General features: G+C 48.0%; 6 protein-coding genes and 1 long non-coding RNA gene across 15 annotated transcripts; 1 reads left to right on the top strand and 6 right to left on the bottom strand.

Annotated features, from left to right (window-relative positions):
* Nucleotides 1-2,245: 2,245 nt before the first annotated feature.
* LOC137141864 (alpha-2-macroglobulin-like protein 1) lies at nt 2,246-50,148 on the bottom strand. The gene is made up of 37 exons (XM_067530961.1): nt 50,042-50,148; nt 47,536-47,719; nt 45,736-45,777; nt 45,131-45,275; nt 44,361-44,413; nt 42,496-42,516; nt 41,844-42,012; nt 41,091-41,175; nt 39,919-40,042; nt 38,752-38,866; nt 37,265-37,374; nt 36,090-36,254; nt 33,600-33,833; nt 33,038-33,101; nt 31,203-31,348; nt 30,825-30,971; nt 29,631-29,828; nt 27,836-27,950; nt 24,628-24,748; nt 23,784-24,009; nt 23,438-23,564; nt 23,180-23,301; nt 22,876-22,927; nt 22,410-22,493; nt 19,890-20,066; nt 16,824-16,905; nt 16,544-16,700; nt 13,947-14,021; nt 12,015-12,177; nt 9,951-10,153; nt 9,347-9,562; nt 7,468-7,592; nt 6,581-6,671; nt 5,026-5,094; nt 4,709-4,811; nt 4,046-4,087; nt 2,246-3,570 (listed from the first exon to the last, which is right to left on the bottom strand). The coding sequence occupies exons 1-37, from the start codon at nt 50,107-50,109 to the stop codon at nt 3,545-3,547; spliced, it is 4,446 nt and encodes a 1,481-aa protein (XP_067387062.1). The 5' UTR covers nt 50,110-50,148; the 3' UTR covers nt 2,246-3,544.
* Nucleotides 50,149-63,516: 13,368 nt separating this feature from the next.
* Nucleotides 63,517-66,542, top strand: LOC137141867 (uncharacterized). Its single transcript, XR_010916752.1, has 3 exons — nt 63,517-63,608; nt 66,268-66,309; nt 66,412-66,542. It is a non-coding gene; the product is annotated as an uncharacterized lncRNA (long non-coding RNA).
* On the bottom strand, nt 64,345-85,461 carry LOC137141866 (alpha-2-macroglobulin-like protein 1). The gene is made up of 28 exons (XM_067530964.1): nt 85,383-85,461; nt 84,205-84,314; nt 83,545-83,712; nt 82,992-83,222; nt 82,475-82,538; nt 82,010-82,155; nt 80,973-81,122; nt 80,570-80,722; nt 79,542-79,653; nt 78,558-78,639; nt 77,351-77,576; nt 77,151-77,277; nt 76,342-76,463; nt 75,962-76,016; nt 75,151-75,234; nt 73,738-73,914; nt 73,501-73,582; nt 72,457-72,613; nt 72,024-72,098; nt 70,080-70,242; nt 69,089-69,303; nt 68,454-68,669; nt 68,202-68,326; nt 67,505-67,595; nt 66,654-66,722; nt 66,198-66,300; nt 66,017-66,058; nt 64,345-64,748 (listed from the first exon to the last, which is right to left on the bottom strand). Exons 1-27 carry the CDS (start codon nt 85,459-85,461, stop codon nt 66,018-66,020), a joined length of 3,423 nt encoding a protein of 1,140 aa, XP_067387065.1. The 3' UTR covers nt 64,345-64,748; nt 66,017.
* Nucleotides 85,462-85,673: 212 nt separating this feature from the next.
* On the bottom strand, nt 85,674-94,573 carry LOC137141950 (alpha-2-macroglobulin-like protein 1). The gene is made up of 8 exons (XM_067531069.1): nt 94,515-94,573; nt 91,841-92,024; nt 90,580-90,745; nt 89,737-89,789; nt 88,381-88,401; nt 87,527-87,686; nt 86,756-86,840; nt 85,674-85,833 (listed from the first exon to the last, which is right to left on the bottom strand). The coding sequence occupies exons 1-8, from the start codon at nt 94,571-94,573 to the stop codon at nt 85,674-85,676; spliced, it is 888 nt and encodes a 295-aa protein (XP_067387170.1).
* A 10,610-nt stretch (nt 94,574-105,183) lies between these two features.
* On the bottom strand, nt 105,184-138,007 carry LOC137141949 (alpha-2-macroglobulin-like protein 1). Its single transcript, XM_067531067.1, has 34 exons — nt 137,949-138,007; nt 137,150-137,333; nt 135,970-136,132; nt 133,815-133,867; nt 132,737-132,757; nt 132,043-132,202; nt 131,044-131,128; nt 130,127-130,241; nt 129,103-129,217; nt 128,545-128,654; nt 127,859-128,026; nt 127,245-127,475; nt 126,515-126,578; nt 125,213-125,358; nt 124,286-124,435; nt 122,731-122,869; nt 118,979-119,039; nt 117,317-117,542; nt 117,044-117,170; nt 116,539-116,660; nt 115,893-115,947; nt 114,801-114,884; nt 113,574-113,750; nt 113,270-113,351; nt 111,648-111,804; nt 111,353-111,427; nt 110,658-110,820; nt 109,533-109,747; nt 109,003-109,218; nt 107,259-107,383; nt 106,304-106,394; nt 105,756-105,824; nt 105,333-105,435; nt 105,184-105,224 (listed from the first exon to the last, which is right to left on the bottom strand). Exons 1-34 carry the CDS (start codon nt 138,005-138,007, stop codon nt 105,184-105,186), a joined length of 4,152 nt encoding a protein of 1,383 aa, XP_067387168.1.
* A 9,486-nt stretch (nt 138,008-147,493) lies between these two features.
* On the bottom strand, nt 147,494-177,340 carry A2ML1 (alpha-2-macroglobulin like 1). Its single transcript, XM_067530963.1, has 36 exons — nt 177,273-177,340; nt 175,576-175,759; nt 172,334-172,496; nt 171,162-171,214; nt 169,370-169,390; nt 168,334-168,493; nt 167,954-168,038; nt 167,251-167,374; nt 166,770-166,884; nt 166,126-166,235; nt 165,690-165,857; nt 164,174-164,404; nt 163,216-163,279; nt 162,879-163,024; nt 162,472-162,621; nt 162,056-162,247; nt 161,043-161,139; nt 160,689-160,833; nt 159,987-160,215; nt 159,439-159,565; nt 158,881-159,005; nt 157,704-157,755; nt 157,080-157,163; nt 156,309-156,485; nt 155,880-155,961; nt 155,538-155,694; nt 153,809-153,883; nt 153,417-153,579; nt 152,073-152,287; nt 151,575-151,790; nt 151,145-151,272; nt 150,927-151,017; nt 150,252-150,320; nt 149,752-149,854; nt 148,524-148,565; nt 147,494-147,993 (listed from the first exon to the last, which is right to left on the bottom strand). The coding sequence occupies exons 1-35, from the start codon at nt 177,338-177,340 to the stop codon at nt 148,525-148,527; spliced, it is 4,410 nt and encodes a 1,469-aa protein (XP_067387064.1). The 3' UTR covers nt 147,494-147,993; nt 148,524.
* An 18,875-nt stretch (nt 177,341-196,215) lies between these two features.
* RIMKLB (ribosomal modification protein rimK like family member B) lies at nt 196,216-270,925 on the bottom strand. Of its 9 annotated transcripts, XR_010916799.1 has the most exons (13): nt 270,665-270,925; nt 269,201-269,710; nt 261,616-261,838; nt 223,630-223,860; nt 215,426-215,512; nt 212,546-212,749; nt 210,332-210,477; nt 205,326-205,506; nt 204,629-205,071; nt 204,128-204,267; nt 203,513-203,668; nt 196,652-196,720; nt 196,216-196,408 (listed from the first exon to the last, which is right to left on the bottom strand). XR_010916799.1 is itself a non-coding variant. In XM_067531103.1 (7 exons), exons 3-7 carry the CDS (start codon nt 261,788-261,790, stop codon nt 210,014-210,016), a joined length of 1,161 nt encoding a protein of 386 aa, XP_067387204.1. In that variant the 5' UTR covers nt 261,791-261,838; nt 269,201-269,710; nt 270,665-270,925; the 3' UTR covers nt 208,597-210,013. The 9 variants fall into 9 exon arrangements, 2 of the variants coding, with proteins under 2 accessions (XP_067387204.1, XP_067387205.1); XR_010916797.1 differs by having other exon boundaries at nt 204,128-205,071; XR_010916798.1 differs by lacking the exon at nt 204,629-205,071.
* Between the last annotated feature and the right edge of the window lie 15,639 nt (nt 270,926-286,564).

The raw sequence follows: 286,564 nt of genomic DNA, 5'->3' as shown, positions 1-286,564 counted from the left end.
ACAAAGACCCACTGTGGTGGATTATAAACACCAGGAATACCCACCTTGCATGATACAATCCAACCAGAGAGCTCCAGTTCACCTAGCTCGGTTGCTTTGCTGATACTTTGTTCAGATTTCTCATAGTCGGGAAAAATTTTATAAATAATATACAAAATCAAGAACCCCTCCTCCCCCCAAAAACACACCTTTCCTTGAACTTATGTGCTCCACGTAGAAGAGATGGTTTATTCTTGGTTTCCACCTGCATCACCGTACAATCATCCTGAAGCTTTAAACCCGGAAATGGGAAACAGTTTCTATTATTAACACAAATGATATCCCAGGACCTGCAGAAATGACCTTGTGATGGTGTTTGTAGGAGAGTAAAGAGTTAAAAGCCGGACAAGTAGTCAGGCCTAAATTACAGGGAACTGGGTCATGGCAAGGGCAAATTTTGTTTCTGTTAACTGGTATAAATTTGAGTTAGAGTCTGTTATTTTTTTCTTCTTTTCCTTCCTTCCTGTCAATAAAATCATTATCATCACTTCTAAGTAAGGCCTGGGTAGGAAAGAAACATTATCTTCCTTCTCCCCCTGGCATGCCTTTACTTCAAAGAATGTTAGTGTGAAATGTATAGGTTTTAAGGTGATGTGCCTGCCCTCTGTATGGTAATCCTGTAAACCACAAACAGGGGCAGGTATAATTGTATTCATTACGTAGTTGTTAATATTCATTGTATAGGTGTCAGTGTAACCAAATAAGGGTCTATGGAGAGTAGCTGGAAATGCACACAGTTACATACTGTTATGGATAAAAGAATTGTAAAGTAACCCCCTCGTTGCTCACTCGCGGCGTGGAGGTGGAACGAGCAGGCAATAAAGGGTTCTGTCTCCCCAATCCATCCCCATGGACAACCTGTTTGATTATTTCTAACAGTGTTAAGAGCCGTCAGGTTCTTAGCCAGGGTGACTACTGGCACTCTAGTCATGTGGGACTACAGTGGCATCTCGTGGCCAGGTTCTGAACTGCAAAACAATCTCTAGGGGGCTGATTTCCAAAGGCACTGGGGGGCCGTTATAGAGCTCCTGACTCTCCACCGTTACCAGAGATGACCAGGATGTGTTGCCCGGGGAGCATAGCCCCTGACCAGAGCTGTACCTTTGGCCTGGACGCCCTTCCATCGGGACGGAGGGCAGCTGAGCCAAGTTTGAGTGGTGCTGCAATCAGGGCCCCCATATGGGGGGGAAAAGGGTACACTTTACTGGGGTCTGGAAGCCCTGGGGGACCCGGCCCAGGCTGCAACCCCCATGACCACGAGAGAAAAATTGAGGCTAAATTGTAGCTCACGCCTGAGGATATTTATAGAAACGTATTTCCCTGTATTTATGTATCTATTGTCCAGATCTTGTGAGCTTTGCTGGAGCCAATCAGAAGCAGTGTTACAGCAGTCTCAAGCACCATTCTGAACAGTGAGTTGCTGGGCCCGCTGGCCCCACCCAGGCCCTTTTGTTGAATAGAGAGTGTGTGCTTGTGCGGTTACACTAGGACGTGTCATCTGACATTTGTTTGACATTCCGTTCAGTCCTAAAATATGGGACACTAGAGCCTGGGGAACTGGAAGAAGCTTCTAAATGTCGACTTCGCAAGTGTCCAACAGATCTCTCTGAGCATTTTTCTTGTGAAATGTTGCACCTGAAAAAAAATCTTCAAGTCTACTTTTGGAAAAGAATATGAACTACCCCCACATATCTTATTAAATGAGATTTACAAAAAACAACTGCAACTCATTTTCAGTGAAGTGTGCACAGCCCTACGGATTATTTGCACACTGCCAGTGACCGTGGCAGAAGCTGAAAGAAGTTTCAGCAAGATAGCACTCATCAAAAACTGCAGACGTTCTACAATGGGGCAAGAACAGTTAAGCCACCTGGCTATCTTGTCTATTGAGTGTGAACTTGCAAAAGAAATTGATTTTGGGGGGCTAATTCATGATTTTGCAACAAAAAGGCCAGAAAAATAAAGCTTTAAAGTGAATTGGCCTAATTATAAAACGTTTGCAGTCACATTGGTCCATTAGAATAAAAAAATCAAGACATGGACAGGATATACTACCTTTATAATGACCAAAAAGTTACAAAACAGTCAGCAAACTTGTAGGACTCTCAGGCTGGGTGTTATGTTAAACAAAAATAGCAAAGGGGGCATTTTTCAGAAATGTAGACTATGTAACAGTAATTTCAGAATTCAAACTTTTTTCATGGCTGATGGGATTTTATGTATGGGATGAGGGATTCTGGCATGTGTGTGGGAGGCGGCCCGTGTTACAAGTTTGTACTGGGCCTGAAAAAAGTATGCTTGGGCCCTAGGTGCAATCACAAGTGCCTGCTTGGCCACCCCACCTTTGCAGTCCTTCCAGTGCTCATGGGCATCGGGCATCCCCAGCCCCTGGGGAGAGGTGGCATGGGGGACACCAGGAACCCCCAGTTCCCAGGAAGGTGGGAAAGTTGGAGCCAGGCTTTTGGTGCTTCCTGTGGAAGTGGAGCTGCAAGAGGAGGATGCTAGTCTGGCTTCCCAGAATTGGCTGGTCTCTGGTAGGGATGGTGCTCTTCAGCCTCTCTATCTCTCTGGGAAAGAGCTCAGGCTTTTGATGGCCTGTCTTAACTTACATTAGTTAACTGGCTCAGCCTGGAACCACCATGCGGATGTCAGGCCTCTTGTTCACCATCTCCTCACAGAGGTGATGGCTAGGCCACGGCTACCGAACTGCCTGTCATCCCAGAGGAGTTCCCGCAGGGCAGAGTGAAGCACGCTGGTGATCCAGTGTATGCATGGGTAGGAAGCCGTCCTTGCTTTGCCTGTTCTGGAGTTAAAGAGAAGCCATTGGTGGCGCAGGCTGTCAATCTGGCAGCTTTTATGGGTGCTATGTTAAAAAATAAACCCAGAACCTCTTGGAGGTATAGATTTTTGATCTATTTTAGGAAGAGAAGAGATACTGAGGCAGAGACCAGGAGACACCGGTTCCACAGGCGCACAGCACACAGGCCTCCATGGTAGTTTGTTCATTTTGCTTTTAATACAGTAGGGACTGAACCAAAACCATGGAAGCAAATTCCCTGCTGCACTGGGGGAGTCAGGATCCAAATCTGAATTCTGCCGGTCAGGTCTTTCCTTGATTCTGAAAGAAATCTCACTCAAAGGAAGAAACCAAGGCAAGGAGGAGACCACGGAGCTCCCAGCAAATCTTGAGGAGACTATTTTCTTCGGCTCTCCCTCCTTCTTTCTTACTTACTTGCTTCCAGCAGATGGACCCCACCTGAATGTGACCCCCAATGGCTTTGCTGTCCTCTTCACATTATTTTGACACTCTTGGGTTACAGCCCAGTTCCACTGTGTTGCACTTCAATCCAGGTTTCCCCTTGAGAAGACGGGTGCAGATCGAAAGAAGGAGAGAAAGCGAAGGGGAACAGAAATAAGCCTTGCAGGAAAGGGAGGCCAGATCTGGGAAGTTCTTCCTCTACCAGCAGTGATGGTTGAGGAATTCATGGCCCAGAGCCAGAGGGTGTTAGCGGGAATCCTCCTTCTTGACATCTGCAGACCGAAAGAATAAGAACATCCATGATGCTGGATGAATTTAAAGGGCTCAGGGAATGAGATACTCTATCTTTACTAATATCCATGTAGTCAGTTCCAGTTCTGGGCTAAATTGGGATGGTGTGGGACTGCATGGCTAAAGTGGATTGGGAATGGGATACAGAGTCTTTCATCTCTAGATTCACCAGGTCCCAGGGGTTGGATACAGATCCCTTAACCTCTCTATCACTGGTTGAAATTCAGAGAGGACTGAATGGCTCAGGGGCCTGCAGGAATGAGATGTGGAGCTTTTCACCTCTAGGGTACAGCTCACATGGGGAAACCAAGCAGCAGGAGGTGCAGTGACACGTCCAATGTCACACAAGAGGTCAGTGGCAGAGCGAGGAATAGTACACATCTGTTCTGCTTCCCATCCCCTGCTCTAACCACTCAACGTGCTGCCCCTACAGGGGTGTATCCATGGCACACTTACCTGAGCTGCAGGGGGCATTATATTCCGTAACCGCACGGTCATCTGTAGCAGGGAGAAGAATTTGCTGTGAAATGCAGAACTGCACAAGAGCCTGAGTTTGCTTCCCTTTAGCAATCCCTAGTGACGTCAGTTCCCAGCCACATTCTCTTCAGTGCCTAGATGGCAGGACAAGAATTTTCCCAACATCCCTTGGGAAAGGAGAGTAACCAATGGCCACTGGGGTGACTACACTACTCGTGAGAGACAGAAAATGGAATTCTGCCTGCTGATTGGTCAGGCAGGGTTAAAAGCTGGGGTAAAGTCCCATTCCTATGTCATTAAACAAGAGCCTAATATGGCCAGGAGACCTGAGGGGCTGGAAGTGACCGAGCAGGTTAACGAGGAAGCCCAGTTTCTCCAAAGAGCTGGGTTAAGAGCTAGAGAACATCACAACTGCATCAAATATAGGTTTGTCCCATCGCAAAACCAACACGGTGGCAGCCTGCCTGAGCTCAAGAGAGGAACAGGACATAATCAAAACATACTGCAAGGCAGGTCTGAGAGGTGGTATGTGGGGGACCCAGGACTGGAATAGCAGGGGGGCTGCAGGACAGGACTGAGGGGCACTGGCAGAGCTGCCTGTGGGGGGAGAGGAGGGGACGGTGACTGTCAGTGAGATCTTACCTGGCTCATAATAATCATAGACCGTTACTGTGGCGGGCTGCAGGTTCTGCACTTCAGTCTCTTGTTTCACAGAGAAGGTGAAGTGAAGCGGAGATTTATCCAGCTAGGGAAGGACAGGGAAGGAAATGGGGAAGATTGTGATCGTGCTCACCCCAGTGACAACTGTATCCTCCCCTAGAAATTCCCCGTCTTCTCAGCGTCAGGTCTCCCATTCACTCACCCCTGCTCACCCTTAACGCCAGCTGTAACCACCACCCTCTACACCCCGGGTGTCTCCCATGCACCTGCCTACGGATAGAGCCCTGCACTGCACTCACCTCCTCCAGGTAGATGGTGACCTCGTCGGGATCGATCTCCGTCTTCTTCACCAGGGTCCTCTTCTCCAGCTGCCAGGGAGCAGGAGAGATGTGCGCAGTTTAGCACCAGCTCATTGGGCTTCACTGGGCACTCACACACAGCAGTGTGAATGAGGCGTCAATGGTGTTACATCCATGTAGAACTGCTGTCCGTGACCTCACAGCCAGGCCCAAGGAGTCTCATGGTCCGGGGCGATGGATGGTGTCACACTTTAGAGCCCCACCTGGCCTCCCATGACTGTATTTCACACAGCCCCTTGCTCCATTAGATAAAGAAATTCTGCCTCATGGCTAGGGGAGGCGGCAGCAAGTTTTCCAGCACACAAGAGTTAAAATGGGGCCTCCCTGAGTATGGCAGCACTGGGTTTGCAGGGAGAACATAGGATACGAGGTAGCGATCCTTGTGAGCCGTGGAACAACTACCCCAATTAACAAGCAGGAACACACAACAGAGCTTCCTGGTTTCCTCCTGGTATACTGTGACATGTCACATAGTGACCCCCTTGGCCTTATGCTATGTCGCTAGACATTGTGGCAGATCGCATGGCAATGCTGACTTTTTGAGATATACCCTTAGACGGTGACATGTCGTGCTGCAACTCCTCTAGACTCAATGTTGCCTTGCGATGTAACTGAGAATATGGCCACTCCCTGCATTCAGTGCAGTCTCAATACACAGTATGTATCATGGGTGGAAACCTCGCCATAAGGTTGATGGTTTCTGTGACAGGTGCACTCACCCCGCACTGGATGGGGAAGGAATAACTCTACACTGTGGGCTGAGGATGCCACGCTCCCTCAGCTCTACTGGGTCTGCTCATAGTGCTCTACTATAAAAGGGAGCAGCTCAGCTCAACTGGGGCTGGACGCTGAGGAGGAAGGATCTGCCGTGGAGCTCCCAGTCCAGGAACCACAGGAACACTGGGTTGTGGGAGCTGGAGGTGGCAGGACTCTCTCGACCACCCTGGAGCCAGCGGACACCCAACGGAGCCCAGAGTTGCAGGGTGCCATGCTCACAGAGGGATCCGGAGACCCTGACGATGCCCAGGCTGCAGCTTCAGAAGTCAGAGTAGGAAGAAGCCCGGGGGTGTTTTGGCTGGGTCCCTGCTGATCCGGTAGTTCTACCTCTGTCAGGGATCCTGTGGAGTAGGGAAGGGCTGGATCCCCCTACCCTGGGCGCCACCCACTCTTAGGTAGCAGCCAAATGACGCTATGGATCAGGGCCACCATACTCACTCTGGCCACTAGGCCTTAACATCCCCTGGCTAAGGGCAAGTCCACTGACTCTGGTCCCTAGGCCTTACCATCCAGTGGTTAAAGGCAAGCCCACTGACTCCGGTGGTTAGGTTACACTACACTGCATTGGGTCTGGCCAGGGAGTTTTAAGCACAGGCCAAGCACGCCCTGCCTCCTCACCAAAAGGGGACGGGGTACACTCACCACAACCCTGAGCCATGCATGGACCATAGGGTCCCTGTTTGATCAGGGGAGGACAGGTGGGGTGGGGACATCTCACCTGCCTCACAGACTTCTTCACGGGGATGATCCCCGAAAGCATCATCACCTCTATGACGGCCATGTTGCTGCTCTCACGATTTCCGACGTAGCTGAAGGGAGATGGGAGAGAAGGTGCAATGAGGGTGCAGCAGTCCTTGGAGTGGGTGACGAATACCCCCTATGTCCCAGTTCCGGAGAAGGTGAGTCTGGTTACAGAGTACAAATGGGATCCCTGCACCAGAGACTGGCTGTTTCCACCCAGACATAGCAACTGCATCGTCCCCTCCAGCTCGTGCAAGAGAGCGAGGAACCCCTCCCTCCTCCTCTCTCTTCTGCCTGGTCAGCATGGGAGAGGGTGTGTCCAGCCTGAAGTAACACTGTCAGTCAGGATTCACGTTTCGCTTTCCCCCATCCCAGTCTCCATTTCCCAGGGGCGGGGTCACTGAGCAAGAGGTGATAAGAGATCTTAAGCTCCATAGCTGGTGACAGGCCTGGTCCCCAGCCCCTCTTCTCTTGCCATCTGGCCTCAGCTGGGATAAATATTGAAGCTGTTTGAGGTCAGAGCATCCAGTGGTCTCAGGAGCATGGGAAATACAGACCAGGATACTCCCTGTCCAGCAGGCTAGGGGGTGGGGAACTGGACAAGTTGCCCCCTTCTCCTGGGTAAAAGGAAATCTCCACCCGCTATCCCCCTCGTCTCCACCTCACCCCCAGTTCTGGACACATTACAAGGGCTGGTGTTGCTTGGGAGAAGATGATCAGACACTGCATCTCAGTCGCTACTGCCAGAGAGCGCCACTGGGTAGCGTTTCAGGGGGTTGCCAGTGTGCTGGCACCGGCCCTGTAGCAGAGAAGGGAGCCGTGGGGGGAGATTCTCAGGAAGCAGCGCAGGCGGGGATCCCAGACCTGACTTGCACGTGGAGGTCAAAGCGTTTCCTGGCAGCAACGGTGCACTCCTCAGGAGCCGTCTTCACTTTCAGGACAAAGGCCACTGTGCTCTCCGGGGGTGGGACGTTATAGCGCAGAGTTGTCTGGGGGGGGGGAAGAATTTGTGTATGTAGCGCCCCAGGGGATTGCTACGGAAACAGGCCCACCTACACCACAGGCTTGTCACCAGCTGGTCCCTTGCCTAACCCCACACAAGGTGTGTGTCCATACACAATCTGGAGCCAAATACTTCCCTGGCGTTAAGTCCTTTGACTTCAGTAGTTACACCAGGGATAAATGTGACCCTATGGTGAAGCTGCTTGTGTGCCTGGCTGGAGTGCAGCTGTCAGATGGTAACCAGGTGCTAAGGTGGTAGGCTGGACCAACTGTGTTGGCCCTAGGATATTACAGAGACAAGGTGGGTAAGATAAAATCTTTTACTGGACCAACTTCTGTTGGTGAGAGAGACAAGATCTGAGGCTTATGTCGAGCTCTTCTTCAGGCTGGGAAACACACTCAGGCCTGGGCTTCGCTAGGAAATTAGGTTGGTATAACTAAGTCACCCACAGGTGTGAAAAATCCACACCCCTGAGCGAGGTAGGTAAACCGACCTAACCCCTGGTGTAGATGGTGCTGTGTCTATGGGAACATCCTCCTGTTGCCATAGGTCCTACATCTCGGGGACAAGAAGTACCTAGGCTGATGGGAGAACCTTTCCTGTCTGCATAAGTAGCATCTTTACTGATGCACTACAGCAGTGCAGCTGTCGCATTTTAAGAGTAAACAAGCCCCAGCTAAAGACAAGGAGGAACAGATGCTTAGCATAAGTAGTTATTACATATTTCAAGGGACCATTCAAGGTGAAGCAACCAGTTAGCACCCCTGCAGTCACAGGTGGGAAAGAGGGGGAGAAAAGATGGGAGGGGGGGAGATTAGTAGGTTACAGATTGTCATAACAAGCCATAAATCCAGTGTTTTCATTCAGTGTTTGATTTTTAGCGTCTAGCAAAGTTATGAATTTAACCTCCCAGGCTCATCTTCTGGAAGTTTTGTATGGGTTTCCTTTGAGGACAAGGCCTGAGATGTCCGATATGGAGTGATCACTTTGTGGAAAGGTGATAGGGTGTTTTTGTCTTTGATAATTTTTCTGTCTGAGTTCATTCAAGGGTGTAGTGATTGCCTGGTTTCACCCGTAGTTGTTATTGGGGGAACTTAGTGCCCTGGGTGAGGTACACCGCATGTTGTGATAGCCACGTGTAGAACCCATGAGCCTTGAAAGGTGTGTTGTGTGGGGTGCTACACAACAAAAGATATTACCTCACCCTCCTCGACTCCCAGTGCATCAGGGTTAGACAGCTCTCCGCCATTCCCCATCTCTGTGTGGGGTGACATCCCCAGGGGCCATGCATCATGGAAAAGGTACCCACAGTCCTCAGCCCCAGCAGCTGTAGCAGCGATTACTGCGAATTGATGCAGGAGCCACTGGGTGAAACTGTATGGCCTGTGCTCTGCAGGAGGTTTATCAGCACTGCATAGAATCTCTGAACAAAGAACTGCTCCTGTTCTCCCAGAACGCACCACCGCACAGCGTGGTAGCTGTGGTGGGGCCAGCAGGGCTGACACATGCACCTGCAGGGAAATGCTGTTGTGTGGATGCACTCCAGCCATGTTCGCTGTAACTATGTCTAGTGAGCAGGCCAAAGCCTGCTGAGGCTCAACCTTTAGTGTAGACGGGGTCAAAGGCAGACGCAGATACAGAATAAAGACAGACAGATTCACAGAGTGAGTTGGGCCGAGTCATGCTCCCCTGGGTGTCAGTGACAAAACTCTAATTTAGACTCCAACGGGCATCGCTTACCTGCACAAAAACACAGCCGCTCCCGACTGCCTGCACTGTGTACTGTCCTGGGACGTCATGGAGAGATGCCTGCTGCAGCACCAGCTGGTTCTTCTTATCCACGTGGAACTCCTGCTGGGAACCCTCCTTGGATCTCACTGTTACCTCCACCCCTCCTGCCTCCTGGTACGTCAGGGCTGCGTATCTGGCCAAGGCCTGTAGGGCCACCACCGTGTCCTGGGGAAAGCGAGACAGTCATCTCGTTGTTGCTTCTTCGCAATCAAGAGTCAACGTTTTGGAGTGATGGGATCGATGCGTGTGGGGCGCTACCCCCGGCATGTGGTGAGATTGAGATCTGCCCCCCTTTCAGCAGCAGCATCGAGATTTCCACTCCCAGCTGCCACACAAACAAGATCTACACCATCCAAGCCACCAGCTGCCAGATTCATACCCCCAGCTCTCATCACAGCGTGAGCCTCAGCACGGGTCCCCAGCATGTGTAGGTGTATTGTACCTCCTCCCCCCCTTTTAGGGCTTCATTCCCAGGTTAGGCTCATGGCCCCTGATTCCACACGTATGCAGTGTCTCTCTCCCTCCCTCCATTTCTGAGGGAGCTGGCTGGTACCTGAGTGGAGGCGAAGCCCCCGTAGGGGTTCCGTTGTTTGGTGAGCCAGCGCACGATCCCGGAGGCAGCTGCGATTTCTGCAGCTGACACCTCCGGTGTGGAAATGTGAGCCAGGAGGGTATAGGCCATTGTCTCAGTTGTTGATGAAGAATCTTCCATCAGCTCCTCAGAGGAGTCCTCAGCTGCCTTGGACAGCTCCTCTTCTGAGGGGGGAAGAAAACAGTGGAGGAGAACATACTTCTGACAGAACACCTGTCCCAGCCTGCCTGCCCGCCCGGGGGTCCACTTCACATCGCCGGGTCACCCATCCTTGTCTGGGGCACTGCCTACTGCAGTGACTGTGGTTCCTCCTGAACCTCTTTTTATTACATTGTGCACCACTGGGCCTGGTTTCACATCTACCTTGAGAGCACCGATCCCTTCATTTCCAAGGACACCCAGCTAGCTGCTGTGGCCCCAAATCCAGACGACAATGGCCTTCGAACAGAGGCTTGCTTTGTCTTTAAAGTGCAGTTCTCCTCTGAACAGCGACTACATTCAAATGGCCCCTTCTCACTCAGGAGTTCTGCTCCTTGTGCGTGTCCAGAGACATGCCCACTGACTTCAGCCCCATCAGCCCTGCAGAGCCAGCCCTTGTTTGCTCCTTTGGCTGCTTCATGTCTCTCCTCAACGTTCAGGACCAAGCGAGTCTGACTGTTCTCCCCCAAAGCCCGTCGTCCTCCAGGAAGAGGCTGGCTGTTTTATAGAAAACCCAGGACACCCAATTCCCTCTTGCTGGCTCTCCGCTGACTTCTAAGGCTCGCGTCAAGAACTTCATGTGGGTAAGGTGTCTGGTGACACCTGTATCTGGCCATCATTAACTGGAGGGACTTTGCGGTCAGTAACTGTACTCGCACCTCGGCCAAGTCATAGGATTTGATTTTAAACTAAGAGAACCCACCCGAGATTTTAATTAGCCAGTAGGTCCATATAGCAACACATCCCAGTGTGGCCTATGCGCACGCCGAGATGACAGAACCCTAAGGAGCTGACCCTGCAACGTGCAGAGTAGCCTGGATGGAAGTTTTATGGCCCTCAGGACCCATCTCTACCTTCTAATGCGGAAGTTTCCATTCAGGCAACGCTCCCACTGGCTTCACTGAGAATTTGCCTGAGCAAAGACTAAATAAAAACCAAGTAAAGACAATAAGGTTTGGCCCTTGATTCTAGATACTGTACTTTGCTTAATTATATGTATATGGGATATTTACCATGGCAACCAATACTGTTCTTGCAGGGGGGATTTGTGACTAGTTACTTCCAAGGTGACACAAGCAGAAGAGGCTTTCCAAGAAGTAGCAGAAAAAAAGTTGTTTTTTTTTGGAGCCGATAAAAGTTCACCTGACCCCCAGTTTATCTCTGAGGTCTTTCAATAAGAGGCTTTGGCTTCAATTCCTCGGGTGCCAATTGTAATGACAGTAATTAAGCTAACCGAATGTGAAACCAAGGGAGGAAGAGAGAAAAGGTTGTTTCAGGACAGTCGTTAAGACATCTCTCAAGTGTAGTCTAAGGTCTCCAAAAACTGCGCAGGGTATGGGTGAGAGCACTAAAATGCTTGGCTACAACAGGCAGAAAGCACTGCCAGAGAGCTATGATTTTCTCCTCTCACACCTATTTTACTCTGGTGTAACTTCATTATTCTTGCTGGAGATACTCCCAATTTACTTCAGTGCAAATGAGAGCTGAATGTGGCCCTAGCTCTTTAATTATATGGTGTATATTTACAGTGGGCCACATTCTCGGGTCTTTATTCAGGGAACGATTTTCAGAAGCGCCTAATTAGGAACACAAATCTAACTGAAATTCTCCAGCTGTTAGTCCTCACTCAGGCAGAACTCCCTCTGACTTCACTTCAAGGGGGGCTGCCTGACTAATAGCAGAACAAACTGAATAAGGACCTCAGGATTTGGCCCACTGACATCAGAGGGAAGTTGCCAGTGCTCAGAACTTGTCAGGATCAGGTGTTAACAACAGCCAGAGTCGTCGTCTCTGGGAACACGTAGCTACTAAAAGAAGCCACCATACCAGCTTTGGCAGCCTGTTGGTCTAACTGCTCCAGGAGCGGCTGCCTTGTCTCCATGTCCTTGGCCAGTGTGAAGACATAAGCCATCAGGGCCTGGGCATAGGTGCTGTTCACACTGTCTGATGCCTTCTTGAGGCAGAGTAAAGCGTCATCCACCATGGTGCCCTTAGAAAGGAACATGAAGGTTGTTAGGCCACTTATAGCTTGCAGGAACTGTTCTCAATCCCCCAGTAATTCCAATACATCCAAGGAAGGTGTCCTGGAAGGATCTCCCTTCATGCCCCTGGACAGAGCTTGGAAACAACTGAAGTAGAGTCTGTCTCATTGGAGTTGGAGGTGTAATTTCCTATCTGAGTGGACATGCCCGCATTAGCTCTGATTGAACTAGCACCCCAAAAATAACAGGGTAGCCACAGAGGCGTGAGTGCTGCCCAGGTCCGTACTTTGGGTTTCAGACAGGATCGCACACGGAGCATACGTAGCACGCTGCCCATATCGCTATGGCAACACTTCTGTTTTAGCGCACTACCTTGCTCAGAACCAGCCAGGTATGTCTGCTGGAGCTGGGAATCACACCCCCAGCTCCACTATAGACACAGCGGACAAAGAATCACGTGGGTTTTCCATGAGAAGCATTGCGTGCTGAGACAGGACCCTGGCCATGTGTAGTGACTTCTGTGGAGAATTCAGGCCAGGTGGATGTATCCAGGAATGCTCCTGGAACAAAATATTCCAGCTTGCATGCCTAAGATGAAGCTCCTAAATAGAAATGACCCGTTCCCTTTCGAGTCAATGGGTGTGATGGAAGCACTGCAGCCTGGAAAACTGAGCCTTTTTTTATTAAGAACCCTAACTTTCAGCACCCAGGTTTGAAAATTCTGCTGGCTGGGTCTCTAATACTGAGACACAGGGTCAGATTGTCAAGCCAGCCTTAACTGGGTTTCTGCAGTGTGTCTGCAGTTTCGCAGGCACAGTTGAAGCAAATTTGGGTATCTAAGCATCTGACTTCACCCAGAAAACCAGTAGTTAGATATTTAAATAATAGCCTAAAAGGCACCCACACATAATGGTAGGTGCACAACTATGCCTATGATTATTTACACCGCAATTTACAGGTCCAAGAATGAAGACCAGGGCTTGACAATCTGGCTTCCGGGGTATTAATTCCAGGCTCCCAGTAACGTAGGACACTAACAGCCCCTTATTTAATTAAGGTATTTCCCCAGCAAGTTTGGCTCTGATAGCACATCTTGCATTGGGTAAGTGGATGCTATTTGTATGTTATTTCCCAAGGGAGTTTGATTCACACACAGTCTGGTTTCCAGTGTGGACCCTGCTATTTATTAGGGATAGGGGAATTTCTTATGGCTAAAGCACAGGTCTGTGAGACAGGGCTACTGGGTTCTGTTCCTGACTCTGCCACTGGCTTTTTGTACAATCTTGGGCAAGTCATGTCCCTTCTCTCTTTGCCAGTTTCCCATCTATAAAAAACCAGCTTGTACTTGCCTGCTTCAGAGGAGGATTCTCAGGCGTGAGTCCCATGTGTAACATGCTTTGAGATGTGCAATGCGTTATCACTATAACCTGATATATCAGTCAAGTGACGCAGGCAAAAGAAGATCAAATTATCTTGGTCCCCCCGGTCACAGGGTGACAGTCAGCCGCTTGGCGGGGGGAGGGGAATGAGAACCTGGGACTTTGAATTTCACACTAAATTCACCAAGCAGGTGATTGGCAGATTCTTCCCCAAAGAGATGCTCTTTGCTTCTGAATAACCAGCCTTTTGTTTTCTACATGCGGGTGATGTACAAAGCAGAAAGGAAGTGGCAATGGATTTCCCAAACTCAGGCCACCCATTCCCTGTATCCTAGGACTGTGGAAGGAGGAGGAGTGGGGGTTCCCCCAAACCCTGTGAAAGTTCAGGGGCTACTCACATTCTTCTCCAAGTGGAGCTCCAGCAGCGCGGCAGTGATGTAAGCCGTCAGCGAGATCTCATCATCCACGCCACCCTGAGGGGTGCACAGAAAGGCAGGAGAAAGAGGTAAAATACGAGCAGGGAAGGGATGCATTACCTCCTTGCCATGTGGCAAGTGCTTCCAGATGACTCTCCGTAAGAGACAGTGAAAGGCTCTATCAGCTTAACCGTGGAGCAGAGGGAGCACTGATAACCACCTGCACTCTGGCCAAATTTTCATGCTCTGCAGATTGGGCTGGGGAAATCCTTAGCCAGAGAGGTTCATGGGACAGGGTGCGGAGGCCCTGTCTTAATACGAGGTCCTGATCTTACTGTATCATGACCCCTTTGGATTTTTTTGGCCTCTGGGATCCCAGAAAGGATTTTGCTCCAAAGATTCAGATGATGATCCATCCAGTGCAGCTTGGAGATTTGCAAGGCTCATAAACAATAGAGCTGAGACTTAAACCTTCTGTCTCCATCTAACTTAGCCTCCTCGGCTCACTCTCTTGGGAAGCACTGGATCTGATTGGGCTGCGGGGCTGGAGCAGGGGAGGCAGGCACTGTGCGGCGGGCAAGTGTGAAGGGGCGGTGGTGATGAATCCCGGCCAGAGCTGGAGGAGCCACCGCCAGGAGTGCCAGAAAATCCCCAGGGCGCAGGAGGAGGAAAGGGATGTGTCCCTACCCCTGCAAGTACAAATCCCCCCTTCCCTGGGGCAGCTGGGAGGGGAGAGTGTGTTCTGTTTATGAATAAAGACAATGAATTCTTTGAGTATAACTGGGGGTGCAGAGGTACACCTGGCATCTTTCTCCTAGGAGGCAAGTTGGCAGCATGAATTGTCTCATGAATGGAAGATCCCAGCCGGGCCTGGCTGAAAAATGCTGAAAGGACTTTGGGGGTGAGCACTGCTCTGCAGGACTCATCAGTCAAGTACAGGTTCTCAAATGGGTGTTCTGAGTTTCGTGTAGATGTAGCCTTGTGTTTCCAATACTTCTGCTTGCTGACAGTCCAATCTCTGCTCTTTGTTAAATAAACTCTTCCTCGTTTTCACTGTACATATATCGATGCCCTGTGTGTCACACGCAGTGGGGATCTGAGGTGGAACTGGGGTGTGTATCTGTGAATTCTGAGTGTGTGCAGCGACCCGGGAGCCAGACACTCTAAAAGGATGCTTGGTGGGTTGCTGTGTGTCTATTGCTAACCTGTAGAGTAACAGCAGGCTCTGCAAAGCCCGGCGAGGAATACTTGTGTTGCCTGGCCCTGGTGGAGTTGGGCCGACCTTCTGCAGGCACAGATGAGGCATCCTCTCACTAAGGGCAGATCATAGCAAGGTGCCTCACAGCTCTGGGTACCCTTGGGGAGCATCACAATTTATCCCTTACTGGAGATTCTGCTTCCTCTTGGGGACATATGGGGAAAGGATATTGGAGACTTAGATCTCTTTGTGGCTGGGTGCAGCCGCCCTACCTGAACTACCAGAAGGCAGACAGCGAACTTCCTGCTCAAATCTCCCACGGTGTAAAGGAACAAAGCATGGTTGAGCCTGCAGGGCCAATCTGGATTTCAGAAGAAAGACAGTTACAGCTCCGTGGGACTCTCAGAGAGAGAGTGCAGCTCCTCATCTCATTGATAGAAAGCCGGGCTGGAGCCCGAGCTGGGTCCTTCCTCTTTGACAGACTCAAGGAATTGTAGCTGATTAGGAAAACCTTCTGCAACTTTTGTTATAAGCTGTGCACAGTAAGGGCCAGAGTCTCCCCTCAGTGAGACTGGTATGAACCTGCAGTATCTCGCTCTACTAACGTCAACACAGCGGCTCCGCACGCCCATGAAGTAACCGGGAGGAAAACCCAGCTTTCAGGCTCAGGAAGGACAGCCTTGGGGAGGAAACGTTCACGTTGCACAGGATTTAGTTGCTGCCTCACTCCACCCATCTGCAGTCAGTTTTTCTACTACACATGCTCTACCACCCTGAAAAGCGGCTGTGTGAAAATGGTCCCTTCTCAGGTCGGCTCCCTGTGTGTCCGTAGTCAGAACAGCTGGCGTTGATGCCTTCTGCTAGCACAGCCCAGAGAGGGCGCTGGACTCTAGTCCTACCTGTACATCATCAGCAGAGCGGTTTTCAGAGTTTCTGTCATTTACAACCAGGCAAACCGAATGGCCCAGGTGTCAATGGGAACTCCATGTGCCCTGCAGAACCTTCACAACAGGTGATGCTGTCAGAGAAGGACAGAGCCCTACCTGACTCTCCACGCTCAGGTTCGGCTTGCTGGGGTGATAGTTAACAATTGTCTTTGTTCTGTAAACAGAGCCCGTTTGATCTGGATTCTCCCAGGGACAATCATTCCGGCACCCCACGGTGCCAGTTTAGTAGTCACTTTTCACAGGTGCCCCCCGGAGGAGATCAAAAGAGTAAGTGAGAGGACAGTGATGTTGTAACGCACTCATTTCAATTCGAGTTCACTGTACCTACCGATGTGGTGGGAGGGGGGGAGCAAAGGAACCATTCTGTGAGAGCTTCAAGGGACCAGTTCTCCTCCCCATAACTAGGGTTTCTCCCAATCCTCCAGGGTTCATACCTTCAGATCATTGTTGAAGAGCTTCCCCACACTCTGGAAACAACCACTAGGCAGCTGGTTCTGCCCCAGCCAGTGGACAGCGTCCCGCATGTGCTGCTCGTCGATGTATATGTAGGAGCTGGCCTGGCCAAAGGACCGGGCCACAAAAGCCGTCAGCCTGCAGGCAGAGAGCAGAAGACAGAGCATCTTTGCACTGATTGGCTTCAGAAGCTGGAAGGCTCACTCCATCCATACTCTCGGTCGGAGGTTTGCCTGGATGGCACCGGCTTTGCTCACTCACCAGGTGTTGCCCTGGGCATCCCGCTTCCCAAAGGCACTGTAGGATCCATTGTCGTGTTTGTAGAGCAGCTGGCGCTGGTACCCTGGGGAGACAGGAGCAACGGTACGGGTCTCTCAATCCTGAGGACGTGCAGCACCCCTGAATTATAGCCACAGGATGGCCCCACACCTAGAGAGAGCATCTCATTCCCTATCCGATTTTGTAGACCAGATCCCCTGGCAGGATTTGGCTGCTTAGCACCGCTCCAGCGAGGGCATACAGCTGCTGGACATTGCTGGAGCGCACAAAGTAGCTGTGCAGACTCACCGGAGGGGCGCCCGCCAGCTGCTTTGCATCCCCAGAGCAGCACAAGACAGCTGGAGCACACCGGTGCGTGCGCCGCACTGGATGGATTTTGACAGTGATTTCTGTAGGAACCTATTGGTTTCATGCCCATTGAACTCTTCCTTAAGAACCCCTACTTAGCACATTGACATGAATGAGAGGGACGGGCTCTAGGTAAGACTCAGCAGGGCTACCCCGGAGGGGATACACACAGACCCCTCCTATTCATGGTTCCCTAGCCCAGCACTTAACTTCTCTTCTGCGAGATGCATTGGAAAGGAAACGTTTGCCAAGGGGTACATTAAATACTGGCAAGGGCTAAAGCCCAGCCTTCATGTCCTCAGCTACAAACTGGTGGGATTTTTCTACTTCTTTCCTCCCCCTTGTGAAAATGGCCTGGCTCCACTCTGCTCCCTCCCTCCCACCTAAAATCAACTGTTGACGCCTGGGCAACTCCTAACAGGCCTCTCTCTGCTCCAGAGTGGGGGAGGAGCAGGGGGCTCAAGGGTGTTGACTGGCAGGACCTTTCCCATGGAAGACTGACGCTGCCTGAATTTCCAGTGCAGCAGCCCAGGGAAGCTGAGCTGGCCGTGATGCAGAGCACAGCGCATGCAGGTGAGAGCTCTGGTCTCCTCCAATTACACAGTGAATTCCAAACCTGACAACGTCATTGAAAACAGATTAACTCTGGGTAACTATCACATCCCCCCAGTGAAAACCCTGAAATACCATGTTCTAGGACTCCTCTTAACTGTACCCTGACCCAGTAGTTCTCAATCAGGGGCATGCATGCCCCTGGGGGTACGCAGAGGTCTTCCAGAGCATACTTCAACTCATCTAGACATCTGTCTAGTTTTACAGCAGGCTACATAAAAAGCACTAGCGAAGTCAGCACAAACTAAAATGTCATACAGACAAGGACTTGTTTATACTGCGCTATAGACTAGACACTGAAATGGAAGTACAATATTTATATTCCAATTAATGTATTTTATAATTATACGGTACAAATGAACAAGTCAGCACTTTTCCAGTAACAGCACGTTGTGACACTTTTTAATTTTTATGCTCATTTTGTAAGCAAGTCGTTTTTAAGAAACGTAAAACTTGGGGTTACGCAAGACAAATCAGACTCCTGACAGGGGTACAGTAGTCTGGGAAGGTTGAGAACCACTGCCCTAACCCATGCAGAGTATATTTCCACTGACACCAGCAGACTCTGCCTCTTCACACAGGGCTTCCTTCTGCCTCCAATAGATAAGAGAACATACTCTACAGTAATCTCCCTCACAACATAATGCAAGTAATCAATTACTCACCCTCTGCTTAGGGCTTCAGGGCCCTAACAAGCAGACAGGGAGAATTAAATTGCAAAAATCTTTGTTCATGCACAGTTAAGGTTTCGCAGTGACAGCTCATGCTCATCCAGAAATTCGAGTTCAGCAAACCTGAAACTTCAGAAAACTGGGAAATACATGCTCACATATCCTTAACTCTGCCCCCCACAGACAACAGCCACTGGGAATTATCTGTACACACTGCAGCTGCATTCAGTGCATGAGTTGTAGCTGTATTGAATGGTGTGAATGGGAAGGCAGCAAGGTAGGCAGATATGTAGAGGTGTGTTTGTGAGCTGAGGAGATGGAAATCAGTTTGAGAAGCATCACAGAGCTGGGATTGTGACGTGAGGAGATGTGGGTTTGTGCCCCACCCATGTGTGCGAGGAAGGGAAAGGGGAGCAGATGTACCTTGAAGAGCTACTGCAGGATTGTGTAGGTTGTCTCAGTAGCAAGGCACTGGGGAGGGCAGGGACTTGCCATGGGAAATGTCAGTAGCGAGGTGGGGTAAGAGAACAGTCTGTGGGTTTAATGTTGCACCCGTCCCGTTCCGTCCCGTCCCATGTGTGAGTTGTAGCTGTACTGGATGGTGGAGCAGGTTGGCAGAGGTGTGTCTGTGAGTTGAGGAGATGAAGGCTGAGGAACATCACAGCGCTTTGACTGTGCTATGAGGAGATCCAACAGCAGGGAGACAAGATAGGTTTAGATGGTCTCCTACGAGTAAGTGGAACTCAAACTGGAGGTGACTGGGGGAGCAGCTTCAATGAACTACTACTTAGCCTCCTGAACTGCCCAGCCAGCACAAACCTTTGAAGGTTAGAAATCCTGTTAACTCCTCTGTTTGCACATGCTCAGTATAATCCAGTAAGCACATGAACAGGTGCATGAGCCTAAGCACACCTCACCAGAGAAGCAAATTCTCTTTTTCAAAATGCATTTAAATCTGATTTCCCCGAAGGGCTGCGGTAACCCTCGAGTGCGGGAGACCCTGGTGCAATCATCTGAGCCCTGGTTTGATCTCTAGCTGTGAGCAAAAAAAGCACGGCAGAGCATGTGAGCTTTCAGAAAAGCTGATTTTTTTGCGGAGGCTGTGTCTCAGAAATCCCAATGTCAAATGGCCCCAAATTTGGATCACTGACCTTACACCAAATCCCTATGAGGTACACCAATTGCAATCTGCATGACTGTATGGATTTTAGAGCACTTAGAACAGTCAAGCTTTAAGCAGAAATGTTAATCTTACCTCTAACAGATTCCCACAGCTCTAGCAATGACCCTCTACCCTGCCCTGCAGCCCCTTGCTATTCCAATCCTGGGATCCCCACACAGCTCTGCCACTGCCCCACAGCCATGAGGTACAGAATCTTCCTTATACGAGAGGAGGAGAAAGAAGGGCACCACTTACCGGTTTTCATGAATTTCAGTGCCTTGTCTCTGATCTCGGGGGTGGCCTGTTTTGTCTTCTCCAAATATTGGAGTACAAAGATGTTTGGCACAAGCAAGACCATGTTCTGTTCACCGCAGCCAAAGGGCAAACTGAGTAGCCGGTCCAAGTTCTGTAAGGCTGTGCCCATGATGTCCCCTGGAGATGAGGATGGAGAGAAAACACGTGAGATCAGCTCTGTCACCCGGTGTTGTTCCTACTACTTCTAAACCGTGAAGGGAATCTGGAAAAATGATGGCCTGACATAACGTCTCGGAACAGGGGGCTGATAACCTCTCTCTACATGGACCGGGTGTAACCCTCTCCTGGAATCCTGACTTTAGCTCTGGACACCATGGTCCAGGGCCTCAAAGGTATGGGCTCCTTACTTCCAATGCTTTCGATGCAAGTTAGCGGCCTAAATACTTCCGAGGAGCTGGGTCCCAGCACTAGTAATATGCCAATGCACTGCAAGGACCTCGGCAAAAAACAGGGGCAGATGCAGCCTCCTGATTCCGTGGCTGCACTATACCGAACCACTGGGCCCTGACCATCTTCAGCATCCCGGGTTGCCCTGGCACCACGCTCCTAATCACGGCCTGGTGCAGAGGGGAGACCTAGGAGGGAGCGAGGCTGGAGCAACAAGCCAGCCCTGCTCTCACCCTGCAGCGGCTACTCCTGGTCCCGCTCTCTGCTCTGGACGTCATGACCTATGAGCCTGGCCAAGCCTCGTGAGACAGGAGCTGCTTGTGGCGGGGTGAGTGTGGGGCAACTCAATCTCCAAACCACATTGCTCCCTAGCCTCCCACCCCCTGAACCAGGCCAGAGAAGTGTATGTTTGCCAGTTTTTGCGCCCTTGATTTCACGGTTCCTGTGGGTGCAGTTAAGCCCATGAACCCACTGGAGCTAGAAATACACTGATTATGGGGCTTGAGGGATTATTTATAAGGAGATACTAAAAGAACTAAATCTGTTTACTTTGGCTAAGCAATGACTAAAGGGAGCAGGGAGGTGAAAGCCCTCCACAGTCATCTGCAGGGTGTAAATGCCGAGAAGAGAGAGGATTTATTTGTGGCTGGGGTTGCCAGAGACGGAAACTGCAATGAAATTGAACACAGGGTGGAATTCGCAGACCCGGTTTCCAGAAATCTTACTTAATGTTGAGATCTGTGGTATGCCTACTGCCTTTGCTGGTCCAGCCACTGGAGATGATTTCCATTTTGGATAGGAGGCATTTCTGGGAGGGCAATGGCTCCAGAAAAGGATTCTGATTTTTGATATAGCTTTCAGGGGCTATAGGCTTCGGCCATGTTGTGACACGCTATACCCCACGTACACCCTTACAGTGTGATTTGTGTATCATTCATGTTCCCCCTTATAGTGTAGCTGTGTATTGTCGGATTCAAAGTATGTCATGGAAGGTGTTTCTGGAATGCTCATGACATACTGAACATTGTTGTTGTGGCAGTGCGTTTCCTGCACTGTCACAGATGTACAGCTGTGAAACTCTGCTGTGTGATATTCCCAAATGTGTGTCTCACATGGCTTGAATAGATCCAGGCAAACACAAAGCAAAGTGAGGGTTCATGCCTCGCAGAGGCATGTATAAGGGAGCAATGGACTGGCCTGAGCACCTGATAAGGTGACATTTATTTGACTCAAGTGAAGGAAATCATGCCCATTGCTGGGCGTGGCCGATCACCTGACCCCAAGGGGAGTCGAGGAAACTTGTTACAAACAGAGGCATCTTTGTCTCTGGAGATCTCCCTTGGAATCCATCTGCAATGCAACATCAAGAACACTGACAACTGCCCACAGGAGGGGCCCTGGCTGCAGGAGTCCAGGAGTTAGTTAATTGTGATCAAATCCTTGATTGATATTAATCTGATTTATAATCACTTAAAATCTTGCCGTAGTCAATACTTAACTTGTTTGTTTTATCTAAAACAGAGCATGTGGATTGAGTGTGCGTAGAGACTTCCCTTAAAATGACAGAGCTGGTGCATATCAATGACAGAGCTGGTGCATTAAAATGCATTGAGAGGGCAATCTCATCTCCCTTAAAATGACAGAGCTGGTGCATTCTTTGATAAATTGATGGACAAATGTACATGAGCTTTCAGGGTGCAGCACTGAACCCTACAAGACAGCAGTTCCCGGGGTTGCATCTGGGACTGGGGGTGTTTGCCATGTGTCAATCCCATGAGCAGCTGGCCAGAAGCGCTCCTTCACTAGGTCAGGTGACTGGGCGTGGGCTGGGCGTGGCTACTCACGGGAGGCTGGGCGTGGGCTGACTCAAGAGTGGGTGGTCCACACAGCAAAGCAGAGTGAGTTGGGGCTCAAGAGTGAAGAACTGGGGTGACACAGCTACACACCAGTCCAGACTGCAGGGGGGGAATGTCACACACGTATGACGGAGGCCTTGGGTTGGTGCAACATTAGTGCCACATGCTGCATGAGATCTCTCCCCCGGGAGCAAGGGAATGGAGAAAGGGTCCTCACCAATGACAGAGACAGTGGCTCGGCCTGATCCTTCCAAGACGCCTTCTGGCAGCTGCAGGGAAACTTCATCAGTAACTGGATCCTCTGAGAGAGACAAAAGCCAAGAATTAACCACGTTGGAGATTGGGGAAAGTGGGAATCGTGGGCCCTGAACAGCAGGGGAGGCTCCACTGAGAGCATGTGAAGAAGGAAGAGCCCAAACAGGATACTGAAGATCCTGGCTGCGTGATCTGTGCATACAAACGGCATGCACGCCTCACCCCGGGAGCTTCGCCGCACAGCACTGAGTGCAACAGCAACACGGGCCTGGTACCCGTGACCTAGGGCGCCTCTCTCAGAAAGGGACAGTGCTGTCGCTGCTTTCTTCCTGAACAGTCACATCTACTGCCTGGTGCACTCAGGTAACACAGAAACCTCCATTACAGTTAAAGAAGCCAGAGCAATCAGGGTACCAGCCCGTCCATACCTTTCGCACACAGGAAGACATTGTGGGTTTTCTCTTGGAGGACGCCACCTGGCTATGGAAGGAAAAGGAGCATGAGTGTGAAAGGAGAGGACAGAAAGGAAGACGGCTGTCCTGGTGCTGGCCCATCTGTGCCTGAAGGGGGCTACTCACCCCCTGACACCTTATGTCCCCCCCTGAGCCTGCTGTCCCAGGGCTGGTCTATCTGTGCCGGAGGGGGCCTGACATCCCCCTGGAGCCCCCCTTCCCCTCCCTGAGCCTGCTGTCCAGGGCTGGACCCTCCTGTGGCCTTTGAAGCCCAACTGACCTTGACAAGCAGGGGTTTGATCACCGTGTCTGTCTGTCCCAGCGGGGGTATGACGATGATCTCATTGCCGCACAGCTCAGGTGTCTCCTCTGCCTTGGTGCTCACGGTGACATTCACCTTGCCTAGGGGGGGCGACAGGAGAGCACCACTGAGAGCTCAGATTAGAGACTGGCAAAGGGGAGGGGGAGAGAGACACTTGGGCAGACAGATGGACATGCAGAATTCCTCCTGCCCCCATCGCCCTCTCAACTACCTCACCCAGTCTGGTGGCTGTCACGTTCCAGGAGAAGGTCTTTGCTTCATTGGCACAGAGGCAGCTGGTGTATTGACAATCTGAGCAAGACTCCACCTGGAGCTCTGGACACTCTGCCAGGCTGGTGTTCACCTGAACAGGAGGGTAATAAACACAGGGGCAGCATGTCAGTACTGGGCATGTGGCAGTTGTCCAAGTGCGAAGGAACCTCTGGTACTCAGAGACATCAGGCTGCGTGGCGTGGACCAGATGTGCATGACTGGGGAACTTCAGAATCTGGCGTGCTTCGTCTCCGGAACAAAACTGTCGGTACGTCCTTGCCTGGGTACGTGGGAGGGTGGAAGCACTCACCAGGATACATTCCTTCAGGTAGTTGAAGACGGTGGCCTTTAGGGTGAAGATCTCTTCCCGGACCACAGAGTATGGCAGCGTCACATCCACAAAGAAGGGCTGGAAGACCCTGAACGTGGCTGGCTGCGAGAGTCCAAAGCCACTATCTGCAACGCAGAACATGTCGGCTCTCCACTCTGTGATGGTGTCGGGAGCGGTAGTCTGGAAAGACGCCTTCCCCTCCTCTCTGCAGAATAGATAGAGACAGCAGATCCTTCAGCACCAGCACAAAGCAGCCTGGGGCAACCAGTGCACTGAGGAATGGGGCATGGACCCTTTCACCTTTAGGGCACTGGTTTCCACCCAGGGCGGCTCAGGGGGATACAGCAGTACAAAGCCTTTCATAGCTAGGGCCCCAGTTTCCTTAATAAAAATTCTCATAGATCTCTCCAGAAACCCCAAAGTAAAAGACAGGGAGAAGAGATTGCAGCGAACGTGTCTGGCAGCTGGGGGGAGGAAGTGAATTGTTCTCTCCGTTTTGAAAGACTCATAGAGGGGGATAACTGTTTGTCAGTTTTGGGGTGCCTGTTGTGTACGTGTGACTATGATATATTGCTTGGGAAACGTGAGAAGCCCACTGGGAATAGATAGAAGGTTCCACGCCATGCAGCTGGACCATACAAGCCATGACAATAGGGATTTTCCAGCAAACCTTCTCCTCCGCCCCTGTGCTGGCGGAGTATTTGAATCCTGTAATGAGCCAATGCTAAATGAGGCACAGCTCCCGCTGGAGAGGGCAGAAGGTTTCATGCTCAGAACTCACTCGTGGTTTTTTCCCTAGGTGGATCTGTGAAGGGTCACTCACCCAACGGGGACCAGGTCCCAGATCCAGGTCTCTGGAAAATGTGTTCGTGGTTTTGTCGTCTTTTCCTTCTCCGGCTTTGGTTCAGCATCCACACTCGGTTGAGGAACGGGCAAAGGAATGACTACAGGGAGTAAAGATGGAGGTCAGGGGGAGCTTATTCCCTGGTCACAGACAGCCCAGCACTGGGACAACAAATACTGGCAGAGGACAGGGGTGTACGAGAGCATCTGTCCCTCAGTCGGACAGTCTCTGACATCAGGACAGTGGCTTCAGGAACAGAAAGGAGGTGTCAGAAGATCAGCCCTGAGGTGCAAAAAGTCTGGCATGGGGCCAGCAGGTTGATGTGGGGTGCCAAAGGGTGTAGCGTACAGGAATAGAGTACTATTCCTTTACAGAGTTTAGCGGGGCAAGGCAGGTGAGGTAATATCTTTTATCGGACCAACTTCTGTTGGGGAGAGAGGCCAGCTTTTGAGCCACACGGAGCTCTTCTTCAGGGCTGGGAAAGATGCTCAGTGTCACAGCTACATACAAGGTTGAACAGAAGTAGTTAGCACATACTCTAATGGCCCATTCAACGTGACGTGGCCTGTTAACACCCCTTTAGTCATAGGACAAAAAGGGGGGCTAGTGGGGTACAGATTGCTGTAATAAGCCAAAAATCCAGTGTCTTTATTAAGACTATGATTTTTATTGTCTAGCAAAGTTATGAATTTGAGTTCTCAGGCTCATCTTCTGAAAGTGTTATGCAGTTCCCTTGAGGATGTGGACTGACAGGTCAGATATAGAGTGATCACTTTCTGGATCGGGTTTTTTGTCTTCTATCATTTTCCTGTGCGAGTTCATTCGAGAGCCTAGTGATGGTCTGGTTTCACCCACATGATTGTTGTTGGGGTATTTAGTGCACTGGGTGCGGAACACCACATATTGTGATAGGCGTGTGTAGGACTCATGGATCTTGAAAGGTGTGTTGGGGGGGTGTTGATCATTGTAGCAGTGGTGATATATCTGCAGGTTTTGCATCTGATGTTCTGGTAGGGTCTGGTGCCAGTTTGAGTTGGTGTGTCCTGGTCGGTGGGGAGCTTGCTTCTGATGATGAGTTTGGAGAGGCTGGAGGGTTGTTTGAAGTCCAGAAGACGGGGTTCAGGAAAGATTTCTTTCAGCATGGAGTCCCTATTGAGTATAGGTTGTAGTTTGGTAATACCCCATAGGGGTTCTTCTGTGGGATGGTAGGTGATAACTAGGGTGTGCAATCAGCGGGGGTTTTTATTTCTGTATGAAAGCAGGTTCTCCTGAGGTATTTGGATGACCCATTCCATGATGTGATCTACCTCTCTGGTGGAGTGTCCTTGTCTGGTGAAGGTGATTTTGATTGTGTTAAGGTGTGTATCCTGAGCTTTCTCCTCGGAGCATATACCTGGTTCTGGATAATAGACTTCTTGGTGTGTAGGGTGTGGCTACTGGATCTATGAAGGTAGTTGTGGTGATCCATGGTTTTTTTTTAAAATAGCGGTCACTAGGATTTCATTGTTGAAGCTGATTGTGGCAAGAAGTTGATGCTGGTGTGAGAGTGTTCCAGAGAGAGTTAAATGGACAGGTGGTGACCATGGAAGTTGTGGTGGAAATCTCTGAGGGAATTTAAGCTGTCTGTCCAGAGGATGAAAAGATCATTGATGTATCTCAAGCATACCGTTGGTTACATGGTGCATTTGTCAAAAATTCTTCTTCTAGGTGGCCCATGAAGAGATTGGCATATTGGGAGCCGTCCTAGTACCCATGGGTGTTCCCATGGTTTGGACAAAATGTTTGTTGTTGAATATAAAATTGTTATGGGTGAGGATGAAATGGCTGAGTTTGGCGATGTGTTTGGGGTGGATATCAGAGCATCGTCCATTGTCTTGTAAATGTCTGAAGTAGGCTGCTATGCTATCATCATGAGGGATGTTGGTGTGTAAACAGGTGGCGACAAGGATGGTGTTCTGAGGGATGATGTTAATGTTGCGCAGTTTCTGGAGGAAGTAGGTTGTGTCCTGGAGGAAGGTGGACCCCTGTGTGGTGAGCAGTTTGAGGATGGTTTCCCTGATTCCCAATACTCCTTCAGAAAGGATGCCATGGCCAGATACAATGGGTCAGCCTGGGTTCCCTTGTTTGTGTATCTTGGGAAGCATGTAGAAGGTCCATGGGGTGGGTTTGTGGGGGATGAGTTTGTACAGTTTCTCTTGGAGTTGTATGGGAGGATTTGATGATATTCTTAAATTCCTGTGGTGTGAGGTCTTCTTTGAGTTCGTAATAGTAGATATTATCGGAGAATTGTTGGTTGGCCTTGTTAACATAATCAACGTAGTTAAGGACTATGATGGTGTCCCCTTTGTCTGCTGGTTCAGCCACTATCGGGAGGTTAGATTTCAGCATCTGTACAGCTGTCCTCCTGGCGGTGGAGAGATTGTGGTGGATGTGATCTTTAAGTATTTCACAGTCAATTATTTTCCTGGATCAATCAATGTCACGATCAAGAGTGTGGTTTCGTCCACTCTGCAGTATGCTGTCAGATGATTCTTTTTTCTTATGGTTGTTGGGGGGGACACGGTAATTGTGAGTGGTGTTGTCACTGTTGTGAAAGAATTCTTTGAGATGGAGTTGGCAGAAGAATTCCTCTAGTTCTCCACATGTTATTATGGTATCAGGTTCTGTGATGGGGCAGAAGTTCAGACCCTTAGAGAGAACAGGTAATTCAGCTCTAGTTAGGGGCAGTCTTGATAAATTGATGATGTTCGGGTGTTGTGTAGAGTCCGTGGGGTGCCATGGTTTCTCCCAGAGGTGGTGTTCTGTGGGTCGTGGAGTAGTTGTCGTTGATTCCACTTTTTGTATGTTGGATGGAGTTTGTTAGACTTCTGGTGGTGTTTGCTGTGTTCATGATTCAGAAGCCACAAGAATCTAGACAGAGCAGCCGTGTGTATATATAGTTGGCTTTGAATGTTGTACATAGTTAATAAACATAGTTAGCTGGACCCCTCTTTAGCCATGTGGGTCCTTCATATTGTTTTTTTGTGTATGGAACAACAGATACAATGGGGAAATCAGTTCTCTCAATCACTGACAGTTCAGGCAGCAGTTTCAGAGAGAAGAAAGGGGAGTGCTGGGTGGGAATTAGCCTACCTCAGTCAGAGACATTCTGTCAGGGAGACAGCAGAAGACTGTATTAAGTTCTCACCATTATCCTCTTCCTTGGCTCCGCCTGTATGATACATTCTTCTCTGGTAGGTTGGCTGTACACACGACACGGGCTTCTTCATTCTGGTGTTGGTTAAAATTTTCATTCTCAATTGCTGTGGAAAAGGGAGAGAACAAAAAAGTGATCAATCGGAGGGCGGGGGGAACAATGAAAGAAAAAACATCACAGCAAATTCTAATTAGTGAAACAGTGGCAGCCAAAGCGTTGCCAAATTCTGTGTGTTTATATAGAATCCAGATTTCACATTGTCAGGCCCAGGAAAATGTGTGAAAAAAGGCAGACAAATTTGTGATAGATATTGGAGCTGATTCTTCTCCCTTATGGGAGTAAATCAAGTTTAGCTGTACCTAAATCAATGGAATTACCCAGGTTTTATCCTGATAATAGTGAGCTCAGAATCAGCTCCACTGAATCTATTAAAAACAACTAATGAACAAAATAAATGTTACTGTACTATGTTATAAATCTGTTCAAAAGTTAGACCATGCAGTGTTGGAACAACAGACCCTAGTGTTCTTACGCAATGTATTACTCAGTCCTAACACATGGGAAACTCCAATGGAAGTTACTGGCAACTTATCTGAATAGGGACTTAACTAACATGTGGCCCATTGATTTGAATAAAGACACCAGGGTTTGACCTAGGAGCGGGTGAAATACTGGGCTGAATGCACATCTGGTGTAACTCCAGAGGACATGCATGTGACTGCATCGGATGTGACATCCCTTCAGGAGGAATGAATTACAATCTTTATGTATTATTTTCCCTCTGTTTCTTGTTATGCCATGTTTAGAAACTTTCCATTTACATTTAAACACACTGGAGCTAGCCTGGGTTGATACATTTCGACTTCGAGGGGTACACTTCTAATCAGGTGCTTAATCAGATCCTTATGCAACATAAAGCGATCAGTAGTGGATGTGCTTTCATTCGTTAACTTGACTGGGTGCAGCACAGTACTTCTCCAGAAAAATAAGATGGTGTGAGCAAAGGTCAATTAAATTTCAGGCAATGAGAAAGGGAAATTAGATGCCCGGTCATTTCTTGTGAGTTTAACTTCTGATTTTAATGTCATAGTTTGAATAGAATTAATATGAATAGCATGCTGTTTCAATAGCATTACAGTGTATTTGTTTGCCTGATTTTGTTGGAATATTTTCTACCAGTACTCGTCATCTTTTATTTTGAGATTAAGAAATACAATCTGGCATGCTGCTCTTAGAAGGTTGCAACTCCTGGCTGGGGGCAGGCTCACTGAGGAGCAAACCCCTAGAAAGCCCTTTGGGCCTAGAGAGCACCCTTTTGCTGCCAAGATTTGGACACAGCCTTATCCGGCCTGCTGGAAAACGTAATTGAATACCACTGCTACAGGGAATTCGCTAATTAAAGCCATACATCACGGTGTGTATTGCTACCGATAGGGGCTGAAATCAAAATGGTTTTGTTTGTTTTAACTTTCATTTGGCCTTACAGCTGGTATACCACATTTCAAAACTGCGACTGAAATAACCAAGGTAATTTAAAAAGAGTGTTTGGCATGGGTAAAACAGCACAGAGAAGGAACTGAATATGCAAAGAGGATCCCCCAAACCATCAGAGCCGTGGGCCCCCGTCAAACTTAATCCGGTCCTTGGAACAGTTAAGCACAGGGGATTGTTAGCAAAACACACATTTCTGGTTTTCCTTAAAAACTCCCAGTATGTACAATACGCCTCACTCGTGATCAATCCAGGCTTAGGAGGAGTTTGGTGCAGGAGGAAAGAAGATACCCACCTTAAACAGACTATAGACATCAGCCTCGCTTTGATACCAGGGAGCTCCCATCAAGGAGCGTTTGCTCCTGGGAGTGAGGAGGTGGGGGTGGTGGGGAAGGGCAGGGGGCAGACAAGGATATGGCTCAAAGTCTTCCAAGCGATAGGGAAATCCTCGTCCGCCAATTAGAAAATCACTGTCAAAGCCTAGATTATACACCTGGAATGGGGAAACAGAGGTTACTGTAATGAACTGGTCTGTGTGTGTGTGTGTATGCATGTTAATCATTATCCTCTACTGGTAAGGAGCAGGACAGCTCAACTTTTGTGTCATAGGCCCCATACTGCTAGCAATTCTCCTTTCCTTCAGACCTTTTGGAGCAGGGGGATCTAAATTCTATCCCTGCTATCACTATGAAGTTTTGAGTAGCCACAGCCTGCAGCGTAGTGCCAAAACGAGTCCTAGGTAGCCACAGGTTTGTTACTCTATAATAATGTTTTGCCCATCTCCAAAGCTTTTCACACAAGGCTCTCACAGAAGCATATGAGCGCCAGGGAATTAAGTCTCACAACCCACAGGCAGCATGCCAGGCTTAGTATCCTCATGCCTGTTTTGCAGATGGAAGAGGGAAACTGAGGCAAAGAGCAGCATCGTGACCCAAGGGCCAAGGTCACCCAGCAAGTCACTGGTAGAACTTGGGCTAGAACTCAAGAGTCCTGGTTCCCACCCACTTGATTTAACCATTACCCCAGACTCCCTCCTGGCAAAGAGTGGGGCACAGGTGAAATAGTCGGGGGTGCCGGTGGGGAGAGCAGAGCTCCAGCAGCAAAACCCACTGCCAAACCCACACCTTCCCTGGAGGGAGCTCCCACGACTCCTTTGAAGCTGCCTCTTCCATCTCTCTGCCTGCTGCATCCACCCCTTGGCTCCAGGGGTGACCCCTGCAACAGCCATCGTGGGAACAGGGAGGAATCAGCAACCTGCCTGGCAAGGGGACAGAGAGAAGGAAAGATCTGCTGGCAACCAGTGCATAATGTAAGGGGCCAGAGAAGCTGCTGGTGGTGGTGGCTGGGTGCAGCCACCTTGTCTGACAGCCGTGTTCCAGTTCACCAGAATGCACCTCTCCCCGACTTGGATCCAGCCTGGTACCTCCTGCGGGGTTAGTCTGGCCAGGATGTGGGCCCCAAGTGGCTGGGGTGGGGCAGGTTTACTCACACTCTCTGGTGTCATGACTTTGTCGTCCTTCAGGAGGACGCTCTTGTCCACGGCGCGGATGGAGCACAGGGAGCCAGGGGAGGCCTTCAGGTGCAGATTGACATTCGACCCTGGGAGGCCCTCCTCCTCCGAGAAGCCCAGTGTCACCTACAGGAGGAGAGTGGGTGGGTTTATCAATGGAAGAAGGGCACAAGACAATGAGGGTGTATGGACCATGAGCGACGGAGAGGGAGACTGGGGGCGAGGAGGAGGGTGAGAGAGAGAGCCTGCTAGAAACTCAGGGAGAAGGGCACAGGGATTGTCGATTCTACGTCATCCCAGCCAGATTGCCCCTCTGCTACACATTCTATTTCCCCCCGTCTCCTGGGCCACACTCACCTTGTGTTTGAAGCACTTGGTGACTGTGAACACATCCACATCGGCTGCCACCTCTCCGTCAGCGAATATGGAGTAAAGCAAAAGCCTGGCAGTTGGTGCAAGCTCAGAGCTGATGGGCAGAGTCAATGAGAAGGAGCCCTTCAGTGCTGTATGAGGGAGCAGGAAGCAGGGTTAAGTCTTATTTAGCTCCATGTGAAATAGAAAGAACCTGTGGAACTCACTTCTGCTGGATGTTACTGAGGCAGATAGCATGATAAGAACCAAAAAGAGGATTTTACAGTTCCTGCATGTGGTGTGAAGCTGACACACCAGTGCCAGCTCATGCCAAGGTCATGGGCCTCACTGAACACTGACAAATGCACAGCTGGAAACAAATGCACAGCTGGAAACCAGTCTGGCTTTCCTGTGGGTTAGTATAGTTTAAATAGATACTAGTGTTATAAGAATGTATTTAGTGTTTAGACTTTATGGAATGCGTGTAGGATGCTGTATGTATTAATCCTATTTATAAAATCTGTATCCCAGGGTATAAAATTACACTGAGTGTTTGCATTGTAAACCTCTCAAATTGTGTAACTCACCAAACAGGAGAAGAAGCACTAATTAATAAACTGCTCATCCTGCACACAAGATGGCCCATTGAAGGCAAATGAGGCATTGTGTAGCACCAAAGGACGGAGACCTTGCTGATTGCATTCCTTACTCCCTCCAGGAAGGGGAAACCTGTCCATGAACTCGTCCTCTCAGCTTGGATTCTGGGATGAAGGGGATAAAAATCCCTGACATGGAGTAACCAGGATCTTAATGCTGTCTGGACTGTGAGGGGCAAAGATTCCTAAACGTAAGCAAGAAATCCCCATGCTGCTTGGCATGGGTCAGCCCTAAAGGACATATAGAGAGACTTATTATAGAATCTTCTGTTACCTTTTTAAAGTTACCTAAGATTGTAACTCATTTGTGTTTCCTGTTTTAACCTTCTAAATAACAATCATTTCTTTTCTGAGTCCATACATTTTTAGTTAATTTATTACAGAATTAGCTACATGCATTGTCTTTGGTTTGAGATCTGAGTACAGCTGGCCTTGGGTAAGTGACTGGTCCTTTGGGACCGGGAGTGACCTGAATATTGTTGTGATTTTTGGTGTAAAGTGACATCTATCACATAGTCCAGCTTGCCTTGGTGGCAAGATAGACTGGAATGCCCAAGGGCACCGTCTGTGACTCCATGGTAAGACTGTTATAGTAGTTTAGGAGTTCACACCTGTTCCTGGCTTGGTGAGATCTAATTATAGAACACACAGCCCGTTTGGGGTGTCTGCCCTGCTTTTTGACAGTCTGCCCTGGGGTTGGCACTCACAGTCGGGAGCCACTCCACACAGCGTGACGTGGATAAGAACAGCATCTGCAGAGACATTCGCTAGGATAAAACTGACCCCTCCTCATCTCAGGGTCAGTAAACCATCCTCCCTCTTGGAAGACTACTGAACAAGGGTGAGGTGTGAGTTTTATGCCTCCCTGTGAAGATCTGCCGGTAGCCAGTCATCGAATCATAGAAATGCAGGGCGGGAAAGGACTTCCCCCTGCACTGTGGCAGGACCAAGTGTACCTAGACCGCCCCTGGCAGGTGTTTGTTCAGTCTGTTCTTAAAAGCCTGCAGTGATTGGGTGGATACCAAACTAAATAGACCAAGGCAAGAGGTGAGACTCAGGAACAGATTGCCCATAGTCTGGTATGGCTGGAGCCTGCATATCATACTAAGACAGCTCGGTAGCCTGATCCATTGTGGTGATTTCCATGAAGTTTATTTCAGGTGCAGCTTGGGTTTTCCCACTTACTGTCATCCTGGTCAATTGGCACCTGCGTCTGTCCAATGTGAACAATCCTGCCTCTTGAGACAACCTGCAGAGGAGATAGAACAGCCTGTCAGGGGGGCTGGATTCTGAAAAAAAAGAGAGGAGAAAATGCAGAGCAGGGAGAGTCTGGGAGAGAGAGTCACAGGTATTTTATCTTTAAACTCTCAATGGACAAGGGCCCAGCGGCCTCAGAGATCTCCTCTGAACAACAGTACCCATGGGAAATCCAAGGCAAGGCTGCCCAAGCACCCACAGAGGCATCCGGTAGCACCCACGGAGGCATGGCAGCTTAGCAAAAGGGGAAAATAGCCTGTCACCCACGGCTGGTTCGAGACATTCCTAGCAGGATGAGCTAGCTGTGGGGCTGGGAGATTGGTGAGGGGGATTTCCGAGGCATGCGTTTCAGATAGGGAGACATCTACAAAGACAAGCATACAATGGAACCCACACGTTGGCCTATAGACCCATGTTATCCCTCCAACACAGATCTGTCGGTGCCCCGGCTCTCTAAATACTGTGTGATTCAACTGCCCTGGCTGCTCACCAAATAATAGAAATCCACATGGTCAGCCCCAGGGCCCAGCTCCTTCCGGTCCAGGATATAATCCACCTGGACTTCCTGGTCCTGGTTGCAGGGCAGCTCCTCCTCCACTTGCTGGATCTCTAGGAAGCTGTTGCTCTCAGAGTAGAAGGGTTTCAGCCAGTTGAAAGCCTCTTGTTGCACTACTGCAAAGGAGTAAAGATCCCCCTCGGTTCTGTTCACGATGGAGTATCTGCCCTTCAGAGCAAAAATGCATGGCAAGCAGTTAGAATTAACCAACGGAGGAGCCTGCAACTGGGTACCTGCCAGAAACACTCAATTCGGTCCCCAGAGCATATGTCCAGGGCCCCACGTAATCCACAGTGGCAGAAATTACAGCAGAATCCACCACCCAGCTGTAGAATTGAATTCCAGAACACGAGCTTCCGTTTTGTTTTCTTACTCTGTTTTGAACACTCGTGGTTTCAGAGAAAACTTAAAAAATGTGAACTGCATGCCGCCAGTAATGCCTGCCTGAGTCTGCAGACAGCCAGAGAGGTCTGAACTGCCCCATTCATCGCAATAACGTGTTAACTCTGAAACCTACAGATAGTGGTTGCATGGCAACGTTAACTATTTCACTGCAGAAATATCCAGCTATTGTACTTGTTCCACCATACCAGCCAGCCTCCTCCACCTTCCAGGTGCCAAAGGTCTCAGTTATCCCCTGCTCAGCTGCCCAAACCTCCAGCTTTCTCTAACATCTATAATGCAATTGTGCATCCTCAGTACCAGAATCAGCAGCAGATTGAAAAATGAAATGTATGAGGCAGAGTAAAATAAATTGAATTTAATATGACAACGTTACCCCCTTTGACCCAAGTAGCTAGCCACAATTTTGGAATCTTTTAGGTTATTCCAGTTGGGAGTAGAAACTGGTGATGGAGTCAGGTATTTCTTTGATGCAGTGTTCTGTGTTTACAAGAAATGTACAAAGTCCAGTTTCCCTGAACAGAGGAGGAACCAAACCACAGGAGATACTTTCCTTGCTCACAGCCCCAAACCTTTTAGCCAGCATCCAACCCAACACCTTTTTCTAGACTTCTCCCAGGGCCACAACATCATGATCGGTCCAGGCTCTGTTTGTAACCTCCTTCTCTGCCTGTTTCTATCAGGTTCTCTGGTCTTGTTCCTGCTTCTCTCTCTCTTACACACACTTCTATACAATGCAATACCCAGCAAAGACCCCTGCTCACATAGTTCTAATTCCTGGATGAATTCATATATGCCTTTGTTTTGGACCATGACATGGACCTGCATTTTGGTTTAGGTCCACTACTTTTTCTTCTTTGAACTCAAACAAAGGGTGGCCATTAACCTCCCCAGTTTCAGCGAGGTTTAACCCAACCTATAACAGTGAATGACATGGGCTACTCCAAGGGTTGTGTTATTTATCCTTAATCTATACTTCACGCAACGCTTCCATTTTTAAAAATGACTTGCAGCTGCCTTGGTTTTTCCAGCTGCAGGAACCAAAGAGGCCTTGCCATAGAATCCAGGTCCAGTTTGGGCAGAGCACCTGGTGCTTTGCATATAGAATCCATAGCCATGGCACTGAGAACGGGCTTTGGAGAGTTTCACCTGGAAGTCACTGGTTGCAGTCCAGCCCTGTGGGGGGCACAGAATGGAGCCGGGGTGTCAGGGCAGACAATATGGGACACTTCAATTCCAGAGCACTGGTTCCAATCCATCTCCCAGGCTGTGGGGAACGGATGGCAATGGGGGATCAGGAAAGGGGCTTTGGTGCATTGTATCTCTGGGACACTGGTGCCAATCCAGTGCCAAGTATGTAGGTGATAAGCAGATATTAAAATGTGGTCTATGGTTACGGACACACTGACAGCGGCAAATTCGCCGCCGTCAGATCGATTTTTTTTCCGGATCGATTGAACATCAGTGACAACCTGCTCAGTCGATCCGGAAGTTGATCTATTAAAACCACCTCCAAAAAAAGCTTAGCGTTGCGTCAACGGGGACGTATTTCCCATTGGCGTAGCGCAGTGGAGACGGTGCGCTAAAGAGAACTTACGAAGTCGATGGGGGTTACGCAAGCTACTCTGCGTAGCTTGAGTAACTCCTGTCGACTGCTGCTGAATTTTGCTGGCAGTGTAGACCTGCCCTAAGAAATGCTAAAAAGCATTGAGAGTTAAGGGTATTGCCAAGGTTACAGCTAGTGGAGGGAAATAGGTTGCGGAGGGAGATATAATTGTACTTAAGGATGCTCCTCTCACCCCCGGGAAGCACATCCATTGTTGGGACGTTGGGCTGAATTCTTGGGATGGAGCTACAAGTCTTCCTGGTCAAGGCAGGCAGACAACAGGGAAGCTGCCAAGGCAGACAGAGCAGAGCAACATACAGTATTGGGAGCCAGGAGTTCAAAGTCCCACAGCTTTCTTCCACTTTCCTCAGGTCACCCCTAGTTCTGACCCTGCTTTGTCCACCCCTGTGACTCACCCTCAGAGAAACCAGAGTATTGTTCCATTTTGCAGTGTCTAGCGTGAAGTGGACTTCGCCCTTCTCATCTGTGGTGTACGGAAGGTGCGTCTCCACATCATTGAGATCCACAGTTAAGTAGACATTTTGATTTTTGAGGGGAACATCATTGATGGTAAAGCTCATCTGCAGAGAAGAAAGGGAAATAGCCACCATCTGTTCCAGTAATCGCTGTGCTTGGCTGGTAGGGAGACATGAACCCTCCACATGCTGGAAATCAGGTGGGTTCTGGTGCTTAATCCTAACCTTTTCCACCTAAAGGCTCATAAAGTGCTTTCCAGGTTACAGACAGGATCTCAGGACCCTAATATCCATTGCTGGAACACCAGGTGTTGTGTCAGAGTAACAATGTGCAGGAGTTTAGGATGAGGAGGAAAGGGCAATGCATGCAGCTGAGACTACTGAGTGGATTTTAAGGACAAGAAAGATAATTATCCTGGCTATTGAGTTTAACATGTCTTCCTCTGAACAATTGTATAGGGCTGGTCTGTCAAGATTAGAAATGGTCAGAGCTGTCATTTTAAATCTCATCTGAAACTTCGGCAACACAATTCCCCCTACCCTACGCTGGGGCATTATTGTCAATACTGACTCCGAGGGGAAAGCATCCCCCATTGAATCACCCGCCCCACTCGCCGCAGCAGCACGGCCTCTAACGCCACACTAGGGCATTGGGGTCAGAACTGATTGCTGTCTATGGGCTACACAGTAGCCAATGCTAGGCATGCAATGAACATGGAGAGACCTTTCCAAAGGTAACACCATCCCCTGCATGTATGTCCTTATAGAGACGGATTTTAAGAGCAGAAGAAGACATTGAGAAATGCACCCACAAGACCTCCAGAGACCACAGAATTCTTCTTCCGGAGAGTTATACCCCCATACTTGGTGATGAGGCTGGGAGAGGGAGGGATGGGGTGGGCCAGAATTTTTCATAAAGGTGGACACAGGGGATCAGATCCTCCGCTGGCATAAATCACTTCAATGGAGCTACACCAATTTACACCAGCTGAATGTTTTCCCCATAGTTTATTCCCAGTGATATTATTCTCTTCCCTCCCCCATGTCTGCCTCCAAAGTATGAAGAGGGGACATTGATTTGGTAAGGGATGGGGGAGAGGGGGAACGTGTGTTACCTTTCCCGTGTATGGAAATCCGAGTTTGTAAAATGGGTTGAGCTTGACAAAGTTCACCTCCACCATCTTGGTACTGATACTGACTGTGACTTTTCCCAGGTTCGTGGCTCCTGGGCGGAGAGATGAGACATCTGTTAAACGCTGACACATTTGTTAAGCACTCAGCACTACAGGAGACAAAACGTGTCCTCCAGTGAAGGTTACAGTCTAAATGTCAGAGAGATAACAGGCCAGAGCCGTATGGACACTGAGGCTCAGAACTGGGACTGGAACCAGCTGGAACTGTCAGTACCAGCCACTACTACTAAAGCCAGAGGAGCTCTGTTACCTGGGGATAGGTAGCAGGTTGTTTTGGTCACTGTGACTAGCCACGAGGGGCTGCTCACACCAACTAAAGCAGTTGATTACTGGCTGATAAGTGGCACTGGGAGAGCCAAGGGGGTGTGTCAGTTTAGTAAAACATGTCAAGCTCCTTTGATTCTCCCATGTTTTCCCCCACATGTGCAGCTGGCTTGGAGAGGGCATTTGACTGATGATGGTCGGTGTTTGCAGCCCACACAGAAGAAGCAAGTCTTCAGGAGGGATCTGAATGAGGAGAGACTCGGGAGGCACCCAGACTGGGGCTGGGATGTTATTCCAAGCACAGGGGACGACACAGAGAAAGGTATGGAGATGAGAGTGCGGGGACGTGGAGGACTGAGACAAAACAAAGAGACACACAATCGGAGATGATGTCAGAGATGTAGGCTGGGGTGGAGCCGTGTCAGACCTGAAGCCAAGGGTGAATAGCTAGAGCTCAATACAGTGAACAAGGGGCCACTGGTGGGGATTTGGAGGGTGGCATGCTATGGTGTGATTGATGGATGAGGAGGATCATTTTAGCAGTGGCATTTGGGGCAAATGAGAGGGAATCAGCGTTGGTACTGGGGATGCCAGAGAGCTGACGCAAGAGAGGAATATTGAACAAGACTACCGAATCCTTAGGACAGGACATTATCAGAGAGACTGTGGTTAGGAGCTAACTGTGGGGAAAAAAACTCTTCTGAATGACTGGGGCCATAAGACTTAGAAGCTGTTTAGCTCATGGCCAGCTATGGTTCCATGGCTGATTGAGAGTCACTTTTTCTGGAGCTGGAACTCACTTTAGGGGCAGGTTGGTTACTGTTGGAGAAGTAAGAGATCTATGAGCAGGGACACTAGAAAGAGGAGATCTAATCACCGGTGTGGTAGAAGTCTGGTGAACCCTAACAGACACCAAAACTAAGGGACAATGGAATTCAGTTCCCCTGAAGAAACCCGAAACTGGAAGTGGCTGAGGTGTCACAAAGGAGTGGCTCAAAGATCTGAGGTTAAAAAACCACCTGTACTGGAAATGGAGAAATGGGGAGGCAAGCAAACACAAATGCAGTGAGTCAATGGTTTCACAGAAAAAGAGTAGCCCAGGCCAATAGCTGTGTCTCCCCTCTTCTCTTCCCCTGCCCTGGCACCTGTTCCTTCTTCCTCCAGTTGTGCGAAAATGTGCAAACTGCTGTCGTAGTCAGTGCTGTTTACTTGTAGGCCATCCGTATCTACTGTAAAAACGGCACAACCTTCCTTGTTCGTCTGGAGATGGAGAGATGGGTGGAGAGAGAGAGAGAGACACACACACACACATTAGCAGGCCTGTGGTTTATAGATGTTGGATATTCTTAAAAATCCTCCCCTCTGTCCCATGACTGCTAAGAAGCTCAAAACCATGTACATCTTATCAAAAACATGGTGGACTCCTCACTTAGGGAGGGGACAAAAGATATTGATTAGACATGCACCAAAGAGTGACATATCCATCTGCTGCCGACAAAAGGTATGTTTATTAGAGAAATCACGCCCACATCCCTAGAGGGAACTGGGACCAGATCCCAGGCCCTCAGCTGTAAAAACCACAGGCTTTGACAACGTGAGCTCGGTAGAGCTCAGCCACCAGCTACTGGTAGAGGGTCTTTCCTACTCTTTGCCTGTGGCACTTAATAGTTTAGTCTCTTAAGGCCAAAATACTTTGGTTCCATTACAGTTATTGGATTCAGTGTGCGGGCGCTGGGTGGTGTTGGCGGCCTGTGATATACGGGACATCAGACTAAATGATCGGGAGGTCCCGTCTGGCCTGGGAAATCGCTGACCCTCTCTGTGGGTGTGTTCAGCCCCTCGGATGGAGGGGAGATAGGCAAAGAAGCGTTGTTGTTTTGGTCTGTGTCTAACACAGGTGGTTTTGCTCCTGTTAGCTCTGCAGAGCCCATACAGCAGAGGGCTGGAATCCAAACTGCCTTGTACCCCACTGGCAGAATAGTTACTGGGTTCCAGCAGCAGAGCCGTCACTGCTGGTTGGGCTGTTAATGCTACAAAGACCCAGTTGGACTTTCAAGTCTCGGCTTTGAGTTCATCCAGCACTGGTTTCTGTTAGATATGAGAGACAGGAGTAGCAAGACCAGTGTCTTAATGTAGTAATTCAGGTGGCAAGATAACAGGGTAGATGGACTTATGATCTGATTCGGAGAGGCAGGAGAAATAATAATAATCAGACTAGATGGACCAGGGCACATTAGAAATGTCTAGATAGATTAGATGTACCAACAGTCTGTTCTGGCAAGTGACTCATCTCCCCTTCCTCATCTGCTCACCTGGAGCGTATCCTCCACAGTTATCATAGACAATGTCTTGTTTTCTCCATGTTCATAGAAAGGTAACGGCTGCCGAATCAAAGCCGTCTCTATTTTCCCCTGGACAGGTTTCCCATAGGTGTACCTGTGTCAGAAGGACAGGAAACACCCAGAGGGAAATCAAAGACTTCAACAAAAAGAGTAGAATGAAGAGCACCAGCAACCCATTTCAAGGGAGAAAACGGATACTAAAAACATCTACCTCTCCAGCCACTGCGCCCCCTTTAAATAAGGAAGAGGGCCCAAGATGTCTGCAGGATAAACACCCCTGGCAGTCACCTCCCTTGCACTTCATCCCCTTTAAATGGGGAACAAAGTCTGCATGAAAGGATCCTCCTCACTCAGTATCTCTATTGAGGTCTATGCTTTCCCCACATAGTCCCTGTGGCAGAGCTGGTGAGCAATTCTGTCAGAATGATTTGCTGATGGAAAATTCACTGTCTGCAAAACAAAGGAATTTTCTGGGGATAGTTTTCAGTTTTGCCAGAACGTTTTGATTTTGCACTGGAAAATCATTCCCCGCTTCGTGGCTCCCCCACTTCTTTGTAGCCCACCTGGCAAGCTGCCAGGGGCTCAGCCTTCCAGGCTCCCCAGCTCCAGGGATGCCACTAGGTGGACCGCTGAAGACCAAGGATTTCCAGGCTTCTGGCTCATCGGCAGCCTGAAAGCCCCGGGAATCCCAGCTTCCAAATTCTCAGGGTCTTCAAGCTGTCTGGCTCCCTGCCAGGCAGGCTGTCAGAGCTTGGGGAGCTTTGGAAACCTTTCAAAACGGTCACAGCAAAATGTCATTTTGACTTCTCTGAAATCAAATTTAGGAGCTCCCATCCTGCGGTAAATTCAGATTTTTTTGTTCTGTTTTGGAACAATGTTTTGGTTTTTTGTATTTTTTTTATTTTGGGAATTTTTCACAGAACAGGAATTCCAGGTTCCGGACACCTCTGCCTTGCGGCTCGTCAGATGTGTTCACTGCTCAGGAGTCGGAAGAATCTGTTCCTCTCTGTGATTTGGGCCCCCCCCCACTAGGAGGAGAGAGAAGACACCACTAGAGGCCCTTATGCTCCTGCCAGCCACTGGCAGCAAGAGGTCACCCTCGGATGCGGGGGGTGGGACAGTGACAGAGGAGTGCCACTGACCTGCCACAAACCTTGACCTGAAATTCCTTTTCTGAAGTGAGGATCAGTGGCGGGGCGTCAAACACCAGCTCAAACTTGGGCAGCTCTGCAGAAGAGAGTGGAGGGCAGGTTGAGGGCATAATCCAAATAGGGGAACTCACCCTCTGCGTCCACAACAAAATCTCTGAGACACTGACAAGGCTCTAGATGGATATGGAGATTAACCCTCCCTTAGGAGGGAGTGGGTACCATCGGGCCCGGCGTCCCACTGACGGGGCAGTTGAGGGATGGAAGGAAGCAGGAAGGAACCAGGACTGAATTAACGTGATGACTGAATTCCATCTCACCTCCAGGAGACGGGGGTCCCTTCAGACTATGGATTGCGGGAAGGTGAAGCCTGGACTGAATGAACATGGAGACTAAATGCTGGAGGAGCTGCCACCCCCAGGGCTCGGGTCCCATTGTGGAGGTCTGTACACCGATACATGTGCCTATTTGAAGCTCAAGACCGAAAGCACACTGGGGCTGAATTCCCCTCTCGCCCTCCTGGGTGGGACTGGGGTGCCCCCAGGGTAGCAGTGTGTGGCTGGTGGAGTGAAGGTTAGGATGGAAAGCACTGGGGACTGAATCCTTCTACAGGACAGGGATGGGGGGGCTCTAACCCCCAAAACTGCTGTGTACCGAAGTGGAGTGATCGAATGAATAGAAACATGTACTCCAGCAGGGAGGCTCGCGTTCCAGGCTCCCTTCCTCACGCTCCCTTCCCAGTCTCACCATATTCCTCCACCGTGAAGGTTGCCTCCAAGTATGGATGCAAATCCTTGTCCAGGTTGATGGTGTAGGTCCCCAGGGCTGCTTCAGAGGCCAAGGGCCAGGACAGATCCACAATGCCTTGTCTTGGCTTCACATCCACCCACTGGCTAATGCGGTTCCCACTGGGATCCTGGGCAGGAACACACATGCAGAATCACACGTGTTCAAATATGCACTGCTGAGAACAGTCATGCACACACAGCCACTCAGCACACTCACACACACCCCGAATGAGTGAGGACAGTACCAGGGATCACAGCCCCATTCATTGCCCCAGTGGACAGGGTGTCTGAGGACCACAGCCCCATTTGTTGCCCCGATGGACAGAGTTTCCAAGGGATCACAACCCCACCTCAATTTCCTGATCCTCTTTTTTTGTTTTGGACAGCTGGATATTCCCCTCATTTACTGTTATTTCAGGTCACACCTCTACCTCACCCTGGACCATTAATTGCTGGTCACACTGCAGGGGCAGGGTTTGGGGGCAAGACAGAGCCAAGATGCAGCTGTCTTATCTCTGCAGTAGCAATCAAGGGCATGGCGCACTCCGGGAGCACAGAGGGCAGGATGGAGCAGAGAAGAAAGCTCAGGAAGTCAGCTCCTGGTCACTCACCTGCAGCACCACCAGGGGATACTGCAAAACACAAGAGAGAGAGAACATTACTGTTATGTAGAAAGCAACGCCGCCCACACACCACAGCATCATTAACACCTCAGACACTGGCCCCACCTCAGGAGAGCCTGCCCCTAAACTCAGACCCAAACAGTCCCCGTTTCTCACCAATGTCTCTAGTGCAGATTGCTGCTCCCTTTTCCAAGGGAATGGAGGGGCTGGTGAGGTGACCCTCAGAGGTGTGTTCCCCATGGAGACCCCAGGGACTGCTGTGGCAATTGGGCCTACAAATTTACCCCAATTGGGCCTACAAATTTACCCCAATTGTGAGCTCAACTGTGAAGTGATTCAAACACTGTGTGAAGATCATAAACAGGACAGCGAGACCGAAAATCAATGAACCAAAGCTGCTATGTTGGAAATTCAGCCTAACTGGTGGACAAAATAATAGGGGATGGGCTATTCCACCCCTCACTCCTTTTTGGGGAGAAAAATCGGTGACTGGAGTGAGCTTCACCATCATGGCTGCCATCCTCACCATCCCTTGGGACCCTGGACCTTCTTTATTCTAGTCCTGAGAGATGTGGCCCAGAGAGGGGGAGCCAGATGACACCGTCACTTCTACCAGCTTCAGGTGAATCCCAAACATCACCTAGGATGTGAGACTTTGTTGCACAGCCGCCCTGGGCCCTCTTTGTGTGTTCTTTCCCTTTCCCACCTTATTTCTCCTCTGTCCTATCCCTCGCCTTTGGCCTTCTGTCTAATAAGGGTACGTCTACACTGCAATAAACTCTTAACACTGAGCCTCAGAGCACAGGCCAGATGAATCAGGCTCCTGGGGCTCAGGCTGTGGGGCTAAAAGTAGCAGTGTAGACGTTCCGGCTCGGGCTGGAGCCTGGGCTCTGAGACCCTCCCCCTCTCACAGGATCTCAAAGCCTGGGCTCCAGCCCAAGCCTGAACGTCTACACTGCAGTTTTATAACCCCACAGCCCAGCTGATCCATGCCAGCTGTTGCTCTGGCATGGGTCTTTGATTGCCACCTAGACTTACCCTCAGAGTCTGGCTTAGCTGCCCAAGCCTGTATATTTTGCAACACTGCTGTAAGCCTGCAACCAGAAAGAGGCCACAAAAAGCAATGCCCTACACAGCCCGATGCCGATAAAAGTTTGCCAGGTCTTGGAGTGGCTGACAATTACCTGTGCGCCATGCCTGTGTTTTTCTAGCAGCGAGGTTGCAAATAAAAGTCTACCTCAGAGACAGAAGCTGCATTTTCTATCTTTGCTGTTCTTTTCTCTTCCCCTCTTGTTCTGTTTTCTTAACAACAGCAGCAGCAACAACAACTCCAGCCCATTTCAACTAACTTCTTCTCTTTTCCCCAGAAAGAACAGTTATTACGATCTTTGATAGCATCTCGAAGCCTGTCAGAGAGGGGTTTCCTTCTAAAAACTCTCCACAGGGACAAGGGCTGTTATTTAAATGAAAGCCTCTCTTAATACTTTACATTTCAAATTCTTTAAATGTCTTTCCTTCTTTTCTGGATCTTTAATAACAGATTAACATGATTTTTAATGGTGTTTGCCATGGTAATAAGCAGGCTGAGATCTTATTTACCAAACCCCAAACTTTGTCTGACACTGTTTATGCTTATGCCTTAGACTCTCTGGACCCCTTTATTCTAGCTAAATTAATACAATAGGAGCTAGCCCATCCCTGTTCCTTGGTAACGGGGCACAGGGGCGGGTTAGATGTCTGATGTTTCTCACAGGTGTAATTCCTGTGGGTATCATTCTGTTTATCTGCTGAGCCTTGGCACATTCAGCACACTGATGGCCCCTACTTCCTGGATAAGCCAGAGGGATACTCACCACTTTATCGATGGCCTTAAAATCCTCATCAAGGGTCACGATTCGAAACTTCACTGAAGGAATACAGAAAGCACAGCAGGTTACTCAGTGTGTAACAGACCCCCGGATAGTTCTGTACCTCCCTTCCTATGCTCAGATAGCCTCTCTCTCTCCTATCCTCAGATCTACTGACCCTTTCCCAAAGATCCCCCTGCAATAACACACTTCTGGTTTAGACCGAGCGGAGGCCTGGTAAACTCATTACATGCGTCCTGGAATTATTATTCATTTATTGTTTGTATAACAGCAGCTCCTCTTGGCCCCTCCCACCTGTTGTCTGTCCGGTCTATTTAGACTGTAAACTCTTTGGGGCAGGGACTGTCTCTCGCGGTGTGTTTGCCCAGCACCTAATACCGGGGGGGAATACACTCTTATCTCCTGTGGTGCTTCGAGGTGCTGCCTTAATACATACCATAATAATACTCTGGCAAAAAACCCCAGGGGCTGTCCCCTGACTTGAATAGGCATGGCCTTGCTGAGAGATAGCACTTCCATCACCGTGGCGCCCCCAGCACCACACTGGGGCGCTGCGGACAGAGGCAACTCAGAGGAGCACCTGCTCCTGAACGAACCACCCCCCCCACTCCCCGCAGCACCTGGCGGCTTAGAGATCTGTCTTCCCTCTGGCCCCATCCTGCTGAGCTTGCTGTACTGAGGAGATCACCATCCCCTGCTGCGGACAGCCACTGGCTCTCCTCCCACACGCTCCATGTGCCTCTGGCCATTCATACCTGTCTCTCCGGGTTTGTAGAAGGGCTTGTCTGTGTCTATGACGACCTTCTGATTTTGTCCTCTCACCAGCACCTTTCTGCGGCCCTCATAACTCAAGCTTTCCCCCATTTGGATCACTGCATGCACAGAGGCCACTTCACCTGCCTGAGAGATGCAAAGGGAACTGGCATCTTGGTGGCAGGACTGAGAACCAGAGGCCATTTTGTGCGGGGAAGCTACTCCTGCCAATTCACCCAGGGTAGGTCCTAGGAGACAGGGCCTTTATTTGCCCTCTCCTGTGTTCCCAGGGGATGATGGATAAAGAAAATCCCCATTCCTTTTATTTCCCTCCATCCTCGTCTCCATAGGCTTTTTTCTCCTCCTCTTCTCTCTTCCAGACCTATCCTTGGGCTCCTCTTCTTCCTCCTTTTCCCTCACTGCCCATCCTCCCCATTTCCCCTCCTTCTCCTCTGTTCCCCTGTCATCCTTCTCATCCCAGCCTCCATCTCTTTTCCTCCTCTCTCCCTTTAACTGTGCTAGTCCCAGGGAGATCGGGGGGGAGGGGGGCGGAGATTGTAGCCCTCTGGTTTGTGGGGATAGAGGGGTTGGGAGATGTGAGACTTACTGGTTCACGAAACCTAGTTTCCCCAAGAACAAAGGCTGGCACCTGCAGAATGGGGGAGTGGTAGATGAGTTGAAGCGAGAGGAAAAAAGAAAACAAATACATTAGTGAGATTTTATTTCTCACACACCACAATGGCAGCTGGCCCCAGAGCTAAACAACCCCCAAACTTCAGGACGTTGGGGATCTGGATCCAAATTCTGTGGCTGGAGCCCATTTCTAGCCAACCTGATCCTACAAGGAGCATTTGGAAGGGTAAGGAACCCAAAGGAGGGGACATGGTGGGAGGTAGGGTGCTCACCTACATGCAGTGATGACCCTTGATTTGTTAATACAGGGTTGCCCGACCGGAAGACCAACCTGGAAGCAGGACCCTGGAGACAGCATTCTTGGGCTAAGAGAGGCCACGTGTATTCAGATGTGGAGCCATCTGACACAGCACTGGTAAGACTAGGATACCAGTCAAGCCAGTATACTGTGCACAGTTCAGTGCACCTCGGTACCAGGGGGATGTCAATAAAGCCCAGGGACATCCAGTGACGAGCACCCCAAATGATTGAAAGAGCAGTTCTATTCTGAAAAGTGACTCTGTAAGAATGGCTTTGCTGGGCTCTATGTTTATCATCTCTCAGACAGTCTAGGTCTACACTGCCGGCAGATTTCGGCGGGGTCCCCACTGTGCTGTGCCAAGGGGAAATGACCTCCGGTTGACGCAGCGTTACTCTTTTCGTGGGGGTGGATTGACGGCGTCGACTGCTGGATCAACTGAGCAGGTCTCCACTGCCGCTCAGTCGATCCCACAGGATCGATCCTGCACTGCTGACAATGCCGCCAGCAGTGTAGACGTAGTTTCCAGATAGAAAGGTCTTTTCTAACAGCATATTCCCTCTGGGCTCTGAAAGTCAGACCGGGTCTTTCCTTCACCCACATCATCACCTGCAACAAAGGCTGTGTCTACACTGACGGTGGCAAATTCGCCGCCGTCAGCTCGATCTATCCGGATGGATTGAGCGGCAGTGAAGAACCGGCGATGTATTAAAACTACTGGTGCTGCATCGCCGGGAATGCGTTTCCCCTCAGCGCAGCGTAGGGGAGACGGCGCGCAAAATGGACGTCATGAAGTCGATGAGAGTCACGCAAGCGACTTTACGTCGTTTGCGTATCTCCCATCAACTGCCACCGAATTTCCAGGTAAGTGTCGACCAGGCCGAAGGCTCTGCAATGAGAACTTAGTAATTCTCTTGTTGATACGCAGGCTAGAACAGACTCCAGTTCCTTCTCACTGTGCTGTGCTGACTCCACGGGGAGAATTGAATGGAGGGAAGCAAAACCAATGCGTCAGGAGAGTCAGGAACCATGACTCTGAATGCACACAGGGAGCTGGTGTGTTACTGGGTAAGGAGGGAGCAGTTTTACCTAGTCACTTTTTAGGGCAGAGCCACACTCTTAAGCATCTGGAGATGAGGAAAGATTAAATGAACTTGGTCTATGTACATTAGCTTGGTTAATGAACTACAAATAGCAAAACAGTGTAAACACCAGGGAAGAAGAGGCTGGTTTTCCTGCAGGGTTTAACTGGGATTAAATAGCATGAAATGGAGCAAAGCAGTAAATTTTGGTTTAAATAATGGAAATCCTTCCTGGTCTGTGGAACTGTTGGATGATCTGCCAAGGGGTGGTAGGGATATGGACTGACCCTGTTTGGTTAGAGAACTCAGGGTAGCAGCACACACAGCAGGGGTGTGCACGAGAGGCCCGGGGCTCATTTCTGACTTGGAGGTGAGAGTGTTCCCTACAGCTCACCTTGAAGCTGATGCACTCAAAGATTCCCGGCTTCTCCACATCCTTTTCCACCAAGGTGTGATTCTGGGTTTTCATCTCCAGTGTGATGACCAGATGGACTGTCTCAGGGAAGGAGCGGAGGTGGATACAGATCTTCTCATGGCCAAGATGGTGAATGACGGCTGGGATTACCACCACATAGTAACTAGGAGAGCGGAGGAGACGAGGAAAAGGTGAGGGTAGGTAATTCAGTGTCTGAGGTGGGAAGGCCAAAGGAGACTCTCTACTGCTCCTATTGAGGAAGACACCATGGATCACAGACCAGAGTGGAGGCAGTTGTGGTACAATTCCCTTTCCATCCCAGGAGGAGGCAGCGTGCACAGTGTGGAATCAGAGCATGGCACAAGACGCTGGCATAGCTCTGTCAGCCTAGAACATGGGTGTCTAATTCAGGGCAGGAGCAGTCTACTACATTCCTCATGTCCTTATAACAAATGAAATAGTAAGAGGACCCAAAAAACCCACCATCATGGCTAAACGGCAGCGTAAAAGAGGGGAACAGAGGCAAACAGTCATCGTTTAAAAACTGGAAGTCAAATCCTAATAAGGAAAATAGAAAAAAACATCAACTCTGGCAAGTGAAGTGTAAAAGTATAGATAGGTAGGCCAAAAAAGAAATGAAAGAACATCTTGCTAAGAACACAAAAACTGACAGCAAAAACATTTTTAAGTACTTCAGGAGCAGGAAGCTTGGGGATCACTGGCACCACTGAGTGATCAAGGTGCTAAAAACGCACTCAAGGAAGACAAAACCATTGCGGAGCAGCTAAATGAATTTTTTGCATTGGTCTTCACTGCAGAGGATGTGAGGGAGATCCCCACACTTGTGCCCTTCTTTTTAAATGACAAATCTGAGGAACTGTCCCAGATTGAGGTGTTGATAGAGGAGGTTTTGGAACAAACTGATAAATTAAACAGTAATAAGTCGTCAGGACAGATGATATTCACCCCAGAGTTCTGATGGAATTCAAATACGAAATTGCAGAACTATTAACTATGGTATGTATTAAATCAGCCTCTGTACCAGATGACTGGATTGTTGCTGATGTAACACTTATTTTTAAAGAAGGCTCCAGAAGTGTTCCTGGAAATTACAGGCTGGTAAGCCTAACGTCAGTGTCAGGCAATTGGTTAAAACTATAGTAAAAAACAGAATTATGAGACATACAGATGAACACGGTATGTTAGGGAAGAGTCAATGCAGCTTTTGTAAAGGGGAATCATGCCTCACTAGTCTATTAGAACTTTTGGAGGGAGTCAACAAGCATGTGGACAAGGGTGATCCAGTGGATATAGTGTACTGGGGATTTTCAGAAAGCCTTTGACAAGGTCCTCATCGAAGGCTCATAAGCAAACTAAGCAGACATGGAATAAGAGGGAAGATCCTCTCATAGATCAGTAGAGTTAAAAGATCAGAAACAAAGAGTAGGAATAAATGGTCAGTATTCAGAATAGAGAGAGATAAATAGCTGGGTCCCCCAGGATCTGTACTGAGGCCAGTGCTGTTCAACATATTCATAAATGGGCTGGAAAAGGGAGTGAACAGTGAGGTGGCAAAATTTGCAGACGATATAAAATTACTCAAGATAGTTAAGTCCAAAGCAGACTGTGAAGAATTATAAAAAGATCTCACTAAACTGGGTGATGAGATGACAGAATGGCAGATGACATTCAATACTGATAAATGCAAAGTAGTGCACATTGGAAAAATAATCCTAACTGTACATATAAAATGATGGGATCTAAATTAGCTGTTACCACCCAAGAAAGCGATCTTGGAATCATTGTGGGTAGTTCCCTGAAAACATCCACTCACTGTGCAGCTAACAGAATGTTAGGAGCCATTAGGAAAGGGACAGACAAGAAAACAGAATGCCTCTGTATAAATCCATGTTACACCCACACTTTGAATACTGCGTGCAGTTCTGGTTGCCCCATCTCAAAAAAGGTACACTAGAATTGGAAAGGTGCAGAGAAGGGCAACAAAAATGATTAGGGGAATGGAACCAGTTCCATATGAGGAAAGATTAAAAAGAATGGGAGTGTTCAGCTTAGGAAAGAGTCAACCGCGGGGGGTATGATAGACGTCTATAAAATCATGAATGGTGTGAAGAAGGACAACACCAAAGACCTCATTTTTGGGATACCAGGGCAGGGTGAACAGGGCAGCCGCCCAGGCCACAAAGCCAACAGGGCGGAAAAATGGGGTGGAAAAATGACCAAAAAACCCACCAGTGGGTGGTGAAAATATCCTTGCTCACCCTGGGCGCTAAAATGGCAAGCTACAGCTGTGCTCCCACCACTCCAGTTACTCTCGGTGGGAGCTGCGGGTGCTTCTGAACTCTGAAAAGAAGCCCCCCCAGGAGCTCAGAACTGGGATTCTAGCCCGTTCAGCCACCTCCCCGCCTCTGCCAGCACCGGCACTCCTGTCTATTGAGCCCCAGCAAACAAAAGTGGAAAAGCTTACGGATTCAGAGTTGCTGCAGCTGCAACTGGGAGCAGAGCCAGGGCCCAGAGGAGTGATACTCCCCACATTGCGTGGGCTGGGACGGACTGCTGGTAGGAGCCACGCTTAAGTCCAGAGCAGCTGGCTCTGGAATTCAGGGGCTGAATCCTAAATATCCCTCCAGAGATTCCTAAGTTCAAAGGCTGCTTGGCACATGGGGTGCAGGTATCTCATCTCCCCTGGGCTAATGACATGGACAATATTTACCCACCTCCACTAGGAACTTGGCAAAGGCCACATACCCCCAGGCCTCCTCCCACCCCCTTCCAGAATGTGTTTGTGACCATTTCAGATCCTAGTGTGTAAAAAGACTTTGATAGTGAGTTATGGAGCTGGGGAGCTGCCGTACAAACTGAGCAGGAATCATGGGAGTGAGAATCTTCAGGTGTGTCTGGCACGGCATGGGACTACAGCATGCAGTGAGAATTCAGGTCTTGCACCAGTCCTTAGCCCCTGTTCTCATCCCCTCTGCAGGGGGAAGGCATCTTGCTCTGCCACTGTCCATTCACCCCCTCAGTGATCGACCCTTCACCCACCTTATCCCTACCTTGGGGAGATGGCACCTTTAGATCTGGGTAGGCCAGGGCTCTGAAGTGGTACAGAGCATCCGCTCTCCCAGGGCTTGGCTGGCTGGCTCTTGCTCACGTGCTTAGGGGCTAAATGAGCACCATGTATGGGGTAGGGAAAGAATCAGGCTGGCAGGGACCGTGCGGTTTTTTCTCCTTCCTCTGCAGCGTGTGGGTGCAGGTCACTTGCCAGGATTATCTGGGTCTATCTCACTTAAGCATTTCCCTACCACTGCAGGGTCTGGGGTCACTGGCGTACCCAGTCCCTCCTAGTCTCTGCCTGCGGCACATAACAGTCGAGTCTCCTGTGGGTCTCATTTACTTTGCTTTCATTTCAGTGGGTGGGGTTAGTGTGTGGGCGCTGGGTGGTGTTGGTGGCTTGTGTTCTGCAGGAGTTCAGACTCAGTGACCTAATGGCCCCGTCTGGCCTTAAACTCTGGGACTCAACGGCCCTCTGTCTAGCACCCCAGCCTGAGAGTTGGGGACATGTGGCCCAGCTGCCATCCCTGAGCACAGGGCTGCCTCCTATGACTCCTTCGTAGCTGAAACCAGAATCCTGTCCCCAGGTGTGAGCCTTCTGCGTTACCTCTGTGAGGGGCCATGTGGCCGGCATAGCGCACAACACACAGACACGCTGCATTGGAGTCAACGCCGTTGCTCTTTACTTACAGAAGAGATCATTTAGAAAACAACGGACATGCTGAACACAACGTCCCTCACTAGTTCACCATTCCCTGGGGACTCCTTGGGAGACTGTCTGTATTCAGGTAGGCAGGATGCCCGCTTGCCTCATCTCGCTCCTGTACCTGCTCCCCTCAACTTACTGGTGGAAAATGGCCAAATTGTCACCACCACCAACCATGCACAAAGCTGCTCCAGTCCTTTATGGCCCTCCAGTCTTCTCTGTCAGGTCACTTCCTGATCCGTCTGCCAGGTAACTTTGGGTTCTCCGGGAAGAGGTCACTAGTTACCAGTTTTCTCAGGTAGAAGCAAGTCCATTATCTAGCATGTATGTCTTTAAATGGACTTAATGACCCTCTTTTCTCAGCCCTGTGCCACTGCCCTGTTGGAACATCCGTCCAACGTGGAGATGAAGAGGCGACAGAGAGGTTGAAGAACCCCACATCCAAAATGGAGTCTGCCCTCTGACACAGATACAAAGGGCCCCAGCATCTAGCATGTACGCAGGTTCTGGATGAGCTTTCCCCTGACATCTAGTGATGCGCTGGGGGAGAGGGGAAGACTTCAGGAACAGGCCATATTTGCATAGACACACCTACTCCGCCGAGGTGTGCAGCAGATGGAACCGTTTTGCCAAAGTGAGCCATTGTGGCTGGTTGTGGTGGGTTTCAGGGTTGCCAACCATCTGTAAATGTATAGACCGTCAGTACAAAATCCCAGTGAAGGTGGGATGGGGTGGCGTGGGTGCTGTTTGAGGAGGTCTAAATGCCATTTGACTGTCTCCTCTGTAGTGGTAAAAGACAGCTGATTGGGTTCAGTTATGAGTCCTTGCAGCTGTTTAGTGATTACTTAAACTGATAATGTTGATGAGCAAGTCTAGGCCTCAGCCTGTATGGGGACAGCATTGCAGTGAAAGGCAATAAGGAGCCTGTGTTAGCAGAGAGGTTCCCCATTACCAGCAGATGCATTGCTTGATACCCTCCCTGCTCCGGGGTGGAAGGTGAATCCATGTGAATGCACCTCTGAGCTCTGGCTCTTTGCTGACCAGGGACAGCCGACAGTGAGTGGGGTGCAATGCGGGAGAGGGGAAAGGTGTGCTAAAAGAATATTCGTTCGTTGGACTTCCATGCCACAAGGTGGGAATCTGAGGCAAAGGACGCTGCCCAGCACACTGTGGGGTGGGTGTTGCTTATGGTCACTTGCTTTTGAATCGTGGTTGTGGTGTTTTTCCAGATTACGGCTGTTTCCCCTTTTCCCTTTTAATCAAAGTCTTTCTTCTGTTAGTGCTTGTGAGAGGGGAAGTATTACCTCTTAGAGGCACCCAGGAGAGGTGTTCAATTTTCCCATACTGAGCGGGGCTTGAGCCCGTTCTGGGTTGTAGTGTTAGGAGGAACCTGGCCCATGTTGCTGCTGATGCCGCCTGGCAGAACGGTTACAAACAGAATAACTCATTTGTTGTCCAGATTCCCCAGTCATCACAGCAACTCATCTAGAGCAGGGGTAAGTCAGCAGGCAGCCCGCGGGGCAAATCTGAACCACCAGACATTTTTTGAATGGACCCTGACATTTTTTAATTATTTATTACCATTAATGTTGTTTTCTTATTGTTTATATTTTCTCTGGGGTCTGGACCTGGACTGTACCTTACCCAGAAATCTGGACCTTGATAAAAAATAATTGACTCCCCCTGACCTAGACTGGCTTCACTGCTACCTTCCTCCACCCATCCACAGGAGCCGCTCCCACCCCGTACGACAGAGACGGTGCAGCAGAGACGTCTTTAGTGCTGCTCCTGACTCTCCTTCCATATCAGCCACGCTTTCCGCTACGCTGCAGGGCCTCTCCACCAACGTCACTCTAAGGGACACCAGTGCCAATGGAATTAGTTCTCTGCCTTCAATTTTCTCCTACTAAACTCAGGTTCGTGACTTTACTCTGACATAGTGTGTACGTGTGTAGTAACCACTCCCTGTACCCATAGCCCGATATAGGACCCACAATGACCTTTAAACCAGCTCAGAAGGACAGATAAATACATGGGCTCAAAGCTCTGTTTGTCAGTGACCCTGAGGCATATCAGTGTCCTAGCCTCATTTTATGCAGACTCAGATGATTCTAGAGTTCACGCTTGTCTCAGTGAGTGGCTAAATTAGTGGGATAGGGTGGACAGCCATCAGTCCTTGATCTGTTACAGAAACCGTCCCTTTCTCTGGTTAGTCACTCTGCTATCAGCCTCGGACTAGGGTGACCATATTTCCCTAAACCAGTGATATCCAACCTTATTACATAGGAAGGCCAGATCTGAGCACAACCTTGTGTGGACCAAACAGAGTCTATCTATTTTAATAAGATTTAAAGTCCCCTGTGTCGATTTGTATTTTAAGTTCAGCTTGTTTTGTATGTATTTAGATGTCTATTTAAAAACAAATAAAGATCTACGTGCATAAAGCATGTATCAGAATGATAGAAAACAAGAACAAAACAATAAAGAACACATAACCATCTCCCTAAACACAACTAACGATGCACTTTCTGAGTCAGTGAGACGTCTGAGGTTGTTTCTCAACAACCGGTTTGTTGAAGTTTGGCTGAAAGTGAGAGAGACTCGTCCGAAGTACAGCATGCAGGTGCTTGTCTGTTAGGCAGTACCACAGCTTAGACTTATTCCGCTTCATAACTGCGAAAGTTTGTTCACAGATGTATCTGCTGCTGAAAATTGTGCATATTCGTCTAGCAAATGTGCACAGGTTTTGGAAGTGATCATTGGACAGCAGTGAGTAAAACTCCACCACTTTCTTTTTGTGAAACTTGTCCTTTAAATATGAGTTAAATTGTAGTTCGATCAGTTCTGCACCAATATCTTCTAGCCTTCAAGTAATTGTCTGGCGAGACAGACTTACCACTTCAGTAAGGTTCCTTTTGTCAGGACACATTTCCTCCATAGCCACATTCATACACTTTTTTATGACCACCCCATCAGAAAAAGATTTACACTAAGTACGCAGTAAACATGCCACACAGTAGCTTGCCTTCACTGCTGCTGCATTTTCTTCTTGTCCCATTTGCTGTGAACTTCCAACTTCTTTTTTCAAAGACTTGATCTTTACAGTTCAATTTTCACCCCTCTATTTATCATCCTTTTCCCCGTGTTTCGTGTCGTAGTGTTTCTTGACGTTATATTCCTTCCACACTGGATCTCTCTATTTACAAATGAGAGACATAATGATTTGCCTTGATGGGCACAAAAAAGAACTGATTGATCCACTTATCTTGAAAAACACGACATCCAACTTTCCTTTTTTTTGTTGGAGGCATTTTCATGAATAATCTGCTTTTACCCGCCAATCAAAAGTATTGAATCAGGAACAGACTAAGCTAATCTGTGCACCTCTGAAGGCACCGTCCTGAATTTTTATAGCAACGGTCATTAAGGAAGTACATGGTTAATTGGTCTGCCTTCAGACCTGGGTGGCAGGAGAGTGGCGGCTGCTGGACTAGTGCCCAGCTCTGAAGACAGCACCAGTGTAAAGTAAAGGTGGCAATACCATACCATGCCACCCTTAGTTCTCCGCTGCTGCTGGCAGTGGCACTGCCTTCAGAGATGGGCGCCTGATTAACAGCCTCCGCTCTGCCTTGTCCAAATTGGACACGCTTCAGTTCACGCTTCATCTGCTCAGCTCCAGGCGCTCTGCCCAATTTACTGCAGACAGGACTGACTCCCTCCTTCATTCTTCTGGAAGCCACAATTCTCGGCCCCTGAAGGACACCGAATCGCACCCCAGATGTTCTGCAAGCTCTGCTTCACTTACTTTCTTCACCTAGATCCAGGTCTCCCAGCTCCATCCCACAGCCCCCGATGGCCGTTCTCTGCAGGTATCTGCTGTTGTCACATTCCCCCACGCCAGGTCCTTATTTACAGAGACACCTGATAGCCCGACCCCCGCTGGGGTGGGGGCTGACAGTGGGAACCCCAGCCAGCAGGCTGCAGGCCTTATGAAACTCTCTGGCAAGCTGTATCTGGCCTGTGGGCCGTAGGTTGGGCACCCCTGCCTTCAGCTGAAAACGAGACACCAGGTCAGACGTGGTCAGTGCTCAAGGGGAATTTACTGACAGTACACAAAAAAAGATAAGGCGGTTTCATATATTTTATAGTTTTATATATTTTACTTACAATTCAGTCGTTATTGCCATTGTTCCTTGTCTTGCTGCTGTTCTTCAGGGCGTGAAGCTGCCCGGGGCTGTCCTGAGCCACCCGGCAGGGCAGCTAACGCCCTCTCTCCCCCAAACGTTCCCGCGTGCTGTCCAAGTGGGGCACGCCCCGGTTTGAAAAACGGGCATTTGTTCCATTTGCTCTAGCCAGCTGATGATCACTTGGCAAGAGAAAACAGGACAAATGCCCAGGAGTGCCAAAAGAAAAGTCATGATGTCTGGGACAGAGTTTAAAAAGGGGACTGTCCCGGCCAGAACGGGATGAATGGGCACCCTACCTCTGAATAGTACTGAACCAATTCAGCTCTGGGGTAAATACACAAGAGTCAGGGAAGTCAGCAGGGATGAATTTTCCCCACTGTTCGTTGAGTGAAATCCTCATGAATAGTCCTTTTTAATAGCACCACTGGAGTTCCCTCCGTGTCTCCTGCTGCCATGAATGGTGATTCAAGAAAGGAAAGAACAAAGCAGACATCTTCCCACAGAAGTACCAGTAAACCCAGCAAACGGCTTGAGGCAAATGAGTCTAGGGCAGGGGTTCTCAATCTTCTTTTGCTGGGACCCTCTTTGAAAATATTTCAGGCTGTGACGACTCTCCCCCCAAAAGTGATGACCCCCCCACATGACATGCTACCCTTCCCGGCATGCATGGGGGGTTGACGGCTCACGACTACCCTAAAAAAACTTGGAGACCCCCTGAGGGGTCACAACCCCCAGTTTGAGAACCCCTGGTTTGTAAATTTTGTCCTAGCAGTAGCCACCTGGCCATCTCCCGGGGCAGTCATATGCAGCCTGATTTCTACCCTTTGGATTAGAAGCAAAGAGCCAGACATAGACGCCATAACAGGGAGGGACATGGGTGGTGCTTCGTTGTAGCCTGGCAGCGGGGGCAGAAGACCAGCCAGAGAAGGAGAGGTGGAGAGCAGGAAGATATCCCTTGGTCTGAGTCGGCCGGCACTCAGATATGCACAGTACAGCTCTCCTGTGGAGCTGTGTCCTCCTCCTGCCTCTCACAGCTGGAGCATCTGCCATGATGTAAGAGCCCTGGTTGTTTCCTGTCTACATGCTGATTAGTGGGGAATGTATCAGAGTGAGGAGGGGGGCGGGAGCTCTATCGTGGTAGGCGCTTGTTATGGGATTCCTGGCACCAAAGGGGTATTTCTATGGGGTGTTTGATCTCCCCAGGTTTCATTCAGTCCTTGGCCTCTGACTGCTGGATTTCTCTGGCTCTCTGTAGTTCTTTGGGTACCCACGTCCTGGGAAACCTCCCATAGGGAGCAGATCTGCAGAACATCCAAGTCAGAACCCATCCTACCACATGGGTGTGTTTCACTCTGACCTGCCAACATTTCATGCACTTTATTGTGGTCCAGGAAGTGTTTTATTTTGGGCTATATGTTTCTCCCCAGAGCCACGGGTCACAATTTAAATCTTCAACCGGGACACTTAGATGTCACAAATTAGCAAATCCCTTAACCTCCTTTAATGAGAATGTGAAGCTTAGTTCCACCTGCTTTTCCTGGCCCTGCTGTAATTGATTGGCTTTATGTAGCTGCCCTTGTCCTCTGGAGAGTCCTGAGAGGTAGAGGCTTTGGTTTCTGGAGACTTTTGTGTAAACATGAACAGGAAAACAGCTCTGCTTACATTACAGAAAAATAAATCATTAGGTCCCAGCCAGTGGAAGATGGTTTCCTACTGTGTATCGTCTGACGTGCTGTCCAGTCTAATATTAAATGTTCCAAGCACTGCTCCCCCTTCCCCCGGGAGACTTTCCCACAGCCTGCCATATCTCACTGTTAGATAAGGTGCTGCTGATAAAATCTCCTTTAATACACAACCTTGCATGGTTCTAGTACTGTTAGCTTTGACAAGTTGCCAGCTGTCTCGGACGTGTGTTGCTTCATGAAAACAGGATTCAGCCTGACTGATGAAACATGCTTACTGTTGGGGGAAATGCCACTGGATCTCTGAATGACATAAGTAGCCAAGACTAGGACCTTGGCTTCACGTCTCATGCTAAGGATTGATTCAATAATGATGAGTGTGTGGGGCGGGGAGAGAGAGCAAGCGAGTGAGTTTCCAAGTAAACGGAGGTCACAAAGGGATTAAGTGATCCAGCAAATGAGTGCAACAGCTCCTGTTTGCACATCTGCTTCCCACAACCCCGAGAGAAGAGGTCCATGAATCCCTTCACTATATAGAGCAAGAAAAAACAGCACAGACAGACCCATCTCAGTTCAGCTATATAGATACCAGCAACAACTGGATGCCAGTTCCTGAGCCTGCTGCCACACAGGACACCAGCTCATTTCTGCCTGGGTATTAAGCCACAATGTAAAAGTTGTCACACTCAAACTGACCAATGGCCCAGCTGCTCATATACCCAGCCGCATATAGTACTAGCTCAAGCCAGTATCCCTCCTGCTGCACCAAATCAATCTATTGGCCCATCTAGTCTGGTTGGTGTAAGTGGAGCAAGAGAAAAGTCATCAAATCTCATGTTTCAATGAAATCCTGCGTGTCAGAAAGAAACAGCCTCTCTTACACAGCACTGATTAATCGACCACATGTGTTCTGCCTGAGTATGACATCTCTTATCTTGAACTGTCTAGTACCAGCAACGGTCAGAGACAGGAGACATGAGCGGATGGACCTGTGGCCACATCTATTACAGTAGATGGCAGGATGCTGGACTAGATTATTGCATAGTTCCCAAATGATGGTCCATAGAGCACTTTTTTGGTGATCTGTGGAGAGCTGACTGCTCACACGGTGCTGGTTCCTTCCTGTGTTCTGCTGCTAGGTTGCATTAAAAGTCTAAGCATAAACACACTGAATACTTTCCTAGTGCTGGCCATGTACACAATGGCTGTAGTTGCCACTGGGGTGTTGTGGGGCTGAAATGAGGGTGGAAGTGGCTGCCATGGTGGTGAAAGAAAGGGCAGGTGGCCCCTGCCCACTGGTGAATTGGAGATCAGGTGTCTGTGAGATTCTGTTTGTGAGCTGGTCCAGACTATGAAAAAGGCCAGTGTTTGGTCTGAGAGATGTAACAATTGCATGCAACATCTGTTATATTAAACCTCTGAATGGTTTATGTAGGATTGTGTTTTGCTGCGTGGGGCAGGGCTGCCACAGCTCCTCCAGGAACTAAAAACAGTGGGAGGTGAGAAAGGTGCCACCCCCCAGAGTGGTTTGCACAGACTGCTTCAAGCTGGGTTTTCCAGAGACAAGGAGACAAAAAAAGGCCTTTTGGTATAAGAGAATGAGCCTGAGCTGACTCAGGGCTTTCTTTCTGATCCAGCAAACAGGACCTTCTGTCCACAGGAGGTCCCCCACCCTTGTAGGAGGATTAGAAAGACAGTTGCCCACTAGAGCCCCATAAGACTGACGGGTGACCCCTGGGGAGCTGTTAGGGCCTCTCTCGCTCTGATTCACCTTTACGTAATAGGAACTTGTATAGTTTCTATGGTTTTTCTGTAATGCTTTGTCCTTAAGCAGAAAGGTGCTTGTTTAGAAAGAGCAGGGTGGTAATTTGTAACTGCTGAAAATATCCTGGTCATAGAGCTCGGGAAGAAAGTACAGTGCCAGTACTGGCCTGTTGGCAGACTGGCTTCTGGGGATATTGTAGAGTAGATCAGGAAGCTGGGTAGCTTTAAGCGCCCAGTCAGAAAAAAGAGAGATGCAAGTCTCCACCCAAGAGAGGAGATGGCAGGAGCTGGAAACCTTAAGGGGTGTCCTTGAGAACCCATGGAGGGGGATACAGGTGCAGTTACCCTCACACTGTGACAGATGGATCCCATACAGCACGTGGCAGCAGGTTGGGCTACATAGACAAACAGTAAGCTCCAGTATGACCAGAGTCCACTCCCTCATCAGTAAGCCATGCGTCTTGATGTTCAGGGTCTTTCTTTATTAGTAATTAATGACTATTATTAATAATTGACTGGATTAAATTTCACCCCGTTCCTCTTTTTCTCTTTGATTTGCAGTTAAGGCACGAATCGTGACCTTGGATCAGAACTTTATTGCCAGCAATGAACCAGTAAGACTGGGAGGAGAGAAGCCTTCATAAACATGAAACTGACCAGGGGTGGGGTCCAGGACCCCAAGGGTTAGTGTTCTGCGCTGCGAGGCGAGATGAGTTGATCCGTAGTTCCAGTCCCTTGCTCATAGCTTGGCTTCTCTCAGTCACATGCTGCTCACCCCTGAGTGCTCTGTTCTTGTAGGACTGGACTTCCACACCACGCAGAACTGCAGGGGAACGTCAGCCATCACTACGCTCCAGTTTTTGGACCATAATATCTACCACCAGCCAGGAGCACCATCCTATGGGAGGGTGAGTGAGCGGGGAAGATACTAGGAAGGGAAGGGGAAAGTCCAACCTCAGGGTCTAAGGAATGCCGTTGTCTTGAAGGGGGGGGTCACCTTGCTCTTAGCCGCCACAGCCCCTTGTGTGTAGCCTCTCTCTCTCTTTATCCCTTGCTCTCTCTGTCGGGGAGGGTGTGAAGGCTGGTCATTGCTCAGCACTGGTAGGGGTGGGTTAGGGGATTAGTTCCTGGAGTAGCTCATGGGGTTCTCAGCCAGGGGTGGGAATTAGGGGAAGAGGTTAGGGAGATGCTGGGGCTTGTTGCAGGATGAGCCGTTGCTGGATTTTTGGATGTCCAAACTTGGGCACCCCAAAGTGAGGCCACCTTTGAAAAATCTGACTGCAAAAGCTTTATCCTCTCACAGAATTCCCAAGGCTCTTTAGATATGTCTGCACTGCACACCATGGGACTTGGTGTGTCCAAACCTGTGCTTAAGCGTCCACCCTGCATTGCAAACCTGAGTTTACCCCTAGTGGGGTCATGCTGCCACGTCCATGCTGCACTACCCAGACCTTGTGACTCAAGTCTGCAGCTTGACCTGTGTCCACACTGCACCGTGACAGGGCTTGCACCAGAGTCACAGCAGGACTCTGACCCATCCCCTCTAGCAGGATCACTGGCCCCAGGTCCTGTGTGCTTGTTAACCCAAGTCAGACTGAGTTGTGTGTGGATGGAAGAGGTCCTTGGACGCTAACCTGAGTCAGCGTCCAGGCTGAGTGTGCAGGGTAGATGTACCCTTAGAATATGTCTACACAGCAGTTAAACACCCACAGCTGATTCGGATCAGCCAACTCAGGCTCATGAGACTCGAGCTGTAAAACTAGTTCACGAGCCAGACTCAGCTGACCCGGGCCAGCCATGGCTGTCCCATGGGTCTTTTATTCCAGTGTAGACACACCCATAGTGTCCAGCTAAGGGTGAAGAATCTTGAGTTGAGCTGCCTTCCACCCACTGAGGTGTCAGCCCTTCCGGTCTCGCCCAGCACTTGGGGGCATGATGTGAGAATAGCAGGGACCAGAAGGGAGAAACGACACTGAATTTTCTGAAGCTCCAAAATGTCCTGGTGGGAGGGGGTGCGTCTGAGCTCAGGGCTGAAAGTTTCAGCTCATCTGTTTGCCCCCTCTCACACCCCCAATATCACATCGGGGGTCCAGCCTGTTTGTTTCACCCTATGGGCAAAATACAATGGGGGACACCAGAATGTTTGTGTCACATAATCGTCTAGTCCCCTGAGGACTGTAATACTTTGGTTGTTGGATTTAGTGTGTGGGTGCTGGCTGGTGTTGGGGGCCTGTGAGCTACAGCAGATCAGACTACGTGATCTGGGCAGAGAGGGGGGGTCCCTGCTCACCTTAAACTCTGTGTCTCTGTGACAATTGCACCCTGTCTTCATTTTACAGCAATTCACAGTGTGTGTCAGGCTGCCAGATGAGAATTCTCCACTTGTTCACACTGGTGCTAACATTCTGAATGCACCTTGCACCAGTGAAACCAACTGTACCAGTCAATACCAAGCGTGGTAGCTCAGCGCTTCTCCGGATTAGGCCCTTCATCAGCAATTTCTGGTGGCAGCTCAGAACCGGAGACTCCCTACAACTCAAAGCTGGTGGAAAGACCTGTTTGTTAGGTAGTTTTGGGCCAAGCCCTCCCTCAGCACTGCGTCCTGGGACAGGACTGCCCCTGCTGTACACGTCTTCATAGTTTGTGCTATCGAGTGTTATAGGAAGCTGCCTAGGCCCGGCCGCTGAATGAGCTCTGGGCAGAGATTGCCCTGCAGACTGTAGAACTTGCTCTTCCTGCAGAGCCAGCTGAGCCCAGAGATTGCCAACTTCAGGGCGTGCTGCAGGTGCCGGTGTTTTTACAACGGCTAGACCGATGATGTCTCTTCTGGGGCGGTCTGACCCTTCCAACAGAAGGAGAGGACGGAGCTCAAAGGAGCTTCCCGTGTGTGTGAGGGAATGGAGCCAGAGAGGCCAGGTACACAATGATGGGTTGTTTAGAAATGAGTGTAAAAGTGAAAATAATATATCCCATCTGGCCTGGCCTCTTCAAGGGTAAAGGAGCTGGCGATAAGTCAGGGCGTGGTGGTGATGGTCTGGGACAAATCTGGGCCCACCAAGGACTTCACTGTTGTCAATGTTCTTGGAATTTACTGCTCCAAAATCCTGGGCCCTGACCACTCGAGCTAAAGGAGCATCCCCAATAACTGTTACCAGTACAGGCCTATGACACACACAAGAGCAATTCTGGCTAGCCAGTCGAGAGTATTGGTATGCACTCTCTTTATTCTGAGCAAGGGCACGGGCACTACATTTGGCTCTGCTTTCATGGTTTCTGACAAATGTGTTTTAGTCAATTTCCCTTCCTCTTACAGAAGAAAATACTGTGACGGACTACAGCACCCCCTGCCTGGTGCATCCTCTCATGCTTTGTATGTGACTGGCTGGGGCCAGCTGGGAGGCCTGAAAGCTTCATTCAAGGAAAACACCAAGCTGGGTAAAAGTGTGCTGAGGCAGGGAGGGGATTGACGTACAGAAGAAACCCCTTTATCCCATCTAATGGGGACTGGGGCCAAATCAGATCATCAAAAGTCCTGATAAACTGGAGCATAGGAAAATGCAATGCCGCAGCACCATCCAGTAGTCAGAGGAGAGATCATCCCCATTTAGACCTGTGTGCGCTGATGGTCTGGTTAATGGGAGTGATGAGATTGTTGTTGTGGAGGTGAAAGAATCTGGATCTCTGGTTCCCCTGAGCCATCCAGCCCACAGCTCAGGGCTGGCTGGAATGGTGAAAGGCTACATAGCCATCTTCCGGGGTCACTGGGTGCTCTAGCCCTGGCCCAGTCAATCAATCAATCCAGAAGGGTGCATCCACCTCCCGTCGTCATAACCATGGCAGCAGACCCTCGAGCTCTATTCTGTGACTGAACAGAACTTAGAAGCAAGTTAACTTACCATTTAGGGAACCCCTACAGCAAGCGTTTTACTGAGCCCCAGAATGGACCTCGCTCATTTTGTATTTAGAAATGAATGTCTGTCCCCTTAGAGCTACAGCGTTAGATTAGTGAGGCAGGGCTGGGCATGGGCAGATCACAAGACTTGGATGTTGGGCATCCAGGTTCTGTTCTCGGCTCTGCTGGATGATTATGGACAAGTAATTTGATCTTTGTACTTCCCTTTCCCCTTAAGTGTAAAAGGAGCATGGGGGTGGGACGATACCTGTCTCCAAAGGGTGATGTGTTGCTCAGCTCATTCATGGTGTAAACATTTTAAAAGTCTCAGATGAAAGATGCTAGGGGGGCAAAACATTATTGTACTCAACAGGCTGGTGTGTGTTTGTGTGTGCAGTACTGCCTTCTGCTGGATGCAATCAGCACAACACTAAGTGTGCTGTCATAGCCTCTATGCTCTTAATGACGTGAGATCCACCTTTAACTTTACCTCACGCAGTGGAGGCCTGGGATTCGGAAGCATCAGAAGAGGATAGCTCCTGCTGTGACATTCCATCTGCTGCTTGTATTTTTTCTCAGGGCTCTGTGTGTGTGTGTCTTTCATTCCCCCCCCGCCATCTCAGTCAGGGCCACTTTGTAAGTCTTTTGCTCTCTCTTCACAGGATTGGGAAAATGCAGCTGCCAGAAGCTTTCCAACAGTCCTTTGTCAATGGGATTATGCTGATGTCCAATACCATAGTGAAAGATTAACGGTGAAGGGACTAGATCAATTGCCTGATGCGATCTGCTGATCAATCAGTAATTTAAGGGCTTAGAATGTGCCTAACACTGTTAAAATTATCCCCCACTCAGACTGGAATTGTTCTAGCCACCTTCACAGATGGGGCTGATTAACCCTTCAGTTGTGCTCTGTGCAGTTGTGTAAACATGCAAAAATGAGCCCCTAGATGGGGTAGAGGGAGCCATGGCTGAGCAGGAATGGGGCTTAGTGGAAACAGGGGAGGGGCCTGCTTTGTCCTCAAACTACTGAGTTGATGGCACCACTATCTTGGCCATGTTGGTTTAAAAGCTGCCGTCTGACTTTGCCATTAACAGACTGCTGATTCAGGCTGGGCCCAGTCCTATGGAGTTGAAGGTAGTCAGCACTGCACAGGCGTGGTCCTACTAACAGGGCAGTCAGGTTGCTCAGCTGTGGAACTGGGTCACTCAACCCTATGGGAGAGTTCAACAGATGCTCCACAGCCCCACGAATGCATTATCCAATTACTGTGTGCTATAGTCCTGCCCATGCATTAGAAAGAGTGACTAATGAACAACAGCCTGGATGAGCACTGAGCACTGGCTGGAGGGTTAGCCCCAGAGCGGAGACTGAGCCACAGGGATTTGCAGAAAAAGGGGGGTGGGGACCCAGCTCTCAGCCCCTCTTGCCCTGTCTCCAAATGCAGCAGGGATATCTAATGAAGGTAACACTGGGAGACCCCTCAGGGCACCAGGAGGGCAGCAGAGGACCAGAGAACGCACATCTGCTAGTCCTGCACCAACATCTTCACTGAGGGAGTGTCCCTTCATTCTGCAGTGACCAACAGTAGAGGCCCAGCATGCAATTGTTTTAATTCTTTGCCTCAGGCAAATCCCCAGATTAAATTGACTTGAAGCCTCAGCCACCCTCCCCCTGGAAAGAAAAGTCGGACAGGAACTGCGAGCCGGGCAGGAAGCCGTAAGCCAGTCTCCCCAGCCAGGAGCTCTTCTGTGAATCCCCCACAAGCTTCCCACAATGCAGGCACAGCCGTCGCCTGCCCCACGTCCCAGCAAGGAGGCTGCAGGAATCTTACTGAACTGGGGTGGGAGTCGCTGCCGGATGCCTCGCTGCCGTCCAATATCCTCCCCCGGCGCTGAAAGAGAGGGCAGAGCGGTTACCCAGGCACACAGGGCAGCAGCTCACCCCAAACACGCGGGAGCTTCTGTCCCCCTTTGTGTCAGCCAGGAAAGCAGCTGGGCTGGCGTGTAGAGCAAGGGGAGACAGGCTGGAAGGGTGTGATCCAGCACAACCACTGCTGTTAACCTCAGTGGGCTTTGGGGCAGGCAGCTAAACTCCTTGGTCCAAGTTCTGGCTTAGGTCCAGCCCCTGGTGAAGCACGTTCTGGTTCCATTTTATCCAGAGGTGCTGCACGCTCTGGCTTGAAGTGGTATCCATCACATGCAGGGTTTATAGCCGGGTTCACTGGCTTTCAGCACCTCCACTTTTATCCCTTCACAGGCAGCTTGCCCAAGGCCAGCTACGACTGCCTGGTGTTTGCCGTAGTTACAGGCACCACCCTATCACTGCAGGCCCTGAAAAGTGTGTTACAGACCGTGCCGTAAGCCCTGTCCCATGAAATCTGGGCTTCTCGGTACTGCTAGGAGCACCTCAGCGGGGGCCCTGAGCTGCTAGTCCTGGCCAGGCTGGGGCACTCCCAGCAGCACAGGGCAGCTCAGACTCACTTCCCTGCTGCCTTCAGAGCTCAGCACAGAAGTGAGGGTGGCAATCCTGCCACCCCCCTACAACAGGTTCATGATCCCCCCCGCCCCTCCCCCACACACCACCACATTTTAGGTCAGGCCCCCCACGGTTCAACACCGTGAAATTTTAGATAAAATCATCCAAAAACGTGAACCAATTTGACCAATTTTCAAACCCTCTGGCCGTGAAACTGACTAGACTGGACCGTGAATTCGGGAGAGCCCTAACCATGAGGCAGGGACAAATCACTCAGCCCCCCTCCAAACACCAGATCCCTCCTTCTCCCCCCTAGACAAGGTGATGCCATCCCAGCTGCTGCTCCCTATTCACCCCATGACAAGCAGGGCCTGGCTCCCGCTTCCCCCCAACTCATCCCTCCCACCACCACAGACGGGTCCTTTCACTCCCCCCGCTGTCTGCCTACCCCCAGGAGAGTCCCCACGCAACGCCCCTTCCCCAGGCACCTACAGTGGCTTCCTCGCTGTGTCCTGACAAGTGCTCCCCACTATCTGCCAGCCACCCCATTCCCTCCTGGGGCACCTCCTGCTCTCTGGATTCCCTCCATGCCCCAGCCCAGACAGCCACTCTCCTCCACCCAGGCCCCACTGTCAGCCCCTGAGCCACTGGTTAGCCTCCCTGTGGGCCAGAGCTCACACCTACCTCAGCTGCAGACAGCGTTATAACCAGCCAGGGCTCGCTCCTCTACAAAGGGAAATAAAGCCAGAATTAGCCCCAGGGCAGAGTGCAGAGAGTTGGACACCAGCGCCCTTCAGCCACTGCGTGGAGGCCAGAAAGAGCCCCACCTCCCCGCCCGGCTGCCCCAGCAGCCACCACAACCCACCTGGCTGGTAGTAGTCATAGACTTTGACTGTGGCTGGTTTCAGGCCCTTCACCTCCATCTCTTGTTCCAGTTGCAGGATGAAAGTCTGTGACTCATCACTCAGCTGGTGGAGGTAGGCGGGAGCCCAGCAGGGAAAGGGCGGGATAGGGAGAAAGAAGTTACACACCGGCCTTGTTCATGGCTTGATGTGGTTTTCTCCACTTATTCTCTCCAGGCTGTTAGAGGGTCTGGACTTTAGAAAAGCAGCAACTACTAGGACTGGCAAACCTCAGAGAGGGACAGAGCTACACAGACTTCCCCACTGCACAGCTCTGGCAATGACCCTCATCCCTACCCTGTAACCCCCCTGCTATTCCAGCCCTGGGCTCCCCACACAGCTCTGCCAGTGCCCCTCGCTCCTGCCCTGCAGCTCCCCCCCACTTCTTATCCAGACCAAAAGCTCTTGATCAAATTTACCTTCTCCAGATAAATGAAGATGGCATCAATTTTCACCTCTGTTTTCCTAACGAGGGCTTTCTGCTGCAGCTGAGACAAGGAGAGAAGAGAATTTCTGAGTTCCTCTTCCTCCCCTCAGTGCAAGGGAGTGTGAGACAGTCTATAGGTTCGGAGGGATGGTGTGAAAAGTCTCCCCCTCCCGCCGCTTTTCTGTTAGGTGTCAGATCTTGATTTAAACCTGGTCAGTGATGGAGAATCCATACGCATGGTAGCCTTTTCCCCTTGGTTCATTACCGCCAGCATTAAAAATGTATGCCTTCTTCATGGTAATTGTTGCAGGCACAGGAAAGAGCGGTGTCCCACCCTGAAGCTCTCCACATGAGCTGGGACAATCTCCCCCTCCCAAGCAGCAATATGGACATAGCACGGATTCAGTGTGCATAACTGATCCCGCCGGGAGGGGGAAGGGGGCTGTCAGTCTGTAAATCCTCTCTGCAGTAGCGGGAGCAGTTCTGGGGCTTCCCCTTGGACTTTGGGTCTGTTGCGTAATCAGGCCAGCTGTTTGGTCCGACTCCTCGCCCAGCGCGTGAGCGCTAGTACTGCTCCAGACACAGGGGAGGGGAGCCTCCAGATTCCCATGTGCGAGGCAGCCTGGGAGTCGTGTATGGACAGGGATCAGTGGTGGCCCACAGTGGTTCAAAGGCCCCAAGTGTTACGGAGTGTTGCGGGGACAGCCGAGTGAGGGCCGAGCAGCGAGTGAACAGAGGGGTCCCCGTGGCTGTCTAACAGCCTCGGTCTGTGGAAGCCCCCTACCCTCTCAGCAAGGACAGATTGACCACCTAGCCCTTCGCCATGCCCCCAAGGTTCCTTACCGATGTGCGGGAGCCCGGAGCCAGGCTGTATCCAGACAGCAGGGAGACCTCCAGGATCACCATGTTGGAAGTGACTCTGCTCCCGATGTAGCTGGGGGAGTTGGGGGGGGGGGGGGTCACATTGTGAGCAGGGGCTAAATGAGGCCGTAACACTTCCTTCCCATCAGTCCTCACCAGCACTAACCCTCCTGTGCACGGAGACTGGTGCCCAGCATCCTGGCAGGGAGATGAGGCCTAGGCATTCGATGATCTGGGTGCTAATGGGACCGACCTGCTCTGAGCTGCCCCACCTCGTGGGTATCCCTCAAATAGCAAGTGTGAAAAACAGGATGAGAGTAGGGGGGGATGTAATGGGCACCTATATAAGTCCTGAATATTGGGACTGTCCCTATAAAAATCGGGACATCTGGTCACTTTAGCCTCAGAGATTCCCAGGTGGTTAAGCTGCAGACCCCTCTCACTGTCCCACCCCCTCCCCCCACCTTACCAGACACCTGGTCCTGATCTTCCTCCCCCATCCCTTCCTGCTCCAACCACTCCAGCCCTTTGGCCTGCCTTGTTCCAGCTGCCAAAGCCCTCTGCACCCTCCAGCCAGGTGGCCAGACCCCCTGCCCAGCTCTGACACTCCTTGCTCTGCTCCAGCCAGGGCCCTAGGCCCAGGTGAGGGATGTATACACGGGGGAATTCACAGGGTCACCTGACGTGGATGCGGAGAGTGAGGAAGCGCACGTTGCCCGTGGCGCAGTCGATCAGCTGCGTGGTGACCCGCAGAGAGAAGGTCACGGAGACCCGTGGGAGAGGCTCGTTGTATCTCAGTACGGTCTGCGGAGGAGACAGAGAGGAGGGGAAGCGACGGATTGGAAATGCACTGCAGAGGGAAGAGGCAGAACACCCACCCTGCACCAGCAAAACGTCCCTCTTGTCTCTCACCCGCTCCACAGTGACTCACCTGGGCGTAGACACAGCCGCTGCCCCGGGCCTGCACCGAGAACTCCCCGGGGACTTGCGTCAGCACGGCTTGCTGCAGCAGCAGCCGGTTCCGGTGGGTGACCTGGAACTTCCTCTCAAAGCTGCCCTGGGATTTCACGGTCACTGTCACCTGTGCCAATGTGCTGAACGTCCGGCCTGCATACTTAGCCAGGGCCTGCAGGGCGACCACCGTGTCCTGGGGAGGGGGAGACAGCTTCCTCACTGTTCGTATCAAACCCTGAAGGCACAGGGAGGGATCCTCAACCTGGGGGATCCAGGGCACCTCTGGGCACGAATACCAGAATTCACCCTCCCACAGGGACCTTCCCCAAAGGAACTGCCCTGGGATTCACATTCCCTGTCCCTGAGTGCTGCGGGGGCCACACCCCACAACATTAGCCCCAAGCACAACACCGCCCAAGGCACTAGCACCTGCATTTACACTCCCAGGCAGGAGGAGAACTCCCCTCAGGCAAAGCAGTGCTCGTGTTTGCTCCTTCAGGGCCACCTCATTCAGAAAAGTGGCACCGTGTGGCGATTCAGTCCCCAACCTATTCCTCTGCCCCACTCCCTAGAAAGAAGGGGGCTCTGTCTCTGAGGGGAACCGCTCATTACCTGCGTGGACGCAAACCCTCCATAGGCATTCTGCTGCCTGACCAACCATGCCACGATGCCAGCAGCAGTTGCCATGTCCCCCGCGTTTATGCGCGGTTTGGAGAGATAAGCCAGGAGCACGTAGGCTGTCAGCTCAACATCCACCGACTGAGTGCTAGGCCAGAAATCTGTGGCAGCTGGGGAGCTGGGCTTGGGGCTCCAGTGGATTTCACCTCCTAGGGAAGGGGGAAAAATACACAAGTTACCTGGGGGAAAATGCATTTCATGGGGTCCTAGAAATCAGGGATGGGGAATCATCCCGGTCATCCCCAGGGGGCCCAACCTAGGACTGCTCCCTCCAGCCTAGGCTCTGGGGATTTGTCCAGTCCCAGATCTCAATGTACGGAATGATGAGGCTTCCACGCCTTCCCATGGAGAGGAGTCATTCATTCTCACATACTCCTCTGGGCTAGGAAGTGTTTCATGATTGTCCAACCTGAAATGTTCCCCTTTTGCTCTATTGCATCCCATGGGATCCACCACTCCCCCCCCCCCCCCCCCCCAGGCCCAATCCACTTTCTCTCCCTCCTTGGCAATCACACCCTTCGCATACGGTAGCCTGTTACCGTATTCCCTGGGACTGTAGAGAGGGCCAGCAGGTCACCTGATTCTGGAAGTGCTTCAATGGCCCTAGATACCCTCTCAAATCAGAGCCTGTGTAATCAGAGGATGGGGCTTTCAAAAGCACTCAGCCCAGGCCTAGCTCTGCTCCCAAGGAAGTCAGTGGCAGTTTCGCCATGTGTGCATGCGGGTTCGGTTTTAGTGCTGAGCATGTAGGACAAGGCCTAGCTCCTTGATTCTGCAGTACAGTTACCTGCCTGGCTTTACAGACTTCTAACCCCACTGGCTCGAGTGATCCTTCACATAGTGCTGGCCATGTATATGGTGGTTTTGATCCCAGTAAACAAGACAACCGTCCCTGCCCTGAAGGGTTGCCTGTCTAACCCGGTACCTGATCTGATGGCCTGCTCATCCAGCTTGTACAGCAGCTCCTGGGTCACCTCGTAGTCCCCAGCCAGGGCGAAGGCGTAGGCCAGCATGGCTTCCGTGTAAATGTTGGTGACATTGTGAACGCTGTGAATGAGGCAATCTAAGGCGGCCTGCACCATGCTGCCCTGTGTTGGGAGAAGATGCACACACAGAGGTTATGTGTGAGACAGCTGGTATCTCTTTACCTGCAGGCTAGCTAGGGCCATGTCCAAACCTGGGGTCCATTTCACCAACTTCAGGGATGAAGGAGACCCTTTGACCACAATGGCACCGCAGCTACACTGTGACAGCAACACTATGGGCCTGTGTGACACCCTTTACCTCAAAGTAGCACCTTGGAACCCCCATATTCACCCCTGCGACAGGATTATGCTAGGTTCTGTACAAAGTGAGCCTTGTGAAGTATCACTCGAAAAGTCTGGATCTGCTGAATGTGAATATCCTGTTGGATTGTCTGTGCTATCGCTGAATGTGAAGTTACGAAGGATTGCTATATGTCCTACTGAAATACACTGGGGCCAACCTTTCAGTTGCAACAAAGGGCCGGCCAGACATGTGCTCATGGTCCATGAAAGGGAATCCACTCTCCCAACGGCCATCCCAGGGACTTCTCAGGGAGATCACGCAGGCAATGGAGAGTGCCTGACCCAGGGGGGCTGCCTAACCACCACACCACAGTGAGGATCTTTCTAGCAAGCTGGAAGAAGGTATAAAAAGAGAGACCGTGACATCACTTGGCCTCTCCCCTCCACCCCCATCTCAAAGCCTGGAAGAACGTCTGCGGGACAAAGACTTTGAACTGGGGAAGGGTGGTCCCGGGCTAGAAGGCAGTCCCAGCCTATGTATTGAGGAGCTGTAACCTGCTTTTCTCACCCTGACAGATGGTACAAGCTGTTGAGTCAACTGTATCTTAGATTAAAAATTTAGGACATAGAATACAGGTTTACTTTTATTTTCTTTGGTAACTGTCTCAGACCATTATGCCTACCACTTATAATCACTTAAAATCTATCTTTCTATAGTTAATCACTGTTTTATATTTTACCTAAAACAGCGTGTTTTGGTTGATGTGCTTGGGAAATCTCAGCTCTGGTTAACAAGGGTTATTGCACGTCCACTACCCTTTTGTCAAAATGGTGAAGTAGGTAATAAGCTTACACTGGCCAGGCTTCTGACCAGTGCAAGATGGTACGGTCCTGGGGTGCAAGATTGGGGAGCTGGGAGGAGTTGGCTGGAGCCTCTCTATTGATGGCTCCTGAGTGGCTAGGAGATCATGCCTGTGACTCAGTTGGCTGTGGCCCTGTCTGTGGACGGCTGTGTAAGTGCAGTGCCTGTCAGAGGTTTGTAGCTTGACGTCAGCACTGAAGTGTCAGAGGCAGCCCATGTTGGTGCATTTGAAGGGCTCCACTGTCCCACAATCCAGGTTGCACCCCAGAGACCCTGTCACAGCCAGATTCTGATCTCTGTTAAACAGGTGTGACTCTGGAGTAACTCCATGAAAGCCAGTAGAGTTACTCCAGTTGCACTTGTATTACAGAGAGCAGAGTCTGCCCCACTGACTGGACTTTAACTCTACAGTGCAACAGTGCTGCAATGTGACTGCTCTGGAGATGCACCAGTGCTCCTTTAGTACCGCCCACCACTGCTCCGTCACACTGTCCCCATTATGCTGAATGTAAGCTTCCTCAAGGCAGATGCAGATGCCAGCAGTGTAAGCCTCCTCACAGCCCTGCCCCCTCAGTGCCCTGCCGTGGAAATGGCTGCAGCAGTGGGAGTTTCTCTAAAGCAGTGCCCCGTCCGTGCCTGACCACAGGGACTCCAGCCCAGTCAGCTTCCTCACCGTAGTGCCCAGCTGGGGCCTTAGAGTAGGGAAGCGAGCGATGGAGGATGAGGTGGATGTGCTCACCTTCAGTGGCTGCCCCAGCTCCAGCAGTGCCACAGTGATGTAGGCCCCCAGAGAGACCTCATCGTTCACACCGCCCTGTGGGACGCACAAGAACGCAGAGACATGGGAGAGTCCAGCACAGAGTGGAAACACAGCACAGGTTAGCAATCAATGTCATTCTAATGGGTGTGTCCTCAACGGAGAGCCCAGGTACTTGTCCAAGACCCATTTTCCTATCTAAAGGGCTTTCAAGGGTTGGTGTGGTGACTCCCTGGGGTATGTTCCCTGTGGGATCCCTAAGGGATCTACCCCAGGTCCTTATAGGGCTGGTGAGAGGAGTCCCAGGGCTGATCTCCCAGGATTCTCCTTGGCCACCCCAACCCTGGGCTGTCAAAGCGTCTGCTCATGTGTGCTCAGTCCCCCGGTTCTCCTGCCCGGCTTGGAGGTTATTCACCTTCAGGGAAGAGTGGAAGAGGCTCCCTTTGCTGGTGAAGCAGCCTCTGGGGAGCTGGTGAAGCTGCAGCCAGTTCAGGGCATCTTGAATGATCTTGTCATCTATGAAGATGTGTTTTTTGGCTTGTCCAAAACTCTTAACCACAAATGCCGTCAGCCTAGGAATGTGAGGGGGTGGGGAGAGACAGGCAGACACAAAAGGTTAAATTCCTCCCCAGCATAAGGCCATTGAACTCAGCACCATGACACCAAGAACGACTTTGGCCCAGCTGATTGATACAGTCTTGAAAGTGAGAGGTGGAAGTTCCCCATTTGGACCCATCCAGTCCATCTCTGTAGGGCCAACTCAGCATTGCTTCCCTACAGCACACGTCCTAGTATTTTGTCCAGTCTAGTTTTAAAAGTCCTATGTGATGGGCCCTTGCATTGCTTTCCTGGGAATCGGTTCTGGCCTCTCACTACCAGGAAGATTTCCTAATCTTCAGTCTATATTCTGCCTTTCTTTAGTTCCATCCCATCATTCCTAGGTATCGTCCATGCCTTCAACAACTAATCCCTCTCCTTCCTTGCTGTTTGTCTTTCAGATATGTGTAGCCAGTTGCCATAATCACACCCCCATCTTCCTTAGACATCACAGAGCCAAGCCAGGCAGATTCAGCAACTTTCATCTCTCCTCTACCCACCTGATCATTTTGGTTTCTCTTCTCTGAGATCTCTCCAGTCTGTCAATGTCTTTCTGCCCCTGTGATGCCCAAAGTCACAGGGAGGGATAATAGCTTCCCCTATCCCCTTCCTGCTCTGTGGTGTCATGCCTGTGTATGCCACCCAAAACCACACTGTGACTGGCCATCTAGCAACCATATCACATTGCAAACTCTTATCTAATCTGCTCTCACTAGGTCTTTCTCAGCATCACAGTTCACATGGTGCCTGCCTCCCTCCCAGTGAAGGGGGGTATGTGTATCAGAGGATCTTTCCCCAAGATGTAGTAACCAGCATTTGTTCAGGCTGAGCCTCAGAAGCAAGGGAAGGCACCAGATCTTACCAGGTGTTCTCCTCTCTATCGCGCTCCCCAAAGGCGCTGTAAGCACCATTGCTGTGCTTATAAAGGAGCTGCCTCTGGTAGCCTGGGGAGAGGGGAAAGAAAACTCATATACTGCACAGCAGCGCCAGGGAGGAGACCAATATTGACAGAGTGGATGCCAGGAGAGTCGGGACAGGAGGCTATTGGCAGGGTGGGTGCCAGGCTGGAGACAAGTGGAGCTGGGCTCGGGGTACTTGCCTCTGCGCAGGAATCCCATCGCCCGCTCCCTGATCTCCGGGGTCAGTTGCCCCGTCTTTTCCAGATACTGCAGCACGTAGACGATGGGGGCAAACAGCACCATGTTCTGCTCCCCGCAGCCCCTGGGCATCTGCACCAGTCGGTCCAGGTTCTGCAGCGCCGTCCCCATGATGTCACCTGCCAGGGAACAGGAGGGGGCAAAAGACCCTTCAGTACATCCTTAAAAGCTCTCTTGTGGCTGATCATCCAAACCAGCCTGGGGTGCCCAGCCCAGATCTGACAGCTCCATTTCTAATGACCATGGTGAGTGCTATGGTGGGTGGGAAGGCAGGATGGGCACTCATGGGAAGTTGGGGGTGTCTGGCAAACTTCAAACATGTGGAAAACAACACAGGGTGGAACCTGGTTGGATACAGTATGAACCACCTGCAAACCTTTGCCTCAATCCTCCAGCTAAAAAAGCTGAGCTGAACTCGAATTACCATGAGCACGGCTTGTAAAAGGACACGGAAGGGTCTGTTTCTCTGGCTGTGCTGACAGGTGACATGTTATACAGGGAGATTAACAGCGACGCTCTTGCCTTAAAGGCAAATAAAAACCTCAATCCCTGCACATGGATAGTGTTAGTAGTAAGTGACAGCACCGGTGTTCCATCATTGCCTTTGCCTCCATGTTTTATCTGGCCAGAGAAGCACTGAAATCCAGACAGGATAGGAGCTGTTCTTGCCTGACTGGAAGAGGAAAATGCTGGAAATCGGAGGGGGGAAAACTGCAAACCTGCTGAGGGTGTCACTTGTAGTGCATTCAGAAGCCCTGTCCATGACTGCCTAGTCCACGCCAGGCCCTGTGGCAGTCCTGTACTGGGTCACTAGGCTGCACGGTCTATGAATGAATCCACAAGTCAGAGCCAGAGAGAACCTCAGGGTCTGTCTGTCTCTAGCAGCCTCAGTAACGAATCCCCTTTATCTTCATCACAGCTGAGTGCAGGCTGTTCTCCACCACAAGGCTACAGGACAGCTGTGAAACTCTGCAGTGAGGTACATGGCTGTGAGCAGTATTGAACATACCCACACAGCACCAGGCAGGCTCCCAAAGTCGTGTCCAAGCCCGCACTGGACTCAGTGTAAGCCTTGGCCTGGATTCTCTGGGAGCAGCCTCTTTGTTCTGAAGTCCTGCTCAGGGAGGTGCAGGGGATCGTCCCCCAGGACACTCCCTTCCCCTTTAAAGTTGGGGTGCCAATCTAGAATTTCTGAAGCATGGTTGGGAAAAAAAAATCTCGTTGGAAATTGATGCTAGTAAATAAGCATCAAATCTTTTGAGGCTTCCTCTGTCGCTAATGGGGCCCGACTGCCCATCTCAGCACCGGTCTGTCTGTAACAGAAGTCAGTGAGCTCACACCCTGGGGCAACTTACCCAAGACAGAGATGCTAGCTCTGATTGATCCTTGCACTGCGTTGGCAGGGAGCGGGAGAGACACGGAATCTTTGACTGTACGTCCTGATGATCACACGTTAAAGAAACAGCATTAGAAATCAAGCTGTACGAATCCAACCAAAGAGACACGATGGTAAGCAGTAAATCAGATGTTCACATCTGGATCTCCCCCATCATTCTGGCTAGCGCAGGACTGGTCCCTACAGGCCACTCTCCAGGCCCAGTTTTACAAATTCCCAAGTGATGGAGGTCCCATCACTCCTCTGGGGGAGACACTCCCAACTTTGGTATTAGCCTGTCTAACGTTCCTCCCTTTGCTCATTTTCACCCGGTTAGCCCCACTCATTCCATCATTTCCCTCACAAATGACCCTTAGTGACTTGTTCTGGTCCCCTTTAAAGCAGTCGTCTCTGCCCTCTGAGTCAATGCTGACCTGGAGAGCTCACGATGGTGCAAGGGGGTGCTGTGCTGCAGGGAATGAGGTGGGGAACTCAACAGGGGCTGCTCTCGCCTCTCAGTCAGCACCGACCCCAGTGTGGTGCTAGGGCGTGCGGGGCTAGAGAGAATGGGGTGGGTGACTCCGCAAAGGGAGCTCTCTCCCCAGTTCTGTGGTAGACTCGGTGGAATGCCAGTGGGAGGGATCATTTTTTTCATCTTTTCCTGTCCTGATATATCATGTTGAATGAGCAATATCTCATCAAATATTCCTTTATCTGCCATCCCTGCACACCAGCCCCCTTCCCTGCCCCCAACGAAGGCCCCCGAGACCCCTCTGGTGCAACCCACGTACCTCCTCTAGGGCACAGCAGGCTGCTGTGGGCCTTTTCCACGGGCACTCCCTCCGGCTGTTGGGGTGGAGGCAGGGGCAGTGGAGGAGAGAACCAGGATTACCAACAAGATTTCCAAACAGCAGCAAAACCCATGTGTGTTTTCAGGTTCTAAGGGATTAGTGCCTGAGCGGTCAGGAGTTTTATCCCAGTTCTCCACGGGCTGGGTTCTCTCTCCTTTTATCTTCAAAGGGCTGGGTTGGAGCCACCCACCACAAGGACCCCAGTGCAGCTAATGGCACAGAATGACAACTTTGTTCCCCAAACTCTCCCTCCCCCGCGCATTCAACTAAGGAGACAGGGCAGCCCATGATCCCAGAGGGAAGCCTGGCCTCAGACTGACCCGGACTAACAGGGCTTTGATCAGTGCATCCTTCCGTGGCATTGCTGGAGGGAAGGTCCTCCTGCCCCCACACTGCGGCGTGTTGTCCTTCACCTCCGTGCCGACCGTAACATTCACTGTCCCTGTCAACCAAATTGGACAGCGTCTGTTTCCCACACCCAGTTCCAGGCTGAGGCCATGTGCCCCAGCTGACATTTCGCTGGAGCTGAGCGGGTAGCGTCTGGAAGGTCTAGCTGCTCCGGATAGTCTGAATGGTCTCATTGGCCTGGATTGGCCAGCTGATCTAGTTGGCTAGTCAGGATCGCTGACCCCTGGCATAAGTGACTGAGTGATGTTACGCCAGGAGTGACTGGTCCAGTAAGCATATCATGGTAAACTGCAAGTGCACTTGAATGCTGGCGGAAGGGGCAGAATCGGCGGCTCCTTGGAAACCGAAGTCCCTCTTTATTGACAGGCTGGGTCCAGTATGGCAGCAGCAATGCAAGCTTCTCCTGCATGTACCAGTGGGCCTTCCCTGCCCCAGGCCAATCAGATTCCGCACCACCCTCAAGGGACATGAGAGAGAGTCTCCAAACCCCATCCATCCAGTCCTTGGTCTTGGAGACAGTCAAGAGATGAGGGATTCGCGTAAAGGGTGATGGTGGTCTTGTGTCTTGTCCCACGGGGAACTGAGCTGACAGCCAAATGGGGGCCCCTAGGTGAAAGGCTCCATTTCTCGCTCCCCAATCCCTCTGTACCACCCAGCCCCTCTCCATCACAGTCCAAGGGTGAGGGACTTGCGCGCCCCTCTGCCTCCAGTCCGGCCTTACCCAGTGCTGTGGCTGTCACGCTCCATGCGAAGGTTCTGGATTCTTCTCCACACAGGCAGTGGCTGTACCGGCAGCCCTGGCACAGCTCCATCTGCAAGTCTGGGGATTTAGCCAGGGTCACCTGGATCTGAGGGAGGCGAGTGATTAGCACAGCCTTGGAAAGCAGAGTTGCCAGGCGTGGCAGTGGCAGGGGCACTCACCAGCACACACTGCTGCAGGTAGTTGAAGACAGTGGCCCTTAGGGTGAAGGTCTCTCTCCGGACCACAGAGTATGGCAGCGTCACATCCACAAAGAAGGGCTGGACTGTCACAAGACTTGCAGTTGGGGCCAGTCCAAAGCCCAGGCCGGCCATGCAGAACATCCCGGCTTTCCACTCGGTGACGGTGTCAGGCACGGTGACTGGAATGTCCCTGTTTCCAGCGGGTCTGAGAGGGGGAGAGCCATCACACAAAACAATTTAACCTGCCACCTCACAGTGGGAGAAAAGCCCGGGTTCCAGGGCCAGCGTGTGCAGTCACAATCTCGATACTACGGAGCAGCCAGTAATCCTAGTCCCCTGAGAACAGCCCTTCTTTAGGAATGAAAGAGAGGTGGGAAAAGACCTTGGGCGATATTTGGTCCATCCCCCAGGGATCCAGGACAGGAGGATTCCCTACAATCTGTTCTCCCAGGCTGTGTCCAGGACTCATTTTAAATGTCCTCAGTGATGGAGCTTCCACCCATAATCCAGGCAGACCCCTCCTCGTTAGAAATGTTTCCTGATGTACTCCAACCCAAACATACTGGGAGCGGGAGCCACACTTTGAATTCAGCAGGGGCTGCCCACTAAGTTGAGAACTTGGTGTTGAACCAAGCAGAGAACGCCCACTTTGTGGGGGTGCTTGGTCTTGAACCGAAAGGAGTGTTTTTCTGTGCTAAGTGCGTTTAGATCCTAACCCTGCTCCCCAAGCTCAGAACTGGGTTTGGTTTGGCACATTACAAATATAGGATCCAGCTACAAAATTCAGACCCAAATTGGGGGAATTCAGGCCCTCTCCACAAATATCTTTAGGGATCTTTGGATTTGGACTTTTGCTTATTCTTCAGTGAATCTAATGCGATCCACCCTCAGAAAACCCTTCTGCTTCAAAGAGAAAGACCAAAGGAGACAACCCCTTGCTCCGAGACAAAAATAGGTGTTTGGAGTCAGTATAAAAATTTGGTCTGTCCTCAAGAGAATGTGTTGTGAAAACAAAGCTGTACTGGCTGGGATGGTGGAGGGACTGGTAAGTTTTTTCCATTTGGGATTTTTAGAATTCTTAGCTCTGGCCTTTAATACAAACATAGGGGAGAAATCACCCAAGACTTAAGACAGGACACAGTTCCCCTTCAGCCCCCATGGTATTTTTCCAACTGCCAATACCTACCCGACAGAGATCAAATCCCAGAGCCAGGTTTCAGGGAAATATTGGCGAACTCTCCCTGGGATAGTGGATTCTGGAGGAGCCTCTGAAACAAAGAATGAAGATTCCTGGTCAAGATTTGGGCAGGTTAGTCCCCTCAGTCACAGACTATCCAGCACTGGGATAGTAGGTTCAGGGGGAAGAGGGAGGGTACCAAGGCTGATTGTGCGTGAGGGGCTAGTCTGGCACCAGAGACGGAAGATTCAGTACAAAGTCATGCTTGGTCCTGGACTGGGCCTCCATTAGTCTCTGTGCAACGCCCCCCAAAGGATTATGTGGCCTGCTGCATGGAGCTGCTCCTGAGTCTTTAAGTGCCGAAGCTGGGCAGGAGCCCTGTCGCCTCATTGACAAGTGTGTGCTGCACCCATTAAGGGCAGGGGGTATTCCCAACACATGGCAGATGGTGAGAGAGGCTGGCCGCTAGGCTGGCCCAAGGACCTGGGGAGAAGGGCTTGGCAGAGGGATGCACTTGGGAGTGGGCTGAGGTGATGGGAGCGTCTATGAGGAAGAAGGGGAAATGGGGAAAGGAAGACAGTGTTTTACTAGGGAGGCTAGGGCCTGGGGGAAAGGAGAGCCAAGGAGGCCTCCATAGCTGGCCTTAGCAGTGGTGGTTTATGCTGGCCTGTGGTCTAAGCACTGGGAAGTTCCCCCTTCTGGGTTTTGGCTTCAGCCCTGTTTTCTCTCAGTATCCATTGGACAGGCAGGGGCAGGGATACCCATCCAGCAGCTCTCAGGTGGGTTCAAATATACAGTATCTGGCCAGGGACATCATCTGGAGGTTGTTCTTGGGATGCATTAATTTCTGCGTTAGGTGAGTGGTTTTGATCCCCACCCCCTATGTCCATTGCTGGCAATCACACCACAGGCTGGTAGTGGCTCACTCCCGGGCTGAAATGCTGTCACGCTCATGGAACAGGTTGCGGTAGAGCAGGGATGGAGAACGCTTACCCGGGATGCCTATGGGCCTTGGTGGGGATGCTGTTGGCCTCTTGTCCACAGGATAATAGCACTGAGTCGGCCTCTTTATCATGAGGTTGGAAAAGATTTTCAGGCCCATGCTCTGTTACAAAGAGAAAGCGTGTTGGGGCAGGAGGGCGGCGGCTATGAGATGGCAAGGCCAGGTCCATCAGTGACAGTGATCTAACCAGAGCCGTGAGGATCAGTACTGCATCTGGGGTGGTGCGTCGCTGCTCTGCGACTCCGAGTCCCCTCTGCTCCCTTCTTGCTCTGGGAGGGCGGCACATCACTGCTTGCCTTTCCGGGGTGCACCTCACTTCTTTGCTCGGGCCTGCCAGTTCCAGTGGCAGGCACAGTTCCCCTGCGTGGCTGTGTAGGGTCATGGCACAGCCCTGCCTGCTGTGACAAATCTACGGATCCGTGGGGCTGCGTTGCACACACTGGGAGAGCGCCCAGTACTGAGTCACCCAGACAATCTCCTGAACGCCCATTTCATTCTTAACCTCAAGCACTGACTGAAGCCTCCAATCCTCTTCCCTAACCAAAGAGGGGAGTCCAAGAGACTCCTATTGGCCATTTAACATCCAGTAACTCCAGTCACCTGCCCAGACTGGCCGTACTGCCAAGGAGTGCTGTGTACTACTCCCAGCCATCTGAGGAGTTCTAGTTCTCCCTGCCTCGCCTCCCCTACCCCAACCAGTGAGTGTTACTGCCTCGCTATTGGTCGGAAAAGAATAAAGAGGAATAATAAAGAGGAACATGGCGAAAAATGATCTAGACACACTTGGGAGTGTCTTGTAATGAAGAAGTCTAGGAGCCCGTGGCAGTCTCCCTGAGGGTTGAGGGAGAAGCCACACACCACTTGGGACACTAATGCTAAGACTGGGCAAAGAATGGGTGAATCGACGGCAGAGAGTAAAGCTAGGATAGGTTGTTGGGGGATGGCACTTTCCCATTCACATGCGTTTTCCCATGTGTAATTTCCATACAAATTCTGGGACAGGATCAGAGATAATTACCCTGAAGAGGTTAAAGACATCCGGCTGATAGGAATGCCAAGGCCGCCTTGACACCGGTGGTGATAAAGGTGGACGTTGCGCACATAGATCTGGGAATTCCTCAACTTGGTGGGGGTATCCATGGCGATGTATGAAAGGGAACAAGTCATAGACCTAGAACGGACAGAATCAGGCAGGGAGGAGCTGATATCTATCACCCTCACATCATCCCCAAGTCAAATGTGCCATACCTGCCCCTCCTTGGCACAGATACCCCATTCACTGCTCACGCCAGAGACCCACCTTCCCCCTCCCGCCCCTTCCCCAGCAGACCCGCTGGCTCACAAGTGACTCCCCCTTTGTGTCTCCTCGGTCCGTCCCTGGGCCTCGGTGACCAGGACTCTGAGGGACAGATGTCACTCACGGTTTGGTTGGTCAGCTCTCCCTCTGGCCTCACAAGAAGCACGCTCTTGTCCACTGCCCGGACGGCACACACTGAGCCGGAGGCTGCCTGAAGCTGGAGCTGGACTGTCGATCCTGGGAGAGTCTCGTTAGTGGAGAACCCCATCTTCACCTGGATCAGCACATGGGGAAAGCAACGGTAAGAGATGTTACCTTTGTGGGCCTTCCCACCCTTCCATTTCTTTCCTTTTTCTCATCCCCTCTCCCAGATGAGAAATGCCGTCTCCAGCTCTTTCCTCTGCTCGCTCACTCTGTGCCTCTGACCCGGCTGGCAGTGGGGCCAGTGGCTCTTTCCTGTCAGCCCCACCCAGGCTCTTGGTTGGGAAGGTATGGTGGCTGGATCTTCAGTGTAGATCACCCAGACCTTTGTTCTGCTAACTCTGCCCAAAGCTAGGCACAGCTAGCGGAGCACTGCGACCAACAGCTGACCCCCACACCACACTCTGACCTGTCCCACAGAGGCCTCCTCACCCCAGGATTTCACTGCCTCCCTTCGACACAGATTCTGTGGGCCCCAAAGGCCATCTCTGACTGCAAGAGATCACTGGGACAGACAAAGCAGTGATAAGCCCCAGGGTAAATGGCACATACAGCACTGCCCAGTCAACTACATGCATCCTGGGTGCCTCACTTTCCTCTCTGACAGCAGATCGAGGCCATGGCTGGATGCAGGAAACCAGACTAGATGGTCCGTTGCTCTGATCCAGTACAGTGAGTGGAAGGTGGGATACTGGATTAGAGAGATTTATGGTCTGATCTGGTATAGGAAAAGGAGGAAGACCAGACTAGATGGAAGCAATGCCTTCCCCCATTCTGGAGACTCTCATGCAGACCAGTCACTACTGGGCGGAAGCTCTGTGCCCCTAAGACCTACACTTTCACACAATGCTTGCACCCATTTTCTCCCCTCTGAAGGCTCCGATTTGCCCAAGGTGCACCAATGCCTCCTGCTCTTCCCCCTCAGCACCACCCCAGTTTCCCCACAGCTGCGACTCTGACCTGGTTTTTGAAGCACATGGCGACATCAAGCTGGATGCTGTCAGCTGCCACCCCTTTGCTGGGGAAGATGGCGTACACCACTAATGACGGGGTGGGGGTGAAGTCAGAGGTGAAGGTCAGAGGGATGGAGAAGGAGCCTTTCAGTGCTGGATGGAGAGAGAGAGGATGAGTGTTTCCATCACAACTCGACCAAGATCTCCTCCTGTCCCTCTTGCCTACCTGAATGTCTAATGCACCCATCACTGTGGTATCAAGGCATCTCCCTCTATTCCTTCACTCTCTTCCATGTCCTCCTCTCTGCTCTACCCTTCCCTCCGTCCTTTATCTCAGCCATGGAACTAGGTCTTTCAGAACCAAGGGAGATTTAAAGGGAAACCTATGAAATATCCATTGGCCCCCCCAGGAGCCCTTCAGGCACTGACTCCACCCTCTAGATCAGCCCAGGGACCAGATGTCAGAACTCACTGCTCAGTTTTCCGATCCGGATGTTCTTCTGGCCCCTGACAACAATCCCGGCTTTCCCAGTGACCTGAGGGAGGAGGAAAACTAGATGAGCCTGCATGCTGTTATTCCAAGAATGCAATCAGCCCCACCCCGCCCATGCACCCCAGTATTGCACACAGATTGCACCCCGGGTGGAAATGAGGATCTAAGGGGCTTTTCACCTCTAGGATACCAGCTAATTCAGGATGATCAGGGAATAGCATGAGGAATCTTTCACCCGCAAGGGAACCAGTTATGAACTGACTCCAGGTAAGGGCAATGGATGGATAGGGGGTGTGTTGAGTGATCAGGGCGTGAGAGACGGAGCCTTCCAGCTCCAGAGAACAAACACTAATCTATCCGGGATGAATAGCCACTTTCCCTCAGTGCCAAATTAAGTGGTGGCTGCAGTGTATCCCTACAGGCTTCAGCTCGGCATCCCACCCCATTTGGGCTGCTCTCCCCTTCCTCATGTGATTTTCCCTCCACCACGACGCACGTAGTAGGCAAAATCCATGCGTCCGGCTCCTTCTCCCAGGTCCTTCCGGCTGAGGGTGAATGTAACCTGGACATTCTGCTGCAGCCCGCAGGGCAGAGTTCCTGGCAGCGGGTGTATCTTCAGGACGCTCTTGGTTGTGACATGGAAGGGCTGCAGGTACTGGTAAGTGTTCACATAATAAACACTGATCTTCCCAGGTTCCTGCACTGGATCCTCCAGTTTGAATCTTCCCTAGGATAAGGTCACAGACACACAAAAATTAGGGATGAAGACCTGCAGAATCACATTTTATCTTCTCCCCAAGCCAACCCATGGTGGTCTATGCTCAAGGGCTTTGTTCAGGCCCAAAATGTCTCAAGAGATAGGGCTTCTGCCACTCCCCTTGGGAAAGGCTATTCCTAATAATGCTGCCCTTCCAGAGCTGTGTGGGGAGCCCAGGACTGTACTAGCAGTGGGGAGGCAGCAGGGCAGGACTGAGGGGTGTTGGTAGGGCTGTTTGGTCCCAGGTCTTCACGTTCATGAACACAAAAAGTGTTGAACCTTCTGGACTTACCTCCAAAGAGACCGAGGAGCTCTTCCAGGCAGTGGTGTCCATGTTGAATGAAGCTCTCCCAGTGCCATCTGTGATGTATGTTTTGTTAAACCGTCGGCCCATGTAACTTATCACTAGGTAAACTTTTGTGCTTTTCATAATCTCCCCACGATGATCCTGCAGTTTAATCTGGTTGCAGCACAGAGGGACACAAAAACAAGATCGTGTGTGTGATACAACACAATTCCGATCAGAGGGGTCCAATCACATCCACTAGTGGCCTTTATTAGCCCCTTTGTTTGACTCTCAGCAGACACAGAGGTGAAACTACAGAAGAAAACTAGGGATGGGAGGATATGGGTGGGGGTGTGGTGTGAAAAATGCCCAACTCCTGCAGAGAGAAACAACAGCACAGTAAAATCTTGGGGTGAGGAGACATGCTCCCAACAAGTGGCTGTACCTCTGGAACAGACACGGTGAATGACCATCTCTGCCAGCCTAGTGGGAGTACATCTAAACCAAGGCTAAGGCCCATTGGCATGGGGGAAATGGAAGGAAGCTGTATGCATAGTGGGGACAAATAGATCTTGTCAGCTTTCCACCAGGTGTTGACCCAGCACAATTTATCAGCCACTAAATTCACTTGCAAACTAGGGGAAGGAAAGAGATGAGGAGAATCACCTTCCCTCTGTAGGGGACTCCAGGGATGTAGTAATCATCCTGCTTCTCAAATGTGGCTGTCACAGCTGTCCTGGAGATGAGGAATTGACTGGAGGCATTGATTTGCACCCCTAAGTGAAAGGGAGAGAGGATGAGGGATGTGAGCTAGTGAGTCTGGCACCAGGGAATGACTCCATCTCAAGGACGGCCCCTGGTTCTCCAGCCTTTTGTTCAATTCCATTTCATTATTCCTGTTAACCTCACTTCGAGCCTCCTAAACAATTCCTGCTTGGCATCTAGGCCCTTCAAAGAGACATGGAGACCATTAGCATGGCATATTCTCCCATGGTTGTCGTGTGTCTTAATGGCCAGCATCCATTGTCAAACACCCCTTCGTAAAATCACTCCCTAAATTCACCGCCACCCCAACCCACTGCGAAGCAACGCGGTCTCAGAGCAGAGATCTCTGCAGGACACATGCAGCCCAGAATGCTCTCTGGCTATCCTGATGTCTTGTCAAAGCACTCTGAAAGGAATGGAGAAAGAGTGGGATGGAGAACAACTTCCAAGGGGAGCAGTGGCGGCAAGAAACCTATATGGTTTCAAGACTGAACTTGATAAGATTATGGTGGAGATGGTGTGATGGAACAGCCGAATTTGGCAATTGACTGATCTTTGACTACTACTGGTGGTAAATATGCCCAATGGCCTGTGATGGGACATTAGATGGGGAGGGTTCGGAGTTACTACAGATAATTATTTCCAGGTGTCTGGCTGGTGAGTCTTGCCCACAGGCTCAGAGTTTAGCTGGTCACCATATTTGGGGTAGAAAGGGATTTTCCCCCAGGGCAGACTGGCAAAGGCGCTGGGGGTTTTTCACCTTCCTCTGTGGCATGGGGCACAGCTCACTTGCTGGTGGATTCTTTGTATCTCAAAGTCTTTAAATCAAGATTTGAAGATTTCAGGAACTCAGTTTTAGGTCAGGAGTCTATTACAAGAGTGTGGGGGTGAGGTTCTGTGGCCTGCATTGTGCAGTAGGTTAGACTAGATATCATATTGGTCCCTTCTGACCGTAGAGTCCATGAGTCTATGAACTGATCCCCTCCCACCCCATTGGCGTGACAAATTTGGAAATACTTTCCATCTCAGTACCTTCCCTGGATCACATGGTCCTACATGTTTCATACATCCATGCTCACCTGTGCCCTCCTCCACCAGGGAGGCTTCTGCACTGAGCTTGCTGTCATACTCATAGGAGGTGAGGTTGAAGACTGCCATGCTCACAGAAGTGGGGAAGCAGCCCCGGCTGGCGGTCTGGAAATGGAAAGGGTGCATGCATTAGCTGTGCCTGGGTGCAGGGGCTGTGGAGACTGGAAGGAGTTACTGGCCAGACACTTGTGTGACTATTTCACATGTTACAGAACGGGCAATGCTGATGCCCTCTCCTGTCCCTCCCTTTCCCTGACACTTTTCTCCACACTGCTCCCTTCCTACCCACTAACCTGCTCAGATCCGGTGAACCAGCTCACCTGGCCATGGAACTCTTCACAGATATCTGCGCCAAAGCGTCTCGGGGGCCGCTTGTACTGCCAAGCTTTCTGGCACAGGGTCACCCGGACAGTCCCCTGCACTGCTCTCCCATACGTGTACCTGTACGGAGCAGGGCAGAGGGGCAAGAAAGCCGGGAGGGAAACACGAAGGAAAAAGAAATATTGGAGAGTGGGCAGTAGCCTGAACACTTTGCTCCTCTATGGTTGCCTCCCTTCGGAGGATCTCAATGCATTTTACAAACACACACAATGAAACCGCGCCATCTCCACTGTGAGGGAGGTCAATATCATCACCCCCATCTGACAGTCTCTTCTTCAGGGCTTTTCCCAGTTTGATTTTAAAATAACCCAAGATGGGGCTTCCACACTTTTTGGGGAGGGGGAGGGATGATGTCAGTCTAGCAGCTCCGTGATAGGAATGTTTTCTGATGACCCAGCCTGAAATTGACCCCTTCACTCCTTGGGCTCCCCATTCCGTGCCTTCTGGAAAAGTCACCCTCCACGTGGCGGGAGAGCGTTTGCACATCCGTCTTCCCCCACCCTCCTTAGCCATTGCTAACAACGATGAACCCGCTGAAACGCGCCCACTCCACATGTGAAGGAAATATGGTCAGCAGAGTGTAAGCAATGAGAAGCGGGGTGTTCTTCCCAGACGTGATGGTACATGTTTCTTCATCTCAGGAAGGGTCTATCCAGCCTGATGGGCGTACCTCGCCCTACCTCAGCTCTTTCCAGGTGAACATGTGTATCTTGCCAGGGGACCTAGCCTGGCACAGGGCTCCCCCTCCCCGAGTGAGGGTCACTCCCCAGCTGGACTCATGTAGATCTTCTACAGGGAAAGACAATGTCTTGGATCTCGCATCAGCCAGTGAGTCTCTTGATATCTGAAGGGGCCCCCCATGGTTTGCCCCTTCGCCTTCCCCATTTCTTTCCTTTGATGGATTCAGGGGAGAGAGGGATTGGGGGAAGGTGTGTGGAGCCATTTGATTAGCAACTCCCTTCCCACAAAGCAGCCTCCTCACCTGCCGCACACGCGGAGTGGGAAGGTTTTATCCAATGTGTAAATCTGAGTGGGTCCTTCAAAGAAAACCTCGAATTTCGGCAACACTGGAAGGAAAAGCCAGAGAGAGATGGTGAAGAGCAGCCTGCCAGTACATGGGCTCAGGGAGGGGTCCCTCCAGATCAGGGCTGGATCCCACGAGAGGACAGGGTGTGTGGGCGTATACAGAAATGTAGGCCAGGAGTGAATGAACAAGGAGAGGAGTATCCCATAGGTCACTGCTGGGATCCCTCAATGAAAAGGTGTCGGAGGAATTTCCAGCACTGTTGTCATACTAGTCCAGCCCAAGTATTAACTAAGCATCTTGGTGAAGTGACATTTCTCCTTGGCCTGACTATGATTCCACCATCACCCCTTTAGGTGTGGCTCTTCCACTGGCATGTGATTAATCTTGGCTCTCAGATGGTATATGATCATTATCCCACTATTCAGATGAAAATGTATTGCCTTCAGATGTTTGGACATTAGATATACGATGGATCAATAGGAGTTTCCTCTGCTCGTATCTATCCCCTCAACATTTTTCACTAGGCAAGTGGTGAAGCACTGGAATGGGTTACCTAGGGAGGTGGTGGAATCTCCATCCTTACAGGTTTTTAAGGTGCGGCTTGACAAAGCCCTGGCTGGGATGATTTAGCTGAGGTTAGTCCTGCTTTGAGCAGGGGGTTGACTAGATACCTCCTGAGGTCCCTTCCAACCCTAATCTTCTACGATTCTATGATTTCAATCATACCGTGCTCCTCCACACTAAAGGTGCTGGAAGCTTTTGTGCCGCCCACGGTGATGGTGTAAGTCCCCAGGGAAGGTTCATCAGCTAACTGGAAGGACAGATCCGCAATGCCCTGCCTTGGTCGCACATCTAGCCATTGGCCAATCCGGTTACTGTTGGGGTCCTGCTCTCAGAGAGAAAAAAAAAGGCAGCCATTAGCTGTAGCCTATTTGCTTATTTAAAAAGTGAGTCCAGAGCAGTCTAATATTTCTAGTTGCTTTTGCTCATTAAATTCTCAAATAGTCCAAGTTGTAGAACTTATAAAGTTAAGTCTACTAGTTTCTTTTTCTCATCAAGGTCTATCCAGCTGCAAGCCAGAACCCAAACATCTCCACAGGTTACAAGTTTCAGAAGAGCCTAGATCCCAGAACCTACAAAATTATAAAGGTTTTAGTTTCTTTGCCCATTAAGTCTTAAATAGGCTTAAAATAAAGTTCTCTCTCATTTTTGCCCTCACATTTTAAAGAGACTAGACCTTAAATATTTGAAGTTTGAAACGCTGGAGTCCACAAAGTTGCAGAATTCTGTTCCAAACAGTAGCTTAAAAGAAGACTATGGAGGATCCGGATATCTAGAATCTCCAGCTTTATCTAGGAATGATATTCAAGAATCAACATAGGTTGCTTCAATCTCTAGAACCTACTCATTCTTCAAAGATAGATTATCAGGTTCTGGGATTCCTGCTGTGAAAAGAAACTGGACAAAAACCACACACAAGCCTGCCCAAAGGGAATATCTTTAACTCAATACTCAAGTTATCTATGCATGTATCCTGGAGCATCCATCACCATAGCCTCCTGGTGTTTAGAGATACCCACCTGGAGTTCTATCACGGAGTACTGAAAAGTAAACAGACAGCCGTATTAGAAAATGCAATGACACAGCAGACAGAGATATAAAAGAAAATGCCATGGTCACCTAACAGCAGCATTGCCACGCCCAAAAGTTAAAAAATGAGTCCGGCCCCCCCCCCAAAAAATCACAAGGTCGGCTTTAAAATTCATAAGATGTTTTAAAATAATAACTGTTGAGTTCTTTTTCTTTTCTTCTGGTTTCTGAACCTTTGGCTGTGCACTTGCTTCACATTTTCAAGCTCTTCTCTGCAACCAGGAGGTTGAAAGCGGATGTTCTCGTACAACCTCATTCCAGCAGCTGAGGCTTTGAGAGAAGCACTCAAAAACCACTCAATAAAACCATGAGAGTTGGCGACACAGAGATCAGTAATGGAGAGAGCACACCTGACCTTTTGCTCTGAATGACTGGCTTCACAGGTAAGGGTTTAGTGGTTATTTACTCTTCTAGCCACTGGTGAGGAAAAGTGGTTGCAGGATTAGGAGCAGGTGTAAGTTACTGGCTTTGGATTGGATTTCCTACAGCCTTGCACCATCATTTACATCTGTGCAAAATGTTTATTTATGTGGTCTGATGTGGAAAAGACTACAAAGGAAGCAAAGGATTACACAATGTGCAAGGCACAGGAGATTCAGGCTTTATCTGTACGAATGAGTAAGCATGTAATAGCAGCCTCTAGTGGATGGCTCAAAAAGAGAAAGTTTACTCCTTTTATGATCTGTGTTTGTACAGAGCCTAACACAATGGGGTCCATGACTGGGGCTCCTAGGTGCCATAATACATACAAATAAATACTAGTAATATTGTTAGAGGAAGCAGGAGGCGCACTCTTTGAGCTCAGGCAGTAGAAGCCGGAACTTTTCAGAGCCACAGGACAAGAGTTCTAGTCCCAGCTTGCAGTGCATGTGATTTGCATAGTAATTGTGGCTGTAGTCTGCAGTGTGCAGATGCTTACACAGGCTGGCATGTCCTCTTTGGCAGGGGATTACGGGACAGATCCCTGGACTATCCCGCCGCCAGCCAGAAGAGGGAGCTGGGATACGCTCATTAGAGAATGAGCATTTCCAAGCCTCTTGCTGGGGTGGGGACATCTGGTGATTCAGACAGCACTGGACCTCAGCATTAGCAATTGGGCACTGGCCCCATCCAATCTGAATACCAATTTAGTAACTGCTACCATGGCGATAAGGCCTCTTAGACCTTGTCCACGTTCATGGGAAAAGGGAAAGACAAGACTAGGAATTGCAAAGGAATGGAGGTGACTGGAGGGGGGGCAGTAAGAGGCGTCAGGAAACGTCTTTGTCCCCTTGAACGTGCCTTACCTTGTTATTAAGGGGAACAAACTCCTCATTCAGAGTCACGATCCGAAACTTCACTGAGGGGAGAAAGGAAAGTTATGAAGAAGGAACACGTTCAGAAATGCACCTCAGTCCTGCCCTGCAGCCCCCCTGGGCTCCCCACACAGATCTGCCAGCCCCAGGAAATTGAACCATTTGTACCCCCCTCACCACCATTTTTGTCCCAACTCCTCTGACTGATCGGAGATGTAGGAGTCACAGTCTCTACCCTCGGTGATATTTTCTCCTCAATGAAGCCTATAAACAACTATGAGCTAAGCTCATGTGGTGGCCCCCAGGCTCCTCATCCTGAGGGGAGAACAAGAGTGGGTTTTCCCCCATCCTTAGGTCCTTGCGTGACCCCATCTCCCAATGGATTCCTGCCTAGACCCCAGAGTTCCCCATCCCTGCCTGAATGGATCTCCAGACTTCGCCCCAGCCCCTGGCACCTGTGTGCGCTCGGTCAGTCCCCAGGCCCTGCACTCCATCCTTGTAGGCCTGTCTCGCCACACTGTGCACCCTCCAACGTGGTCTCTCTCCCTCCCACCCATGTGCACCCATCACATGCCTGAGCACCCCAAATATTCTCCACCCCCTTCTGCTGCCCATCAGGGCTGCCCACGTGGCTGAGGCTTTCTGGCCAGAGCCCCCAGCAGACGATGGAGCAGCTCAGGCAGGGATTGAGGAAGAACCAGCAAGCTCAGGCCTCCCTCCCACCTGCTCCCCACAGCTGCCCGTCCCGACAAGCAGCACGTACAGCAGCTGAAGCCGGGGCAGGTCTGGCCACTCCTGGAGAGCTGGCAGGTGTGATACGCTGGCCACGCTCACCTATCTGCCCCGGCTTGTAAATGGGTTTGTCTGTCTGGACGAAGGTGCTGCTGTCACTCCTGCGAATCAGGACGTTCTTCTCCTCCTTCACATTGAAGTAGCGGCCGTTGGAGATGGTCAGATGGACGGTGCAAACCTCCTCCCGGCCCCCCGCCGGAGATGGGACCTGCAGACGGAGAGAGGGAGCTATGGCTAGCTCTCTGGGGAGATGCAGGGGATGGGAAAGGAGCATGGCACATTCTCCGCTGTCCCAGTGGTGGCAAAGCAGATGCTCTGCTCCCCTGCTCCCTGGAGTCTTGGGTCCAACTAATTCCCTCCTGCCGGGAGGGGCACCTGTCACCCATGCAACCTGTTCTCTCAGTGGCCAGGCGACTCAGTTTGCTGGAGCAAAGAATGGTGCCTTTGTTGTGCTCTTGGGTTTGGGCTGCAGAGCCCTGGCAGAGATGTGCACCAGGAGGAGGAAGGTGTTTGCTCTGCCTGAACAGTGTCACGTGCACTGCCCAGTCTCACCGGCAGTCTGTGGGGAATGGGCTGGGGGGGGGTCTCACTCCAATGAGTAGCAGGGCTCCACAACCCACCACTAACGGGTCCCCCTCGCTGGCCGTCTCTGTATGGAGGTGAGTGACTGAAAGGATCCGGGGGGCTGAGATCCCTCCTCACTCCTAGAGATGGTTTAGGACAGAGGCACATGGATGGTGGGCATGACGCGTAGGAAGCACTGCACTGCGCCTAATCAGGGATAACCCGAGGACACCACTCCCCAGGGCTGCCAGTTCAGCACCTTTCCAGGCCCATAAAATCCCATCGAGGGAGAAATCAGAGAGAGGCTGGAGAGAGGAGAACATAAGGCAAGACGCTTGGAGAAGTAAATAAGGAGACACGGAGGAAAAGGCCGAGGTGGCCAGAGCTTCTTCTAACAGGCAGCAGGCCAGGGAAATGCTGCTGTTTCTAGGTCGTGTTTGGTACTTAGGGCAGCACGTCAGACACATTTCACCTCCCCGAACGGGAACATTGCGATGAAGCCGATCAGAGAAATACAGAAAGAGGGAAGAGACCACGCAGGCTGCCATTTACCCCTCTGCCTGGCTTTTTTCTGCCTCACTTTCACTCCTCCCCCTTTTTCTCCCTCCCCTCAGAAGTCTCTCTCTCTCTCATTCTCTGTATCTTCCTATTTCTCTGGTGCGAGAACCTGCGATGTGACACAGCAGACTGGGCGTTGTCAGCGATGGGAGCCTGGCTTGCCCCCGGGATTGCTGCTCACCCGAAACCTGGAGCATTCCAAGATCCTGCTGTTTCGGATGACCCTTCGGAAGAGGAGAAGGCTACCCGATGCATGCACAAGAGTCAAGGCCACTCGAATGGGCTTCTCTACCCCCCTCAGGTCCAAGCACACCCTCTGGACAGACGGGAAGGTCAGTTCGGCTGGCATGATGATCAGGTATCTCCTGCAGGGGGGCAAACAGAGCAGAGGAACAGCACGGTTTATGTTCGGAGTCTCACCTCATGGGAACAAATGAGGCTAATGCTATAGGATCCATGTGACAACTTCCTAGGGCTGTGAGGATGGGGTGACAGGTCCCATAGGAGAAGTGAGGATGAGGGTGACAGTATCTATCAAATTGGCTGAGAGAGCGGGTAACAATGTCTATAGGATCAAGGAGTGGATTGGACATATTCTGTAGGATCATAAGGGGAACGTGGATGAGGAGACTTTATAGACTCAGAAGGGACCATCGTGATCAACGCAGGCCACAGAACCTCACCCATCCACCCCTGTAACAGACCCCTAATATCTGACTGAGTTATTGAAGTCCTCAAATCATGGTTTAAAGACTTCAAGGTACAGAGAATCCACCAGCAAGTGAGCTGTGTCCCATGCTTCAGAGGAAGGCAAAAAACACCCAGGACCTTTGCCAATCTGCCCTGGGGGATAGAATCATGGAATATTAGAGTTGGAAGGGACCTCAGGAGGTCATCTAGTCCAACCACCTGCTCAAAGCACGACTAACCTCAGCTATAATTCCTTCCCGACCCCAAATGTGGCGATCAGCTAAACCCTGAGCAGGTGGGCAAGACTCGACAGCCAGACACCTGGAAAGAATTCTCTGCAGTAACTCTGAACCCTCCCCATCTAACAACCCTTCACAGGCCATTGGGCATATTTACCACTAGTAATCTAAAATCGGTTAATTGCTAAATTAGGCTGGCCCATCGTACCATCCCTGCCATAATCTTATCAAGCTCAGTTTTGAAGCCAGCTAGATTTTTTGCCCCCACTGCTCCCTTTGGAAGGCTGTTCCAGAACTTCACTCTCCATGATGGTTAGAGTCTAGTCTGACTTGCATATCATAGGAAACTAAACACCACCCAGCCACCGCTGCATTGAACCCCATAACTTGGTTTAGATTAAACTATTACAGCCCTCAGGAGGCAGGCCCAGGCAGAGGAGAAGAGGGACCAAGGCACCGCCAGTGCCCAAGGTCCCCAGAATGATAGGGAATTGATTGGATGAGGTATAGACACATGATCCTAGCAGGTGATCCATGCGGCAGATATCTTACTGCATAGGAAAGCAAAAACAAAACAAAAAATTCTCTGCCAATCTGACCTGAGGGAAAATTCTTTTCTGATCTAATGACCTTGAAAATGTTGATCAGTTAGATCTGGAGTATGTGAGCAGGCCCCACCTGCCAAGGACTTGTGAGAATTCTCTGTACCACCTCAGAGCCCCCATCCCATCTCCAGCACCACTAACCCCATCTGAGAGATGGGGAAACCAAGGCACTGAATGGAGAAGTGACTCACCCAAGGACACAGAGTCACTGGCCAAGTCAGTAGAACCAGCTCTCCAGACTCCCGGCCAATTTGTTATCCACAAACCCACAGGCTGAAGTCTTGCGTTTATCCATCAGGAAAGGCACCAGCAGGCCATACTCCCACTCCCAGGACTTGACTCTGCCCTGAGGCAGAGGGGAATCTCCATGCCCCATTCAGTTGATGGCCTCTCTGCTGAGACTGCCGCCCAGGGCACCAATCGGTGCCAGTGGTATGGCAGGATTTACCTTCCCTGCTCAGAGCAGGACTGAACACCACTAACTTATGTCACACAGGGGCTACTGCTGCATCCCTTTGGAGCACACTGCAATAGCACAAGGGAGGGGCCCACACTGAGATACCATAGACAAGGAAATTGTCTCCAATGGAGCCCTCTCCCTGGGTGGAGGCCCAGAAATCAGAACTGGGGACAGTCCAGTTGTTCAGCTCTGCATCTGGATCCAGACCAGCCAAAGTTCTGGGAACACCCAGACCTGGGGCCTTGGATCAGCCCTTAGAGAGATACGGGCCAGCTGTGTAATTATTCCAATCCAAGCCAGCCCCAGAGGTGTGGGTCATTCCAATCTTGGGTCTGATTAGACCCAGCTCGAACATCTGGCCCATTCTCCCAGGAGCCAGCTCAGGATTGCTTGATCTGTTCTCCAGGGCTTTGTCCAGTTCTAGCTCCCAATGTCCCAACTTGCAATGGAGCTCCCATCCCTTCCCTGAGGGAGACTCTTCCACAGTCTCACAGGCCCAGCTGTTCGTCAATGTCTTGTGGTCAGCCAGACCCAAATCCTCCATCCCATTCCTAATTTCAATTTCATCCCCTTTACGCCTAGGTCCTCCCCAGTTACGCTGCCAACCACGTCCTCCTTGGTGTTGCAACTTTCCATATACCCAGACGATCACCACATTTCTCAGATATATTTTAGTGGGATTTTCCCAGTTTGGTGGGATTCTATTCCATAAAATGGGGCTTGTAGGACGTTGCAAAACACCCCCAGCCTGTCCCTTCCGAGAACTGACGGGCATGGCTGCTGCCTCCCTCCTGTGACATCCTGATACCACTGACCCACTCCACGTTACCTCTACCGATCAGGTATTTCAACATCTCTTACGGTTGTGCCACTGTCACTGTGGTGTAGAACAGGCAGCTAAGAATGATGGGAGCCCGCATCTTCATGGGAGACCCGCGGGGAGCAGAGGGAGGCAGAGTGTCTCAGGATGGAGGCCAGGAGAGAGGAAGGCTGGTGATGAAGCTCGTGCTTTCACTTGGAGAACTCCAGAACTCCCATGTTCTGCTGTTTCTCCCTGCGGACGGGCAAGTGGAACAAGAACCCATAGATCACCTTTCTCTCACTCGCTCCTGTGTTTATAGTGCCCCAGATCCAGGGGTGTATCATACCAGATGCTCCAGAGCCAATTGAAGCCTTCCTGGACTCTGTCCATTAGTCACTGGCCCCTTCTGCTTCCCATACCCCCACACATCGATTAGTGTCATTCAGACAAATTGGCTTTTCACCCCGTTGAGCAGCGGCTAATTTCAGGTTTGCTAAGCTGACCCCCCTCGCTGTTCCACTTGCAACTTCTGTCCCATTGTTTTGCCTTGAGATGGATCATCGTGAGTCCCCTCTTGCGTGCACACTTGGCTGGATTTCACTGTGACTGCTTCTGACCGTACCACCCTCAAATCCAGTTCTCACGTGCCAAAGAGCTCCAGAGGCTGCTCAGGACTTGTATGGGAGACTAGGCGTTGCAGAAAATGGGTAGCGGAGTCATAGATGCTGCCCGAGTCCTGGAACAGGGAGTTACCGGTTTTCTCAATTTTGCCCCAGTCTGGAGGATGAGCCCTTCCGCCCAGATTACCCTGTTTTATAAGTGCACTGAGTCCACGAGCTCAAGTTTCCCCTCTTCTTCGCAGCACTTCTAATACCTCTGCACAGATCAGACTTGATTATTGAGCAAGGCTCCATCTCCCCCCCAAGAAACAGGCATTCAACAGTCAAGGTAACTATCAGCAGAGCTGGATACAGAAACCTGGGCTACAATGCAACAGAGCTCAGCCATGCTGCCTCTTCCAAAGAAGCTGCCAAATCCACCACCTGTGCTTGGCCAGCCTGTCCTTAATCACTACTTCACACTCCTCTCCAAGAGCCAGAAACATAACCCAAGATTCCTGATCCCCCAATATTCCCCTGCTGTGTAACAAAGGCATGTAACCCACTGGCAAACTGTGTCACGCGCCTCTCTAGTGGCTGGTCACCATAAAGGCCTCTGTTTGGGGACTGAAGCCGAGGGCCTCAAAAGGTACTAAGGCACCTAACTTCCATGCCTACATACTCATTAAGATCTGGGCTTGAATGCCTTAGGACATCGCTAATGATCCACAGAGCCTGTTAGCTATAAATCATCAGTTTCAACCCAGCCCAACAACTGAAGGTTATTCCTATCTAATGGATACCTGATGGTAACTTTAGGAGTTGAGTTTGGTGGGTCTCGGTTCCAGTTCCCACACTGCCCTGATGGTCTGACTCAGAAGAGAGACTGACCTACCTGCTACCAGGACTGAGGCATGCTGGCGGGGTGGTGCACGAGGGAAGCTTGCCTTGCAAACAAACAGAGGGCTTTCTTCACCAAGGCTGCCAATGTGCTGTCTTCATTGGTTTTTAAAATGGAGATTACATGCAAATTTTGTCTCTGTATGCAAATTAGCTTATTCCATAAATTTTTCACTCACTAACAGGATCCCTAATTTTTCTCTCAAAAGGTGGCAACATTGTTTGGTATCCTTCACAGCATGCACATTTGGTGCTAGAGACGGGCCAGGATCAAATCCCCATCCCAACCACTCCCAAGATGTGATATGCTAGAAATTCCAACCCCGGCAATAGGATTTGGGGCCATCTCTGCTTTGTGTGTGTGACTTGCCTTTTGAGCCGCTTCCAAAATACGCTGGTTAAAAAATTCCTAAACATCAAGCAAAACTACTCGAGTGTGCAGGGATTAGAATACCGAAAGAGACACAACATCTGCATCCATAAACCTCTCCACTGGGCAGCCATGGAGTCTAACAAATCAATGTGCAGCAGGCATCAGAGAAGTCTCTCTCACACACTCCTAGAACACTAGTCGGACTGCTCCCAAAACAACGCCTTGAGTTTCAGGGGCTCATCATCAGCTAATAGTTATAGGGCTGTCATCCTTCCCAAGGGTAACACCACTGGAGATCATCAACACACACACACATGCACACACACTATATTTTAGCAAGTTTTTTCTGTAAAAAAAAAAACCATGTGGGGCCTGAATCTCCGTTCAGTTACCAGTTTTAGACTGGCGTTACTCCAGTGACTTCAGTGGAATTACTCCTGATTTATGCTGGTGGAAGCGAGAGGCAAATCAGACACTTTAAACTCTAGCTGTGGTATGCGGAGCAGCTCTTCTAACAGGCATTTTGTTTTGAAATGTATCACAAAACTACCCCAAGCCACCAGCGGAGCTCTTGAGTGAATTAGCCACTGGGAAAAAAATTTCTCTTTTGAATATAGGACAAGAGAGACTGACACATGACAAGGGAATTGTCACATTTTTGCCCTGCAGCCTAATTTGTTCATAAAACCAAGATAGCCAGGAAACCTGTCCAGCTGCAAAGCACTTTGCCCAGCTCTGAGACTCTGGCTCAGGTAACTGAGGTAAGGGGGGGGAATGCACCTGGATAAACAAAAGAGCAGGAACAGGATCAGGAACAGAATCTTGCTCCCTGGCACTGACCCAAACCTAGGTACTTTACACGGTCCTCACCCAGCACTGGCAGTGCCTGCCGAACAGCCCCAGCTGGCATTTAGGTTTTTTTGTAACAGATTGGTGGCCAAAATTTCCCAGTTGTTGTTAGGCTGTATATAGTGGGCAATTAAAACTCCATGGCATCTGCAGGGATAGAACCCAGATCCTCTGGCCCCAAAAGCCCAGGCTATGACCACATGAGTGAATGGAGACATTCCAAGAGCTGGTGGCAGTACACAGCATATATCTGAGCAGCTCTGGTTCCATCCACGTGAACCAGGGAGAATACTCATATTACAGCACTTCTATTTCACAGACAGAAGCAATGTTAGCTGGGCGGTTTTGCGGGAAAAGCTGTGATTTTTTTTTTTTTTTTTTTTTTAAGTTTAAGAGAAAAGCAGACGAGAAGAACCCCAGAGTGCTGGATTTGCCTCCACATTGCTCAGTGGCTCTGGCTCTAGGGGTTGAGTAAAGAGGGGACAACGCACCTGGGTAAACAAAGCAGCAGGAACAGGAAGAGAGCGCCCTCTGGGAGCTGAGCCAGCCTCATTGCATTCCCTTCCTGGGCTTTACAGGGCACTTACCCCAGAACAGGCAGCCCCCAGTTGTGTTTATTTGCATGCAGGGTGTAATCCTGGCTTGTGTCTGAGAGAGTAGAAAACTTTTCAATAGCTGCTCCAACAGCTTGTCTTGCCAGTGGATCTCTCCACTGCAAAATTCACATCTGATTGGGAGACAGACATAATAGCATAGCGTTGGGTAAAAATATGTAGGGAAAACCAAGTAGCAGCCCTGCAAACATCCAATATCAAAAGCAAAGTTGCTTGGGAATCTCATCAAATGAGTCCTTAACTTCTGTGGAGTTCAAGATTTCTCATAAGCCATTGTGATACAGAACACTATCCGTTTGGAAATTCTCTGCCCAGAGACCGCTTGACCCCTCATGTGATCCACAAAGTAAACAAAATGATGAGATGAACATGGGTGGTAGGTATAATAGGCCAGGTGAAGTTAAGCCTCCCCGGTACAGCTGCCACCACCCCACTGCTGGATGCATGGGTTGTGGTGGCCAGAAGCTTTTGCTTATTTATTATGCACCATGCAGGTTCCTGGGTGGCAGAGGATGTGGGTATTCCACAAGGACTTCACAGGCTCCAAGACGGATTTATTTAATGAGAGACTACCCTCCCTGGAGCTATTGACTGGAGAATATCCTGCAACCTATGCGTATTCTCCTGCATGAACTCAGCCGGAATGCCCAAGGCAGAAACCATATGCCCCGGAAGTCCTGGTGTGATTTAAAATCCTTGGGCACAGGTGAGGAAGAATCCAGTACTGTACAATCATCTGGAGAAGAAGAAGGGTGCAGGACCAATGGAGGCTCCTGTAGGGTGGCAGATTCCTGTATTAGAAGATCAGTCTGGACCAACTCAGGAATAATGACTCATACTGTGCTTGTAAGAGAAGTGGCCCAGGAAGAGAAACTGGAGCCAGAATCGTCGACCTTGCCCTGGAGTGAGGCAAAGAATAGGATCTTCCCGACTGAGGAACATCCCAAGGATTTCAAGGAGGCCACTGGGGGAAAAAAAGCCTTGGTGGCCAGTACACTAGGCCATGGACCCCTATCCCTACTGTGGGAACAGTGTTGTTGTCGGTGCCAGCACTAGCCAGACCCTACCTCCTCACAGAGATAAACCTCCCATCCTTGCAGAGAGAAAACAGTACCTTCAGCTTCATTCGCTGAAGGTCTGGAAATATTCAGGAAACTCTAGGCCACAATCTGCGGTTTAGATCCATGTCCCTCACTGAAAATAGAGTCCCTACAGCACATCAAAAGGAGGTGCTGTAATTAGAAAACACTGCATGTGAAGGGACAGAGATGGCTGTGGGGCCCATGCAGGTCTCTGTGGACAACAGTGCATGTCACTAAATCCATTTCAAACACCTCGAATCAGCCCTCGATTGGACAGTATCCGTAGAGAGGTCAAGATCTGAGTAGATACAGAATGAACTCCCTTCTCTTTACTAGAGGTGGCCACTCCAAAGCATGGATGCAATATTGCCACCACTAGCATCCAAAAACCATGAGCCAGGCCTTAGGAATAAATACATGGGCTAACACAGGTTGAGAAATGATTGCCAGGAGATTTATGTCAGTGACGGTACTCCTCAAAGAAATATCTGAACTGCGAAAACAGAAAAAATGGTTCACCTCCAGTAGGGGATGTTTAAGATGCTATTCTGAAACACCTGCGATAATGAAAGAGACTGAATGCAGATGTAAGGGTAAGGAGGGGCATGTTACAGAACAGGTCTGGTGCAAATTCTACTGAAATCTTGCCCTCCTCTCTTTTCCAGACTCCATCAGCAGGACCTCAGCCCAGCCCTGTCCACCCCTGACCTTGATTTGTGCAACTCCTCTTGCCTGGCTTCTCTGCTTCTCCCCCACACTCCTCTTCAGGCCATCCCAAAGCAGTAATCAAAATGAGGGATGCCTCGGATTCAGCACTGGCCCTAGTGCTGGATTCTGGAAATGTTGCGGAAAATCCAGTAGGATCATCCCTGTTCAGTAACTACATCTACTCCACGCCCTTCTCTAACACATCCATTGCAGGGTGGCTAAAAACTGATTTAAAAAAACAAAACAAAACCCAAAACCAGATTTATTTTTAATTTAAATAGGGGGCTTCATCTTATATAGGCACTTATTCACCCCCATCCCGATATTTTTACACTTGCTATCTGGTCACCCGACTCCTGGTTAATACAAGCTCACATAAAGTCCGTCATTTCATTAATAGAAAATGATATGAACCAATCTTGTTATCTCAGTTTCTTGCTGAAGTCTGTTTTTGAAGTTTTTTTGTAGAAGTATGGCAACTTTCAAGTCAGCTACAGAATGTCCTGGGAGATTGACGTGCTCTCCAACTGGCTTATGGATGTTACCCTTTTTTATGTCTGATTTGTGTCCATTTATTCTTTTGCGCAGTGACAGTCCGGTTTGGCCAATGTACATGGCAAAGGGGCATTGCTGGCACATGATGGCATATATTACATTAGTAGATGTGCAGGTGAATGAGCTCCTGGTGGTGTGGATGATGTGGTTAGGACCTGTGATGGTGTCACTAGAGTCGATGTACAGGCAGAGTTGACAACGGGGTTTGTTGCAGGGATAGGTTCCTGGGTTAGTGTTTACACCATACAACAAGAACACTTCATCCCTGGTCTGGCCGGGATGCCTGGCCCTTCACCCCAGCCAGGCTCCTATCCCCTCCACTCCAACCACCTCCATAGCCAGGTTTTTTGCCCCCAATCTGGCCAGGCAGTCCCCCAGCCAGCTCCCTAGTCCCCCACTCTGGTCAGAGCCCTACTGTTTTTGGTGAAGTTGGAAAAGCCGGATTTCAGTAGAAACCACGCTTTTCTGGTGTTCCAATTTTAATTAAAATCAATAGGGTTTTGACTAGAGTTGGAGGGTCAGGGACCCAGCCACTGTGAGGGCCAGTTGTATATACAGCTTGGCCTACATAAGCAACCGCCTAGTAATAATTGATGATTAGATGAAGTTAAAGGCAAGAGAGTGAGGGACGGAGGTGTGGTGTGGGATGGAGGTGTGGTGCTTTCTGAAGACACTAGAGAACATATCTTTAGGGTGAAAGACACAACTGAGAAGGGGACAGGGAAAATGTAAAAAATACTCCATGTTTCTATAGATTGTGAATCCTTGGGTGAGTTTCTCTGGTCTATGTACACAGGATGCATAGACGCACTACATGATCAGATCACAGTCGTCCTTTCTGGCCGTCAGCTCCAGTAATCAAAGCCCAATACATGTCCAAGTTAGAAACAAATCAAACCAATTTGGTTTGGCCCATCTCTTCCCTTAGCCTCACGCTGGGGCCTGGGGTCAGAATTGACTCCAAGGGGAGAGCATCCTTTCTGAGTAACCCATATTACTCCCTGCAGCACTTTTACCTGAACTCTGCTTATCTTGTGAAGAGATGGGCCCTCAGACATCTGAGGGTGGCACAGTGACAGACATTTGCCCCAAGGGCTGGCCAAGAGGTGACCCACTCAAGTAAAGGAGATGGAGCGTGAAAGAATGAAGGACAGATGGCAAACTCCCTCCCACACTGAGCAACCACCTCTGTGCTCATGCAGCCTACCGGAGTTTTGGAAACCAGAAGTACGCCCATTTTATACTCACCTACCCCATGAAATGTTCCCCCTCACTCCAGCTGCCTGGGATGAGCACAACTGAGTCATAGGATACACCACAGGACAGATTCAACCTTGCAGTGATGTAGGGATGCAAAATCAGCAGGGCACTATAGTGCAGCCAGAGGATCTAACTGGATTAAAGGTTGTAACAGTGGCTTGAGGTAGATTATATTGTTATGGGATTTGCCCCAGAGCAGAGCTGGGGATCTGAGAGTAACAGAAACAGGGGACTGGGGGTCCAGAAGCAATATACTCCCAATTCCAATCTACAATGAGCAGGACACTCAGGGCATAGATACAAATGATCATGACTTGATCACACTTACAATGTGCAAACAGAGTAAAATCCAGACCAATAATATATATATTGATGTTTTAATAGACTGAAAACAATGATGAGGTAGATCAGCTTGGAGGAAGAATTTAATTAGAAAAATGTGAATGATAATTGGGAATCATTTAAGAACACATTATTAGACACCCAAAAAGCTGCAATCCCACAGTTGAGGAAGAAGGCTAGACTGGTTAAAAACCCCACCTGACTTGGGGGGAAGTGAAGGCAACTATAAAAAGATTAAAGAATAATATTTAACAAATGGAAGAAAGAGCAGTTGATAATAATGACTATAAATCAGAAGTTAGGAACTGTGGAAAATTGATAAGTGAAGCAAAGGTACACAAAGAGAAATCTATGGGCAGTAGAGTTAATGACAATAAGAAGGCATTTTTAAATGTATTAGGAACAAAAAGAATTCTGACAATGGTATTGGTCCATGACTAGATAGACATGGCAGAATTATCAATAATAAAGCAGAAAAGGCGAAAGTGTTCTGTAAATATTTCTATTCTGTATTTGATATATATTCTGTATTTGATTTCTATTCTGATTTGATTTCTATTCTGTATTTGATCATATGTTGATAACATTCTTTCCATTCCACTTGTATCTCTGGAAGATGTAAAACAGAAGCTACCAAGGTTAGACATTTTTAAATCATCAGGTCCAGATCACTTGCATCCAAAAGTTTTAAAAGAGCTGGCTGTGATGCTTCCTGGATCATTCATGTTCATTTTCAGTAACTCTTGGAGCACAGGGAAAGTTCCAGAGGACTGGAAAAAAGCTAATGTTGTGCCAATTTTTTAAAAGAGTAAACAGGATGACCCAGGTAATTACAGGCCTGTCAGCCTGACATCGATTCCGGGCAAGATAATGGAGTGACTCATACAGGACTCAATTAATAAACAAGTAAAAGAAGGTAATTCAAATCAATGTTGGTTTATGGAAAATAAATCCTATCCTACTGATGTGATACCTTTTTTTTTTAATGAAATTACAAGTTTGTCAGATACACATAATAGTGTTGACTTAATATATTTTGACTTCTGTAAGGCATTTGACTTGGTACTGCATGACATTTTGATTAAAATACTAGAACAATATAAAATTAACATGACAAACATTACATGGATAAAAAACTAGCTAATTGATAGGTCTCAAAATGTAACTGTAAATGGGAAATCATCATCAAGCGGCTGTGTTTCTAATAGGGTCCTGCACGTACTGGTTCTTGGCTCTATGCTATTTAACCTTTTTATCTGTGATCTGGAAGAAAACATAAAATCATCAGTGATAAAGTTTGCAGATGACACAAAAATTAGGGGAGTGGTAAATAATGAAGAGGAGAGGTCACTGATTCAGAGTGATCTGGATTGCTTGGTAAACTGGGTGCAGGCAAACAGTATGTGTTTTAACACAGCTAAATCTAAATGTGTGCATCTGGAACAAAGAATGTAGACCATACTTAGAGGATGGGGGACTCTAACCTGAGAAACAGCAACTCTGAAAAAGATCTGCAGGGTTGTGGCAGATAATCATCTGAACATGAACTCCCCGTATGATGGTGTGGCCAAAAAAGCTAATGTGACCCTCGGATGCATACACAGGGGAATCTTGAGTGGGAGAGAGGTTATTTTACTTCCATATTTGGCACTGGTGTGACCGCTGCTGGTATACTGTGTCCAGTTCTGGTGCTCACAATTCAAGATGAATGTTGATAAAGTGCAGAAGGTTCAGAGAAGAGCTATAAGAATGATTAAAGGATCAGAAAATACGCCTTACAGTGATAGACTCAAAGAGCTCAATCTATTAAACTTAACAAAGAGGAAATTAAGGGGTGACTCAATTACAGCCTAAAAATATCTACAAATATTTAATAATGGACTCGTCAGTCTAGCAGAGAAAGGTATAACATGCTCTAATGGCGGGAAGTTGAAGCTAGACCAATTCAGATGGGAAATGAAGCATACATTTTAACAGTGTGAGTAATGAACCGTTTCAACAATTTACCAAGGATTGTGGTGGATTCTCCATCACTGAGAAGTTTTAAATCAAGATTGAATGGGTTTTTTTTGAAAGATCTGCTTTAGCAATTATTCTGGGGAATCTCCATGGCCTGCATTATAGAATAGGTCAGATTAGATCATCACAATGGTTCCCTTCCGGCCCATGAATCTATGACATTAGCATTGGGAGAAGTGAATGTCAGGGACACCCGAATAGTGTCAGCATCACAAATTTCCTCTGGGGTGACTGTTGTTGTGGAGTCTAATGAAATATCACAGCGTCTGTAACTGGTGATTTCCATTTTATTTTCATCAGACTCAAGAAAATTCCCAGATTAAAATGATTAGAAATAATCAGACACCAAATAAATTCACCAGGCAATGGCTACTGGGGTGAGGAGCGTTAGCCTGAGCCTCGCCCTGCCATCCAATATGGAGCCCATGGAAATCCCCACCCACCCAGTGCCAATGTCGCAGATAGGGCTGTCGGAGCATCACTTGCCCGCTTGGCCCAGCAAGGACAGCTCAGCATGACTTCCAGCCGATGTCCTCCCAGTGTGCTGGAAGAGAGAGGGGGAGATCACCCAGAAGACAAATAGGGAGGAGAGTGAATCAGAAATAAAATGCGTGCAAAAGAGACTGAGATGTTGAGACTGAAGAGATGATACTGGGGATAGAGAGAGACAGAGAGCAAGAAATCACAGTGCCAGCCAAATCCCATCCACTCTCTTCCACCTCCACTGAGGAACCCTCTGCAAGCCAGTACGAAAAGAGGGGTGTGGGCTTCGCAGTGGGTCTGGGAGGTGAACTCAGCTATACAGACTAACAGGGGGAGGCAAACTCCAGAGCGGTGGGCTCACAAGGAGAGTACCTCTCTCTAAGCAGGAGGAGTTCCAGCTCTGATGACTCTGCTATCTCAGCTGCAGCAGAATGGCCCAGCAACAGAAGTGGGGCTCTCTGGTAGACAGGCACCAGGACATTTAGTGCTTTGTGCACCATGGGCTAGTCTCACGAACTCCACTTGGAAGCCAGGGAGACTCACAGAGCACGGATGCCAGACACGACACACGGCTCAGCACACGGGCAGCCAGGCTTTCCACTAGCTGAAGCTCCCAACCATCCCCAATGCCAGGTCCCACTGCAGTCACTGGTGCGGTGCCCGCCCCACCCAGCCAGGAACACGCCCCGTCACGTGGGGGAGACTCGGCTGCAAAGCTCAGCATGACCGGGGAGAGGGAGCCCTTGAGAATGGGCACGGCAGGCATTTCCAGCTGCAGGGGGTCACTGATCCAGAGGCACTGGGGGCTCTTCCTAGCGGCAGAAGGGGCCATGGTGCCAGCCTGGGGAGGGGGGACATTGCGTGAGGGGCATGGAGGCTACTGCCGGCTGCACAGAGGGGCAGGAAGGGGAGCAGAGAGGCACACCAGGGAGTTCCCACCTACCTCAGCTGCAGATGGCGCTGTAATTAGCCAGGGCCTGCTCCTCTGCACAGGGAGAGAAGGAATCCAAGTTACACCCGCACAGAGACACCCCCTTAGCTGCCCTCTCCCCCCCGCCCCCAGCCCAGATGCTCCAGCGGCTCAGCGACCCACCTGGCTGGTAGTAGTCATAGACTCTGATGTGCGCTGGCTTCAGGTTGATCACCTCGATCTCCTGTTCCAGTTGCAGGGCGTATGTCTGGGTCCTATTGCTCAGCTGCGGGGGGCAGTGGAGGAGGGAGCGAGGGAGAGGAGATGCGTCACTGGTGAACTGTTTATTTCATTACCACCCTAAATTTGGCTCCAGAGACGGAGTACAATTGCTCTGCTGGAGCCTGGACAGGAATTCAGTGAGAATCAGGCACTCAAGGGCTGTGACAGGGCTACCCATGACAAGTCTTGAGTGGTGCCCCTCAATCCTGCCCTGCAGCGCCCCTGCTAGTCCAGCCCTGGGCTCCCCACACAGCTCTGCCAGTGCCCCTCAATCCTGCCCTGCAGCCCCGCTGCTATTCCCACCCCGACCTCAATAAGACCTACCTGCTCCAAGTAGATGGAGACACTGCTCTGGCTCACCTCTGTTTTCCTCACCAGGGGACTGCTCTGCAACTAGGACGGGGGAGAAGAGGAGAAGGGACGGATGAGCTGGGTCTCTGAGGGGGCAAGTGTGAGAATTCCTACAGAAACGTTCTCCACCGGCCACAAGCAGCCTCCCTGCCAGCTACCCCCATAGCCAGAGAGCAGGTGGGCTCTTATTAACCCTTCCCTAGCCAGGCCCTCATCAGAGCTCTCACCCCTCATTAGAGCTGATCTCTCCACAGGGTCACTCCGTTCCTCTGCTGCGGGGGACAGAGATTTGGTCGGTCATTGGGACTTGGCTCCTTCTCAAGGCAGGTGTCTGGGGGGTTCTACAGCCAGCTCTGGGGTTTACATGTCCGGGGCAGGGTGGGGGACATCATCATTCAGGGTGGAACCCAGGAATCCCAGGTGTGGAACCTGCCTCTTCCCCTGGCTGAGGCTGGATCCCCCCAGCTCTGACGGGAGGGGACCCCTTCGCCATGCCCCATGCTGCCCCCAAGGCTCCTTACTGATGTGCGGGAGCCCAGAGCCAGGCTGTATCCAGACAGCAGGGAGACCTCCACGATCACCATGTTGGAAGTGACTCTGCTCCCGATGTAGCTGGGGTGGGGGAGAAAGGAAGGATGCAGACGGTCAGAGATCCTGTGAGCAGGGGCTAACTGAAGCTATAAATCCTCCCTCACATCCTCCCTACCCCTTCTCTCCCCCCCCAACATTTCATCCTCATGAAGGCACCAGGCCCTGGACCGTCCCTTGCGTTCACTGCAGGGGGGGTGTTTAAGATGGTTGTACTCCTCTGAACAGACCCACCCCCACTGTGTTTCCCCCAGCAACTCCTCCTCTCTGTATCTCCCCATGCCCCTCTCTCTCTAGGACAGTGGTCCCCAAACTGTGGGGTACACCCCCTATGAGGGCACGGAGGAACGTTCGGGGCTGTGATGGGGCTGGGCCAGTCCCCACGAGGGACAGGGAGGGAGCGCCACCCAGTCCCGCTCTGCCCTGAGCTCTGCTCCAGCCCCGACCACAGCCCCACTCCTGACTGCAGCTCCCGGCTGTAGCTCCCGGCCCGGACTGTGGGCCTGGCTCCTGGCCCCAGCTCCAGCCCCAACCGTGGTCCCAGCTTCCAGTCCTGGCTCCCAACCGCATCTCCCAGGGGGGCACGGGCTGGGTAAGGGGACACAATGGAAAAATTTGGGGGACCATTGCTCTAAAAAATTATTAAAGGGGCACCTGGCCCTCCTCCTTCCCCTCTACCAACAAGCAAGTCAACCCCAACCACAATTCACAGCTTCAACCCCCCTCCCAGAAGTACCTGGTCCCTTCCTCCCCCTTGCTTCACAGCTGCCAAATTCACCTTCCACCCTTTCCTCCCCAAAACGCCTCGTCCCTCCCTCCCAGCCACGAAACCCAGCCAGCTCTCTGAACGCTCCCTGCCCGGCCCCAGGGAAGAAATCTCGGGGTCACCTGACATGGATGTGGACGGTGATGACACGCACGCTGCCGTTAGCGCAGTCGATCAGCTGCGTGGTGACGCGCAGAGAGAAAGTCCTGGAGACCTGTGGAGGAGGCTCGTTGTATCTCAGCACCGTCTACGGAGGAGAGAGACAGGCTGAGGCAGAGAATTTGCAGTTGGATTTAGCAGATTCCTAGATTTTAGGGCCAGAAGGGGCCTTTATGACCATCTTGTCTGACAGGCTGCGTGACACAGGACATAGATCCTCACCCAGTAATTCCTACAGCAAGCCCATCCCTTCTGTTTGAGCTGGAGCGTATCTTTGAGAAAGCCAGCCAGCCTGGATTGAAAGACTGACAGTGATGGGGAATCCATCCCATCCCTGGATAAATTGTTCCAATAGTTAATCACCCTCACTTTTAAAAATGGGCACCTGGTTTCTAGAGTGAATTTGGCTTAGTTCAGCTTCCAGCCATTGGATCCTGCTATACCTTTGGCTGCTAGATGGAGGAGCCCTCTGTCATCAGAAGTCTGCCCCCACATGGGTATTTGTGGACCGTAATCAAGTCACCTCTTAGCCTTTTCTTGGATAAACTAAATAGATTGAGTTTCTTTCATCTCTCACAGCAAAGGAAGGTTTTCTAGGCCTCAGATCATCCTTGTAGCTCTTTTCTGAACCCGCTCCCATTTGTCAACATCCTTTTTAAAGCTGACAAAATCTGGGCCATTTTCACTACTACCCAGTAGCTGCCCATATACTCACTAGTAAGTCCTCATGGACCAGCGCGAACCCAACTCATCGCTTGGGTTCCCTAATCACATCTCAAGCTATTTAGTGCTCAGATCCTTAAACCCCAGACACGCCTGGGACGCTGGGTGGAGTATGAATGACCAGCCATCATATTATTGATATCAATAGTGCAAAAGTACGATAATTTGTCAAGATATGCCATGTCATGTACCACTGGAAAGGTTATAATTCGCTAAGATTGTATGTATCAGTGTTGTATTGAGTTCTAAATGTGTATGATACATCTATATCCAAAACTTGTGCTGGGTTTTGGATGACAACCCCCCTCCCTTCTCTCCCCCCGCCACAGACCTAGTGGACCTACTGGACCTAGTGGCTGACTGGGAGCCAGAGACTGAAATGCAGTAAAGGTACTTTTTTTGTTGTAGCTTCATGATAACCCGTGTGGGGAATCAGAAGCACTGTTTGTGGCTGGTTGGTGAATCTAACTGCAGTGTCACCCCCCAGTGCTGGGAGACTCTGCTCTCCTTTTGCAGCCTGCCCTGACCTTGGCATTCTCAGGTGGCTGCCCTAGGCACGGATGCGTCACAGAGCCAACTACAGAAACCACACGTGGGGAGCCAGGCTAGAGCCTGATGCTGCAGTCCCAGGAATGCAGACCTCGAGCACAAGAACCGCAGGCGATCTTGCCTAATATACTTGGGACTAAGACTCTTCTCTACTGGAGCACACCTCATAGCTACGCACAATTTCCAGTTCCCCAAGCAGCCTGGGAGCAGTGAGAGGCCAGCCGTATTATGCCTCAGCTTCACCCTTGAGGTGCAGGGGCCCTTCAGTGGCAAAGGGCATGGTAAGAAGAGCTGCAGGTAGTCAGCCTGCCATGTGCCTGAGCGTAAGCAAGGGAAATGACTCTCTTTGACCATGACAATGTGTTTATTTGAGCAGGACCTGCCAGAGCGGCACGCATGAGGGCTATGCCCCTCCCCATGGAAAGGGTGTCTCACCTGGGCATAGACACAGCCGCTGCCCTCGGCCTGCACCGAGAACACCCCGGGGATTTCCGTCAGCACGGCTTGCTGCAGCAGCAGCCGGTTCCGGTGGGTGACCTGGAACGTCCTCTCGAAGCTCTCCTGGGATTTCACGGTCACCTCCAAGTCTCCTTTCTCGCTGTACGTCAGGGCCGCATATTTAGCCAAAGCTTGTAGGGCGACCACCGTGTCCTGGGGAGAGAGAGACAGTCCATTGCTCTTTGTACGTGGGGGAGAAAGGGTTGTTCTTCGGAGCCAGGAGTGTGAAACACTCAGAACAGTGGGATCTCAGCAACTGAGGGTGCTGAAATCCGGATTCACCCCCTCAGTGTACCTCTGCACTGCAGGGATTTAGCTCCAGGATTCATCCTCCCAGTCCCTGCGTCCAGGGGGATTCACACCCTAGAGCACTGATAACTGTCGTAGTCACACCGCTGCAGTGCAGAGACTCCCTCTCCAGTGGGGTCACGGCCCATCATCTCCCCCAGCAGCGGGGCCTGTGTTACCTGCGTGGAGGCGAAGCCACCGTAGGCATTCTGCTGCTTGGTGAGCCAGGCCACAATGCCGGAGGCTGTGGCGACGTCAGCCCCAGTGACGTTCAGCTTGAAGAGCAGGGCAAGGAGCACATAGGACGTCAGCTCCACGTCCACGGACTGGGGTTGGGACCACACACCAGCACTGGGGGGCTGGGAGGGGGCCTGGCTCCAGTGAATCTGCCCTCCTGGGAAAGGGAGAAGAAAACAGGAGGCTGTTGGGGGAGAAATCTTCAAGCTTCGTGTGGGAGTAAGAGTTACTGTGAGGTAAATGTGAGCCAGTCATCCAAACCCTTCACCCCAGTTCCCATAGAGGGGGATGGGGTAGCACAGAGCACTGGGAAAATACCTCTCAATTACCTGGATTACTGTGTGAAAAACCCATCACTGCATATTACACCGGAAGGACCCAGGTTCCTAGGTAAATACCTTGCACTCCAAAGACCTGCGGTTACACATCCTGCTAGGTAAATGCATCAAAACGACCTACACACGAGATAAATACCTCCTAGATACACAAAGCCTCTGGCTACCCAGATTGCTGGGGAAATGGTCCCTTCACTATCCAGAGTGCAAGGTGGATGGATACCCAGGCTGTCAGAGAAATCCCCCCCCCCCCCCCTCCTGCCACACAAGCTAATAGCTAATATGATTCTTGTAGCGTGTTCCCTCTGCCTGGCATATCACAGCTCTGCGCACACAGGACCAGATTGTCAAAGAACTCAACTTCCATTTAGGCACCTAAATAAGGATTTATTTTTGAAAGAGCCCAGCCCTTCTCTGTGATGAGCTGGAAATACGTCTGTACAACGTATGAATTCTGCCTGATATGGAGAAACTGTATTATGCGGCCAGATTTTCAAAGAGCTCAGCTCCCAGCTGGCTGAGTGCTTTTGAAAATACGGTCAAACATTTTGGTGCGTAGATGGGAGCTGGGCTCTTTCAAAGACCAGCTCTTTCATAACGACCAGTCACAGCCCAGAATGTGAGGGCCAGACACAGGCCGGGGGGGGAGGAGTTGGGGTGAAAGACAAGTGCTCTGATCTATCTCATTCTCCCTGGCACGCCCCAGCTGTCAATGTTGCTTTCCTCTGGTACCTGTTCTGATGGCCTTTTGGTGCAGCTTGGCGAGCAGCTCCTGTGTGCGCTGGCTGTCTTGGGCCAGGGCGAAGGCGTAGGCCAGCAGCGCCTCTGTGTAGGTGCTGGTGACGTTGGGGAGGGCACTCGCAAGGCAGCTCAAGGCCTTGTTCACCACACTGCTCTGTGGGGGAGAAAGCACACACTGGCAATGGGCCCCTATGGCTGCACGGAGATACAGTCAGCCCCACACGGGGGGGTACGTCCACACAGGCGGGCAGACGCACACACAGGTACGAATGCACCGATGTCGAAGCACACACTGGTTTCTGTGCTTGGGCACGCGCTGGCAGCTGGGACCATCTTCACTCTGCTTCGCCCAGGTACGCACCCTCCCCAGAGAGCCACCAAGTCCTAGGTCAGTGCCTTTATTGCCTTGTACCTCCGCTGGGCTCGTCCAGGGATGTTACCGTGTGGTTACAACGCCCCTGCGATCAGCAGGACTCCAGCTACGGGAGCTTTCCCCAGCAGCGCCCTCCCGGTGGAGTGGTTGCAGTTCTCCCCCTGCCCCAGCAGTGCCTTCCTCGTGAGGAGGTGTGAGCTCCTCCCCACAGGAGGGTGCCTCGCCCCGGCCCACCCCAGCAAGGCAGGCAGGAGGGTGAAGTGCCTGCACTGAGCTCCGCGGGACAAGCGGGAGCGGCACACTGAACACTCACGTTCAGGGCCTCCCCCGTCTCCAGATGTGCAGCAGTGATGTAGGCAGCCAGGGGGACCTTGCCATCCACGCCGCCCTGCAGGAAGCACAAACACGCAGAGATAGGAGAGGGCCTCAGGCAGGACGAGGACCAGCGTCCCCCACTCCCTCCCTGTAAAAGGTCTCTGAATCCCCTCCTTCCCCTGAACTGCCGCTGCCCCCCCCAAAGGCAGAGAGGGAGGGAGCATCAAGGAAGCTGAGCTGAGCCAAGCCCACCCAGCTGCCTGGGGAACTATCTGCTGTGGCTACACCATTACCTTCATGGACGTGTGGAAGAGCTTCCCCACGCTCTTGAAGCAGCCTCCGGGCAACTGGTAAATCTGCAGCCAGCTCAGAGCATCCCGGATGTTCCGGTCATCTAAGAAGATGTATGGCCTGGCCTGGCCAAAGCACTTGGCCACAAACGCTGTCAGCCTGCGGGGGAGAGAGAGCGTGGAAGAGAGGGACGAGGAGAGGGAAAGATCAGAGGTGGAGTTAACGAGAAAACGGACGAGAGAGAGGAAGGAAGGAAGAGAACGAAAGAGGCAAAGGAGCGAGTGAGGAAGAGGGCGCAGAAGGAGAGAGAGGTTGGTTCTTGGTCTGAGCTCCCTGCCACCATTGTTCTGCCATGTGCTCACCCCCATTGTTCTGCCCAGTTGCTGTCTCTATCCCAGAGGTGGCTGCATTCCCATAGCTTGTATGAGGCACTGTCAGCCTACCATGAGGGAAAAGGGGCATATACAATTCACAGCAGGAGACTTCTCTTCCCCATACAGCACTGGGAAGAGTCCTGAGGGGTCACTGACAAACAGACAGAATCATAGAAGATTAAGGCTGGAAGGGACCTCAGGAGGTATCTAGTCCAACCCCCTGCTCAAAGCAGGACCAACCTCGACTAAATCATCCCAGCCAGCGCTTTGTCAAACCGGGCCTTAAAAACCTCTAAAGATGGAGATTCCACCACCTCCCTAGGTAACCCATTCCAGTGCTTCACCACCCTCCTAGTGAAAAACATTTTCCTAATGTCCAACCTAGACCTCCCGCCCTGCAACTTGAGACCATTGCTCCTTGTTCTGTCATCTGCCACCACCGAGAACAACCTAGCCCCATCCTCCCTAGAACCCCCTTTCAGGTAGTTGAAGGCTGCTATCAAAGCCCCCTCATTCTTCTCTTCTGCAGGCTAAACAAGCCTAGTTCCCTCAGCATCTCCTCATAAATCATGTACTCCAGCCCCCTAATAATTTTTGTTGCCCTCCTCTGGACTCCTTCCAATTTGTCTACATCCTTTCTGTAGTGGGGGGCCCAAAACTGGACACAATACTCCAAATGTGGCCTCACCAGTACCGATTAGAGGGGAATAATCACTTCCTTCAATCTGCTGGCAATGCTCCTACTAATGCAGCCCAGTATGCCGTTAGCCTTCTTGGTAATAAAGGCACACTGCTGACTCATATCCAGCTTCTTGTCCACTGTAGCATCCAGGTCCTTTTCTGCAGAACTGCTGCCTAGCCAGTCAGTTCCCAGTCTGTTGCAGTGCATTGGATTCTTCTGTCCTAAGTGCAGGACTCTGCACTTGTCCTTGTTAAACCTCATCAGATTTCTTTTGCCCCGATCCTCTGATTTGTCTAGGTCACTCTGTATCCTATCCCTACTCTTCAGCATATCTACCACTCCTCCCAGTTCAGTGTCATCTGCAAACTTGCTGAGGGTGCAATCCACCCCATCCTCCAGATCATCAATGAAGATGTTGAACAAAACCGGCCCCATCACCCACTCCTGGGGCACTCCGCTTGTTACCTGTTGCCAACTAGACATTGAGCCATCTAGTTGTCTGATCCCCCAGTTCACAGACTCCAGGCTTCCAGAAAGCAGGGAATGAAAGCGATATCCCAGCACTTACCAGGTGTTACCTTCCTGGTCTGTGGTACCGAATGCGCTGTAGGAGCCGTCATGATGTTTATAGAGCAACTGCCTCTGGTACCCTGGAGAGAGGGGAATAAAATTACTGTCACCTACCACTGCCAGGAAGAGAGTATGTACAGAGTGATCATTGAGTGGGAGTAATTCAGTGTTTACAAGATCACTGACAGGTATTTACATGGGTGTCAGACAGAGGAATGGATGCCAGGAGAGTGGGGACAGGAGGCTATTGGCAGGGTGGGTGCCAGGCTGGAGACAAGTGGAGCTGGGCTCGGGGTACTTGCCGCTGCGCAGAAATCCCGTCGCCCGCTCCCTGATCTCCGGGGTCAGCTGTCCCGTCTTTTCCAGATACTGCAGCACGTAGACGATGGGGGCAAACAGCACCATGTTCTGCTCCCCGCAGCCACTGGGCATCTGCACCAGCCGGTCCAGGTTCTGCAGCGCCGTCCCCATGATGTCACCTGCCGGGGAGGGAGGGGGACAAAGCAGCAAGAAACCCAGATGGTGCAATAGGGATAAATCCTGATTAGCTGAGTGGTTAGTTCTTCTCCTGTTGGAATGTTCCATTATAGCATGGTGATGGTAGCTCTGCCCCTCGGTGGAATGTTCCACAATAGCAGCATGAAGCATGTTTTTTTGCCCCGCCTGTTAGCATGTTCCATTACTTATTGCACTGGGGGTGGAGATGTTTGTTCTCACCCTGGTGCAACTTTCCATTAAAGGGTATTTTCCTTTCCTTGGGAGGACTCACTGCTGTACATAGAGTTTCCACCCAGCAGAATGTCCTAGTGCAGTGAAGGTTTATTTTTAGCCCAGGAAGGGGAATGTTCCTTTACTCTGGGGTTATTTATTTTTCTTCCACTCCAAATATTCTCAGAGGGTGGGGTGTTTTACATCCCTGATAGAGCATTCCATGGTGTGTGTGCGTGGAGGGAGGGAGGGTGTTATTTTACCATTAGAGCAATGCAGAGTGTCGGGGGGTTGGTATTTTCCCTTTCAGGTGGAACATTCTATTACAAGGACTGTTCCATTACAACAAGAGTGGGTTCTCTCCATGGTGGAGTGGTCCATTGGACCAGGGAGGGGATGGGGATGAGATGGGGGTTTCTGTCTCAGCGTTCAGTGCCCGGGCTGGGATCAGCACTTGGAAGCTCAGCGTCTATAATCCAGACTTTACCAGAACCTCTCAGGTGTGACAAACCAGGGAGAGGGGACGGGGAATCCAGGCCTTTGCTCGTGCGATCACCTGGCGTGGCGGCTGCTGTTTCTGATCACTGCCAGAGGCTCCTGCAAGCAGAACAGCCTCTCTCCTGCTGGGTATTTTGGTGCACCCAGCCCCAGACAGAACCAGGAAACGCAGCCCTGGAAATGGGAGAACAATGGCCTGCACTTTGTCGGAGTTTCGGGTGTTCAGGGTATGAGCTTTCCCAGGGCCGTTCTCAGAAAAGCGGAGACTGGATCAGAGACACCTCAGAGTCTCCTGCCCACGCACAAAGAGCTGAATTCCTTACCCATGACAGAGATGGTGGCTCTGGCTGAACCTTCAACCACATCCGGGGGCAGTTCCAGGGACACAGAATCCTGTGCTGGATTTTCTGAGACCCAGGTGTCAAACAGGAAGAGAAATCAGGAAAACAGCCTTCGGAATCTCCAGAAAACTCTCCCACTAGAACCAGCTGTGCTCCTGCATCTGACATTCCCCTCCATGGAGCTTCCAGGCGATCCCACAGTCCCTGTCTCTCCTCCCCTCCCTGCCCCCTCAACTCAACTAGCTCAGGCTTCTCTGTTGTTCCACTTTATCTCCCCCGACCGTGGGTGCAAGAGCCACACCCTCTTTCAACTCCCACTGTCCAGAGAAACCTCCTTGATTTTTCCTGCCTCAGTGACTCCATCACATTTCAAACCTCAGAGGCAAAGCCACGTTTAGTCTATTTATCCAGACCCCTCATGGAAACCAGAGATGGGAGCAGAGCTCTGAAATCCCCTCTAGTCCATCCTCCAGGGACCAGTGCAGTTCCCTGTAGACTGGACCAGTCCAGAGTTGTATCCATGTCATATCTAGTTACCCAAGTGACACAGCTTTCACCCTTGTTCACTAGCAGAAGGGACAGTTATATTATAGATTCAGTCCTGCTGTCCTTATTCAGAGAGAGCCCCCATTGGCTTCCAAATTGGAATAAACTTCTATAGCTTGGCCAAGATGACAGAGCAGACATGACCACTGTCTATAAGCCTGTGAAGGCTCAGGAATTGGTTAGCAAGGGGCCATAGAAGGAGTAAGTCAGATGAAAGGGGGAAATTTGAGTCTGGATATTAGGAAGCACTCCCTTGCACTGAGCGCTCGGTGAGACAGTGGACACATGCCCCCAAGGGAAGAGGCAAGAGCCCCATTGCTTCAGTTATTTCAAGCTAACACTGGACAAAACCCTGACGAACAAAGACGAATCCTGTACTGGGCCCTGTCTGGACAAGATGTGATCTTACCTACCTCCTTTGGATGAAGCACAAAGACTTCTCCTGAGCCAACTTTCCCAGGGAGGCAGAGTCCCCCCCTACCCACCTGCACCCAATGCCCCATTTTCCCACCAGACCAGACCACCTACCTCCTTTAGGGCAAAGCAGGGAGCTGTGAGCTTTCTCTACCAGAACTCCCTCTGGCTATTGGGGAGGAGACAGCAGCATTGGGGACCAGAGAGGAGACGGAAGGAGGAGAGACACAGGGTTACAAATAAGCTATGAACCATGTCAGGCTTGCGTGAGAACCCCTCTCTCTCATGGATTGGCCTGGTTTCTTGCTCCATGCAACTCAGGGACCTAAGAGCTCCTGACAAGGATGCTTCCCGGTCTAGGGGCCTGTGCAGTGGGATCTGGTGAGGTGAGGGGATATGTTGGCTTAATCCATTATCTCAGCATCTCAGATAGGGCATAGAGGAGACAGGATCAAAGGGCACAAGTCAAGCCCAGATGCCAGGTCATGGGGGGGATGAGATTGCCCCCAGAAGAGGGCACAGAGGGATCAAAATTGGCATAAAGAGGAGGAAACTTCTTTCTGAAGCATGTCCTTTGATCCTTACTGGAGGGACCCAGCTAGACCATGGCTTAGGCCTGGAGATGCCAGTTAGTCCTCCTAAATAAGAGGGGGCAATTTCAACCCCAAACTTCACCCCACTGAATATGGGGGCTGAGAAAAACTTGATATTAGATTTCCTTGCCTTTACCTATGAGAAAAGAACCCAGCCCCACGCTGACCTGGACTAGAAGGGGTTTGATCAGTGTATCTGTCCGTCCTCTCACTGGTACGAATGGTACCTCCCCTCTACAGAGATCTTTGGTGGCCAGGGCCTCTGTGCTAAGGGTGATGTTCACCGACCCTGAAAAGAAGAGACAACAGATTGGACAGCAGCCATCCCTATGGAAAACACCCTCGGTTACTGCTGTAGACGTCACCTACCAAAGACAATGAATGGAACCAGGGACCTAGATATGAATGGCTCTATAGCCCATTCCCTGATCCTGCCAATGCCCTGGACCTGAAGTTGGACGGGAACTGGTGCCTTAGAGAGGAAAGTCTCCATGCCCATTCCCTGATCCCCCTGAAACAGGCAGTACCTCTCATCTGGGGCCTGATGGGAACTGGTGCCCTAACGCTAAAAGGCCACATACTCCATTCTTCTTGTCCAGTGCTATCCACACTGAAGTCCAGTAACTGGCACAATTGCCCCCTCCCTGGCTGTTTCTCCCTCACCCTCCTCACCTAGTTGTTTAGCTGTGACTCTCCAATGAAATGTCTTGGCTTCATCACCGCACAGGCAGCTGGTGTAGATGCAGCCCTCACACAACTCCAACTGGAAACTTGGGGACTCAGCCACGGTCACTTTGATCTAAGGGACACCAGTGATGTGCAAACAGTCCAGTAGATGATGAGGAATGTGCTCTCCCCACCTGCCCCCAGTGTGGGTCAGGGACCAAGGGGACCTCTCACCCACCTTGAGCCCGCAATCCTTACTGAGCTACAAACAGGACTCACCTGGATGCACTGTGGCAGATAATTGTAGACAGTGGCCTTCAGGGAGAAAGTCTCTCCCCGGATCACAGAGTATGGCAGCGTGGGCTCTACAAAGAAGGGCTTGAACGCCCGGAGGCTCATGGTTGGGGCGAGTCCAAAGCCCATCTCAGATGTGCAGAATGTCCCAGCTTTCCACTCAGTGATGGTGTCAGGCACCAAGACTGAGACATTCCTGTTTCCAGTGGGACTGAGGAAAAACCATGAAGAAATAAAATCCTTTAAAAGAAGGCACCAGCCAGCCATGTCTTTAGAAGCCCTTATTCCCAAAGCACTCAATTCAATGACTGCAATCAGAACAACCTGAACTGTGGGGTCTTTGAAATCTGGGCCCAAACCCACATCCCAGTTTTGTGGCTTGGGCCCATCTCTGTTCTTCACTTCTACCACAGACAGAATTTTCAAAGACTCACTGTTCAATTATGTTACACACACCAATAAACTATCCCATCCTGCAAACCGCTAAATGCCCTCAACTTCCGTTGAAGTCAACTGGGAGTCAACTGTAGATGACCGTTGAGTCTCTAACTTCCTCACCCAGCCCTAGAGAGCTCAGGGCTGGAACTTTCACTGTTAAAATTTCTGACAGGAATAATCCTGGTCCCTGATTATTCTGAGTCAGACTGGCTTTAGTTAGGACAAGGGTACCCTGCCTCAGGTGCTCACACCAACAGAACAAGATTTTGTCACCTGCCAGAGAGATTTCATTAATAATGATGGCTGGCACTTTCCACAGACAGCACTCATGACCCATAGATCTAAAAGCCTTTTACAAGCCTAGGTGAATATTATTACTCCTATTTCACAGATGAGGAAACCAAGGCTCAGAGGAACGAAGTGACTTTCCCAAGGGCAGGGAGAGTTAGTGGAAGAGCCAAAAAATAGAATCAAGGTCTTGTGACTCCCACTCCTGTGCGCTAGGAAGACAGTCAAATCTTGACGGTAGGTCCGGGGCCTGGCCTGGTCTATAAAGTCTATGCCCAGTTTACCACATATAATAGCAGTGAGTCTGCATTGAAGGAGAGCAGCTGAGTTAGTCAAGAGATTGTCATGTAGGTGACATCACAATAGCTATTAAGACAACAACCCTATGCTGTATCACAGAAGAGCAAATAACTTGCCAACGGATAATTAGATTTATGTCTCCAATAGAAGGAAATGTTTTCTTTGACCCTAGAGAATCAACTTTTGCTTGAGATGTATATAATGAGAATGTTATGCTGACTAAACACGTAACAGGGATATCTTCTATGAGGACAATGGGTGGACAGGATGGATTTAGAGGCAGCTGCCCCGGAGCAGGCGTTCTCAGAGACAGGTTGCTGTCAGTAGTGGAATAGTATAATATCCTACTCTTATACCAAACAAAAACCATAATGCTACAACAGGTTTGTTTCTCTGCATTCACCACCCTCCAGTGAATGGATTCGAACTCTTATGATCATGGACATCTAACAAAAGAAAATTGGCTGAAAGGACCCACAGTATATTCAGCTGAATATTTTCTTAGGCGTGCAACGCAGCAATACCCCCCGCTTTTGTGAAACACTAAAATCCGACTGAATACTTGGCCATCCAGGGTCATGTTAAGGTGATTAAATTGGGCCATTGCGTAGCGTTACGTACCCAACCGAAAACAAATTCCACATCCAGGTTTCTGGGAAATACTTGCGAACTTTCTCTTCAACTGGAGGTGTAGAAGGAGATATGGTGGTCCCAAGTCCACGGGTTGTGAGACTCCCGGGTAACGCTGGAGGTTACAAATGAGAGGTTACTCACCCTGTGTAATAACTGTAGTTCTTCGAGATGCGCATCCCTATGGGGGCTCAACTTCAAGTGTGCATATGCCTCAAGTGCCTTCAACTGGAGATTTCATTAGCAATGTCTGTTCAGCCCATGCACGTGCCCTTTACTACCTCATGCCCCACACCAAAGCTATATAGGGCTATGCAGGTGAACCACCCTCAGGTCCATCTCTATTGAAAAGTCTCAAAGAGGAAACACCAAAGCAGAGGAGCAGGAGGGCAAGTAGTGGATCACCACAGGGGGACACACTTCAAAGAACTACAGTTACTACACAGGGTACACCTTTCCTCCTTTTTTTAGCAGTGTCCTATGGGTGCTCCCCTCAGGTGACTCCTGAAAAGTATCCCTGCAGGGTGGAGAGAGCTTTGGAAGGGAGTCCAGAACTGAAGACAGAACTGCTTTTCCAATTGCTGCATTGGTTCTAGAGGCAAGTCATTTTGAACTTGTTCTTTTTCTATTTTAGACTCAGATCCTACCTCGTTTTCACTTGTGTTCACTATGTTAGATGTCCAATTGCTACCAACCTTTTTGGTGAAAACTGAAACAAAAAAGGCATTTAGCACTTCTGCCATTTCTGCCATGTTATTGTCTTTCTCCTCTCATTGAGTAATAGGCTTACCCTGCCCTTGGTCTTCATCTTGCTTCTAATGTATTTGTAGAGTGTTTTCTTGTTCCCTTTATGTCTCTAACTAGTTTAATCTAATTTTGTAACTGGACTTTTCTAATTTTGTCCCTACATACTTGTGTTGTTTTTTTATATTCATCCTTCATAATTTGACATAATTTCCACTTTTTGTGGGACTCTTTTTTGAGTTTTAGATCATTGAAGATCTCCTGGCTAAGCCAAGGTGGTTTCTTGCCATACTTCTTATCTTTCCTATGCAGTGGGATAGTTTGCTCTTGTGCTCTTAATAATATCTCTTTGAAAAACTGCCAACCCTCTCGAATTGTTTTTCCCCTTATATTTGCATCCCATGAGATCTTACCAACTCCCTGGGTTTGCTAAAGTCTGTCGTCTTGAAGGCCATTGTCTTTATTCTGCTGCTTTCCCTCCTACCATTCCCTAGAATACTGAACTCTACCATTTTATGATCACTTTCACTTTCACTGCCTTCCACTTTCAAATTCTCAACCAGTTCCTCCCTATTTGTCAAAATCAAATCTACATCTTCTCCCCTAATAGCTTTCTCCACCTTCTGCAATAAAAAGTTGTCTTCAATGCATTCCAAGAACTTGTTGGATAATCTGTGCTCTGCTCTATTCTTTTCCCAACAGATGTCTGGGTAGTTGAAGTCCCCCATCACCACCAAGGTCTGTGCTTTGGATGATTTTGTGAGTTGTTTATAAAAAGACTCTTCCACCTCTTCTTCCTGGTTAATGGTCTATAGGAGATCCCTACCATAACATCACCCTTGTTTTTTACCCCTTTTATCCTTACCCAGAGACTTTCAACAAGTCTGTCTCTTATGGGAGACAAGCCACTCTTCTGGCAGTTTGAAACTGTTCCCTTTGGACTGAGGGAAAGTGCTGAATAAAGGAAGTGAATTATGTATAATTCATGTAATTATCTTTTGCCATGAGTGCCTGGTAATTCACAATCCAGAATTGTAGGGTCACAGATGAATAGGACTTCATCCCTAAAAGGGCCAGGCACTTTTGATCTTTGTCTTAGGGGAATGACTTCTTATGATGTCGTTTAGCCCACTCATTCACCTTGTCCACCACCAGAAAATTAGGAGGGTAATGGGAGAGTAGGAGTTCAGACCCCTTACTGGGCACATGATAGATATATTTTTTATCATTCCTTTTGCATGCTGGTGGTCCACTGGGATCTGCCAAATCATTTTGGCAGGATTGAGGAGGTGTTCATTGACAGGACGGCCAGCTCTGGTTGGGGTTGCTGAAAAAAGAATGTTGAGCAATTTCTTCTGCAATTCCTTGACCTCCTCCAGAGGTGTCTGTAGGGAGCATGACACCCATTTTATAAAGTTCTGGAATTGTCAGAAATCATCAGCCATTGATGGAGGAGGAGGCTTTACCACCTCATCAGGTGAAGACAAGATGGTAGTTTGTGGGGTAGCTTCTTTGTCTGACCTACCCTTCTATTCCTCCAATGTCTTCTTCTGATGAGGTATGTCTTGGAGGGGGAAGATGGTATCTCCCTATCATCCAGTGGGCAGAGCTTACGACCTTGGAGAATTGTTGACAGTAAGCAGCCCAGGGATCCCAATAAGGCCACTGAGGCCCATACAAGAGAGGGGTTGTTTCCACCAGCCATGATGTCTTCCCTGAAATTCCCATCTCTCTCTCTCTGTTTCTCTCTTCGGATATCAGAGAAGGGGTTCTTGTGCAGATAAATAAGAGAACACTGGACTGATATTGAAGATACGGAAGGGAGGTCACCATCATCATCATCTTCCTCATCCTTTGGAGGAGTTCCCATTGAAAAGGATGGTGACTCAGGTGCTACTGAGGATGGATGTGGGCCCAGAGACGTGAGTCATGGTGCCGAGAGATGAGAGGTGCCTGTAAGTAGTGAAGACTTTGTTTCCTCTGCCACAGATAAATCCTTCAAGTACCTAAATTCTTGCAGTACTGAGCAGTGTGGCAGTACCAACAGAGCGCTCTGGCGGTCTCTAGCCATAGATTGTACCGTGGGGTTCTCCTGACCTGGCTCTGAAGGAGAGCAGAGGGAACACTTCATCACAAGAAGCTGCAGCTTGATCGCCTGTATTTTTCTTGCCCTGTATTTGAGGGCTGAACAGACATTATACTTCTGTGGTACATGCGACTCTCCAAGGCAGCAGGTGTACTTGGAGTGGCCATCCCTAACTGTGATGGCCTCCTGGCAAGCAAGACAACCTTCCAACCCCCGTGAACCAGGCATGCCCTACTGAGAAAGGCAAGCCTCCCGTAAGAGAGGGAAGAGGAGAAACCATCTTCAAAATAACAAACTAAGCTAAACCTATTAACTAATAAACTAGACTAAACTAAAAACTGGGTACAACATCTAGCCGAGGTATGCTCAAAGTGGACACACTAAAGCTCTGTATCAGGCCGAGGCGCTTGAGAAGGAACTGAAGGCAGTTTGCCCCCTCAGCTCTATACAACCTCAGTGAATGCATGGGCCAAACAGACCCCATTGTCAAACATCTCCGATCGAAGGCATGTGGGGAGCATGCACACCTGGAGTGGACCACCCACAGGGACACTACTTGAAGAAGAAGATTCAGTTACTATAGAAACCTCAGAATCATATTCAGAGTACATGAGTCTCCCATTTGGCTCAGAGGGACAAAGTCTGGATGTCAACCAATCAGCTGACAGGTTGATGTCTTAAATTACAGCCAACTCACTGACATTTCAGGGGGATGAGCCCCACAGTCACAGACAGCCCAGCACTGGGAAAGCAAGTTCAGGGCAAAGCAATATTTTGTCTCTCTGTTTTCCCATATCACTTGCAATCACAACATGGGCTGCTTACCCTGGACTCTGTGCTGTTTTCAGCTGCAAGACTGAGCCCTCTAGTAAGAAGCAAGAGGAGGCAAAAAGGATATCTAGCAAGTGCTTACTTGGGAGAAAAGTAGGTCTGGTTAGCATGGGGACTGTGCTCTCCAACTCAGTCACCAACATTGTTGTCATAGCCACAGTACTTATGCACTCTCTTGGCTTCTTGATATGGGTGTTGGACATGATTTTCAAGCCCATTTCCTGAAGAAAGAAAGAAAGGAAGAGTTTAGGCATCAGAAACCCATCCTTTCCTTTCCCTCTCCCATCTGTCCTTTGTCCCTCAGGCTGGTCATCTCCCTTATAAAGCAGGGACCCAGTTCTCCGTCTACTCTATGATTTGGGTCTCTCACTTTGATTCAAGGGGGAATTACTCATATCCCACAGCAGTGGGACAATGGGTCCCCTTGAGTTGATTTATCAGGCCTGACTCAACCAGTGCAAGTTTATTCTTCTTCAATGTCTACAAGGAATATGGGGAAGCAGCAATGTTCCTGTTGGACAGCTTTCCTAGGCTCCTCAATGTATAACAAGGCTGTTTCCTATTGGCCACAAAAGTCGGATACCCTCAGCAAACTGCCCAATGAGGCATCAGTGCTGAACTGGCCATCTAATATTAGGCATTCTACAATACTCACCCATAGAGAATGAAGAGCTAAAGTAACTGTTTCCTACTGAATGATATCATTTGGAGCCCTGAAAATGTCTTATTGGTCACTAATGTCAGGTGACTCATCCAGCCAATCAATGGAATATGAATGATTACTAAATCTATTTCCTAACAACCTGTAATGTCAGAGGCCCTGCTCCACCTAACCAGCAAGGAAGAATCAAAGATCATTACTCTGAACACCGTAAACACGTCAGGCTGTTGGGGATCGGGAGACCTGCATAAGAAGTCATCCTCAGACACTTGGTAAGGGTATCCACGGCGAAAAATATGGGGGAACAGTCCATAGATCTGGGGAAAGTGAGAAAGAGAAAAAAATGCCAGTCAGTGGAAATATGAGCCAACAAACATAGCAAAGATCTGTCTGAATGGTTGTTCCATGCTGTCATGTATGGAAAGTTTAGACCCATTGAATGAGATTGACTCTCAGTACAGGATCTCAGTCACTCTTCTCCATTTCTCCTATTTTCTTCTTGGAGAGGCAACACGGTCTGGTGTACTGAGCAGGAGACTGAGACACAGGAACTAATCCTGGATTTACCACTATGCACAATTGGTGCAGACCAATGATTTATGAAGCTTGTTTATCAAAGAATGCTGCTACATGGCTGGTGATCATGTAACCGCCAAAAGCTTCGGTGGTTCAATAAAATTTCTAACTCAATACCTAGCTAGACCACCTTAAGCACCTAGAAAAAGATGGATCCAGGTGGCACTCTGTCTTCAAAGAGGATACGTCCCTTTGTGATTTGTCATGATGATTTGAGAATGCCACTTCCCTTGCATGTGGCTCACATTCCCCATCTATATAGCAAAGATAATGGTACTATCTCCCTTCAAGGAGCACTCGGAGTGCCTTGGCAGGACAGCACTGTATAGGTGCAATGTAGTCTTCTTCTCTCTCTCGCTCGCTCTTCCTTTCACACAGAGACAGGCATGGAGCCACTTACCATGGAGTTGCTCAGTTCTCTCTCTGGCCTCATCAGTAGGACGCTCTGATCCACAGCTCGGACAGCGCACAAAGATTTGGGAGCTGCCTGCAGCTGGAGACTGACCTCGGATCCCGGGAGGGCCTCATCCTCTGAGAACCCCATCTTCACCTTGAAGGGGAAAAGGGGAAAGAACATGGGAGGGGAGGAAGGGAGGGCTTTCAGGGAGAGAATGCCCTCTGGTGATCAGTCTGCAGGTCACTAGAGCAGAGAGAAGCCCCACATAGTCCAGGGGAAGGGAGTCCAGTAGGATTCACCTCAGGTGGAGCCAGTTGCGTCAAGAGAGAATGAGGCAGCTATGGGAGCAGGTGGCCCATGAGATGGGATTCTGAAGGGTAGGACAATGGAGCAGGGGAAGTAGCTTGAATACCTAACACTCCCTGCAAGTAATGATATTAGAGATGCCTGAACATCAGAACACGGCAGCACAACCTGATCTTCTCTGCACACCTACGCTTCTCTGAATATTACATCAAATCCAAGGGCTCAGTCCTCCTCTTCAGACTCTCCATGGCACTGGCCTAGGTTTCCTAAAGCACAATCATAGCTCCCCGTGACAGCTCGGCTCCCATGGAATAATGGAGCTGTCAGGCCTCAGCCTTGAGACGTCTGCGTGTAGGACACAGAGCTCTCTCAACTTGCAGTTGAGGAACTTGATTCCAAAAAGATGTTAAAATGGTCACAGATCTCAGCCCCTTCCGAGCCCAGGGTAAAACCCTCTTTTCTTCCACTAGCCTTCCCCTAAGAGCCTCGCCAAAAACCACACACTGAATCTCTACCCCAATCACCCAGTTACACACAGCCACCCACATTTATCCTACCCTCAGGACCTAGCTGCATTCCTTCCCCAGACACATGAGCTCCGAGGCCCTCAGCCAGGAGTCCTACCTCATTTTTGAAGCACATGGAGACCCTGAAGGAGGCGCTGTCAGCAATGATTCCGCCAGTGGGGAAGATGACATAAACTACAATGGTAGGAGCTGGGGCATAGTCAGAGGTGAAGACCAGCAGGATGAAGAAGGAACCTGTTACCACTGGATGGGAGTGGGGGGAAGAGAGAAGGGGGGAAAAGAAGGGTATGTTTCCATCATCAAAGGTACCAAGATCTTCCCCTTTTACCATCACTCTTTCTCTGCCATTTTGCTCCTTTTCTCCCTGTCTTTGTTGCATGGAAACGGGTTACTCAGAACCAAGGAGATTTCCAGAGAGGCCCATGAAAAAGATCAATGTCCCCATGGATTCCTCAAGCTCTGACCTGCCATTATAGATCAGCCAGAGGATCTACCTGTCTCTGAGCATCACTTGAGGGGGGCTGAGAGCTTCAGCTCTTTGGATGTTAACAGATGTCAGTCCCGCGAGGAGTGAGATTCCCAGAGTTCCCCTATGTGGCTTACGTCATGGAGCAGGGCTTGTGGGGACACAGCAGAGCATAGAATCATAGAACATTAGAGTTGGAAGGACCTCAGGAGGTATCTAGTCCAACCCCCTGCTCAAAGCAGGACTAACCTCAGCTATATCATCCCAGCCAGGCTTTGTCAAGCTGCAGCTTAAAAACCTCTAAGGATGGAGATTCCACCACCTCCCTAGGTAACCCATTCCAGTGCTTCACCACCTGCCTAGTGAAAAACTTTTTCCTAATGTCCAACCTAGACCTCCACAACTGCAACTTGAGACCGTTGCTCCTTGTTCTGTCATCTGCCACAGTTGAGAACAGCCTAGCTCCATCCTCCCTGGAACCCCCTTTCAGGTAGTTAAAGGCTGCTATCAAATCCCCCCTCATTCTTCTCTTCTGCAGACTAAACAAGCCTAGTTCCCTCAGCCTCTCCTCATAAGTCTTGTGCTCCAACCCCCTAATAGTTTGTGTTGCCCTCCGCTGGACTCTCTCCAATTTGTCCACATCCTTTTTGCAGTGGGGAGCTGAAAACTGGACACAATACTACAAATGAGGCCTCATAAATGCCAAATATAGGGGAATAATCACTTCCCTCGATCTGCTGGCAATGCTCCTACTAATGCAGCCCAGTATGCTATTAGCCTTCTTGGCAACCAGGGCACACTGCTGACTCATATCCAGCTTCTTATCCACTGTTACCCCCAGGTCCTTTTCTGCAGAACTGCTGCCTAGCCCGTCGGTCCCCGGTCTGTAGCTGTGCATGGGATTCACTGTGTAGAAGAGGTGCCTGCACTTACTGTTTGACGGCCCGACAAAGAAAGTCTTCTGACCTGAAAAGACGATCCCCACTTTCCCAATGACCTAAGGGAGAAGAGAGAGGATGAGAGAAGGGCCAGGAAATGCCAGAAATATGGTCAATAGCTTGACAGCATTACCCAGACTGGGCTCTCCACGGATGGTGACTCAGGGCGTTTTCCCCTCCATGGCACCAGCTACAGTTGAGCCACTGGGCAGGGGGATAGATGGCTCAGGACGATTCACGGACTGGGAGATGAAAATTTTTCCCTGTCAGGCTCCAGTTCTGATCTGGTCCAGGGTTAGTAGTGAGTGAAAGTCCTACCCATTTGACAGCTGATTGATGGACTGTGAATTTATTTAAGTTGCCTTGTCCCTAATGGCACAGATGCCCACAGTGAATAACGGGAAACAATAAATAAATGGCCACTACACTGGACATCTCAGTGAAGAGACCAAGGACTGGTTGGGCTATGAATGTTGAACTCCCCTCTGGCCCCCCTAGTGGTGGTTTCTCAAATGCAGAGTTGAGAGAGAGAGAGAGAGAGAGAGTGTGTGTGTGTGTGTGTGTGTGTGTGTGTGTGTGTGTGAGAGAGAGAGAGAGAGAGAGAGAGAGAGACTCTGCCATTCTCCAAGTTATTACTGTTCTGTGCAAACAGGCTTTGTGTCTCTAGGGGCTGCAGATCCAGCATCTTTAACCCATCACCCCCTTGCATTTCCCTAGCAACTCACATAATAGGAGAAATCTACACTCTTGGGACCATAACTCAGGTCTTTCTGGTAGATTCTGAAGTCCACCTGGATCCTCTGCTGTCCGCCACAGGGCAGTATTCCGGGCACACGTACAATCCTGAGGAAGCTCTTGGTGATGGTGTACAATGACTGTATGAAGTGGTAGGCATTCTGGTAATACACATTCACTGTTCCTGGCACGTATGCTGGGTCATGAAGCAGGAATCTCCCCTGCCAGAAAATAAACAGTGAACTCTCTGGGTTAAATCCATCAGCTGAGAGATTGATTCTGGGATTAGTGAGGGTCAAGATCCTAGACATGATTTAGACATCCTAGGCCAAATTTATCCCTGGACTAGCATAAACTTGCTCCCAAGCTATCCATGACTGGAAGAATTGAGAGATGCCAGTTTAGAAGATCCAAAGTAATGTGCATCAGAGGAGCAGTTTGGTGGGAAGCCACAAACTGGAATATCCAAAGATGCAAATCTGAATTATGGTTCTTCATTAGAACAGGCATGGGGACAGATGTCTGCAGAGCAATAACCCGGTTCTGGAAAGCTGTATTAGCCCCTGACTTTCACAAATCATGAAATGTCATCTTCCTCACTTACCGCCAAAGAGACTGAGTCACCGTTCCAATCAGTCGTGTTCAGCTCAAAGGAAGCTCTCCCAGAGTCATCTGTGATGTACATCTGGTCAAACTGCAGCCTCCTGTAGCTTACGACTAGGTAAACTGATGTGTTATTCAATGCTTTGCCTTGGTGATCGACGATTTTAATCTGAGAATCACAGGGAGAGAAGAGGAACACAAAGCGGTTTCATCGATGTATGGAATGTCCAGCTCCTTCTTACCCCAATCGCCATCAGTATCTTCGTGGGCAGAGAGAACACCCCAATTGCCATCAGCGTTACCAGCACTACTCTTAGAGTTATCATCCACTCTACTGCCACATGAAGAGACAGAACACAGACTCAGCAGAGGGTTGCTCGGGACCCATGCCTGTGGAATTCCATACTTTCGAATGTTTGGGGTTTCCTTGAGGTCTAACCCTGAACTCTGAATCCCTAGTTTTTAGTATCTAACATTCTTACATGGGGTATGCATTTTTTACCCTCAAGTCACAGGTTTGTGCCTGAGTCTTAACCACACCTTAACCAAGTGTTTTGGCTGGGAATTAGTATCTATGGAGTCCCAGAGCTTATGCTGAGGACCAAGCACGGTGAGAAGACAGCTGAGAAGACAGTTGGGAGCACATTATTTCTGCTGTTCTCTCTGGAGGGTTTAGTTAAGAATTACCTTCCCTGTGTAGATCTCTCCAGTGTAGTAATAAGGATTAACCTCCTCAAACGTGGCCGTCCCAGCTGTCCTGGAGATGAAGAAGCTGTAGGAGGCATTGACCCGCACCTCTGATTGAAAGGGACAGGAGAAGAGATGGGAGAGAGGGAGACAGAAAACAAAGAACCATCCCACGGGGCGATTCCACTACAAAGCGGGCCCTTTGGTGACACAAACGTGTGTTAGGCTGCACACACGTTATACCTCCGAGAGATGGTGCTCACAGGATGCTGGGTACTACTGATGGCTATAAAAGAGCTGTCCGTGACACACCATGAGACCAGACCCCACCACCCCTATGAACCCACAGAGCAGCATCCAGTGCTGAACCTGCAAGACTGGACCGCCCCACCCCACTTTGGGCTCAAAGGAGGACCTGTCCCAGTGCCTCCTGTGAGCCTGGATCTCAGTGCTCCCAATCGATTAAGAGCAGGGCTGACAGTCGCGGATGTCCCTGATAATACCGGTGCATCTTGATTCAAGTGCCTTTCCTACCCGCAGAGACACCTTGGATGTTACCTGTGCCATCCTCTACCAGTGCGACTACTGCATCTATGTTGCTGCTGTAATCAGGGGAGACTTGGTTGAAGATAGACAGATTCACAGATGTGGAGAAGCAGCCCATCTTATCAGTCTGAAAAAGAGAGAGCCAGGTCGTTGGGGCTGGGACAGGACGGACAGATGTCATGGAATGAGCTATGTCTGTCTCAGAACACAACCCTGCTCCGAGGGAGCTCAGCCTGCTCTGTGCTGGAAGGCACTTTAAGGGAGTGCTATATTGCCGTTGGCAGAGTGCTTCCGAGCGCGGGTAGACAGATGTACTAGCTCTGCTTAAACTAGCACGCGAAACATAGCAGCATGGCTGCAGCCTCGCTGTTATTTTTAGGGCCCTAGATCTGCAGAACTAGCAGATGTCTGTCTATCCATTCTGGGAAGCACCCTCCCAGCGGCTGTGTAGACACACCTCAAGAGTTAATGATGGAAGTCTCACTAAAACACCGTTGTTTGTTGGTGCTGAGCCTTTGGGTTTCTCTCTGCCCCACCACACAAGACAGTGTCAGCAGTGGCTGGATCTCAGGACCAATGCGAGAGAGAGGCAGGCAGGCAGGCAGCTGGTTGGTGGTTTTGGGGTGGAAAGGGGTGAATGTTGAGGTTGTCACTTTTGGGGTGGAAAGGCCTCTCTGAAGAGGATTCTACTCTGTTGCCCCTCTTAAAAGGCTTCTCCAGCTTTCTGGTGTTAATATATGTTACTGTAAAACTGAAATGGTTCAGTGGGAAAAAATAACGTAAAACAAGCAAGGTTCCAAATGGGGAATAAAAGAGAATAGGCAAGGGATCAAATACCAAATAAGGGACAACTGCCAAGATTATTAACAAGAACAACAGAGGTCATGGCAGCTGGTTCTGGGGCCAGGGAACAAAACCAGGCTGTAGGCCTGGGGTGAAATCAATTCAAAATAACAAATCTTGCATTGAATCCCTTTCCCCGCGGCCCACCTAGGCAGGCATCACAGCTCCCGCTGCACCTTGCTAAGTGCTTCACCTGGTTGTTGTAGTCTTGACAGATAGGAGGTTGCTGCGTACTCTGGAAATACCACCAACTCTTCTGGCACAGGCTCACCTGGATCTTCCCCTGCACGCCTTTCCCGTAGGTGTATCTATGTGAGAGGGTGCAGGGGAGGAGACACGGAGAAGGGCACATACAAAGCAAACAGAGGAGTCTCTCTGGGTGGGTGTTCTTTAGTGTAGCACCAGAATTTCAGGGATATTCACAGTATATGGAGGGTATCACGGTAGATGCAGCTGGGCAACTAACAACAATCACGATTTTGTCCAAGCTCAGGCACTAAGCAGAGCTCAGCCTAGTCAGTACTTGGATGAAAGACCTCCAAGCAAAACCTAGGGGCTGCAGGTTTTGTGTACTAACTCCAGTACCCCAAGAGATACTAGAGGTGTGATACTGCAGGATATGGTGAGGCTGACTCAGTGAGTGGGTGCTCTTCGTTGTCAAGCTAATCCACATGTCCTGGCCAAATTCCATCGGGAGCCATCCCATTCCGCTGCCCTGGAAGTATCATCTGGTGAAACTGCTCTTCCTTTCCCCGCTCATTCTCTTGTTCTGCGGAGTGACTAGCACAGAATAGCTGCTCTGCTCCAGCCCAGAAATGGGTGCATTTCCGTGGCTGGGTGATCCCTGCATATGTTCTCTGTCAAAGGAACTAGAGCAACGGGAGATAATTAATCATGAGTGTGATTTTTCTAGCTATTTAAAGACGTCAAAGGGCTGCCAGGGATGAATTTGTCCTAATATAACTGAGACACAGTGAATACATTGACAGTCACTCAGTTAAGCGTCCCCTTTCAGGTTCCCCTCGTAGGGGTGATGGGGGAGGTGGCATTGCTTATCCCAGGCTGGAGTTTATTAGCAATTCCCTCCCCCCCCCCAATCAGCCACCTCACCTGCCACACACGCGGAGTGGAAAGGTTTTATCCAAAGCGTAAATCTGAGTCGGCGCCTCAAAAATCACTTCAAATTTTGGCAGGACTGGAAGGAACGAACCAGACAGAACAGAGGGAAGCGTTACATCCTGGTAAGGAACAAGTCATCAAGAGAACGAGCATGGGGATGGACCGCGGTAGGCTTGGGGATCCCATTTTTGTCTTTTATGAAATGCAGGTATAGTTCCACTCCTGCTGGATTCTCCCCTTTGCTGATGTTGGTGCTGAATCTGTGGCTCTGTAAGGGCCCCAAATAACAAGGAGTTTGTCCGTTAAGGTCCCTGACCTTATGACAGCTGTTGTAATGAGTGGAGAGGGAAAGAGGCTGCCATAGCTACCAATGTGCTCCATTGCACCTCTAGAGAGAGATCAGGCAGAAAACACTCAGCCGTGAACCCTTTCTCCAGGAGTTTTCGGAAGCGGAGTGCACAAATTCAACTTTACCCCCTAGAAATAACCACTAAAGGGGGGGGGCTATTTTCAAACACATCCATGTGATTTAGGAGCATATGTCCCACTGAAAATACAGGGGCCCTGTTCTCCTATGGCACTTGGGCTCTTTTGAAAATCTCCCCCTAACATCCTTGGTACAGTCAGATTTGGGGATCAGAAGGAGCCAGCTGTGAGAGAAAGTTCCAGTGCTGCTGTTCTCCTGTTATAGCTGCCCCAGTCTGTACCTAACTAGATCAGTATGTACACACAGCTCTCTTTGTCCACATTCACCCAGGAGTTCAGCGAATCATCTCCTTACTTAGCAATATTCAGGGACATCGTCTCATATCAGCCCAGATTTGATTCTCTTCCTTGTGAGAGGTGATTGCTTCCAAGGAGAGACGGTAATTCCCCATCCATCCACAGGAGATGTCCCATACCAAGATGCAGTTCCTCTCCCCAGGTGTGATCTGTTTCCCCCATATAAAATTACCCCTGCTCTATAGCTGTCTTTCTCCCCAGTCGTACCGTACTCCTCCACGGAGAAGCTGCTGTGAGCTTTCTCGTTGGCCACGCTGATTATGTACGTCCCCAGTGGGGGCTCGGCAGCTAACTGGAAATACAGATCTGCAATGCCTTCCTGTGGAGCCACATCCAGCCATTGTCCAATCCGGTTATTGTTAGGGTCCTGCACCCACAGCAGAGAGGAATAATTAGTTGCTCCAGCCTCTAACTGATTCAGAATCTACAATATTCAGCTATTTCAAGGGTTCTAGATGATATTACCTAAGATATTACCTAACTGGCCTGGGTTCTCGAATCCAAGCTCTAAAGTTTCTAGAATCAATTTTGTCTTAGGCTCCATATGACCTCGATATTCTAGAAATCCTGAAGACCATATAGTTGTAGCTTCTACAACCAGTGATGCTCTGATCTAGAGAAAAGATCTCTGAAAATTCTAAACTGTGATAATAAAGGTCCAAAGTGAGCGCCCATTCACACTGGTGTAAACCTGAAGTAACTCCGATTTGCACTGGTGTAACAGAACAGAACTTGGTTCAAAGTCTCTGGAATACAGAGGGAAGCCCTGAAGACATCTAAGTTCTAGAACCCTTAACTTCTCAAACGGAAAATATAGACCTGTGGCATCTACACAGTCAAGAATGTAAACAAATGATTGCAACCTGCACAAAAAAAGACCCTTTTTTTCTGTGGCACTCACCTGAAGGAACACCAGCGGGTACTGGGGGAAAAAAAGAGCAGCAATATTAGAAGAGAGAAACGCACTCTCAGCAGTGTAAACAATGCATTGGAAACACAAAGGTGCTCAAGGACAGCAGTTTGATCAATGACTTAGGGGCTCAGCTCCCGGACAAACAATACTAATTGTGTAAGGGCACAGCTACACGAGAGAGTTTACTGCAGTGGGGCAGCTGCATTGCTGTAAACACTCTGTGTAGCTGCTCTAAGATGACAGGAGAGAGCTCTCCCATCAGCTTAACTACTTCAGCCCCCGCGAGCGACAACAGTGGGGGAGACACTCCCAATGACAGAGAGCTGTCCACACCGACGCCCATGTCGGTGTAACTTGTGTCACGCAGGGGGTGGTTTATTCCCACGTTATGCCGACAGAAGCTGCAGTGTAGACATAGGCTAAGGATCACCAGAGAAGCGTAGGCACTGGCACAGCCCATTACAGTGAGGCCTGGAGAGCGGAAGTGTGTAAAAGCCAGGTTGGTAATCACCCATGTTTACAAATAGATTATTCTCCGATAGTCCCCGCCTGAGGGAGCCCCTCCCTGTTGGGCCCAGCACCGACGCTGCTATGGAACGTTCATCCCTTGGACGAGTCCCAGGTCACTTGTCGCCTGAGGGAAGCCCTCACCACTAAACAACCGACCCCTTACAGTACATCCAAGAGGAGGCAGTGGTGCACTCCTACACACCAGTTTTCCTGTGACATCCCTTGAGTGAAGGCTGCATGTGCACCGCCAGCAGAGGGCGCTGATAGACACGCAATAAGGAATTGGCATTTACAACCTTCCTGCATTGGGCGGCCATCTTGCTGACACAGGCAGAGGTTCATCCTCAGCACTTGGACACACTCCCCTCTGCCTTTAACCCTGCGTTGCCAGTTGTTATTCTGGGCATTATTACTCTTCTGCAGACACTGGACAAACATGGCCCATGTGTATATTTGGGGGATAAAACAGAGTCGGAACTTAGACAAGGATGCGGGGGAGGGCAAAGAGAGGGAATACGGATCGGGGGCAACTCCCGCATATCCTCACACGTCTCACCGTGTCATTGAGTGGAATGAAATCCTCATTCAGGGTCACGATTCTAAATTTCACTGAGAGGGGAAAAGAAAGTGGAGCATATTTAGAAGACGGAGACTTATCAGCTACTTACCTCTGTCCTGCCCTGCAGCTTCCCCCTGCCCCTCTATTCTTGTCCTGCACTCCCCACACAGCTCTGTTAGTGCCCCCTCAGTCCTGCCCTGCAGCGCTCCTACTAGTCCAGTCCTTATTCAACCTGCCCCTCCTTTATATGCACACAGAGTATAAATCTGTGAGTAGTATCGATTAAGTCACCAGCACACACACAAACACATGTGCATTCCCAGCACATTCACCTACAGATAACTCACGTGTGGCCTCCTGGAGTTTCGCAGTCATCACAATGCTACACACTGTGGCCACTCACAACTTCACAGCAGCAGCAGGGATATCACTCAGATTCTCCTGCTCCAAGAGCCCTGGCCCTGACCACTCAAGCTAAAGGAGAATCTCCATTAACTGTTACCAGTGTAGGGCCTATGACATACTGCTGAGCAGTTCGCACTCCATCCAGTAGAGGGCACTGGGGATCACACATACATTAGGCAGTACATAGGGCAGCTATGCTAAGGGAATCCTTGTGTGGGGTAAAGTTGCCATGGCTGGTGGTGCAGAGGCACGCTGGGAATAGGCTGAGGCTGGAAAAAGGCATACAACACATTGTTCTCTGGTGTTCCTGGACTAGTGGAATGGCCCTTTGTGACAGAATTCACCCCTATATTCATACCATACACACTCTTGTAATATTTTTTGTATAAGATATGCCTTGTAAGGTATCATTTGAAAACTAATATCTTGCTGGTCAATGATATCATGGTGGAACATATGTAGCAATACCATATGTAAAGTTATAAATTCCCCCTAAAAGATGTTGGTGGTACAGGTTCAAACCCACCTAGCCCCGACTAGACAGAACTGGTCAAACAGGTCTTAAACAAAGAATATATGTTTACCTCAATTTACATATAAGTTGTAAACAGGGTCCTCAGACAGCGAGAGGGGGAAGAAGACAGGAGACAAGAAAAGTCTGCATTTCAGCAAACAGAGGTGAGAAGAAAGCACACGGAACTTCTTTCACCACCAGACACCATGTCTCCTTCTTTACTGTTTGAACAAACTTTGCTTTGAGGGTTAACTGTCAGGCAAATGCACCTCAAAGGGGGACTGGACTATAAAAGTGAGGAGCAAAAAACACCCCAAGTTCTCTCTCCCTACCCATCTCTCTCTTCTCACCGAAGGAGACAAGAGGAACAGTCATTGGATCTTGGGAGCAGATCCTGGCCTGAGAGTTTGGTCAGCAATATTACTGAAAACATGTGGTAAGAGACTTCACTTTGAACCAAGTCTGGTTTGTTAGGCTTAGCAAGCATTTTATCTTTATTTTTCTTGTAGCCATTTCTGACTTTAATGCCTCACGACTTGCATTCACTTAATATCTCTCTCTCTGTAAGTAAATAAACATGTTTTGTTCTTTAATCAAAGCAAACCCAGCGTTGTGAACTGTTTGGGTAACTCCATTTAAAGTAGCAGAGTGTTGTATGTTGAACGCCATGGAGGGCAACAGACCTAATATATCTGGACTGCCCAGGAGAGGCCAGACAGTGCAGAGCACACATTTTTGGGGAAAATCCGAGACTGGGCATGTGTTGGGGTCACCCTGCAAGTAGTGGCCAAAGCTGCTGGAAGCCAAGAATGTGGCTAGTGTTTCCCGACAGGCTGCTGGGGTCAGAGCTGTTTGACCAGGGCTATGTCCATACACAGACACTCAGGGTGTGACCTGCATATTGTTTGGTTGTTTGGGAGCTACAGCAGCAAAGCATTGTGAGGCATCCCAGGTTGCAGGACACAGCCCCTCGCTGCTCTGGATTGCACCCCAGAAAGGCATACCCTTAGTGGGCTGGTCAAGCCAGCACGAGTTAAAACAACCTAGAGGCAAGTCTAACTTATGCTGAAGGCTGAAATGGCTCCCAGGGTTAGAGAAAAGGATGGAAGAGTGTTGGAAAACCACCCAGGCCCCCCTTCTCAAAGGGATCTGCCCCAGGGTGTGTACAGGGGCTCGTGTATGTGAGTGGACGCCACACATATAGGCACTACCTCTCCTAGCTGGAGCTCTCACCTGTCTGTCCTGGTTTGTAAATGGGCTTGTCTGTCTGGATGAAGGTGCCGCTGTTGACTCTGCGGATCAGGACCGTCTTCTCCTCGTGAATATCGATCCTGCGGCCGGTTATGAACAGTTTGATGCTGGCAACCTCCTCTGTGCTGTTAGCTGGAAGTGCAACCTGAATATGAAGAGAGAGAGAGTGAGCAGCCCCCAGATTAACTCCCTGGGGTCCTGGCCAGGAGCAGGGGAAGGAAAAGGGGAACAGCTGAACCATCCCCCCCACACCCACTGATATGTAACTGGAAAGTCTCCACTCCACTCCCCAGATGCATATTCAGCTAGGAAACCACCAGCCGTGTGCTTCATCCATTTCCTTACTGGCCAGGAGGCTGCAATTGCAGGGAAAAGGTGGCAAGTGATCCCTCTGAGCCCTCGTACACAGGGGGGAAGGGTGGGCAAAGGCCCCAAGAGGACAGAACGGTGGGCGATGTTAGCAAGGAGGCATAGGGGAAAGAGAGGGCTGCAGTGTAATCATCAGCCACTTGCACCATGCCAGGTCTTTAGGGGATTCTGTGTGGTGACAGCAGGCAGCCCAAGTTGTGTTCGTCAGGGGGAAAACCAGCGATCCAGAGAGAGCCACAGGGTCTGCCTGCATCCAGCAGCCTCAATAAAGAAAGCACAGCTAAGGCCTAGCCCTTGTGTACTGGAAGAGTTACTACCTGGGCAAGTCCCCCTCACCCCAGATCTCTGCAAAGATTCTCTGCTCCTGGTTATCAGCCCTGACAATGCAGCTTATAAATAACATGCACACACGTTAACCTCTGCCTGCTGTCAGCAGCCTCTGTGCAAATTGGATTGTTGGGTGTCAGTCCCGTCCCTAGCATGACCAGTGCCCATGTCACACAAACCACCATCACGCTTGGCACTAACTCATTGGCTCTCTCAGCAAAGAGGACATGGGTGGAGCATGGACCTGCCCTGCTTCCCCCTGCTTTGCGTCCTTCCAGGGCAGAATGGAGGGACGTTAGTGGGGCTGGTGACTGTGGGAAACTTATCCACGTTGTACGTGACCCGGGGATAACTACAGGATACTGCCACAAGGGGCTGCCAAGCCAACACCTTTCCCTGCGTTACAGTCCTTGATGAGAGGGAAACATTGGAGGAGGAGTAAGAGCATCGGGAGGGGGAGGCTCACCTGGAACTTGCCACAGACAAAGGTCTTTTCCTTCGTGATCTCTTTTTGCAGTAAGACATCGTATCCCCCAGAGCGCTCCAGGAGCAGGGTCGTGTACAGCTTCACCGCCTTACAGTTGATATGCACGCAGGCAACCTGGGATGACGGGTAGTGGAGGTCTGCAGGGATCACCACCACGTAATGCCTGCAGCAGGGAGGAAACAGCATGCAATGAATCGGAGTGAGGGGTCAGCGAGAGGAAGGAGCACCCCATAAACACACACTGCCCAGCAGCCGCGGGCAGGACAGCTCCTTACAAGGCTGTGCTCAGATATCGTTTAAATGTCGAAAGCAATGGGGATCCCACAAAGGGGGTTAGCTGACCCCTCACTAGTAGGCAATGTCTCCTGTTGATTTTGGGTGGAGGTATCTCTAGGTTCAGTTTCTTATCTTTACTCCACTCTTCTTCTTGGACTCCCCTAAACAACTCCTCTCCCTCTTTGGTGTTTACACCCTCCAGATACCCGTCACTTCCGATGCTGCAGTCTAGCTGGCCCAGTGATCTGGCCTGGTGTGGCAAGGGCTGGATGCCAGACTACGTGGGCCAGGGGTCTTCTCTGGAAGTGCCTGAGGCAGGATGTGTGACCTGCTGGACGAATGATTTGAGGCAATATGGAAGGTGGGATACCAGACTCAATGGCCCGTTGGTCTGACCTGCTGTGGCAGGAGGCGGGATGGCAGACCAAATGGAAAAATGGTCCATCGGTTCGAGTTGTTCCCCTGATGACTGGGACTGAAATGGAGTTTTGGCGTCACTCACAGTATGGGTGAAGTGGCCACGAAGTGCAGCAAGCAGCTCAGGATGATGACTGTCCACATCCTCCCAGGAGTCTCACAGGGTGTGGGGAGCAGTGGCTGAAATGTTCCTCTTCCACCAAGGTTTCTGAAGCTGCTGCTGGGTAATTTCCTTTGGGGGATGCCTGAGCAGAGCGATGGGAGGGGGCTTTGTCTTCCCCCCCATCTCCCTTTGTCTTCTTCCCGCGATTATACTCCCCAGCAGCAAGAGGGGTGTATCGTACAGAATGTCCCTTAGCCAATGACAGCCTCCTGCATTCAGTCCACCAATCAGGACACGGTGACCCCCTCCAAAATCCCTGTAGAGACGTTCGACCAAACTGGCTTTTCTTGGGTAAACAGCTTGAACGTTGCTGCTCAGTGACCCGGGCCTGGCGCTGATCCCCTGTCACTTGTATCCCTTTGTTCTGGCTGGAGACGGATTGCCCATTGTATTGCCTCCTGGGAAGGCAAAGAAGGCTATTGTGTCGTGCAATAGGGGCAAGGAGCCTGGAAGGCTTGGGAGGCTGTGGGATCTGGATATGAGATACGGAGCCCTTCACCTGTGGGGCACCCCCTAGGCATTCTTGGGGTCCCTTTGGACTCCGAACTGTAGAGCTGGAAGCCATTCCCAGCAGACAGCCTGTCAGTCGGCTTTGTGAAATGCCCATGCATGAAGCACAGGAATTCCCAGTCCCTGCCCCCGAAGGAAAGCCCGCATCGCACGCAGCTCTGCTTTGCCCCCTTGTTGACGGGCTCGGTAGAGAAGGCAGCGGTTGAGTGGGCCAAAGAGAATGGGCAACCTTCTGAGCCACAGGCTCCCCCCAACGCTGGGCGAAAAAGCAGTGCCGCAAGCCCGCGCTTGGGTTGCCTTAAACCTGCATCTTGAGGCCGTGCACAACAGCAGACACAAACATTTCACCACAGCCCTGGTGGTGCCCATTGTTTGCAGCACCTGGGATGAGGGTCTGAGTTCAGCTCCAGGGGAATTGGTGCCATCTAAAATGGTTAGTACGCTGGGGTGGGAAGTCACAAGGGGTGCAGCTCTCCAGGGGCAGCTGCTCCTCCAGACTCCATCACACAACGTGGTGCCTTGCAGTGGGAAAACCCCTCAACAGCTGCTGTTAGCCATGCTGGGCACTCTGAAATGGGTGCTCCAGGTGTCTGAGGACACCATGGAGCAGCCAGAGCTGCATGGCACTACTGGGTGTGATGCACAAAACCAGTTCTGTTAGAAACTCCAGTGCTGTGCGCAACGCACTGAAACGTACGAGAAACGCGAGACCACCAAACGGCTCATGACTGGCGTCCCTGGCCATGTTTCCCTCGCCATGTTTCCCTCGCTCAGAGGCCTCCAGGGTGGGTGATCCCTGCAGATCACAGTGAGACGCATTGCTTGACAGTGTGGGTACTGGGTGGAGAAGCTCGTCCCTGCTGAACCAGTCCTGGCAATATCCTGAGTGCTTTGGTCTCTAGTGGCTGTAGATCCACCAGCTGCTAAAATTCACCCGTGAAAGTGAGAAAAAAAATGTATTAAAAAAAAGATGTTTGGGAGTCTGGAATCAGGCCCAGCCCCCTCTGGGCCTGCCAGCTGAGACTCTGCCTCGGGGTCTGTAGTAAAGTGGGGAGAATGTCACTGGACAAACAAAGCAGGCCCTGACAGCTACCACCACGCACTCCTGGCTTTCTCCTATTTGTTGGTGACAGTCCCGTGCAGGGCTCCTCACTGCAAAATCACAGGTGGAAAAGGATATTTAAATACCAGCTGGACACCGTGGTTCTCTCTCAGCTTAAGAACATAAGAACGGCCACACTGGGTCAGACCAAGTGTACATCTAGCCCAGTGTCCTGTCTTCTGACGGTGGCCAATGTCAGGTGCTTCAGAGGGAACGAACAGAACAGGGCAATTATCAAGTGATCCATCCCGTCACCCATTCCCAGCTTCTGACAAACAGAGGCTAGGGACACTTCAGAGCTTGGTTTTGCATCCCTGCCCATCCCGGCTAATAGCCATTGATGTCCCTATCCTCCATGAACTTATCTAGTTCTTTTTGAACTCTGTTATAGTCTTGGCCTTCACAACATCCTCTGGCAAAGAGTTCCACAGGGTGACTGTACATTGTGTGAAGAAATACTTCTTTTGACTAGTTTTAAACCTGCTGTCTATTCATTTCATTTGGTGACCCCTAGTTCTTGCGTTATGAGGAGTAAATAACACTTCCTTATTTACTTCCTCCACACCAGTCATGATTTTACAGACCTCTGTCATAGCCCACCTTAGTCGAAGCTGAGAAGTCCCAGTCTTATTCATCTCTCCTCACATGGAAGCTGTTCCATACCCCTAATCATTTTTGTTGCCCTTCTCTGTAACTTTTCCAATTCCCATAAATCGTTTTTGAGATGAGACGACCAGATATGCACACGGTAGTCAAGATGTGGACGAACCATGGATTTATAAAGAGGCAACATGGTATTTTCTGTCTTACTATCTAGCCCTTTCCTAATGATTCCCAACACTCTAGCTTTTTTGACTGCCGCCGCACACTGAGTGGATGTTTTCAGAGAACTATCTACAGTGACTCCAAGATCTCTTTCTTGAGTGGTAACAGCTAATTTAGACCCCCTCATTTTATATATATATATAGTTGGGATTATGTTTTCCAATGTGCATTTCTTTGCATTTATCGACAATGAATTTCATCTGCCATTTTGCTGCTGAGTCACTCAGTTTTGTGAGATCCCTTTTGTAAATCTTTGCAGTCTGCTTTGGACTTAACTATCTTGAATAGTTTTGACTCATCTGCAAATGTTGCCATCTCATCATTTACCCCTTTTTCCAGATCATTTATGAATATGTTGGTCTGTACTGGTCCCAGTACAGAGCCCTGGGGGACACCACTATTTACCTTTCTCCATTCTGAAAACGGACCATTTATTCTTACTCCTTGTTTCCTATCTTTTAACCAGTTACTGATCCAGGAGAGAACCTTCCCTCTTATACCATAACAGCTTACTTTGCTTAAGAGCCTTTGGTGAGGGACCTTGTAAAAGACTTTCTGAAAATCTAAGTACACTATATCCACTGGATCACCTTTGTCCACATGCTCATTGACCCCCCTCAAAGAATTCTAGTAGACTGGAGAGGCACGATTTTCCTTTACAAAAACCATGTTAACTCTTCCCCCAACAAATCATGTTCGTCTATGTGCCTCTGATAATTCTGTTCTTAGTTTCAACCAATTTGCCTGGTACTGAAGTTAGGCTTACTGGCCTGTAATTGCTGGGATCGCCTCTGGAGCCTTTTTTTAAAAGTTAGCGTCGCATTAGCTATCTTCCAGTCATCTGGTACAGAAGCTGATTTAAATGATAGGTTACATACCACAGTTAGTAGTTCTGCAATTTCACTTGTGTGTTCTTTCAGAACGCTTGGGTGAATACCACCTGGTCCTGGTGACTTTTGGGGGAAGTTTTCACTGCATAGTTTGAGCTCTGGGGCTATTGTCTGAGTTTTGGGGGTGAAGGTCCAAGCCATTTCTCACCACACACATAAACACTACATCATGAAGACAAGGGTATGTTCTTTTGGGGAGGACACATTCTCCAGCTTCAATCTCTTCATAAAAGAGGGGTCCCCTTACATTCTGTCAGACCCACTTTAAACCTGCCCCTTCGGCTGAGAGCCATGATTCTCCCTTGAAAACTGCCTGTGTGGATCTGTCATGAGCTAGTAAATGACAGGTGCAGAGCACCAGGTGCCAGCACAGGTGAGGACCATGAATAGAGTGAGGCTGACCATGCACCTGTGAGAGCTTTCTGACCTGCCCATTCCTGCTCCTACGGCTTTGTTTGCCCAGCTGTGTTCTCCACTCAGTCTCTACCCAGCGTTCTGAGCCAGTGATCAAATACAGCTCTTAGCTACAGCCGTGTAACTCTGGAAGTGGTCCAGTAATGTCAGCGACTGACTACATTACACCAGCGTCACTGCGGGCTTGTCTACACTTAGAGCTTCAGTGTAGACACTATTTACGTCAATGGGAGGGGTTCTCCCATCAGCATAGGTAATCCACTTCCCTGAGAGGCAGTAGCTAGGTCAACGGAAGAATTCTCCTGTTGACCTAACGCTGTCTATACTGGGGGTTAGGCCAGTTTAACTATGGCACTTGTGGGGGGAATTTTTCACTCCGAGTGATGTAGCTGGCCTGACCTCACTTTTTAGTGTAGACCTGGCCTAAGGTCTCAGTGTGGCCAGAGACTCAGAACTGGATGGAGATGTGCAGGGATGCACGTGGCGCACGTCTGTGTCATTTCTTTCAGCGAATGTATTTAGCAAATTTCTTCCCTGTGAAAGTTGCTGGAAAGACCCTCCTGGGGAGTGAAGGCTACCAAGAATGTGAGCAAAAGAAATACATACAAACTCTCAAAGGAACATTTTCATTTAAGAATGAAGAGGCAGAAGAACAAGAGAGTCAAAGTCAAGGTCGTGTGTAAACATGAAGGGCATCATTTTATGATTCAAGGTCAGGAGTAGGGGTCGGGGGTGTTGGCAAATCAGTTCACATCTCTATGCTTTAGTTTCTCTGTGTTTAAAGAGGGGATAACAACACTGAGCCACCCCACCAAGGGCATTATGTTTGTAAAGTGCTTTGAAATCTTCAGATAGAAATATGCCAAAGGCAAATTATTAGTTTTTTAAGACCCACAAATATTTGAGTCTGAAAGTGCAGAGTAAAAGTCACTAACCAACCAAAGCAATTTTAATTCTCTCATACCCTCACCAAATCCTTGTGATGGCATGAGGATCTCATCCTTCCTTTGCCCTTCTCTCCCACCACAAAGTCCATCCTACTAACTTCCAACAGCTGTGACTTTCACCTAAATCTCTTCCCACTTCTCCACCCTCTTCTCCCTCTGCACAAGATCTTGCCAACTTCTTCAAAGAGGAAATCAACCAGCTTTTCCTTTCCTCCCTGAACTCCTTTGTTTTGCTTAATATTAAGCAAAAACAAAACCAAGAGCTTTTATGAAACAGATTCATGATATTCTGGGGGTATTCTTGGTTTTCTAATATGGCATTTCCCGCTATTAGTGAAGTATTCCTGTGCTTTAAACTAATGTCGGAATCCACACAGAGTTTATAATATCTGCAGCGTCCATAAACTTTCACAGTCTGGTCATTATAATTATGCAGCTGTCCGGCTACAGCATCTCTCCACTGCCCCCATGCTTCCCATATATATAATTAACCCTCACATATGTGCGTCACCCAGGCATTCTCTTCTAGCATTAGTGATCTCCACGGGGTCCATGGTGGATGGCAGGGCTAGGCTCAGGCTAACGCTCCTCACCCCGGTAGTCATTTCCTGGTGAACTTTTTTGGGGTGTCTGATTATTTTTGATCATTTTAATCTGGGAATTTTCCTCAGTCTGAAATGACTGAAAATAAAGTGGTAAGCATGGACTGGGCTGCTGTGGTATATGACTGGGCTCAGGAGCAACTGTTACCCCAGAGGAGATTTGGGGGAACTTCCCTTGTGGGATGGTGCGGCTGACGCGACTGGTGTGTCCCCAACGTTCACCTCCCCTTCACTCGGCACCTCCAGCCTCAAACATTGAGTGGCTCTGTAAAAGTGTAATAATGGGCCCTTCTCCGGCCCCGTCCATCCCAGGCCCTCCAAACCCTTTGCAAACATGAATAACTTATGCCCAGCCCACAACCCTTATCAGGTAGATCAGTGTGATTTTCTCCGCTTCGAACCTGGGGACACTATAGCACAGAGAAAAGTGACTCACTCAAGGTCACACAGTGAGTTGGTGGCAGAGCTGGGATTAGAAGGTAGGTCTCCTGCCTCTCACTCATGTGTCTTACTCACACGCTGCTGTTTGAATGTGAGCTGCACGGTGACAGTCCTGGCGTGCTGCCTCTTTAATTCTTGTAATGAGAACGTTCCTTCCAGACGTTGCACATATTTCGCTGGTTCTTATTACTGACCTGGATTTGCTGCCTTTGTTCCACTTTAACAATGATGCTTTTAATCAGGGATAGAATCATAGAATCATAGACTATTAGAGTTGGAAGGGACCTCAGGAGGTATCTAGTCCAACCCCCTGCTCAAAGCAGGACTAACCTCAGATATCATCCCAGCCAGGGCTTTGTCAAGCCTCAGCTTAAAAACCTCTAAGGATGCAGATTCCACCACCTCCCTAGGTAACCCATTCCAGTGCTGTCCACCCCTCCCCCCCACACACACACCTGTCAATCCAGCAACTTTCACAAGGGCTAAAAACACTAAAACATTTATAGAAAGAAAGAAATGACACTGACAGGGGCCCTGCGGGGCTTCATCCAGCCCTGACAATCTGGCTCCATTGCGATCACAGTGATACTTAAGAAACTCAGTCAATCCCTGATTTCAGCGGCGCCCCTCCAGATTTACACGGCTGTAACTGAGAGCGCTGGCTCAGAAAGCCAAGGAAAGGGTGGAGAACACGCTGGGCAAACAAAGCAGGGGAGCAGGAACAGGCAGGTCAGAGAGTTCTCTCAGGTGCAGGCCCAGCCTCGTTCTGTTCACAGTGCTGGCACCTGTGCCGGCAGCTGGCACTCCTCAGCTGCTGTTTATTGGATCATGACAAAGGGTCAGGTTTAAAGTGGGTCTGACGTCATCCGTCCCGCAGAGCAAAAGGGGGATCTCTTATACGGAGAGAGAGGAGCTGCAAAACATGTCTCACTCCCTCCACCACCTCAAGAGGAAGTAACTTTGTCTTCACCAGAGGGTATCGAGGGATCGGCGAGAGAGTTTGGACTGAATGAGAAGGCATCTCAGTTCTCACACCCAAAACTCAGACAATAACCCCAGAGCTCAGCCGAACAGTGAAATCTTCACCTGAACAAAGGCAACATCACTGCTACCCCTTGCCAAAGTGTCTCCTCAATGACCTGGAGCCAGAGGGGAGTTCAGTCTGTGCCTATGTCTACACTGCAATTAGACACCTGCAGCTGGCCCGGGCCAGCTGACTCGGGTTTGCGGGGATCAGGCTAAGGTCCTGTTTAACTGCAGTGTAGACGTTCAGGCCCAGACTGCAGCCCGGGCTCTGGGACCCTCCCACCTCGCAGGGTCCTAGAGCCTGGACCCAAACATCTACACTCCAATTAAACAGTCTGAGTCTGCTGGCACGGACCAGCTGTGGATTTTAACTGCAATGTAGACACACTCATTGTGACCCATTCATCCTTGGTTCTCTGCTGAGCCCATACACAAAGGGGCTGAAACTTGAAATCAGCTCAGAAACCTTCATCAAAATTCAACTCCTCCCCTGCAATTTTGGCCCAAGAGTGCAACCCAACCCCTAAATTTTAAACCTCAGATGAGAACCAGTCTCTGAACCCCTCATCCGGAACTGAGCATCCTGCCCAAACCCCAGACAGGAAGCCCCCAAACTTCTGCCTAACTCAGCTGAAGTTCGGAAACCTTCCCCCAAAATCTCAAAGCAAACTTGAAAACCACCCACCCAATCCCTAGAACCTTTGTTCAAAGTTTGAATGTGAACACCTAAACTTTACACCCAAACCTCCACTCAAACCCCAACTTTTGCTACCAACCCCACTTCGTCATATTGCTGTGATTCCACCCCCCGTCCATCACATTACTTCCCCATTTCCACAGCGGCCTTGGACTGAAAATCCAAAACCATCAAAAGGAAAGAGCCTATTCCCAGTGCAGCGAGGAGAAAGAAGTTCAAAATATCTTGTAGGAAAAAATCCTTGTTTTCATCTGAGATCCTGATAATGATCCTGCTGATCTAAGAGTGATGGGGAGACTCCAGCCAAACTGGCGTCAACACCAACAGTTCCCTGTTGCAGGCACGTCGTACCCACCTGGAGCTCTGCCACCTCCTGACCCCCCGGCGGCACTCATGGGATTGAATTAACTTGGCACTAAACGATATGTACTGGCATAGCTGAGGTGGTGGGTTATGTGCCTAGTAATCTGTGTGACTCCTGGGCATTATGAGATGCTTTGAGGTGTTTTACTGAGGGACATGGGTGGTTCTGGCCATTTCCCTGGGAACTAAGGTAATGGTTTGATATTTGCCATTCAGCCCTACTCCCCACCCTACAGCCTCGATGAGCCAAGCTGTGGGTCCACCGGTAGAAAGCAGAAGACAAGTCTGTCAGTCTCCTGTGGAACATCAGCCCCAATTGGCACCGTCCTGTCCTGCTCTTTTCTGCTTGCCTACAGGAACCATAGCGCAGCAGTCGCCTGAGCCCTCCTGCTCCTTCTCTGCTTCTTGCTCTTTCCCTGCAGTCAAGACGGGAGGACATGGAGAAGGAAAAGGAAGAGACCCAGGCAGGAGCCTTTGGGGAGAGAAGCAGGGAGGAAAACAAAACAGACATCGGCAGAGCTACCTCTCCCCATTCCTACCTCCTCCCTGGCCCCAGAAAGCCAGAGGCAGCTGGCCAGTGTCTTTCTGCCATTGCGGGCCTCAACTTTTGAACTGAGGACAATTCCCAATCCCAGCACCATGTGGCCACTAGACGGCATTTGTGCCCCTGCACTTTTGCTAAGGGGCCCCTTCCCCTCCAGAGGTCTCCCAGCCCCTTGGCGAGTGTCCCAGCCCGACCTCAGCAGCAGGGTTCTCCAGGGATGCCAACTCCCAGCTGGAGCTGGCTCAGTTGTCCAGTTCTAGGCCGGTGTGGCAAGCAACCTACTCTCCCTTCTGGTCCCATCTGAAGACAGCAGAGCTCTCTATCACTCCAACCTTGGGGCTGGTGCCTCATTTGCTCCCCGACATGGGGGTTGGGAGGCTTTGTTAATTGAGTCTGTAAATGGCTCTGAGACCCTCAGAAGGAAGGTGCCGGAGCAGGGAATTATTATTTTTCGTTTCACAGCTGCCACTGCTTTGCCACTTTCTGGCATGGAGCCGCAAGACATCCAGGTACCAAGGTGATGGGTGCCGTACAGCAGCGAACAATAGCAGTGAGGAAGCGTCTGCCCTCTTGGTATCACTGGCCCAACTGAGAAACCCCAGAAATCGCACTTCGTTCTCAGGGGAGAATTTCCAGCAGACTCCAGAGAAGCAACACCACAAGCAGGGATTCCTCTGCTGCAAACCAAGCAGCCCAGCCATGGCCAGGGGAGATGCTCTTCCACATCCCTGCACAGGACTGTGGACCAATCAAAGAAGAAGTTGCTCCGGGCAATCCATCGTAGGCGTTACACTGAGGCCAGTGCAGGCTGGCCCAGGATTTGGTCAGTCCAGTATGCATGCCCACACTGTGCAGACACGATCCATAATGCTCACAGCCCTATACTTCGTTCGTGGGTCTCAGTGCCTTGATTTAAGAAGGCAACAAGCCAGTTCTGGGGAGACTGCAGACCAGGGGTAACGAGTGAGCCCAGCTCCATCCCAGCCAGCGCTGGCTGCCCTCACAGATATAACAGGACTGGGGTACACACCAGACACACACATGCCTAAAAGACACCCCAAACTACAGTTTATTATTAACTCTCTTAATACGTAAATGCATTATATGAATTCAGCCCCATGATGTCAGATTGACCTCTCCTAGCAAACTAACCTTGCACCCACCTCAGTGCAATTCTCAGAGGTATTCCCTAGCCCAGTACCCAGACATTAACCGCCCCAGATAGTCCCTGTGAGTGCATCCCTCAGATTCCTCTCTTTGTAACCTCCACCTCTCTCTCTAGGAGAATGTTAAAAGGGGCTACCCAGCTCTGAACGGCCCCAGGCTCCCTGTGTGTATCCCCTTGAGATTGATCACAGTGTGGCTCTCAGTCCTTCTCTTCTCTTTTCTATACAGAGAAGAGTGAAGGTTTCTTCTGTTCACCCTGTAACCTCTTCCTTCCCCACCCCCGTATTGGACAGCTGAGAGGTTTAACTGATGCATTCTGGAGCTTCATGGAGCAGTGTAGATAGTGACTCTTTTCCTCCCGGCTCAGAAGTTAAGTGCAGTGGAAGAATCAGGAATTCCAGGGAATTACACCAGGGACAATGTGCCTCTATCGCGTCCCCTGAAAGAGAAAAAACCTAAGTTTATATACAGATCTCTAGTGCCTTGCATTCTGAAGGGTCTCAGAGCTCTTTATAGACTCAGGGGCTGAATGCAGCCACTTCCGGGGTGGAACCGGGCAGCTTTTTCCTACCCCTTTGTGCAGTGTTACTAAAGGAAATGTAACGACCACAGCCAGTCCCTTTCTCCGCTCATCTCCCAGACAGTGCTCCCTGCAGCACAGCACCCTCTAGCGTCACACCGGGGCACTGGGCTGGGTTCTAACCCAGAGGGGAGAGCATCCCTACTGAGCCACCCACAGCATCCCTTAGCACCACTCTGGGGCACTGAGGTCAGTGGTGGGTCAGATGGGAGAGGATTTCCCTACTGAGACACCCCTCCCTGCAACACAGTGCCCCCTTCCCCCCACCAGGATGGGGATCAGCACGGACTTCGAGGGAAGTGCTTCATTTCTTCACCTCATGCCTCTGCTTGTATTAGTCGCACAATAATGGCACGTGTTAGGCCATGAAAATCATGCATCCCGCTCACCTCACTGGCACGGATCTGTATACTCCACTGCCGACTGCTCATCTGTAACAGAAGAAAGACAATGATTTTTCAGCGCCAGACACAAGCTGGGGGAAATGAAGAGAAGCCCGATCCCCAGAAGATCCTCCCCCAGGTCACAACCATGCACTGACTGGCTGAACTTTCCAACATCTTCCGACTGTACCACTGGTTGACCGAAGTGACAGAGAGAAGAGACTTAAGAGTTTAAAATATAAGCAAATAAATGTTCGTGTGGCGGAGAGGTTTTATTGGCATGGATTTGAGACGGATGCATCATGTGGGTCATCTCAAAAGATGGCTGATGAAATCTTTATCCCTAACAGCGCCGTGGGGTGCGGTCTGTGTGCCAGACGTCAGCAAAGCTACTTTTGAAATGTCCTAGGATTTTCAAAAGTATGACTGGGTCCATTTTTTGTATCCTTCTGCCTGGGAAGCAAAGTTTCTTAGTTACCTTGAGTCACATTGTGCCAAATTGAGCATGTGAGGGTGAGAGAGAGAAAAAAATACTAAAAACCAAAACAGGACCTAAAGAGATTTTCCTCTGTGAGATCTCAGGACCTCCTAGAGCCAAAAGGTATAGTGGGGTTCCACTGAGAAGCCGGGAATTTCCCTTTCCATTTTTAGTGCTGCTCAGCTGTGACATACCGGACTTTAAAGCAATGACATTTTTATAAAAGAAAACCTTTCCCGGTCAAGGACTGAATTTTATTGTCCACGCTTTCTGCGCTGTACTTCTATTTTATTTGTATTTTGGAGGGGGATTCCACATATGGGGCGGGGAAGGAGGAAGCATTTTGCTAGCAAGGTGATTTCATTGTAAGGGGACGCTACAGTGCATATGGAACAAATAAATAATAGTCCTTAGAAGTGCATGAAATATTCACAGTAGAGGTGAAACTACTTCACATGTGAGAATCTTTGCATTTTGTCACCTGTTCAAAACTGGACCCATTCTGCTGAGAAATACATTGTGATTTGTTGAATACTTTTGCCCTGAAATGGATCTTTTTCAAGCAAAAAGAGATTTACATTTTCCATTTTTTTTAATGGGGGGGGAGAGGGGAGAATAGCTGGTTTATTGAATTTCACACAAAATCTGAAATTCAAAAGGGTGTGAAATCACCTGAAATGAAATAGCCAAAATCTGCAACCAACGATTCATTGATAAAACTGCCAGCAATTTGAGACAGATCATATCCTAACCCACCTGGCTGGTAGTAATCATAGATTTTGACCACTGCTGGCTTCAGATCCTTCACTGGAACGTCTTGGCTCATGGTGAAGGAGTATGTCTGAGTCTCCTTATTCAGCTGGGAGAGAGAAAGAGAATAAAGGGACTGAGAGAGACAACAAGATCTGGTTTGGGCAGGCCTCGTGGAAGCTCCCCTTGCCCCACACTCCAACTCTGCCAACGCCCCTCAGTCCTGACTTGCAGGCCCCCTGCTATTCCAGTGCTGAGACTCCCCAGACACAGCTCTGGTCAACAAACTTCCTGTTGATGCACCTGGAGTGCCCCCTGCTGTTACCTTACCAGCGACACAGGAGCAGAGACCAATGTGCTGAATACCAGGGATGTTTTTGGTTTGCTTTTTTAAATATAGACAGAACCCATAATTGAGGAAGTGGTAAGATTTTAACTCAGGCTTTCAAGAATGTCCTACAACGTATGTGTCAGTTACTTAGTATGGAAGCTACAAAGCTACTGACCTGCTCAAGGTAGATGGTGAGATCCTCAGCCCCAATCTCCACTCTCTTCACAAACGACTGCTGCTGGAGCTGGAGACGGGGAACTGCAGCGTTAGAGGTCACAACCCAACACCCAGCTCATTCTCGCAAGAGCCTCACCCCATGGAAGACATGTTCTAGGGGATGGGGGTGAAAAGTGTCCCCCGTGCCCTGGGCTCGCCTCTTCCCCACGTGAGCGGATGAGATACATGGACCAGGGGAGGAAAGTGCCGAGTACAGCGTGATCCAAAGGGAGTGAGTAAAAGTTCCCTGCAGGTGGGCGAGTGAGCGTCTTTCCTGCGGCTCCAGTCCAGTCCCTCTGCCTGACCCAGGGCCAGGGACACACCCATCCTGCGGCAGAAATGCAATCCGAAGCGTTTCCTCGTCGTTAAAAGAGAAACTTTATAACTTCCCACCTGGCTTCACCCAAGCAGGAGTAAATGTGAAACAAGCTGGAGGGTGGCGGGTGTGAATGTTTAAATTTTTACGGGGTCGGGGAGCAATGGAAAGTACCCCCAGGAACTGACTTTCACTCCAGTGTCAGAGCCAATGCTAAGTCCCCGCACTGAGACCATTGCCTACACCGCCTGGCTCCTGTGTAACACAGGTATCTAGGGACCAGGCAGGATGGGCCCAGGGTTAAGGAACGGGACTTACAAAGTAGTCGGTGGCCCGGACGGGGTAGAATCCAGACAGGAACTTCGCCTTGATAATGACCATGTTGGAGGTGCCACGGCTCCCCACATAACTGGAGGTGAAAGGAAGGGTGTCTTAACTCTGCCCCTTTCCCATGTTGCTGCCCCTTTTCCTTCCGCCCTCCTCCATGTCACCCTGCCCCCTCCATTCCTTTCCTCTCTCTGTCGCCCCGCTCTCACCTGACGCTGATGCTGAGTGACAGGAACCGAGGGGGTGTTCGCTTCTCACACTCGACCTCTCCTGCTTTCACACTCAGGGTGAAGGCCTCTGCATTCTTCGAGGGAGGCACATTATACCTCAGGACCGTCTGACGGGAGAGACACAGGACAGTACCCAACTAACTGTCAGACAAGCCTGTATCCTTGCCACTGCCCCCAGGAGAGTCCTGAGCTAACCACACTTCTCTGACTTGGTGCCCTAGAGGGAAAGGATCCATATCCCCTTCGGCAATCCCTCCCACCCCCCACCACCCCCAGGCCTGGGGCTCCATTAGAAACAATGCAGTGGAAGAGAAAGGCTGCGTATCCCATTCCCCGATGACCCTGAGCCAGGCACTGCCCCCTTCCGTGACACCCTCCTGGCCTCCCTCCCAAGAGAGCCATCACTCACCTGCACGTACACACAGCCTGTGCCAGCTGCACGGATGGTGTAGTTTCCAGGAATGTCAAGGAGCGGCTGCTGCTGCAGCACCAATCGGTTGGTGGCCTCCACGAGGAAGGACTGCTGGAAGGTCTTGTCGGATTTCACGGTCACAGAGACGTTTCCGGATCTGACGAATGTCACCGCTCCGTATCTAGCAAGAGCTTGGAGGGCAACTACAGTGTCCTGGGAAAGGAAAGGCAGTCACGCCACTGACTGCAGATCTGCCCCTCGGGGCACCAGCATAGGGATTCCTCGCTCTCCTCCATCAGAGCTCAGGAACAACCCAGGGCATTAACAGAGGAATTCGAGCTCCCAAGCCCCAGAGTGCAGCAGGGCACCAGAACTGGATTCATACTCTCAGCCTCTAGCACAGAGATTCAGTCCCCAGTGGCGATCCCAGCTTGTTGCTCCCCCTGGCTCCCTGAATAGACATGGTGTCTGGCCCTGAGAGAAGCTGTGAGTTACCTGGGTGGAGGCAAAGCCGCCATAGGCATTCTGCTGCCTGGCCAGCCATGCCACAATGCCAGTGGCAGAAGCAATCTCTTCCTTGGTCACTTTTTCTGTAGTGAGCAGAGCCAGCAACACATAGGCTGTCAACTCCACATCCACAGGCTTGGGCTGGGACCAGCTGTACTCAGTGGGAGGCTGGGCTGGTTTCCTGCTCCAGTGTGTCTGTCCTCCTGGGGGAGGGGAAACAAGAATCCGAGGCTCAGAACAGGACTGGCTTGGGTCCAGGCCGGCAATCCAGGTTCAGTTCCATGGTTGTGTCCCACCTCATGGCAAAAAAACCCATACACTGAATCTGGGTGAGAAATCCACCTCACGGGAATGCTGTTGTGTCAGCGTATGGAGGTATTCATGTCACAGAGATGCCAGTCGAAGGATCGGAATGAGCAGAATTTAACACAAAGAGACTAACCTGGGACAAATCAATGAGGGGGAAATGATCCCAAACACAGATACTCTGTGGGGACAGAACCAGGCTGGCAGGGACAGTGTGCAGCAAATCAGATACAAGTTTGCAGAGTGACAGGCTTAACAAACAAAAAGGAAAGGTCCATACAGTTCTGGGTAGCGCATTCACATCCCGGACCAGGAAAGTGACAGTCCCTTTCATGGGGGGTGCCCAAAGCAGTCCCCCTTCCATAGGGAGACTGAATCTAAAGTGTTAGTGCTTTGGGCACCACATTACAGAAGAAATATACTGACAAACGAGCAACAGAAGTTATCAGGAGGCTGGAGGGAAGGATTTATATGGGAAGATTAAAAGAGCTACAACCTACATTTTCAAGAGCAGCCGCTGATTTTGGGAGTCTCAGTATTTTGCTGCCTGACTTGAGACACCTGAAACTCAGAGGCCACTTGTGAAAATGTAGCCTTAAGACTGCCTGGCTAAGCTAAGAGATGAGTAAGGGGATGCAGGGATTTGATAACAGTTGCAACGCGCTAAGGAGGGTGAGGAATTACTGAGAGTGGCACAAGGGGATATGATTGAGGAGGATGGAATGATAATAAGGAGGGGGAAATGTATTGTAATGTAGAAAGAAAAAGATGTATCAGGCTGTGGAATAGCCTCTCAATGAAAGGGGCTGAAGCCCCATTGACTGGACAAAATGCTAGAACAAGTGCTGCAAGAACCAATCTTCCCTGCCCCCCCAGGAGATGGAGTGGATGAGCTAATAGCGCTTTTCCACCAATAATGGTCGTGGCTCTATGGAAAACGTCCTGGACCTAAGCACTGGTGGAATGTGTGTCATAGTGATGAGATCCCTAGTGCTTGTAGTCAGGCAGCATCTTGCCCCGTGGTACCTGACTTGATGGCCTGCTGGTCCAGCTCTGTGAGCAGCAACCGCCTTGTCACGGTGTCTCCAGCCAGCGAGTAGACATACGCCAGCAGCGCCTGGGTGTAGATATCAGTGGCGTTGGAGGCAGCATTTCGGAGGCACTCCAAACTGTTCTTCACCATTGGGTCCTGGAATAGGGAGAAACGTGGAGTTCATCTAACATAGGAGACGGAGCAGAGAAAAACTGAAACAACCCCACGGTGACCCAATCCTCCCATGGACATAAAGATTGGGTATGTGGTGGCCATAGCTATTCACTGTGCGTAACATAGGGACAGTGGGGCCTCTGGAAGCATTAGAAACAAGACAAGAGGAGACGGGTGGAGCAAAGATGTGCACAGACAGCGCTATACTCACATCGAGTGGCTTTCCTGCCTCCAGCAGTGCAGCAGTGATGTAAGCAGCGAGAGAGATGTCGTCATTTATCCCACCCTGCAGATCACAGTGAGAGAAAGAGATTGGGGGTGGAATAAGTCTCCCAAATGGCAGCTGCTCTGTGGCCTCCTGGGACAGAATGTACCCGTGTCCACACCGTAATAATCCTTGCGCAAAATATGCCTTGTGAGGTATCGTTTGAAAACTCATAATTTGCTGGTCATTATTGTCCTGGTAAAACACACGTGGCAACACTTCACAAATTGTGAAGGTATAAGGTTTCCCTGTAAAACGTTATTAACACATGTGCCAAATCACAGCCCTACCAAAACAGGTCTGTCCAAACCACAGGACTGTGTGCTCGGCTTAATTTGCATTTAAGCAGTAAACAGAGTCATCAAGCAGGAAGGGGAGACAAAGGAAGCTCAAACAGGTGAGAAAAAATCAGCAGAGAAGAACCTCCCCCTAGACTTTTTGTCTCCTGGTACCCAGCGGGAAATGTTTGTCAAGAGGGGGACTGAAATTATAAAAAAGACGGACAAATGCCCCGCAGACATCCCCTCTCTCTCTTCCTGCCCATCGCATTCATGGTACCTGAAGTGACAAAGCAAGCATTTGTTGGATTCTGGGAGAAGGGGTCTTGACCCAGAAAGTTTGGTCAGTAAGGCTGCTGAAAGCATGTGGTGAGAAAACTTTGCTTTCAATTTAACACAGTTTGTTAAGTTAGGCACCAGCTGCATTTCATCTTTGTTTTCTTGTAACCATTTCTGACTTCCATGCCTCATTACCTGTACTCACACAAAATCTGTCTCTTTGTCGTTAATAAACTTGATTTATTGTTTTAGCTAATACAGTGTGTCTAAACTGAAGTGTTTGGGAAACTCCATTTGGGGTGGCAAGCTGGGTGCATATTATTTCTATGAAAGAAATAATGGACTTTCTATAACTTTGTACTGACCAGGAGAGGGCTGGGCAGTACCGGACATACATATCTGGGGGCAAATCTAAGACTGGGAGCATGCTGGGGTTACCCTGCAGTATAACCCAGGCTGGTAAGAGTCCAGACGTGGCTGCCTGGCTTCAGCACACACACAGAGATATAGCTGGGAGTGACTTACGTGCTGGAGGCTGTTTATGAGCAGTCCAGGCTATAGCAGCAAAACATTGTAAAGGTCACCCCAGGTTAGAGGACAGGGGTGACACAGCTACTCATTAGTCTGGATTCACACACCGAATGTGAGGTTACCAGAGGATAAGGTGGGACAGACCATTCTCCTCCATCTGTAAGAGTGGGGGCTATCAGAGCCTCAAACATTAACGTGCAGGGGGACGGGGAGTTTACGGGAAAGTCCTGTATGGAACAACCCATTCTCCTCCGTGGTGGGGGAGGAGGTGGTGGGGAAGTGGGCTAGGAGAAGGTGGGGACAGACGTGGGGAGGGGCTTCTGGTTATTCAGGATCACACCCTGTGCACTAATATAGGGGGATGATCTGGACACAAACAGCCATATCCCGCCAACCTGACTCTGCACAGATGAGAAGAAGAGATGAGTCACGCCAATGGAGCCTACATCAGAGTCACGGGTAGCACCTTTGGGCCTGCCAGCAGGCTCTGGATTAGTGACGCTGGGCCCCTCCCCTAGAGTTCATGACAGGCCCACTGCCCCTTGAGGAGGGATTACTGAACAAGGCCAGGCCTTGCCGGCTGTTACCTTCATTGCTGTGTGGAAGAGTTTCCCCACATTGGCGTAGCAGCCATTGGCCTGCTGGTTCCCTGCTATCCACGCCAGAGCTTCCTGGATGTTCTTATTGTCTATGAAGACGTGCTGCTTGGCTTGAATGAAGCACTTGGTCACGAATGCTGTCAGCCTGGGGGAAAGGAGGAGAAAGTCAGTGGGAAAGGAGGCAGAGTCGGTGCTGGGGCAGGTGGGTATGGGGAGTGGGATACTGACAGAGTGAGGGCTAGGGAGGGGATTCTGGGTGCTGACAAAGACAGTACCAGCATTGGGGGAGGCAATTCATTACTGTGCTACGGAGGGAGGCCAAGTATTCACCATGTGTTGCCTTCTCCATCGCTCTCTCCAAAGGCGCTGTAGGAGCCGTCTCTATGTTTGTATTGAAGTTGCCTCTGGTACCCTGGGCAGGAGAGAAGGAAGACTGGAGTCAGTCAAAACTACCCAGACCCGCCCCTGCAACAGACACTGACCCGTCATGGAACCAGGTCACTCAGAACCATTTAAAAGATTTAAAAGGAGATCCAGGAATCATTCTCTGGCCTCCTGAGCTCGCTGGGCGCTGAGACCCTGTGTTCTAGTTCCACCTGAGAACCGGCTCACTCAGAACCAGGGTAATGCCCGGGAGTTCACAGTGACTCCCTGCCCTAATTCATCCACCCACCATTTGGGCACATCTGTTGAGCACAGAGGCTGAAGTTGATACCCAGGATCAGGGAGAGACCTAGAGGAGAAAGGAAACCAACTGACCTGTCTGCAGGAAACCCACAGCTCTCGCCTTCAGCTCCTCACTCAGCTGCCCCGTCTTTTCCAGATACTGCAGCACGTAGATGATGGGGGCAAACAGCACCATGTTCTGCTCCCCGCAGCCACTGGGCATCTGCACCAGCCGGTCCAGGTTCTGCAGCGCCGTCCCCAGGATGTCACCTGGAAAAACAAACAGACGTGGACAAAGGTGATCCTCCTGGACAACTGTGCATCTATGTCTGATTAAAGATAGCTCCTCCACATATCAGGGTGTCCTACGCGTCATACCATTAATCCACCCACAACACTGCCTGCACCCACCCACCCGGACACCCCCCAACGCAGAGCTTGTAGCATCCCAATCATTCACACTTTTCCTGTCTCTGCACTCTCCTCCCCAGGCTTCCTTCTCCATCCCTGTCTGCACCCACTCGCCCCATACGTCCCCCCCACTGCTTACACCCCTACCATGCCAATACATTACATTTCACCCACACATCCCAACAGCAGCCTGTCCACTTATGAGCCCTCCCAGTCAAACATCCTCCCCTCACCCATCCAAACCCACAGTTGTGCGTATCTACCCGTATACAAGCCCTCATTCCTCCACACACTCCTGCTGCAAAATCTGCCCTTCACCAGCGCCCTAGCACCCTCACACACACATGCCACAGACCCATGCAGCCACCAAAATACGTCCAGTTTGCTTAAACCCTCAGATGCACACTTTCCACCCTGCTCTATGCTAAATCGCTCGCCAGACAGATTCCTTACCCAGCACAGACACCTGGGCCCTGGCTGAATCCAGCACCACGTCCTTCGGGAGCTTCAGGGAGACCGAGTCTGAGGCAGAATTCCCTGACAATTATACACAGAGAAAGGAGTGAGCCAGCACAGGAGAAGGAGCAAGAGAGACTTCATGGCTAGACACACACTCAGACACTCTTAGCAGTACAGGGTCTCCAAGATCCTGAGAGCTCCTGGCATAAGCACTAATAACTCCAGCAGCAGCAGGGAGAGAGGAAGGAGGGGAAATCCTGATGGGTCATATACTGACTAGTGACTGTCAAGTGTCCTTTCCAAGAAGAGGACAAGACACACGAATCCAGTCCTGGGTTTTTTCACCTCCTCTCAGGGTCTTTGCACCCGGAATCCACTGCAGTGGGCACAGAATTCAGGAAGCACAGGTCCTCATGCATATATTCCAATGGGAAAATCCCACCTTGTGATTCCCTGCTGGAATCACAGGGCTCGGTGAGACAAAGACCTAACCTTCTGGTAAGTGCCATCCGGCCAGTGCTCCCTCCCCATCTGTCTGGGCATCAGTGACACTCCCTCCCCAAACCCAAGAGAATGTGGCCACTGTGATCCCTTCCCAGGGTCCAATGCAACCCATACCTTTGGGGCAGAGCAGGGAGCTGTGAGACTTCTCCATCAGGACGCCCTCCGGCTGGCAGCAGAAACACACAGAAACAGGTTAAAGAGATCATAAAAATCAACCTATGTCCAAGTCTTCAGATTCACAGGAACTCATGACTTTGGGATGCATGCAAAGGGGTATCAAGTCCCAGAGCAGGAACTGATACAAGGTGAAGAGAGAGGGGCTGAGGCCACTCCTGGACTCCTTAGGTCAACTCTGGGACCAGAGTGGTCACTTCACGGAGTCAGGAAGGGACTCCCTTGGTATATGGCACTGACTTGGAATAATGGGTTGTCATAGTGCTGGACACCTCAGGACCAGAACGAGGCCAGTCAGCTGGAGGGAATTCAGAAGATTAAGGGGCTCTAGATTGATGAATTTAAGAGGGGAAAGAAAATTAATTGAATCTATATAACTCAGCCAAATGACCACTGAGGACATATACAACCATCAACAAGTGGCTGAGAGGTATAAACTCCAACACAAAAGAGGAACTTAGGATGGGGAGACGAGAGGACAACTAGGAATATAGAGTAGTATTGAGCAAAAGATGTATGTTTCTGGCTGGATACTGAGGAAACATTTCCTAACAGGGAGAGATCTAGTGAGACGTGGATGGGTCTGCCCAAGGGATGGAGTGGAACATCCATTCCTTGGGACATTTAAAACTAGATGGGGCAAAGTCTTGGAGAACAGACTGCAGGAAACCATCCTGCGCTGGGCCTGAGGGATGGAAGACGTGACCTAGTAGAGCTTTCTCCACCTCTGACACTACATCTACACTAGAAGCACGGCAGTTGCACCACTTTAGCGCTGTAAGCCGATGGGAGACAGCTCTCCCATCATCTTAATTACTCCACTTCCTATGAGAGGCAGTAGCTGTGTTGGTGGGAGAAGCCCTCCTGCCGACATAGTGCTGTCCACACCGGCTCTTAGGTCAGCATAATTTATGTCACTCATGGGATGTGGATTATTCACATTCCTGAGCAATGTAAATTATACCAAAATAAGTTCTAGTGTAGACAAGGCCTCATGAGTTCCAAGAGTCTATGAAATTCAAGACAGCAGTTGGTTGGAATTGCTGGCGGGAGCGTTGGAGCTAACAGTGCGATATCTTCTTGTTTCCCCCATTGTTCTCTGGATCGGCAGGCTCACCCGGACTAGGAGAGGCTTGATCAAGGTGTCACTGCGGCCCTTATTCGGCACTGTGACTTTCCTACTGCCGCCACACAGCTCTTTGCTGTTCAGTGCCACTGTGGTGAGCGTGAAGTTCACTTTGCCTGGCAATGAAAATAAAAAGAACGAGCTCTTCAGAGCTTCCATTTCAAACCTGCCCATCCAGGCAAAATGGTTCAGTGCAAAGAGAACTGATGACAAGCCTAGTTCTGTGCAAGCCAAGACAAAGATGTAAGAGGAACACATTCTCACACTTAAGGGCTCAAAGTGATCTGAATCTCCCCCATTCTATGCACAGTTTTGCACAACCAGCTGAGAACGGGAATACGGGACCATCATATTCTGAAGTATCAGGGGTGGCAATGGAGTTCGAGGTGGGATAATGGTCTCATCCAACATGGCAGGAGAATACTGGAATCATTAGATGCCTGGTCTAGGTATAACAGCAAGGTGGGATCTGAATATTTGGAGCAAAGGTCAGGGCTGGAACTACGGTACATTCCCATGTTCTCTCCCCTTCTCCTCCGCTCTCCTTACCCAGTTTGGTGGCTGTCACGTTCCAGTAATAGGTCTTGGCTTCATCAGCACACAGACAGCTGTTGTATTCACAGCCTTTACATGACTTCGCCTGGTACTCCTCTGAGTTGGCCAGGGTAATCTGAATCTGCACAAGAGACCAGTGAAGAGGTAAGCAGCCAGTACACAAGTGGAAGATTAAGAGGAGAAGCAGCACAGGGGCAAGGGAGAAAATGGGTGACACCCTTGAGCCTACTTAGTTTCTTTTACCGGAAATTTTAGCAACAGGTGAAAAGTGCTGGCTCAGCAGCGCAAGTTTCACACACACACGCAGTGATCCAATCCCATCGATGTACCTAAACACCATCCTGCCTTCCTGGTAATGGAGGTAAAACATGGTCTGGATTTCATGGGATTAGCTCCTGTTCCTGGGGAATATGTCATGGTAAAATCCATGTAGCTCTCTTGATACTGATTCCTGATCCACGGTGGGCAGGGGGAAGGATTTACAGGCATGCAAGTAAAGCCTGATCAGGATGAGGCTAACCAGAGCAGGAGTTCTTCCTCACCCTTAGGCACTGTTTCAGGTAGTTGAAGACGGTGGCAGTCAGTGTAAACGATTCCCCGCGGATCACAGAATAGGGTAAGGTCAGGTCCACAAAGAAAGGTTTGAAGGCCGTCATCCCCACCGTAGGCGAGATCCCAAAGCCGCTGCTCTCGGAGGTACAGAACATGCTGGCTTTCCACTCTGTGATGGTGTCAGGCAGAGTGACGGGGACCTGCTTCGTACCTGAACCGCTGCAGAGAAATCAGATCATGGTGTGGGGGATGGGAGCTCCCCAATGGACAGGCAAAATTCTCTGACAATAAATAATGACACTATGGTCATCTCCAGCATCACCCATGCAAGGACCTCAAAGAGCTTCCTAGGCATTAATCCTCCCAACACCTCCACGGGAGGCAGGGCAGCGTCATTATCCCACCATTAGAGATGGAGAAACTGATGCACAGGGAGGGGAAGTGACTAACTCAAGGTCATCCAGTGAGTCAGTACCAGAACCAGAAAAAAAAACAACCGGTCCCTTCTTCTAACCTCTAGATCCCACGGCCCTTCCTAAAACCCAACAGATTTGTTCTTTAGGATATTAACCAGCCTGGTCTCAAAGGCCTGGGAGGTTAGGTTCAGAGAAGCACCTCCAAACACTGCCACCACAAAACCTTCCAGAACCTTGCATTTCTCCCCACCCTCCCTGGCATTAAACATAACTTACTCAATGGGATACAGGTCCCAGATCCAGGTCTCGGGGAAAAACTTCCGGATTTGGGACTCACTGGATTTTTCCACTGATGGAGGTTGAGACTCCACTGCAGGGACACGTCCTGAATCTTCCACAAGAGGGGGTAACATGGGTGCCTCTGAAAGTCCAAGAATACCTGATATTTGGCTGCTTACTCACAGAAAAGGCTGACACTAGGGCAACAGATTCAAGGAGCGGAAAGTGGGGGCAGGGAACTCAGGAGGAGATTAACCCTTCATTCCCAGATAATAATTAGGTGGATCGAGAGAGCAAAAAGGAAACTTAATAGACCGAGACGATCAAATAAAAAGATAAGGAACTCCTTACCCATTAATGTATTTTCCTTGTAGTACATGATGGGATAGGAACGACAATCCAGTGGTCTCTTTATTTTGCCATTTGACAGAATTTTCAGTCCCATCTCCTGTGTTAAATCAGAGATGAGAGAAACAAAATGTGAAAAAGGAAGGGGTTAGCGTCTCTCTGCCTGGTGTGTCAGTGTAACGATTCAACTGCCTTACATTGTCCTCTCTGCTTGTCTCTGATCCCCATCACGCCTGCTTCCCTCGTCTCTCTCTGCGCCTGTCTACAAAAAGCTAGGACACCATGGCAGCACATTGATTTCGTGAGCTCCTTGGTCATCTCGCTCATCCTTGTCTGTGTCAGCTGCAGCAGAGTTTCCATTAACCAGCTTGGTTGATCAAGACACAGAAGTTCCTTCCTTACAGTAGCACAGCCATGGCTGTATTGCAGAACTCCTGAATCCTATCCCGCCCAACGATACATCTGGTACTTAAAGAAGAGCTGTGGGAGCTGAACTCTTGAAAACCTAGCTCTGAGTTCAGTGAAAGTGAAAAAATCCACAACCACCAACAGCGTTTTTTCTGCTTAAAGAAAAAAATCACGTCTCTTTTTGCAACTGGATGACTCAAAACTCACCACACATCGACCCCACCTGCTTTTACTCAAAGACTTTCAGATTCAAACACAACCCTAAACGCCACTCCACTAACTTCAACAGCAACACCCCAGGGATTAATTTGAGCCGTACGGCTAGGACAAAATGTGGCCTGCAGATCTTTATTACTACTGATGATGCAAGAGGAGGAAAGAACCAGCCCGACTGCTTTTATTTCTACATCGAGAAGAACTGTTCTAGAGTCACACAGGCGGAATGACAGGGCGGCGTTTTAATAGAGACAAGATTCAGAGCAGAGCTGCACTTCCAGGTACATTGTTGTATCTAATAGAGTTCTACTGAGCCCCGTCTCTTCCAATGGAGGCTACACAGTTTCTCCTCACACTAACGAGAGGCTGGTGAAGCATATAAAGGCACCCACCTTTAGGAAGCTAAAGAAGTCAGCCCCTTGGTGAAACCAAGGTCTTGGCATGATGAAACGTCTGCGGCGCTCCAGTGGCACAGGGTTGATGACAGGCCTCGGAAATGGCCTTGTCCATGGTGCATAGCAGTCATTGTACTCATCGACCTGGTAGGGGTAGCCTCCATTTTGGAAATCGAACATCCCGTACACCTGCAGAACCACACGTGGGCCCAAGAAACCAAACAAAGGGCTGATAGCAAGGACAGAGAGACACAGACACCTGCCATTTACCCCTCACCCCTGAGACCCAGCTTCCACCTCCAGCCCCAGCCCTGGCACGGACTCCTACCATTCAGCCCTCAGCTCAGAGACCCAGCCTCTGCTGCCACCTTTTCTCCATCGTTCCTCCCCGCTCCTCACAGGGAGTCACTCACACTCTCATTGGAGAGCTCCCGCTCCGGCCTCAGGAGCAGGACGCTCTGGTCTACAGCGCGGATGGCGCACAGCGAGTTGGGAGCCGCCCTCAGCTGGAGATTCACAGTTGCCCCTGGCAGGTCCTGCTGCTGCGAGAACCCCAGGTTGACCTGTACAAAGAGATTCCAAGAGGAGGAAAGCCCGTAACAGGGGAGCGAATCAGGCAGGAAAGAGAGAAAGGACAAGAAAAGGGATGAAACAGAGGAAAGTGATTCCTCTGTTCAATGGAAATGATAATGGTTTAGGTGTGGTCCCCCCACGGCCTAGGCTGCATTTCCTGCTTGTGCATGTGCCACGCACAGAAACGGCTTGACATTTATGCTACCCACCTCCCCTCGTCCTGCACCAGTGCCAACCCCAGCCTCACCTGGTTCTTGAAGCACATGGAGACCGTGAACTGGACTTTGTCAGCAACAACTCCCCCGTTAGGGAACATGGCATAAATCACCAAGGAGGGGTTGGGAGCAAAGTGGGAGGTGAAGGTGAGAGGGATGGAGACAGAGCCCCTCAGCCCTGGGAGGAGAGAGGAAGAGGGGAGATTCGGTCAGTAGATCTAACACCGTCTCCTCCTGCCCATTTCAACCCCTGCCCCACCCCCTTTCAGTCCATTCCAGGCTGCCTCCTCTTGACTCTGCCTTGTCACTAGAGCCCAGCATGCCAGGGGTTTTGCCGTCCCATTTGGGGAGAGGAGGCTAGGGACTTACCACCTTTCTTCTTGATGTCAACACGCTTCTGACCATCCACAATGAGCCTCCGCTTCCCCACCACCTAGGGAAAGAGGAGGAGAAGGAGAGAGGTCTTAGAAGGTGTTCGGGGCAGGTATTTTCTCCCATCTCCTCTCCCAAGTCCCCCCCAAACACACCACAGATCAAAGGTTACCAGCCGTGGGAAGGGTGAAGTCAGTGACACTAGCCCAGGGAGAGGGGAAGGCTTCATACAGGAAGGCAAGCAGGTTGTGGGAGGGTTTTGGCAGCAGGGAAGGGGACCAGAAAGAGGAGATGTGTCATGTGGGGACTGCACTTCTTGAAAGCAGAGGGAGACGGGGGCTGGTTTCTAGCGGTGAGGAGGTGAGCTGCAATGGGCGTGCTGGTTCCAGAACTGACAAGAGGGAAAGGCAGATCATGGGGAAGCAGGTGTCCCTAGGGGATTGGAAAAGGGAATTCATATGGCAGTGCATGTCCAGAGACAGGGGAGGGAATCCAGCCCTGCAAGAGGCATATCGTGTAGCAACTGCATGTCTGGGGCTGGGACGGAAGGCAGGTCCCTCAGGAGCAGATGTTTGTGGGGAGGGAGGGGGGGACAGAATGAGATTTGGTGGGGAGCGGGCAGAGAGGAGTGAACTAGCAGGAAAGAATTGGACTGGGGCTTTCGCTGGGGAAGAGCAAGGGGTGGTAGGAAAGGGTTCGCTGATCTGTCACAGGGGAGAGAGTGATCGCCAGCTAGGAGGGGGTCTGTCTGTCTGTCGGACTTGTGAGAGGGTAGGGCAAAACAGGTAGTTGAGGAAAAGCGTGCTCCTCTTCAGTGCTTCAAGGGTTAAGTCACCGCGGATGAGAGCTACACTTTCAGCGCCACAGCATATCTTATCCCTGCTCCCGGAGACCCCCACTTGGCCCCTCCCACAACATCTCTATCCCCCATCCCCTGGTCTGCTTGGGAACTCACATAGAAGGAGAAGAGGATTTCTTGGACGTTGCCTCCCAGGTCCCTCCGGTCAATACTGTAATCCACCCGGACGACCTGCTTCTGGTCACAGGGCAGCACTCCCCACAGCCGCTGGATTTTCAGGTAGCTCTTGGTGGTGGTGTAGTATGGCTCCAGGTAGAGATAAGCGTTCAGGTAGTACTGACTGACCTGTGGTGACTCATACATCACATCCAGAAGCCTAAACCTTCCCTGGAAGAGAAATACAAGTAATAATTATGACTGCATTTCTCCAGAGCACTATAAATGTGTGCACTGCCCTCTTCTGTCTGCTGGATGGAATCAGAACAGCTCACGTGTGATTCAGAAGCTCTAACGCTTGTACACCCAACAGAGATTTTCCTCCAGTTTACGCACTAGAGGCCCGTGCTTTACAGCAGAAGGGCTTCCATTGTGTTCGTGGGCATTTGTGGATCTGTTACAATCCCCCAGTGCTTTACAGCAAGTGGACTGGATTTCAAAAGACTTATGATTGTGTTCGACATGAAAACGGACCATAAGCATCTAAAATGACATGTATTATCCTTACATCTTATAACATAGAATTGTGAGATATAACAAACGTATGTCATTTAGAGATACAAAATGGCTATTAGCCTGAAGCCAATCGTTAACTGCCTGAAATTAAGAAGAAACCTTCCCTATGGACAGTTTGTGCATAGCTGGCCATTACGGGATTTCCTGCAGCTTCCACTAAAGCACCTGGTATTAGCCACTGTCACAGACAGGATACTGGAACAGATGGATCACGGCACCAATCCATCGGCACAGCACAGAAAGTTCTCTGTTCTACATGTATCCACTTAGGCACTCCGCGTATTTCCCAATAAGAAAACGTAACAGGGAGCAGGCTGGCTTATTGGAGGTCTAAAAACCTGGATGCCTGTCAACAGACAACCGGCTTCAACGGGAGCCATTTCTCCACATTGCTGGCAATTGTTTATCTGTAGACAGGGTGAGAGGTCTAACAAGGCCAGTTTTCAATGCACAGAGGTAGCTCTTCTCTGATGAACATTCAGCAGTACTGCTGGATATGGCTAGAGCATGGCCTTGGGCTGGACATTAGATGCCCAGATGGGAATCTTTGAAAATTGGGCTTTTTATCTCCTAGAGTCACTCACCCGCTATTGAAATGTAGCTGCCTCTGAGGAGGAAGGAGCAGTTCTGCACCAGCAGCACTACAGGAGGAGAAGGGAGTAAAATCTCCTCCACCTGAAATGGCAGGAGATTTTAGGACGGCAGAATGTACAGAGTTAAGGGAACCACAACTACCTCAGAGAAACTCTGTGTTATATGGCAACATCCCTAGTGATGAGAATTATCCTCAGATCAAGGGCCCAAGAGTTATCGAGAGGGGAATTTTTAGGGCCTATGCAAAGGGGAACTCTGTGAAGCCTCGCCAGGGCCTGATATCTTTGTCACCTTCTGGATGCACCACTGGAATACACCACACTTAAGGCCAGCACTGATAGCTCACCTCCAGAGAGACCTCACTTCTATTCCAGGTAGCTGTGTCTAAAGTGAAAGTAGCTACCCCAGTGCTATCGGTGGTGAGATTTTGGTGGGACTCGGTGTTCCCCGCATTAATAACCAAGAAAACGGTCTGCTTCTTCAGTACGGAGCCATCTCGGTCCAGGGCTTTGATCTGCAGGGACAAAATGGAAGAATCATGCACACATTCAACCCGCAAAACCTACTCTTGAAGGATGGGGAATCTCTATGAGATACACACAGTGGGGCTGAGAAAGGCAGAGCAGGCACAGCTGAGGAATAGACAAAGAATCTCTGGGGGAAATAAAAAATGGGAATTTCTCTGAGGCACCTGTGTCTCTGTTACCTCCTAGAGGCAGTACGTAAAGCACTATGGCTGCCTTGGAAGACCACTCCAAAGTTCCTCCCCATATGGATTTTACCTTCCCGCTGTAGGGGTGCCCCGGGTGGTAGTAATTGTCTGAATCCTCGAAGCTCATGGACCCAGCTTGCTCAGTCATAAACGCAACGTGGCTAGCGTTTGCCTCCATGCCTATGGGAGAAAGACAAGATGCACAGTGAGCCGATGAACCAGCCCAGTGGTTTGCCACACTCTGCCACACCAAGTCACAACAGAAATGTTTTGGGACCAGCCCCCTCACCTAGCCACAAAGTTAAGGGAGGGAGGCCATGAGCCCCAAAGTCCTGCGTGCAGTCCCCACGTTGACAACCCGTGGATGGGCTGATTGGCAGAGCAGTCTCCTGCCTGCCAGGGACCAAGCCATTTGTTACAGAAGACAATTTCGGGGCTCATCAGTGGCCGGTGGAACAGCCTAAATCCCAACCGTGTACACAGAGCAGGGCTAATGGTGGGAAATGGCCCAAGCTGTAGTGGACAGTGAGGCAGGCCAAGCATGTGCCTGGACACGCCACAAAAAACACTAAGTGTTGGGGGGTCATTCAGTCCCTTTCAGAGATCACCCTGCGTCAGCATCTCCTTCTTCCGCCACCCTCTGAGAGAAGCAGTCAGCACCCTCACGTGCTCTCTCACACACACACACTGCGCTCTGCAGGTCCCAGGGTTTACCTGTTCCAGCTTCCACCAAAGTGGCTACCACATTGATACTGTGGCTGTACCTCGGGCTGAGAAGGTTGAAGAATGCCAAGTCCACGGAGGCTGAGAAACAACCAGTCTTATCAGTCTGGAAAACAGGCAATGAGAACTTTTGACACTTGCTGACCATTGACTGAAGGAACAAGAGGAAAGGAACAGCCACCCTGTGATCTTATCCGAGCTTGGAAGCTAAGCAGTGTGTCAGGCTCGGATGGGGCATGGATGGGAGACATGCCAAGGGCTGCAGGGAACGTATGAGTCAGTAGTACTAAGCCAAATGCTCCCGTGTGGTGCAAGGGGTACTGTGAAGCTGGGCCCTTCTGGTTAAAGCACTATGGCTGCTCCTGGTTAGAATTTCTCCCTCTCTAGCTCATTCTTTTGGACTGCCCTGGTTTTCCTCTTTCCCTAGATGCTCCTACATCTCCATGAGACCAGTTCCCAGTTCCCTTCTCACCTGGCCTGTGAAATTCTTGCAGATGTCTGTGGGCTCTGACGCCGTACCATCTATATACCAGGTAAATGCTGTCTGACATAAAAAGGCGTGGACCGTACCCTGGACAGGCTTTCCGTATGTGTACCTGGCAGAGAAGGGAAACCGGAAATAAAACACATCCATCACTGGTGTCGTTAGTCCACTGCTGCCTTCTTTCTTTGCACCATGGTGTATGTGCCTGCTAGTCCAGCCCCGGGCTCCCCACGCAGCTCTGCCAGTGCCCCTCGCTCCTGCCCTGGAGCCCCCTGACATTCCAGTGCTGGGTGCCCCACACAGCTCTGCCAATACCCCTCAATCCTGCTAGTCCAGCTCTGGGCTCCCCACGCAGCTCTGCCAATACCCCTCAATCCTGCCCTGCAGCCCCTCTGCAGATGTAACCCAATTTGACCCCCAGCCCCTTCCTACTCCAACCCTACACTTTAATTGGGGAGGACACTCCATGATAAAAAGGTGTTTTGGGGAAGCTGCAGAATGGACAGACTTCCACATGGAAGCTGAGTTGAGAACCACTGAAAATGCCTTCACCTGTCCCCTGACAACCCTTACTACAACTCAGACCCCCTCAGAAACACAAAGCGAATCCCTTTCAGCCACTGAGCAGGATGAGCTGATGCCTTTGCAGGTTAACTGCGCCCTCCGATCCCAAGAACCCTGCGACACGTACTTGCCACAAACTTTCAGCAAAAAGGAAGTATCCGACGTGAAGATCTGAGTGGGCTCAATCACAACCGCTTTGAATTTGGGCAGCACTGGAGAAGGAGAAATAGGATACAAGAAGTTACGAAAGAAAACTGGTTGACTGACTGTCACTCAGCTCGGGGAGCAGCATGTATCTGTGTGTTGTGGGGGTGAAGCACTCCCAGAGACAGCATTCCTCTGGGGAGAAGGGAGGGTATCCTCTTTACGGCAAGCATTCGCTTGCAGGGTTCGTGTCAGGGTCGGATAGGGAGCGGGTTTCCTCAGGCTGGGATTCCCCTGGGCCTGTCAGGTAAGTAGAGTGCTCCCGCTGCCTCCGGGGCTGCCTGCCGATCTCAGCCTCCATACCATACTCCTCCACACTGAAGGTGCTGTAGGTCTTGCCGCTGTCCACGCTGATGGTGTATGTTCCCAGGGGTGGTTCGTCTGCCAGTTGGAATGACAACTGCACGATGCCTCGCTCTGGTTTCACGTTAAGCCACTGGCCGAGGCGGTTATTCTCAGGATCCTGAGTCCAGGGACAGAAACGGGATTAAAATGCACCTCGACTTCCCTGTCTTGCTCCCCCTGCACCCCAGCCCTCAGGCAGCCAGGGGCTGGGAGTACTGCAGAGGATGGACCCTGCACCCCTGAAGGTTGGTGCCCTGCACAACTATGCAGGAGACCAGGGTGCCAGGCCAGGCCAGGCTGTGAGCACAGCAGAAGCTGAGCTCTGGGCCCTCTCGGGGTAGCACCCTCCACTGCTAGGTGGGAGACCTGGCTCCCATTCCCTGATCTGATCTCACTCTCCTGGAGTTGGGTAAGGCCTAGAATTGCTGCTGACTCTGGGCTCCGGGTGCCCAAGGGTTAGCACTGTTCTTTAATGTGGGCACCCTGAGTTTGAGTCCCTGCCCTAGTCCCTGGCTCTCCATGGGCTGGTAGGAACTGGGCTTGGCGATCCCAGCGGATTAGTGTTTTGCGCTGCAGCATGGGAGAGTGAGGCTGGATTGTCAGCCCCAGTCTGGGAATTCCCCCTGAGCAGCAGGAGCTGCTGAAGAAGCCAGGATCAGCATCCCTAGGGATTAGTAATCTCTGCGGCTGTGTGGGAGACCCTGTTTCTATTCTGTGTCCCCGTCTCATGCTTCGCTGGCGCTGGCGGGAAGATGGGAGTAGTCAGGGGGGTCCGGCCTGGCTCGCTCCGCAGGTTATCACTAGGTATTGCTGCGCAGGAGACCCTGGTTCCACAGCAAGCGTCTCAGGACCAGGGCCAGGTGCCCTGCAGGGCTGGGTGCTCAGCACGGCCACGCAGGAGACCCGCGTGAGTTACAGTCGCGCTCTCACTTGTACGGGGCGGGGAAGGAATGGAGAACAGAGGCATCTCAGTATGCACACAGGCTCCACTGACCTTCAACTCCACCAGCAGGTACTGAAAGAGAAAATCGGACGGAATTCCCATTAGAGATCTCTGCACTACTGCGGGGAACAGAACTGGCTGTACAAGCGGGGGGGCCTCCTCCACCCGGAGAACTGAGGCCAAATCCGTCCCTACTCTATGCTCCGCTGGTATCCGAGTGTGCTGGACACTCACGGCAGGCAGGTCCGAGATCTATCCCTGCTCCTGCCATGAAGTTCTGAGTGACCGCAGCGTACAACACGGCCTCAACCGTCACGGGCTGGCACACGTTTTGTCACAGGAGCAGCCCTTCCCTCCCGGCAATGTGAACTCAGACCGATCCCTCACGTCCCTCACAAGGCTTGAAAGCATGTCGCTAACAATCCACCCCCTTTTCCAAACTTGCCTCTGCACCCCCCATAACCCCCAGGGGATGCTGCGGGCGGAAGAGTCCCGTTCGGCAGCAGACGAGCACCTCGTGTGCCTTCCTCAGCTTGGCTGGTGCTTTTCCCGGTTTTCGTTCTACGCGAATAGCGCTTGAACCATTTCCTAGGTAGCGTCAGGGGAGGTGGCTGTATCACAGCTCAGGGCAACTGCACCTGAATTCCCGTCTAAGGTCCAGCAAGGGCCCCCATTCTAGGCTTCCGGCTCCCCGGCAGTTGCCTCTCTTGGGCAGAGACACACTTCTTGCTCGCTCCTGTCCAGGGTATTTCCAGGCTGAACAGTTCCCTACGTACACTGATATTCCCAGCAAAGTCAGACTGCCTAAATAGGCCCGTTTTGTCTTCTCTTTAGAGACAGTAAACAGTGTGATTACCACAGTTAAACTACTACACAGTGTTTCCTAAGCGAGCACATTTTATACTTCATGCATTACATAGCAAACGCATTGCAAACGATAAAAGAACCTCACGCACGCTAATAAGCTTACCGGAGATCACTCCCAACTCCAAGAAGGGTTCTGGCAGGTAAGCCGTCCTCCAAAGCCCCACCCAGGGGTTCTCCCATAGTTTCAAGTTCATAACTCCCTTTGCTCAGCAGAAGAACTCAATCTTATGAGGCCACAGTAGGCCAGAGTCCTTCCAACCCTTCCCTAAGGATTGGGGCCCCCCGTGGATAGGAGGTCCTGTCCATATGGTGGTTCAGAAGGAAGGCCCTGAGTCAGTTTAAACTCAGGTTATTGATCCAAAAGTACTTCCTTTGTCTGTTGGGCTCTGTACAATGGTGAATTTGCCTAAGCATCCCCCCCCCCCCCCCCCTGCTCCCAGCACCTCCAGGAAAGGCTCTGTACAATGGTGAATTTGCCTAAGCACCCCCCCCCCTGCTCCCAGCACCTCCAGGAAATACTTACAATCCAGGGGCCACAAGGGTACCTCAACCATGCATTTAATACAATGGACTCCCAATATATTACCCTTCGTTCAGCAAGGCTTAATTTAATTCCAGAAGGTTTATCCAGGATAGTAGAGGACATCACCGTATTTGTCACAGCTTGATTTCCTGGAGCAGCTCCCCGTACCATAAGGGAGTGAGGCAGCCCTGGGATGCAGTAGGCAGCTCTCAGAAGCCACCTGATTCTGGTTTGGATCTGGGCCTCGGCTGGGCTACAACAGGAAGGGAGTTTGCGGAAGGGAGCTGGGATTTCCCCTTTGCTAACATTCAAACTCTTGCAGCTGCTGAGAGATGCCAGACTGGTAGCTCCTGTGGACTAACGCCTTCTGCCCCAGGGCAGGAGCAAAGAAAGGCTCTCCTCACGTGCCCCTTTATCCCTCCCTCTCTCCTCTTCCCCGGCCACATTTCTCACCTCCTCGTTCAGCGGGATGAAACTGCTGTTCAGAGTGACGATCCGAAACTTCACTGCAATGGAACAAAACAAATCAAATGCCCATAGGCTAATCTTCATGGGAAGACCCAACCCTGTCTCCCCAACCCGGGCTGCATACACAGGTTCGAGACGTCATTTTGCACGTTCGTGAAGCCTCATCATTCCTGACACATTAAGTATTGGAGGGCATGACAGGCTTTGAAGATCTAATGCACTGGTTCTCAACGGGGGGGTCCGCACCTCCCTGGGATCTGCGAGCAGGTTTCTGGGGGTCCGCCAAGGAGCAGGCAGCTGCCTCCTCACTGATCTCCCGTCCCCTTTTCTGCAGCAAGGAGCCTGCACTGGTCTTTCAGCCCTGCGGAAACACGCTCCACCTGGGTCGTTAGGCAGCGGCTCCCTTCTGCCACCAGCAGGAAGGGAGCTGCGGGCCACTTTGAAAGCCATTTTTGGCCCCCAGGCCACAGGTTGGGAACCACTGCTTTAATCTGTTTGTCAGGGCTTGAGAAAGAGGAGAAAAACTCTTCCACAGCAGGCTGTATCTCTGCAGATAGCTGAGCAGCTTCTCAGGGAGCTCATTGGAAAGGGAGAATGCTAAAATAGTTGCACATGCCAGCAGACACACACACACTGGCACTGGCTTACGCCCCACCATCTGTGCACGGACACATCTCCAGACACATGTACACTTGCAAACATACAGTTCACAGCTACATATGCACATTGGGGCAGACACACACAGCTGCACACAAACCCCTTCGGCTGCCATGCACACACGCATGCACTTACAGACTTCTGCAGACGCCAACCTCTAGGCATGGATAGATCTGCAGACAGGTCCTCACCTGAAGATAAACACTGCTTCTGTACCAACTTGTAGACAAAATACCTCACCACACACACCTGCAGTGTGGTCCTATACACATCTGAAAACACACATGCACCAAAAACCACTTGCACACGCAGACACACACATCTGCATAGGCGTGACTCCTGCAGTCATAACACAGCAATCGCCTCTGTACAGTTATGCTCATTTTCACTAATGCAAAGAGAAATGTTCACAACTGCACCTCTCTCGGAATATACACACACATCTGCTTGCACACTCAAACACAGAGCAAGCAAGTCCCCCAGGGCAGATCCCTTCTTACCAAGCTGTCCCGGCATATAGATGGGCTTGTCAGTCTGCAAAAAAGTGCCGTTGCCGACTCTCTGGATCAGGACTTGTTTCTTCTCATCTATCTCTCTCCCACCCCCACGTCCAGACAGATGAATGGTGGCAATTTCCTCAGTGCCCTCTGAAGGAGGTGGGACCTGGGGTACACAGGAAACAACAGTAGGATTAGGCACAATGCTTGGAGGAGGAAATTAATGGATCAGCTGTGCATATATGATCACATTACCCACTAGTGAGTAGTCCACAGAGGAGATAAGGAACCTACTTCTGCACCAGCTGAGTGAGTTCTCCTTTAGCTGAAGAGGTCTGTATTCTTGGGTCTGAAGGAGCTCCAAGAACACATGAGAGTGTGACTTGTATGGTAGTTGTGGCTGCTAGGTGCTGCACATGGACTTGTTACAGACATACTGGGGAAGTGTCAAGAAGCAGGTGAATGTGGGCTCCAGCTCTCTCTCAACTCTGCTGAGTGAATAATGTTTATCAAATCAAAAATTTGGCCTTTGTCATCATTCAATGGACAGAACAAGACAACAATTACCAGCCTGTGGCTCCTTCACCGAGCATCAAAATGAACACACATCTAGGATGTATCAAATACTAGGACACGTGACTACTGGCAAAGCTGGGAGCCGCCAGGCATGAGGTGGGAGGAGGGAAAAACAGAGGGAGTCTTTGGACACTAATAATCAACATAATACCTACTTCAATACATGCCCCAGACAGCCCAGCTCCACCCTGCCACTGACATCAATGTCATGTGCTGCCCTCCTCCCAGAGACCGTTACTGTGCATGAATGAGTGGGGGATCAGAGATGGAGAGTAAAAATCTCACCCTTTGTTGGTTGACATAACCCAGAGCACAGCATTGTGCTACTGCAGACTGGTACCATTTCTCTCTCTCTTGCTTTTTCAGGTGCATTACAGTTGTATCGATTTGTGGGTTTTTATACACGTGTAAGATCATTCAATGGGTGTGTGACCATGAGCCCCTTACCCAACTTTCTTATCTATCATTTCCCGCCACCCAGAGTTTGTTTATAAAACACTTTGCAGAACATGTGAATTGCGGTGGGAAGCATCTAAGGGCTGTGACGTGTGTTGACATTGGCACAACACAGCCTAGGGGCAGAAAGAGCTCCCTGCTACTGTGTCACAAAAACCTTTCCATCAGGGCCTCAGGAACCACACCTGCTGTTGGTGCGTATGCGTGCACGCAATGTCGGTGCACTACCCTGTGCAACTAGTGAGGATCCTGCTTGCAGGCTTCTAGAACGGAACTTCGGGGCCTGTCATTGGGCAACAGGGAGAATATATATGCATAAGAAAAGGAAATGGTTTCATTCACCCTCCTCGTTGCCCCCATTCCTGAAGAATGTGTGCATTTTTAAGTAAATTAAATTGATAACAAGACCTGGTGTTTTCAGGACCCCTTATCATACAAGTATGAAGCCTAACAAACAGCTGCATAATTACGGTGAGCTTTTCATGTTGCGGCATAGTTCTGTTCCAGAATCTCAGCCTTCCTTAAAAAAATTAAACCTCTAGCCCTCATGGTTGTGCAGAACACCCTCCGAACATGAACTGAGTGTCAGTACTGTAGTGATGCCTGCTTGAAAATAGCTCTCTTATGGCAAACCCATCAGGATGTGAGACAAAAACTGTCCCCTGTCCCAAGGACAGAAATGGCTCCATAGAATTATCATCCCTTGGGCAATCACCACCTGCCTTGGTATCTGCCCCTGCTCCAGGCACTGGGCACCAGATTCTGAGACTAGCACGAGTTGAAAGGTTGCAGACAAGTTTCCCATTTACCCAGCATGCCACCAGTTCTCCTCATGACCTCCCCCTGCCTCAGCAATGGAGTAAGTGACTAGTGAGGAGTGACCAGAATTTACCTGCCTTTTCCTTTCTCTCTGGCTCCTAATCCCTCCTGCGAACTAGACAAAGGCCCAGCAGACATGGATCGGAGGTCTCAGCACAAGTGTCATGAACATAGGTGTGAAAGAACGTACCTCTGTATTCACAGCCTACACACTAGTGTAATAATTTTTGTACCTTGTGAGGTATCATTTGAAAACTTATAAATGACTGATCAATATTGTCCTGATAAAATATACGTGGAAACATTGTATGTGAAGTTATAAGATTTCACTGTATGGTGTTATTAAAACATGTTCCAAATTGAGGTTCGCAAACAGGCCTGTCTCAAACAAAGGAATGTGTGTGCCACTTAATTTGCATATAAGCAGTAAACAGAGTCATCAAGAAAGAAGGGAAGCAAAGGAAGCTCCAACAGGTGGGGAAAAAAGCAGCAGGGAACATCCTTCCCCATAGACCTTTTGTTTCCTAGTAGCAAGCTGGAAATGTTTTTCAAGAATGGGACTGAAACTATAAAAATTCACTGCACCTGAAGGGATAAAGGACACAGTCATTGGACTGGGGGAAGGTGTCCTGACCTAAGAAGTCTGGTCAGTAAGACTGCTGAAAGCATGTGATGAGAAAACTTGGCTTTGATTTTAACATACTGTAGTTTGTTAAGTTAGGCACCAGTAGTGTTTTATCTTTATTTTTCTTGTAACCATTCCTAACTTTTATGCCTCACTACTTGTATTCACTTAAAATCTCTGTGTAATTAATAAACTTTTTTTTATCTAATGCAGTGTGTCTAAATTGAAGTGGCTGGGGAAACTCCATTTGGGATGACAAGTTGTGTGCATATTATTTCTTTTAGAGAAATAACAGCGTGACCATAGCTTATATTGTCCAGGAGAGGGCTGGGCAGTACAGGACACACATTTCTTGGGAAAATCTAAGAGTCAATGAGTGTTGGGGTCACCCTGGAGTATAACCAAGGCTGGTGAAAGCCAGAGTGTAACCCAAGGATGGCTGGCAAGCTGCAGTTACACAGACCCTCAGGGTCTGGCTTGCATGCTGGAGGCTGTTTGTGAGCAACCCAGGTGGGAGCTACTTCAGCAAAGTATTATAAGGCACCTAAGGTTGCAGGGCACGGTTACACAGCCACACAGTAGTTTGGATTGTACCCTGGCCTGTACCAACAGGTATCTGAATACCAAGGCATGGCCATCTATGCCAATCACACCAGTAAACATCTTCACACAGGTGCATTAGCCAAGCCAAGCCAAGCAGTGAGGAAGCTTCACAAACCCACCTACGTCCAAACAACACCATTTACTTGAAAGTCAAGTAGACACTTACAGGGAAGCTGAAGCATTTGAGTTGTGTTGTCTTCCAGATGAACCTATCCAGCAGCTGGTAGGTCTTGACCTTGGTCTCCAGGCTGATGGTGAGCAGCACGGAGCTCTTCACATTACTCAAATCCATGCAGACCTTCTCCATGGAGGGATAGCTCAGCCGTGCTGGGAGCACAACCACATAGTTTCTTGAGCAGGGAGAAAGAATGAATCAGAGAGAAGGATTTAAACATGTGCATTGCTTTTAAAACATTCCAAAAGGGAATCAAGTTATCTAACTGGCCAATAAGCAGTACCAGCATGACTACATCAGCCTAGCTGGCTGCTCATGAACTCAGAGTTGTATTATTCAGAAGCTTCCTTCCTTGCCAGGGGAAACAGACTGAGTTTCTCTCCCCCACCTCTCTCTCTGGGGTTCTCCGGTGTCATCCCTTCCTGGGGGTGCAGAGGAGGTGGTCAATTGCACCACAGAGACCACAGCAACACCTTCAGGAGTGGCATTGGCCGCCTCCACTGGGGGAGGCTTGGAAAATCTCCACTATCTCCCAAGGGTGTCTGAGGCTGCCTTTGTCAGTCTTGGTTTCTGCTTTACAATCAAAGCAGCTCTTCCGTTGCTCTCCGTGACATCACAGTACTCTCCCTGGCTGCTAGTGGTTGTGTTGCACTGAATGACAACATGTCTTAAAGGGCTGCTGCCCCTTTGTTAACTGTCTCTGTGCAACCATCTCCTGCTACCACACTCCTTCTCAGTAATAAAGCACAAGGTCTGGACAGAGAGAAGGATATGGGAAAGCCAATGAGAGGAGAACCATCCGCAAATGGGACTCACTCCCGCTCCCCGCAAGTCTCTGTCTAAGAAATGACCTGCCCTTTGTGACATCATAACTGTCTCCCTAGCAAAAGGCAGCGATGTCACACAGGATGAAACCATCTCTTGAAGAGACAGATGCGGGGGGATGGTCAATGGGGAGGGTGTCAATATGAACATTTCTTCTCCACTTTGGAGGTATAAAGAACAAGGAAAGGGAGAGAAATGGCAGGAATCAAGGAGAAATAAGAGCAGGTTGGGGGTCTCTAACTCAACTGATTTCATCAGTGAGCCTCCATCCAGCACTGACACCAGGTTTCCGACTGCTCCCCCCCATGCTGAATCGTGAAAAAAATCTCCAGCTTCTTCTCTCTCCTGCCTCCCCCATCTCTCTCCGCTCCACTTAAAGGCAGGTTTTCCAAGACCCGTGTCTCCCCACTCCCTGCAGACTCCCTCACAACAGCCTGTCTGCACCCCCAGCAACCTATCCCTTCCTCCAGCAAACTGTTCCTCCTCCAGTACCCCTTCCCCTCTGCAACCAAGTACCATTCCTGGGCCCGCACAGCCAGCCACTTGCCTGCTTCCATGAATCTCAGTCAACGGATCTTCCCTCTTCCCCATCTGCCACCCCTGATCATCACACCCACCCCTCAACATCACCCTCAAATATTTGTCCCACAACCTCCTTGCTCCCACTTTCCAGCTCCTCTCCTCCCTTCCCTAACAATCCGCCCCCTCGATCTACCCTGGGCATTTGTAACACCTCTAGCCACCCAAGTGCCCTTCGCGTCCCCCCATAGCAACGTGCTTCTCCCTCCCAACCCCTTCCCCTCTTCCTCCTCCTCGCCACAGGCAGAGACCTGGAGCCAGTCCCTCGCCCCACAGTGACTTACGGGATAGGCTCATCCACGACAGCAGATTGGAGGAGCGGGGCCAATGCGCTGAGGAGAAAGAGCCACATCTCGGCGAGGACTCGCCACCCCAGAGTGAGCTACCTGGAAGCCTCTGAGCTGGGATTCAAGGAGAGAGAGAGAGAGGGGGGGGAGGCTGAGCTGCTTTCTCTCCGGCTCTCAGTTTCTGTGGTACCTGTCTTATATCCTCGTTCTGTCAGGGGTGTGACTCGAAAGAAGACTCCTTGCCCAGCCACCTATGGGAGACAATCCACCAATCCGGCTGCACCAGGGAGTGGGGGGAGCAGTTCAGATTTAACCTGTAAAAGGAGCTGACTCTGGAATGGAGATGAAGGTCCTGGAAAGCTGGAAAAACCACTTAAACTCAGGCCTTTTCTCTCTGAATTTGCCAGGACCAAGCAGTATGTATATTCTGTGTACGTAAGGTGTGTATATGTGTGAGAGTGAAAGAGAGCCCATGTGTACATGCAGCAACACCGGCTGCAGAGAACTGGCTGAGTTCCCGCTCCCAGTCAACAGGCAGCAAAGAATACACAACCTTTGCCAAGGCAGCAAATACTCCCTGCACTAGAGGATTAAAAATTAAATACAAATGAAAACATGAGCCACTCTGTGTCACGTCACTCCCAGCTGACAGCTGCCTGACCCCTGAGGCAAACAAACTTGCCTCAAACCAAACAGTGCTGAAGGCACTTGACCAACACCTGAACTACCAATACAGGAGTCACCAGAAAGAACAAATGAAAGCAGTTAAAAAGCCAGACTGCTACGGCACCCTGCAGAGAACGATCAGACCAGCGCTGCATTGACACTAGCAAACTTCACAGCCATAATCCTGCTCCAGCGCAGCTCAACCGATGGAAACGACAGCTGCTAAATGCTGTAGTGTAGGCAGAACTCATTGCCCCTTGTCATCTAACCCTGTTCTGAGCAGACACACACCTCTGCTCCGTCTAGATGCCATATATCCAAGTTCTGGCCGTATTCCAGCCTCCATTCTATCACTGCTATTACTGATGGAGCTGTACTGGTGGACAGTTATGGGTATGTTCACTAGTATAGACAAGACCTAGCATACTGCCTGCAGCTCTTATGTGCCCCCATCCAGCTGACACCTACTGCTTCGGCAGTTCACAGCTGGCAGAAACTAGGCAAAGAAACCAGAGCTCCTCATGGACAACAGACTGTATTAAAGCACATTTCAGGTTTCCAGGCCAAGTCATTTTTGAGACAAGATGGGACATAAACTCTGCTGGAAAACAGCTCTAAAGTGAGATCATCCCGATATAGGAGTCTAGTATCTCCCAAACACCTGAACTGATTTCCCTCCGACTTTCAAGGGGACAAAATCAAGCCCAGCCTAATCTGACGTTTGTGGCAAGCAGATCGCAGTTCTGGTTTGGGGGCAGTTACAAGATTGTAGGGAGAAAGCCTAATGGAAAGCTTGCCTCGGCTTTACCTCTGTGATAGCAACTAGTGTTTCTTCATGTGTGTGCTCTGTACGGTGTGAGAGAGTGCCGTGTGCCTGCTCTAAAATTAACCTGCATGCCTTTATGAACAAGGAAAGGGTAATATAATGGAGGACAGGATTATATACACAGCCATCTAGTTCTCAAACAGCTGGACAGGTGACTCCTCTAGCCAAGGGAAAGTACCAAGTGGAATGGCTCAGTCCAAATGAGAGAAATTGCAAAAGGATTTGCATAGAGATGACATATGTGAGAAATCCTTCCATTGTTCTCTGAGGGATCTGTTTCTGCAGCTGATCTACAGAACAGAATGCATCAGCTTCATTGTTGATTTAAGTTGAGGAAATAAAATCAAATTACGTTTTTATTGATGTATTCAGGTTAAATCTCCTATTTCCATTGTGTTGGCATGAAAGTAGGCTGCAATCGTCTGAAAGTTGAAGGTTTCAGATTAACGTGCTGTTTGCATTCTTTTGTGACCCATCTATGCCTAGGGTAGCCCCTGAAAATGCCAAGGTCAGGGCAGGCTATAAAAGGAGAGCAGATTCTCCCAGCACTGGTGGGTGACACCAAGTCAGACTTCCCAACCAGCCACAAACAGTGCTTCTGATTCCCCACACTGGTTATCAAGAAGCTAAAACAAAACATACACAGCCCCCTTTACTGCATTCCAGTCTCTGGCTCCCAATCAGCCACTAGGTCCAGTAAAGAGATAAGTTATTTAAAACTCTATGCTCTTTTCCAAAAAGGTTCTCCTGACCCCAAAGGGTCAGCCACAGCACCAGATCAATATAAGTTTGGATCTTACTCAAAATACAATGCTGCCAGCCAATCCTTTAGTAATCCTTTAGTTTATTATAAAAGGAAAGAAATCAACTATAAGATAAATGTTAAATGATTAAAGTAATCACATACATACAAATGATTGGAAAAGCCCATATATATCAGGTTTCCAGTAGAATTGTGCATTTGCAGACTTGTATACGCCCTCTGGCATACATCCAATACCTGGAGGGTCTCAGTTCTTTGTTTCACAGCTTCATTGTAGATGAGGTGATGCAGAGGTAGGTGAAGGCTGAAGACTGACTGAAGACAAAATGGATGTGGTGCAGTTGCCTTTTATGTCCCTTGGCCTTTTCCATGTTGCTTGTGGAAATTTACAGAAATAAGATGGTGTCCAGGTCACATGAGTAAGTCCTGGTGACTCATCAGGTGTACCCCTGGGTTCTCTCCCCAGGCCCATTGTGCCTGTGAGTTTCCTTAATGGGCCATGAAGCAGCTTATTGCGGCTGCCATCCTGCCCGAGGTGTCCAGAAACACAGCACAAGTTGAAATACAGACACAGCAAACATACCCATAACGTCCAATACTAATATGACACATGCACATAAACAATATCATCATACTTAGCAAATGATACCCTTTCTAACGGTACCTGACATGGCATATCTCATAGGAATTATTGTCATTTTGAAATATTGATATTAAATAATATTATAAATTGTCCCCCCTAATCTAGCCAGCGTTACACCGTTACTTTGTATACTTTCCATATGCTTTTACATCCGATCACACGGCTTCTTATCTTCTTTGGCCCAGTCACCAGGAAGCGTCTCTTTCAACACACTTTGCTCACGTCTAATAAACTCAATGAGGAATGTGAATGGCTTCCAAAATTAAAATCCTATCCCTAAGCCTTGGGCATCCTATGTCAGCAAATTCTTCTCCTCCTCCTCTCGCTAGCTGAGCAAGATGGGTCCAAGTAAAGGTCTTAGAGGAAAGGGAGGGTCCTTGTGCTAAATTAAGATGTGGCAGCTTGCCAGTATTCTCACTGTACTTTCCAGCCAAGAGGAAGTCACAATCCTCAAAGTAAAGCTGAAAATTGATGGGCCACACCTGCTGCTGAAAAACACTATATTATAGCTGGCTTCCTGCACCCAGAGGTAAAATATGTAAGGGAGATGCGTGGATGCAGTTCATGGTCCAAAAGGTACGGTTTATTGGTACAACTGCTCTGAAAGACACCAACAATTCTCTTGCGGTCTTGACACACTAGCAAGTGCTTGCAATGATCTCTCCTCCCTCCAGTATCTTGGATTGTCCGTTCATCTTCCTTCAGTCTCCCTCTCCGTTCTCTCTTGAGCCAGAAATCAAAAGTTAACCCTCTTTACCCCTAGGGCTAAAGTTCTCATCAAAAGTTTGGCCTCAGAGCAATAGCCTCCCTTCTGAACCAGTGCCCCAAAACGAAGGGTTTCATTTCCCATGCTCTGAACTCCCTAAGTCATCCCTCCTCTCAGCCTAGGCCGGGACTCAAACTGTTGCCCTAGTGGTGAAAATCGTCCCTCTCTATAGGCATTGTTTCATTTCCCCTCCCAGATTAGTATCTTCTAAAATTCTTAGCACAGTCTGCAAAAATACCTAGGTCTGATTTAAGTGATTTCCTTTGTTTCAATTTACGTTCATGGTTTTGGCATTCAGATTCCTAGAAAATTAGAGCTGCTTATGAAGTCACACATCCTTTCTGTCCCAGGGGTCCGATGGAGGATTGTTCCGTTTGCCAGATTTATGTTCAGTCCTAGTTTTTATAATCTCAGCAACAGTGGAAGCACCATGACCCTTGCAAAGATTATTCCACAATGTAATAATTAAACGATAGTAGTTCTGCTTCGGGCTCTGCAGTTCAGGATCAAGGAGAACTGGCAGAGCTGTGTAGGGAGCCCAAGGCTGGAATAGCAGGGGGGCGGCGGGGCAGGACTGAGAGGTACAGGCAGGGCTTGTGGGGAGAATGTGCAAAGAAATATACTTGGCTCTCAGCTGAACTATTAGTGCCTTACTTTCACAAGAAATGTATGCTACTCAAGAAGGGGAGATAAGGAAATGAACAAGTATGTGAAGGCTGTTAACAGCGAGGAGGGAGAGGAACTGTTTAGGGTGGAGGACTAGGTGAAACTGAGGAAAGGGGGGAAATTTCAGGACGGATCACAGGAAATCCTTGCTAATAGGAAGATTCCTTAGCTATATTAGGCAGTGGAATCGGCTCCCCACAGGAGAAACTCCATCATTTGAGACATTTAAAAGAAGAACTGGACAAAGCCCTGAAGAAGACAGTAGGGAACAAACCTGCATTGGCCAAGCGGGAAAGAGGGGGAGGAGGAAGAAGTGGTAACCTAATTCATTTTGACCATCTCTATAATTACTGAGACTGTCACTTCTATCTCTAGAGAGACAAGGTGGGTGAGGTAATATCTTGTATTGGACTAACTTCTGTTGGTGCAAGAGACAGGCTTCAGAGCTCTGTGTGGCTCCAAATTTTGTATCTCTCACCAACAGAAGTCAGACCAATACAAGATATTACCTCACCCACCTTGTCTTTCTAATATTACAGCCACAACTACACTGCATACTTCTCTCTCTCTCTCTTTAAAGGAGCTTGTTCCTGTTTGGGCAGAGAGCTGTCTAATCAGAATTCATCTCGATGCACCTTGAAATTGCATGCTGTCTCCTGCCAACATATTGAAACTGTCCAAGGGCAACCTATAATAATATAAACGGGACCAAATTTGCTGGGGCCATAAGCAACATGGTATCTCCCTGGTGCAGTGCACAGCCTTGAAGAGGTTATGAAGAAGAGATGGATCAAGAGGGGCACTCCAAGGACCAGTTCTAGAAGAGACACAATTCATCTTCAGTGCCACCATGGCTTTTTATGGCAGACCTGCCCTAAGACCCAAAGAAGTACAAAAGCAGTGATAGGGGAAAACCTGCAAGATGTAAAACCCTTGGGAGTGCAAGGTTTGCAAACCTGTATTTTGCATTCTGAAAGACAGAATCTAGACTGAGTTCCTGGACCATTTTTGCTTTAATTTAACTCTTCGCCTCCTCATAAGGGAGGTTCATTTATAAAATATTTTCTTCCTAAATGGAAGTCTCGGCGTTAGGTATAGAACCCCGCAGGCCTCATGAAAGCTAGGTGGGTGCAGGTGGGTGCCTGAGCCATTACTCTGCCATTAGAATTTCTCTCCCCTGCTCTATTTTTCCCCCTTCTTTTTCCATTAGAAGTTCTCTTTCTCCCACTCTGCTCCATACTACGGCCTTGGCTTTCCAGACAGTTTCCCTCCTGCTCCTTTTCTCACAGTTGCTCCTAAGTAGAACATGAGCTCAAGAAAATAACAATTAAAGACAAATTTTAAACCCCACAAAGTTCAAACGTGTTAGCCAATGCATACAGTTTATATACACACACATAAACCACATTAATAGATATTATGCAGATGATACTAATATAACATGTATATGTGTGTGTGTGTTGGGTAATCGTGCTAAATTGTGCTTGCTTATTCTTGCTCATTTATGCTAAGGTATATATTCCACAGTGCCCTGGGACAAGCAGAGCTGAGCATCTTCGCTTCGGCATAGTTGTAAGCACAAGTGTAGACAAGCCCTTAGGCAAAAACAGAAATTGTCAAAGGCTAGATGGACGAGTTTTATGAAACAAAGGTACAATGTGGTAAGGAAATAATGTAAGATGTGGAAACACTTTGTATTAGGGAGTATCTTCATGCCCCTTAACATCTGGAATTTAATATTCAAAACAAAGGATGGGAAAGTACAGGGAGGCACCAAAGACAAAACTGGCACAGACTGGCTAGTTAAACGTTAAGTGATGTGTAACCTGCCATTAGATAAAATGCTGGCTGGTTTAAGGGAAGCACAACCTTCTGTGTAAGGTGAACTGAACATGCTGCAAAAATTCCCTTCAAGGGAAGGATTGTTGATGTATTAACTCCTTCTTTCCTCTACCATATCACTTTATCCTTAGACAAGAAATTTGGCTGAACTTGGTTATTTGGTCTCTTGAACATTCTCAATAACGTACTGCAACTACAGGCAATTAGTTGGCTCTAGTCAATGAGTGGGCTGATAATTAGGCAAAAACTCATTTGACAAAGATACAACCAGACTAATGATACACAACAAATTAAAGCTGTGCCATTAACCCTGAGGGCTGAGAAAGCAGTTATAGGTAGTTTGTTTTCACATCCCCGCTGTTTCCTTGCTTGGGTGATGCAATGCTACATCTCTTACCTCTCCCTGGACTGGATTGCATAACAAAGCTATCAGTGCCTGGAGGGATAATTAACCTCAGTGATGAGCAGTCTGGTCAAACTAGACCTAACAGGTTGGTTTGGTTTTCAGAGATGGCAGCTGAAGCATCATCCTAGTTCAACTGGTTTTACTATCGCCAGCAGCCTGAACTGTTCTGATCCTCCTAGATCTCCCCAGGAAACAGAGGAAAAATGTTTTCCCTTGAGTTACCCAAAAAAATCTGAAAGTTAAACCAAGGATGGTCTCCTCTACCACAGATGGGGCAGAAGGGAGGTTGGTAAATGCTTCCTGTGAGAATAGTCCCTTCCCTCAGTGCTGCCCTGAAGTGCCAGCGTGGGGTATCTAGTGGAGAAAGGCCAGAGAAGAGCCAGTCTGGTGGCATCGGCTGAGGCTGTGAATTTTGGCAGTTAGCTTCCCTCAAGCTAGACGTCATTAGCTGTTTGCTCAAGAAATCACACCTGGATGTTGATTATCTCACCTTCACCCTATCACTAACTTCTTGAGTACTATCTGGAGGCGCAGTCAGGATTTCATTGTGGGCATGTATAAATCAGCAGGCAAACACCAACCTGAAAGGTAGAATAAAGCTCCCAACAACCATCTAATCCAAAGCCCTTTCTCAGGGCTGGTTTTAATTTAAAACAAGAGTTCCAAAACCAGAGGAAATAAATGCCAAGTAGTTGGTGCTAACCACCTACAGCTTTCCCAACGTCTGCCCACTGGGAGGAGTCAGGATACTCCTTTCCTGACTAGTACACACACACAGGTCCCTGACCCTCTTTGCTATCCCTGCCCAAAAGGTTAGGTCACATGACTATAAGCAAGCATTGGCGCTCCAAGATTCCCCCTGAAGTTTTATCTGGGGATTTGTTCTTCAATTCCTGCCCTACAGTGTTGCTTTACCTCATTAGGGTAATCCACTCCCCAGTGATAGCTGCCTTTTAGGGAGGAGTGTAATCCCTGAACACTAGAGCTGGTTACCTATTGCAGAAAAAATTCCACAGGCATTCAGTCAAGTTTTAACCACAAATTTGGTTTTGCCGTGGTCATGGCTGTCCGGTGTTTGCTTTTTTCCACAGAAGTCAGAACGTGTGAGGTTTTTTGCCTGAATGCTTGCAGGAAGCTTGCACACTGGAATATGCACATCAGAAGTCACATATTAGAGTGGCCAGGCTGCATCATGATGTCTGTTTAAAGGTGGCCCCTTCTAATCTTCTAAAATCAATATGCTTAGTCAGATTTCTTGACATTTACTGTGCCTCAGGAGGGTGCAGGGTAGAGTTAGTGAACAAAATTTGGAGCCATTTCATCCAGGGGTTTAAGGCCCCCCCAAAATAGCCATTTTAAAAGCATTTACCCCCTTGCCAGTTCTGCCAGTGCATCCCAACCAGCCTGTACTCCATAGCTCTGTCAATGTACCCCAAAAATGCACCCCAAATCCCTGCAACCTAGCCCCCCTCAAGCCCCAGCTCTGACAGTGCACCCCAATCCCTTGCACCCCCCAGCTTTGCCAGTGCACCCCACCACTGCAGGAAAGCTATTATTATGTGGTGGAAGAACTTGAAATGGGAAATTGGAAGGTTCATGGCTCACAAGAAACAAGTACTGCGTAGCAAGACACTTGACATGTTCTGACCCCTCAGTAGTTCTGGGAGATGGGGCACATCTATTGGACATGGGTCAGAGGATCTTTCTCTCAGACATAAAACTGTCAGCATTTTGGAACAGAAACTCTGTCTTTGATTTGCCAGCCTTTTCACAAACTCCATCCTTTATCCCTTGTGAAACACCACCTGGTCAAACCATTCCCTGTAATATCTTTGTCGTCTTTTGCGCCAGGCACTGCGTGAGAGTCAGGTTAGAGGACGGGGGAAATAACGGAAATAGAAAGATTTGTATACCAGGGAGTAAAGATCTCAGAGAGATGCATTCCCTGCTTGTGATGGAGAGGCCTGAGTACGGTATTGGGGAGGGGCTGGGTAGGAGGGGGAAGGCACTGAATAGGTAAGGGGGAATGGCTGGAGAGGGCTGGTGGGGAGCAACTGATGTAGGGGGGAGGGGAAGGCTGGCTCAGTATGCTAATTGTAGGACATGATGTGTACAACTACCTAAATGACTACTAACATATCTTTTCCTGTACAAAAACTAGGAAATTCAATGGCAAAAAACTGTGTTACCTGAGAGCTAAGGTGGTTTAGTGGTATGATGCACCGTACCCCAAAGCAACATACAGTAAACTCCTTATTCATCATATCTGTACGGTTGTAATAACTCATATTAAGCATGCCACGTAAGCTATCTAATGAAAGGTCAGTCTGCCAAAACCCATTGTGCTGTCAAAATATGCATATCGCTAGTGTGTATCAAGTTACAAGATTTTGCTGTTATTACAATATGTTATAAGCTTGCTAGTCACAGCAGAAGAGGCAACCCCGCCCGGGAGAGGCTCAGCAGCCATCAATCAGCAAAGGAGATGTAAACACTGGAGTTACTATACAATGACCATTACACAAGACTATACAATAGAGATTGCTCAACTCTGACTCGCTCACATGGGAGGGATTAAGCAATTTGGTGACTCAGTTTAATATATGGCCTGGTTCACACAGCCTCTGATTCAGGCCTCAGATCTTGCACCAGACCCAATGTGCGAAGTTCTCTCTCTTTAGTACATATTCCCCTACTTTTAATTTTTTATGCGGAGGATATTTACCCATCATCCCAGAAAAGCATAATGCATGGACTAAAAGTGACTCTGTGGGCTAAACACTGTTTTATGGTTATGTTGTATTACCATTTACAAATTCATGCCCCATCTGTCCCTTGGTCAGCACATTCCTACGTAGGACCAATAGGCAGATTTTAGTTTCCAGTTGTTCTTTAGTCCCATATAGTGGGCCTGGGAATGTTAGGTCCTGGACTTTGATTAATGGTGTAGTTTTATGATTAAACCTTGGAGACACTTCCCTATTCTTTATAATAATAATAATATGTGTATAATATATATAAAAGCACATTAAATAACCTAAAAATACCTAATAAACATGAATATCGTATAAATACAAATATTTAAACTGTATCCATTAATAGCCAAATCTAACGCTTTTCCAATCTGCTGTTCTAATTTTGCCTTTGTCATTTGTTACCGCCTACAACAGCATAGCCCAATTAAGGCAATTACCACCTGCACAATCATAAGAATCAGGCTGAGTGTTCTGACAATGGGAGGTAAAATGACATCCACTGCAATGGCCCACCAAGATGTTTCCACCTCCTTTTGTACTTTTTCCATCTCCTCTAATTGGTGTTAGTTAGATTAGGGATGGGTACCAAAGCTTTTTATGCTATTAAATCCTGTATATTTAAATGCAATTGCATAATGGGGGGAAATAATAGGAACACTAAATTATTTAGGGTGCCCGGGGACGTGATGAGTGCAGTGAGAGTGTTTATGCCACTTGTTGGCCAGAAAGCAGGAGTTTTAATTTGGACTGTGTTTGTTATCTGTATGCAGAACCCTGTGGTATGTCCAGGACATGCTCGTCCATGCATGAGGAAATGAGAATATTCTAATGCACAAACCGTGTTGTCTTACCACCTTATTGACCAGTTTCCCAGGATGCTTTGGCACTGGAGGAAAACATAAAATGTTTCTGAGTTATCTGAGTAATTATTTGAGCAACATTATTATTAAACTCGATTGTGTGGGTGTAGAATGGTTGGCCGTCCCTCCTTGTCAGTCTTGGAGGGAGGCCACACCCACTCATGACCCTGCTTTGGCAGGGGTAGCCCCCGCTCGGGGCAGTAAACAGTCTAACACCCCAGGTGGGGCAGCAAACAATGCAAAGGCCCCAGGCAGGGTCGGGGAAGGGGGAGGACGGAGGGCAAAATTAAAAATATTAAAAAAAAAAAAAAACAGTACGAGAAAAAAAATGTAAAACTCCCCACAAACATTTTGAAAACTGATTTTATGTAGCATATCCAAAATATAGGGTCTTACAATGGAACACACTGGGTATTTTAACTATAGGCACAGCTACCCTGCCCCTGTAGGTAGCCATGAAGAGAAAAGGTTTGACTAAAAATATAAGTTTAGCTCCTGATGCACACACTTATCTTTACTCACCTGTAGTCCCATGGAACTATTCATGTGAATTAAGTTACGTACCTGCATAAGTGTTTGCAGGATTAGGGCTTACATTTCCAATATTTTGTTTTTTGCATACTGCAGTTTTGTAACATTCAAATCAGACAACCTACCACTAGTGGCATTTTTTTAAAATGTCCAACACTTATAATTTATTTCATTCTACATTTTAACCTAGACTTGCAATAGCACACATTTTCAAATTAACCTCAACCTGATTTACAGGTTTAAAACATGATTTAAAACAAAACAAAACAATCAAGTGATTTAAATCACCCTGCCTGGTTGTGACTAACGGTCAGTACTAAAATACAAATGTTAAATGATACTATATTATTGCCATGTATGTTTGGAGGGACACAGATATAAAAGTCACTTTGGAATTGATATCATTTTAGATCATTAAAAATAAAGGAACTTTACACATCTAGCTTCATTAACCTTCTGTCTTCCCTCAAACGCACAAAAAACTCTTGATTCAATAGGTCATAAACCAATGTTTTTGCCTGTGTTATTCATTCATTCAGATTATTGCAGCTGAAAGAATTTTAAAAAAACAAATATCTTTAATGGCATTTCTCTCAGTTTGAAAATGAAATTCAATTGATTCAGTTTCATTTTGGTTTACAGCCAATTTTACTTAGTGTATCTTTGTGCTGCACCGTTTAGGCAGCCCACACTGCTGGTTTGTTTTTTTAATCTTTAGGACATTTTCTAATGGATTTGGGGTTTTTTTTATTTTTGGACTTCAAATGCTGATTGATCCAAAGGCCTTTCTAACAAAACAAAACAAAACAAAACAAAACGTGTGTTCATATGAGATACCAAAGCCCCCCCTTTTTTAATTCCATAGTTAGGCCTCAAATCACAGTTTTTAAAATGTCTCCTTCACAAAAGTAAGGAGGCAACAGCTTCAGAAAATGCCTGAATTAATGAGGAAAAACTGTTTTAATTGGATACCAGCAGGGGGAGACAGAGCCTGAGACAAACAATCATCCTTTCATTGTGGTGAAGTTACTTGGCCAAAATCCTCCATGGTGTCACTGTGCTAGAATCAATTGACTTGTTCCAGGGATAAATTTAGCCCATTGAGATGTGGCAGTCTGACTCTTGTTTCTATCCCATATGCTATATTAAACACAATGACAACAGTAAAGAGCAAGGCACAGGTTTTCAGAACGACATCTGATTTGGAGTGCCGCTGCTTTTGAATGTCCAACTTGGGGGCATCTTTAGGCCTGATTTTCAGAGGTGCTAAGCATCCTCTGTGCCAATTGATATTAATGGACACTCAGCCCCTCCGACAAAATCAGGGCATGGGTGTCTCAAGTTGGGGACCCACAATTAGAGACAATTGTAGAAAACAGGTTCACGTCTTTCAGCCCTGTAGACATAGTGCAAATACTAGTTAAAGTGACTGCAAGTGCTTTTAATAGACTTTATCTGGGGGAATAAATACCGTGCTTTCAGGAAAGAAAGATAAGTGCATTACAGGCAGGTTCTGTGAAAGCATCCTTCCCCCCTCAGACAGCTCTGCAATGCACTGCTATCTTAACCAGCAGGGATCCCTGCCGAAGTGCTGAGGAGGAAGGATTTATGCAGCATAAGGCTGAGCAGGTAATGGGGAGAATTGCATGTCTGGAAGGCAGGAGCTGGTTTTTGAATAGCAGGGAAGTTTGGTTCTAGGAGGAGCCCATGGTTGGTGACTAGCTGAGGGAGGTGTGGATGAGGAGAGCCCACATCCAGGTGACTGGGAGGATTCTAAAACTGAGGACAGTGGGAATAATGAAAGAGTCAGACTTGCTCTGGGCAGGAATCTCACCTCTCTCTGCTGATCAAAAGCTTCCCCCACTCCAGATTAGCACCCCCTGCTTCCAAAGCCCTCCTCACCAACCTCTTTCACTGAGTCGCTGCCTGTGGAACTGCTCTGCCTCCTAAGGGTTACATCTATTCAAGGACACTTACAACAACCTGTAAATAAAAAACAGCTCAACCAAAGCAACATGCACCCCCACCCCCAGCGCGAAGGGAAATTACAATCTCCCCAATTCCACATGAACAAAACACAGGGCTGCTGAGTTCAAAGGGACACAGACTACGGGGAGATTAAACATGAGCTACTCAGGCTAAAGGGAAGAGATGGAAATATAATTAAAAGGAGTGATGTAATTTTGCAGTTTGGCTGCTAGTAAAATAGTCTCTCTCTCTTTCCAGGTACACTCAAGAATCCAGGGGCTTGATCCTATGAGGTGCTTAGCACTTTCATTTCCCTTTTAAGACAGCAGGTATCGAGGGCACACAGCACCCTGCAGGATCGACTGCTCCCCTCTTGACCCAGGGCAGCATAAAAAAAATCTGTTCCCCGCCCCCATCCCAGCTGCAAGCACCTATGTCTCAAACTGCTCTCCTGTCCCAGAGGGGCAGGAGGAGACTTCAATTCCACCGGAGGAGGGGGAAAAGCGGGAGGAGGCATAGACAACATATACCATGTTGGGGTGGATGTTTGTGGGGTGCTAGGAGAACAGTCAATGGAAAGTTCCCTGTTAAATAGAAAGAAGGGAATGTGATATGCCCCAACCCACATTGCAATAAAGCAGATGTCTGCATTCCCCAGGGACTCAGACTCCCCTCAGACTCCTTATGCTCTAAGCAGACTTGTAAAACACTTGATCTATACAATGAGGATTGTGACCCAGGGATCCCTTGGTGCCAACTGGCAGAGGGCACAGGGATTTATGGGGATCCCCTGGGTCAGATAGATACATAATAAATCACCAAAAGATGGCATGTGAGGTCACTATGGAGAGCCAGTAGCCCAGTGGTCGTCATAATCATTGTGAAATGCATATACAGATAATATTTAAAGAGTTATGCATTTAGACTGAAAAGTATGTTCAAGTTAAGGCAGGTCACCAGGATGTGACGTACCTGAGAAACATTCCTTTCAGGCAGGGGGCAGACACCTATCCCGTCTAGCTATTTGGATATTGTGCATTGTCTGCCTCACGCTGGATATCTGTTTCCATACAGAGCCACATATGAATTGCCAGATTGCAAAATCTACAAGAAAGGAAATCTACAAGATGAAACAAACAGCAGGAGGTGTCCCGTTTATGAATAAAGACACAGGACTTTCCACATATATCTTGGGGTGTAAGGAAACACGGATTCCTTCAGGCCAGCTGACAGCGCACCTGTTTCATGCAAGAAGTATCACAGCCAACTTGGCTGTAAAACACTCTCAGGATTTTGGGTGAGCAATATTCCACAAGATGAGAGAATCTTGTTAATTAGGTCTAGGTTCTACACTGTGTGTTATGAGTTTGTTTTTCATGTAACCATTTGTTTCCAATACTTCTAGTTGCTATTACTTGAATCTCTATCTTTGTTAAATAAACTTATACTTGATTTCACTGTAAATGAATCCAAGTGCTGCCTGTTAAAAGGAGTGGTGATCTGAGACAGAATTGGTAAGCTGGGGTGTACTGTTCCTTTGGAAGCAGCGAATCAGTGAAGAGTGGCAGTGTCTTGGGGCCCAGGGGCAAAGACACTCCAGGGAGACACTCGACGGGCTTGTGAGTTGGTTTGTGCCCATTGCTAATCTGTAGAATGACAGCTGGGCCTGTGACGCTTACAGCAGAGGGCTTGTGGTGCCCATGGCTGATAGAGTTGGAAGAAGACCCATGGCACACGCAGACAAGGCATCCTCCGACTATAGGCAGGTGTACCGAGGTGCCTCACAGGCCTGCGTACCCCCAGGAAACATCGCAGAGGTAATACTGACCTACCTTCCAAAGAGAAATAGTGTGAGCTATTTCTTTGCTTTAGGAGATCCTCAGCTGGAAGGTGTTACTGAAAGTCAAATTAACTTGGTTTCTTGGGGAGACTGAGGGGGAACAAACTCAATTCATTTGGAAGAGTGAGATCAGCGATACAGATCTGCTAGGAGCTGGATTAAGACCACCAGAGACTGATGACCATCATTCCCCTTGACCAGCTGTGCATCAGGAGCAAGTGTAGTAGTCGGTCTTTTACTTGCAGCTATGCCCAATCACTGCAAACATCAGCAAGGGTAGGGAGTGCTAGATAAGAAAAAGTGATTAATCTTCTGATGCACTGTGCACGGTATGATCCTCATAGGAACTGGCCCGACCCTGCCTTGGCCCCTTGGTTACCACCCACAGATATCAAAGTGCTTCACAAACACTGAGGTGTTAGAGTCACAGAACTCTGGGAGGGGCACATTCATAGTTTCTCCATCTATAAAATTGCAAGTTTGAGGCACAGGATGTCAAGTGACTTTCCTCAGCTCACACAGTAAGTCAGTGGCAGGGCCAGGAAAAGAACCCAGAGGTACCAGTCTTGTGGCCCTTCCCTCTAGCCACTAGACCACAATGCCTTTCCTATATCCCCCCCGATTTATTCTCTAGAATATTAACAAGCAAACCCTCTAAAAAGCTAGGAGGTTTGGTTCAAAGAAATCTCCTCATCCTATGCCTTAAAACAGGACTGTTGCTTTTTCCCGGTAACAGAGAGCCCCGTTAGGGTTGCTGTTATAGCAGTTTACATCACAGAAGAGAGTGGAGCAGACTTTGCAGCCGGCATCTCTCTTGATCCAACCTCTTTAAGAGCATTGCAAGAAAACAAACCCAACAGAATTTTTTTTTTAAAACTGAACTGCATCAAAGAGCAACAGCCATAGAGCAAAACATGGAGTGGCCACAATTGCTTCTCCTGAAGGAAGTTCTACTGAGGACCTTTCACTGCCCAGTGTAATCAACCACACACTCACAAGGGGGGTATTATCATCACCACATTACAGCAGAAGAAAACAAAGACAAGGCATTAAGGAACTTGCCCAAGATCATATAAGGCAGTTGCATATAATGAAAGGCAACACCACTGTTCTGATTTCCTAGACCCTGCTCTAATTAACAGACAATACTTCCTTATAATAGCTATCAAAAAAGAGCCAAAAATAAGGCAGCCAAGTGTTGGGAGATTGGGGAGGAAGAGGATTGACCTAGAAAAGCAAAGGACAGGGGTCAAAGTACAGCTGCTTACCTCATACATAGCTGGGAATCACAGGCCAGCCAATCAGTGTTTTTCCAATGCTTGTGCTATCAAGATCGCCATCCCCACTCCACCCCATTATGCTAAGCAGAGTTGTTTATAACAAGGGCTCCAGCTCTGTAGCCAGCATGCAAACCCCACACTTCCACTGAAGGAGAAAGAAGAGCTGGGTAGATTCAGGAGTGCAACAGAACTGCTTATACCAGGAATTCTCAAATATCATAGCATGGGCCACGGTTGTAATTCCCTCCCTAGCCAAGGAAAGAACACAAGTAAGATGGAGCAGTTGGCACTCATTTATTCTAACACATCATAGCTGAGTGGCTCTTGACCTACGGCTGACCAGTTCCTTGTGGGAGTCGGCAGAATGAAAATTTGAGAACCAAGTAGCAAGGAAAGGGTGGAGAGATCACAAGGGAATCTCCTCCGAAGCCATGGTCTCACTTACTTTTCTCAGCACTGATGCAGTGCTCTGACCTCCCTTACTCCACTCCATGTTGGCAGTGGACCTAGACAGACAGCTCCATTTCACTTTACTGGCTAAGCTGTTCAGTGCTGCTGCTTTCAGGCTTCACATTCCTACAAGGGAATGTTTAATGTCTAAACAAATCTGTTTTTCCACTAGAAAAACGACCAAATAGGCCTTTGCAGAATTCATTTGAATACCAAAGAGTGGCTGTCAATAGCCACTGAATAACAAATACAAATAAGCCACTGTGTGATTGGGAAAGCAGGCAGCTGAAACCAGACTGCAGAGAGCAAGTAGGGCTACTGGGTAGGAGCAGGAAACCAATGGGGCAAGTCCCAGATAAATTATTTCCAAGGAAGCTGCAATTAAACTAAAACAGCCACCACACTATGGTGGCAGCCATTCTTAATATTGGTATTTGAGGATGTTGTTTTGGGTATACATTCCAACACAGAATAGCTGCAGATTCTGGTATAATGACTCAGCTGAATATTAATCACATTCCTAGCTTCCACTTACGTTTAATTAACACACAGAAACCAGGAATAAGAGGCACAAATAACCCCAGAAGTCAAAGTTCTACACCAGCAGGTTGTGAGTGCTATAGCCAAGTTGTGTACAGAAGCCACTGTCTCAAGGGAGAAAATTATTTTGATGTGTATTGCAAAGGTTTATTTGGTTAAGTCAGAGAGCTGGCTACAGATTTCACTACACTGACTCATTAGTACATCCTGACACATATCACCTCAAGGCAAACATGAGAGAAAATTTCATTCACTGAGTGCAACTGAAACGGGTCAATACTCGGAGGGTATATTTAAGGCAGGGCTTCTCAACCTTTTTTCATTTGCAGACCCCTAAAATGTTCAAATGGAGATGCAGACCCCTTTGGAAATCTTAGCCAGTCTGTGGCCCCCCCCAAGGATCTGTGGACCACAGGCTGAAAACCACTGATCTAAGGGATAGCCACATAATGAAGTGGGTTACTGATTTAGTAAGGGACGTTCTTCCCCAAATCTGTGTTAAGTGCTAATCCTGGTGCAAGAGGCACTGTACAAATGGAGCAGCCATCTTTGGACCTTCACTCAGAGATCCTATGGTATTCTTCTTCAGGACCTTGTCTTTACCAGAAAAACATTGTTTTCTTCCCATATGTTGGCTAGTACATGTTAATAGCCTCGCGTGGACAAAGCAGGGCAGTTGTAGTCTTAAACTCATGGAAGCATGAACAGTAATATCTTAGTCTTAAAGGCCCAGGCATATCTATAGTGCTACTGTATATAATTTAACACTCATTAAATTTGTGCACAAATCTGCTGATGGATTTTTTTTTAATGGTTTAGTTGTGTAATGCCCTGATAGTGTGAAGTTCTGTGGATGGACATTCAATATGTATAATCAGCTAATGAAACAGTATTTTTTGGACAGAATAAGTGATCCATAGACCTCAAAGTACTTCACCTGGGTAGTCAAGTGTAATTACCCCCATTTTACAGAAGAGGAAACTGAGGCATGAAGATATTGAACAATTTGCTTGAGATCACACAGCAAATCCATGGCAGAGCTAAGAACAGAGCCTGAACATCTTACCCGATGCCTCTTCCTTCAGACTGTGCTGCTCATCATGCATCGAGCAATATGATGGTAGTTTTCCTTGGTCAAATCTCATCCAGCAGAAGACAACAAGCTGTATGAAGCCACAGCAGCTCATGACCACAACAACGTAAAGCAGTCCCAGATTGTACACACAACAGTCAAGTGATCCAAATGCTGACCGAAAACAGACCCCTGGAAAAGGATCGCCCAGGGAGCATAGTGTCTTTCAAATTCCAACACAAATACAAAGGATCACGGAGAAACAGAATTGTGGACCAGTGTGCAGTACAGAGATGAGTTAAAGAATTCACAGAGAATGATGACTATTTAGTCAGTTTCAATCACCTAGGATCTTTGTTTTGGGCCCCTGATCAAATTGCTGGGGCACTCTAATAAGTTCCACACTTCAGTACATTTTTATTTAGTGTTACCCCAGCCTGTAACAAAGCTCTGCAAAGGTATTTCAGTACGATAATTCCTATCAAACCATGCACACATTTGGTCCTAGTATGCTTCTGAAAATCTAGATGAAAGCAGTCTGCTTCCACCTGCCATCTATGCTTGACTAGCAGTTTGTAAGCATTCCTTTCAGATGTGGACCTCATAACAGTTGCTATGCCTTGTTGATCCCCAGTGCAAGGTATTATGATATGTTTTGTATTATGGTTTTATTGATTTTCCTTTTAAAACTCTGCTGAAATAAACACATTTTATCTCATTATCTGGATTTATATCAGATATCTGATAAAATACTTAAGACCTGATGTTTGGTTTCTAAAGCATTTGGGAAAGTAAATTCATCACAACTCTATCCCATGCCCAACCTATAAAGTGTTTTGGCACCCTTCAGAATGAAACATGCTGGGGAAATATAAGATATTTTAAAGATACAGGATTGAGAATTTGGAGTTAGCTATAGGTTTCTATCTTCACTGTACCAGTGCTGTCAGGTCACCACATTTCTGAAGTCAGCTGAGACTTTGAAAAATTAGTCACTGGAGAGAGGAAGAGAATAATGGGTTTGCAGAGAAGCAGCATCTGAAAAGAACCTCACACTCCTGTGAGTTACATTTCACAACACTTTAATTTAGCTTTTTCATGTTACAAACATTGTGGCTGCTATCATCTCATCTCGAACTCAGGCTGTCGTCCCACACCTATGCAGCTCTGTTCTCTCTTCCCTTCATCGAGAGGGTAATGGAGAGAGAAAAGTGTTCCCGTAAAGGGGAAAGGAAGATCTCTTGCTGCTTCACAAAACCTAGAGAAATAAACCATAGAGAATCAGTCTCCTTCATGAGAACATACAATCAGAAATTCAAGCAGGCATCACAAAAACCACCACCACAACTGGCAGTCTCAGCAGACACGCCTTGGACTAACTAGGCCACGGAGACCAAACTCCCCTCTTGATCTTAAGGAAGGTCGCTCCAGGTCAGGGGGTGAGGTGCAGTGAGGCTGTGTGCCCTGAGGGAGAACTTTGACACTGGTGCCTGTTTGTTACCTGTCCTGTGGATAGAGGAGTTCAATCTCTGAGGCTGCTGATCCAGCACCTTTCACCAGCATTACATTCCTGTGAAAATATTACATACGGAGAAAAATTTGTGTAACTAGAATAGCAGGGTCAAACTGCAACCTCTCGCTTTTCCCAGCTCTCCCATTGACAAAGCCTCAGAATCTGCTACATGGAAGACAAACATTTCTGGCATTCAGGAAGGGGCACAAAGCCTCCTACAGCAAACTGCAGTTTTGGGCTACTGCTCCCATATGCTACCCCACAGATCGGTTGGGAAGGTAATTAGAATGCTGGTGTGGGTTCTATCATCCATGTGTTTGTCAGATGGATGGGGCTGTATGGCATTCTCACTTCTCTGAAGAAACTTAAGCAATTCATCTTGAGTGTCTTCCTAGCCTAGAGTATATTGCAAGTTGTGTGCAGAGGAACACCACTACTTGTAGAGAGAGAGTGGAGACTGACTGATACGTGGTATTCCACATCACAGTGGTGACGAAGAGAAAGTTTGCCAAGTTCCCCAAGTTTACACTGGGGGAAATCCTATTCTTATAAAAATGGCAGTGACATCTTTAAGGTGTGCACAGACACACAGCCCATCCCCTGCCACAGGCACCCTCACCAACACCAACCATCCTGGCCTTTACCCCACAACTGCACTAAGGCATTGGAAAGTGGAGCTAGTACACATGTAAATCAGCATTATCCACTCCCCTATCTCTGCTGGAGTTTTAGGTTTCCGGGCTCACGGAGCTGCGCTCTATCACACTTCCTGTTTATTTATTTATCTACATGATAAGATTATGAACAACATGCACTTCTACAGCTCCTCCTTTCCAAGGAGCTAAGTGCTTTACAGACATTAATTAATAAAGCCTTACAACATCTGCATGAGGGAGGTCAGTATCTTTAATTTCCCCACATGCTTCTTTTGTGAATAGTGGAGGAAGCCTGCACGGAGAGGTTGAATGAATACCCAAGGTGACAACAAGTTTGTGGCAAGGGTAGGAACGGAACCCAGGATTCCTAACTCCTAGTCAAGTGCTTTAACCACAACAGCATACTTCTCCTTGTCAAACTCAAATTACCACACAATTTACCAAAGACTCCATCAGATAATACAAAGACTTCATATGATGGACTCAGAACTTAAAATTCCTCTGAACACTACAAATCTTCTTATAATACCATAAAATAGTATCTATTATCAACTAGACTCTAGTTTGGTTCCAATCATAAAATTCAGGTCCATCTCTACTACAATCACACACATCCTACAGCCCCAGTTCAACGCAAGGACTTAACATTACTACATAAATGTAATGTATCTGTATATGAAATAACTGTACAGAACCACATAATGAAAAAACAACTAGCTGTCAGAGAGCAGCTGCCATTTTCTGTGATAGTTAGTGCTCTGAAAATTCAAAGAAAGGTTTTTGTAGTGCGCCCCCTTGCCATCATGCTGGGCATGGTATAAATATGCAGACACACTGAGTCAAGTCTGGACCCAAATGCCATCTATCCCTTTTCCTTTGTGGAATGAGTCCGGATGTTCACATAGGTATGGGGAGAAGACAGTCTAAATGACACTATTTGAAAGGGTATGCCTAGACTAGAGTAAAAGGTGTATTTTTAAAACATTAGCTAAAATATTTTAAATCTGGAGAGTAGACCAGTCAAGCTGTATTTTAGTAGGTGTTAAAACCCCTCCTGGAGTTCATCTCAGCCAGCTAACATGTTAAAGTACAACTTGCCCAGTCTACAGACATTTGAAAATATGTTAGTTAACAGTTTAGCTAACATAAAAAAGCAAAAACATTTTTAATCTTAGTCTAGCCAAACCCTAAAACTAAATGTTGACCGATCTCAACTCTCAACAGCAGAGGGCTTTCTGCATTCTTTTAGTAAAACCTATACACAACCACACCAGGAAGCTTTAGGAAACCAGCCACAAAGGATGCAGTTATTCGAGGCAGGCAGCACTTTCAACTTCCCCCTCCTGTTTCTCTTCCTCCTTTACTGAACAGCAAGTCGGATCCTCTCCCAGCAATATCAATGAGTGCAGGATTGGGACCAGACTGAATGGAATCAGCGTTTTATTTACAGGCAAAATTGCTGCTTACCAAAAATGCAGCCATGTTCCCCTCTCCCTTCTGCTCCCTACAGGAGAGAAATTCCATCCAGAGATAGGGAATGGGAAATGAATAACAAAACCTTCATCCTCCCACCCCCAAGCACTTTGCTTTTAGGAACAGTGCTATTTGTGTCTTTCCTATGTAGCAACTTGCCACCAAATCAGAAATAGACAAAACCACCAAACAGGCATAGGGGACGAAACCCATTGGTATCTTTTTACGAAGCTCTCTCCTGGGCAAATGTTCAATCTGCTAAGCCTCCTTTATACAGTTCCTCTCTGTCACTATCATTTATATACTTTAGCAACACTTGCACGGCTTGTCATGCCATTAAAGAGTTTCGATTTGATATGCTATCATAAACTGTCCCCACTCCCTCTCAGTCACCCCACCCAGCCTCCACGCTTTTTATCTGACATTCTGCAGAGGAGAGGGGAGAAAAGAGGGTTTCTGAAGAGAACAAAAGGAAAATGGAGAAATACCGTGCATCAGCACAGTGTAAACGCTACTCTTTGTCCCAGTTTAATCCACGCTGGCGGGGAAGGGGGAGGAAGGGGGACCTACTGAAGCCACTCCCTTTTTCATGAATGCGCCTCCTCCCCCACTTGGGCTCTATGAAAAGAAATACAAGCCATTCCACTGATCTCCCTTCTTGGATCTCTTTACCAGTAGGGGGTTGCAGTAAACACAGCGCGCTCTGCTCTGTACTGCGTCTCATGGGAAAAGCAGACTGGCTAGATGTTGACATGCAAAAAAGGGAGAAAAACATTAATCTAATCTCCACTTTTCCTGCGTCTCAGCAGCCTTTGCTGAACAGCAGAAATGCTATCTAAAATAGCTACCTCAAGCCTTGCTTTTGTGAACAAGGCTCGTATTTCTATATCATTCCTTCCCCAATACAACTACCAAGAGCAGCTGATGACAGCAGCTTTGCTGAAGACGCCTTATGAGACAGACGTTTTTGGTTAGGGAACTGACTATTCTGTCCAGATGAATCTGCTCTCCTCACTCTGTTCCACTCACCCGCAGGGTAAAAAACTGTCATTTTACTACAAGAAACATGGCAGCATTTTTAACCAGAATGACCATCTGTCTCTGTGGACAGGAGTTGTGCTGGCTTCCACACCACGCCCAGGTCCACTGCAGCACTCAGTTCTCCTCCTCCATCTTGTGAAGGCTAAAAAGCCTTTTCCACAGGGGGAGGAGTGGGTGTGTTTCTTGTTTTCTTCCTCTCAACAGACAATTGGGGAGTGCTAAAGCTGAGCAAGTTCCATTTTACTGTCTTAACTCCACTGCTGCTGAAACCTTCATCTGTGCTTTTGATTCTGCTTGCCTTGACTATCAATCTGCTCTCTATCATTTCACAGTCTCTTGATTTTAAGTGCAGGAGTCTTCTCCTTTACAGCTCCCACTACCTAGAACAACATTTGTGTATCAATTCAAATCTCTTTTCAAATCTCTACTCAAAACACCTTTTCCAGTTTGTACCTAGACCTTAGTTTCTTGCACCCTCTGTAATGACTTCAGGTCAAATCCTACTTATTTCCCCCACAATAAGTACTCAAGATTTTAATGGGACTGCTCAGACACAAAGCAAACAGGATTTTGTCCTTAGTATTTAACCAAGTTGGACCACTTGCCTTCCCTGACAAATACCCCCCAGGGACCCTCCCTCCTCAACCTCCCAGGGATCCCCCCACCATGGATAGCGTCCCCCAACCCGCATATCCCCCTGTACGCCACGGTACTCCCCAGACCTCCACCCCCACGCATGGACTCACGCGCCTTCCCTGGCAATGCCCCCCAGAGACGCTCCCTCCATGCTGGATAGCGTTCCCCCACACACACCCTCCTGCAACCCTCAAGCCCCACACCCCCAGCCCCTCCCACGGCCCACAGCTCATCCTCGATCAGCCCCCATTCCCCCCCACTGCGTGTCATCCCCGGATGCTGTATTGCTATGCTTTTTGAACCCTGACTATCGCTTTATTGTTTTGTGCTTAAACATTTCCTAATAAAACGTTTTAACTGAAAAGTGAACTGGGGATAGTCTTACTAAAGAAAAAAAGATAACTGTATATTGTGCACTGTATTCATTTCAATCACATCCAGGTAACATTTTTGCCATATCAATTCACCATAACCTCAAGAACCCTCCTTTGGACTTTAAGACATTCTGGTCAGATAGGCAGCAGAGCAGTCTGTCTAACCAGTTAATAACAGAGCTATTTTAGAAGGCAGGCTGCACTTTTTAGAAGTTACTTCTAAGGTATTTAATTTAGAAGCCAAATGCAGGAGCTATACTGTAGATCTACAAAGTGTTCATTATAACTAAAGGGTCATACACTTTATTGTGTCTGAGGGCTGAGTGAATTTCACATCCAAAACCCCTTCATTCTCCACAAGCTCCCTGTGTGCCACTCTCCCACACCTTCGATTTCAGGCATTCCCTGTAACCCTCACCAGTCCCTCCCTCTATGCCAGGAGCAAGATGTACCCCCCATCTCTTTCTTCTCCCCACCCCTACTTTCTTTTCTTTCTGTCTGGGAGGGGGAGAGACAGACATATGGATGCCATCAGGTTGAGTGTTAGACCTTGCTTTGCATAGCCAACAAATGGCTAGTTTCCAGTATCTTTCACCTCTGTCTTCAATGAAGACCACACAATACCCTTTTGTCTACTCTATTTCCGGGGTGTCTAGCACTTACAGTTTTCTAAGACATCATCTGCAGTAATTAACATTTGCATAGGGATAAAAAGAGTGGATTTTATAATGGCCTCTGCTCTTCGTCTCTTCCTAGTTCAGCAGCTTTTTGCTTAAGTTTGGTTTGTTTCTGTTGCTGTACTAATTCCTTGTATTTGGTTATTATATAGATATTATATAATATATAACAGTGCACAATGCAGTAAATCAAGTTAGCAAATGAAGTGCAAAAAGCTAAATTACTTCCAAGGTGAAATGTGAAAAAGTCTTTAAAATAACCTTTTAATAATCTCTGATGGAATTATTTTCACATTTCACCTCGGAAGCTATCTAGCTTTTTGCATTTCATTTACCAAGTTGATTTACTGAACTAGACCGAGACAAGGTTGGTGAGGCAGTATCTTTTACTGGACCAACTTCTGTTGGTGGAAGTGAAAAACTTTCAAGTTACACAGAGCTCTTCCTGAGGCCTGGAGAAGGTAACCAGAGTGTTCAAGTTAAATACAAGGTGGGACAGATTGTTACACAGAAGGGGTTTGAAAATGTTGTAGGAGAACACTTGAAATGAAGTGGGCATGTAGCAGTCATAGGATAAAGGAACGTAGCAAGCAGCAAGGTATGTTAGAAACTATTGTAATGAGCCATAAAAGCAGTGTCTCTGTTATGTCCGTGGTTTGTATGTGTCCAGCAGAGTTACAAATTTAACTACCCAGGCTCATCTTTTGAAGGTGTTTTGTAGGTTTCCTTTGAGGAGAGGACTCACATCCTAGGACCAAGATGGGAAGAACAACACTGAACCTGATAGGTTAGTTTCACATGTATCAGTACAATGGTAGAGGGAACAGTGTAAATCCCAAAGAGACTTTTTTTTTTAGCATCATGAAAACATTTCTACTCAGATTAGGTTCTGAAAAATGCTTTCCTAAGGAAATAATGCACTGAACTGACTTGTACATGCACAACTATCCTATACTGGCTGAATGGCTTAACTGTGTGTCAAGCTATGTGGTTAATGTCATCTGGCCTTCAGTTCAAGTGGCTGAGCCCTGTGCATTTACTGAAGGAGGATCTCTGTTGTTGCTGTGAAATTCTGAGTGGCCATGGTGTGCAGCAAAGTGACAACTATGGTGTCCTAGGTGGCACTGATGTGTTCTAACATGAACTATAAAACTAAGACATAGAGCTAGCTGGCTGCTACACAATATGTAGTTAATGCTCCCCACATACATTAAATGGATGAAAAACTGTCAGAATACTGGGATGAGAGCACTTGAGATTAAAGGGGTGACTGATTTTAACATCTAAAGGAAAGTATTCTAGAGGAGAAAATGCTAAATATATTTAACATGTGGTGTTTGCTCTTAGAGAGTAAAACTCAGAAAGATTCCAGAAAAGGATCATATATTCATATCAAGTGAATAGCATACAGAGTAGCTAAGCATATTGGCTATGAGCTCTGTGGGTTCATGGTTAATCACTGGCTGGGGGTCAGGAAGAAATGTTCTCCACAGCATAGCATTTGACAGCAAGTAGTATTATGTGGGCTTATGTCTCCCTCTGAGATATCTAAGAGCATGTCTACACTGCCACAGCGGCAGTCATCAATGCAGTGGCATCAATTGAGTGGGTCTACGTAGATTCGCTCAGTCAATGGGAATACGCTCTCTGGTTGACTCAATTAGTCCACCTCCTTGAAAGGTGGAAGGCAGTCTCGACAGGAAACGCTTTCCCGTTGACGTAGCGTCGTGAAGATGCCACGCTGCGTAGGTATAAGTACCTCGATATGAGATGTGCTAATTACATTATGTAACTAGTGTATTTCACGTCGACCCAGCGTGGCAGCGTAGACCAGGCCTAAGTGTTAGTCCATGTCAGAGACAGCTGGTAGTGGGATGCAGGAATAAAGGTCAGATCCAGAATGTCAAACAACATTAGTCTAGATGGGCCAATGTGTTCATTCTACTATGACAATTCCTATGATGGGTAAAAATTAAGTAAAATAAAACTCACCATTTAAAATGACAGTTCAGGGACTCTGCTTCTCTCCTCTGTCCCCTTTACTTCAGTTAACATTTTGCAATCCATCTCTCCTTGAATTGTAGGTTTCGCAGGTCCCAGCCACATTAGTTCCTTCTTCTGCTGCTGCCACCTACCAGTTTTATTATTCTGTTGCAGCAGAAGGGCATACAGAAGAAGTTCTTATTCAGCGCTCACATAATCACACAACAGGGGTCCCTTTGTCTAAGGTGCCAAGGCTTATTCAGGTTTCTCCAACATCCTCCCCTCACCCCACATACTTTGCAAAGCACTGGACACAAACAAGATCAATACCAGGCTTTGAAAACCATTCCAGCAACAAGGGAGGGGTGGGAGAGAAGAGGATTGAGACATTAGCTACAGTGGACTGCAATAGCCTCTCCTCTTCTATGCTTCCCACCGAAGACTCTTTACACACACTATAGGATTTAACATTTTCTACCATCAAGAAAACTTTGGAGAAATATATTAGCAATGGGTCTGAGATGCAAAATCTAGAGTCAAGTTCAGATCTGGCTAATATAGCGCGGTGGAGAGGGGAGAGGGAGAAGGGTTCAGACCTATCTTTAAAAAGTATTACAAACTCACAGATCTTTCCCCAAAACAGAAGACACCCAACCACATGCGTGAAAGTGTTACACTGTGTCTTACAGCAGCTGATTCACAAAAATATACCCAAAAAAAGGAAAAGGGCCGGCCCAGTGGTGAGACGAGAGAAGTGGGTATTTCTGAAAGGAAAAAGCATTGGAAATGTGAGTATAACAGGTCTGTACAATTATCTTCCATGTAAAATTAAAGGCTCAAATTCTGTACTCTATTATACCAGTGAAAATCTGGTCATTTCACTGACATTCCAGATTAGTGTAACAGAGCCAAATTTGGCCCTATCTAAAATTATTCCTCCCTGTCCTGTTTGGAAGCTGTGATTTAAAGCACTGCTGCTCACACAAGCTGAACACACAAGCACTGTTCTTTTCTAGAGCGCAGAGGAAACAAACTGAGGTGGTCACAAGTAGAATTTTTTTAATGCCTACAAAGATCAGAGATATTCACATATACAAAAGATCTTCAAAAGAAGAGCAAGTGTACCTAGAAATAAATTATATGAGGGAGCACTTGTTGTAAGCCAGCTTGAAGTGTCATACTTGCCCTGCTTAGAAACTCCCTCCGACACCCACTTCACCTCTGTGCCTCCACCTGTAAAACAAGGAGTCTCCTACCCCACAAAGGATTTGGGAAGCTAAATTGTCAACATCTACAAAGTGCTTTGAGATCAGTGAATGGGAGGTGCCAGAGAAGGACAAATTAGTTATTGGTGCTTCGATATTATAGTTAGGGGAGCATTAGAAATGCCCGAAATAGATACAATCAGCCCAGAGGTAATCTCCCATTTGCCACATCCCCCATAACTGCAAAATTTTAATTCTAATCCAACCTTTTAGTACTAGTTTTCCATACCTTTCAACTCTTAAATGATGCTGTTAAACTTTGTGCTCAGTGTGCACCTGGGAAGCACCATAATCCTGTGAAAACTTAAGCCAGAACAGCATATTGGAGGGAAAAATTAAAAGTAGAGAGATACAGAGGGTGGTGGAATTTGTGCAGTTAGACATCATCCCCCCAGTCATTCTCACACAGCAGTGGTTTTTAACCCACCTTCACAGTGGCTCACCTGAGCACAGTAAGGGAGAAACCCTGAAAAATGTCTTAAAATCTAGCTTGTGTGGGGGGAGGGGAGAAGAGGAGGGAAGAAAGAAAAGAAAAAGAGCAGAAAGTGTGAATTTACCTGCCAACAGGTCGGTTTTGGATGCCACCAAACTGCTGCGTTTACTGTTTTACCAGCTTTCATTACTGGGGAGAAAAGTTTAGGAAGGAACATTCTCAAGGACTTTTCATAAGCTCTCACTCTCGCCATCAGAAAAGGGAGAAGGGAAGTTTTTCTCTGCATTGTTTGACTTTTTTGGCTCCTGAAAAGTTTTTCAAAGAACAGTAAGAAAGTGCAAACTGTTAGAACATATCTTTTTTTAAAAGGAAAAAATAATACACACAATAGAACAATTTCAGTTAAACAAAATTACAATGCCCACCCAAAACCCACACTTCAGTTTGTGACACTGGTTTAAACAAATGAAAAAAACCCAAACATTTCAACTGAAAATTGGAACACAAGGGGTTTGGAGATTACCAACAGTGGGCTAAGATCCGCCACTGGAACACTCTCCAAGGTCAAGAGAGACGTAAAAGAAAAAAAAGTAAAATAAAAAGAAAAGGCAGCAAACACTTGGTTATAAATCCTGCAATATGTTAACATTTTAAAAGAATTCCTAGAACAGTGAAAAATTAAAAATGAAGAAAAAAAAAGACAGTAGCAGCAGAGGTTACCTGTCTGAGCACCTACAATTCCATAGAGAGAACAGGAGTGGGTCGTGTGTCTCACACCAGCCATATAGCCCATAAACCTTCTCAAAGAGAGTGAGCCATGAGAAAGATATTGTACACACCGTTTGCTTTCACAAAGTCTCTCTAAGCCCTTGAGGCCCCTTACATATTTAACCAACTAGGACTTTTTGCATTTGAGGAAGAGGAGGTTTAGAAAGAGTTACTGATTTCATGTGTTGGATTTAAAAGTCCAGCGCAACATTTGAAGAAATGTCCTCTTTTTTTGGCCAACATACACAGAAGTTCCAAAGGCGTTTCCTGGGCCGATATCACACATGAAAGATTGCCAACGTGAAGCCAGGGGGAAAAACCATCGAGGCATGACCACATAGCTCGGAGAGGTGGAACACCAAAAAAAATAGTCCATGTGTGTACAGAGCGTCGCACTTCCATCATGTGTTACAGATGAGGCATTCCAGAAAGGGGAGATTTTATAAAATACATCAAAGAATTAAAAAAAATACAAGACTTAACAATATACAAAGCCAAATAACCAATCTAGAATTAAACATGGTAAACAAGGAATTTTAAACGTGACCAAATCACACAGCAGAAAAATTCACAACCCCAAAAAAAATCACTGTTACAAACAGTATAACAAATTCTATCAGGTTTAATTTAAGAAACTAATTTTTCCAAACAAAAGTTTCTGTGTGGCTCACTCAAGTTTCCCTCCCCTCCCTTAAAAAATATAGATATATTGACTCATGCACCATCGTTATCTGTATCAGCACTTTTTTAGAAAAAACCCATGTATCTTGATTACCTGTCCTTTCCAATATAAGCTTCCAAAACAGAATATGACAGGTAATGTTAGCTCTATTAAGACACTGGAGTATGGAAAGTGTTCTTTAGGATGTAAAACTGAAGGGAGCATAGCACATTGTGCTGAGCTGTCTATGTGTTTAGATGTGATGGGAGACACGTCTTGGTGAGCACAGGCTTGATTTTTTAGTTGTGTGTTTTAGGCATATATGTCAAACCTATTTTTTCTCTCCCACTCTGTACATCTCACTGACCATGGGGCAATGGGTAGATTGGGGGTAGGAACACACAAGACTGATTCGAATGGACAAAGCTTTGAATCCTCAGCAAGGCTTACCATAAGCAATATCAAGAACTACTGTCTACATGAATGTATGTAAAGTTTTAACTCCTGATCCTCTCCCACAACAAAAACTACCCTTTAGACTTTTCTTCAATCTTGCAAAAGAAGCACCAACAGCCCAATAGGATCTCATCACAAGGGAGCCAGCCACAACATGATACCCTTCAATCCACTTGCTAGTGTGTTTCAGAATAAAGTATGTGTACCACTTTGCAAATTTATATTACTCTAAAGTGTGAGTTGGAAATTCTAAAGGTGAGATGCATTAAGAAGTTCCTGCTGCCACAGCTCCTTTCCCTCAAGCAATGTGAAGACTCAAGACAGCCCAGATCATATAGCTGATTCCAGCCTCTTTTCAACAAGAGTTCTATTTACTAACTTTGACAGAAGTGCAGAGCTCCTTACTTCCAGCTGTCATGAAGTTGACTTGTCCGCTCTCCCTCACTCATATACCCCGCAAGTGCTCAGTGTGTATATTAAAGTAGGGTTGGAAACTGCAGGCTTAATCGGGGTTTCAAAGGGAATACAGGACACTATTTAAAAAACAGCTCCTTTGTAAGCAGATAAGAGGAAAAGAGCCTCTGAGAAGGCAGAGCTTCCACATCCAGGGACTAGAAAGTTGGGTTGGATATAACCTGTGCTGGGGTGTTTCTATTTGATTTTTTAAATAAGTGAAAACCTTTGTTTTCTTTTGTTATAACGTGCACTTGAAGGCTAAGGAATAAAACCTTGGAGAGGACCTTGACTGTTGAAACTTCTTTTGTTGATGGACCAGGTGGCCACTCCATCAACTAATATCAACAATCAACCTTCCACTTGTTTTTAATAATAATATTTAATTCTACAAAAAAACCCTTATTTTATTACATTCCTTTTTAAAATTAAAAAACTGTACAAATAAGCATGATCAAACCTCCATGAAAGCAGGTTAATACTGTTCTGTTTATTGCCTCTTCAAGTCTCTCTCCGTCGTGTCCATGAGTTGTGTTTGTTTAAGATCCGAGTAACGGTTAAGCAGCAGAGCAGCGGAAAGGTGAGGAGAGGCCACAGGGGTGGGAAGCGCAGAGCCTCAGAGGGTACATGGGACATACTCCTTTAAAGTATCCAGATAACAGCAGCATTGCACACACACAAACCCCCCTCCACGCCCTCTTTTCACAAAACCATCTTTCAGTCATAAATGTCTCACTTTTTTAAAAAAAAGAGGCGCCTATATATATATATGTATATGTATATCTATATATATCTATATCTATAGTTCCAGTGCTTTATGAACCCAGAAGGAAGGGAAAGGAATGAGCAGGAGGTGAGGAGGAAGATGGGAACTTAAAAATGGACCCAACACTACTGTTTTGTTTCGTTTCCCAAAACTGCTCAAGTTGAATGAGAAAATGCACAGCCAGAAGGACTGAAGAAAATCAGTCAGCCTGGAAAAATGAAACTGAACAGCTCAAAACCAAAAAGAAAAAGCAAAGCACACACACATACACAGGGGTCCAGAAGCCATCTATTCATTGCTTGTGGCCTTTTATATTTTTATTCTAGCTGAGCCTTATTTTTTAAAATCTGCTGCGCAGTTTCCCGAAACCAAGAACAATGTATTTTTCCTCTGGATCCACTCTTTAGAGCTCAGCTGACATCAGAGTTTAAACATTTTCAATGTAGAAAATATAAGCCTAGTAATAGTGGTAATGAATGAACTTCTGCTTTGTCCTAAAGAACTTCTAGGTGTCCTGGAGGTTTCAACCAACCTTTTCCCTCCTCCACACCCTGCCACATTTTCCCGAAAAAATTAACAAAAATAAAAGAATGATTTACAGGCCTCAAGTCAGTGTTTTGTTAAATAGTTTGTGGTGTTTTCACTTTGGCCACCATTAAAGATGCAAGCATAGAGAAGAAGGGAGTGTTGGACTAGCATGTATTAAAAAGGGAACATTAACATAGCATCTCTCTCTCAAAAAGACTAAAACACTAACAAATACAAGTCAATGCACGTTTGTTTTAAACTAGTGTAATTCTTTTTCACATTGGATTAAACATTATTTTGTACACCGAACGTTACAGTGCTGTTTATCTTCTCCAATCGTGCAAAAATATTTAAACGTGCCACTTCTGCCACGGATGAGAACATGACTGATACCTCTACACACCTGCCCCGCAGCCAGGATTTAAAATTATAAAAAACACAAATTTTTAAAAAATCCCCCCCCAAAAGCTTTATAAACAAATATGGACACAGAGCTGCCAGTTAATACTGAGATGGCAGAAGTCGCAGGTTTGTACTGAAAGCTCAAGTTTAGTGAATAGATGCCCTGTCCCTACCCCATCACTTAAGGCCAGTTCCTGCAAAGTCGTAATGGGCTGATTTTTAAGAGATGCTGAACTTTCATACCTCTCACTTATGTGAATGGGAACTGCAGATGCTCAGCACCTTTTGAAATATCAGACCTTAAGCACCCTCAGCTCTCTTTGGAGCTAAAGGCACTCAAGCAATTCACAAGATCAAGCTCTTAAAGAGGTAGGAAAGAGTTCACAGCTGCATTAGTTCACAGATGCTTTTGGAGAATTGCAAGACAGCTTTCCAAAACCAAAGGTGTAAATTGCGCTGTAATATCTCCCCATGGAATGCACGTATGTTCTGCAGTAAGTTTGGGGCCACAGCTGCATCGAAATAAAATCCCCATGTGGGCTTGAACTGGGCATCACCAACTGGAGATTGGCTGCCAAAATGAAACCAATTGTATGTTCTGCAGGATAAAAAAGTAAGAGCAGCAATCACAGAACATGCACCTTTTAATCTTACTCCCTTGACTAATTCCCTCCCCACACCCCTCATCTCCCTGAGCTTCTCTGATAAACAGCATTGCAAGTTGGTTTTTTAAAAAAAATGTACAAGAGTTTTGTTGGTCATGTATTTACACGTGGCATCATTCCACGAGAAGTTTGATCTCATTGGCTAATAGCTGGTTCATGTTGAATAAAGCCCCCGGGAGCTTGGTGAGCAACTCTCTCTCCGTGGTCTCAGGGTCGCTGTCGACAGAGCTGGAGCTAGCACTCATATTGTCGACAGCGGCGCTAGCTGGAGGGCCCAGCTCTGGCTCGCTAGTCTCGCTGGCCGTGGACACCACAGAGAGCAAGGACATACGCCGCGTCAAGCGACCGGGGGGAAGGAGAGAAGCGGCATAGTCCGCTATGATACCAGCTACATCTAGATTACAAGCCTTGTCAAAGGCAATGAAACCTACATTTGCATTGGCCTCACAGACGTAGAACGAGCCATCATCTTTCATTAGTAGGTCGATGCCGCATACGTCCATCCCCAGGATGTTTGACACCTGGACTGCCAGCTGCTTGCCTTGTTCACTCAGTGAGCACATCATCCCTACACCACCTGGCAAAAGGAAAAATAAGGGTCAGCCCTCAGGCTGTGATCTGATCAAATGTCACCCGCTGAGCAGGGTAGGGATGGCTCAATTCTTGGATGGGAAACATTCAAGGCAAATTCAGTGTGCTGCAGGGAACAGTGAGATCATTTTTGGTAAGGAAGGGTATCACAACACATTTTTTAATTGTAGGAGTATTAAAGTTGACCTGCAAATTAAAAAAAGAAGCAGCAGCAGCAGCCGCCATGTGTCTGTTTTGCTTCTTTGTTCTGTTAGAAGGTGTCTGACATAGTGTCACCACTCTGCCCCCCACCTAAAAGCAATGCTTGCTTCTTGTATTAGCTACTCAGATCTTTTCTATCCTGGAAGACTATGACAGCGGAAGAATTAGTGATATGACATCACAAAAGGCAAGTGTAAGCAGTTGAGAGGAAAATGGATTTTTAGTTTGTGTTTAACAGTTAGGCCAGGTCTATTCTTAAACATTAGATGGCCCTAACTACATCGCTCAGGGCTGTGAAAAATTGAGCATCCTGTGCGACGCTGTTATGTTGACTTAACCCCTTCTCTCAACGACGTGGGAAGCATCTATGTTATACCACAAAAAGCATAACCGCAGTGTTGTAGCTGTGCCGCTGTAATGTAAACAATGCCATATTTAATTCAAATGCCTAATGAGTATTTGAAAGAAAGTGCAACTTTGTTGATGATTCAGCACTCCACCTCTTACACCAAAGTGTGGGCTCTCAATACATATCTCATATCATACTCTCCAGAAGCCTTCAAACAAGACCAGGGAGGATCATACATGGCATTCCTAATACTGCCAAGGTCTAAAGCCAGAAAACATTTAACAAAAACTTTTTAAGGCCACCTTTACTCAGCATAAAGCAGTCACTCCACTCTGCCCAAAAAAATAAGAGCGGTGCTGCTGACCCAACATTTTAAAAATCTTTTGCAATTTTCTTAACCCCCGTGTCCAAGTTAAATTCCAACTTGAAGAGCAGTTATTTTGATAATTATAAGTGGTGGGTGTGTAAGTGTTCAGAAGTATATCTAGATTTCAGACATGTAGTGCATGTGTTTTGCTAAGCTCTTTGGGATCTTTGCTTTAGTATGCATTCGTACACTAATGGCCTGATTTTCAAAAGGTACTAGAAGCTTCCATTGGCTTTAATGAGAACTGTGGGTACTCAGCATCTTAGGAAGAATTAAACTATAAAGCATTCTATCTGAAACACCTTTTCTCAAGGCATCTCTCTGAAACTGGGTCATGCCCCCTCGTATCTGTTACACTGAAAATTCCCCAATTATCCAAACATTTATGATCTCCCATTACACTTGCATAACCGAAGCTGTACTGCATGAGACAGAGGAGGTAAAAACGGCACCCAGCCAGAGCCAAATCTCCCCCCACAGCACTCCCCAGACCCAGAACTGTACAGGGGAAGACCGCTCCTCTTGACTTTGAGGGCATTAAGAGCCTTGTGCTTCCTCACAGCCATGTGTCTTTGGGAAAGAAATTGCATGGAGGAGCCAGCCAGAGACTGAAGCTGGTCCAGCAGCTGTAGAAAACACTTCAAGCGGGGCTGTCAGATACGGATGTCAGACTGCTCTCTCCAGTTTTCACTCTGGCCATTCTCTCCTGTGCTGACTGGTTTGCTCCAACCCCTCCAACCCCCTTCTTTCTTATGTCTTTCCATCTAGTTTATCCCCTTCTAACATAACCCCCTGAAGGGATTTAAACAAACCAAGACCAAACATATCATGGCACTAATGTGACATTTCCCTCCACTGTGTCATTCACTCTGCTTGTGTGTTCTACCCTTTTCTCCCATGCTGTTTTCTCTATTTAGACTGTAAGCTCTTTGTGGCAGGGACTGTTTCATTCTATGTTTGTACAGTTCCTAGCACAATGGAGTCCTGTTCTCAGGTGGCCCTTAGGCATTGCTATAATAAACATGATCAATAAATAAAAAATAAAATGCGAAACTTCTCATTTAAATAGTGGTTGCCACTCATCTCCCATTGGGCATCACAAATCCCAATCAAGATCACAAACAATGCTATTCCTACCAAGTGAGCAGTTGCTCTGCATCCTCCCATCTGTTGAACAGCGCAGCATGGTCCCCACTACACGGCCTCCTACCACGATGACACGCACATCCTTGCCATGGGACTCCTTGACGTATTTTTGGAATAGGTAAGGGGCCTCATGACGGATTAAATGGCTCAGGTCTGCCAAATGGTGCTTATCTCGTGCCAGGAATACAGCTTTGCCTGTTCCAAGAGAAAACACTGAGGGTGAGTATTGATGGAAGAGGGTAAGTGCCACCAGACTGGTCTGTGTTACAGATTCAGCACATGAAGAATCTCCAAAAAACAACTGCCTATCTGCATGGGCCTGATTTATTTTATATCCCTTTACACATTCTCCTGTGTAAATCAGTATTCAACTGCTTCAGTGCTGCTGAATGTACCAAGTACTGAGACAGTCAGGGTGGTAAATAACTCAAAAAAGCTCTTTAATAGAGAAACTGGGCCTTGTAACTCTCCACCCTCTGCCCCCCACTTTTTGGGACAGGTGCCTGGTAAGAGGGGAGAGTAGACACAAACCATGAAGAGCAGCACAGATCCAATCAACAGCACAGTGTCTCCCTCCTTTCGGGCAGAAAGCTGGAACTTCAGAGCATGACCTGCAAAGCTTCATGAATGGGAGCTGCTCACAGACTGCTATGAAACAGAGTTAACTTAGAACTTTACCCAGATGCACTGTAGAAAGTAGGCTATGGAATTGGTCCACGACTGTAAAATCCTTATCACACATGAGGAAAACAGCACCCCTGAACGCTGGCTACTCTGTACCCACAACATCCTACTACTGGGGCGACAGACGTCCAACAGGACATACAGATTTAGAGAGAAGTGTAGCTGTGACTGACTCTGATGGAGCTGATAAAATGAGACAACTACAGCAGTGTATTCCCTCCAAAAGAGGAAGCTGTGGAGAGTACTGACAGTTGGTGAAAAAGGGCCAGCTTGATTCTTTAGAAATTTAATGCCCCTTGCCAGAATACCATTCTAAAGACTTGTGTCAGACAACCTCTGATTTTTTCTTTATGCCCCATCTTGTTTCCTCAGCTCACCTCACACAGACTTCCTGTCCCTCCATGTAACCTCCCCAATGTCGGTGAAAGGCACTTCTGGAACATACTCCCCTGTTCTGTAGTTCATTTCCAGTCTCCAGGAAGACAGCCCTTTCCTTCATCAGCCATCTCTCTTAATTGCTCTTCTCCTCTGTTGAGACCCCTTGTATTATGTAACACGCTGGATTTCATTTTTCAGTAAGGCACAACCAATTTATGTGGCAGAGCTTCGCTGAATTATTCTGCAGCACTACTGCATTACAAAATCCCTTCATAAACTGCCTCGTTTAACCAAGGGAACAGAAAAAAAGCAGAAGGAAGACAAGATGAAGTACTGCATTGGGGGCACTACCACAAGCTCCACTACTTCAGGGTTTAGAGTTTGTGTAGCACAAGAAGGTGCCCATATAAAATGGAGTTGCTAAAGCCAGCAGTAATGAAGCACTGCTTCTGAAGGATTTAAGATGGTACAACCTGCTCAGTCCCAGACAGCACTTAATCTCCTCCTCCTCATGCTGCTTCTTACCCCCTACTTCCCCAATGTCCCAGCTACTGTGCTCCCAAAATGGAGATGGAAAAACCGAGGACCTGGAAGATGGTATGAGATTGCCCATTTCTGTGGAATTATGCAGCACCAGAGATGTGTGGCATTTTGACAAAACAAGATGTGTCCATTTGCACTGATGCAAATGGCCTGAGGTGTTAGGTTTAATTTATTCACCATATATAATATCTAGGCCATTGTTTTCTAAAATATCATTTGCTATCTGCTGTTGTGTAGTTAAATTTAAAGTATTCGGGGGAAGCTTTTCATTTAGGAATCCATGCCACTGAAACTGCACTGTACAGAGACAGATTTCACACTGCATTAAGTGTGTTTTAAATCACCCCTTGTAAACAGGAGTTTACCCAAGCCCAAGCTGGGAAAGGAGAAGAAATTGATTTTATTTAGTAGATCTAATCAGAAGAATACTATGCAATGTTAAGTTAAATCCAGGTCCCACGTATTCCACAGATATGGAATTCACTCTTTGCTGCATAATCATGCTCCAGAGTCTAAGGCTCTGGCTACAAAAGAATCTTTCATCACTTTAACTAAAATAAGTTTTTAAGTAATTTAGTTAAATTGGTACAATCCCCTGTGTGGAAACACATGGGTTTACATCTGTCTTAGTTTGATAATTTACTGATTTAACATTAAGATAAATCAAATTAACATAACATTTCACATTTAAATTACAAAATGAGGTTCTTATTTGGTTATTTGAAGCTGCTGCAGAATTTCCATCAATGTCATAGAATCAGAAATCTTACTGTAGAATTTAGGTCTTTGATTAAACTGAAACCTGACTACCCACAAAGCCAAGCAAAAAGAAAAAAAATTAAGGTTCACTGAACTGAGACAGTCTCTTAAACTTATTTAGAAACTTCCCCTCAATTCCAGTATTATTCCAAGTCCTGGGGACTCTCTAGACAGTTGTGTCTATGCCACTCAATCAAAACCTTCTGCTATTCCAGACCTGGCTCCTCACACAGCTCTGCCAATGCACCACCTCGTGACCTGCAGGACCCCTACTGTTTCTATATTATGTTCCTTGAACAAGTTACCAGCTGTATTAAAAACTGCCTCCCAATTCTGCAGTCTATTCAACACTCTTAGAAGCAAGAGGTTGGAAGAATTTAGACAGAGAATGAAATCAAAGTCTAAGCCCCAATATAAAGACTCTTGAATGCCTTTCCTTTTATCACACATGGAACCTGAGAATGCTGCTCACCACCACATGATTCTTCCCCTCACCCTTGGACCCACCTCGGTGACCCCGTGTGTTCTTCACCACCATGGGAAACTCCAGCACCTCCGCCTCATCAATCATTTTGGCAAAGTTCTCATGGCCACCTGGCAAGAAGAGAACCAAGAAATGTTATGTGTTGCCAATCAGACACTACCAATCTGTCTGACTGCTGCATAGACTACATCCTCTCCACCGCCAATCTTGACGGCAGCAGCATAGCCCAAAGGTTAATAGAAAACAGGTCATTCAGAAGGGTCAGCACTTCCCTGAGACTTGGTATCTGTGGGACATTAACCCTTAGTAATGGGGAAAGGGTATTGTTGCCCTCATCTCACCTTCCTTCCAGATATGCCCCAGTACTCCCTGGAAATCTTGATCCCTACCCATGAGTGGAAATCCAATCCCCAAATCTGAACGCCCCAAACTCTACTGTCTCTTTCCTGTTCCTTACTCCCTCTTCATGTTTATCAACTCCCACCTACTTGCCTCCTATCTGCCTGGCAAGGAACCAGCAGGGAGATTCTCCGGAGACACAGGTCGATCCATGCTACGTGTAGTGGGAGGCAAGATGTGACACAGGGACCAGCACCCACCAAATCCTATCCCATTCTACCTTCCCAGATTCCTAGATCTGAGTTCCACACATCTCAGCCTGCCTCTCTAACTCCTGGACTAATGTTTCCACCCCTCCATCTCATTGCATCTATAAAGCCCCCAGAAAAATTGTTTTTAAGTGTTGTTCACCTGGTAACTGCCTAATGTTCTAAACAGTAGTTCTCAATCTGCGGCACAATCAGCACACAACTGCGGCTCATGTGACATCCTAAGGGCTATATAGGTAGTGTTGGATGCAGCTCACGTATGTGACCCACAATGGTAAATAGGTTGAGAAAAGATGGTTGCTTACCTGTAGTAACTGTTGTTCTTCAAGATGTGTTGCTCATGTCCATTCCATTCTAGGTGTGTGCGCGCCCTCATGCACGGTTACCGGAAATTTTTTCCTTTAGCAGAATCCATAGGGCCAGCTCTGACGCCATGCACTCATGCCGCAGTATATGAGGTGGCGCCAGCCCTGCGCCCTCTCAGTTCCTTCTTGCCATCAACTCCGACAGCGGGGAGAGGGCAGGTCATGGAATGGACATGAGCAACACATCTCGAAGAACAACAGTTACTACAGGTAAGCAACCGTCTTTTCTTCTTCGAGTGCTTGCTCATGTCGATTCCATTCTAGGTGACTCACTTGCAGAATCATCGGAGGTGGGCTCAGAGTTCACGGATGTGCTGTCTGCAGAACTACCCTCCCAAAGCCAGTGTCATCCCAAGCCTACTGCACTATGGTGTAGTGGGACATGAAGGTATGTGCTGAGGACCAGGTAGCAGCCTTACAAATGTCTTGTATTGGTACCTGCGCCAGGAAGGCCGCTGCCAAAGCTTGCGCTCTGGTGGAGTGTCCTGTGACAGTACCTGGCGGTGACAAATTCACCTGCTCATAGCATAGCTTAATACAGGAGGATATCCATGAGAAGATCCTCTGAGATGAAAGAGGTAAACCCTTCATTCTCTCTGCCAATGCAACAAATAGTTGGGAAGTCTTACGAAAGGGTTTAGTTCTCTCAATACAGAAAGTGAAGGCTCACCTCACATCGAGGGTGTGCCATTTGCGTTCCTTGGAAGACTTATGAGGCTTAGGATGGAACACTGGCAAGAAGATGTTCTGGCTGTTATGGAATTGGGATACAACTTTAGGCAGGAAAGCCAGGTATGGCTGTAGCTGGACCTTGTCCTTATAGAAAATGGTGTATGGAGGTTCTGAGGTGAGTGCCTGTAGCTCAGAGACTCTACGCGCCGAGGTGAGAGCTACAAGGAAGGCCACTTTCCAGGAGAGGAGTGATAATGGGCAAGTTGCTAGGAGTTTAAAGGGTGGACCTGTAAGGGGTGTTAGCACCAAATTTAAGTCCAAGGGAGGTACAAGGTCACGGGCCTGAGGAAAAAGCCTCTCCAATCCCTTAAGGAACCTAGTTGTCATGCAGTGTCGCACTTGTATCAGGGAGGGTGAAAGACTGAAATAGCCACAAGGTGAACCTTTACTGAAGAGATCTATAGTCCTTGCTATTTAAAATACAGAAGGTAATCCAGGATCAACTGTATTGAGGCCTGTAGAGCTAGTAACCTTTGGTCTGATGCCCAGGCAGAGAACCTCCTCTACTTGGCCATATATTACATCCTGGTAGAGGGTTTCCTACTACCCATCAGCACTTCCTGGACTGGGGACGAATACTGCTGTTTGTCTGTGTTCAGCCAGTAAGCTTCCATGCTGTCAAGTTAGGGATACCAGGTCCGGGTGTAGGAGTTGGCAGTCGTCTTGCAATAGCAAGACTGGCAAATTGAACAGCTCCTGTGGGGGTGCAATCAAGAATTCTAGCAGGATGCTGAACCAATGCTGCCTCAGCCAAGCAGGAGCCACTAGAATGATGTCCATCTTGTTCTTCTTGATCTTTAGCAGGACCTTGTGAATCAGCAGTGTCAGAGAAAAAGCATACATGAGCGCCCCGTCCACGAGATGAGAATTGCATTGGACAGTGACCCCTCATTGATTCCATGGAAGGAGCAAAACTGCTTGCATTTCCTGTTGAGGTTGGATGCGAAGAGGTCCATTTGGGGAGGTCCCCACTTCTGGAAAATCATAGTTGCAACCTCATGGTGAAATGACTATTCGTGGCGGGATAAGAAGAACCTGCTAAGCTGGTCCATTATAGTATTCCTGTCCCCCGGAAGGTAGGATGCCACAATGTGGAAATTGTTCTGAATGGCAAGGTCCACAGACACATGGTCCCTTGGAACAGATCTGAGGAGCAGGCTCCTCCCCGCCTGTTGATATAAAAGATCAGAGCGGAGATATCCGTCAAAACCTGGACCACCTTGCCTTCCAAGAAGGGAAGGCCAGTCTTATGACCCTGAGCTCTTTGATGTTTATGTGCAGGCTGCAGTCCACTCGAGACCAAGTCTCCTGAGTGCTGTGATGGTTGTCCATATAAAAGCCCCCCATCCCACGTCCGAAGCATTGGACACAAGTGTCACCAAGGGGGTTAGGGCCTCGAAGGGCATACCCAGCATTACTGATTGCAGGTCAGACCACCGAGTGAAGCCACCACCTGCGGGGGAACTCTTACCAGTCGGTCCAGCCTGTGTCTGCTCAGGGAGTAGACTGAAGCCAGCCATGACTGGAGTGGTCTGAGCCACAACTGAATGTGTTGCACCATATATGTGCAGGCTGCCATGTGACCCAGAAGTTGAAGGCAAGCATGAGCTGTTGTGAGGGGAGACATCCAAATGTCCCTGATGACGGCCACCATGGGAACAAAAACAAGACTCTGGCAGGAAAGCCCCGGCCTAGTGGAGTCGAGCACTGCTCCAACAAACTCTATTCGCTGGACCGGTGATAACATTGACTTTTGTTCGTTTATCAACGGACCCAAGCGGTGACAAGTAGAGACGACCAGATCCAGACTGCGCTGCCCTTGAGACCAGGACTTGCCTCTGACTAGCCAATCATCCAGGTAGGGGTAAATTTGAATCTCTTGACACCTTAAATGCACAGCCATCACCGTCAGGCATTTTGTAAACACTCTTGGGCTGATGAAAGGCCAAAGGTCAGCACCGTAAACTGGTAGTGGTTGCAGCCTACCACAAACCTGAGAAATCTTCTGTGCCCAGGGAAGACTGAGATATGGAAATACATATCCTTTTAAGTCAAGGGCGGCAAACCAGCCTCCCAGATCCGGTGAGGGAATAATGGCGGCTAAGGAAACCATACGGACCTTCACTCTCTTGAGATACTTGTTGAGATGCTGCAGCTCCAAGATGGGCCTAGCCCGCCTTTTGCTTTGGGATGAGAAAATAATGGGAGTAAAAACCTCTGCCTCATACGTCTGGGGGTAATTCCTCCACAGCTCCTGCTATCAGAAGAGAGATGGTGAAGGGGGGTGGTTGGGTGGGATAAAGGAAAACTGTAGGGTGTAGCCTTTTGAGATGATACTGAGGACCCATTGGTCCGACGTTATATGGTTCCACTCTGGAAAATAGGGAAACAGGCGGTTCAGGAAGGGTCTGGAAAGCGGATCTTGGGAGGAGACTTGGGTGCCATCCTCAGGCGTACCCTCAAACCTGCTGCCTCCAGCCACTCGGGCATCAGGAGGCTCCAGGTAGAGAGGAAGAAGTAGTTTGGAGTGTGCACCAGCGACTGAAACCTGTGTCTCTGTCCCTTTTTCCATAGAAGGATGAGCGGGAAAGGCCCTTGTAAACGAGGTTGCTGATGTGGTGGTCAAAACTGTCTCCTCGAGAACTGAGGAGTATAAAGGCCCAATGAGTGCAGGGTGGCTCTAGAATCTTTTAGTCCATGGAGCCTGGTGTCTGTTTGGTCTGAAAAAAGGGTGGTTCCATCAAATGGGAAGTCCTGAATCAATTGCTGTACCTCTTGCAACAGACCCGAGGATTGCAGCCATAAGCACCTGCTCATAGATACAACCGAGACCATGGATCGCACCACTGAACCTGCTGCGTCCAATGATGCCTGCAGAGCCACTCTGGCCACCGTTTTGCCTTCCTCCAGAATGGTGGCGAAATCCTGGGAGTGTTCTTGAGGCAACAGCTTGGTAAACTTAGTCAGTGAGGACCAGATATTAAAGTTGTACCTTCATAGAAAGGCCTGTTGGTTGGCAATCCTAAATTGTAAGCTGGCCGCAAAATAATTTTTTTGACGAAACAAGTCCAACCTCTTTGCATCCTTATTCTTTGATATGGAACCCAGTTGGCCCTGCCTGTCTCTTTCGTTGGCTGCAGCCACGACGAGGGATCCCAGGGGAGGGTGAGTGAAGAGGTATTTGAATCCTTTAGCTGGGACATAATAACTTCTTCTCGGCCCTCATGGGTGTCGGTGGAAAGACAATGGAGTTTGCCACAGGGCTCTGACCACCTTAAGCACTCCCTTGTGGACTGGCAGAGTAACCCAGGCTGGCGCCGCTGCCGCCAGAACATTAAAGAGGGTGTCAGAAGTGTCCTTGAGCTCCTCTGCCTCCGGGCTGAGGTGGGATGCCACCTCTTGAGGAGCTCCTGGTGAGCTCCAAAGTTGTCCAATGGTATGATGACACGACTGCCTCATCTGGGGATGAAGAGGGTGGTAAAACCAGGGGAGGGATAGGTAGCCTTTGTTCCTGAGCCTGGGCTGATGTTGCCTGAGGCTCGGAACTGTGAAGTCCTGGGTCTCCTGCTGCCATGGGCAGTACCACAGAGTGTCTAGTAGAAGAGCGGTACGAGTAGGGACCCAGTGCCATAGGAAAACCCCACGGATTCCAATATGACCAGTGAACTGGGCCACTAACCTTGGGGTCAGTCCAGTGTTGGGGGCATTGGCCCGACCTTGTGCAAATTGTGGCAATGACTTGGCTTAGGGCTAAGCTCTCTTTCTGACACTAAAGAGAAGGACCCCGCCTCCAGGGGTCTGCCGATGCTGCAGGCCGACTCCCCTGTGGTGCCAGGGAGCAGTGCTATGGGGAAAAGGACCGGTGCCGTGGACTGCAAGGTTGGTCGTGCTCTGATGAGCATCTTCCCAGAGAACTATGTAGAGCTATAGATCGATGCCTGGGCTCTCTAGACCGGTGCCGAGATGGTGGGGATTGGTACCAGGGGGTGGATGACCAGTGCCACCAGGAGCGCAATTGGTGCTGCTCAGAACAGTGCGCATACGCCGATGTGGGAGATCACAAGGAAGACTTTGATGACCGGTGCCGAGAGCGTGGGGAACTTCTCCACACTGGCAACCCTGGTGCTGGGGATCTCAAGCCTAGTCGCGGGGTGGGTGAGTGGCATCATCACTGAGAAGGATCCATCAGGGGCTTTCCCTTTGAGACCAGTGCTTTCTCCTGTGCCACAGGCTGCACAGGATTCAGAGGCAACGGCAAGGCCATTGGGTCCCTTGCTGCCTGTAATGCCTCAGGCATCTATGGAATTTTTCAGCTGGAGGGAATCCCTCAGGCTCGCCGGAGTCAGGGGCAGCTCCCTCACCACGGACGGTGCTCTGGCTGGGAAGCCCAGATCTTGGGGTCCAGATGCTGCAGTTGGCCCAACAAGGGTCCTGTGCCGAAGCATCTTTTTTGGTCTTCTTCTGGGCAGGAGACCAGCCTCACTCCACACGGTGCTTCTTGCTCTGCCTAGACAGTGGTGATGTTGACCAGTGTTCTGAGGCCCTCAGTGCCGGCACTGCACTCTGCATCGAGACCGAAGTGCTCAGCACCAAATCGGCACGGGACGGCTCTGAGGCAGCTCTTAGTGCGGCCTTCATTAGCAGAGCTTTCAGCCAAATGGCCCTGTCCTTTCTTGTGTTGGGCTTAAAGGCTTTGAGGCTAACACACTTGTCTTTTCGATGTGCTTCCCTCAGACACTTCAAACAGCTGTCATAGGGGTTGCTCAATGGGAAGGATTTGCTGCAAGCAGTGCAGGGTTTGAACCCCGGGGACTGGGGCATACCCTGCTGAACAGGCGAGCACCCTTGACTAACTATTTACATTAAGTACTACTATCTACAACAGTATTAACAAAACAAAAGGGTAAAAGAGAACAAAAGGAAATCTATCTAATGGTAACAAACTACTTGATCACACTCCCAAGATAGCCAGGAGTTCCAGCAAATGTCAGGGACGGAAAGAAGGAACTGAGAGGGCACAGGGCTGGCAGCGCCTCGTGAGTGCACGATGCCAGAGGGTGCCAGAACTGGCCCTAAGGATTCTGCTGAGGGAAAAAACTTCCGATAATCGTGCATGAGGGTGCACACACACCTAAAATGGAATCGACATGAGCAAACACTCCAAAGAAGAACTACTGTTCTAAAGGTTGCCTGAGTTCAATTCACCCTTCATTCAGATGGCTGATCATAGTTCAGGGAATAGAAGGGATGGGATAAGAGGGAGAGAGGATGAGAAAGCTCAGAAGCCTGTGCAGTAAAGCAGAGAACTCAAGTCAGTGTGATGGTTTGAAAATCAGCAGCAGCAACTGCCGCCGCTGCCCTGGATTTTGCTGCTCATAATGGAATATGAGCAGCTCAACACCTCTTGCTTTTCTTAGCAATGTCATCCCTCACAAGACACCTAGCACTTAAACAGAAGAGGGGACAGCCCTGAGTCCAATTTGTTGTACAGACACTAAAGAATCTGCAGGGAGAACTGTGAGGGATGGGAGACGCCGTCTGGTTATCCCTCATGTTTCAGCTCCCCCTTTCCCAAAGGAACAACACACACCTCCCCTTCCCCAATGTTTGGGGCAGCTGAATCTCTAATGCAAGGACATAGTCACATTTTCAAATAAGTATCTGTTTTATTTACATCACATTAGTTGATGTAGCAGATGGACAGACATGATTCATGACTAGTTCTTGGGAGACTTTGTATAACAGATCCCATTATTAGAGGCTGTTGGTGTATCTAAAAAAGAGACAAAAAGCTTACCCCTTTCATTGTCAGAAAGGGAGGCTGCGGGGGAATCTTCCATTCTTAAACACATTACAGTTCAAAACAAAGGAGTTCCCATACTAGATCAGACCAGAGATCTATCTAGCCCAGTATCCTGTCTCTGACAGTGGCCAGTAGCGGATACTTGAAGAAGATGCAGTAAACCCACTTGTAGACAAGTAATGAATACTCATCCCATTGGAGAAATTATCTTCCTAACACCCCGCAGATTTTGGTAATAAAGCATGAAGATTTGTAACACTTTTTCCTATCCAATGTAGCTGTGGATGTTCCTGATCATATAAATGTCTAATCCTTTTTCAAATACAAGCTAAATTCTTGATCTCAGAAATATCCTGTGGCATCTAGATCCACCAGTTATCTCGGTGCTAAGCAAAGAACAGATTTTTCATCTGAAGATCTCCAAGTACTTTAGATAATAATCCTCAAAATACCCCCCATTAAGACAGGGAAAGCAAGGCAGAGTTTAAATGACTTGTCCATGGTGTCACAGCAAAACAGTGGCAGAGCCCAAAACAGAATAATCAAGTAATCCTGACTCCCAATCCCCAATCTAGCCACTACACAACACTGCTCCAGAGCAGTTACACACTGCAACCCAGTCATAAGGGCATTCCCGAACTTGACTAAAGTCCCACCTGCTATAAGTGCTTTTCGATATCGTTGGAGGCCATGCTGCCCTTTTAACTCAACGGGCTTACCATAGGAGAAGGTGTCTGGGAGAGGCACGCCATGACCAGCCAACTCCTGAAAGGTCCAGAACTTATTGACGCAGTTGAGGATGGCTTGGGGCCGATTCATCAACCGGCAGCCCATCTTCTCCAGGTGGCGAAGGACCGTGATGTCGCTGTCACTCTGGACCCAGGGTGTTGGCACACGTACAACCACCACCTGTGGGTAGGCAGTGATGAGCTCCCCATTCACCCGGAGACCTGCAGAAGGAAAAGAAAGCTATTCCAGTCAACTCCAGGGGCTCAAGAAGATGACAGATGGACAAACAAAGCATAGAAATAATTATAATACCAGATCACACCACTGATCAATCTGTATTCTGCATCTAACAGATGTCTAATACCGTATGTTTAAATGGCACCACATTTATAATGCACCTGGTCAATTTTGCCATTTTGCACATAGGGGCAAAAAATCCTTCCTGTCCCCCTTGATATATTAAAACTAGGACTGGACAATCTTGGGCTAGACCCAGAGTGATGGATTAGACTGGTATTTCCCAATCTCTAATAATTTAGCAGTCTGTGTGTCTGGAGGGATTGGGTGGGAGGGAAAGCTGAGGTAAAAGTAGCTGCAGGAAATGAAGTATGATGGGCTTGCTTTTGGAAGATGTCAAGTCTCCTGAGGAGGACCTAGCAGATGACAGTGAGTGGGGAGCCCAGAAGTCATTTTGACCATTTTGACTTGTCAACAAAGCAAAAACTGATGGAAGCCCATCACTCAGTGCAATTCACTAAGGTGATGGTACTTTCTATTAGTACCCTAAGCGTTAAAGGAGGAGAGAAGAGATAGGAAGAGAGATGACAGTGCATTTAGATCTCCATGAACAGTGGAAGCCAGCTGGAACAATTCAAATCTGGCCAAGGTGTATTAGATGACTATCCCCATAACAAAAAGGGTATTTATTTTTAAAATAGGGGCTCCAAATATATCAACAGTTTATTTTTCATTTTGCTCTTACGGAGCATTTGAATTAATGCTTTTAGCTGGAGATAGGTCTTTTCTGCTCCTCTTCCTCTCATATTTCTCCTCCCACCTAAGCTATATTTGAGATCATGTCTTTAATAGGAAGGAGAAGCCACCTCTGCCCTGCAATGCATGGAGAAAGATACCTTCCCCACCTCCACATGCACACAGAACCCTGCTCCTCCCTCCCCCCCCCTTTTTTTTTTGGAAAGGGCAGAAAGAGCACCCTTCCCAATACAGACCCCTTTCCCCAATCTCCTCTCCTATTATTGTACAGACAGAGAGAAAAAGAGAAAACACAAGAGGAAGGCTGCTCTGGCAGCTCACCTCATTAGCACCAAGCACTGCCGCATTGCAGCTGACATGACTTGCGTGTTTAAGCAAGCAGCCTTCACACACACACAGCATTTTACAGTGCTTTCTCAAACAAGATTAAAAATAGTCACTGCAAAAAATCCAAGCAGGATGTGAACATCAGGGAGAGGGCCATCATCTCCTTCAAGATGAAGAGGAACTCTGATTTGGCAAGCACAGAGCTTTGATGTTGTCAGAGCAATTAGATAGTAGGATTCTCCTTTAGTCAAACTCTTCCCCGCCTAAATCCCCATTCACACCCACTTTTCGCCATCCTACTTTCATGCTTGTAGTGAGACACATGCAAGTTGTGTAACAGTTTACATTACTGGGAGTGCTTTTTCAACAGAGCTCTACAGTTGCTGTTGTATATATTTGTGTGGTGAACTGGAATTACATAGTTTTCTAACAAAAAATCTCTGAATCCATTTTGGTATTTTCTCTTTAAAATGAAATTATACTAAACTCAGAAGGTTTTGGCTGTGGGATTTTGCAAAAGAGATGCAGAAATTTGAAGGAGAAATATAAACCATCTCCAGAGTCATCCTAAATATTTTGGACCAGATTTGACTGTAACAACTGGTGTAAATTCAGTCAGGCCATCGGCTCCCCAGGGAGTGACACTGCAATTACAACGATGTAACCATGAGGATAATCTGGCCCTTTGTTTAGATTCAAACTGGTCTGGACACAGTTCTCTCCAGTACAAAAAACATTTTCTCTCCCTTTAGAGAAGACAGTTTAAAAACAAAGAGGAGAAAGAAACTCAATGAAATGTATAATTTGAGTCACTGCTACTGACGCGCACCATAAAAATTAGCTGCAGTCTCCCAGCAACGGAAAGCTGCAAAGAGAGGCAGCTCCATTAAGGTAAACAGGAGAGCCAGATCCTGCCATTTTGAAAAATAAGCTTTTATTTAGCATTGGGCAGTCATTCGTAGTCAAGTTCAGTGCTTGACCACTAGGAACACAGCTGCCCCCATATGAAATGGTAGAATATAAAGTTAAATATGTAATATAATTTTAATGCACAAATACAAGGTATTGTACGGGCACATACTTACATATGTAGTTACATAAATCAAACACCTAGTTACATGTACATTCTAAACACCAACTTTAAATGATGCTGCCATTAGGTCAATGTCAAAGGCTGCATGTCTGGGGTACGGGAAGACACACCAGTAAGATGGATTTCGGGGCGAGGAAGAAAATCTTTATCCATGAGAAACCTTACACTTGCATAATTGCTGCTTACAAAACCTTAAAATCTGCAACATAAATTTCCTGGCTTGGTATTGCCAAACTCATTGAATTCCTGGCCCAAAACCAACTGATAATAAAATGCCTCGCTTAAAAAAAATATCCAGTATCATGTAAACAAGCCTGGAGAAGTCTATGACATTCCCTTCTCAGCATGCTGCAATTAATCCAGAAATACAGAACATTTGAGCATCTTGGACCCTCCTTTTTAAAGCTGGCTTCCAACTAGACATTTTTTCTGTGAATGAAGCAGTGATTAAAGGTGCCCAAATGACAAACTGGGTGATTGAACAGAACAGATGTATCAGTGCCAAGTTTCCCACAACATCCCACCAACGGGAGTTGTCATTGCCCAGCAGAGATCACCTTTAGGAGTAAGAGTGGAGTTCAGCCTCTATAGCTTGTTCTATCCTTGGAGTCTTTGCTGAGACTGCCAATAAGAGCCAGTGCAATTGTGTGCTTTGGTTTTCATTATGATTTTGCAGACACTAGTCCTGCTATAAACAGGACTGACCCACTGAAAAGACATCAGAGTGCTTAAAGTTGTCTATTACAACAGTAAAATGAGCACACCCAAAAAATGCACATTCCTTACTTTATATATTTGCCAACTTCACTGACCCAAACTGAATTTTAAGCCCATTAAATCTACAAAGCCCACAAAAGATACAGGGACACAGATAGGAGTATGTTCTGTCTTGGGCACCATGGATAGCTAAACTCTAGTGGTGGAATCTTTACTACCAGTGAAAGCATGTAAAGGACAAAGCTGAATTTTCTGATCCCAAGTTTGAATCTGTGGCTCCAGTTGGTAGAAAAGTATTCTAATTCATACGATGAACAATTTAGACCTGGAATCAATAAGTACGGAGCCCCAGGACACCTTTTCGGTTGAGATTAAAGATTGATTTCCACACAAACAAGAGAAAAGTCACACTCAAAAATGCAATAACGAACCACTCCGTCCCCAGAGCAGTTCCACTGGAACAAGCAGGAAATAAAGAGAAAAAAGGGTAAATAAAAGGGAAGCACCCACATTCCTGCATAAAAACAAAAAGGCTTGGGTTTTTTTTTCCTTACGTTCTGCATAATATGTTTATTACACTCTTTTCGTAGAGAAATATTAAAAGGTAGCTTAGGATCTAAGAGATGTTTTGTAGGTTACATGAGGCTTCAAGAAAAAACAGTTACTAATATTCTGGAAATGATGTTCTTTGAGATGTGTTGCTCATGTCCATTTCAAGTAGGTATGTGAGCGCCACATGCATAGTCACCAGAAGGTTTTCCTCTAGTGGTATTCACAGGGTCAATTCTGGAGCCGCCCCATCATGATGCCATATATAGGGTCCTACCAACCCACCACCTCTTCAGTCCCTTCTTGCCTTCTGGCTCCAACAGAGGGATAGATGGATTGGTCCTGGAATGGACATGAGCAACATATCTTGAAGAACAACAGTTACGGAAGGTTAGTAATTGTTTTTTCTTCTTCAAGTGCTTGCTCATGTTGATTCCAAGTAGGTTACTCCCAAGCAGATCCAGAGGAGGAGGGGTCGAAAGTTCTATGACCTGAGGATTGCAGTACCACTCTACCAAATGCGGCATCATCTCTGGCTTGTTGCATAATCGCATAGTGTGCCACAAAGATGTGACCACATCGCAGCTCTACAAATATCTGGATAGGGATCTGAGCGAGGAATGCTGCTTAAGAACACCTGTGCGCCTTTGTGGAATGAGCTGTCAGCGCTGGGGCAGGTACCCTTATCAAGTCATAACACATCTGGATACAATATGTGATCCATGAAGAGATTCTTTGTGATGATATCAGAAGAGATTCTTTGTGATGATACAAGAGATACCAGAAGAGATCCATGAAGAGATTCTTTGTGATGATACCAGAAGGCTTTTCATCTTGTCTGCTATAACTATGAGAGCTGAGTTGTTTTCCTAAACGGTTTAGTCCTTTTGATATAAAAAGCCTGTCAAATGTCCAGAGAATACAGCCTCTGCTCCTGGCTGTTGGCATGTGGCTTTGGGTAGAAAACTGGGAAGAATATGTTCTGGTTTGTGTGGAATTGTAACACCACCTTTGAAAGAAAAGCGGGCTGAAGGTGTAGGTGAACCTTGTCTCTGTAGGAAACTGTATAAGGCTCAGATGTTGAGGGCCCTGAGTTCCAAGACTTTCCTGGCTAAAATTATGGCCACTAGAAAAGCTATCTCCCAGGATAGATAGAGAAGCGAGCATGTCACTAGAGGTTCAAACAGAAGATCCATCAGCCTTGACAGTACGAGGTTGAGATCCCACTGGGGAATTGGCTGATGGATTTGAGGGTATAAACTGTCTAGACCTTTAAGAAAATGCCCCACCCTGGGATTGGCAAAGACTGAACGGCCTGCAACCCAGGTATGAAATGCTGAGACTGTGGCCAGATGGACTTTGATTGACAACACCAATAGCTCTTGCTGCTTGAGATGTAAGATAGTCCGAGATGAATGGTATTGATGACAGCGTGGGCGGACTACCCTTCTGCATGGGCCAGATGGAGAATTTCTTCCACTTAGCTAGGTAAGTGGCCCTGGTGGAAAATTTTCCGCTGCCAAGAAGGACTTCTCTGACTGATTCTGAGCACTCTAGCTCCAGAGGATTCAACCATGGAGCTTCCATGCTCTGAGGTAGGGAGACTCGAGACTGAGGTGACTGAGACGCCCATGGTCGTGGGTGATCAAGTCCGGAATCAGAGGTAAACTGACAAGAGTTTCCAATGAGAGGTTGAAGAGCGTGGTGGACCAGTGTTAGCACGGTCAGGCTGGGGCTACCAAAATTACTGAGGACCTTTCCTTCCTGACCTTCAACAGAACCTTGTGAACGAGCAAGATAGGCAGAAACACACAGAACCGATGACCTGTCTATGGGATGAGGAATGGGTTCACTATTGACCCAGACTATGACTCTGGAAGGAGCAGAGCTGCATGTACTTCCTGTTGTATTTCATCACAAACAAGTCTGTGTGAGGAGCTCCCCAACGTTGGAAGATGATGTTCACCATATCCAGGCAGAGACCACTCGTGGTTGGAGAAAGACCTGCTGAGGTGGTCCGTCAACTCATTCTTAGACCCAGGAAGGTAGGATGTCAGAAAGTGTATTGAGTAGATTATGCAAAAGTCCCACAGTCTGAGGGATTCCTGGCACAGGAAAAAGGAGCATGCTCCAACCTGTCTCTTTATATAGAACATCACTGTTTTATTGTCTGTTATGACCAATACACATTTGCCTGACAGGTAGGCTTGGAAGCTCTGACAGGCCAAGTGTATTGCACTCAGTTCCCTTACGTTGATGTGAAGTGAGAATCCATGAGTCCTGGAGCCCCCTTTCTGCCCTCAGAGTCTCACAGTGCCGGTTCCTCAAACTCAGTGCCAGGATCGATGTCATATTCGGTGCCAGGTCCGAAGCCATGTGGTGGCTTGTCACCTGATTGAGGTGGGTGGATGCCTGCTCCTGGAAGCAAACAATAACAGCCATCGTAAGTGTGACCCCTGAGGTTGGTGGAACGCATGGGGAAGGGCTGACCAGCCTCAATCCTCTGGTGATGCCTCTCTGACCTTCTTCTAGATGAATATGACTCTGCTTCAGAGTTGAAGCCCACCAAATTGCTTCAGGGGACCAGCTAGATCCTAGCTACAGTATGTTAAAATATTTAAGGTTGCAAGCTTAAGCATTCTGAAGTTAGGAAATGCCAGAAATGAGGATACCTGTGCAACCTTAATTTGTCCCCCACCTTGTGCATTTGTATTGCAATATAGTCTTTAATTACATAATCACATACTATTTTTCCCACAGGACCCCTGCCTCATTCAGAGCACAGGATGGACTTGCTCTGGAGATGAATCAGGGTTTGGTAGTGAAGGAGACTTTTGTCTGTAGGACCTCTGCCTCATTTTTGCAGAAATTGGAAGGTATGTCGTTAAAGAGGCAGGGGAATGCAGGGAAAAAAAGGATGGCCTCATAGTTAAGACAGCTGAATACTGCCTGAAGAACTGGATTTTATCTCTGCTTTTCAGAATTACTATGTAAAGCTAATTAAGGCACTTAAACCGAACTTTCACAGGTTATCACTTCTTCATATGACTGATGTTAATGTAGAGCGATAACTTATAATTTTACAATCAATCTGAAATGGCTCAAGGATGAAGTTTTTTTTTTAAAGGTCCATTTATGTTGTATATTTAACTGAAGACAGTTAAGCAGTGGGCCCTTACTGCCAATTTTGATTCACCAATTCAGAACCACTACAGAAAGCTTCCCCTCAAATCATGAACATACAAGTCTTAAGTCTAGAGAGTACTGTATAATAAACGTGTTTATATATATGTATCAGTTTTGTATTATAAGTTCTAAATATGTATGGTATATTTGTATTTCAAACTTGTGCTCTGTTTCTGGGTGACACCCTGAGACAGGATGGCAGCAGTACTAAGCCTGCTAATGGCCTATCAAGGAAACTCAAAGGTACTATGAATCCAGTGAAAGAACCCAGGGGCGACGCCTTATGAATCACCAGGACATATAAGAACATTCCCAGGGTCATGCCATGTGCTGTGTGGCTGTGTTTGGGGCAAACCATATGATGAAGGGACATAAAAGGCAGCTGCATCATCCCCCCATCTTGTCTTCATTCCTGCTTCCTACCTCTGGATCAACTCATCTATAACTGAAGCTGTGAAACAAAGGACTGAGACCCATCCAGGTACTGGATGTACACCAGAGGAACTGTACAAGCCTGCAAATTCCACAATTCTATTGAGAATCTGATATGTGAGAACTTTAACAGCATTTGTATGTATGATTGCTTTAAGTATTTAACATTTCTCCTATCATTTGTTTCTTTCCTTTTATAATAAACCTTTAGTTTTAGTCACTAAAGAACAGGCTGGTAGCGTGGTGTTTTGGTTAAGATCCAAACTTATATTGGTCTGGTAATGTGGCTGACCCTTTGGGGATCAGGAGAACATTTTTGGTAAAGGGAATAGAGTTTTAATAATTTATCTCTTTATTGGACCTCATTGCTAATTGGAGGCCAGATACTGAAATGCAAAAAGGGGGCTGTGTAAATGATTGTTTTTAGCTTCTCAATAACCAGTGTGGGGGGATCAAAAGCACTGTTTGTGACTGGTTGGTAAATCTAACTGCAGTGTTAGCCACCAATTTGGGTCTGCTCTTCTTTTGCAGTCTTCCCTGAGCTTGACATTTTCAAGTGGGCTATCATAGGCATAGATGGGTCGTACATGGGTGGTTTTTTTCCTCTCCCATTAAGAACTGGCCCAAGAATGTTTCTTGCATAGATTCCTGAGCAAACCACAACAGGCAGAAGGAGAAAAAATATGATTTTGCTACTAGGAGCATGATACTAACTATATATTAGTTAGAATTCAAGGGCCGTATTAGTGTTATCCTTATTTAGAAATCTTCTCTGTATTTGTTTCCAATTATCTTATCCTTATATATTCATCTTTTACTAACTCCCTTTCCACCCTTTCCCAAAACCTCATTCCTCACTGAGTGCTCAAGAACCTTCTCTGCAGCTCCTCTCATCTGGAAGAGCCTCCATGTATCAACTCAAGAACATTGTCATTTATCTCAATTCTCCCCTAAAGCTCTTTTCTCCCCTGCCCATGCCTCTTTCACCCAATCTAAGATAATTATAATGTAGACAGAAATGGTATCTTCCAAAATACTTTTAATGCTGGATGATCTAGTTTAAATTCTCTTTCCATGACAACCCACTTTTTTATTTATTAAAGCTACAGCATGGAGCGATGTCACTTTTAGCTCACCTTGGATAGGAAATCTCCCCACTCACCCCTCTCCCATCCATACTCATAAAAGGCATGCTGCAAGCACAAAAACACAATTTAGATAGCCACCCTGGCTTGTGAATTAATTCTACAGTATCAATAAAAATGGAATTCCTAATTTAAACTATCTCCATCTTAAAACAAACATGCTTGTTACATTTACAGAAAAAAGTTACAGCAAAATAAACTAAGATTCTATCCACACTATGAATCTTTACAGTGTTCCAGAGCACATTTAAACATAGTTGGTTCTTGCAGCACAAATGGGACCAAACTATGTTTAACCATATTCTCAAACCAGCGCACCTTACATTTTACAGGGCTATAACAGTTAATACACATTTCTAATAAATTTGTTTTTACACAATTCCATTTGAAACGATAACAGAACAAAGATTCAAACACCAAATTACAAATAACTAAACTATTTTGGAAACAATTCCATTTGGCTACTGCTACAACTCAGTTTTTTTATGATGTATTTCAATTAAGTTCTCATCACCTGCCAAATCAGAAACTAGTTATAAAAGCAACGTGAAGGCACAAGACAGTTCTCAAGTATTTAGGTAAGAAAGCATAAAATTTCTTGACTTGGCCTTGAACTCAAGTCTGCAAAAAGAATGTTTTTAATACTAAGATCAATTTAAACGTGTTGAACTTAATTTTTCAGATAAGTTGATGGCAAATTCCTCAAAGTGTGTCACCTCTGTTTTTCCTGGATTGATCGCAAACCAACTGTTCTTCATTCTGATCTCTTTCGGACATCTTGGCAATAGTAGTGGCTACATAGGTAAACGCCGTCTACATATTAGTGGCACCAGTCTGGGATCTCATGAGATATGAAAGAGGAAGGGAGAGAACAGTTAAGACTTACACACCTGCATATGAAAGGAGTTTGGGGTCATTATCACTGAGAGATACATCTGACAGGAATGAGCAGAGAACCAGTTTAAGGCTGCCCCACTTGGCTCCTTTATACTGTGTATGCACTTCATCAGTACTGTATAAGGAACATCAAAGGCTGCAGCGAGATTTAGCATTATAAATCCAGAAAGCTTTTTTGCACTATCCAAGGCCAGAAAAGGTTTACCAATCAGCAGTAGCAGGGCTGTACCCATGCTGTGTACTGGTCTGAGGATCCAGCTGGGGAACAGACTGGAAACCACCATCTCCTCAACCAAGAAGAGGGAGTTAGAGATTGGTTCAATAATTGATAAAGTTACGGAGGTTAAGCAAAGTCTTCTTCACTACTGGGTGGACTACGGTATTTTTTTAAGGTATTTGCCTTCTTTGAAGAAAGCATTGAAGATCTCTACTATAATGGATACCAGGGGTCTCTAAACTGCTTATGTTCAAGGACTTGTTTCAACTGACTCTGTACTTTTCTTTTCCTTTATAATTCTTTCATTCTTTGCTAAGATTATTAATTGGGTGAAGACTAGCCCTAAAATTTAAGAGGCCATCTCAATTCCCCTCCCCAGTGAGACTTCATATTCCACAGCTTTTTTTTGGTGGGGTAAAGAAAAAATGGCTACTGAGCAATTCAGTAACTGTTGTTCTTCAAGATGTGTTGGGCACATATACATTCCTCTGAAAGTGTATGTGCACCCAATGCACCTGAGTCAAAGAATTTTGACACTCCTGCTCTCCTTGTGGTCTCAGATGAGAGCATAATAGGGGTGTGTCTGCTACCTCCCTCTCCACTCCTTTTCACTGCCATATGTAGTAACGTCCAAAGTAGTGGAGAAGGTAGGAGAGTCATGGAATGTATATGTGCACAATACAGTTTGATGAACAATAGTTACCGTACAGGTAAGTAACTTTTTTTCTCCTTCAAACAATTGTCCTTACAAGTGAAAGGGCTTCGGCTCATCTGACCAGAGACTGTAACTCTACTTTGCCAAAGTTGGCATTGTCACAAGAGGCTGGAGGATGGGTAATATCTGGAAAAGGTATGCACAGATGATCAGAGTGCTGTTTGCAGATATCTGCTATTGGGATATTGCTCAGAAATGCTGATGTAGTGGACTAAGCCCTGGTGGAGTGAGCCTTTATTCTCTGTGGAGGAGAGACTTTAGCAAGATCATAACAGATTTCAATGCAGCTGGAAATCTAATGTGAAATTCTCTGAGCTGACACTGATTGGCCTGTAACTCTCTCAGCATAGGCTACAAAAGGACCTAGTGTGTTCCAAATAGAATGCTAAAGCTCTACGATCGTTTAATGTGTGAAATCCTTTCTTAAGCTTTGTAAGACTGGAGTTTAAGGAAGAAGACTGGAAAATGAATAGTTTGGTTCAGTTGGAAAGTTGACATCACCATAAGCATGAACTTACGATGTGGCCTAAGGGAAACCCTGAATTTATGGAAGACTACAAAAGGAAAGTCAGCTAGGAGAGCTTCAAGTTCTGAAACCCTCCTTGTGGAAGTGACTGTCACCAGAAACACCATCTTCATAAGAAGTAAAGGTAGTGGGCTGCTGAAAGGGGGATCTTATCACTTTTGAAAGGACTAGGTTGAGATATATATGTACAAAATCAAACACAGGAGAGTAAGTGTTGAGTACATCTTTCAAGAACTGGGAAATCAGAGGGTGATAGAAGCCATCTACTGTGAAGTGAGAGCTCAGCCTGGGATCAGAGGCCATGGGTTCTGAGGGCCCCCAAATGAGCCTCCCAACCCAGCACGGAAGACTAGACGTTGACAGCTGAGGTTTCGAGAATGGGACACCTGTACATATTGTCTCCAAATCCAGCCACCAAAGGAGGGTGGTGATCACCATGTCCAAATGATCCTGGCCTGCTCAATACACAGACACTAGTCAGGCTTGAAAAGCTCTGTGAGACAACCTCACATCTCATCACTAAGTGCAAGATGCCATATACCCCATCGGTTTCTTGTCAGCATGGTGGGTTGGTTTCTGAGGCTTTCTATGATCAAATCCAGAGCCTGGAACCAGGCTTTGGGAAGGAAGCCTCTTGCCTGGACTGAGTTGAGGAACATTCCAATGAGCTCTATTCTTTCGACAGGGAGAGTGTTCATTTCTACATGTTTAACAACATGCCTAAGTTCTGGAAGGCTGACAGTATTAGCCATACGTCTGCCTCCTCCTGGGCCCTGGACCAACCTCTGATCAGCCAGTCGTTGAGGTATGGATATACCTTGAACCCTTTATTTCATTAGGAGAGCTGTGACAACTGCCATATACTTCATGAAGACCGAGGGGCTGCTGACACACTGAATGGAAGTACGGTAAACTTGTAGTGTACCTCGTTCACAGTGAATCAGAGGAATCTTCTGTGGCCTCGGAAAACTGAAATATGAAAGTAAGTGTCCTTCAAGTCAAGGTCAGCATACCAGTCTCTTGGATATGAGATAATGAAAGCCAAGAAGACCATGCAGAACTTCAGCTTCTTCATGTCTGTTGAGGTTTCATAGGTCCAAGATGGGTCTGAGACTGCTGTTGGCCTTCGGGATTAGGAAATAACAGTAGTAGAACCCCCTGCCCCTTAGCTCCAGAGGAACCACCTCTATTGCTCCAACTTGCAGGAACATTCACACCTCCTGGATTAGAAGTTGCTTGTGAGATGGGTTGCTGAAGAGGGACAGGGAGGGAGGAAAGGAGAGGAAGAACTGAACTGTAGGGTGTATTGTGCATAGCATCCATAGGTCTGATGTGATATGGACCCACACCTGATAGAAGTAGGATAACTGGTTCACAAAAATTGGGGAAGGTGGATCCAGACACTGTCCTGGTATGCCGTCAAAAGGTTTGTTGAGACCCCGATGACTGTCTAGTCTGGCCAGGCCTGTGGGCCGATAAGGACTGGGGAGGAAGCCTCCTTTTATAGCTTCTACTCCGTCTCCTTTTATAATCCTACCTTGACTGAGGTTTATAGAAATGGGGCAATGGCTGGGGCTTAAAATGCTTTCTCAACGGAGCTGGGGTGTGTAGCCCTAGGGACTTTAGGGTGGCCCTAGAGTCCTTTAAGCTGTGGAGGTTAGAGTCTGTCTGCTCCAACAACAGCAGTGGACCCTCAAAGGGAGGTCCCTGGACCATCTGCTGCACTTCATAGGGGAGGCCCAAGGCCTGCAGCCATCAGCTTCTCCTCATGATCACTGTCAAAGCCACGGTCCATGTGGCAGAGTCCACAACATTCAATGCTGCTTGCAGAGACACTGCTGCCATCACTCCATCTTCCTCAACTAGAGCCAAGAACTTGGCCCTAGACTGCTGAGGCAGCAGCTCCTTAAACTTGATCATTACGCCCCAGGAGTTAAAGTCACAGCAGCTCAGGAGTGCCTGTTGGTTGGCAATCTGCAGATGGAGTCCCCCCTGTGGAGTAGATCTTTCTGCCAAAGAGATCTAGCTTTTTGGCATCCTTGGCTTTGGGAGTAGGTCCTTGCTGTCCCTGTCTCTCTCGCTCTTTGGCTGCTGACAAGTGTTTGCTCACATGAGCCATCGGGTACTGGTGGTTGGTCTGGTGTAGGCTCCTGTGGGAGGTATAAGATTACACCTCAGAGTACAACTGCAAGGAGTTGCTCCTTGGTGATCAGGGTGGAGTGGTGCGAGGGAGTGATGGCTGAGAAGGAGGCAACCGGTGCTGTGACATCGTCAGTTTTCTCTTCAATGGCAGCTAGGGTCTCAGTGCTGTGGCAGCTCTTGCCTCCAGTGTCCCTTCATGCTTGGTGGGGGATGGAAATACCGGGAGAGATAGTAGCTCCCTTGCTGCCTCGAACACTTCTCGTGTAGATGGAAGTGCCAGGGCCACACTCCGATGGCTCTCCCTCAGTATCGGACTTGACATATCCCTTTGCTGGGCCGCAGTCAATGGTACTGACCTGACAGCTGTCGAGTCCAAGTGGACCAGCACAGATCTCACTTTGCTAGCATCCCTGTGACTGGCAGGTTTCAGAGTTGGGGAGCGCTCTCTGTCCATTTTTCTTTGCTTCTTCCTCAGCACCGGTGACTGGCAGCAGTGCCAAGAGTCCTGTTGAGACGTAGATCTCCTCTGCACTGGAGAGCTCTGTCGGTGCTGAGAGTCCCGGGAGAGAGACGAAGAGTCCTTCCTCTGTGACAGAGAGGGGCACAGGGAGTGTGATCAGGCACCTCCCTTTTCGTTTATATAAAACATGCAGGCAATGTTATTGGTCTTTACTCACAGAATCTGGTCCCTGAACAATGGCAGGAAGCGGAAGCATGCACTGTGAACAGTGCAGAGTTCTAAGAGATTTATGTGTAACCATGTCTCAGAGGGAGACATGCCCTGAATTGTGTGGTGTTGCAGATGAACTCTCCAGGCTATCAAGGAGGCATCAGTTGTGAATATCATTGAAGGTAGGGTCTGGATGAAAGGACTCCTATGTACATGTTGTTGGTTGTGTCCACCAATGTAAAGAGTCTTTGACTTTGATCAGCATTGTAAGGTGTCTGTTTAGGCAGTGTTTGTGTGGTATATAGACAGTTGTTAGCAAGTCCTGAAGGTAGCACATATGAAGACGCACATGTCGTACTACAAATGTGGCTGCCGCCATGTGGCCTAACAGTTGAAGGCAGGTTCATGCCGATATGGGTGGACTGTTCAATACCAAAAAAATGAGGTTGGTCATAGTAATGAACCTGTTGTTGGTAATGATGCTTTGGCTTTCAAGGAGTCAAGATGGGCCCCAATGAAGTCCAACTTCTGCATGAGGTTTAGAGTTGATTTTTGTACATTTATCTATAAGCCCAATCTAAGGAAAAGGGCAAGTGTCCTGTGAGTAACATTGAGGGTGTCTGCCTGAGTGGGAGCTTTTAGTAGACAATCATCGAGATAAGGAAATATTACTATCCCCTGTTTGCAAGGTGTGACACCACCACTGCAAGGATTTTGGAGAACACTTGCAGTGCCAGTGAGACACTGAAAGGTAAAACTTTGTATTGGTAATGTTCTGTTTCAGAGTAAATTGGAGAAACTTCCTGTGAGTGGGATGTATGGTTATGTGGAAATAGGCATCTTGTAGGTCGAGGGTTGAGAACCAGTGCTGGTACTGTTGCTACTGTGACCATCCTGAAACACTGGATCTTTATGAATTTGTTGAGCCTGCTGAGATCTAGAATGGGAGTAAAAGCTCTTCCCTCTGTATTGTGATGGTACTTATTCCACGGCGCCCAGATGTAGATGGTGATTTACTTCTTGCCGTAGAAGGTGCTCATGAGAAGGGTCCCTGAAGAGGGACAGGGCGGGAGGATGGGTAGAAGGGATGGAGGTAAATGGGATTGAATAGCCCATGTGGATTATTTCTAGGTCCCATTTGTCTATGATGATGGAAGTCCACATTGAATAGAAAGGTGTCAAATGGTGTCCAAAACGAGGGATGGTCAAGGGTGTTAGCCCTGATGGGTGGGGGAGGTTGCTCAGACCTTCAATCAAATCCTCAAAACTTTGTTCTGCAGAGGATGATTGAGACGCTGATGACTGAGGCAGAGGGGGTTGATCCCTTGGAGGTCTCTGTCTGTGTGTCTCATAGTATCTCTCTTGTTGGGTGTATGGAGAGGATCTTTTGCACTGGTAGGGAAATTATCTGCCCTACTTTCTTTTGGTTGCAGGCGTATATATCCCCAGGGGGCGGAGAGTTGCTCGAGAGTCCTTCAGGGTGTGGAGGACTTCATCTGTCTTCGAGGCGAATAGTTTCTGGTCATCAAAAGGAAGATCCTTCACAATGGACTGTATTTCCCTGGGGAACCCAGACAAATGAAGCCATGACGCTCAGCACATAACGATCACAGTGGCCGTAGAGTGTGCTGTTGTGTCTGTGACATCCAGAGATGCCTGTAGGGCGGTTCTGGCTAAAAGTTGACCCTCAGTTAGGAGAGATTTGAATTGATCCCTTTTCTCTTCCGGGATGTCATTAATAAAGTCTACAAGTTTAGAATAATTTATATGGTCGTATTTAGCCAGAAACACTGCGTAGTTAACAAAAACTGATGTTTTACAGTTAAAGGTGGGGCTTGGCAGAGGGGTCTGGGTGCTGGGGGAGTGGGGTTTGACAAAGTGGGGGTCTGGGTGCAGATTGTTGGGGCTCAGTGGAATGGGGGTCTGGATGCAGGAGGCTCATCAGGGTGGTGCAGGGGGATAGGGCTCATTGGGGGAGCTCCAGCTGCTGCTTATGCCAAGGGAACACCATACGCCAGGCTCCCACTCCCCCCCATTCCTCTTCCTCTCCCCACTGCCCCCTGCCTCAATCCCCCTCCCCATCTCCCCTTTCCCCATCCTATTCCTCTTTCTTCCCCTCTGCCTCTTCCTCCCACCTCATCACCTCACCCCACTTCCCCCATTTTCCCTGCTCCACCACAGGCACTCACCCTTGAACAGAAAACAGGACAGCTCTCAGCACTCATAGAAGGGGAGCACGACCGGCACCAGGACCCAGGAGGCAACATCCAACTGTAAAGTCAGCTAGCTAAGAAGCACCGTCCCTTACCCGGGCAGCTGTGGGGTCGCAGAAATGGGGGGAGGGGCAGTGGCATATGCCCCCACGAGTCACCTTGCCTCGGTTTTGGGTGAAGGCAGGGGGCATTGCCCTCCCAACTACACCCATAAGCATCCCTAGCCCCACCCTCTATGGTGATTTACCTCTCTGCAGGCTGCTCTGGGAAAGAAGCTATTCCTGCACTGCTGGGGAGGGACACATGACCGTTCTTGCAGCTTCCTTTTGCTTCCCCCTTATTTTCTACAGGGAAGCAAGGAAATCTGCGCGGGACATGAATTCTGCACATGCACAGTGGTGCAGAATTCCCCCAGGAGTAACTGTACATGGACTTTAGGACTTGTCACAGGACAGACATCTTTCTAGCCACAGAGAACACAGCTCTCAAGACCATGAGCTATAAATTGATTAGTATCAACTCTGGCAGGAATTAAGAATTTGCAACTGGAGAGAAGGCAAAGGCAACAAAAGGACCTCAGCTTTCTTGTTAAGATGTGCTTGTTTTCCCTACACAAGTTACATGATTAACACTTCAGTGCAGCAGCAGCTACACTCAGGGTCCATGCCAGAACTGAAAAGAAAAAACAGTGACCGAAGACTACTTATCTCAGTCTGACATAGCTGCAGAATCTTTCAACTAACACCAGATAGACAAGGATCAGTCATTAAGAATTTGGCACAACTCCTGATTATCTTACCAAAAAAAACCCTCCATGGAATTACACTTGAATACAGATCTTCAAACTGAGATTAGACAAAGGTTCAGAGATTATCATTTCTCCATTCCAAAAAACAGCAAATTAAAGCAAGCAGAAGCAAAGCTCTCTGATGTCCAAAACTTCTAGTTTCCAAAAATAGTTAGTTTTGGCCTTTGAAGATATGTTCAAGACAGGAGGATACACTGCAGCCAGGATTCATGTTTGAAAATGTGGTCTTGAGTTTAGTTAGCTCTATAAGTTGATTCTAAATACTCATTTTGCATGCATTAGTTAAGCCTTTCAAGCATTAACTACCTTTTATATATGAGGAAACAGAAGCACTGAAAGGTTACCAACTGGACCGAGGTCATACAAACAAGTCAGTGGGAGAATCCCAGAAAAGAGAAAGTCTCTACTGACACACATCAGGTACCATAAGCTACCACAGCCAGCATGCCTTAGTCCTGCACAGAAGACCCCAGCTCTGCAAGAAGCTCATTTTAATGTCTGAAGCTTATATGTTTTTCCAATGACCTCCCTCATTTGGCAGCATTTTGGTTGCAACCCACTAATTGCCAGTTTGAACGCCTCACAATGCCAAAACTCTTGACTGTACATAAGGAAACTATGGTATTTGACTCTATGTTTAGCTTCACATTTACAATATCTGACCCATCAAGAATCCCACCCTTGATCCATTCCCAGCAGAATTGTGACTTGGATACTAAATTGTGCCCACAATACTAAATATGTTTAACAAATTATGCCCCTTTCCTCTAAGAGCTTTTGTTTATCAGCACATTTTGTATCTCAGAAGAGTCAATTCAGCAAAAAGGCATGGGGTGTAGTTTAGAAATTATTTGGAAAGGATACTAAACAAATCAGATACATGAGACCACAGATCTCTGCGGAGAGATTTTATTGTCTTCTTCTTCTTTATGTTTACAGATTTATGTTCACTGCACTAGCCCAGGATCCATTCTGTAAACAGAGGCTAGTCAGTCAAGCTTCTCTCCCCAACTGTCCTTCACTCTTTCCCGGCCAGGCAACCTTTCCTCGAGAAGAAAGCACATTCATCAGCATAAGGAGTGACTCATGTTTCCAGGCAGTACAGCTCTGTGCAAATGTGATTGCTATAAAGGCTCAGCTGCTCACCTCCTTATTAGCACAGTAGGTGACCATTCTGGTTATCCACATGGTAGGTCATCATTTCAAGGCCCACCGCTAATAGTTTCCCTACATTTACATAATCATTGCAAAGCCAGGGCATGCTGGTTCACCTTGCACATTAAGCCATTTCAAGCAAGTGTCTGTAGACTTCAGAATCCTGATAGCATGTTTGTTATTTACACATGCATATGAATATATACAGAAATATTACACACAAAAATATGTTAAAAGAACATTAAGGTTGCAAACAAGCCCTCAAAAGTTAGGAAATGCCAGAATTAAGGTTGCCTGTGCAAACTTAATTTGGCCCCCTTGTGCACATGCATACTGATAGACTTTAACCACATGATCAAACTATTTTTTCTCACAACACCCCTCCTCATTTAGTGCAAAGATGGGGGATGAATCAGGGCTACGTAGAGAAGAAGACTTGTCTGTAGGCCCACTGTTGCATTTGTTGCAGAACTTGGAAAATATGTAGTGAATTTCACCAAGGTGTTGTGAAGACAAATTAATTAACGTTTGTGAAGCACTCTGATACTAAGTGATCGGTGCCACTGAAAGCCCATGAATAAATTAATAATTCTTGTCTTTCAAACAGGGTTTGCAGTAAATAAGCCAATGAGTCACACACTGAACAACAAGAAGAAAACAAAATATTGAACAATGCTCATTAAGCAGTGATCAACATCCACTCTGTGCACTGAATGAGGGACGGCTTGCTTGGAAAAAAATAGTATATGATCATGTAATTAAAGACTATTTCAATACATACACACAAGAAAGCCAAATTAAGTTACACAGGCAACTTTTATTCTGCCACTTCTGATGGCTTGAGTTTGCAACCTTAATGTTCTTTTAGCATTTTTGTGTGTAATCAAATCAAACTGAAAATTAACAGCTATCAGAAAACAAAAAGAAATGGTTACAAAACTTTTTCTGTAACTGTTGTTCTTTGAAATGTGTTGCTCAAGTCCATTCTACTGTAGGTCTTTGCACATCTTGTACACAATTGCTGGAGATATTTCCCTCAGCAGCACCCGTGAGGGAAGTGTGAATGCCCTCTGTTGTCTCAGGCCTCTGCATGTAGATATAGAGAGCGGAGCAATCCTCCACCCTCTCAATTCCTTCCCCTCTCAGAGTCTTTCCAGTCAGAAAGAGAGGTGGTTTTGGAATGGATATGTGCAGCACATCTTGAACATTTACAGCAAAAGGTTAATAACAGTTTCTTCAAATGATTGCACATGTCCATTCCACTGTAGGTTACTCACAAGTAGTTCGAACTAGAGGTGGACTATAAGTCTACTTGCCCAGGGATTTGTATGACCACTTGTCCAAATCTGGCACCGTCTCTAAACTGATGAGACACGACAAAGTAAGAGGCAAACGTATGGATTGATGACCAGATGCTGCCTTACAAACATCCAAGAAGGGCTTACAAGAATTCTGCCCCTTGATATGCAAGCCAAACAGATGGCCCGAAACTCCCTGACATTTTTATGGAGTTTTAGATCATGGATAGACCAAAGACCTTGTGTCTGAAAGGGACCTAGAGTGAGCTCCACAACCTAGATCTGATGCATCTGTGACTAGGGTGAGTGTCTGTTGTGGTGGAGAAAAGGGGACTCCCATACAAACATTTCAGGGTTCTAGCCACCAGTCAAGGGAGGACCATACCTGAATAGGTACTTGAACCACTCCATTCATATGATGACAGTCTGGTGAATACACCAAGGCCAGCCAGCTTTGCAAATTCCTGAAATGCAGCCTGGCATGCTGCACCCATGTAAGTGCACACTGACATGTGCCCAAGAAAGTTAAGGCAGTTTTGTGCTCTAGTGACAGGATGCATCTTTAGATCTAGAGCAATGACCCACAATGTTCTTGGCAAGAAAACCTCGGCCTTTGTAGAGTCCAGGACTGCCCCAATAAACTCTATTGTCTGTACTGAAAAAATCTATTCGGACTCCTGAATGATGAGGAGCCGTATTGCATTGAAGGTGGACTGTATAGTGGCCATGCTGAACAGTTCCTGAGACCTGGACCAACCTCTCACTAACCAGTTAACTAGTTAAGGGAATACATGGGCTATATCTATAATGACGGCAGCAAATTTGCCGCCGCCAGATCAACCTTTCTGGATCGATTGAGCGGTCAGTGTAGACCTGCTCAATCGATTAGGAATTCGACACTGGTAAACCACCCCCTCGGCACAGCGCAGTGTAGACAGTGCGCAGAAGGGAAGCACAGCAGTCGACGTGAGTTACACAAGCTACTTTGTGTAGTTTGCGTAACTCCCATCGACTGCCGCCAAATCTCCAGGTAAGTGTAGACCAGGGCATGGACTCTTGACTTCCAGAGGAACTCCACTACTGCAGTGATGCACTTTGTGAACATGTGAGGAACTACTAACAGGCCAAAGGGCAGCACTGTGAATTGGTAGTGGGATCCATTGACCATGAACCTGAGGAATTTTAGGGGTCTCTGGTAAATTGCCATGTGAAAATAAGCATCTTTTAAATCAGGGACAACATACCAGTCCCTGGGATCTATTCAAGGGATAACATAAGCTAGAGTGACCATGCAAAATTTTATTTTCTTTAGGCACTTGTTTAGCTGTCTTAGATCTAAAATTGGCCTGAGACTGGCCCCCTTTATTTTCGAGATTAGGAAGTATCAGGAATAAAATCCCTTTCTACTGAGCAATATGGGAATTTCCTCTATAGCCCCACAAGAGGAAGAGACTGGACATTCTGAAGCAGCATGTTCTTGTAAGAGTGGGCCCTGAAGAGCGATGAGGAAGTGGGGGGGTGAGGAGGGACAGAAACAAATTAGTGTATCCCTGTTCCACTGTGCTTAAGACTCATTGACCTGTGATGATGAGGGACCAACCAGCTTAGGAAATGGGACAGGCAAAATAGTGGAGTGGAGAAAGATGGTACTCTGGGGTGCGGCAGACTGCTCTTGACCAAAAGGTCAAAATGTTTGTTTAGAGGACCCAGTTTGCCTAGATGAACTGGCAGCTGCAGAAGAGGAGGGAGGATGATGATGCCTCTTGTAACTTCTGCCCCTTTTTCTGGACAGGTCCTGGGTACAAGGCATGAAAGGTGAAATAACTGGCACTGCTGCAGATGGAACAGCTTTCTTTTTGATGCTGGTGCATAAATCCTGGAGACTTAAAGGTCACCCTTGAATCCTTAAGGTTACATCAGTCTTTTGGGAAAAGAGTGGGGGGCCTTCAGACAGGTGGTCTTGGATGGTTTATTGAACCTCTGTGGGAAAACCCAATGATTGCAGCCAAGAGAAGCACAGTGATGGTGAAAGCCATAGCTCAAACTAGAGAGTCCACTGAATCTAGACTTGCCTGCAAGGCTTTCCTGGCAACTAACCTACCCTGCTACACCACAACAGTGAGCTCTGGCTTTAACTCATCCCGAAGTCTGTCCTTAAATTTCAAGACATTATCTCAAAGGCTAAAATTGTACTGACCAAGCAGAGTCTGCTGGTTTGCGATTCTAAGCTGTAAACGTCCTGTGGAATAAAGCTTCCTTCCAAATAGATTCAGCTTCTTTGCTTTTTTCCTTTTCAGTATCAATGCCTGGTGTCCCTGTCACTCTTATTCATTAGCAGAAAAAACTACCAGGGAGCCTGGAGGAGGATGGGTATAAAAATGTTCAAACCCGCGCAGAGATATGTAATATCTTCTCTTTACCCTTTTTACACTGGGAGGCAGGGAAATGGGGGTCTGTCATAGTGCCCTGACAGGCTCCAAGAGAGCCTCATTAACAGGGAAAGCTACCCAAGAGGCTCCTAACAAAGCTAAAATGTCCATGAGCCTAAGAGACTTTTCCTGTACCTCTTCCAGACGGAAATCCAGAGCTACAGCAACCCTCCACAACAAATCCTCATGAGCTCTATCATCATCAGGAAGAGAAGCAGAATATGCTATCACCATCTCATCAAGAGATGAAGAAGAGACCAAGGGTTGTTGAGGTAGATCCTCCTTTGACTCCTCCACAGGAGAATCAAAAGCACAAAAGTTCCCTGTGCATGATACTAGCCCCAGGTAAATGATGACCCTGTTGCAGATGCTCCTGATGCCTAGCCAAAGTAGAAGGGTGGGAAGGAAGCTGAGATGCTCTAGATTGTGAAGGGAAGCCCCAAGGATTCCAAAAAAGCCATTGATGTGGAGGAAGGACCCAGTTATGTCTGGGAATGCTACAGCTCTGGCCAATACCATGATGGCACCCCACAGTGGCTGCAGAACATATTCGGGCCAAGACATGTAAAAGTCAACCTCGGAGTCTGATGAAGAGTCTACTTCCTCCAACCAAAAGCAAGCTGACCCCTTTGGTACCAGGAAGATGAGTTCTGAGTCTGGAGGTGGAGGTACCAGGGAGATTATTGCTGGCTTCCCTTTAGACAGAACCCTTTTGAGAGGTGTGCTAACTATAGCAGCTCCCAGTACCAAACAATGTATCAAGGCTGGAGCCAGAACAGTTGAAGCACATACATTAGACTCTGGTACTATGTGGGAATCTTGAATAGCTGGGGAAACTGATACTGACAAGTTCAACAATTCCCAAGCTACCTTAAAAGCCTCAGGTGTAGACAGCACCAGAAAAGACTCTTGGCTCTGTTATAGAAAGCTACACTGGTACTTCAGGAAACTGTCTCAATGGGCCTGTCCTAGTCTCCAGAGACAGCAACTCCTCTTGGTTTAATGACAGTGCCTGGGAGTGCCTCTTCTTTGAGCACTACTCTATGTCCTTGCCTCCACTCAGTGCTCTCACCAAAGATTTTGAAGACTCCCGTACCGAGTCTTTAGGAGACTTATGTTCCCTCTGCTTCAGTATCGATGAGGAATAACTGCCTCTCAACTCAGTCAGATCAGGGGAAGCACTCTTGCATGCTGCCTGAGTGCCAATGAGGGGGCAGTGAAAGCACAGGGAAGTCTCCCTGCTTTCAGTTCTGGTGCCCAGACCGGACCCAGCCCACACCACCCTAGGGCTGCAATTGTAGGGAAAGTCCTGCTTGGTCCTGCTGGAGCATGTTCAGTGCAGACAGAATATTTGGAGAATTCAGTTGTAAAACTCTAGCAAGTCTCTCCTGAGCATGTGTGCAAACTGTGATTTTTCAAAAGCTTATAACTTAGCTAAATTTGGGTGAATTTTCACAGGGATGACAAAAGGAGGATTCATGACACCACCACCACCACCACCTTGTGCCAAATTTCAAATTCCTGTTCTAAAACACGAGGGAACTAGAGCTTCTCAAAGAAAAGGTTGCCAGACCTTTTTAAACAAAAACAAAACATATTTTTCCCTAACCTCGTTTTCTGAAACTGAACTGTTCTGGATGAAATTTCCCCTACTCCTCACCCCCCAAAAATCAATCTGGAGCAGACACCCGGCATGACAAATTTCAGCCCAAGAGGTTAAAGTTTGACAAAATTACAAGCAACAGAAAATAGCATCTTATAATGGGAAGTGTTAGGGAACCTTAATAATACATGGTTCTACCTGCTCACCTATAATATACAGGTGTTTTGGAGTCCACTAAGCCACAAAGTAAAGAATCAGAAACAGAACCCAGGACCTCTTAGCTCAAATTAAGCAAAGCTTCAGTTTACATGAGTGTCCTCCAATATGGGGTGCAAGAAGAACTCTGTCAATTTTTTAGAGGCATGGGAGGGGGGGAAGGAATTGATTCCAATGGTCTCATCTCTTAAGAAATGAGAGAGGAACACAGTGTAGGGTTTAGGACTTTTTATGCTTTTAAATTTTGAGTGACTTAAATCAGGCACCTAAATAAGTAGCCTGATTTTCATCCTGATAAGCATCTGAGGCTGCTAGTGCTCAGCAACTTTGAAAATTAGGTCACTTATTCAGAGGCCAAAATATGAATTATATTAGTATTTAGAAGCAAAATGCTTGGCATCATGAGGGACGACATTCTATTCCCACCTCTTCCACTTACTTTGTGACCTTGGGCAAGTCCTGTAACGTCTCTATACCTCATTTTCTGCACTGAGAAAACTGGAATGTTAGCAGATCTATGTTACATGGGTATCTGGAGGTTTAATCAATTAATATGGTAAGGAGCACTGAGACACTGAAATGGACAGTGCTATATAAATGTGGAGTACTGGAAGATCCTATGATCTTCAGCTTCCAAAAAGTCACACAGGCATCTACTACTGACAGAACACAGAGACTCTTCTGCACCTGTAATATTTACACTTCTGTTCCAACATAGATATGCAGCACCATCATCTAGTTGGAATAGAGCAGTGGTCCCCAAACTGGGGGGGGACACGGGAACATTTGGGGGGGTGCATGGCGACACCACCCAACTCCGCTCTGCCCCAGCCCAGCTTCAGCCCCAGCTCTGCTCCGTTCCCAGCCACCGCTCAACTCCAACCCCTGTTCCGCCCCCAGGCCAGCTCCACCTCTAGCCCCAGCTTCTCTCCCACCCCCAATTTTGCCCCCCAGCTCCTCTTTCAACCCAAGCTCCTCTGCTGAACCAACTGTGCCGGAATTGAAGGGAGCCATGGACAGATTCCATTACTGGTAAGAGGCAAGGGGGTGCGACAGGAAGAGTTGGGGCACTAATGAAATAGAGTTTGAACTGACTCTCCCAATTTACACAACCTGACAGGATGTGTGTGTCAACTTTCTTCTGAGTGTCATCAAAATCTAACTGGCTCTAATCCAACCAAGCAATGCTCCCCTTTGTAGCCAAATCCCCAGTTCATTGTTGATTATCTGTTCTTAACTGTTTTAAGAGCTAGTTGTAAGTTGGAGGCTACATTTTTATGTGCAAAGGCGCACAATTTGCATCTGCCCAAAATTAGTCATTCACTAAGAATTTTTTTTAAAACCTGTATTTGTTTATACTTAGCCTAATTTCCTGTACTCAAATGAACGATCAGGGCAGTTTGTCACATCCTCCTCTAAGCACACAGCCCAGAGAATGCAGCATATAGATGGCAAGAGATAGGGGCCCTCCTCCAGAGTCAATTACCAGGCTGGTAATGCACTGGGAGTTTTGCAGATGTCAAACCCAGACAGACTGGCCTAAGAGGTTACACCAATGGTTGAGCAGAAACAAGAAGGCACATTACAGCTCAGTACACAACATTACCATTATCACTGAACTATTAAAGAAAACTTAGGTCTGCAACTCAATCCAAACACTACCTACTTCTGTGATGTCAGTGCAAAGATATTGAAAAGAATCCTTTTGCTCCAAGCCAAAAGTTCTGTGATACTGTCCCAACAAGGCAAGAAAATAGACTATTACATGACCAATTACAGATCCTTTCCAATTTAAATTCCTATAACCCTGCGGCTGGCCCACATCAGCTGACTCAGGCTTGCGGGGCTCAAACTACGAGGCTGTTTAACTGTGGTGTAGACATTTGGTCTCAGGCTGCAGCCCAGGCTCTGAGACCCCATGAGGGGGAGGGTAGACATACCTAAAATTCCCATAATCTTCCTTGCTAGAGCTAATTCATCATTTTAAATGCTACACTGCAAGAAAACAGGATTGATTCAAGGATGAGGAGGTTATTTACCTGTAAATGGAGGTTGGCTCGCTCTTCAAGGTATGGTCCCTATCTGTATTTTATTGAGGGTTATACGCATGAACCATGCGTCCCGAGTAGGAGATTTTGAAGTAGTTGCGTCCGTTGGTCCGCCCATGCACCCTTGCCCCTCCCATGGTTTCGATCAAAGTGATAAAGGGCATGGCAGACCAACCACGCCCTCAGTTCCTTCTCCACCGCAAATCAATCAGATCCGCAGCACAGGGGAAGGAGGGTGGGACTGGAATACAGATAGGGACCACACATCTCAAAAAATCTCCATTACCAGTAAGTAACCTCCTCTTCTTTTTCAAGTGATGGTGCCCATTGTATTCCACTGAGGGTGACTGTACCTTATTAGAAGGAGGGTGCAAGGAAGACAAGAGAACTGTGAAACAGAGGACAGCCGCACCAAAAGAGGCATCTGTCAGAAAGTCATGCAGCAGGCCATAATGGGAAGAGAAGATGAGTACCAAACTCCATGTGACCACCATATGTCCGTGGCACAACGTGAAGCGCAGCCGTATTTGATTAATTTGGAACTGGCTTGTAACCCCCGGGGTTGAAACACTCCTGATAACTGATAACAGAGTGTAATGCTTCCTGAAACCCACTTAGAAATTCTCTTAGTGGAGATGGCCTACCCTTTAATACTTTCTGCTATAGCAACAAATAGCCTAGGAGACTTCCTCAACTGCTGTGTCCTCTGCAGGTAAAAGGCCAGAGTTCTACGGACATCAAGGGAATAAAGGTGTCATTCCTTCTCTAAGGAACCTGGCTTCGGAAAGAAGGCAGGCAAATGTATGGGTTGGTTGAGGCAAAAGCGGGAAACCATTTTTGGCAGAAACTTGGGATGCAAAGGCAGGAAAATTTTGTCCTTATGTAACGTGATGGAAGAGGGGGTGCACCCTCATGGCCCCTAATTCGTCTACCCTTGTTGCAGAGGTAATAGCTATCAGAAAAGCGACCTTCATGGAAAGAGGGGAAAGGGAGCTGGAGGCCACATGTTGAAAGGTGACTTCTTCAATGCTGTGAGGAAAAGGTTGAGATCTCACTGGGGAGCGATGGGTTGAATGGGAGGATGCATCCACATGAAACCCTTCCAGAATCATACAGTCAATGGATGAGTGACAACTGAGTGCCCCTCCACAGGGGGATGGAAAGTACTAACGGCCACTAAGGTGCACCTTGATGGAGCGGAGAACCAGCCCTGATGCCTTCAGGGATAGGAGATAATCCAAGAGGAGAGGAATGCCTATGGCCTCAGAAGCAAGACCTTTCCATTGAGTCCAGAAGGCAATGTATTTCCATTTGGCTTGGTAGAACCACTGCATAGATTCTTTCCTGGTACTTGAGAGGACGTCTCACACTGCCGACAAGCATCCCTCGTGCTAGCGAAGATGCCCATCCAAAAACCAGGATCTCAAGTGAAGCGTCTATGTATCAGGAGGTCTAATCATGCCATTGTGCTATGTGAGCAGATCCAGGAAAATCAGTAGCAGGAGAGGAGGATGCTTCAACATGCAGAGAAGAGGAGGAAACCAAAACTGGTGAGGCCAGAATGGGGTAAGATCAGAATGACAGTCGCTTTCTCCCGCTGAATCTTGTAAAGGACGTGGGGCAGGAGTGGTAGGGGAGAGAAAGCATAATTGATCCAGTCCGACCAGCTGATAACTAAGGTGTCACTTTGGGGGAAAGTACTGGATGCATTTGGTGTTGGCGTGGAAGGCAAAGAGATCCCTGACCGGAGTCTCCCAACAGTGAAAAATGTCCATGACCACAGAGTTGTGCAGCTCTCATTTGTGGTTGGCTACAAAACTCCTGATGAGAGCATCTGCAATCATGTTCTGAGTCACCAGAAGATAAGCTGCTGACAACAGGATACCATGTGCAATGCACCATTTCCAGAAGCAAACCCACTTACACACAAAGCGCTGGTGACCTTGTGTCCCCATGTTAATGTAGTAAACTGTAGTGGTGTTGTCCAACACGATGAGAATATGGTGGGAGCAGATGGACGGGAGAAGTGTGCAACATGCTCTCCGTACCACCCGAAATTCTAGGATGTTGATGTGCATCCTGGATTCCCAAGCAGACCAAGTCCCTTACGTCATGTGTTCACCCATGTAGGCATGCCATCCGTCAAGCGATGTGTCCGTAATGACTGTAATGCTTGGGGAGGATGGAGGAAACAGCATTCCGGTGCAAACCTGATCTGGATCCATCCACCGCAGAAGGGAGGAAAGAACCTTGTGGGTGGGGATAGGGGGACAGTCAGTAGGGTGCCTGTTGGCTCTCTGTAGCCATAGCTATAGATAGCCAAAGTGAAGACAAGCAAAGGCAGTGACGTACGTGAATACCACCATGTGGCAAAGAAGAAAAGGCAAGTTCTGTCAGAAACCAAAGAACTGGAGGTCACTGAAGCAATCAGTTCCAGCAGAGTTAGGAACCTGTCCCATGGTAGTTAGGCGTGGGCAGAGACTGTGTCGATGAATTCCAGGGACTATGTAGGGTAAAAAAGGAAAACATGTCAAGTGTAAGCAGTGTAAGAAGGAGATGCAGGCCTAGTTGCAAGAATGAAACATCATAATGAAAACTGCTTATTGGAAGAAAATGAAGTGGATGAAGATGTGGATATGTCTGAAGAACAATGTGGATCAACTGGTTAGTAACTTAAATAATTCACTTTGCAATGCATCATTCTTCAAGACTCTCTCTATGCCTTTTAGTATAAGTGTGATTTAACAAGTAAATTCCCAAGCTGTTTGCTATGTTGGATGTTGCTAGGAAAAAAAAGTTTAGCTTAGCTAATCCTTATGGCTTGTTTAATTAGTTAACTAGGTTTAGAATAGTTAACTAGGTTTAGAATCTATCACCCAAGTATACAGTACAGAAAGATGCAGTAAGAGAAATCTAGAGTTGCCAGTTGCCACTGGGTGTCATTTTCTTATTTTATATTACATAATACATGCCCCTTATTTTGGAACTTCATGGCCACAGACCATAATGGTGATGCCATAAGTCTATTCCCTATTTTACTTCAGCATAACTCAGCTTTCCCAAGGGAACCCCATCCTATATTTGTTTTCTCGAAAAACAGAAGTGCCAGTGAGTTCTATGGGGCTTACTCCAAAATTAAGTGCATTCTAAGTGCAGTCAGTCTTAGCTTTTTTGTAATTTGGAATCGGATCTGCATCCTTGCTGAAAAAAAATGTAAATGATTAACTGAATAATAGAATGAGAAGAACTAAGAAGAACAACTATTCAAAATCATTTTTGAATTTTGTTTCAAGATTCCATTTAAGCATAAGAGACTTTGACTGTGACTGTCTACCTGCAACAACTTCAGAGTCATCCGTTGGTACTTTTAGCAACAGTGCTGCAACTAAACATATTTCAGACAACAAAGTATCAGTAGCAAGCAAAAAATTTCAATCACCCAGTAAAATCACCACCATGAATGGGTTTGTAGTAAGGACCAGCAAATACCAACAAGACACCATAGATGAAAAGATTGCTCGGTTCATTTATGCCACAAATTCTCCTTTTCACACTGTTAACAATAAACACTTCATTGACATGGCTGAGTCCTTACGACCAGGCTACACTCCACCTGGTAGAGCAGACATTGGTGGAAGGTTGCTAGATACCGTGTATGAGAAGGAACTGGAACAGTGTGCAAGAAATACTGAGGAGAAATTTGTCAGTTTAAGCCTTAATGGGTGGAGCAATGTACACAATGATCCAGTAATATGTGCCTGTGCGACAACAGAAGATGAGGTTGCATATCTTTCAGAAACAATAGACACATCGGGAAATGCCCACATAACAGAATATTTAAAAGAAGTGGCAGTGAAAGCTGTAATAAACTGAACAAAAATTCAACTGTCACGTGCACAGTTTTGTCACAGACAATGCTGCAAACGAGGCAAAGATGAGATGATACTTAGAAGAAACAACAGAAGGATGCTCCTTAATAACATATGGCTGCAGTGCCCATTTAATGCATCTTTTAGCCAAAGACTTAAGTACGTCTTCTCTAGGTATAAAAGAAAATGTTGCTGAAGTCGCAAAATACTTCCATAACAACCATTTTGCTTCAACTTCACTGAAGAGAGCAGGAGGATCCAAACTAATTCTCCCTCAAGATGTTCGATGGAATTCTGTGGTTGATTGTTTTGAACAATTTATTAAGAAACTGGCCTATTCTCATAAAACTTTGTGAAGAAAACCGTGGTAAAATAGATGGAAGTATCTCATCCAAAGTATACAACATTGAATTAAAGAGGAATGTAGAGGATATGCTCAGTATACTGAAGCCTATATCCATAGCCTTAAACAAACTTCAGATAAATTGTTGCTGCATTGCTGATGCTGTCGAAATTTGGAAGGCACTTCAAGAGACATTGAAGAAAGAAATACCTCACCAAAAGTTAAACTGCAGGCAATAAAGAAGCGAATGGATCAAGCACTAACTCCACCTCATTTTCTTGCTACATTCTCAACCCCAGATATAAAGGTAGACACCTAACTTCTGAAGATGATGATGCTGCCATGGCATGGGCATCTCAAAATCACTTCTCAGTGATGCCAGTCATAATAAATTTCAGGACTGGAGCGGAACCATTTAAACAGTACATGTTTACTGATGATGTTTTGAACAAAGTCACTCTCCTGAATTGAGGCAGAGCGCCCGGCCTTCACAGGTACGGGCAGGGAAGGAGAAGCAGATATTGCACCTGGATGTGACATGGGTGTCCCCCAAGCACTAAAGGCAGCGTCAAAGTGCTCATCGCTGATTGAAAATGAGTGAGGCAGGAAGCACAGATCTTGAATGGCTGCATCTTCTGCATAATCCAGTACTCAGGCATCGGTGCCAGGTGTGGGTAGGCGGGAAACCAACAGAACAACGTCCCTAAATCATTAAATCCTAAGAAAACTATTACTAACTCTAAAAACTACTACAAAAACAATGAAATGTTATCTATATATACAAGAATAAAACAGTCTTTACAGAGAAATTTGAAAGTGTGTCACAAGGGACGAGAGAACAGCAGAACCTCTGATTCGGACCATGTGGCAGTGAGAAGGAATTTAGGGTGCAGTCAGTCCATCCCACCCTTTATCGCCTCAGACAAAACCATGAGGCAGAGCACAGGAGCATGCGCAAACTAATGGACGCTACTAGTTTCAAAATCTCCAGCTCTGGACGCATGGTACATGCATATATCCCTCAGTGTGGAATACAATAGGGACCATCACTCGAAGAACACCACTAGCTTGCTCCAGAGTTTGGCATTCTGCTTCTCTAGATCAAACTACCTAATCCAGTTCTCATCTTCTCAATGCTGCAACCAGATGAGTGCATTAGTCCATCTAACCCTAGTATCCCACCTCCTGCTATGGAGGATCAGACCACTGATCCGTCTAGTCCAATCTCCTGCTGAGGCCAATACTGGATACTTTCAGCAAAGGGGAAAAAATCCATAATACACCTGGCTATATTGTGTAACACTGTATAATTACGTGGAGACGTGTATATGAAGAGGAAAAGGATTTTCTTCATGTAAGTGACCAGCTGAAGCATGAGATCTGATTAGCTCTCATCTTGCCTTCAAAGGAACACTCTTTTCTTATCCTCCAATCTGTCAGTGAACACATGGCTCTGGAATTTAGGGGCCAAATTCACGACTAGTGCAACTCCATTCAAGTCAAAGGAGTTAAACCAGGGTTTAATTTTGCCCTGGGGATATAAAACAGACAGTTACAGAGCAAACACACACTAGATTTCCCCATTCATTCCAGTAACTTGCACATAATAAGAATATGTGTATCTGCGTCTCTCTCTTCTAAACTAGAGTGTAGTTTCAATCCAATATTGGCAATAAATGGGAAGAATGACTGTGTCTGTAGAGTAGGTGGTTGAGTCAGGGGCCTTTTCCATATTATGGCTGAAACAGTTCTAGTAATGAGGGCAGCTAATATAATTCCAGCAGTTTTCTTGACTATTTCTCCTCCTATCCTCAGTTAACATATAGTACGTTTTGCTTACAACTGTCCTCAGAAAAAACTAACCATATCTATATTTGTCTAACCTGGTCTACCCTCCTGCCAGCTTCAGTGGCCTCTTTTAAAAAAAAAAATGCTGTCACTATCATGGTTTTAACCATAGAGTGGACAGGGCCTTAGAAACACAGAAATACCTTGAATGTTTAGAGCATGGTTTCCATCCAAGCTCAACATGCTGTGCAAACATTAAAAGGGCACTGTCAAGCTAAAAAAAAAAATCACAACTGTCTGAAAATGTTGTACCTGCTATTATCACTTGCAACACCTAACCGAAAGAGGAAATAGAGGAAAACATATATATATTAGTTTACTTTGTGTATTTGATAGCAGTCTAGTCAATTTCACTGTTTCCCCTGTATAGTCAGTTTCCCCTATTTGCCCCAGTTTCCAACAATAATGGGAAGATAAATTAAAGGAAAATGTTATTGTAAAAACAACAAAAATTGAAAGTGATTCAAGAGCAGGTGCCAGATCTCAAACTATTTTTAATCTAGCCTTTGAAATTAACGAGATTAAGTGGACAGTCCCTTTAAGCCTTATAACAGCTTTATGAGGCCAGTCAGTATTTTGGCCCCATTTTATTATGAGAAAATTGAAGCACAAAAAGATGAAATGACTTGTCCACAGTCAAACAGTGAGTCATTGGAACTGCTAGGAAGAGAACCCAGGTCTCCTAAAACCCAGTCTGTGCTTTAAGCACCAAATGACCTTGTTTCACAACACCGCACCTAACCAAGATCTCCTAATATCCAGCATCCCCCACATCCACAATCCCAAGTAGTAATCAAATGATGTGCATCATTCATGAACTGAAGACCTCTAGCACTGCTCTAGGGAAAGATGAAAGTAAATCCAAGATACCCTGCTGTCATTCCCTGAAGGGACTGGGAGTAGAGTTGTTTTCTGATCTCACATCTAGTGAGATACTTAAATTCAACCCCCTGTACATGACATGGATCAGCATCCTTGGTCCAGGTTTGGTCTATTCTGACAAGATTATTTTCCTTGCAGTGATCCCAAAATCCAGCCACATTCTTCAGCATTTTCAAACACAGTCCTGCTTGGAAGTTCAAGCTGTAGCTTCCTACAGTTCTGACTTTCTTGCTTAACAGTCTAAAAAGTGAGCAAATCAGAACGGACTGACTTCTATGAGCATTTCTGAAGTGATATATGAAGAAAGAGTTCCCCACACACAAATATTCTTGTCCCTCTACCTTGCTTAACTGAATCACGTACAGATCATGCTCTGGGGAGAGCCCAGTTCTACTACTGGTGATATATTATTGAAATCCACTGAAGTGACTGAAGAACTTTCAAATAACTATGCACACTTTTAGCCTTCATTATGTGGAATTAGCCCCAACAGAATACCAGAACACTCATTTGCGAGCAACAATGACTGCAAGTAAGGAAATTGACAATCACAGCAACATTCTGGCAAACAACTTATGGCTCTCGTCTGTATATTCATCATTAGAAAGTTTATGCTCAATGCCACGATGATGCAAGCATGCAGAGAAATAACGTTTGCCACTTTGTGTGGCAGCTATTAAAAAAATGTACCTGATATAATAATGGAGGGGGTTGAATTTCTTCTTTTGTCAGAAACATATTCAGGCTCTGGCACCTAAAGCTGCTGCTGTTACGTAATCTCATACCTCTACACAGCAACTACTATTACAAACCCCACTATTTGTGATCTATAATTACCAAGTAGTGACACTGACCCCTGGGGTTTAACCTGAATCAATTTGGCAAGTCCTTGGATATTAAGATTAGAGGGAGTAAGAGACACAAAGTTAATGGGATAATGCAGCTTGGTTACTACAAAAAGATAAACTGAAATGGCTTTTTTACTTGCCACAAGTACTTACTACAAGTCAGTAGTTACAAGTGTCTTACAAAACTGCTGATGTAACAAATGGCGAAGGAACCTGTGCTCACTGCGCTGCTTTGCTAATTATCCAATTTTGAGATGTAATTTTCAGGAAAGCAGATACCAGGTTTCATCAGAGAAGCAAAGAAAGATGCAATTTTTAAATTTAATTTTCAAATCTTGGTAATAAGAATTCAAGGATTGACTAAGTCACAGATTAACCTTGCTTTTCCTCCTGAAGATGACCCTGGCTGGGGAATCTTGCACCTTTGCTGTTCTTGCTCATGAAATAAAAACCACACCAGTTGTAACGGGCACCCATCTCACCACCTTTCACGACCATTAAATTCATCTAATGTCTAGTCACCGTTAGATATTTTGTACTCAGTGCAGTTTCCTCTCCAGCCTCTATTGTGGAGTTACATCATCCACACATCACCAAGATGACAGTTTGCAACGGCTGCTGCCAGCAGCAAGAGATATGCCAATTCTGCAGTGCTGAGCGAGGCTCGCAAGACTGCTGGCTTCTGTTCCGTAATTACCAGACATTTGCTGCATATTGTAGGGAGGGCTCTCAAATAGACCTGCACTGCTGGACTAACACTAGAAGGATGCTGACGGGAGCAGAAGCAAGCAAGGCACCTGGACATAGAGCTGACTCAGCAAGAGGCAGAGATATGAAAACACCTCTTGGATTATTTAATGGTGGTTAGAGACCAGTAGAGGGGACTATTTTTTCTTCAGTAGAGGGGACTGTTTTTAAAACATAAGAAAACACCTTTCCACCAGAGATGATTTAGGTCCACCCCTTATGATGTACTGAAGAGGATGATATTCATCTTCTAATCCTGATTGTTCCTTCCAGCTCTCTCAACCTGCAGAGATGCCCACACGTTCTGGTCTCATCATTCCCATTGGCATCTTCACCTGCCACCATAGGAACTTGGGGAGACTCCTTGTTTCCAACTCAATGGCTGAATCAGTAACAAGTGACAGATTGCATGAGCAGAAATGAATCACGTCATTTCCTGTGGTGGAGAGGTAGGTCAGGGACTTGCACTATACTGCATCCTTTCTGGTTGTAGCAGCCCCAAAAACCTCAGATGCTTGGATCAGCATCCCTGGATGACTGTAGGGGCAAGCCACTCTCCATAAGACAACATCTTGGTTTTATTAATATCCCCCTTTAGAAATAAATAAATAAATAAATAAATCCCTTAAACCAGTTCCCAGACATCATCCACACAGCAACAAACAGACCAGCTAACCACAGCTTGAGTCTTTTCCTATATGCACATAGCACTACTCTCTCTTCCTGTAATCCCTTACCCAGATTCTCATTCATTTTTGCATCCCCAATTGTGGCGGAGCCCAGAAGATCCCATGAAGACTGCAGTCTTAGTTTTACGACCCACAGATTTTAGGACACCCCATCTCCATTCAATCCAGCAGCTCTAACTGCTGAAAAGCCCATGAAAGAACCTCTCTGTTTTTACCTCACAACCAACCTTCTCTCTCCTCCAGTATCAGAGGGAAGGAGGAGCTGGTAGCCAGCTACTCCCAAACTGCTGATAATTACAGAGCAAGGATTTTAAAGATGGATGTTCAGGTGAACAATTTTGGTGGAAGGGGGATTCAGAGTTCCTTGATGATGCTACCATCAGCATCTAGGTCCTATGCTCCATTTCTCTGTTAGCCAGCTTCTTAAACACAAACAAAAAAAGTCATGCAAGACCTATACACAGGCAAGGGACAAAATACTCAATTCTATACAGATAACCATTGGGTTATATATATTTTCCATCTCCCTCTGCCTTTCATAGCAAAATCGTTCCCTATAGTTGTTTATTTAGTTGCTCTTCAAATTCTTGTTTGGCCAGTCTGATTACATTTTTACACTTGACTTGCCAGAGTTTATGCTCATTTCTATTTTCCTCAGTAGGATTTGACTTCCAATTTTTAAAGAATGCCTTTTTGCCCCCAATTGCCTCTTTTACTTTGTTGTTTAGCCATGGTGGCCTTATTTTGATCATCTTACTGTTTTTGTTTTATTTTGGGGCATACATTTAATTTGAGCCTCTGTTATGGTGTTTTGAAGAAATTTCCATGCACTTGAGGGCATTTCACGCATGACTGTTCCTTTAAATTTCCGTTTAATTATTTTCCTCAATTTTATGTAGTTCCCCTTTTTGAAGTTAAATGCTACTTTGGTGGCCTTCTTTAGAATTTTCTCCCCCATAAAGATGTTAAAGTTAATTACATTATAGTTGCTACTACTAAGCAGTTCATCTTTTGGACCAGATCCCGTGTGCCACTCAGGAAATCAAAAAGTGCCTCTCCTTTGTGGGCTCCAGGAGTAGCTATCACTATCATCACTCCATCAAGTTTTTGTGATGTCTATTATATAAATATCCTCATTTAACACCAGGTACTCAAGTTCACTTAACTAAATATTGACAGATTTTAAAAGTGTTTGTATACAGCTACTAGAAGTCTAAATACTAAGATAAGTTGTCTGCTTTCAGGTGATGTAACTGAATAGGATTTTTTCATTTGACTGTTTCTCTTCAGCCTCTACATGTATTTTATCAACTTCTATCCTCTCGTCCTTACTAGGATATAAAGTTGCCCCATTTTACAGTGTAGCCAAGCACACAGCACTGACAGATTCTTTCTGAGCGGCAGTGTGATAGTGAATGAACTTGCATTTGCCATATTTAAGACATGGATTCGATTTCCAGCTGCCAGAGTAATCACTGTAGCTTCTCAATGGAGTATGATGCCTTGCTCAATAACAGTTCTGTGCCCTTCACAATCCTGTACGTCAGTTGGTGTAAGAGATGAATACAGAACTCGTCTCCTGGTTCCTATTCCAGTGCATCTTCCCCTAAATCAATGGGTATTTTGATGGTGTTGGGTAGAAAGTGATGGAAGCAACAGTGGAGAACAACAGATCCATTTTGCCTGTGTCACATCTGGAGATTTGGTTCTGAATATAGGTGCAACCACATGAAAAAGAACTATAAGACTTGGGGGAGGAGACCACCAGGAGGGAGACTGGTTCATCAAAAGACAAAAATGAGGAAAAAGGAAGAGGAAGGCTAGCCAGACAAAGCTAGCCATAAGCACATTTCTATCCCCATGCCTCCAGCACATTTTATATGACTCCTTTAAACAAATATCAATGTTATTTATGATATTTTGCATCACCAAGGAGAAAAAATAAAGTAAAAATGTTAAAAAGCTGGAGGACAGAACATGTTTCCCATCATGCCCATCTTTTCCAGCAGCTGGGCCTATGGTTCTGTGCCCAGCACAGGGACACTAAGGACACTAGGGAAATATGTTCAGTGCAAATAGAATGTTCTGAAATTTTAGCAGTAAGACTCTCGCAAGCGCTGTGGAATACAACACAGATTGCAAATCGTAATAATCAACAACTTATAACTGCCGAATGTGAACAGACTTCATGGGAAAAGCACAAAGTACCTCTCTGACCACAGGACCATCTCCTTGACAAATTTCACATTCCTGATACAAATCACAGAGCCTTAGAAATCTTAAAGATTGGGAAGATTTTGATAATGTGAACTGTTAGACAACTTTACCTAAATGTTCCTACTTTTCCTCTTGTAATAGTGGCATTTTATTTTCAGTATTATTTTACATCCTATTCCTTATACATTCTAACATCTTGTTTTCCTTTTGATCACTATTGAAGAAGTATTCAGTGATTGTTCACAGCAGTACCAAGAACTTTTTCCCAAACTGTTACAGCTAATTCAAAACCCAGTAAGGTGTAGCTGTAGTTCAAATCATTCTGATGTGATTCTTTGCATTTGTCAACACTGAATTTCATCTGCCATTGTGTCATCCATTCATCTAGATTTTTTGTTTTCTAAGACCCCCGTCTTTCTTCAGTCTTGACTAACTGTGTATTGTTGAAATTTCCTCACTGCTCGTTTCCTCTTCCAGACCCCTTTCCATTTTGGTGTTTATACTCATCACATATTTGAAAGGAACACACCTTAGACATCCCTACTAAACTACAGATATTCAACTATTTTAATTTCAATATAAATCAGTCCCTCCATCCCCATGACCACTCACATTCCTCTTCTCTGAAATTCCCTCCCAGTTTGTTTGCTTCACTATCTTGGCTGGGTTCACATCCCAACCTACAGAGAAATGTGTGTTACCCTCACAACTACCTCTAAACATGAGTCATCAACTGACAAAGACCCCACAAAATTAAATGAAGTCAATTTTAACCCAGAGATCCTGGAGGTAGTTAACCTTGTATCAGTTCACTATCGTCTCCTGGAGAGAATCTCCTCATACAATAAGGCAGAGGTGACAAAGCATGACCATATGGCATAACATGGCTCTAAAACAGCCTTGTTCCCCTCATTCCACAGAGGGAAGGCAAAGCTTACCCAATTGTAGGTCTTGATTGATGGTGAAATCAATGATTTCTATTTGAGGATCAAGGAGCCGAGATCAGTGCATTTATGTAAGATATTAGTTTAGATTAAGTGTACTGATCCTGGTATACATACACTTCATCATCACAAGTTTAGCCACCCCTTTATTACAATCTCCATGTCAGATCCCCTCCCCGGCCCAAATTCCAATCTTGATTTCATCCTCACCCAGGTTTCCATGCTCAATGGTCAGTACCACTTCATCCATTACCAAGGCCCGAAAGTCTAGTTCCTCTTCACAGCACTTGGCCTTGAGTGCCCTCAGGATCTCCTGTTGAGGGTAGTCTTCTCTGATGCGACGATCTGTTAAGAACCACAGCCTGGGAGCAACTGAGCTGCACATCTTGTTTGACTAGTCTTGTAACCTCTGGGGTCTCCTTTCAATAGAACTCTAAGAGAGAAGATAAGAAATCAGAGTACAAAGGCTGCTGTCCCCATGCTTCCCACCACCCCTCAAACCTCTTCTCTGTACACACAGCTCTGTCCTCAGTCCAGAGGGAAGGGGGAAAAATGTATCTTTATAGCATTTCTTATCCAAAGATCTCAAGGATGCAATTAATGTCTGGTAAACATTAATTAAGTTTCGTATCTCCCTTATGAGGACATTCAGTGTTACCCCAATTTACTGATGGAAAAACTGAAGTATATGGAGATGGAGTAACCTGCCCAAGGTAATACACTGAGTCTATGGCAAATCAGGACTCAGGTCTGAGTCCCAGTTCTGTTCCTCATACATAGAAAATATCAGTGGATTCCAACCCACTCCCACAGTAACATTGTTAATGGAGATGATCCTGCCAGGTGATCAGTGAGACTGTATGGATTCGCAATGCTCCTGCTTCCCGTGCTTTCGATATATAGAGGACATAAGTATCTAGTGACCTTTTACCATCTGATAACATCATTAAAAACTGTAAAGCAATCAAAAAGACTGGTGTGCAGACTGAAAAATCCACTCCACTGGTATGTAAGAAACCTTCCCTGATGAATATGAGGAAGCATGAGGTAAGCAGCAGAATTCTGGAGAACCTGGACTTTCATTTGTTTAAAAATGAAGTTTTCTGTTTTCATGGTTGCCAAAAAGAGGAAACAAAAACTCTTCTGAATATGACCTGAAGTAGGCACTAACTACCCAAGGACTTGCCTACGCTGAGGCTTTCTCTGGTTACAGCCATCAGTGGCCAATGACTGGTAGAAATTCATAGTGTAGACAGACAAAGCTGCTCCTCAACACTTTCCTAAGTAGTAGGAGGATGAAATTAAAAATGGTCATTTTCATCTGCTATTTGGAACCATGTGGGCAGCAAGGAAACTATCAACAATCATATAAACATCACTCTATGGCTACTGCTTTGGAAACCTAGAAGCAGCATCAGGGTCAAGGACTGGAATTCTTCATGCAGGAAGAAAGGCAAAAACAGCTGCTGGAGGAGGGCAAGTAGGGGAGCACACCTGCCTCCTCAGGCAGACAAGACAATCATTCGGAAGTGTGAGAGGGAGCACTTTCTTCTTCCCGCAATGAAAAGGTTGGGGTTTTTTTTTGGTTTTTTTTTTTTGGGGGGGGGGGGGAGGAGGGACGGACACGGGGGGACAGGATTCAGGTTTTACACCTCTGGTGGCTAGAAGTCACAATACAAAAGTTCCAAAGCAGTGTCCCCAGCCTCTAGTAACAATAATTTCTCCTTCCAAGCAAAAGGTGGCAAGGGGCTTATCCCTGAGCCTTATTGACTGGTATTTCCCTAGCCCTGCCCTACTTCATCTTTCATATTAGCCTCTGGGAAGTAGGTTATGGTTTTCTTCTATTGCTAGCAGGTTACTGATGCTCTTCTGGCAACATACTTAATTAAGCACTGGAAGATATATAGTTCAGAAATACAGAATATAAGAAGCAAAGGAAAAGTCAAGTTCAGGTGGCTTCTAGTCAATTTATCCTCCTTACTGCTCCCTACAAACATCTCCTTACTATCGAGAGACAGAAACAGACCACCTACTGTCTCTCTCCTCAAAAGCATGGTATACCCATGAGAAGGACAGACCCATCTCATTTTAAATCCAGCCATGGAGCATTCAGTGCGTAAAGAATACAACAGACAGAAATATTTTGATTTTTAAGACCATGTCAATCAGAAGCCATTACAGATCCGCAGCATATTTTTCAAGGAGCTTGTCTATGCGAGGAAGTTAGCGCGCACTAACCTAGGGTGTGAATTTAAAGCGTATTTATTTCTCCCACACTAGCTCCCCGTGTGGACACTCTTACTGCACACTGAGGGGGGTCTACTCTAGAGAGTTTTGTCAACAAAAGCTGTGGAGGCGTACAGACAATGTTCCTTCCACCAACGTAACTCCCTTGCTATGCCAACATAAAACCACCTCAAGGAGAGGTGTAGGGATTATGTTGGCTCAGTTAGGAGGACAGTGTCAATATAGACACTGCGTCCCTGACATCCGCTGTGGGGCTTTCATTCTTATCTGTCACCATCCCACTGGAGCAATGAAATTGACAAGAAAGCCCCTTGGGAGAGCTGAGCAGCTGGACCCCGCTTCTAGCTGGGAGCAGGGCAAGAAGCCCAGGCAGCTGGTCTCCACTCCTCAGGGGCGAGAAGGCTCAGGTGGCTTTCCCCTGTGAATAGGGAGGGGGGAAGCCCCAGGCAGCTACTGGCGGGAACGGGAAGGGAAGAAGCCCAGGGCTGGCTCCCAGCAGGAAATGGGGGAGACCAGCCCACTGGGAGCCCAGATGCAGGAAGCTGAGACTGGGCTCTCAGCTAGGTGGAAGTGCTCCTGGTGAGGACATACTCCATCGACCCAAGGAGGATAGTGTCACCACAGTCATTACTGACCTATGTTAGATCAAATTATTTTTCCGGTGTAGACAAGGCCTAAGAGTGCCTTCAGGCAGTTTAGCTTAGTACACTTCCAAACTGCATTATGCTAACAAACACAATGGCACTCTGTGCACAATGAGAGTGTCCACATAGCAAGTTAGTATGGAGTACCTAATGCACACGAGCTACTTCAGGCTTTTTCCCTATGTAGACAAGCCCTATGTCTCATCCTCTTGCCCCAATGTCAAAACCAGTGTAAAGTATTCTCTCACTTGTGCATGTTTACGACTCCTTGTCACCAATGTGCCTCTTAGCTACTCTGCCAAGAGGAATTGCTTCTCTGCACTTATCCTTTGTCAAATCTCTTTTTCCCAACCTAACACCACTTCCAACCTTGAAAGTTGCAGAGACTCTGCCATCTCTTTCCTGATTATTTCAGCTCTTCCTTTCTCGGGAGCAAGCATGAGGCTGGCAAAGAAAAAAAAACCCTAAGAAGCTTCTTTCCTCCCCTCTGGCTCTTTTTTATATTACATGCTTTCATGAGGAGCTGCAGCATGACCAGGGAAAGATAAAAGCCATCCAGATACTGTCACCTACATATTAAGATGATGTACACATCAGAAATGCGTTAGACAGGTATAGTTTGCAGTGTTGTTTACATAGCTATATAGATCAGCCTTCCTAGGAACAATACTTTCTCCTTCTGTAGTATCTTTTATCTGAGGATCTCAACATGGTTTCTAAAATTTATAAACATTAACATTCATGTCCTTGTAAGGCAGACAGGAAAAAGCCTCACTTTACTGACTGAGACAGAGCTTAACTGACTTGCCTAAGGCCAGGATGCAAGTCACTAGCAGAGATGGGAACAGAACCTAGAAATCCTAGTCCTCTGCTCTCCTAGTACTATGCCACACAATCACAACCTCTTTAAAATGCTAAATCTGCCATGCAGGGTATAAAGTTGTCCTATCACCATTACTTTAGCATTCTGACCAGGAAGACAGACAGACAATTCAGCTTCAAGCTCTCATTAAAATTCTTCACTCAGTCAAACTTAAAGTTATTAGGGATGCACTGAAAAATTACAATTTGGTCTATCATCTCAAGAGTCCTGCCCATATTCTCAAGAATATTCTTTCCGAGGAAAATGTGCCTCTCAGGGCTACACTTAAAAAGCTGCAGTGGCACCAATGCAGCTACACTGCTGTAGCTCTTCAGTGAAGGCACTACCTACACCAATGGGAGGGCTTCTCCCATCAATGTAGGTAAGCCACCTCCCTGAGAGGTGGTAGCTATGTTGACGGGAGAAACCTTCCCATCCCCACAGCACGAAAATCCACTACCCTGAGCAACGCAGTTATACTGACATAAGTTGCTAGTGTAGATTCAGACAGCTGCACACAGCATCAGCTTTTAAGTAGAATGTGCTTTCCAAAATTCCTCCCTGGAAACTAGCCCCACCCACGCTGATCTAACAGACATAGACTGAGACAATGCTGGGTGTGTGTTAAACACTTCCCGCAGTGTGTATGGGAGTACCAAGTCCAAAATATGCATGCATGAGGGGGAAGGGGAAGCAGGAGATGTTTAAACATCTTCAGAGATTAGAAGTGGCTGAAAAGCCTTTGCATGGAAAGCCACAATGGCTAAACTGGGAACAATCTCTCAGCAGATGCTCAACCCACTTACAGGATCAAAAGTGACAACAAAAAACCTGTCAAGGATTTAACTACACAAAACAGACAAGGAGGAGACATAGGAAGGGTGGGGCTGGGGATGGATTGCTGCCTCAATAAAATCAAACAGCTAACAGAGTGTGTCCGTTTGTAAGAGCGCTGCTGCAAAACTGCAGATATCCACAGACCATGCTTGTGAATTGGATGTGGATACAAACTGCATATCCACGCAGGGCTCTATCAGTTAGACAATCCCTACAATCACAGATTTCATCTATTTCAGACAGATTAAATCAGCCACAAACCCTCAGCGATTTGATTATGGATGGAATGGAAGTGCCATCTCAACTTTTAGCTCTAGCACTGCAGTACTGCTGATGCTAGGTTTCTTTCTAGCATCTCCACACCAGCTTCTTTTCCCTTCATGTGTAGCCTTCCTGAGGGTACGTCTACACCAGACTAAAGGACCTGCGGCTATGTCATGGGATGTTTAAACATATCCTGATTGTCATCTCATTCCCTGCAATATTCTAGTGGAACACACCTATTCTGCCTTAAATCATATAAGGGTTTATTCACTAAGCATGAAGGGAAAGCAGGCCGATCAAATTGGCTGTCTTTAGAGGCCTAGTAACCTGAAGTCGTCTTTTTACGCTCAGAACAGGGACAGCAAAAGCTTCCTACTCCCACCAATGCACCCCTGCATTGCATGTAAGGAACTACCTCCAGGGGAGTTCAATCTCCATGGACCACTCATTCCTCCTTTCCCAGCTTGTGACAGCCAACAAAAGGCACAACTGTGGTGGTCTATTTTTTTCTTTTTTTTTTGATATGAAGAGTTTTCCTATAGAAGATGAACTGAGAATCCAACAACTGATTTTATATGGTGCAAACTGAAAAACTGTCAAAATAGTAACTCCTTTAGGCATTATTGACAAATGGCTGAATTAGAATCAATTGTCTAGTGTACTAGTGTACATTGTTCCCTAGCCCTTTTCCTCCAAGTGCCACTGTCACAAGAGTCTGCTGTATTTTAAAAAAACAAAAACACACACACTTAATTTCTTCCCTGCAGGGATGCTGAATGAAATTCCAGATGTTTCACAACATTAGGACTCCGTGTCATTTAGCCATCTCAATTGTCTGGCTTGTGATCTGCAGTTATGGTATGTTCCCACTACCTACAAAAAGATCTGGGGCATAAGATGTTGTAGAAGACTCTCGCACATTAACCTTCTTCTAGCCTTTAGGTTAGATCCTGGTCTCTGTTACATCATGATGTATCCAAACAAATCAAGAGTTACTAACCAGAGAGCAGAATCTAATCTTATTTTAATAGCTCTCTAGCTCTTTGATCCCTGCCAGCTCAGATTTTGGTGATATAATGGTAGTCAAACATTATTCTATGGGCGGAAAAAAATCTAATCATCCCAAGGAGGTGATCAGGAAAAAGATCCCCACTCACCATTCTTCACTATGTACAGCACTGCACTCTCATTTATGATTTGTAACAAAGCACCTATCCTGAATGCTCTCTTTGGTACATTATTGGGAGTGGAAGGGTATTTTACTTTCTTTAAAATCATCATGAATTAGCTGATGCTGGACTATACTTTAAACAGAACAAGTGCCTGTTTCATTATGACAATTTCTGCAACTTTATTTTGGAGGCTACACCTCAAGACAGTGGGATCAATAGCTACAAGACTGGTAAAGGACCTTTGAGAGATTGTCATAAATTGCAATAAAGAAGATGGCTAGCCCATGACTGATCAGAATTATTATGGCAATGCCAGAGATGAGATAGGTGGGAGAGTTAAAGTGTCATCCATCCATCATACATTGCTGGGAAAGACTCTGGATGAATTTTTCAATCAATGTGCAAGGGGAGCAGACCATATTATGGAACCAGAACTGCTCCTTATGTCATGCTGAAAATAGATCATCAAAAACCATTTTAAACTGATGTACAAAAAGCTACTAATTCTAACTTATGTGCATAAATACCAAGGCAATCAGCATCTAAGAAAAAACTTACAGAAATATTTATGCATTAAGAATATATCCAATAGGAGAAAAAGACACAGATAAAGACTTACTCAAAATAAAGTTTTTGACCATTTATTATATTACTTAAAAATAAAATCAAAACAAATGCAACCCTCTTTCCTGTCACCACAGCTCAACAGCAATGCCCAGGGTCCACCTGAAGTAGTAGAGTCCCTTTATTACAGAAATAAGAATTAGTTCCAGTTTTATAAGAACATCATGTACAAACATGACTGCTTCATGGTTTTCATAGAGAACAAAAGACTACAAAAAACCTGGAATCAAAAAACTAAAATAAAGGCCGGCGGTATCCTGAACAGCAGCAATGTGATCTGTCCATCACTCCTGCATGTCATCTGCCCTCCCCAAAGACACATTATACACTTTAAAATCTCTGCAGGCAGGTGAATCCAAAGCACAGCTCCTTGAAAGCATACGCACTGTATTCACACACTCCTCTTCCCCACCCCACTTTGATATTTGTAGACCACTGCAATCAAGGGAGCAAGGAATATATTAAGTGTGGAAAACAGACTGCAGAAGAGTAAAAAAAAAAAAAAAAACATCTTCTTTCTTCACCTTCTTCCAATTCCTTCCCAGTATGACAGGCAAATATTCAATTGGATCCTCCCACTGAATTCCTTACTAATTTTATCTACTCAATCTCCTCCTTTCAACTGAAAAGTAATTTTAAAGATACCAGCAGCCCTTCTCCCACAATCCCCCTCAGACACAGACATCCCTGCCCCCCTTCTTTCCTCATCTCTCCAGGTTTGCAAGTAAGCGACAACATTCTTTACCCATACACCCCAGTTCCTGATCTCTAGTGAGGAATCTATTCTCTTGCCTCCTAACCTTACAAAGCTGATATTGGTCAACATTAACTCTCCCCCCACCATTTGATCTATAAACATGTTACATCTATCTCCTTTCTCTCACAGACTCATGGATATTACACCCTCTCTAGTGTATGCATAATGTATAAATTCCCCATTGCTTTCTCTGAGGACAGCATGCCTCTGTCCTTACTCCCCTGCAGAGTGGGTATGTGATATAAACCCCCCTTTCCCGATTCGTGTGTGTACACAGCCACTTCTCTCAGTTCCCTTCCCCCACCCTTCGCTCAATCTATGCATGCCTCTCTTGTAGCAGTGGGGGAGGGGAAAAGAACATTGAATGAATGAATGTAGTATGACTTACCAGAGGTTTAGGAAGCAGGGGGTAGGAGATGAAGGGAAGTCAAAGATGGGTGCTTCTTTCAGTGCCCCCAGGGACTGGTGCTTCAGTCCTGGCTCTCCTTATGAGGTGAAGGCTTGCTGATACCCCTTTCCTTGAGAAGAGGGTGCTAATTAAGTCCTCTCAGCGCCTCTCTGATCTGCACTCCAAGAGAGGAGCAGTGTCCTGCCGGAGCCCCCCAAGGCCAGGAAAGGAGCGGTGAGGATTATGTTCTCCTGGTACTACAATGGGTGATGCCTTTTGTGGTGCCCCAGGGACCAAGGTGTGTTTCGGAAGGGGGTGGGGGTATTAAAAGTGATTCCCAGCTCCTCCCCCCCCTCCCCCAGGAGAGGAGGGTGGGAGAAGAGAAGTGAGGATATCGATGAAGAAGAGCTGTGGCTGTGTGCGCAAAATAGATTCAATCCAACAAGCCCCTCGTGTCTCTGCTTCCTCAGAACTGAACCCCTAATTGTGTGAGCCTGGAATCACCAACACCTAGGGAAAGAAAGATGTATTAGACATAAAAAACCCGAACCTAATAAAGAGGAAATTAAACTGCAACCTGGAGAAAAGAGAATGGTAGACACAAGACACTAAGAAAAAACAGAGCAAAAATCAGATGGATATAATTTGGGGGCACTGGCTTTAAATAAGATACAATAATTTACATAAAATATATTATCTGCCTAGAAATCAGAGGTCTTTTAAAAAGGAAACAAATGAGATTACACGTGGGTAATGTGTTTAAAGACAAATAAGTCAATAGCTATATCTTAATACAGAGAGAAAATTCTATGCTTTAAAACAAGAAAATCGTATTCCACGCATTTAAGTGTCGCATTTTGAACCCAATCCAGACAAAAATTACATTAATAGAACTATGTTTAAGGTCAGAAGCATGCTCCTGTGAATGAAATCACAACCTCCGAAAGCCCAGTGGTTTCTAGACAGAAGCAAATGACCAAAAGATAAAATCCATTTCTAAAAGATGTTTGATTACATGATGTAATGAATTTAACGTACAGCACTTTGATCATCCTTGGCATTATATATCATACGTGTGTGATCAGAGAAGTTAACAATATATAATTATCCTTTTACAAATCAAAAAGGCAACAAAAGAGAAAAAGAAACCCAGTTAAAAGGGTTTTATGAGATTACCTGATACATACGTAAAAACAGATATTAAAACCATACACAACCACTCCCCCAGATTTTGCACATCTTTATGTACAGAAAGGTTTTAATATCTGTTTACACGATGATGCATGTGAGTACACACAGACGCGAGAAAGCATGAGTGTGTAAATGCAGATATTAAAGTATACATATAAATAAATACCACACAGATACAGCATTGTCACAGCAGACCTGAGTCTGGGGTGGAAGACACAGCACGATTTCAAATTCAAGCCAGAAGAAACGTGTTTTTTTGTTTAAATCACAAACCTGGCTGCTGCTTCGGTCTTCCCAGGCAGGATTGTGTGTGATGGTGGGAAAGTTGGGGATGGAGGGTTTAAAATGCTCCCTTTCTCCGCCAGGGACAGTGTAAAAGACACATAGGGGAATCCACTAACCCAGTGGAAACCAGAGGATGGGGAGAAAAGAGGGAGAATCCCGAAGAAATTAGCCACTAATTACCCCCACCCACAGGGAAAGTGGCTCCCTTTCGGGCCCCCAGCAACAACCCCCCACAGCAGCCCCCCACAGCATTCATACCAATCAGGGCAGCTAATCCACCCCCCAAACGCCCCCCATCTGGTGAGCCGTTGAGCTCCCCACCCCCTTGGCCTTCACACCCGCTAAAACCCGGCTGAAAATAATAACCGTCCCCCCCCCTCCCCCCGCAAGGTCCCCACCGGCCAAGCCCGCGCTCCAGGCTGGGGGGGGGGAGGGTGGCGGCGGGGCTGGGCTGCTGGAGGGGGCCCAGTGGAGTCTCGCGCCCGTCCCCCCCCCCGCGCCTGCGAGCAGGGGGTCGCTCGGCTGCGCTGGAAAAAAGGGGGTGACGCTCGCCCCTGGCCCCGGCCCCCGCCGGCTGACGGGCAGAGGAGGCAGCCCGGCCCGGCCCCGCTGCGCTGTTCCCCCGCTGCGCCCTCCCCTCCCCCTGCTGCGGATGCGCCAGCCGCAGAGCCGCCGCCGCCTCCTGCGCTCGCTATCGCCTGACTGAGCCGGCCCCACACCCACAGCGCAGCCGACAGCCAGCCCGGGGCCAGGGGAGTGCGCCGGCAGCGCGCGAGGCGCCGAACGCTAACAGCCTACGAAAGCGGAGGGGGGGGGGAAGGGGGCGCGCGCGCGTGGCTCAGGCGGGCAGGGGCTCGAGGAGGGCGGCCGGGCGAGCACGCGCACGAGACAGAATTCCCCCCCTCCTTCCGAGCAGGAGCTCGCGCTGGCCGCCTCAGCTTGCGCGAGCCGCGCAGAGGCCGGAGGCCCGCCCCCCCTTCTCCAGCCCGCATTGCCTCACACAGGCTGGCGCGCGCGCGGGGCGGCCCGCGCCAAAGTGCGCCTGGGCAACAGAACGGGGGGGGCAGTAACCGCCAGTCACTCTGTGCCGTTCCCTCTCCCGCCCCGCCCCCCCACCAGCTTGAAACCCACACTGGTAGCCCCGTGTGGTGAGTGGCCACCCCGCCTGTCTGTTGCAGGCTTGAGCCTGTGTGACATGCCCTGCACATGTGGGACACACCTGGCCCGACTCAACACAAACGCGTGGCTGAGGTGCGCTTCTTGCCCTCTGCCTGTGTGACACGCTGACCCACTGCCCTGTGTGTTTGGCACACTCAGCCTGTCTGGCCAAGACGAGTGTGAGACCGCTGCCCTGCACTGCTGACTGTGTGACATACACAGGCACCTTTACCCTGGGTGTGTGAGTGAAACGCACAATATACCTGCTGCCACATCCCCACCCGCCATGTTTGACACAACCAGCACACAGACTAGGCTGCCTCAGCCCTCCTGGCTGTCATGAGTGTGACACACAGATGTCCGTCCCCCATGTGTCTGACACGGTAACACTGTTGGCCATAAACGCTTGTGACACCTCCCCAACACACCAGCCAACCGCTTACCCACTGTGATACACCTGTCATGCTTCCCCTCCCACCCACACTTGTGATAACCTAATTGACCATCCACCCGATACCCACAACATATGCCACACACCTAACATACTGACTGCCCCAACCCATGTCCCCAGATGTGAACACACAAGACATTCTTTGCCATCACATGACACATCTTACGTATCAACTGTACTTTGTCCCCATGAATGCTGCAGTCTCAATAGCGCCAACCTATACTCCCAATATGCTGTCCCATGCCCATATATACAAATGTAAGATCCCTAACTAATATCTTTTACCCCATGTGTGATGCATCCAATACACACATGCTAACCTTCATTCCCTTACATGTGTGATATGCCCAAAACACTAGCTGTCCCATGTTGTCTCGCATCTGAAACAGCCAATGCACTGTCTGCACTGCATCACAATGAATATGACACAGATACACTTAACTGGCCAGTCATGTCAACCTTCCTACCAATCTACCTTTGGATACCCTTGCATGTGACACATCCAGATGGCTGCCGTTCATCACCACACATCTGATACACCCAATTTACCGCCTCTTTGCTCTCATGTGTGACATTCCCAATCTACCAGTCTGCATGTGTAACTGTACTCTCAACTTGTGCCTTCTGAGATACACCCAATCACTATCTTGTGCCACCAAAGACGTGACACATCTAATCTGCCACCTCTAGCATTCACAAATGTGACGTACCTACCTCACTGCCTTGTCCCCAATGTGATTCACCCAACTAGCCACATTGCCATGCATGTAACACATCCAATCTGCTTCTCTCCACTTCCCAAGCATGTGACAGACCCATCTCAAAAAAGTGCCCTGCTCTTCCACATGAATGACAGATGCTATCTATGTTCCCATGCATAAAAAGCCCATTCCACCTACCATCACCACATATGACAAACTCAGAGCCATTCCAGCTGTGAATCCTGCAGCTGCAGGGATCACCATGTATCATGCAAACTCCATGCACAAGACCCAACGTACTTTGTGGCACAATGTGCTCAATTTCTGCAGCAGCAACCCCCAAATTCTCTGGCCGAAGCCCCTAAACTCTGCTGCAATGCTAATTTATTTTACTACCATTTATTCCTAGCCCCTCTCCTTCTGCCGTGCTTCCCTTGGGCCACAACTATGGCTCATAGTTAAAAATACTCACTGATGTAAACATCTGATTATTTCCAACAGTGACTTTTTTTTTTAGGATGTTTGTTTGCTGGGCTCTCCAGGCAACCTGGCTCCACTCCCCAGGCCTCAGCTCCCAGGCTGTTGTCCATGCAGTCTGACTCAGAACCTCCTTCCTAATGTGTGCCATGGAAGAGGGGAGCTTCGCTGACTTCAGTGGCCTATCTCCCTAGTTGCCCAGGCCTCATCTGAAGCACTGTTTCCAGACAGCCCAGGTTGCCTGTCTACAATCCGTGGCCCCACAAAGTTGCGGAGCCTCCTCGTCAACCTCCTCCTAGCCCTGGCCAAAGTGGCCATCTACAAGACCAGGGAGAGGAGGTTGGCTGGGGGGGTGCTCTGCAACTGTGGGGCCTGCTTCCGTTCCTCTGTCCTTTCGTGCATCCAGGCAGAATTCCTCTGGGTAGCGTCCGCTGGCTCCCTTGACACCTTCCGGGAGCAGTGGGCACTGTCCGGGGTTCTCTGCTCGGTGTCCCCTTTTGGTTCCCTTCATTTAAACCTGTGACCCCCACGCCCGCTCCTTTTTTCACTTAGTTGTCCCATGCACTTAGTTGTGTCCTGGGTCCAGTGACTCCTCCCCTTCAAGGGGCGGGGCCTTTAGCAGTGGGCGGGCGCTCCCGGGTTACAAATAGTACACTTCCAGCTTCCCCTGCTCCATGGCTGCAAGTTGGATGCCAGTTCTGTCTCCATGGCACCCTGCTGCCTTACTCCACGTAGCAGTGCAGGAAAATGTATTATATAATCCATTTAATTCGCTGCTGTGTGTGGAAAGCTAAAGAACAAAAGACAGCTGCATACAAGTCTCAGCAGGGTAGGGAGACAAACAACAACAAAAATGCTGGGCACTTGACTACAACAAAATGGCCAATTATGTGACAAAATTGCTGAGTTCTGTAGAATCTTGGGGAAACAGAGTTAATTATTGCACTGAATCAGTGTTCAAGGCATGGAAGAATGCCCCAGATGCCATCCCAGAACTTTTTTGAGGGGAACTGAAACAGCGTTCCAGTACTTCTGATCATTTTAAAGTAAACTAATGATTATCGGTTATTTATTTCATTCTGTATCTCGCAGTTTGCGTGGCCAGCAGCTCTGTGGTGAAATTGTGCATTCCGGCACTTATTTTTTTTAGGACTTGAGACCTGCACTGAGTTCATACCTCTCAGGGCTATCATTTCAGGCTGCGTACATTCTAAGGGCCTGTCCACACAGGGAAAAATAATGATAGCGCTCTAGTTATACTGGTTATATTGGTATAATTGAAGCAGTATAATTATACTGGTAAATTTCCCCATGTAGACAACAAGCCCTAAGGCAGGCATCTCTACATCCATTCATGCTTAGTTCACATTGCTTAAGTTGTCTTTGCAAGCCTAATGGCTAAAACCATATTTGTTTTAAAAATTAAAGCAGAGCTACTGGCGCGACATTTTGTGGCAAGGGATGAATTCCACAGTGGGGAAATCATGGAATACATAGAGATTGGCCAGCAGTTGTCTACAGATTTGCTTATGGGGAATATGAGAAGGAGGAAGGAGCTCTATACATTGGAAAAAATCTCAGTGTGGAAAACACAAAGCTGCTGAGCTGCCTCTCAAACCTGCTGCGATCCCTTAGCCTGGTTATCTGACTTCAGGTGAGAGCCCAGGTCTGGGAGTTACTGTTGGAAATGACCCACAAACTATGTTCTGATGCTGAACTTGTGGTCATCCCACCTTCCACCACCTACCTGCCTGTCTGGCATGGGAGATGTGGCCTTGGGTTAAGATGGAGGTCCTTATTATCTTTTGTTTGGCTGTGGACTTGAAGACTGTTTTCCAGAAGCAGGGAGTGGGAATCACCTGTTCTGCTCATTCCCTCTGAAGCACCTGGTATTGGCCACTGTCGGAAGACGGGATCCTGGTCTAGATGGACCCTTGGTCTGACCTAGTATGGCCATTCTTATGTTCTTTTATTGAACTCTCTCACACACATTACTTGATTGCTGGACTGATAGCCTGTTCTGGTGCTGGGGTGGGCTGGGGCAGGATGAAGGGCCCTCAGGAGAGTGCTTCATTATCTGGAAGCCTAGCCGCTGTCCAGAGACAGTCTAAGGGTCTTTCTACTATTTGTCAGGATGGTAGGCCAGAGGGTCTTGTCTGTCAGTCTTGTTGCCTGACACACACAAGTAGATGGAGAGACCCTGAGGAGTTCTGTCCTTGTTCTTTTGTTGTTCAGCAGCTGAGCTAGATGGGAGTGTTGTACATTCCCTCTTGAGGAAAACAAGGCTTTTTCTGCTGATGAAGGTGAGGTTTCCCTCAACAATTACTGGCCTGGTCCCAAGTCAAAGACATGGTGATGATTCAAACAAAAATTTTGGTGGTAGCATTTGCCCTCTGTGTTAATGCACCAGAGGACAACATCAGCCTTACTATTCAGGCAATCAATATAAAGTTATTAATTGTACAAAAGCAAATTAATTAATACTAGCCACCACTGCACAGTGAGCATTGTCACCTTCCTTTTCACTTTTTCCCTTGCTTAGCTTATGTTGAGAGCAAGAATTGGTATAATACCTGAAATGTATAAGGTAAGGACTCTTCCAGAACTTCTGTGTGTCTAAAATAAGATTTCACAGTTGCTTTCATGAAACATCTCTTGACACTAGGCTCACTAAAAATGCAAGACAGTACTTTGGTCTTGAAAACAACTCAGTCCCAAATTTAGAGGGTGGCATTAGCATGTCAGAAGGATTCACATAAAAACTCTTATCTGTGTGCATGGTTGGATGTGTGGGATTTTGATAAGAAATGTGGTGGAAAGTCCCGTCTGTACATTCTGCTAAGTACTGATGGAAGTGATGGGACGGTTAAGTGGAAATACATTAATGCTTCCTTTTCAAACCTATCTGGATTACGGTGAATGCATTTGTTTTTCAAAAGTATTTCCCCAATGGTTTATGCCAATAAATTTCAGTCTATGAATTGCTTGTGAAATGTTTACCTTAACTATTCAGTTGGTCACCTACGTAACATAGTACTATTTCTGCCTGCTTGAATGACTGAATAATAAATAATAAATAGAAGAGAAGGCAAAGTCTCCTGTTGATAAAAGAATGCCTGTGTTCACATATGAGCCTGGGTGCTCCAATAGAGAATGAGAAAATAGCCATTTAAACAATGTTTCACATAAAGCAGAATGTGGGTTGTATGAAATGGTGCAAAACTATCCTGAATTTCACACAACTGCAGTTTTTGGCTAATATTGACTGCTATCATTTCAGTTCAGAATAAACTGTCATAAAGTAACAGAAAATAGGGAGATAATTGCTTGCACAGAGGACCCCAAAGAAAGGGATTTGCAGCCGATTCCAGGTCTAGTTGAATCAGCTCCAAAACTATCACAGCTCAGTACCATCCATGCGTGCATATATCCATATATGCATGCCAGTTGCCCATGCCTCTAAAGTATAACACACCCCATTAGTCACCAGGTATCCTCATTCAGAGCTATGACATCCAACTCACTAACCTAGTCTCCAGTGCATGTGACACAAACAGCCTGTGACTCTATGCTCCTGTATGTGACACACCATCCAACTCCCAGCTCACTTGGGATAAACCCAGCCCATTGCCCTACATTCCCTATGCACATGACAATCCTACTCCACCCTGTTCCCTACTGTGTGACAGATGCTCCCAGCCAATGTCCACAAGTTTGATAGACTCTCTCCACCCAGCAGCCACATGTGTGTGACAAACCTCTTCCATCTACTGAGTTGTGCTTTTGGCATGGGACAGGCTAGGGTTAGGAGGGTGCCAATTGCATGTCCAGTATGTATAACAAATCACTGAGAATGAGGAAACAGCTTGACCCTGGGGAGGAGCAAAATAAATCAGTGGCAAGAGGGAATGGCAGGGGGAAATTGCATGGAAGCCTGGAGACAGGGGAGGTGAATGGGAGTCACAGAATGGGAAGAAAGGTCAAGAGCAGGCAATTCAATTCCATATTCTGCAGCCCACTGATAGAGATTAACTTATCTGGTGCCCCCATGTAAATGTGCATATGGGTAGGCATGTCATGGGACTGTGTCTGTATGTGAGTGCTTGGGTGGTTAGTGTGAATGTGGGGTTGTGACTCCGAGTACATCAAGGCAATCTGAGACCAGTTTCCATTTAGTGCACTTAGTAGAGCCAAACTTGAAACAGAAACCTGGTCTTCACCTTCATGATATAACCAGGGGGTGTAAGCGTGCATTTGTCCGTGAGTGAGTACCTGGAGTGTGCAGGGTACGTGGCGTGGAGCATGCCAGTGCATAGGATGCGAGCGTGCATGTGACTGAGTGTGTTAGTGCATGACGGTGCATTAGTCCATGTGGCAGTATGTGATTGTATACAGGGCTCACTCGCAGGGCTAGGCGTGCCCGTGAGTGTATTACCGTCTGCGGATGCGTGCACTGAGCTCGCTTAGTGTGAGTACCGTGTCGCTCATCGCATGGGCGTGGTAGCTAGAAACTGCGTGTTGATCTGCCTTGTGTTGCACGCGCGCGGCTGACGCCGACATATTTTCCCCATGCAGCAATCGCAGCCGCAGCTCGGCTCTCTGCAGCCTCCCCATCACCCAGCGCCAGCCGGCTGGAACCGGCCCCCGCAGCAAGGTCTCCGCAGTCAGAGGCGGAGTGGCTAGACGCCCGTGTTGCCTCCCCTCCTCCACCTCCCCTCCGAGCCAGCGCACAAAATGCCTGCGCGCGGCACAGCGCCTGGCCGCAGACAGGGCGGGGGGGGGCACAGCACAGCACACGAGCGGCTGAATCAGGGGGGAGAAGGAGGGAGGCGGAGGAGAGAAAGGAGCTGGACAAGGTGCTGCTCATTTATTTCTATTTGCATTCTCCTTTTTTTTTTTCCCCCCTCCCTGCCTATTTCTTTCCCCTCCTGAATTCCTGAGCTGGAGACATTCAGTCTGTAGAGCTGGGGTTAGCTTCGCTAATGGGCGTGGGGAGGGCAGGCGGACCCCTCTGGTGAGCAGGTGAAGAAGGGTGCAGACCCGTAGGAGGGAGAAGAATTGGATGGTGTAAACTGGAAATAATGGGATGAACCAAGGGAGAAGCCGGGGAACAGACTCCCCAGAAAACATAGTGGGAATTGCAATGCTCTTGTCATTTAGAACTAGGACTAGTGGACCAAGAAAGCCCTGGAGAGTAACTAGCACTGCCCCCGTCCCCAGAAGAACCTGCTAGGTGGGACATGACAAGACTTACCCTGTCTCAATATAGCCATTTGAGAGTTCAGGGGGTTGCGAGTGGGCAGCACGCTTAGCGGGGCTGATAACTTTTGAACAGGTCAGAAGGTTGCCATACCTTAATTTTGTGTCCCTTAGAAAAAGGGAGAGAGATAATCAGGCAGACAGAGTTACGAATGGACAGGTGGATAGAACTGGAGCATCATGTAGACAGATCAGTCGTAAGCCCCCCGCATAACCAGCCAGGAGTTGGTCCCGTGAGGAGGAACAAAATGTAGCCGCTGCTCAAATGGCAGTGCCAGGGATAGGAAATAATACTGGGGAGTTAGAGAGAAGGGAGGAACATTTTAACAGGTAATTTAGGGAGCAGAGAAATGGGCTGAGATTGACGGCTGTTGCCTGCTGTGTTCAACAGCATTTGGAGGACTTTTTTTATGAGACCCCAAAATGTAGGGGGTGGAGGGTGGGATGGGGCTTATATGTCCTCCATCACGCACCTTTTTCTTTTTCCCTTCAATTTTCTGCATCCCCACTTTCTCCATCTTTTTCTGTCTCTCCATGTCTTTCTCCTTTTCTCTTTCTCCTGTTCTCTCTTTCTGTGATTCTTCCCTCCATGTCTCTTTCTCTCTCTTGCAGCTTTTTGGCCCTCTCTCTTCTCTCATTCTTTCTTTCACTTTTTGTGTCTTTCTAGTTTTTTCTTTCTTTTTCTGCCCAGGGAAAGTTCCTTCTTTCTGTCCCTCCCTCTCTTGTTCTTGCCATCTATTTTCTTTTCTCTCTTGGACTCTCTTGCTCTGGCCCTCCGTCTCTTTTCCTGTCCTTCACTGAATGTTGATGGGATTTTGAGGGGGTGATGGGCACGGTTTGATGTAGGTGCAGAGTGTCTTTGGGGCAGGATTGGAAAAGGGATGATAATCATTTGCCCTCCGAGCCAAAGAGCCTTACAGAGCATGTTAAAGAGGCCTTGGGGGTTATCCCAGGTCTCATGATATGTTATATCTCCGTGTGACAATTGCATGAGATGTTGAGTTGGCTGGGGGAGGGAGGGCTTTTGAGACTAAACTCATTGTTGCAGGGCGTGATTGCTCCATCACATTCCTTTAAAACTGCCTCCTGGCACCAAGCAAACGTGGTTATATGTTCAGTGCCCCTTGCCTGCACTAAACAGATGGAGCAGATTGTGAGGATGGGGGTTGTCTCATGAGTCTTCTATTCCCTGGGGAGGGCAGCATTACACAAGCGGTGATTAAGAGGTTGACTGGGCTGTGGGGTGACTGCGCCCTTTTCTTCTGCTGCAGCCAGAGCAGGTACGGAGGAGAACGGAGAGGCTTTGCAGAGTGGCCCGAAGTAGGTCACTGCAGCTGGCAGCTGTAGTTGGTGCAGTGTGATGTCGGCAAGGGGTGTTGGGAGGAGGGAATGGCCAGAGCAGGGAATGTGGGAGAAGCATCTGAGTCAGAGGAGGAGGAGGGAGGGGAGGATCGCTGAGGAGTTGCAGGGGCCTGGCAGCGTCCTGCAGGCTGATTGCATGAATACCAGACACACCCTCTCTCTCCCCACAGCCCTCCCTACCCCGCCTTCTCCACCATCTGCATCTCCTAGTGTGTGAAACCTCAAGTGTCTGAGAGAAAGAAAACAGAAGAGATTCTGGACTTGTTTCTCCACTGTCTTGCACCTTGGGCTGTCATTTTTATCTGGGCAAAATGAGTGCAAAAAAGGTGTGTGTGTGTAAGATGTCACATGGTGTAGGCAGTGGAGAATCAGGCCTGAGGGGGAGAAAGAAATTGATGGAAGGAAGGAAGGAGAGTGAGATGAAGGGACAGAAAAGGAGGGATGAGAGACAGAGAGGGGCTGATGATGAAAGGAGACAATGAAAGAGATGGAGAGCAAGATGTTAAAAGGAGGGAAAGGAAGCAGAGGGAAAGATGTAAATCTGAACCGTGAGAAACGGGTGGAGAAAATAGAGAAAACAAGAACAAAGGCAGCAGAAGGGAAAGGAAGGGGAGGAAGGGAGAAGTGCTAGGCAAAAATGTAGTCAGTACTACAATAATTGTAATTGCTGTTGTGTGTGTGTGTGCGGGTGGGGGAGAGAAGCTATGGAGCTGCCATTCATAAATGCACCCAACAAAGACAGCATGTTGTCATTGCCTCTGCCGGAATTCATGAGATCGTAAAGCTTTCGCAGCCAACCCCCCCACCAGGACCATCCCAACCAGATTCAAAGAAAATCAGTCATTCTGGGCTTTAACAGCTTCCCTGTCCAAAGCTCGTCCAGTGCCCCTCAATCCTGCCCCGTAGCAGCCCTGGCTACTCCACTCCTGCCTCAATCTACCAGTTCTTTCAACGCATCTCACTCTTGACCTGCAGCACCCCCTGCTATTCCATTCCCCCCCCCCCCCCCAGCTGGGCTCATGAACCTTGGTTTTAACCCACAGCATCTCCTCCTATTCCTACACTAAGAGACTCCTGCGTAGCTCTGCTGATACATCTTGGCTCTGGCCAGAGATCATATGGTAACCTCCCTCCCAAGTACAGTGAAAATATGTTTCAATATACTTTGCAGTTTGCATCATTCTGCATGTGTGCCATAGCCCCGCCTGCTGTAGAGAGAAATGGCGAGAGCTCTAGTGCGATTGTGTATTGTTAGATGGCTATTGTACCACATAAGAATGCACTCATTTCTTTTCTCTCTCTCTCTGCCACTCTCCTGTTGTCCCTGTGGCAGCCTCCATCCCCTGCCAGGGCCCGTTCTGGCTTGTGGCGCCTCTTTCGGCTCAGTCTTTCAGACATCTGCTCTCCAAGCTGCCCAGCCAAAGTCGGAATGGTGCAGTCTGCAGACACACAGCCCCTCTCAGACAGCTTCCATGCTCCACCCCCTCTCCTCTTGTGCTCAGTCTCCACTCTCTCCTTCCTGCCCTGATGCTGGCAGTGTGTCTCCTCCTCCCCTCCCTGCAGTGATCCCAGCCCTTACTGCAGTGCCATCCATCACTCCCAGCCAAGGTCTGTGTGCAAGGGGAGAGAGGGGGAGCTCCTTACTCCGAATGGGGCTGGGGGTGGGTATGGAATGTAACTGTCTCCTTTGCTAAAAAGAAAGAAAGGGCTTTCAGAATACAGATCCTTCTGGAACAGAAACCTCAGTCCTAGATATTTTATTTAGTCAGTCAGTTCCTCTGTTTCTTTGAAAATAATGTTTCTGCCAACGCTCCACTGAAGGGGACAGAAAGGAAACCAAGGAGACAGATAAAAAGCGAGAAGCAGAGAGACACATACAGAAACCATGAGAAAGAGAGCACAGAAAGAGAGAGAACAGCACATACAGAGAAGGGAAGAGGAACAGAGGAAGAAAAACAGGGAGAGAGAACAAAAGACAGGTACAGAAAGAAACAAGAATGAAAGAGGGGGAGGACACAAGTGACAGAAGGAAAGGGGTGAAGAGGGATATATAGATAAAGGAGGAGACTTGGAGAGAGGAATTGACTGAGGAGAGATCATCTGAATTTAAATGTTTTATTAATAAGTGAAACAAACATTCGGAGGTGAATGTAAATATTTTCCACAGCCACATTTGGATGGGATTAAAATGCTTTTTAATTCTAAATGAAGAAACAGCTACAAATGAGGACATTATTAATAGACAGTAAAAATGACCTTTTTCTATAAAGCGCCCTTTCTTCCTCTCCTCACTCTTGTGAGCTACAGGGACACTTCAAAGAGAGCTGCAGTGCTAGATAAAAGAGATGAATGTTTAAAACATCAGTGAGGTCTACATTTAGGCCTTGACCACACTGGAATTGTAGCCATTACACTACAGTAGTGCAAGCATCTAGTGTAGACATGGTTTATGTTGGTAAAGAATGATCTGCACTGCTGCAGCTTACCTCAGTTTTGAACTGGAGTAAATTACACAATTAGTGTATGTGTATATATGGTCTACACCAGTATAGCTCCAGGAAGTGGCAATCCTAAAAGATGCTATACATGGGTAGGAACATTCATGGGATTGAGGGTTGGAGAGGAAGTCCTTCCCAGGGCAGATGAAGCTCCAAGGTAGAAAGAAGGAGGAAGCCCTCAAGCAAGGAGCTAGGGAGTAAAGAAGACACTACCACAACTTCCTCCTATCTCACTGGAGAGGGTATATATGCCTGAGCTCTGAAAATCTCAAAACACTTGGCCAAGCCTAGGGGCTTTGCATCCATGTGACAAAGAAGGATGGTTGGCTCAGTGTGTTCACACTCACTCCTAATAGGGTATGTGGAGCTGCAGGAGTGAGGCGCTGAATGCATATTGGCTGAACTCTCTCAACCTCTCTTCTGGGCCCCCTGTGACTGCAGATTCCCCAGCCTGTCAGAACTGGTCTTGATGAAGCTGAGGTCCAAGTGGAGAGAGTTCTACATCCTGAAGGCGACCATAGTAAAGGCACAATCACCTGCTAAACAGAGAAGGATCAGATCCAAACTCCCCTGAACTTTGGGGAGCTGTCCTCATTTCTAAACTGAGGTGAACGCAAGACCTGGTCTAAACACCCCAAATTTTGGAGAAGATTGGATCCGGTTTTGACCTCTGTGGCTTAGGTCCATCTCTCCTGCCAGCATAGGGCACAATAGGGGAATGACTCAAAAGATGGTATCAGAGCTCAGATAATAATTGATCCTATAAGAAGCATGAACTCTGCTGTCTGGCTCGCAGGAATATTCACCTTGCCTGACCTGACTCAAATGAACACAGTGTTACATTATTGAAATGATACATTCAAACATCTTCCAGCAACTCATTAATTTCTCATTGCTGAGACGTAACTTAATGCCCGCTTACTACAAGCATATGTGAAGGCCAGGGAGATGCAGAGATAGAATGAAATTGGCTGCCATTTAGATGGTTCCCCAAATGCATTACAGACTTTATACTCCGGGATCACTCACCCACTCACTGAAAAGCAGCTACCTCTGGGCTGGAAAGCATCATGAGAGTTCAAATTACTTTGGGAAGTTGGTTTTGTTTTGCAACCAAAATATTACACTGTCAGCATGACAGCTTCTCTAGCATGTTGTGGCATAAGAGTCAGTACTGACTCAGTGGGAAGAGCACCCCTTGCTGAGTCACTCATGCTGCTCCCTGACACGTGAAATCCCATTGAACCACACTGAAGCTTTATGGATCTGAACACACTCATGACTCAGAGGAGAGCATTTCCCTGGGGCACAGGATCTCCTACTATCATATTGGGTCATTGGGATCAGCCTTGAGTCACTACATGCATACACCAAGATTAATTTGGAGGTCCCCCATATTTACTTTGCCAGGGTAGGATGCCTTCAGCCAAGTGGGAGAAAGGAGTGTGGGGGACAGGCAGAAACTAAGGGAGATTTTTGAGTCTCTTGGAGATGTTCTCCTGAAATCTCAAGTTTCATGGGGAAGGACTGTGGAGAAAAATCACAGATTTTTCTTCCCCAAAAGCCTCACGACTAAAGAGCAATGGAACCAGATCACTCAGAAGCAGAGGGAGTTTTAAATGGAGAGCTATAAAAATAAATTGATTAGTGCCTCCATATGTTAAGGTGCAGAACCTTAGGTCTGGAAGTGAGCTATGAAATGTGGAGTACTGCAGCTCCCTCCAGTGTCCACTGCATGGAAGGGCATCCTCCTCTATATTTGTTTCATTTATATTTGTTCTGTTTATAAAATATTGACTTGCCTCCAAGCATATTCACAACAAATAGCAATAAATTCATGGACACTGAAGGCTAAACCAATACTAATTAATACCACAAAGTCATTCTCCATCAACCCCCAAGCCCTCAACTCCCTGGGTAAACAAATGAGCCTTGCAATATGCCCTGAAATTCAAAAACCTCATGTCCTGTTGGATCAAACTGGAGGGTGGTGGAAACTGAATTCAAGCTGATGATCCCTCATTCAGAGCAGCCTGCCCACAACTTCCCAGAGATTTAAATCTGAGGGTTCTTAACACAAGTGCCATGTCTGATTTCAGCTGCTGTAGAGAACACAATGAGAAGAGAGGTGGTTTCTGAGTTATAAAGAATTCAAACCACAAAGGGATTTAGCGAGCAAAGCCAACCACCTTGAATTGAATACAAACAGGAACTGCACTCAAGGCTGTACATTTAGCACAGGTGAAATATGGCCCCTAAGGGAGACACATACTGTGTCATCTGCAGTTTCTAAATGCTTTTCAGGAACTCAATCTGTAGAGCACATTGCAGGGATCCAACCTAGAGAGCAAAGGTCTGAATTACTGAAATGAGATCCAGGTTCAGGAGGAAAAGTTGCTATCTCCTAGACAAGCACGGGTGGACAAAAGCACTCAGGGACATCACTGTTGGCTTGAGATCTAGAAACAGCCAGGGCTCCAAGAATCTCTTTTAACCCAGGGCCAAGTATCACCTCCACTATTTCTCTTTGTTGCTTTATCACCTTATTAGCATCTCTTCTGTCTTGTCTGGATTGATTTGATGCTAACTAGCCCTCATCTAAACCCCGGTCTTGGCCATATAGAGAATTGCAATGGTTGGCTGCAATGAACCAGATTGATAGCAGCGTAGTCCACAATGCCACATTAGCTCCCCTAATGACTGCAGAACTCCTGTAATTCCTCCCACTTTCTGCCCTCCTTCCATTGCCTGCTGGAACCAGTGGTCCCCCTGCCAGGTCTTTGGAAGGGCAGGAAATGGGAAGGACCAGCTAGCCACTGATTTCATCTTTTATCTTCAGTGGGGGCTTGTCGCAAGGCTCTCTCAGTGCAGGAAGTCCTGGCTCACCCACTACAGCAGCTCTGTGCCAGTAGAGGCAGGTAACACCCGTCCAGGCCGAGTGAGGTAACTAGGACACATTGAGGATTTCCTTCGCACCTGTGTACTATGAATTATTGGGTTAGGATGCAGTTTCTAGAGAACTACTGAGGGTTACCTAGGTACCACTCTACACCTCCTGGGGCATTGCCTTCTTCTACATGGTTTCCATCTTCTGCTGCCTTATTAGGGAAGGACCTCGGGCCACTTCCTGCCCTTCTTCCTTGGAATTGCTGTAGGACTGTGACTGTGCCTGGTAGCTCCCTTGAATCAGGGAGATGGGGGATGACTGGTCACCCAATGCCTCCCAAGATCCAAAGGAAGGAGCTGTCAGGTGCAGGAGGCAGTAGTAGGGAAAGGAGGTCACTGAGCAACACCTCCAAGTGAGCAATGATAAATAGGGAAGCCTCAGGCCCTATTAAAGGAAGAGGTGGGGAAGCTGGCCAGAGGAGAGGGGGGATAGTTTAGTGGGGGGCGAGGGGGAGGATGGGTCGTGACTTTGCTCCCTCAGGTTCACAAAACATATTGAGAATTTCAAGGCAAGGCCGTTTAAGTGGGTTCCGGTTATGGTATGAATGGTCACACAGCTCTCTCTTTCTTCCCCTTTTTTTTCCTGTCCCTTCAGTCTGTTCCTCCACTTGTACTCTTTCTTTCTGTACCTCCCCCATCTCCCTAATCGCAGCCAAAACGGCAAAATGCAATGCAGAAAATGCCCCTTATTCTTCCTGTACATTATGATCCCTGCTCTCTCGCCTCACCACACACAATCCAGTTCCCTAGGGTGAGCCCTCCCATAGCCCATTTTGCCAAAGCAGCTAGTAAAGGGAGGATGCTTCGCTTTCTAGCTCCTGGCTCTTGGACACTGGGTGATGTCATCACTCTCTCTGCCAGCTATTGGCTGGCTGCCAGGCTCTCCATCTGTCAGCTTTCCATGGAAATCATGCATCTTAATTCTGGGCTTTTTCTCTCCTTTCCTTTATTTATCTGATCCTGCTTTCTCTGTTCCTAGGACCTTCTTGGGCACCCTTCTTGAAACACATGTGGCCATCTAGGACTTCACGGTTGT

The sequence above is a fragment of the Emydura macquarii genome, unplaced genomic scaffold (genome assembly GCF_026122565.2).
Source record: "Emydura macquarii macquarii isolate MOO-44397 ecotype Brisbane River unplaced genomic scaffold, CSIRO-AGI_Emac_v2 contig_3122, whole genome shotgun sequence".
Taxonomy (NCBI): Eukaryota; Metazoa; Chordata; order Testudines; family Chelidae; genus Emydura; species Emydura macquarii.
This window is presented reverse-complemented; position numbering and strand designations above follow the sequence as displayed.

Bases quoted from the DNA above. Each gene is read 5' to 3' on its own strand.
- LOC137141864 (XM_067530961.1), bottom strand. From the start codon at position 50,109: ATGTGGGGAGTATCACTCCTCTGGGCCCTGGCTCTGCTCCCAGTTGCA. The intron at 23,565-23,783 runs GTGAGTGCTTCC...CCTCCTGTTCAG, and splicing joins ACCTGAAGGAATGTATCCTG to GTGAACACCAGCCTGGCAGA. The intron at 4,812-5,025 runs GTGAGTGCAGTG...GTCCTTCCCTAG, and splicing joins TCACCATCTACCTGGAGGAG to CTGGATAAATCTCCGCTTCA.
- LOC137141866 (XM_067530964.1), bottom strand. From the start codon at position 85,461: ATGGCAGTCTTCAACCTCACCTCCTATGAGTATGACAGCAAGCTCAGT. The intron at 83,713-84,204 runs GTGATTCTCCTC...TGCTGCAACCAG, and splicing joins GAGTCCCCTACAGAGGGAAG to ATTAAACTGCAGGATCATCG. The intron at 77,577-78,557 runs GTAGGTATTGGC...TCCCCCTCTCAG, and splicing joins TGGGATTTGATCTCTGTCGG to ACCCGCTGGAAACAGGGACA.
- LOC137141950 (XM_067531069.1), bottom strand. From the start codon at position 94,573: ATGCGGGCTCCCATCATTCTTAGCTGCCTGTTCTACACCACAGTGACA. The intron at 92,025-94,514 runs GTAAGAGATGTT...GCCCCCCTGCAG, and splicing joins ACAGTGACAGTGGCACAACC to GAGATACCTGATCATCATGC. The intron at 87,687-88,380 runs GTGGGTATCTCT...CTCTGAGAGCAG, and splicing joins ACTCCGTGATAGAACTCCAG to GACCCCAACAGTAACCGGAT.
- LOC137141949 (XM_067531067.1), bottom strand. From the start codon at position 138,007: ATGTGGACAGTCATCATCCTGAGCTGCTTGCTGCACTTCGTGGCCACT. The intron at 128,655-129,102 runs GTAACATCCAAG...CCTTTCAATCAG, and splicing joins ACTGGTAGAGGATGGCACAG to AGGTGCGGGTCAATGCCTCC. The intron at 105,825-106,303 runs GTAAGGAGCCTT...CCCCCGTCCTAG, and splicing joins CTCTGGGCTCCCGCACATCA to TTGCAGAGCAGTCCCCTGGT.
- A2ML1 (XM_067530963.1), bottom strand. From the start codon at position 177,340: ATGTGGCTCTTTCTCCTCAGCGCATTGGCCCCGCTCCTCCAATCTGCT. The intron at 166,885-167,250 runs GTGAGAAGGGAA...CCTGTTTTCCAG, and splicing joins GCAAGAATTTCACAGGCCAG to ACTGATAAGACTGGTTGTTT. The intron at 160,834-161,042 runs GTAAGGAGTTCC...TTGGACTTTCAG, and splicing joins CAAGGAAAATACATTAATGG to AGGCACCCATGTTACCCCCT.
- RIMKLB (XM_067531103.1), bottom strand. From the start codon at position 261,790: ATGTGCAGCTCAGTTGCTCCCAGGCTGTGGTTCTTAACAGATCGTCGC. The intron at 215,513-223,629 runs GTAAGCCCGTTG...TCTTCTTGCCAG, and splicing joins CCCAGACACCTTCTCCTATG to GTGGCCATGAGAACTTTGCC. The intron at 212,750-215,425 runs GTGGGTCCAAGG...CTCTTGGAACAG, and splicing joins GAACACACGGGGTCACCGAG to GCAAAGCTGTATTCCTGGCA.